This window comes from Nyctibius grandis, chromosome 20 (genome assembly GCF_013368605.1).
Source record: "Nyctibius grandis isolate bNycGra1 chromosome 20, bNycGra1.pri, whole genome shotgun sequence".
NCBI lineage: Eukaryota > Metazoa > Chordata > Aves > Nyctibiiformes > Nyctibiidae > Nyctibius > Nyctibius grandis.
In genome coordinates, this window is record NC_090677.1 from 4,201,714 (window position 1) to 4,452,245 (window position 250,532).

Below are 250,532 nucleotides of genomic sequence, written 5' to 3' on the forward strand. Positions count from 1 at the left end.
GGTTTGGAAAGGGCTTTGTATTTAAAGGTCAGGAAACCATGGCAGGATGCGGCTGTGCTCATCAGCTCCTTGTTACTGTTTTATTCTTCTGCCTTGTCGTGAGGAGTCATGGGCATCAGGGCACTAAGGTGCAAGCTGGGGCAGGGTTGCATCCCTGAGCCTGCTAGGTTTGGGGGGACAAGGTAATGTCTATAAAGTGCTGGACTTGACCCTGCCTTTCTTCTTTGACAGGAACCATGAAGCGTGACGCTGCTGCCGGCAACTTTCTGCTTCCCCTCTTGCTCCTGGAGCTGGTCTCACCAGGTAAGCCATCCTTCTGTCTGCCCAGCGCCGTGCTCTTCTCTCTCCCCTCCTCTCCCTGCTTGGGTCTCACATTTGCGAGGTCCAAGGGTAACACTTGCTGTGTTTGTGGTCTCCCTGTGAGTATCTAAAGGCAGAGCGGCAATTGCTGTGGTGATGGGGAGATGTGGCTGGGGTGGGTCAGCAGAGCACCCATCTCCATCGCATGCGGTCCTGGGGACCTGCATGGTGTGCTCCCGTGCAACTGCTTTTCCTGCAGTCAGTAAAAGGGCACATGTGGCCTCAGATGGCCCTTCCTGGGAGGGATTGGAAAAAGACTTGGAGGAGGAGGGTGTGCGGGTGAACCCAACGGTGGTAGATGCTCCTGGTGTAGCTCAGTGGGAAGGTGACCTTGGCAACTTCCAGATGTGGGTTCAAGAAGTTAAAGCTGGTGATGGACCTGATGATAGACGTGGCGTTAGGGCATTTTATGTAACTAAAGCTGAAAGGAAATTAGAGGGAGTGGACACAAGGCAAGGATGTAAAGCAGAAGCTTGTTAGCTGTTCAGCAGCAGAGGTGTTACTGGCAGGGCTCTCCCCGTGCTTTCAGCAGCAAAATTATTACCTGAATTGTGCTTTGATATATGCTATGTGGGAAATAACTCCTCTCTGAGCTGCAAAACCTCTTCTCTAATTCTAGCTGGAGGGAAGGGCAGGGGTCTGGGTAGGTAGATCAGCTTTCCTCCCACTGCCGGGCTCTGCCCTGAGAGCATGATGCGCTCCGTCTTCCCCAGCATGTGGGCAAGGGGGGGACGTAGGTCCAGCATGGCTGATGGATGTGATTTTGTGGGACAGCTGCTTTCTGGTGCAGCAAACGTGCTTCTGGGACCGGGCTTTGACATCCTGGGGTGCACAAGTACCGTAAACGTATAGCAAAGCCCCGTGAAAACTGGGATTGTTGCATGAGTGGGCTAAAGCCCCGGGGTGCTGCAGGGTGTGTGCCTGTGTGGCGCTTGCTGATAAACAATAGCGAGCGTGTGTCCGTTTGATAGCCCTGTACCCTTTGCAATAAAGGCTTTTTTTCTTTCTTTTTCCCCCCTACTGAAGCCTCAAGATGGCTTGCACAGATTGGCAGCCTGATGAAGCAGTCAGGGGATGACATTAGCGGTGACTGACAGGCGCAGTCAATCTCTCGCTGGTGTCGTGTTGGATCAAGTGTAGCCTCACTAGTTAACTGCCCTGTCACTCCTCTGGAAGGGGAAAAAAATGAGTAAAAAGGACAACTCAGCATGTCCTTTGTCCCAGTCTGAGCCTCCTAAAACTTGCCCCTGGAGAGATCACTTGCCAGGAGTGGTCTGCTATGTCCCATTGGAGGTGAGATGGTGGGTCCGTGATTACTGTGCTCTTGCATCAGCAGTGGTCAAGGATGTGAGTACTGGCTCTGAAGGGCAAGGTGGCAGCAGGTTTTGCAGGGATAACATGGAGCAGCTGTGGAAGACACACAGAGGGAAGAAAATCTCCCAGCACATCAAAACAACATTGATCCGTGATCCCTTGGAGCCTGTCGGTAGCACAGGAAGGAGGAATAAAGGGTTACGAGTGTGTGGTGGAAGTGATGATTTTCTGCCACGCACCTTACTGGGGGACCACAGGCAAGAGCAGTGTTGAGGGATACAGTGGTGGTGTATCCCAGGGTATGGCCAGGAGGCTGTGGCAGTCTCGCAGAGGGAAAATCCAGCTGATGTTCCATTAGATGAAGCCACAGATGATGGCTGGTTCATGGTGATGCCTTTGGGAAAGCGTGAACTCGCTCTCAGGCTGTGTGGCGCGTGGCTGTCATTCACAAATTAATTTCTGTGAAAGGACTGGTGTGCCCAAAGCCAACAGAGCTGTGGCAATCCTGGATATTAAATGTGAAAGGAAAAGTGGGATCCCAGACTAGGTGGCAGCTGGATTTTGGAAATGCAACTTGTTTTTAGTATACTGGTGATATTAAGAAATGTATTTTGAAATAGAGGAATTTGCAGAAGGGAATTCCCTGTGGGAAGGTGGCTCGGTGTGTTTTAGCCTCATCTGCCCCCTGCAAAGCCTCCTGGCCCTGACACAGCAGCAGGTATGAGTGCACTTCGAAGCCTCTGGAGATGCCATTAGCTCCAAATAACCCATTTTGTCGGGGTCCTTCTCATTTTCTTTCCAGGTACTTAAATCCAGAGGCTGAGATTTAAATGTGCCTTTGCAAGAGCGCTGCCTCTAGCGCTTTCCCACTTCTCGAGGTGTTTAACAAACCTGGTGCCTCGGGAAAGAGGGCAGGGCTGAAAATCCCTGTCTTCTTATGGAGGAGCCCCAGAGGAGCCCAGGCAGCCCCCCCATCCCATGCCCATGTCCTGTCCCCCCCGAGTGGGTTTCCCATGGGTGCTGAGCAGGTTTTGTGCACGAGCACAGCTGGGACTTGTGCCTGAGAGGTCTTGGGAACATCAGGAGCTTTGGCAGAGCAGGAGGATGCTGAAATGTGGTCTGGTTCTTTCTTAACGTGGGATGCTGAGCACAGGGCATGAGGGTGATGGCAAAGCGTAGCATGGTCAGGAGGGAAACCTGGACACCTGATCTCACCTGGGCTTTGCTATCCCTTTGCCTGAAGCAGTGTCTTTGCGGCTGGGGTAAGGAAGGAGGGGTGCTCTGCAATGGCTGTGTTGGCAGGAGCCTGGCTGGATCTGCATCTGGCAGTGGTGGGGGTTGCGAGGGGGTGTCATGCTGCTGCTTTGTTGGCGATTTTTTTTATATTTGCACCATCTTGGGTTTTGGTTGGGCTCAAACCAAAAGCACTCATGAGAGGTTGCAGCGGGGAAGTGATGCTCCGTCACTTCCAGCGAGTGCCCATGCCAGGGGCCACGCTTGGGACCCTGGTCCTGCCTCTTCCCCGCCCTGGGGACTGGCTCTTGGGACTCCCCATCAATGGCCATGAACTATTTTGGCCAGACCAGTTCAAACCTCTGCTTGCCCACAAGCAGCCCTGGTTTTGATGCCTGGCAGCTGAACTGCATTTCTTAAAGCCTGCAGGCTTGGCCGAATCTGGCTGCGTATCAGGGAAAACCCATCCCTCAGATGCAGCTCGGTCAACACCAAACCTTCTTGTGAAATCGTCGTGTTTCTCTCCCACCACCTCTTTTCCTGCATCCCTCGAATGGTAAATTGTTCCTGGTTGACTTTTCCCTTGGTTCAGGCTGCGGTCGTTGTTCTCCTACGTGGCTCTGCACTTGACTCTGTGTCACCTAATGAGGCTGCAGTCTGGGGGCAGCCTCGTGAGCTTCCAGCTCCGTAAAAAAGGGAGTAGAAAGGAGTGAGCCTGGTTATTAAAGGTGAAAGGAGGCAATTAGAGGGAAAGGCGATCGGGAGAGGGGAGGCGCACGGGGTTTTGCTGGGATGGCTGACAAGGCAAAAGGATCTTAACTGTGGGAACAAAGTGAAGGTATTAATCATGCACTAAAACAATAATTGATGTTCCCGGTCCCTGAGCTGTTGGCTTCCCCCTTCCCCTCTGCTTCTACCAGCTTCTACCGGGGACTGTGCCATGCTTTCTGTCCTTGTCTGTCCGCCCTCATCTTGGGGGTACCCATCCCCATCGTGATGCCAAGCGATGAGCCCGGTCCCCCGCGTGCATCTCTGTGTCCTGAGCCTCTCCCAGCTGTGCTGGCCCGTGCATGACAGGCCAGGGAAATAACACCTTGCTTTTGTCCTCTTCCCAGGTCGGGGCAATCGGCTGCCATACTTCATAAACTACTTCTTCGACACCTACCTGCTGATCAACGAGGATACTCCCGTGGGTAAGTGGGGCATGCCCATGGGCAGGGGGTCTGCTGCTGCCCACCCCCTGATGGAAAAGGATTAAAGAAATGCTTTTCTTTTTATTGACAGATTTAGCTTATTTTTCTTTATTTAGCTAGGGATCGGTTTTTAGTAAATGCAGAAATCGACCTGGTTGTTCTCAGCCTCTTTCCAGGCTCTCAGTCCATTAAACTTGTGCTCTTCAATCAGGGCTGGTGACTGGCTTTTAATGTGGGAGGAATCGATTGGGAGCGGAGGGTGGCTGGGATGGAGGCTATGGAGGCCCCTTCTCACATCTACTGCTGCCTTCAACCATGCAACATGAGCAGCAGCCTTCTTAAAAAAGGGCTTTTGCCGCACCTAAGTCATCACCGGAGCTGTCAAGGGTTGGAGGACTCTGGAGAGGTCTCCTCAGCTCAACCAGGGCTTCCAGCTGAGGCTTTTGTCTCTTCTTGGAGGTCTCCTTGGTTGCATCTTTTGCAGCTCACGGTGTCCTGCTTGTGGGATTTGGGGTGGTGTCTGAGCAAGGAGGAAGGACCTGGAGTCTCGGTGGCGGGTTGTGGATAGACGGTGTGGAAGCTCCTGGGTGGTAGCATAGGTCTGCGCAGAGATGTGTCCTCAGGAGAAGGCTTGCTGGAGCCGCAGCCATCTGCCTGGGGGGGGTTGTCTTGCAGTGATGCTCAGGTTTATTTGCAATGGGAAATAATACTGAAAACAGCTTCTCGGGTGCCTTTACCCACAGTACTGCAGAAGACGAGCCACAAACAATGTAAGGACAGGAAGGACTTGACTTCACTGTAATTTTGTTCTAGTTTTTATCCCCCTGATAACTTGCATCCATGTCATTTTTCACACCCTCCTTCAGCGAGCCCACCCCTTAGAGGTCACTTCACACCTGGTTTCTTTGCTTTGCTGTCTGTATGCTCCCTGCCCCTCGATTGCTGATGTCTCTGCAAATACACTTAGTGCCAAACATGCCCCAGACAAGTCCCAGGGAGGGGAGCAGCCGTGCCAGAGCAGGAGTGAGAGCTGGTTGCGAAATACTTAATGGAAATGCTTCCTCACCAAGTACATGGTTCTTGAAGTACTTGAGCTTGAAATACCTTCTGGGAATTGGTCTGAACTTCTATTTTGGCAGCAAATGGGGGAAGATTTCTGACAGTCAGCTTTCCAGTGAGATATTGTGTGAGTAAAATTGTGCTTGGAAATTACTTTGAGGGTTGAATTTTTTTTTTTTTAAACTTTGTATTACACTGTACAGAAATGAAATTCACTCTTAAGAATATTGGCACCCTGGGATTTTGTTTCTAGATGTACCGGGGGAAATGTCAGCCTTGAAAGTGTTGACAAACAGCATTTCTGTGTTTTCTGCTGTTGGTGGATGTTTTCTGAGTTAAGCTTATTAACTTTAAAAAAAAAAATATATATATAATCTGGGAAACACCTTTCTTCTATCCTGACTGGGGTGTAAGTAGCAGAACTGTATGTGGTGCCTCTTAGCTAGAAAAAACACAGCTCCTTTTCTGAGGTCTGTTAGAAGTGCCCATCACCGTGGCATCGAGTGAATGCCGTGTGCAGCCCCCTCCTCCCCTCCCTACGGCATCCTCGGGTGCATCCCCACCTAACCCCAACCCGAGCAGTCCCCGCTTGCTGCCTGCCATGCCGAAAGGAACCTTAAGCAACAATTAAGAGATCATTCCCCCCTCTAATCACTTACAAGAGTAAATTAGTCTTGTCAGGAGCTATTAAGACAGAGAGCTCGGAATTCATTAGGCGAGATTGGGCAGAGGGAGCTGCTGGCGCTGCCGCCGGTCCAGGCTGATTAATTTCTCCCAAAACCTCATCAATGCCCATCTGTTTCGTTTAGGTCCGGGGAGAGCAATTTTCAGGTGGACTGACCCTCTAGTCAGTTATTTCACCCAGAAGTAATGGAAACACTCACACATGTGGAGGGGGGAGCGTGGGGAATAGGAGATATGAGCTTGAGGAAGGTGAAAGCGATTGCAGGGGCCAGGGGGGAGACGCCTGGAGAGGAGGAGGAGGAGTGGGGATAGTGACCGGTTGGGCTGTGGTGGCACGGGTGAGACAAGGCACCGGGAGAACCCATGTCAGCTGCTTCCAAGGGCCATTTCAGTGAATCACAAACCTTTTAAGAGGGTAAGGGAGAGCAGTGTGGCTATTGCAGCCGGGTGGGTGTCTGGAGGTCTCTGGCAAGGTGCGATGCTCGCTGATGTGCCAGGGCGGTGGTGTTGCTGTAGGTGGGGTTACCTGTAGCCCCGGATTTGTCAGCAGGTGGGGATGGGCAGGCAGTGCTCCTAGTTTCTCTTGGTTGGGGTCCTCCCCGTGGCAAAAGGAACATCTTCTTAGCATAATGTAATGACTGGAGTCTAATTGTCCAGCAAATGGATTTGCTCTATGCAGGACAGGAACGGGAAAATGAAGATGATCCATCATGTCGGGTCTGCAATTAGCCGTATAACCACCTAGCCTTGGACTCACCCGAGTTTCTCGGAAAGCTTTCATGCCTCAACGCCTTGTGAAACGCATGACAAAAGAGGCCATTCAGACGAGTGCAATTCCACTTTCCCTTCATCCTAGCGATAACATTTCAACATCAGTGGAATAATGTTGTCTTAAAAGAGTGGGAAACGCTTTAGTCGTTGCACCGGAGCTGATACCATGCACTTGGCTTTGCTCTCAGGCCTCATGTGGCAGGGGCGTAGTTGCCCGGGTGGGCTGGGGACAAGGTGTCGCTCCTGCCCATCAGACCTTGGTCCTGCATGCCCTGCTCAAAACTGGGAGAGGGGACTGAATTTGGAGGACTGATCTCCTCTGTAAAGCCTGCTGAGGTCGAGCAGTGCACAACAGAGGGGTAAACCCGCCAGGATTTAGTTGCAAGGCTTGACCACCCCCAGGGCAATGTGAGTGTGAGAAGATGTTGGTGAAGCTGGGAAAGGTGCATGGGATGGCTGGGCTGCCTGCTCTTTGATACCCTTAGTCATTTCTGGGCAGGAGAGTGGGCAGCTGAGGCTCTCGGCTCTCCGCCCCACCAGCTTGATGGGATGCCTTCCTGTGAGCATCACTGGGATGCCTCCAGTGCCTGGTGGGATGCTTAACCCCAAAGTTGGCTGCCTCAGCACCTCCTCCTGCTTTTTAATGTGTGCCAGCATGGGGCCAAGGAGAAACTCTAACTCAGCAATTGGGGCTGCTGATGATTGACAGCCCTGAGTGGTGCTGGCTCAGCGCTCAGAGCCTGCCTGGGTGCGGGGTTGTGGGCAAAGGCCTCGTGTGCTCCCTGACTCAGCAGCTCGGTGCCACCGTGACGCGGAGGGACGGGTGGCTGGGGGATGCTGAGCTGGAGGTGGGGACGTGCTCATGGCAGGAGGTAGAGGGTGGGTGGAAATTATAAGAGCGTGTGTGCAATGTATGGGGCTGTGTTTTCCACTCAAAGCCCCCTTGTTCCTTCCCTTCCCAGGAGGCACAGGCTGTGCTCTCCATCCCCTGGCTTCACCGTGCTCAGAAAGCACGGCAGATGACTGACGGGGAATTTTACGGTTTGCTTTTGTCCCCCCTTTGCTGTGAGTGACTTTTGCTGAGCTGGTAAAGGCACCGTAAATAGCTCGTGCTCTGGGAACAGGGTGGGCAGGCCTTTGCGAGCTTACAAAAAACCCTGCTGTTTGGGGACTTGCAGATGGTGTCTTCCAAATGCTGTCGCAGGAATTTCAGTTAAATACAGTAGAAGAGAGGGTGATTGCTGGAGACACCCAAAGCTGTCGGTGGCATTGACCAAGTCATGAATTCTGCAGTCTTGCTCGCACACTTGGCTGTCTGTTGGCCGTGTCGTTGGATGTCTGAGGATCCCAGTCTGGCTCTTGGCACCAAACAGGAGAGCTTTACTGTCTGACAAGTTTCTGATAGTGTGGTTTGACTTTCTGCAGTGGGGAAACTCGGATTATGCTTTTGCAGGGCAAACTGGAGCCCTTCCAGAGCAGGCTATGTTGAGCAGACCATATCTTCTGCTCACAGCAAGGAGACATGAGGAATTTGAGAGGAAAGCTGACTTTTTTTGAGGGAAACCAAAAGCAACTCCAAAACATATGGATATTTTTCCACGAAGTTCTGAAGGGCAGAGCTTGGCCTTGCTCTTTGAGACCTGCTTCACCTCTTCTCCCAGGCAACTAGCGATGGGACAAGAGGGCATAGCCTCAAACTTCACCAGGGGAGGTTCAGGTTGGACATTAGGAAGAATTTCTTCTTGGAAGGGGTCATTAGACATTGGAAGGGGCTGCCCAGGGAGGTGGTGGAGTCACTGTCTCTGGATATGTTTAAGAAAAGACTGGACATGGCACTTAGTGCCATGGTCTAGTTGACACAGTGGTGTTAGGTCAAAGTTTGGACTCAATGATCCCAGAGGTCTCTTCCAACCTAATTGATTGATTGAAAATGGTCCATAGTGGACATTTCCCATGGAGTTGTGGCTCTTACCATGCACCCCAAGTTGTTGCAGTCTCAGAGGGGCCCAGGGATAGTGGAGCACTGCTGCAGTGTAGGTGTACTTTCTTGGCTGGTGGTGAGTAAAGTAATTAGGTTGATATGTGTCAACTCTGGTATTTCAGGGCCTTCTGGGATGGAGAATTATTTCACAAGAGGCCTGGAAGAGGAACTTGGTATTTAGCAGGCAGTGGCAGGGCGCTCGCTGGTAGCTCTGCACGTGGATCTGAGGCAGCGTGTCCCTCTGATATTTGCGGATGACTTGATTCTCCATCGTAGGCGAGGACCAGACCAGAGGGCTTTTCTTCTCCAGGCAGGGAAGGCTGCCATCCTCTGTGCGCTGTATCTGTAGTTTCCAAGGTGATCATCTCTTCTGCCACAGCCTGTCACTGCAGGGCTCTGGTCCTGGGCAGCCAGATGCTTTGGCACCCGGGTAAGGTCCCTGGGGGTGCCGGGCCATTCAAGCTGCTGCTGAAGATATGGTTATCTGTGTGTGATTGAGCACGGGCTGTCTTGGCTAAACCCTGCAGGCTCGTTTGATCCCACAGCTGTAGGCATCTGCGGCTCCTCAGTGATGGCACTTGCCTCATGCATCACTGGAAGGGGGGAAAAAAAAAAGTGCTGGCTCTGGTCTCTGCATAGTTCTGGACTGATTAAATTGTTTCAGGGCTGTCTGGGCCAGATATCCACGCATGAGGCTTGTGGGCCATCTGTTGGGGACAGCTTTGGAGGTGGGACCGTGGGTGTCTGAGCACGGGACTCTTTTCCCTTTGGTGCCTCCTGGCCTCCCTGCTTGCTTGCAGGGGAATGCAGCTACAGCTGGAGCAGAGGGGCTGCCCTAGCATGTCTGCTGTTGTCTCCTTCTTGCTCAAAATGAAATGCTAAAGCTAAAAAAGAGAAAATTAATTTAATCTCTGTGCACCACGGGGTTAAAAGTCGCCCTGGCAAGACCAGAAAGAATGGTGGGCATACTGTTAATGAGGTGCTAATTGGGTACTAAGGAGGTGTGACTCTGAAGAGCACAGAGGATGGCTTTAAAGCTTGGGGTTAACTCCCTGGAAGGAGCAAGGCAGCACACAGTGTGTTGGGAACCCAGGGCAGCACAAGAGCCTTTGTGAATGCTACAAGGTAGGCTGGCTTCTAGCAAAACTTGGCAAGTTGGAAGATACTTTTGGAAAACGTGGTGGCACTGGTAGTAGAGTGGATGGAGAGCTTGGGAAAGGCAACTTGTGTGTTAGAAATGGGTGTTAAAGCAGTGGCTGTGCCCTCTTCATGCCAATGCTGCTGGGCAATTCCTTCCTGTGACTCTGTACTTGGCTGAATTGGTGGGGAAGGGTCTCTGTGCCTGTGTTTGGTCTAAGGAAAGACATCACCTGCTTTCCCTTTAGAGGTGCTCCATCCAAGGTTTAAGCTTAGAAGCTGCACCAGCTCCAGCCAGGAGTTACTGTCCTCCCTGCAGCCAGGGCTGTGCTGAGCTGAGCTGTTAACGCCTGCCAAGTTAGTGGGAAAACTATCCCTGTATTTGTGTGTGTGTGTGTTAGTTTGCTGAAACAGCTACAAAAATGCTCCAAAGAAAAGCTTCAGGAAGGGAAGGTAGGAATGTGCAAGTGGGAGGAAGGTGAGAGCTCGACAGCCACGGACCTTTCCCCACCCCAGTTACACCAACATTAAGTGCTTAGGGTGCAGCTAACATCTATTTGTTCAAGGATTTTTTTTCTTCTGCTAGTTTTCAGCTAGTTCAGTATTTAGGCAGAGCTGATGGCAGAACTGCAAGATCAGGTGGACGTAGAAGTCGTAGGAGTTAAGATGGTGCAAGAGGGCAAGGGAGGCTATCGCCTTGCTGTGGTGTTGCCTCAGATCAGCTTCAGTTGATGATCACAGAATGGTTTGGGTTGGAAGGGACCTTAAAGATCATCTAGTTCCAACCCCCTCTGGACACCTCTGGTGGACACCTTCCACCAGACCAGGTTGCTCCAAGCCCCATACAACCTGGCCTTGAACACTGCCAGGGAGGGGGCAGCCACATCTTCTGTGGGCAACCTGGGCCAGTGTCTTACCACCCTCACAGGGAAGAATTTCTTCCTGATATCTCATCTAAATCTCCCCTCTTTCACTACATGACCTTGTAAAAAGTCCCTCTCATGCTGCTGTGTATCAATAATCCCCAGCTGGGAGGGCAAGTGCATAGCAAAACAAGTGGGCCAGTCCATGATGGAAGCTGGTCTCTAGCCGGGTACAGAGTTTGGGGACAGCACAGCAAGTGTCCCAGCCACCCCACTGTGTTATCACTGACGTGGGGGCAAGGGTTTCATAATGGTAAAAACCCAGTAAAGCCTTTTTTGTTGGTTATCTGGCAGGCAAAAGGTCAGCTGGCAAACAGAGGTAGACCTTAGGCTCCTCGATTTGCTGCTGGGTGGATGTCCTTAGCTGTAGACCCAGCGGGGTGGGGTGGGATGTGCAGCTAGCAGGATTGCTATAGCCTTTTACAAAGGATAATTCCAGAGGAATTTGCTAGTCTCTGATTGTGAGAGGTGGAGGTATTTTTGACTAGGAATCTGTGTCGTGAGCTTTGTTACAGGCATTGCTGAGAGCGAGTGTGGATATTCTCCTTTAGAAAGGGAGGTTATAGGAACATCACCTTCATCTTCAGTATTAATTGAAAGCAATATCATCATCTAATGGCTATTTACTGTTTAAAACCGAATTTGCAGGCTTCTTGAGTGTTCTGCAAGGACCAGGTTGTTCCTAAGTGTGGTAACGACCCTGATAAACAACAATATTTGAGTATATTAAGAAGAAGATTTCAGCTCGTGTAACTCCAGCCCTTTTTCTGTCGTTTGTCGTTAGAAGGCCCGTTGATGGAATTACTTGTTGAGCTGTAGAAAGTAGAGCATCGTTAATGAAAACTTCAGGCTAGAAAATTAGTTATTCCCAACATCAGGAAACTTAAGGAAAAAAATCTCCCTTCTACCCAAACCCTTAATCCTGTGTCATTAAATTAATCACTTCACCAATCACTTAAATTTTCAATCTGCTTTGCTAATAGGCAGTAATGTTAATGCTTACGTTTGAGAAGGGAAAGAGAGAGAAGGGAGAAAGTATATTTGCAGTGTGGACTAATTAACACGTCAGGGTAACCTTGCTTTTGGTAACTGCCTCATCGGACCGTTTGAAGGTTTGATCTCGCCACCTTTCATGTTTGAGCTGGTGAGCCCTTGCACAGGGGCGAAGCCCTTTCCAAAGGAGTGGAGAAAGGTGTGTGTTTGTGGGAATGAGGTCTGGGGTGATTTTTATGTCTCGGATGACTTTAGTAGAATTAATTATCTGCCCAGCGCTGTCTGTAGGAGCTTCATTTGTGGGCTGGCTTCTTGCTGGGTATTGGGCTGTGCTCCTTGTTACTCTGGAGTGTCCAGGCTTGGATGTCTGTACCATCACAGCCCGATTTAAGGCCAGTTGAAGGCATTAGCATGGGTGACAAACCTGATACAGAGCAGGGATAACAACGGGAGTCAAGCTTGGTAAAGCGCAAAACACTGGGCAGGGGGAAAAGTATATGTGCACGTATATAAATTAAGAGGCTATAAATATATCTCTGAGGAGGTATTAATATTCTAAGGGAATGTATTATGGGCCAGGAGTACTTCCCTGTACTGTAGGGAAATACCTGCATATGCATACACTCATAATTTTTATTTTTGGTGGGGAAGGTGAGCTCTGTTTTCACTTTGAGTCTATCAGTGGGACCTTTTAGAAAAAAGATGTTGTCATAAACAGTGATAAATGTATTTGTGCATTTTGCCAGATCAAGAATTTGATATATTTGGGTTGTGGGAGTTTAAAAAAGAAGAAAAAAAAATACACCCTATTACCCCCTACTTCTGTGTTTGTACACAATGTTTTTATCTGCCACTTTGGCAATCTGGATCTGCTCCACCACTCTCTGGCTAATTTTCTTGACTGACGAGCAAAGCAACAACACGTGAGAGGAGGCAGGGCGATTCCCTTGCGTTACACAACGCTTGGGCGAAGTTTGTGCCGTGCTGGAGGAAAGCAATGGAGCATTATGTGTTACACTACGGCATTTCGGCGTTCTTTGCCATCCAGCCTGGGGCTGCAGCGAAGTGGTAGGTGTGTTGAGTGAAGGGTGCTGGGAACAGAAGGTTTTGAGATGGGCTGTGCTGCTGCAAAACGTATCCCTCGATAGCCTCCATGACTTTTTTTTTACACAATTTTTAGACTTCTAACCTTGGGGAAAGAATAACGTTTAACCTACCTGAAGGGAGGTTGTAGTGGAGTGGGAGTCGGCCTCTTCTCCCAGGCAACTAGCGATAGGACAAGAGGACACAGCCTCAAGCTTCACCAGGGGAGGTTCAGGTTGGACATTAGGAAGCATTTCTTCTCAGCAAGGGTCATTAGCCATTGGAAGGGGCTGCCCAGGGAGGTGGTGGAGTCACCATCTCTGGAGGGGTTTGAGGAAAGCCTGGCCATGGCACTTAGTGCCATGGTCTAGTTGCCATGGTGGTGTCAGGGCAATGGTTGGACTCAATGATCCCAGAGGGCTCTTCCAACCTGATTGATTCTGTGAATTAAAGTTTCTATACTTGGTCACCATGGAAGTATTCAAGCTATTCCCTCCCCACACCAGTTTGCAGTTGTTGCTTTCTGGTGTTCAGCTTTGTAAAAGAAACAATAAGAAAATAAAACAAAACAAAACAAAAAAAAACAAAAAGGTAAAAAAGGTCTTTTCACCTGCCTCAAAACCATCTGAGCAATTAAAATGTGAAAATTTAGTTAGCTAGTCCTTGTTATGGAAAACCACCTTGTTCCTGTATGAAGGTAAGCAGGTCGAAGAAAACCCGTCTGGAAATGAATATATGTGCCATGGTGCTGAGATTGCAGAATAAAACTCCCACTGTTGGGAAGGGTCTAGGCAGAAAAGTGCCGTTATCCCGGGGAGCATCCCCTGTTCAGGGCTGGGGTGCTGGTAGGCCTTGCCCTGCCCTGGCCGTGCTGGTTGCGTGGTAGCAGGGCTGACTCTTAGGACGCTTGTTTTATCACGGTTTCTGCAATTTTGGGGACTAGGGTGTTCACCTTGGTGTTGTCGCGTGAATCCGTCCTCCTCCCCATCTCCTGGCTTTTAAACCCATTTATCGCTGACGTGTGCTAATGCACCTTTCTGCCTTTGAATGGCTTTAATGTGCTTGATTGGCAGCGGGAGATAATAAATTGGTTCCTCCTGTCAAACTGCTCCCGTGCACTGATGGCATTTGAATTAACTTGTAACCACTCGGGGGGAAAAAGGAAAAAAAGAAGCTGGAGACAGCGTTGTTGGACAACTCAATGAAAACATCTGTTCCGTTTGCAGTGGTGGTCAGGAGAGTGAATAAGCTCCGCGCTCCCTCTCGTAAAGATTTATTACTATTGCTCTTTACGCGAGGGGGAAAGATTTCAAACACTTGACATTTAATGGTTAGTAACTCAATTTTATTCCGTTTGTCTGCATGGGTTTGTCAAACGCCTGCTCTGTCGAGGCTCCGTATTGTATTGTGTAGGCCGTCTTTGTGTGTGTGCGCAATTAGGAGGGCGATTGGGCACCTGAACACAGAGGAACCTCTTTTTTCTTGCTAATTGATCATTAGGTTTGAGGCGAGAGATCATGTTATAGGGTACAATAACCCTTTCACAAACAGTGACCGGGCTTCGTTCCTTACTCTGCCACTCAGTTTCAAGCAGTTAATTGGAAAATAGGAGGGGAAAAAGACTTTAAAATGTCGAAAGTCCAAGGGAGGCTAAACTCAGGGTATGGGGAGGAGCATTCTCACAGGCGGAGATTAATGGTTGTTACTAATGATTTGGGGAAACAGAGGGGAAGAAATAGATATGGTGGATGACTAAAATAAGTAAGGGCGCTGCGGAGAACCTCGACTCTTGAAGTGTGCCTTTTCCCATGTGACAGCCACATCAAATTAAACACATTTCAAATTAAACAATATTTCTGTACAAAAGAGCACTGATGTGAAAAGGTGTGGTGAGAGGGTAAGGCAGGTAAGTGAAAGGGATCACACAGAAAGCACCATCCTTGCGCCATCCTTCCACCCTTCCTGGAGCAGCTTTTCTAGCGGCATAAAGGAAAGGGTGGGGGGGGGGGGGGGAATCTCCCTGGCTTCTGCAAGTTGTTCTTTGTCTTGGAAAAATTGTTGCAGTTCCAGGGATGCTGTCTGCAGTCCTGTCAGGTACGGAGCTGGAGTGACAGGCTGCAGAAAGCACATCAGCCAGAAGCCATTACCCGCTTACTTCGGTGGGGTGGGGGAAAGAGCCATAAATTAAAGCTCCATACTGGAGAGGGCAAGGGGAGGAAAAAAAAATTCCCCAGCTGGTATCATCACGCTGCAACAGGATGCTCTCGCAGAAGCCGTATAAATTGGCAGGATCCTCCAAGTTTGCACAACCCTGATGGCAAGGGGCAGAGGAGGGTGAGCCCTGCAGGCACTGGGACGCTGCGCAGCCGTCTTCTGGCAGGTAGAAAAGGTGACTCCTAGGAGCGGGGGAGGCTGTTGTCTCCCTGGGTTTTAAACCAGGAGCTTGGTTTTGAAAGGGTGGTGTGTTTGTTTTTTTTTTTTTCTTCACACGCTGCTTGTTTCACACCTCGAGGAAGAAGAGACAACATAATCTGGTCCTGTTGCAGAGCAAGCTTGTAAGGTGCAGAGGGGGAGCATTTTAAATACAATTTGCTGATTTGCCTTTTTTATTTTTGTAAGAAAAATCCGTATTTTTTCAGTTTTGCTCAAAAACATGCCGTCGGTTTGAGGAGTTGTTGGACTGAGCGAGCCATTAGCTGGCTGCGTGATTTCACGTCTCCATTTCCAGTCTTGCCCTTTCCTTTATTGCAGCCCTCGGTGCAGCATCTCTGGATTTCCAGGAGCTCCCTGGGTGCCACTTTGGGATCCTGCTGGGTGGGGGAAGCAGGCTCTGTCTCCTGCCTTGCTTTTGCTGTGTCTCACCCCCACCCCAGCCCACGGCACGGAGCCTCATACATTACACAGCGGAAAAGGAAACCCTGCGAGGGGCTTGTATGGGACACGTGTACCAGTCTTGAAAGCAGTTAATACAGCTTGAGAATAATTTCCTGCTTCCAGGACAACCCTTGGCTTTTTTTTTTTTTTTTGAAGCTTGTCCTTTATGGCTAAATCTAAAATATTGGTATCTTTTCCAAGACTGAAAAAGCATGGCAGTAGCGTGTGTGTGTGGTGCTAAATATTACAGAAACGTGGTCTGTCTTGCCCAGCTGCTGAGCTGGGGAGGTGTGTGGGAGCTGTGCGTTTTGAAGGCTACACCGAGGTGGGGAAGGCTGGCTTGGCCTGCGGTATAAATAGCAATTAGTGTCTGGATGCTCTTGCTGGACTTCCTCCCTAAAATGGTGTGAAGGTCCCTGGGCTTGAGGAGAACTGGGGCATTTTGCATGAGAAGATGTTTCCTTGCCCATCAGGTCAGCATCCTCTCTTGGACTTTGCATCCCTCGGGCAGCACCAGGGCAGTGCTTGGGCTGATGTGGTCAGAGGTGTCTTTGGTAATTCTCTGCAAGTCCTGTCTGTGAGCAAAACCCCTCAGCAGCAGCTTTGCCCTCCTCCCTTGCCAGGTTACCAATTGAATTTCCAGCGTGCAATGAGAGACTGAAGGCTGCTGTGCAGACCAGAGCATAAATCACTGCCTCTCCATTGTCCTCACCAATTTCGGACCAGTGACTCTGTCCTCAGATGATCAGGAGAGGGTTTCGTTCTCCAAAAAATTTCTCCTCTTCCACAGGGGCCGGAATTTGATGGTTGTGGCTTTGTACTCAGCAGCGAGTGCCCAGCTTCCCTGGCCTCGGCTTCCTAAAGACCAGCAGCTGTCTGGGGAAAAAAGGCTCAGGGTCCGTTTGCTGTTCACAAAGAGCTCGTTAGTTCATATCGAAAGCAGAAAGTGCCGCTTTTGGTGAGCGTTGTGCTGTAAAATCAACTGGAATCTGATGGACATGCTGCTTTCCAATGGGTTTTACCCCACTAGATATACAAGCTCACCCCAGGCACCAGCGATGCTGCAGATCAGTTCTGTCTTGCCCTTTGGGTATCCTCCGTCCTGTATCCAGTGGCATCATCCAGGCGGGCAGAGGGACAATTTTCATTGGGATGTTGATCCCAGAAATGAAGGAATTACCCCCCCAAAAAGCTTTGCTAGCACAGATCTGCACGCAGCCTCTTTTGACCAATAAAAACCATCGCTATTTGGCTTCCCTGGCTGGAGGGTGCCATAGGGTTGTGTGGGGTGGTGATGGGGGCTTGGCTGGGCGAGCTGCTTTGCCAGGCGTGCTCTCATCCCCGTTATCTGTTAAACCCACTGCCTTGTAAAAGTGGAAGTGGCCCCAGGTGGTTGGGTAATGGCATCTTTAATTGTGCTCTGAACGAGATTAACTTCTTATCTGACAGTTTGACATCTTTATTATTATTAATGTGTGAATAATACAGTGTGGGATTTTTTTTTAATACATTAGTAGCAAATGTTTTCCTTTTGTTTAGCAGTGTCTGTTACTTTGCTGGTTAGCCACCTTCAGATTCCCAGGCTCCGAGGGCAGGGGGCAAGGGATGCTGCTCCTGCTTCTTGCCTTTTGAAATGGTAATTGCCATTGCATTGCAGCTATTGTAATTTAGTTATTAGTTTGAACTGTGAGTAGAGGTGGTGGCAAGCAAGTCTTCCGGTGAGTCTGGAGTTACTCAAGCCAATGTGGGGCTGATGGGATGGGATATAGGGAGCTAAGGACCATCTCTCCCCAAGGCCAGTCGGGAGGAGCAACATCTGTGGGCAGGGAGGGATGGCTGGTGTTGTTCCGGGGAGAGATTATTATGGCCCTAAAACCTGGGTATAGCTGGCCATGGGAAACAGCTGCTGCTGGGAGGGGGCTTGGGATGGTGCCAGGGATGGGCGCAGGCACCAGTGGGGCTGTGGGTGCTCTGGCAGGGGCTGGAGCATCTCTGCGGGGGCGGCTGCGATCTGTCAGCTCCACGAGAAGTAGTTTCTGTGATGTAACTCGCTATTAAACGGGATAACAAGGTCAATAATGCCTTTGCCTGGGAGAGCTTCAGCCAACACTTCTATCAAAACCAATATTAATTTTCACTAATTAGGAGCTGCAGCTAATGAGTGTCACAGCTAATTTACCTCATCCATAACGAGGGAGAGGAGGGGGTCAGGCTCCTGGGATCAGAGCCTGCAAATCTGCCTCCTCTCCGCTCTCCCCTTCTCTCTTGGCTGAGCGTGCCGTTGTCACCTGGGTGGCTTGGCTTGCTGTCCGCAGGGATGTGGGCATGTGTGAGGTCCCCCCTGCCTTTCTTGGGGTGGGGATGCTTTGGGGAGGCAGGGAAGGAGCCGTACGGGGAGATGCGCTGTGCAGCAGGTGTTGTCTGGTCCAATCTGAAAGGAAGGAGCAGGCGAGCGACGGATCAGGTGAGGCGGAGAGGACTCGACGTCACGGCATCGCCCAGCTGGCAGCACCGGGCAGAGCTGGCCGCTGCTGAGGGGAAGGCGGGCGGGAGGGTGCGAGAGGGGTTCTGGAGCTCAGCACAAAGCAGCGAGGGAGAAAAAAGAGCTTGGAAGGACTTGCAAGGGAAATCTGGAGAGAGAAAAGGATGACTGTTGTAGGAAAGGGAAGTTGTAGTAAAGCATGTTTGCTCTTGAAACTCTCAAATTAATTTCAAAAGCCGTTTTATCCCCATTCTCTTCCATATGTTTTATCCAAATGACTGCTGTATGCCAGGGCGGACAAGCCAGGCTGGAAAGCACCCTGAGCACGATGTGGTGAAGCAGTTTGTCACTGTTCGTACAGTCTTATGACTCCCTACAGCGAGTCCCTTCCTCTGATAGAGTATTGCTGCGGGTCTTTGATTTTGTGACAAGCTGGACAAGCCTTGCAAAGGACAAGCATATTTCCAATGACTGAATTCTTTACCAGGTAGCTCATGTGCCGTGCAGGTTGGCTTCCTGCACAGGTTGTGGGTAGGAGGATTCCAGAGGCATTGCCAATGGTACCGATAGAAAGTGAATTTCTGATTTGGGGTTGTCCCTGTTGGTCCTGTAAACTTGAGCTGACAGCTCAGGCAAGGGAAGAATCATGAATGGTTTGGGTTGGAAGGGACCTTAAAGACCCCATCTTGTTCCAACCCCCCTGCCAGGGGCAGGGACACCTTCCACTAGACCAGGTTGCTCAGAGCCCCATCCAACCTGGGAATGATGAAGAAAGGGTATGATGTCCATTGTATCCTTCCAAAATAGCTCAGGTTTTATAGTGTGTGCTTTCTAAACAAGCTAGAGACTAAGAATTATCCACAGAGATGATAGTTTTAAGTAAGGATACACTAGAGAAATGTGCGGTCTGCTCTCAGACAGCTCGTTGTTAGGGATGGCCCAAATTCACTGAATTAGTGATTTATTGGTTTTATTCACGTTGCCCTGACTCAACCTCAGGAGCCTTCCTTGTCAGAATTGATCCGTTCTGCTGGCAAAGGGATGAGCAACATGTACGCTGTCAGCCCATCCTGACGCATGCTTGAAGGAGGACAGAAGAGCTGTTGCCTTGTCTGAGGCAGCTTTCCTAACAGACATCCTCCTGTTTGGGGTTTCTAAGGCCTTGAGAAAAGCTTTGGGCCTTTAGGCATGCCCTGAGAAACTGCACAGGAAAGTGGTGTGCAGAGAAGAGCCTCTCTTGGAAACCATCTCGCCAAGAGCATCTTTTTGGGGCATCCCGTGAGGTTCAGGTGGGAGCTGCTTACAGTCCTGGCTCTTGTCCATGCACATGGTGGGTTCTGCCTCTGGTAGCCCACCAAGTTGTTTTTGCTGCCAGTCCATGTCCAACTCTAACTAATCCTGGCTTTGGCACTTTGATTTGTTCGAGCCGTTGGTCTGTGAAATTGCCACCCGGCCCATGGTAGCTCCCGGTAGGCGTCTTGCCCCTACCTGCTCTAAGCCTCGCTGCACCTGCAAATGGCTGGGCTGCCTGACTTGTTCCTCACCAGCTCCTCCCGTGTCTGTCATCAGCCTTGGTGGGGAGAAGAGCACAGCAGCAGAAGGGCTGTGAATGGATTTCATATCCATGTCCTCAGCATGCTCAGAAATGATAGGGTCAGTGCTCCCCTGTTTGTCCTGAATGCTTTGGTCTCCAATAAGGACAAGGGCAACCTGTGGGTGAGCAAGTTCCAAACACCTTTATAGCTTTGAACACAAACTGTGAGCCTTGTAGGATTTCCCATAGCCACCTTTACCTTCTTCATGGAGACTCTGACACTACAGTCAAATGCCTGTGTTCAAAACAAGGTAGAAAGGATAAGAAACAGAGCGGGAGGTAGCCTGTTCCTTGGTGATACTGTTCTAGTGATGGGGCCTGAGCTTCCTGGCCAGCTCCTTGTGCAAAATAAGTCTGCGTGTAGGTCCTTTGTGTACTTTTACAGCCTTTGATACATATGTGCAACCTACCAGAGACACGTGCAGTCCAGCATGTGTCCTTTGGCTGGAGCAAATCCAGTGGTTGATCAGATCCGAGCTCTGCTTGGGAAGTTGGCAACACAAACTTTTGAAGGGCAGAGAAGACTGCCTGTTAGCATTTTCTTAGCTAAATTTGCTGGCTCCTGCAACTCATCTCTAATCTGAGGAGCAGTATTTAGTAACATATTCCTCTGCTGCATCAATCCCAGGGCTTTTTTTTTTGCCTCTCCTTGAAACCTCCCACCATCACCAGCCCATCCATTGGCAACACTGGTAGCAACAGTGACAAAACAGTGTGTACTGTAGATAAGGAATGGGGGGAGCTGCTCCGCTGCTTGACCCTGCTTTGAGCAAAAAGACACAGCTCACTAGTATGTTGCCAGCACCAGAGGAACGTCTGGGAAATTTTTAGGGGGAAACCTCATCCCAGAGAGATTATGCAGTGTGACTGTGCTGTCTTTGGGTGACAAATATGTGGGCTTTCGTTAATGTGCTGGATGAAGTTGTGTTTTCAAGGTTTACCCCGATTTCTACGGCACCTGTTGGAGTTGCGGTACCGGTCAATGCTACAAAAATAATAGTGCGTGGTTGACAGTGAAATATAAGCAAACAGCAGCACCCATGAACTCCTTGATGGTATTTGTGCGTAGGAAGATGTAGCCTCATGCATCAAACGTCTTGTGGCAATGGATTCCCGATCCTTAAAAAGGAAGGGTCGGAGGGAGTGGATGTTGGTTGCAAACCTCTCACCTTAGCTGACCATGAGCAGGTGAGACTTGCTGTGCTGGGTCAGAGCGTGGACTCTGTGTTTCTCTGTACAAATGTTTTCCCCAATCTGATGAGGATGTGGAGTTTGGGATGGGGAACTCTCAACCTGGAGGTGGCTACCCCCCTCTCCTGCTCTCCTGTGTGCCCTTTCTTTGGGGCCAAGGTGGCTGAGTAAGTTTCTTTGCGCTTATTGCCTAGGACAAGCGACCTTCAGGCGGAGTAGCTCTTGGGAAGAAGCTTCCCCAACCGTGACAGATTTGACTATAAATCTCCAGTATTAATACCCAGGTTCCCAAGGTCTGTCATCCCACATGCCAGTGAGGCACGTGAGTTGCTCAAAAACAACGTACCGACTCATCAGTCATTTTGGAGGCATGTCGGAAAGCTCTTGCTGCAAGCGGGGAGGTTGAAGGAAGCCTGTGAGCATGCTTGTGTGGGGGTACACGGGAGAACATCCTCAACTGGGAGCGTGCACGGGCATCCCATAGCCATCTTGAGCCCCATAGCTGCCCAGGGTGGGGGTTTCATCCACCGCGTTGTCCTCTACCCTTTTCAGTACTTGGTTTCTCCATTATACCCTAAATTGCCCTGCACACTTTGGGAGCAGGGTGCAGGTACTCCTTGAAGCTGTAGATTTTTTTGATGTGCAGCTGTACATGCCCAAACCGGGCTTGCCTTTGCAAGGGTTGCTGCTGCTTCCATGCTGTGTTAGCAGTGAATGGTCATAGAATGGTTTGGGTTGGAAGGGACCTTAAAGATCATCTAGTTCCGCTGCAGAAGGACAACTCTGTTGCAACCGGGGACGTTATTTTGTTTGGGTTTTTTTGGTGACTGTCTTCATTAATAATTCTGAAAGGGGAAAAGTGTTTCTTTTTCTCTTAAGGAAAAAGTCAGGCTAGTTTTGAAATAGACTCAATGTGAGTATCTGTTATTGGTACAGGTATTAAGTTAGTTATGAATTTCTTGCACTTTCAGTCCTAGGAAAATCCTTCTCTTATTCCTTTCTTATTCATTCTTGGTTAATAAGGCTTATTAGCACTCTTTAATAATGACAGATATAATCTCAGCCCAAATTTGAGGATATTTTGGGAGCTACCTAGGCAGGGATGCTCCCTGCATCCTCCCAAGGACAAGGGCTAGAATAAAGGGCAACCAAAAGAGAGGCAGAAGAAGAACAGCTGTCCTTTGATGGGAAGGAGGAACAGAGGTGCATTTCTTGCTGATGGTAGGAAAACTTGGGCAAACAGGTTAGACATTAGGAAAAATTTCTTCACAGAAAGGGTTATTGGGCATTGGAATGGGCTGCCCAGGGAGGTGGTGGAGTCACCATCTCTGGGTGTGTTTAAGAAAAGACTGGACATGGCACTTGGTGCCATGGTCTCGTTGACACAGTGGTGTTAGGTCAATGGTTGGACTCGATGATCCCAGAGGTCTCTTCCAACCTGATTGATTCTGTGATTAAGACTTGAGGGACCCTTGTAGGGCCAAACAGCTGGCCATGGCCTCGTAGTCTGCAAATCATAGGTTCAGATGGAGAGAGCAGGGTGGATTTTCTTCATCCAAGAAGCGGTAGAATGGTGCAGGAAAAGTTCAGCGCTCTCAAACGGGTTTTCCTGGTTAAAACCATCAGCACTGAGTTGCCCTGTCCATGCTTCCATTGTACCCTGGGAGGAAGGTGCACCGAGTTTAGACCCTGCTCTTCCTCATGGGAATGTCACTCTGAGCAGGTATCGCTTCCAGACCGGGTCCTCGGCCACTCTGGCACGTGTTTGTGATACAGCGCTCTTCAGCACAGCGCTGCACAAAGCCCTTCAAGAGAAGGAAGCTGAGTTTGCCTGCAGGAGCTGGCAGCGTAAGCGTGGATCGCTGAGAGGGCTCTTGAGAAGGACAGGAGGTTTCTGAGATGCTGCGAAGGGGCTGGTTTTGCATGCGAGTTACAGGCTGGTGCTGCCAAAGGGGCTGGAAAAATAACGTACGTGACGCAGCTGTTGGGGCAGAGGTGGCTGGGAATTCTCTGATGTGCACGAGTAGCTGTTGGCAAGTAGATGCTGAATTCAGTGGTCAATACCCGTTTCTCCTTCAATCAGAGCTTCAGGGGAGAGAGAGAAGCTTTGAAAACCTTCACTTTGAGCAACTGAAAGAAAAAGCCTAAAACTGTGACTTATTGGATCACTTTTCTCTTCATAGATTTCCACTTTTAGAACAGTCTGTGAAACCTCGGTGATTGCTTTGTTTTTGCCTTCAAACAACCCGACAGCTGGGATTTAGCACGGAGTTTTGTTTTCCGTTTGGATTCTAAAACGTTATTTGTTTTTACGTGTGACTAAGGGAGTTTTTTTGAGCGCGGGCTGGTCTGGACACCAGGCGAGGGGTGCGTAGACTCTGCCTCACCTGGGCCATGGGGAATGTCTTAGGCTGGGGGTCCTGTTGGGGTGACCGACACGGTGACTTGGGTGGAGCTCTTGGGAAGTCTACTGTTGAACATGGCAGCGTGGTGGGGTAAAGGACCAGGAACGTGAAGTTTTCCACTTGATATCTCTTAAAATTGGGTCATCTGGCTGGTCTTCACCCTGTTCCTAAAGTGAATGTAATGCTATAGAGAAATGGCAGTGTGTAAAAGTAAGTGGTGGATGAAAGCTGAGCCCTGCTGACATCCCCAGGACAGGGTCCTGCCTGCTACTCTTCATCTGCCTCACCCCGCATAGCTTTAGGTCTCCAACATGAGGGTTTTGCAAGCATCACTGCTTCCCTGTGCGACATTTACTTTTCTGTCTTGTTAACATGGTGACAAAGATCACAAAAAACCTATTTCACTTCTCCTAAACATAAAAATTGTCTTGTTCTTAAACAGTAAAGACTTGCCCAGGGTGTTGGGTGCCCCTCACCCTCTGCCAAAAATGCAGCAATCTTGAGCAGAGCTTGATGGCAGCAAGGGAGACAACTGCCTTGGAGCCACATAGTGTAGAAGACTGAAACTGTTCTTGTAGGAGGATTTGTGATTTTGGACATGTCACACGTATTGTACAGGCTACGATTTGTGGTACACAGGCAAGGAGGTGCCTGGGCTTGTTACATGCCTGAGGGGTTACATCAGTCTTGGAAATAGTCCTTCACTACTTCCTCTCTCACCTCATTTTCTCTTGCTGCTGTGATGAAATTCCCACAGCAAGGGTCCCCTGGAGTTTTGAGACAAAACACACCTGGACAGATAGGATCCTGAATAGAGAGCCCCATGGATGCTTGCAAGGTGTTGTGGGAAGCTATCGAGAGATGTTTTCACTGGTGTTTTGCATAAAGTCAGTTAATTCTGGCATTCAGCTCTGTTCTTGTTCTCTTTGTGGCAACTTCTGTGCAAGTTGTTTTGTGTTTTTAAGGAAATTCAGCCAGGCTGAATGCTCTACATTTGCATGAGGATATGTTTTTGTGCAGGTGCTTCCACAGACCCCTGTAAAGCTCTTTCTGGAGGTATGTTGCGTTCCATCAAGATGCGAAGGCGTTCCCACCTGACCACAGTGACCGTTTACAAGGTGCGAACAGCCGGTTGCCAACGTTCAGAGCAACAGTTGTAGGAGCATTTAGCAAGAAATCCTTTGTCTGAAATATGTTTTTAATAAACTATTCACTGAGTATATTCAAATAACAAATAAATTCCTGCAAATCCAAGTCTATTTGCAGACAACTCACAAATGAGAAAGGCTAAATTAATTGAACGCTTTAGTCACTCGGGATAATGGTCCAGCTGTAACAGAGATCTCCAGATGTTTGCTTGCAGAAGAGTATGCTTTCATAGGAAAAGAAAAACACTCGTGAGTATATTAACTCAGAAACTAGTTTACAGCTGTGTGCTTGTGCGCTCTGCCTCGCACTCCCACCAGCGACTGCGGAGCTCTGTTCCAAGGTTTCCTTTTCCAATAAACAGCCTCTTTATTTCTCGCTCATTGTCCTCCTGGCCATGTTCAGACATCTGTGACGTGCAAAGTGAGGTAATGACCCTGTGAAAGCCTCCCAGGCTTCAACAAATATCACCCTTGCTGTGCTCTGGGGTGTACCACGTGTTCCGAGTACAGCTGGATGGCTGCTTCTCCAAGTTTAGGCTGTTGCGGCTTGGCTTTTCCCTTTTATTTGGGTGGGTTTGCTGTAGAGGACCATAGATAGGGAGAACAAGACCCTGTGTGTTGTGTTATGGCTGCTAGGAGCTTGCAGGGATGAGTGGAAGAGTTTTGGTGGTTGGAAAGGGGGAATGCTCTTGATTTAATTTCATCTACAGCCTGGAGCTCTGCCCAACTTCTACTGCAGGAACTTGGCTTTATCAGTGCGTTAGAGTCATCAGTCCAGTGCGCTCCATCCATTTCCCTCGGTCTTATTTTGTTTCTGTTGTTAAACAGCCCAAGCTGGTTTTGAAGCCCAGTAGCTGAAGTGGCCCATTACTCACAGGCGAGAGGACAATAGAACATGGGGCCGCTCTTAAATGTCTCCCCACGTCAGCATCATTAATAACTGTAATGCTGGCATCACTTGCACCTAAATAGCCTCATTTATCAACAAGCAATTTACTGCAGCGCTGTGGCGGGGACGCAGATAAGCTTGTGCCTCAGATACCCAGGCACCACCTGCCAAGTCTCTCCCCACCTTCTCTTTGGCATTTGAGAGGGAGGGAGGCATGGTAGGAGATGCTCCACCCAAGATGTGGCAGTCATTGCCAGCCCCAGGGAGTTGGGTTGTGCTTGGAGGAAGGCAGCCTCAAGGCCAGGACTGGTGGATGAAGGGGTTGAGGACTTGCACATGTTGTATTTCCTGAGGCTGTCACCTTTGTGGAGAGTCTTCCAAGTGTCTGGTTGTTTCTCTTGGTTCTCTTAAGGGTTTTGTTTGCTTGTCAGGGGGTGAGAAGGGCAGGAAACATAACTTTTCCAAAACTGGCCACCTTGGGCTTCAAATTTCTGGCCCATTTCTGTGAGTCTTGCTGTTACTGCAGCCTTATCTTGGAGATCAAGAGGTGCTAACTCAACTCAAGAGAGATAAATCAAGAAGGGATTTCACAGCATCTTCAATATAACCAGGCAGAATCCAATCACCCAGCACGTGTTTTGAAACCTCAGAGTTACGGTGACAGTCCAAGGCCGATTTGCGTACGGATCTGAAGTCTGCAGACAAAAATCTGACCGCTGGTACCATTTCCTTCTGGCTTTGGTCTGTCAGTGGGACTTTGACGCACATACCAAAACACACTTGTGCTGGAGCAAAAACATCCTCAATATCTCGGCTGAGGATGGCTATAATTATTTGTTCCCCTGAACCATTCAGAGAGCAGAGCAGCTGGGCCATAGGCAAACTGTAGCGCTAAAGGTTTTGTGTTCCCTGTGAGAGTGAGAGCCTCGGGGATGGTTCATCTTTTGTAAGGCACAGATGAGATCTCAAGACGTGAATGAATCCTGCTCAAACTTCACTCGTGCAAGTAAAATTTGCTGACGGGCCTTTTCTTTTCCCCATTCATATTGATCAGCTCCTCAGCTTGGCAGACGAAGCAGCTCTCAGGCAGCACTGTTTCAGCGGTGGCATTTTGCACTCCGGCTCATCCCTGTTGCTGGAGCGCAGCTGGTGCCGTACCGATGCACCATCGATGGAGCCGTTCAGCATTGATATTCACGTGACCTCTCCGTTAGCATTGCTGTTATCGTTGCGTTAGTGTCCTGGGGCTCTCTTGTCCTCCACCCTATGGGTGTCTTGCAGTCCTGCTCAATGCCAGGACACTCCTGGGACCTAGTCCGTAGGTAGTGCAATCTAATGAGCTTTATCTCTGACCTCATATTAATTGCAGAACAGCTGCTCTTTTCTAATTAACACAAAGCTATGTTACCTTGTCTGGGTAAGATGCAAACTACTGTGTGTGTCATGTTACTCATAAATCATTTATTTACACCAAGTAGCAAAGCACCTCATTAACTAGACTTCTGGGGTCCTGCTTTTCTTCTGTTTTCTGCGGTGTATTTCTAGAAAGCTTGGTATGGCCAAGGAGAAACAATGAACTTGAGGATGCTGGGTCAGCTGCATCTTCTAGTCCCCTCTGCCCTCCTGCTTTCTGCACTGAGTGGGAGATTGCAGTGGGCATGTACCCCCGTTTTTCCAAGTTGAGGAGAGGTGACTCCCATCTGAATGATCTCAGTGGAGCTCCTCTTCGTTCATTGCATCCACTAAGCAGAAAGTAATCCCTGAAGGTAGGATTTGGTTTCAGTCCTCGCTACTGTCCCAGCTGTTGGGGCTGGTTGGTACTCTCTGGACATACAGTAACTGTCTTCCACCTGCTCTGGGCCTCCCTTTCTGGGAGGGATGGTAACATCTTGTATGCCTTGGTGGCATGTTTTGGCTCAATTATCCCCTAGGCAAGCCTTGTCTAACCTTTCCTAGTGAGAGTGCATGGCATGCTTCAGCTGGTTACCCAGTCCTTATCACAGAATCACAGAATGTTAGGGATTGGAAGGGACCTCAAAAGATCATCTAGTCCAATCCCCCTGCCGGGGCAGGATTGCCTAGACCATATCACACAGGAACGCGTCCAGGCGGGTTTTGAATGTCTCCAGAGAAGGAGACTCCACAACCTCTCTGGGCAGCCTGTTCCAGTGTTCAGTCAACTTATGCCCGACTGAAAGATGCATCTGAAAATATGGGTGCTCAGCATCACTGCTGGTACTTGGTTTTAGCTGCCAAGAACACCTCTCAGTAGTCAAAAAGGGTGGTTGCAACAGGTCACCTACTGAAATGTTTTCTTCTGACCTGTGAAGCTCTTTGCATGGTGTCATGGTTTCTCTGGCAAGATCAGGAGTCTCTTGTTATCTCTGTTCTTGCCAGCTGGCAGTCAAAATGCAAGCTCGCCTGGCTCTGTTTAGAAAATTAGTCCTCTGCCCTTTGGCTCCCCAAATGGGACTGACCCCAGCACTGTAGCACTGCAGATTTAGTCTCTGTGCTTGTCTGTACAGCTTGTTTGGTTGGTTGGCATAATTTCTTGTTTCTGGAAGCATGGTGACTCTACACTAACATCAGTTGCTACAGAAAGCCCCCAGCTATGTGGTTCTGACCTCAAGATCCATATTAATTTAGAGTTTCCCCCCCCAAGGAACAGCTTGGAGTGATAGCTTGGGAGCAGTTTTCCCAAAACCCTACCTCTGCACGTAGCCGGTAAAACTCCTGGGAGGAAGGTCTCACTATGTCTGTGACTCTTGGCTGTCCCAGGAGAGGTGGGATGTCCTGTTCCCTGCTTGTGCTGGTTGGCTATAGTTCATGTTGATGGGACAACTGGCAACCACATCTTTTAAAGAAAAAGGGTTGTGGCCCTAAGGAGGGACACTTTGCTGTCCTTAGTTCAGCTATTATTTTCATGAAACTTGTAGTAATGTGATGTTTTTTGTGGTGCAAATCCTTCTCCTGTGGTGGGCTGTAACTTGCCAGGGAGGCTTTTGAGTTGTTGGGGAGAGGGTGGTCATGGTTGTTGCTGGGATTGCTGGATCAGTTAAATACCTCATCTAGTGACCAGGTGTTCTGAGTCCCCTCCAGTGATCTCCATTTCTGGTGGTCTCCACCTCCAGTCTTGGAGCTTGCCCGGTGCCCAGGCACTGGTGGGGAAACCAGGGTGAGAGTGAAGGTCTTGCCATCACTGATGGTCTTGTTGTTCTGTCTGCTACTGAGCCATGATATTCATGCAGAGGAGAACTGGGTGGTGTTTCCCTCCACGCTGGTACCTGTGACAGAGTTTCCTTTGACCTATGAGTGTTTAGTTAAAAAACAAACTCTTTTCTTTTTGGAGGGAGGTCAGGAGAAGGCAGGGAGGAACAAAGGAAATATTCCTTAGTCTTTCTGGGCTGTTTCTTATTTCAAAAATTAATTAGAAAAGGATATTCTATGGATTTAGGGTTTAAACTTCGTGTCAGAAATGTTAATCAAGACTGTATTAGCCAGATATTCCTTGAGGAGTGAGTGTGGGGGGGTGTACAGAGTGTTCGGGGTGTTTTGGAGACAGGCACGAGGCAACTGTGGAGCAGTCGAGGGAATGGGTTTGTCTTCGCAGGTGGGGACCACTCTCTTCGCTGCTCCCAGGAGCTGCTAAAATTGGGGTCTGGATCTCATCTAGTCAGTGCTTCTGGGGCTATTCCAGGATTGGTTTTGTAGCATTTTTTCCAGGCCAGTTTTAAAAGCCCCCAGGCGATGTTGGGGCTTTTTGCCATTATTTAATACCTCAGTAGATTTCACTGCTAGGAAGTTTTTGCTAACCCCAGATTCATGTTTTCGTTTGATTTTTTAGTTCATCCTGCCTTTTCCCACCCTTATACGTGTGTCTCATGAATAGTTGTTAGTCACATGAGGGCAGCTCCAAGGAGCAAGGCTGCATCTGATATTGCTGGGTAACCAGCGGTAGGATGAGAGGAAATGGCCTCAAGCTTTGCCAGGGAAGGTTCAGGTTGGACATTATGAAGCATTTCTTCTCAGAAAGGGTCATTAGCCATTGGAAGGGGCTGCCCAGGGAGGTGGTGGAGTCACCATCTCTGGAGGGGTTTAAGACAAGACTGGACATGGCACTTAGTGCCATGGTCTAGTTGACATGGTGGTGTCAGGGCAGTGGTTGGACTTGATGAACTTTTAGGTCTCTTCCAACCTTAACAATTCTATGATTCTGTGATATTTAGGGTTTTTCAAGAATCCCCTTCCCCAGCCTTCTAGGCTAAGCTGTGTGGGTATTGATGAAGATCTCTGATTTCCAGTTGGCAGTGTTTGGAAATGAAGGCAATATTCCTGCTGCGTTTGAATTGGGAATGGTCTTGCCTGCTTTGTACCATCCTGCTTGTGCTCCTGAGAATTGCCCCGGCCTTCAGGAAACCTCAGGCTTTGTAAGGCGCTACACTGAGTGTAGTTAGTTTAAAACTAACCTTGAATGGTTGGCTCACCTGTAGACCTCATCCTTGTGATGGGGCTGCTCTCCTCCCTTGTGCTCTGGGCTCTGCTTGGGAACAGAATCGCACCCCGACTGGAACCAACTCCTCTCCTTCCTTCCCCTGTTGTGGGGGTGAACAGGGAAGGACAGATATCAATAAAAGTGAAGGAGACTTTTTGACAGAGCAGCTTTTGCGAGGGAGCTTTTTTTTTTGCGGCGCAAACAATGGATGGAGCAGAATTTGCATAAATCTCATTAGAAAAAAAGTACAAGTTTCATAAATCTTGTGATAAATTAATGCGATATCATTCCGAACCTGATGTATTAATTTTAGGATGAAATGAATGGGTCTGTGATCATTGTTGGTAATTATGAGGCTCCCAGGCAGTGTGGAGAGGAAATTATTTTTAAGAGGGCTTTTTAAGTGCGGGAACCCTTTTCACACCGGGAATATCTTAAGAGACGCAGACTCCTTCTTTTACAAGTGTTTCTTTTCTTATTTTACTCTACTGTTTGGTTGTGGGTTTTTTTTTTGTTTGTGTTTGTTTTTAATGCAATTGTATTTACTTCCCTCTTTCATGATGCTACAGCCTATTCCTTTCCAAACCGAAGGAAAGGAAAGTCCTCTCAGGTTTTGCAAACTATCCATGTTCTCCCTTGTCCCACAGACAAGGGCTGTGGGTTTTCCAGCAATTCCTGCCCTCAGGTTCACCAGATCCCTGCCTGAGCAGGCGGGGAGAAAGGAGAGGCAGGCACCCCCTGAGCCCACTGCTGTTTGCAGGGGGTTTGCCCAGGGATGAGCATTTTTCACCCCCTTTTCCAGGCAGATCTGGAGATGCCACAGTGATACTGAGGCATATAGGTGATTTTGGCAGCAAAACACCAGCCTGGCTGGAGAGTTTTGGTTAATGAACAGCTGCCTCCAAGCCACAGGGCTGCCAGTGAAGGAGCAAGACAGGGCACTGCCATGAAGACATACAGAGGTGACCTTATTGCAGTCTACAACTACCTGAAGGGATGTTGTAGTGAAGTGGGAGTCGGCCTCTTCTCCTGGGCAACTAGCGATAGGACAAGAGGACACAGCCTCAAGCTTCGCCAGGGGAGGTTCAGGTTGGACATTAGGAAGCATTTCTTCTCAGCAAGGGTCATTAGATGTTGGGAGGGGCTGCCCAGGGAGGTGGTGGAGTCACCATCTCTGGAGGGGTTTAAGAAAAGCCTGGACATGGCACTTAGTGCCATGGTCTAGTTGCCATGGTGGTGTCAGGGCAATGGTTGGCCTCAATGATCCCAGAGGTCTCTTCCAACCTGGTTGATTCTGTGATTCTGTGATTTTAAACTGTTTTGGGAGAGCTTGCTTGATATCTGTGCTGCTGTAAGACCTGTTTGAACGTTGATGGAGGGAAATTGCTCTGTCTTAACCGTGTTGATAGAGGTGTTGACTTTAATTGGAAGGGTGCCCACGTGCGTGCCCACAGCCCAGTGGCTCTGTGCACAGCATCGACCAGGAGAGCCTCAGGTATTCTGTTTGCTTTAACAATAATGTCAAGAATGTTCCATATACCCTTGAGTTTGTGGGGTTTTTTTCCCCTCTCATTTCCCTTGTAATGTTAACTGAAGTGTTCAGTAAACAGCAAAGAAAACCGAAAAAGCGCTCTGTTACGGTTGCTCTTGGTGTGAACGCTTGGCTCTTCTTTACCCGCTGCTGCACTCTTCCCTTTAAACGGCTTTAAGCACCCTTTTAAACGTGTCTGCGAGAGCTGGGCCGAATGGAGGCAGGTGATGCCTCTTCCTGAGGTTTACCACCGGCTGTCAGGTCTGCTTATGGATTCTGTCTCTCCACTGACTCCCCACTTGAAACAACTAAATGTAGCAGAGAAATTACAGGCTCTGTCTCCTGCTCTGGCTTTGAGCATCCGAGGAGCAAGGAAAAACTCTCTGCTGTGCCTTTCACTTCCCAGCTTGATAAACTCCCTCAGAAATGGGTTTGACTGCACAGATTTGCTTTCCCTCTTCTCTGTCACCTCCGTGTTTGGCTCCTTTCTCTCCCGTACGTGATGCGTGATGGCAGTAGTGCACATGGTTCCAGGACCAGCTTGTCCTGGGCTTTTTCCCCCATAATTGGTGAAGACCTCCGTTTTTTCTGATGACAGAAACTGTTCTTTTCTCCTTTATTTATTATGAGACCCTTTTTAGAAGGTGCTGGTGTCTCCCTGCACTTTTTCACTCACTCCTCAGCACAGTAATCGGAGCGGAGGCAGCCTTGGTGGTGGGGTAAGCTGATGCTTCCCATCAGCACCTGGGAAGAGAAGTGTGTAACACTGAGCTCAACTTGAATCGTAGGAGTGGAAACTTTCTTTGTAGAGTCGTGCTGGAAGGTTTTGATACCTTCCAGTGGTTCCACTTCCAACCTCAAGTGGTTGAGCCCTTCACAGAATCACAGAATCAACCAGATTGGAAGAGCCCTCTGGGATCATCAAGTCCAACCATTGCCCTGACACCACCACATCAACTAGACCATGGCACTAAGTGCCATGTCCAGTCTTTTCTTAAACACCTCCAGAGGTGGCTCCCTCCTTTCTGAGGAGGAGGCTGGAGAGCATCTGTTGAGGTTATGTTTATGAAATGAGCTGGCAGCCACCTGCTTTGGGAGGAAGGCTTGGAGATGGATGAGCGGGTTGCCCTTGTACCTGTGGTGTGCTTTTAAGTATCCCTGAGTGTGTCTGAATGATGTTGGCCAGGATTTAATCGCAGCATGCCTGTATGGCATGAGTTTTGCTATTATTGTTCACCCAAGACATGCTCCACCTGTGAGAAGCAAGGTCTTCCCTGCAGTAGCAGTCTGGAGCATGTGGTGTTTAGGCTCTGGGAGCCTACATTTTCTGCATAACCTATGGCCATCTGTGGCACAGACAGAGAAACTGCTCCAGGAGGCTGGGACTGATTGAGAGGAAGGCAGGAATGAAGACGGAGAGACTCTGGTGCCTGCAAGAGATTTCCTGAGCCCAGGTGTGCTTTGGTTGCTCTCCTAGTCCCCTGCACTGTGCCTGCACTCTCATCCCTCCGTCTGCGTAAGGTGGGGTCTCCTGTGCATGCCCTGTCCCCAGCTCTGGGCTCGTCCTCTCTGGGAAAGTGATGGAGCCTCATCCCAAACATAGGAGCAGCTCCCACTTGGTGTGGCCTCACGCTTGAAACTAGATTTTGCTTTATTTTCCTTGCTAGGGAGTCACTGTCCTTTCCCTCACATTGCTTGGAGATTGCTCAGCAGCACAGAAACATTGGCATTTCATCTTTGCCTTTAAAAAATCTTGGGGAAAACATCACATAAGGGCTTTTTTATCTTCGTTCATTTCGTTCTGAAAGGTGAAAGAGAAAATGAATTGCAGGTAAAGAAAAGGGAGCAGGTGACAAATGAGAAGAACAAGGTTTGAATTTCAAGATCAGATCCATCAAATCCTGTCACCAAGCACATCAGAGGCCAGTCTGCTGCGATGAACTGGGCTAACGGGAGATGCCTGTGCTGGGGTGGCTGGGACAGGAAGGTAGGACTGCTGAATAGTGTTGTGGGAGAAGAGGATGGGACGTGATTGTCCCATCTCCCTTCCAAGGAAGGAAGGGAGAGGGAGCCAAGGAGATCTGGTGGCAGCTATTTCGGAGCAAAAGCGTGGCGGTGGCCTTCACGTAAGGGGACTCCTTGCTGCAGGGTGTGGATGCTAAAATGATTTTTGTGTAAATAAATGTGTGCTGGTTTGAGAAGTTGAATAGCAACAGAGGGCTCTCTGTGCCAGCTTGTGACCTTGGTTGAGGACCGTAGGCACTGCTTGTGGCATAAGGGCTGTCTCCCTGGTAGCGGTGGCAGAAGATGGGGAGCCGAGAAACTGGGTGGTGACTGTGCCTACAGATACGATCCAGAGCTTGGGAGGGGTGAGAAATGACGAGCCAAGGAGGAACAGGCACTGGCTGTTAAAAGCAGGGATTAAAATGCTTTTAATATTAAAGCGTAGCTGATGCCTGAAGTCTTGAGCCCAAAAGCCAGCGCAGTCAGTAGAGAGATTCCTATTAACTCTGCTTGGGTATGGATCAGACCTCTTAAGAGAGCATCTTATTAAGCAACTCATTAGAAACCTTCCCCTTTGTTGGATCCCAGTGCCCTCCATCCCAGCCCAACCCAGCATCTTGCTTGGGCAGCTGCTTCATCCTCTGGCTCTTTCCCTGGCCCGGGGGCTCAGCACTTCCAAAACCCTCCAGGAGCTCTGGGATTTTGGTTTTGTTTGTTTGTTTTGTCTATTTTTCTCCTTGGCAAAATGGAATGGCAAGAAAAATTATACAGGTTTACAGCTGAAAGCAAGATGCTGAGACAGGAGCTCCTGTATGGGGGGAAAATAGTACACCCCATAAAGCAGCCAAACCTAAAAAAAATTCATAAAACCCTAACAGGAACAAAACAAGAGGCAACACCATCACCACTACAGACAAAAAAAGCTCCTGAGGTCAATCACAGTTCAAGACTTGAAGAAAGAAGGAAATCTGTGTATGTGTGAGAAAGAAGGAGAAGTAGCCGTGATTGAGAGAAAGGAGGCAAAAGGAGACAAGATAAATTGTGATTATCTGGTGGAATCAAGACACTTAACTGCCCTGTCTGATTCCTGAGGGGAAACAAATGGACCCTATAACTTTGCACTGCACGAGGATAATTTGTCCCTGTTTCCTCAGCCCTCGCTGGAGCCAGGTCGGCGCTTGGGCTTGTGGCAGCTCAAAGAGCATCCTCAGCATGGCCCGGAGAGAGCCGGGGCACGTTATTTTTCTTTGAAAGTGCCCTGAGAGGGGTTTCTGACAGATGTGGAGCTCCCTGGGCTCTGCACACCCTGTCCGTGTGGGGCCATCTTCTTTTCAATGATTTCCCAGTGGTGCAGGCACCCTTATGTGAAGGTGCTAGCGCTGCTTTTGCAATCCTTTGTCAATTCCCACATTGTCTCCATGAAAGTGAGCATGGAGTCCAGCTGAGTGTCGCTGGGTCGGGTGTTTGCCTTGGTCTGGCTTCACCTATGAGTGGGCCAACAGCACCTTCCCGGTGATCACCCTGGAAAATGGGATTTCTCATGGTCTGTTGAATGGTGAACGTGGCCCAGATGTTCCAGCTGTGTGTTTTGCTTTGTGCTATCCAGCCAGTCTGCTCCTGCTCCCTTGGTGCGGTCAACTGAGAGGGAGAAAAAAAGATATGGGGGAGGGAAAGGAGGATGAAATAAATGGGTGCTAAAGGAATTGGCAGACGGTAGCTCGTAGAAACTTTGGTGGTGAAAGTGGTGAAGGAGCCCAGCGTGCTCCTCTGCAGTCCTCTCTCGCTGCATCCTGCACGCCTGGCTTACACCCCGCGCCTGAACTTAGCATTCTCCTGGGGTAAAGCTTGCAAAGATCAGAATAACAAATGACAAAGTGACTGTGAAGTCTCATTTCTTATTTCAGGGAGCTGTTTCTCATTATCTTCTATTTAATTTGTTATTTTGATCTGTATTTTATGCTTTTTTTTTTTCCTATGATGAATTGGGAGGTGCTCTTAAGTTAGGATGGTGATTACTGGCTGATGGACAGGTAAGGGAAGGGGTGAAATAGCTCTTAATTTTCGGTGCCTCGCTTGTGAGGGTTTGTTTAAGATGATATTTTCCTGTGATACAGGAAAACAATGCACAGCTTACACTTGAGTGTTCTGAGCTACCCTATCTATGCCCTAACAAAGATTCTTGTTTCTAACAAATCAAAAGAAAGAAAAGTTGAGGAGGGTGTAGGCACTGAGTGTTCCCTTTCCTCTTCTTACCCACTAACTCTGTCCTTGGTTTCGATACGCCCGGCCCAGAGAGCGGTCAAGCCCAGCGTGCTGTTTCACAGGGATCTGACTCTGCCCGTCTGCAGGCTGGCAGGAGCGAGGAGCTCGGCTGGGCTGATGCCCTCTGCCCAGAAATACCTTGCCTTGCTCTCCAGGATATCCTGAATTTGGGAACTGAATTCCCTGGCAGTGGGGGGTAGCTGTAACGCAGAGACAGAGAAGAGTTAAATGTTCGTTTGCTGGCTGATTTATTTTTTTTTTAATGCAAGTGGGTTTGCAGCACACAAACCATGAATGCAGCTATGATTAGAACAGGGTGGAACATGGTTTTCCTATTCAGCAGGATTTTTAAGATTGTTTCCCTTGCACTGAGATGCGATGGAGACCTTTTGGAGTTTGAATTATTTGTGGTTCCCCAGGGAACTGCAGATACCCTGTTGATCTAGAGTTTTTAAATGAGGGGGGGGAAGTCTCTTTCTCCCACTAAATTTGGCAGAAGAGAGAGGTATGACCCTGGATTTATCTTGTCCTAGTTGCTGGCTTTCACTGCCATGGGGATGGTCACGGTTCTGCTTGTTTCCCGGAGCAAAGAAACCTTTGCTAAGGATGTCCTCCACAATAAAACCAAGGTAGTAGCTTGTTTCATATCAAGGCTCTGAGGTTTGAGAAAGCATAGGGTCACTTCGTATCTCCGGTGTTGGCTTCACTGAAGAGACAGGAACGTTGCAGGTGAATGGTTGATTGCAGTGGTTTGGATAAGGGCTCTTGTTTTCAGATCTTTGTCCAAAATGTCTTTGTGACCTGTCACTCACTAGCACCTGTGTTGGTGGAAGGAGCTTTTTTTCCCCAGTGGTTAGTTGTAGTTTTTCTTTCTAAAAACACTGATATTCCTTCTTCTAACAGAAATTTGTCTAGCTTTGGGCACTGAGGCTTGCTGTGCTTTCTTGCTGTGCAATAGTCATCTTAAGTCTTACATCTTGTCCTCTTCATGGATGTGCTTGAGATGGCCTGAGTCATCTCACTCTTCTTTGTCATCAATGAAGCAGTTCAAGCTTTTAAAGCCCTTGTTAAGTGTAAAGTATTTTTGCTAGCTCTTGAATGTTTGTGGCATCCTCTTGCATCCAGTCCTGAAGATAATGTGGCCAGCCGAGCAGCTTGCAGGATTGCACTCTTGGTAGAACTCGGTATATACTTCTGAAGTCGTTCCTCCAAGGGCCCTAGATGCACCGCGGCTCTGCCAACCAGGGCATGGAGAGAGCTCTTTGCATGCTTGGATCCCCAGCCCCGCCAGAATGGCTGGTTTTGGGATGCCCTCCTCTGCAGCTGTGGTCTCCACCAGCCTTTTCTGAGGGCATTTAGAGTGGGGTCATAAAAACACTTTTACCAAACAAGCCCAAATTACTAAGTGCTTCACCTGGCTGCTTGCTCCTCCCTGTTATTTGACATGCTGTCACCCAAGTTTGTACCGACAGCAATTTTACGTCATGCTAGGATGTCCCCCTGACCGCGGCCGGTGGCCTTGGGACCTGCCAGGCTGCTGGGTCCTCGCTCGAGTGCGCTTCGTCAATGTCATCCAGCACTAAATTTTTAATCACAAAGTCACGCAGTGCGAAGTCAAATGCCTTACAAAAGTCTATTATTTCTTTGCAGTTACCTTTATCTGCCAGAATTGTAATCTCATCAAAGAATGAAATCAGGTTTGTTTGACAAGGCCTATTTTCCATAAAATCATGTTGACTGGCATTAATTATGTTCCTATCGTTTAATTCTTTATTAATGGAATCTCATATCAGCTTTTTCCATTATTTCAACCATGATTAATGCCAAGCCAACTGGTCGATAATTGCCCAGGTCGTTCTGCTTGCCGAGTTGTGCCATGGTGTTCGCCCTTTGGTCTGCTGGAGCTTCTCTCCTTTTCCCAGATGGCTGAAATTTTGGTATCCCTTCCCCTCAGCCAGATGATTTGGGGTCGTGGGGTGCTCTTGTACTACCAAAGATAGCTCATGCAGAGTCCAGGTGGCCAAAGGGATCTCCTGCCCTTATCTCTACCCACCAGCTGTTTTCCTCCTATTTTCTCCCCTGTCCTGCTGAGGAGGGGACTGAGAGCAGCTGAGTGGGCATCAGGCAGCCAGCCATGGTTGACCCACCACATCAGACTTTGAATGTGCTGAGAGGTGCCATGGAGAGGCCCAAAATAATTCGAGGAGGTTCTTATGGGGCTGAAATGAGGCTTCAAGTGTGGCAGCTATCCCTTGCTTTTGGAGCAGCAGAAGTCATCCTGCTCTGGGAGCATTGTGGAGTTCATAAAAAGGACATGTGACTCCCATGCGGTAACTTTGGAGGGTCTAGGTTGCCTCTTGGGTGCAGTCAGGAAGAGACATGTGCAACTGCATGCCCGTGAGGGATGGCTGAGCAAGGCCTCTGTTGGCTGGGGTATTCAGGGTGCTGCAGAAGGTGGTTTCAAACATGATTTGGCAGAAGGTAGTGATGGATTTGTCCCAGCGCCTCTCATGCTCTCTGGGTGCGTGGGCTCCACGTATGCCAGAAAGACCAGCACTTTCTGCAGCTGCCATATTTAAAACAAACCCCAGGTCTGTGGTTGGCCCCAGGCCCTACTGAATCCCTGAGCCTCGAGACACCCGTGGGCATCACGTCCATGCTCTTGGCCTTGGGAGGTTTGCTTTTAACCTGGAAGTGTTGTTTTATCTGCTGGTGGTGCCCCTCAGCAGGGACGAGTGTGAGGGAGGCTGGTAGGCGCTTACCCAGAAGAGGCATGGGTTCCTCCACTCTCTCTAGTGCCCAAGATGGCTGCACTTCTGAGCTAATGTGACTATTTTTTGATAAGGGCGAGGGAGGAGGACAGCTGTGGTTCAGCTTCTGTGTGCTAGAGAGAACAGTAAGACCGTGCACAGCTTGACCCCCCTTGCTGCTTGAGGCATTGTAGCACCATGGGAATAATAGTTTGGGGATGACTTGAGAGGAAGGCAGAAGACCTGCGTTCCCTGACAAGCTGAATATTTGCAGGATTTCTTCCTCTCTGTCTCATTTTGCTCATGATTTCTTTCCTCTTGGTCTCTCCCAGGTTCCTCAGTGACTCAGCTGCTGGCCCGGGACCTGGACAACGACCCACTGGTCTTTGGCGTAGTTGGGGAGGAGGCTAGCCGGTTCTTTGCGGTGGAGAGCGTGACCGGTGTTGTCTGGCTCAGGCAGCCCTTGGACAGAGAGGTAATGCTGCTTTCTGCTGAGACCATCCTCTGCTGAGGGGGAGGGGGGAAAAAAAACCTCTGGGCAGATAAATGGTGGCTCTCCACCTTCTGCGGCAGCTGAGATGGAGCCTGGGTGTTGCTCCCACGTGGAGTGGGGAATTCAGGTGTGTCCCCATCAGGGTCTGTCGCTAGCCACCCTGTCACTGTCCCCAGCTCAGTGGGGACACGGGCAATAAACAGGGTGCTCTGGTTCCATCTGGCTTGTTGGTTTTCCTGGATCTCAGAATAATATTTGCAAGTTCAGAAGTAATGAAAATAATAAATGGAAATGATCTACCAAAGAGCAGGATGCTCCTACACTCGGGGAAATTTACAGGCTCCCTCCTTAAACCTACGTTCCCATCAAATCCTTTACTACTCAAAACAGTGTGTGAAGAGCTGTGAGCTATCCCTGCTTATTCAATCTCATTGTGACTTTTCATCATCTCGTAGTTTCAGGCTGCTGGATGCTAAATTTGGCAAGATTTTTTTGCCTCGAAACTGTTTCACGCCCCTATTTTCAATAGTAGCTTTGGCTTCCAGAGATGCTATCCCCTCCAGGTGCCTGTTTTACAGGAGCCCTTGCCACATTGCTGGAGCAAGGAGGAAGGGATAGCGCAGGAGCTTGGTAAGACTGGGAAAACACTATATGTCTTGGGCAACGTGCTTCGTTTCCTTCGTGCTCCTGTTGCCTGTGTTTAGAAGTTCTTTTGCCAGCAGCAGCATTGTGGAAATAAAACCCATTAACACACCTTGGGCGCTGGTGGTCCGGGTCGGAGCCAGCCAGACGTGGGGATGCGTAGGAGCAGGGCAGTGGATGCTGCTCGGGCTGCGTGGAGGCAAACCCAATTTCACAGCATTAAGAGCGAGGCTCTGGAAAAATCAAGTGTCTTTCTTCACCCCTCTGCCTCCCTGTGCCAAGAGCTGCTGGCATGAGTCACAAATCTCCTCTTATTCAAATGCCTACCGCTTCCCAATACTTCTGATAACAACCTTAAGCCAGGGAAGGGTGATCAATAGGTTTAGGTGGCTTTTGGTGGAGGGTGGGAAGGGAAGGGGCTGAGCAGAGCTTGCACCTGTGGCTGGGCTGAACTGGGAGAGGAGCCTGCACCCATCATAGAATTGTTTTGGTTGGAAAGGACCTTTAAGATCATCGAGTCCAACAATTAACCTAACGCTACCAAGGCCACCACCAACCCATGTCCCTCAGCACCACATCTACTCGTCTTTTAAATACCTCCAGGGATGGTGACTCCACCACTGCCCTGGGCAGCCTGTCCAATGCTTGATAACCCTTTCCATGAAGAAATTTTTCCTGATATCCAATCTAAACCTCCCCTGGCACAACTTAAGGCTGTTTCCTCTTATCCTATCACTTGTTACCTGGGAGAAGATACTGACCCCCACCTCGCTACACCCTCCTTTCAGGTTCTTGTAGACAGCAAGACTGATCCCAGGGGCTCAAAGTCAGCGAATCATGGAAGAGGGTGAAGATGGACACATGCATAGCTTGGTATGGATAAGGGGAAGGTGTGAATGACAATTTATGGTGGAAGGAGCCAGGATGGCATGGGAGGGAATGGCTGGAGGTAGACAGCACACTGGGAGCAGAGAACACTGGCCTGGATGCATGTGGTCAAAAAGTCAGGGGCTAGAGAAAGCCATACAAGAAAAGCAGTGGGGAAGGAAAAGCAAGAGATCAATTCTTGTACAACCAAGGAGGAAAAGAGAGACTTGAAAAGGGAGAGGGAGTCACAGTAAGGTAAATGATGCAGAGAAAGGGGAAATAGAGAAAAAGAAGGAGCGAATGTATAAAGGCAAAACAATTTTTGAAAGATTTTTCACTCCCACAGAGATAAGACGGAAAACAGGTTTAAAAAAAAAAGACAAACCATGAGTCTAAAAAAAGTCTGTGCTAAAATGAAGGGTGGAGACAGAAATTAGCATGTGGCAGCTTTCTCTGATTATTTTATCAAGTTTTTAAAATTAAATGCTCAACAGTTTTTTTTTCTTTCCTGTTTTTTCCTTTTCTTTTCCCTACTGCTTTGTCCCTCGCAGTGGCCCCGATGGGTAGTGGGGAAAGGGTGGGATGTCACAAGGAGCAGAGGCTCTCCTCCCCGTCCGTATTTCAGCTCTTCGTTTACCTGCAAGCATTGCCCTGAGGCTGGGGCCAGGCAAGAATTTCTCAGGTTGAATTGCCCAGCTGTTTGGATGGGGGGCAGATGTGGGGGCAGGAGGGGTGCACACTCCAGTAAGCTGTTCCCCAAACCCTTGTCCAAGATAAACTGCCACCCTGGGGCAAGCAGAGCTCCTGGTCTGGGCACCAGTGCCTGCTGTGCCTGTCCCCGAGACCTTCTTATTAGGAATAAATCAACCAAATCAAGCCATTTCAAGCTGGCTTTCCAGCCTTTCACAGAATCACAGAAACAGTCAGGTTGGAAGAGCCCTCTGGGATCATCGAGTCCAACCATTGCCCTGACACCACCATGGCAACTAGACCATGGCACTAAGTGCCATGTCCAGTCTTGTCTTAAACCCCTCCAGAGATGGTGACTCCACCACCTCCCTGGGCAGCCCCTTCCAATGTCTAATGACCCTTTCTGAGAAGAAATTTCTTGCGCGATGCTTTGGAAACATCAAGTTGCCGTGCTCCAGCAGCTCAGGCAGGGGGGCACCGGGCTGGGAAGGGATGCTGGAGGAGGAAGGGCTTGCTGGGACAGGGAGAAACAAAACACAGATGGTGCCCAGGTACCAGATAGGTGTGGTGGTCCAGCTCCTGCTCTCCATCCCTGCGCGATTCCTTGGTCAAACGTGAGCAAAACGGTTGCTGGTGGAAAAGAAAGGTCAGGAAGAGAAGGTCTGTCTCCACTAGCAATATCCCCCTGCCCTGCCACCAAAATCACAGAATCAACCAGGTTGGAAGAGACCTCAGGGATCATCGAGTCCAGCCATTGCCCTGACACCACACTGTCAACTAGATCATGGCACTAAGTGCCATGTCTAATCTTTTCTTAAACACCTCCAGAGATGGTGACTCCACCACCTCCCTGGGCAGCCCCTTCCAATGTCTAATAACCCTTATAATAATAAATAATCCTCTCTTCCCCACTTGTGCCTCGCCTCAGCACCAGTGACCCTAATATATTGCCATTTAAGACCAAGCTGTCAGTTTAGTTAAAGCAACAAGGGGCACAGAGGGCTGCACGGGCGTTTTCTTGAACAGTCTTAGGGGATTTCAGCCAGTTCTTACTACAGACCCTGGGCTTATCCCAGTGTTCCCAGCTATGTGATATCCCACGAACTGCGTGGCAGGGAAGTTGGGAAAGCAGCAGCAAGATTTAGATGTCCTCAATGAGACCGTGTTGTATTGTGATCTCGAACAAAAGCTAATTACACAGCTTTTTCTTTGGACTTTCTTCTCTTTTTGCATCGTCCCTGTACCTCGCAGTCAGGTCACAGCACACCGTGGGTGGAAAACTGCTTTTCTTTGCTTTGTCCTTATTCCCTTTTGCTGCTCCAAGCAGGCAGCCTGCAGCGTCAGGGACCGGGCAGGTGTGCAAAGAGAGCTGGGGCTTGCTGGCACACCGCCGAGGGTGAAACAGTGGGCTCCTCTCATCTGCTTTAGCCTCGTTGTCTGTTTAAAGTGCTCAGCTGCTAGTCGGGAGTCGGTTAGTGCCCGCATCCTCCTGACCCAGGGCAGAGCAGCTCTCCGTGCCTGTGAAATACACTGGAGCCCCACTGGCACTAATATTTCTCAGCGTTTTTATACCCACCATAGGTAACTGCACTCAAGCGCCCCTTCTCTTCTTGAAGGTCCTGAAAGTGTTTTGCATGTAATAATATTGTCTAAAAGTCCCCAGCCTGCCATCTGCAGATAAACACTTACAGTATCTTTAATTATATGTTTTTCCTTCTCCTTCCCTTTCAGACTAAGTCAGAATTCACGGTTGAATTTTCCGTCAGTGACAGCCAAGGGGTAAGCGTGGCTTCTCATTTCATGGTCTGCGGCGTGGGCGGAGGGGAGCGGGGAGGATGAGGGTGGGTTGCTGGGGGACCTTCTGCATCGTGCCAGGAGGGGGTCTGGGGAGCGGGACCACCCCTGGCCATCACTTGTTGAAAGCCCAAGTCAGAAAAAGCAGCCACGAGCTTGCTGTAGGTTTTAAATCCATGCATAAAACTGACACTCGCTCCTTGTCATTATCCTTGTGGCCACAGGTGATCAAAGGGACGGTCAACATCCAAGTCGGAGACGTGAATGACAACGCCCCGCGGTTCCACAACCAGCCCTACAGCGTCCGCATCCCGGAGGTAGGGATCGCTGCAGCATCTCCACACAGCCTAGTTTCTGGCTCTTCCCTCGGTGGCCACGCTTGCTGCCCGGTTGCCACCGCAGAGCTGTCTGCCCAGCTGCCTGAGAGCCACCAAAGTATGGGGCTGTCCTCCTGCCCTGGACCCTCACTGTGGTTGGGGGGAAGATTAAACCTCCGGAAGGTATTGTTGCCTGAAAATGGGTAGAAGCAAAGTGACGGCGTGTTGGGGGAAGGCAGGTGGAAGAGGAGGTTTGGAGCTCAGAGCCTTTGCAGCCTTGATGACGTCTTTCCCATGATCAATGTAAAGTTTGAAAATAGCTGTAAATGGGAATCTGTTTGGTTTTCTCTTCCTTTGAGCTGAGGGGGATGTGCAGCTCTTGTCACAGAGGTGACCTGAGGCAGGACTAAATATTTCTCCAAACGCCTGATTTCAAGCAGAGTTGTGCCCTTGCTGGTGGTTGTCTTTAACACCTCCATAGCAGGACTTGTCCTGTGACGTCCTAGGAATAAAGCAGGTAGGAAGGGACCACAGAAGATCATCTGACCCAAGCTCCCACTAAAACAGAGAAAATTTTCATGTAGATCATGTTGCTCAGGGCTTTATCCAGCCAAGTGTTGAATATCTCTGAGGACAGAGTTCCCACAACTTTCTGCCGCTCGCTCTCAGTGCTGGCCATTGCAAAGGAGGTGACACCTAGTCACAGCATCAGGGCGAGCTGCTGCACCTAGAGCTCAACTTGGCAGAAATACACCAAGAACTTACAGGTACAATGTGAATTTAGACTTTAAAGATGTGGAGTGAAAGGTGGTTGCTGGTGCTAGGAGGAGGAGGTCGGGGTATTACACTTGAAATAGGGGATTAGTAGGGCATTTCATGTCGTCCTGTGGAGGAAACCTCTCCTCCTTGTACCCTGGTGCCAGGGCAGACCGTTCTTTCCAGAGTATGCCTCGGGGTGTGTACGAGGTCAAGTGTGCATCTGTGTGTGTGAAATCAAGCAGCCTTTGGTACAAACGATTGTGTTACAGCGGTTTATTTAATATGCTGACTGCTGATGCCCTGCCGTGCTGGGCTTTGATCCTTCCCTGTCCCTCTGCTGCGAGGATGAGGTTTCTTCATTAAGTTGCTTGTGATGTATGAGCCGGGAGTTTTAGTCTCATCTTTGTGCCAAGTCATCTGAAACCTCCCTTTGAGAATGACACTGGGTCAGAGTCATTTCTTCTCCTCTTTAAAGCACAAACGGTGCAGAAATGACTTGGCAAAACCTGCATGAGCTGCTCCTCGCTCTTGCCTTTCTGCTTGGACCTCTGGAAGCTGATGGGTGGCCGTCTTGCCTTGCTGACGCTCCTCCTAGTGATGGTCTGTCTGCAAAGCCAAAGGAATGTCAGTAGGACTGAAAGAGAATGATCTCCTCTCCTCTGTGTTCGGATTTACATCTGGTTTTGCTCTTTACAGCACCTGGTACAGAGGACTCCCTCCTCTGTGTGGAGAGAGAGATGGAAAGTGGGTTTCTGTGTCTCCACTGGGAATTGGTGCAGAGCTAAGCCCCGGTGTTCCTACACCTGGAGCAGCCGTGCCATATCTCCTCTTGCTCATCGCTTCTGCCCTAAGAGCTGATAGTGCAAATCTTAAGCCTTCCACATTTCTGATCTTGACCTGCATCAAGCCTGGGGAGCAGGGAGGGCAAAGGTGTAGTGCTGGGTGGGAAAATGAAGGCTGGCCAAGGAAAGGGAGCTGTGGGCAGGTGAGCTGGACAGAAAATAAATGAAAGAAGAAGAGGGTGAACCCCAGAGCCTCCCTCTTGCATGTCACGCTGCTTTGCACGTGAGCAGTGGTTCTGCCGGGAGGGATTTCCAAGATCATCTAATTGTTTGGGGTATAGGAAGCACGGGGCTTCCCCCTGTGCACCCGCTCTGCCGCTCGGCCTCCAGAGCTGCACTTGTCTGGAGGTTGGCCTGAGCTAATTATAAGGCATCGTGTGCCAGTTTCCAGTTTCTATCCATGATCTTTAACCAAGGGCACTGATCAGAGGTAATGAGCCACAAACTCGTTGCTCATCCAGCATCCTGGAGGCACTTGTGTTCTTCTGCCATGGAGACAGCCTTTCCTTGTCAGGCACTGTGAGAGCAGGGGATGGGATCCCACCACCTAAGGAGGACCCTCCAAGGGCCACAGCCCACAGGAGGTGTGAGCAGTGAATTTACTCTGCGTGTGCTGGCATGGCTCTCGAGGAAGAGACACTCCCTTGCTTTGAGAGCTTTGCTGAGCCACAGCTTGTCCCTGTTGCTTGACTGCAAGTGCTCAAAGGTGGAGGTGATGTGGCATGGAGATATACCTTCAGAAGCTGAGGCCCCCAGAGCCAGGGGACACCTCTCAGATGCAGCTGAGGCTCAGCAGACTATTGGGAGCAGGTCATGGTAGGGGATGACAGCATCCCCAGGTCACCCCCATGCTCCAGACAGCTCAGGCCAGGGTGAACAGCGAGGGCACGGGTAGCAAAATCTGTCTCAAAGACCACCCAGCCCAAGGGCCCATAGCTAAGGAATAAAGAGGAGCTGGAGCTTAGGGATGGAGAAGAGGCTAGCAGAAGTGCTAGCACAGCTTTGCACAGGCTGGCTCTGTGCAGAATTGGCAGCTAATGAGGGTTTTTCTCTTTTTTAATTTTGAGATAAATGGATGTATCGATTTGCAGTTGTCCCAGCTAATGGAGCAGCAACAGAAAGGCTATTTAAACCTCACCGCTATTGTGCGGCGCTGGGAAAGTCAAAAGAAGAGTGCGCATAAATAAATGGAACATGAAGTAAACTGACCTTTAAAAACAATACTGCCTCTAAGTATCCATCCTGGCGTTTCACGCAGTCCGCTTGATTTCAGAGTGGGAATTTATTTGGGCACGGGCTGTGGACTGTGATTCCTCGCTAGTGCGGGGAGGGGGAGAGGATGCCTGGTTTAACCGTGGGCTCCTCCACATCGCAGCAGCTCCCAATACCCAGACTGGGGGATCGCTCGTGTGTCAGGCTGATGCCGCTGGTCCTCTGCGCTCGTCGTGTCTTAATCGCATCCTCGGCACTTGCCTGGAATAGCTGGGAGAGGGACGTTGCTCCGGCGTAATCGTCCATCCCGTCTGGGCAAGGGCGCCCCGTGATTTGCTTGTCAAAAGGTAACGAGGCGGTGCGGACGCTTTCAGGTCTGTAAAGAAAAGGGGAATCCTGCTAGAATTGGCGACTCGATTCACCAAGCTGGCCTCGCCAGAGCTCATTAAGTTCTCATGTATTCATTTCAGGCTAATGGCTGTCATGCTGACTGCTGTTTGATTTGCTATAATAGACTTTTATGGCTTTCCAGCTTGCTAGGACGTGTGTGCCTGTGTCTGTGCCCTGTGCTGCTGCCGTAGTACATTAGTTAGCCACTCCTGTGCTCGCTGTTCTGACCTTCAGGGTTTGTGCTCCTCTTGGATGCAGCCCTTGCGCTTCACCTCTTGGACACGCTCTTTTTTACCCTCCTCATCCTCACCCAGCCCCAGGGTACCATGTTGCTGGGAGTCTCAGGGTTTGGCTTTTAAATCAGGCAAGATGTATCGCTGAGCCCGTGGCAGGCTGTTGTGGCGATGCCTTGGTTTCTGACAAGCCCGATCTGCTTTATCTGATCTATTTTTCCATTTGACTGGACCTGCAGGAGACTCAGTCTTGTTGGATTGTTGTGGTTCAACGGGTTTACGTGAAGTGGAGCCAAGCCCCCACGTCGGGTTTTGTGGTACCTGGTGTGATGTTGGGATCGGGGTGGACTGTTCCTATAGGACTTTCCTATCCCAGCTTCCAAGCCTGAGACCTTCTGGGGCGTGCAGCCCTCTGTTTGCCTTTGACATGAACGTCCTCTAAGCTTATGCTTAAAAGCCATGGCTTTGCAAACCTTTCTTCTGCACCTGCTCCTTCCAGGTGCTACGCTGCCTACGGGGCCACACCTTGGGTCCTGCAGAGGTCCCTCAAACATTGAGGCCACTGCATGGTGTGGTAAGCAAGTCTAGTACCCTCTTGTGAAGAGGAGTTGTTTTTCCATGTAACCCCCCAACATCCTGAGCCTGCTGATCAAGTTCAAACTGTTCGTGGTCTTCTCTTGGCCCTGGAGCATCATCAGTCTTCACGTGTTGGCAGAAAAGTCACTTAATTGTTGGTTTCTTTGCTGAGTGTTCCCTCAGGAGGTTTCCAGTGGGGTTTTCTCTACTCCGGTGTTTTCCCCACCTCACTCCTCCCATTACAGCTAACACACAGAGTGATTTATAAAGTAATATATATTATTAGGTTACATCTTCCAGCAAAAAGCTGTCCTCAGCCAGGCTCTGGGCCAGAGACTGCCATTTAGCACTCCAGCCATTCACGAGATGACAGTTGCACCACGAAAAAGTATCTGTAACTTGACAGGAGATATTAATTATAACGGGGCTCTGTTTTCCAAAGGCACCGGCCGCATCTATAACCACAACCATCCGCGTTGGCAATGTGCTCGTCTCGTCTTGAGTTGAAGCAAGCGCCAGTAAGAGGCAGGGCTGTGGGAAAGGGGTTTAAAAATAGAGAGGAAAGTTTTTTTGGCAGCACACGGCATCGATTAAATGACTAGAGTCCAGCTTGCAGGTGTTGCATCTCCTGAACTTGGCCCTGATTTAGCAAATTATTTTTAATTGGGAGGCAGGCGGGCGCTCACCATCAACAGCAGTCCCTTCTGCTTGGGGATGAGCCTTTGGGATTGAGCCTTCACAAGCTGCTGGTCACCGTTTCCATCCTTACTATGGTGGTGTAGTTGAAACAGTGGCTTTTATGATGTTTTTTTTTTTTAATTGTGCAGAAAAGTGTTTGGTGGGGAGGAGGAGAGAAAGGAGAGCGCCCCATCCCATTACACAGCCTGGAACCAGACCATCCTAGATGGTGAGCAGGGGCAGGGAGGATCAGAGAAAGCCCCCAAAGCCCTAGCTGTAATTAAAATTATTATTTTGCTTTAATGGTACTAATGTTGGTAATTACATCTGTTTCCCTGCCATCCTGCCCGGGAATCTTGAGGGGCTCGTATAATTCTGTTGCGACGGCTCCGAGGCCTGATGCTGCGCATACAAAGCAGCTGTGATGAGTGTGAGCTCCCACTTCAGCCCCATCAGCCATTCCCTTGCACGCTCCCAGACACCTTTTAGTTGGGTTTTTTTTTGTTTTTAAATAAAGAGCCTTTAAATTGAAGGCGATGATAACAGAACTGATAAGAAAGATGTTCCTGCCACCTTGCAGAATGGCCTATAATCATTGCTGGCTGCTTTCCTTCCTCACTTCTTTTTTTTTTTTTCCCTTTTTTTTTTCCCCCCTGCTCACTGCTTTCCTTCTCTCCCTGCCCTTCTGCTTCTGTGTGGATTTTAGAACTGAACAAATAATTTACAATGAATAACTTATCCACCAAATCCAGCCTTCCCCTCCTTCCGCCACCTTTGCGCATGCAACATTTGCAAGCGTCTTGAACTCCTCTGCAGCGCTTTGGATGCAGTTTTGTTCTTTTATTTATGGTATTTTGTTTGGGTTTTTTTTTAAAAAAAAAAAAAAAACTTCCTAGAAAGACAACAAACAAATCAGTGAATTATTCAAGCTGGGTTCATTAAACCCTGTTGACCAGAAGCAGGCCAGTTCCCTTTCCTGGGTAGGCAAGTATCTCCGTCTGCCCTCCACCCTGGCACCCTGTCGGCACAGCCGGTGCTGGGACCAGGGGTGGTCTCTGACCTGGTGAAATATTTACCAGACTTCCCAAGCATCCTCATTTTTAATTGTGTTTGTTGTCGCTGGGTTTCAAAGCCAACCTCCACTGACCCTGAGGGGGATAGTTGGCTGACAAAATAACAGGTTAGATCTCCGTATTGTCTCTGGCTTCACAGAGCTGGTCATCATGAGTTTGTTTTGATGTTTCTCCTTTCCAGATATATTTTTTTTAATTTTTGAGCAACCTTTAATTACTTACCAACTTTGCCCAGCAAATTCGTGGGAGCAGAGACACATTGTGAAGGGTGAGCCTTCCCTTTAATAGTGTTAAGTGCAGACGTACTGTCCATCTATTAAAAAGCCATCTCTTAGCTGCATGAGATAATCCTTTTGAGAGGGTTTAATCTGCTCTGTAATCACTAGGTAGAATGTAATATCCCTCAAAGAAATCGTGCCTTCTCTCCTCCTCTCTCAACCCCAGCCTGCGTGATCAACCGAGACAAGGCTATGTCCAGAGTCCAGACGAGGGCGACCAAGCTGGTGAAGGGTCTGGAGGGTCTGACCTACGAGGGACGGCTGAGGGAGCTGGGGTTGTTTAGCCTGGAGAGGAGGAGGCTCAGAGGTGACCTTATCGCAGTCTACAACTACCTGAAGGGAGGTTGTAGTGGAGTGGGAGTTGGCCTCTTCTCCTGGGCAACCAGCGATAGGACAAGAGGACACAGCCTCAAGCTTTGCCAGGGGAGGTTCAGGTTGGACATTAGGAAGCATTTCTTCTCAGCAAGGGTCATTAGATGTTGGAAGGGGCTGCCCAGGGAGGTGGTGGAGTCACCATCTCTGGAGGTGTTTAAGAAAAGCCTGGACATGGCACTTAGTGCCATGGTCTAGTTGACATGGTGGTGTCAGGGCAATGGTTGGACTCGATGATCCCAGAAGGCTCTTCCAACCTGATTGATTCTGTGATTCTGTGATGTGAACAGAGCACAAGTCATCAGACTGTGAGGGTACTCTGCTGGTGGGATGCCGTGTGTGTTGGCACACTGGGTACCTTTGGCTCTGGGGCGAGTTTGTAAATATTCATAACATAAACGGGCTGTTTAAGTGCAGGGGAGTTCAGGCGCTGTCTTGGGCATTCATTCTGCCTTTCGGATGCTGGCGATTCCTTCGGGCAAGAGCTTGGAAGCGCACCAGGCAGCAGCTGCCATCTTCTCCCTGCTCTTTTCTGCCAGCAATGAAGAAAGGCGCTTAAACGAAACGGGCTTCAGTGCGTTGAGTGCCTTTGGGCTAAAGGGTTTGCACAGCTGACATCAGAGATGTCCATGGGACTTATGCAGAAAACTTTCCAAGGGGTGAGATGCTTATTAAAGAGTCATGCTGCATCTGTATGATAAGACACGGAGGATTTGAGTGGTGTGGCTTGGGTATGGGGGCATTGCATGGGGCTGGGAGGCTTGTAGAGGTCTCTTTTCCTTGCACTGAGAAAGCTGGTGTGTGATGAAGCATGTGCTCATACCTGGAAGCATCCTTCCCTCTGAAGGTCATCTTATCATTGTTGCTGACGTGTATACTGTGACGCCAGATGGAGAACGTCAAGGGTCTGGAGTGACGTCCTGATGTCCTAGGGAGAAAGTAAGTCTCCACCTCTAGCAGTCCTGTCACTTGTCTGGCTTCACCAGCGAATAGGAGACCCTGGTCCTTTAAAACACGTGCCCGAGGAGTGAAATGAGAGGCGCAACAGAAACTACTGGGGCGGAAAACTCCAAATGGTGTGGAAGCAATGTGTAAAGTGTCCTGGAGATAACAGTCATTTCCACCAGGCAGAACTTGGGCTCTTTCTGGAAGGATACTGCAGCAAGGAGGGGGGGCAGCCTGAAAATTAGCATTGGTCGTGCTGTTCTGACCAGCGAAATGCTGGGGTAGGCGAAGGGGATCGGGGAATGCAGCAAAGGGGGAGAAAAATAGATTTAGAGCTGAAAGGAAAGCTGGCGTGGGACAGCAAGCAATTTGGTGCCTCTGTGGAGGAGCCGTCGTGGTGGGAAAATAAGACTCCTGGAGCCAAAGAAATGATCTTGGGGCAGAGGGAGAGAAACTGCACAGATGCATTCTGTGAGCAAGGAGCACCCTGACAATGAGGGGAGAGGCAACTTAAATCGGGAATCATTCCTCTTGGAAGAAACGGGGACAAGGAAAAACATGATCGCTTGCTGAGGTCCTGAGCAGCCCTGGGACACAGATGTGCTCTTGGGTGCTCTGTAGGAGTTTCTTCATGTGGGTGAGAGTTTCTTCATCCAACATCTGCCCATCCCTCTGAGTTCACTGCAGGTGTCCATCCCAGACCATCCCCGAGGTCAGGACGATGTCTGAGCTCAGGATGGCCAAGGCCAAGCGATGACGGCTCCTCGGGATGCCCTCGGCCTCGCTGGCAGCAAGCGGCCAGGTTGCTCAGACCAGGCACACGTCCTCCAGAGCAGAGGTGATGGCTCGTGGTCCCGCAGCATCTCTTGCTGCAGGAGCGATTTTGGCTTGGGCTGAAAGGCTGCTCTTTGCGGGGGGAGCGGGGCGTTGGAGCCCAGCCCTTGCAGTATAATTACACTTACACATCTGGGCAGCAGATGGCTTCAAGGTCTCTTCCATGTCCCCGGCAGGAGGAAGGGCTCTCTGCTGCCAGAAACGGGCAGAGGAGCGAGGAGCTAATGAATGTGACCTGCTAGCAATTAGTTTTGTGTTATCTCTTTTTCCTTCGGTTATGATATTTGCCCAGAAGCCTGGGATGTAACTTATTCTCTCATACCAGCCAGCAAAAGCCGCATCCCCTCCCTTTACATCCCTATTTTGTCCACCTCCCTCTCCACACATCAAGTGTTTGGTTTTTTTTTAACCACATAATCACACGATTTGTTGTTTTGGGCGCCTTTTTCAACCGCGCCACCTAAATTAAGGCATGATTAAGGTCAGACAGGAATGCACCGTGCCGGGGGACGGTGCCCCTGACGCTGCCCTTTTAGGGTACGGGCTCTTTTCAACCCAACATAATTGAGCTCAGCAGCAGAGCTGCGAGGTGGGCACACGTTAGCATCCTCGCTCGGTGCAGCTAGGGAAGGTGAAGCTCGAGCTGGCAGAAGAGGCTTGCCAAAGCATTTTTTTTTTTTTCAATAAAACCGCTGGTTTTAATTAAGATGGAAATATTTAGGAAAAATGTGGCCATTTTGACAGCAAAGCTGGGCAGAAATAGCATTTCAGAGGAACAATAAAAATCGCTCTTGCAATAGATTCATTCCAATTTCTTTTTCAGAATTGCATTTTGTGTTTTATTAGTTTGTAATGTGTCAGTGACGGTCATGTATAATAAGCTTTCTCCTGCTGGTCATACTTTGTGATAAAATAATAGCCTAAATCAGTTTCTCTCTCTATTTTTTAAATATTTATGTGTGAACTGAACTGTTTGTATCAGTTTCAAACTATTTTCATTACAAATGGGAGAAGTTTGACCTGGGAAGAAGTTTCAATCAGTATTAGGCAGCCATTGCTTAATTTTGACCATTAATTGCTGTTGAACCTTAAAATGTGGTTGATTTATTTTGAATCAATCAACCAGGTTGGAAGAGCCCTCTGGGATCATCGAGTCCAACCATTGCCCTGACACCACCCTGTCAACTAGACCATGGCACTAAGTGCCATGTCCAGTCTTTTCTTAAACCCCTCCAGAGATGGTGACTCCACCACCTCCCTGGGCAGCCCGTTAATAATTAAGCAAAGAGGTGCATGGGTGGAAGGTGAGAACTGGTGGCTGTCACCCTGCATGGGACACTAATTTGTGTCTTAGAGCTATTAGGCTGAGCTATTCAGCATCATCCAGGGGGTCTCACTGGGGAGCAAGCATGGTGTATGGGGCTGCAACCCACCCACCTCCTCCGAGCTCAGGTGATGGTTATATATAACAGCCTCCCTGTTTTTCAAACCTGCCGTGGTTTTCATCATGTTGATATGTCACTTCCAGCTAGGCTTGGCCCGCAATTGTAAATCAAACTTGAAAGGCTAATGAGAAGGAGGGAAGGGAGAAGAGGAGATAATTAATTAAGTCGGCCGCCTTCTGCCAAGCCTGCGTGTGATGAGTCTCGGTTGCTCATATGTGTTTGGAGGCACCTTCTGCTTAGATGACCTGGGGTCTGGCTGGTTGTGCCAGGGTGGCCACCAGCACTACCTTCATACCGGTATTTAAGGAGGGGAAAAAAGGAGTTTGTAGCCCATAGGCTGGTATGCTCATCTGAGGCATGTTCTTTTTAGCACTTCTCAGTTCATTACCAAGAGTAGAAGATGTAAATATCTTCCACTAATTAGTAAATCTTTATTTAGAGGTAAGGCAAGAGCTCAGCCCTCTGAGCTTTGGAAAAAGGGGGACCTACCTCTGCTTTGTACCATAACTGGACCTGAATGGGGAACGATTTCTGCTGCACGTGTGATTTGGAGGATCCCAGACCTACACAGCTCAGGAATTACTGAGCCAGCACTTGGAAAATCACTCTATTAAACACGCTGGAAACACACGGCCAGATGTATGTGTGCAGATTTCTCAGCCGCCCAGGAGCAAGCGCTGCCCTCTCCGAGATGTGCTGCCCGTGGCTCGGCATTGGGGTGGGCTGAGAGGGTTAAAGCATCAGCTGTTCCACTGCAGTGGTTGGCTGATGGCCTGTGAAGCATCACAGGGGGTTTCAGCTGGTTGGTGAATTAGCAGGACAGGTGGATATTTTGTTTTCCTATACATAACTTGTGCATTTGGGGAAGGAAATTTAGCAAAGAGGCTGTTTCTTCTGGTATGAGCTCCCGAGGATTACAGCACTGCAGTTCACCCCAGTCCTTGCAGTCAGCAGGGAAACGGGTGTTGGGGCTAAAGTCCAGGTGTCATGCAGGTGGGGTTGCCTCTGCCCCGCGGGGCATAGCTCCAGCATTGCCTCTGAGCACGTCTACCTTGTGTGCTCACTCCTGCTCAGGTCTGAGGGCTGTGTGAGCTTCAGGGGATGGGCTGGGAGAAAGCTGGAAGCCTGCATCCTCCTAACATGGATGGGCCAGCCTGGTATCTGACCCCATATCACAGGGCTGCAAGGCTTTCCCTTGATGACCTCATTTCTGAGGGCATTGAACACAAGACCTACCCCTTTCTGCAGGGCAAATAGTAGAGATTGTACCTCCTAAGTTAGGTCCTGCTTGACTAAGCTGATCTCCTTCTATGACAAGGCGACCTGCTTGCTGGTTGAGGGAAAGGCTGTGGATATTGTCTACCTAGGCTTTAGTAAAGCCTTTGACACAGTCTCCCACAGCATTCTCCTGGAGAAAGTGTCTGCTTGTGGCTTGGATGGACGTACGCTTTGCTGGGTTAAAAATCTGGCTGGATGGCCAGGCCCAAAGAGTTGTGAATGGATTTAAAGCCAGTTGGCAGCTGGTCACAAGTGGTGTTCCCCAGGGCTCAGTGTTGGGGCCAGTTCTGCTCAATATCTTTATCAAGGATCTGGACGAGGGGATCGAGTGCCCCCTCAGTAAGTTTGCAGGCAAGTTGGGCAGGAGTGTTGATCTGCTTAAGGGTAGGAAGGCTCTGCAGAGGGATCTCGACAGGTTGGATTAACGGGCTGAGGCCAGCTGTATGAGGTTCAACAAGGCCAAGTGTCGGGTCCTGCACTTGGGGCACAACAACCCCATGCACCACTACAGGCTTGGGAAAGAGTGGCTGGGAAGTGCCTGGTGGGAAAGGACCTGGGGGTGTTGGTCAATGGCAGGCTGAATATGAGCCAGTAGTGTGCCCAGGTGACCAAGAAGGCCACCAGCATCCTGGCTTGTATCAACACTAGTGTGACCAGCAGGACTAGGGCAGGGATTGTCCCCCTGTACTCAGCACTGGTGAGGCCGCACCTCGAATCCTGTGTTCAGTTTTGGGCCCCTTGCAACAAGAAAGACCTTGAGGTGCTGGAGTGAGTCCAGAGAAGGGCAACAAAGCTGGTGAAGGGTCTGGAGAACAAGTCTGATGAGGAGCGGCTGAGCGACCTGGGGGTGTTTAGCCTGGAGAAAAGGAGGTTGAGGGGAGACCTTATTGCTGTCTATAAATACCTGAAAGGAGGGTGTAGTGAGCTGGGTGTCAGTCTCTTCTCCCAAGTCACAAGTAATGGGACAAGAAGAAACAGCCTCAAGTTGTGCCAGGGAAGGTTTAGATTGGATATTAGGAAAAATTTCTTCACCAAAAGGGTTGTCAAGCACTGGAACAGCCTGCCCAGGGCAGTGGTGGAGTCATCATCCCTGGAGGTACTTAAAAGACATGTAGATGTGGTGCTGAGGGATATGGCTTATGGGTGGGCTTGGCAGTGCTGGGTTAATGGTTGGACTTGATCTTAAAGGTCTTTTCTGACCTAAATGATTCTATGATCCAGAGCATGTGCTTCACCATCAGTCCCTCATCGTCATCTTAACTGATGTCCTGCTGTGTGCTCACATGTTGTCTTTGATCCGCTCAGAAGATGTCAGGAGGAGGTTAGCTCTTCTCTGGAAGATGGCAGGCCTGTTTTTCACCTAGTTGTATGAAGCGGCGAATCCTTCACTGTGTTATTTTCTTATTGCAAACACCTCTGAAAAGAAGAGCATCAGTGGCCGCGTTGTGCCGACCTGTCTCTGTGGGGTGTATTGGGGGTGTTTGTGTCCCAAGCAGCAGCGATGGTGCTTTCTGCTTGCACCTAACATGCATCTCGGAGTAGCATGATCTCTGTGCGTCTGGTGCGTTGGGCTTGGGAGCTTGAGAGGCAAGCGGTGGCTGGAAGAAGAGCAAGAAGGAGCCTGATCCCCAGCAGGAGAGTGCTTGGCAAGGAGTGGAGAAGGCAGCCTGGAGGAGACCTTCAGGAAAGGTGGGCGGCAGGGACGGTAGAGCCAACCCTCACACCGGCTGCGAGTCGCATCTCTTCTGCACGTTCGCTCTTGAGGCCGGGCTGCGGCAGGCGTGCTTTTTTGGGTGGGGGGGTGTTAAAAAGCCTCATCGGAGCGTTACGGAATTGGAATGTGAAGGGTAATTGAGCTGAAAGCCATTCTCTTCCCGCAGCCTGCGCCGCGGGACCTGCTGAAGCGCCCTTAAATGCCAGCGCAGGAATCCTGCCGGAAGAGCGGGAGGTGGGGGGAGCACCCCCTCGGCCACGTCCCCACAGCCGCTCTCCCGTGCTCAGTGCTTGTGGGTGGGGGTAGGAGATGGTCCCTATAGGGGTGATGTGGAGGAGAAGCCAGACAACGACAGATGAAGGTTTTGTGTGAAACAAACACAGAAAGGTAAATAGGTTCCTGAGCCACAATCTCCGTGCTTGCAGGCATCGGTCTGCACTCTGAACGAGTCCCTGCAGCTTGGAGAGCATCTCCCTGCATCCATCTGTGGTCACATCCTCCCACCGCACCCCCTCCCCGTGGAGGACATCAGAGCAGAGCCCCACCAAGCCCCCGTGACACACGTTGGGCTAATGCCAGCCGTGCGCAGAGAAATGCTCCAGAGCCTTTGCTGGCGTGGCCAAACGGGTGATATTTTTGAATAATTGGAAGGGCTAGATGAAGTACACAAAAAAAAGAGCGTGGCTAGTCAGGAGGAACGTAATTATCAAACGCAACTGCGAGATGTTAGTCACCGCTCCGGTCCCCTGCCTCTCTAATGGAGCACATGGAAGGGGATGGGGAGAGCTGCTGACGCGACCTCGAGGAGGGGGATGAGCAGAAGACCCCTCTGTTTTGGACCTCCAGCACAGCGACGGCGTGAAGTGCACGGCCTGATTGTGTACCTTGTCGTGCGTTATTGATTGCTGAACAGGCGCAGTTAAGTGCCTCTCATTAATATTTGTTTTGGTTTTCTCCCTGAATTCCGATGAGCGGAGGGAGATGCTTCTTATCTCTCTCCTGCAGGTTTTCTTTCTAGAGGATTCCTCTGGCTGGTGACAAACCTGGGCTTTGTAGCCACTCGTCCAGCTTTTGGGAGGAGGGATGAGTTAGTAGCTGCCACAAAATCTTGGGAACTTTGCAGACAGAAAACGATGAACCAAAATTAACACAAAATTAAGAGGTAAAAATGCTCTGCTTGCCTTGTACAGATGAAATATGGATTTCCAGGCTTGGCTGGGGTTGTAAATCTCTTAGAAGGGACTCTTTGGGCACATAGATCATGCTGGCTAAACTTGTAGATGTATGAGCAAGGACGAATGGTGTGAGCTGTGGAGCAGGTAGCCAGGGACTGCTGCTCAGTCAGTGCTTTTGTAGCTGGTTTTGAGGTTTCAAATTAAGAGCAGAGGCTGTGGCCAGTGGACATATTGTCCATATCTTCCGGGCTGTCGTGGTGGTATTGGTCCTTCAGCTTCTCCATCACTTAGAAGATGGCCTTCTCTTCATTTCCATTCATCTCACTGCTCTCCTGGAGATGAGGCCAGGCTTGTGCATGCCCATGACAGCTGGCCATCTCCAGCTTACTGTTTTTGATAAGAGCCTGCATCTCAGCATCACGCTGTGGTAGCGTCACTCTGGCATCATGCCTGTTTGTATCAGATGTTGCTTTTGAGGCAGTCTGCCAAGGCCACATGTGTTAAGAAGCTGCCTGCAAAGGTTTCTCACCTTCGGCTGCTCGGTTTGCCTCCTTGAACAACCACCCTCTTGCAGAGCAAGGCATGGAAGAGGTTGTCCCACCTGCTGTGTCATGGGCCGTTTGATGCCTCGGTCTGGAGTGGGTCCTTATTTCTCTTCTGTATCTCCAATCTTGGTGTGCAATGGATGACTCTTTGCTTCCTGTACCTCTCTCCCAGGCAGTGGGGGACTCTAGATGGCCATGCAGGTCTGAACTGTTGGGTTATGGCCAGGCTTTCTCACCAACTAACCCACAAAAGGGGTTTCTGAAATTTGACTGTAGCTTAAATAGGGCAAAGCACTATTTCTTTCTGTCTTGTATAATAATGCCTTGTTTGTTAGGCTTGGCTTAACCGCAACTGGTCCACCCAAAGCGATCAAAATGATTTTGAGCAGCAGTTTCTATCAATTCAGGTTGCGCTCCCAAGCACTTAGGTGCAGCTCCTGTAATGAAAGATTTCTGGTGTGCCCAAAAGCAGTGAAGAAAGCTATTTAAATGTGGTTTGCTTCTCTGACTTTTCAATGGGGAGTTGGGTTCAGGTCTGCTATGAAGTGATATTAGAGTCCGTGGAGCATGAGAAACTGCATTTGTTTGTGGGTTGCAAATGAAGACCTGTCAAAAAACCTTTTTAAGCAGAGACAGAAGTTTTCTTTTTCATGATACATTTAACTTAAAGGCTTTGCCTCCCAAGGAGGCTTGGCTCTTCCCTTTCTATGAGTTCAGAAAAATATGGTTTGCAAAAGTTACTATTCTCTTTTTTCCACTGTCTCCCCATCCATCAGAGAGTTTTGGTGGGTGTTTGGATCCCCTGGCGTGCTTTTGCTTCTGGAAAACTGTGTCCAGGAATGGAAGGGGGTGAAGAGCACTGGGAGAGAAGGGGAATGGTACGTGGACCCCTCCTTGTGCTTGAAGCAAGTGCTTTACCAGCTTCTTGTGGGAAAAAAGATGCAGCTTATTTCCATCGATTTGGTGTCAAGAGATGTTTTTCAAAGAGTAAATGTGTTTATAGGATTTCTGTCCTTTTGTTGTAAGAAGTAGGACGTCGTTCCTGGACACGGGAGTTTGCTAGAAGAGCGTCACATCAGTTCTTCATCAACGTGTTTCATGTTGCAACCCCATTCCTAGGAGTAGAGGAATGCAGGTGGCGTGTAAAACGTGGTATTGCTCATTGCATCCACTGCGACTGAGCCTTTTACTGAGTGCAGGCTCTGGGCACACGTTGGGAAGCTGCTTTCAGGCACCACGCACCAACTTGGGTGCTCCTGGCCAGGTCTGTGGCTTCCTCTTGAGCAGCTGAAACATCTGCCTGGCTGCAGGTTTAGAAATGGGATGTGACTGGACACGTACAGAATAAAAAAGGGGTTGTTAGAGTTGATGGGATTGGTTTTTGCCCCCGCAGTCTCAGCTCAAGAGTTGTCTTAAAGCATTTGTGGGGAAGGTAAGAAATTGTCACAACCAGTGTTTCCATACAAGCTCAGGAATGTGAAGGCTTCCCTCTCCACCTGCAGATTAAACCCCAGGGGAGGATAGGGGATGCCAGGACGTGGGCTGGTGGGTTTCAGCCTCAATGCAGAGAGGTCTTCTCTAGTTTAGGTCCTTCTGCACCATGGCTGTGGGGAGGATTCACATCTCTGTCGTCTTCCCGTTTGCAGCACTCTTTCATTACCACACTTGGGGAAAACCAGGGTTGTTTGTAGCCTTCCTGGCCTTCCTTGGGCCAATTGGTTGTAGCGATGTCCTACAAATAATGAGCAGAGATGCTTTACAGAAGGAGGTGTTCATCTCCAGCTGTTTAGCTACCCAGAAAAGGTCCTCTTCTTGAAGGAGGGATAAACTAATAGCATTACTCTGTGCTCCAGCCGAGCGGGTCTCGTTGCTAATGAGTAAGGGATCTTTGTTAGGAGAAGTTTCTTGCCATGAACCACCAGCCCTTTGTGGGCCATGCTGCTGTGCTGTGGGATGCTGCTGCTCCTTGGGTCCCAGGTGGGGTCATGGCTTTGGTGGGGCTGGTGGGTGTCAGAAACCCAGAGAGCTGCCAGGTTGTCCCAGCAGGCACCCTGGCAGGGGGTGAGGAGGAAGGAGAGGAGCTGCATGGTCTTCATTGAAAAAATCTGCCTGCAAGAACCAAAGGCTTGCAGGGAAGGAGGAGCAGCGTGCTCTTGAGTGTTTGGGGTTTTTTAGCAATCCAGTGGGAGCCCTTGGAGGGAAATGGTAGTGGTGACCCATGGTGGTGGCCTGCAGCTCCCAGAAGGTCTGAGAGAAGGAGGCTTTAATTAACAAACTTGTTCTTTTGTGGGTGTTGCATGTCTTTAGTTCATTGCAGATCCAGCTGTTTCTGCATTTATTTGCATGAGATGTTTCCTAAGTGAGAGGAGAGGGGTCAGTAGCAGGGGAGCTGGATCCTGCCCAGCCTTCCTGGGAGAGAAATCTCTAGCTTCTCCTGGTCCATGTAGGACAGCAGGCTGGTGTTAGGTGAAACGATAGCCACAGGTTTGATATCCACAGGCTTCTGTGGCCATATATTTCACCACCTGCATAAGGTCTGTCGCAGCCGAGCACCAAGACTTAAAATAACACAGATAAAATAACAGAAGATGGCAGTTCCCTCCAAACCCTTGGGACAGACCCAGAGTCCTGCAGAAAAGTGACTGCAGCCAGATAAGATGGAATCAAACCAGATGAAATAGCAGCAATTTGCATCCCCTTAGTGCATCTGACACTCAAAGTTAAATGGATCCTGCTTTAAAATGGACTTAAGCCCGAGGTGGCAGGAAAAGCCCACCCAGCTATGTGTCAGCCTTCTTTCTTCACGGTCACTGTGTGTGAATCTCTGTGAAGACTGTCAGGGTTGCTGCCCAGGGCACTTAGGATGACTTGGAGAGAAGGTGGTGGTCCTGCGTTTCCTTTCGTGTGCTCCAGGATGAACCAGAATCTCTCCTGAGGAGGCTGCACCACTGTAAAACAAGAGTATTTGTGTTCCTGCAGCTCCTTCTTAAGGAAAGGATTGGACAGAGGGATTGATAGGTGTTCTGGGTTTGCCTGCCTCAGTTTCCTTAGACGTCTTCTTTTTTCCCCTCCTTGTGCAAGAGGTGGGCATCCCTTAGCTCTGGAGCTGCTGCCCACTAACCGTGTGAAATCAGAGCGGAAGGGGTGAGGCACGTCCAGGGCTGGCCGGGGTGCCCGAGGCAGCATTTCTACCTGTCTCCAGTTCATGGAGGTGGTGGAAAGATGGCAAGATGTATTTTGCCCTGGGCACTGGACAGGTAGGACCTACTCCTGCTTTCCGTCCTCCAGCAGCTGTGAGTCCAGCTGCTCACGACCAACGCTGTGGAGCTGCCCATGCTTGAAAAGTTGCCCCTTTCCCTTTATTTTCAAGTCCCTTTGCTCCTGATTCCTGAATTATTAGCAGAACAGATCTTGCTTGCTTCCAGCTTGGCGTACTCCTGCTCTGTGTCTCTTCTCATCCTGGTCACCTGCGCTCCCACCAGATGCTCAGGCTGCTTGAGACTAGGTCCTGGGGTCCACAGGCATGGTTAATTGCTCCAAAGCCTGCTCCTTGTAGGTCATACCACGTTCCCTGCTGTGATGGTGAATGGAGGACCCCAAACGTTTCCTCTCTTCCTCCTTGCTGCCTTTTTCCAGCAGAGATATCTCTCATGAAGCTTGCTTGTTTTGGGCTCTCTGTTTTGGGTTGGCATTGTGGAAGTGCTTTCATTTAACAGATCTCTTATCGGGGTCGATTTTCTATTGCCTTTTCCCTTTGGGTGTGCTTGGGGGAATTTATTCTTTTGAACAGGTTTATTCTGGTGTCAGGTATTGGCTTTAAAAGGCTGGAGAGGGTGACTGGAAAACATATTTGGTTTCTGCTCCCCAACTGGGAGGGAGGGATGGAAAAAAGAGGAGGAAACCGCAACCTCTTCTGCACATCTTGCAACAGCTTTCTCATCCTGTGTGTGTTTCACACTCGCTTTCCTTCCCCTGTCACCACCAGCTGAGCCCTGCTGGTGGTCCTGCAGGAACCCTGGTGCAGATAAGGTGCCAGACGTCTCCTTGGCTATTTTTAAGTGGCGCATCTCTAATCCGTGCAGGTAACCCGTACCGGCGTGGTTAGCCGTTCACGTGTCTGTCGTTCCTGTTTTGGGGGGAGCTGTGCTGGTGTCACCAGCCCGAGCGGTGTCTGTAGAAATAAGCACTTTTTCAGCTTGTGTTGTGAATTCACAGTGATTTCTCTCACAGAAAATGCATGAGCTGCATGACGTCCCTGTATGAGGACTAGAGGAATGGAGGCACAGAGGCAGGATGGGCTTTTTTCCCCTCAGTGCTATTTTGCCTTTATTTCTCCATGATGTTCCTCAAGTCTCGAGTTTCTCATACATAGAACAAGCAGCAGGGTTTTGGTTTGGTGATTTGGTTAAATTGCTAGGAGGGATTAAATTGAGAAATACCCCCATACATCTCCTTTGCAGCTGAGGGCAAATTTAACCACTGATTCCAGAGCTTCCGAAAATGGCTTTGTCTGAAAATGAATTTTGGCCTCTCAAAGTTCAAACATTTATCCTGAGCCAGAAATATACACAGATTTGCTCTCTAATTTAATAAAGTCATCCAAATAATATGATTTCTCCCATAACCATCGTTTATGTTTCACAGCGAAATGATAATGAGAAAGTCATTAGAAGTAATAAACAAAACAAAACCCACACAGCAAATCCTTCACGGAGCCTGACTGATGGGAAGAAGAGGAGCATTTGAGTCTTAGGCCACATAATGTTTGCTGGGTGCAGCTATTTTGAAGTAGATGCGTTCTTGAAACATTATTTTTGCTTGTTGCGTTTTAATGGGATTTTGCTGCTGGAGCAGGTGGGCACCAACAGTGGACGGGAGCAGGTCTGCAGTTGGGTTAAATACTGTACCGGTGGCAAGCTGGCACTTCTTCTTTCACATCTTGGGGGTTGGCTACCACTGGTGATTAACGAGCATCATTCATTCATGACTTTGACAAAGTGCTTTTGTTTTAATTTCCTGGTTAAGACTTGAACCAAGCGTACACTGAATGTGTAGAGAACAAGAACTACATCCAGATATCAAAAGTCCTCTCTCTTTATTTATAACTGTATATGTGCTTTGGGCTGCAACCTGAATATTCGTTTCTGGGTTATCCTCATCCAGGTGATTTTTCCTTTGTGTGCGTGCTTAGCTTTAATAGCTCTTCACCATTAATAACATTTATTGTTGCTGCATCTCCCTTTGTTATGCTTTTGCTACCTGACTGTGGCGCTTAGGGACAGGGTTTTGTGGTGGACTTGGCAGCGTTAGGTTTAAGGTTGGACTCAATGATCAGGTTAGACATTAGGAAGCATTTCTTCTCAGCAAGGGTCATTAGCCATTGGAAGGGGCTGCCCAGGGAGGTGGTGGAGTCACCATCTCTGGAGGGGTTTAAGAAAAGACTGGCCATGGCACTTAGTGCCCTGGTCTGGTTGACATGGTGGTGTCAGGGCAATGGTTGGACTCGATGATCCCAGAGGTCTCTTCCAGCCTGATTGATTCTGGGATTCTGTAAAGGTCTTTTCCAACCTAAGTGATTTTATGATTCTATGACTTTACATCGCTCTCCCTGCCGTGAAGTTGTTCCAGCTGGGACCATGAGAGGTGGCAGGTCCGTATTATCTTCATTTTTGGGTGCTGGGAGAACAAAGCAGAGGTGTCAGAGGGATGGTGTGCTGTTGTAGGGGGTCTGCTCCTGGGGGCTGAAGCCACACTGGGAGGTGAAGTCCTGCCTCTGGTGCAGCGTTACCAGAACAGACATCATTGTGGTTATTCGGCTGATGCTGTTATGCTGTTCCAGCTCTGGTATTCGTTCTTTTTGACCCAAAATAGCCCACATCTGTTGCTGCTGAGCGTTCATTCACTGCCTCTCGTCCAGGCTTTAGGGGAGGGACAGGATCTCGGGAACAGCTGATATCTGGTGGTTTGTTGGGACTGTCGGGCTTCCTTACAGGTCTCATTCATTGGTTTTCTGATTTGGGGACTCCTTTTGTTGATTTTTGTGCTTTCAAAATCTCAGTGAAGGTGTGTGGACCCAACATAAGCCTATTTCCTTCATTCTCCTAATTGTAATTCTAAATACAGCAATGTGAGCTGCTTTTCCATGCAGGGTCAGGTCTGCAAACTGGACATGCTGAGGGCACACGTAGATCCTACAAAATGTGCTTTCTCCAGCTGTGGCCACTGCACCAACTCTTTCTGTTTAGCTCCTGTGCTTAGGAGAGCGTGGTGTCTGCTCGCCGTCAGAGGATGCAGAGTACCACAAGCTGTCAAGGTCTACGTAGGCATGAAATGATCCCTCCTTAAAGCTTGTTTTTCCTGCTCCCACCTGAACTTTCCGTATTTTTAGTGCTCGTTGCTGTTTTATTTTAGTCTGTTGACCCTCCCCAGACACTGGGTAGTTCCTATGTGTGCGTACAGGTTAAATCCCCTGTCTTTTGCGAAACTCAAAAATGGAAGGGTTGAGTCGCCCTTTTCTTCTTTGTTATGTTTTTTTGGGGGGTCATATGAAGAATGGTCATTTGTCTGGAAAGCTTGCAGGGAAGGGATGCTGGAAGCAACGAGGTTTAGCAGTGCAAAAGGTTTGGCTTGGCCAACGTGGGGTTGGATGGAAGAGTTTTCTGCTGCTGTCCCCCTTTCTCAGCTCCTGCTGTCCTCTGTCCCTCATCCCTGGGCTTCACCATCCTCCTAGCTCCCAGAGGAGCTCCAAGGGCTGCTTGTGGCACTGGTGGTGCTGAGCCAAAGCTGCTCCAAGCCGGAGGCTGCACGTGCGGCTCCCTCTCTGCTCCTGTCCAACAGGGTTTATGAGTCCTTAGTTTTTGACCCACCTTCCCTGGGCTGAGCTAAGTGCTAGCAAACAGCTCCTCCAATTTAAAAAAAAAAAACAAAAAAACAACAAAAAAAACCCCCCACAACTTCCCCAAAACCCAGCTCATTTTTCGTTTCACATGTATGTGTTTAATAGAAAATAGATAGTAATAGAAGAAACTCTGCTGGAAGAAGGTTTTGGAGAGCATGTCTTGTGCATTGCTCTTTTACTTCTGTATAGCTCCTGGCCAGGCTGATGAACTACATGGTGTAAACCAGAGATATAACAGCTCTTTTTACCTTCCTTTGAAAAAGAAATAAGTACATCCAAGCTGTCCCTGGACACACTCTTGCCTGCTGACATTTAGAAAATTTCTCTGTTAGGGTCTTCCTCGCTCCCTTCTTGCTTACATTGTGATCTCCCTCCTCTCCCTTCCTAAAAGAAAATCTTATTTATGTTTTCACCTTTGAAAAATGGTTTAAAACAAAACCCCAAAATCAGATGTGCACACACTGGAGCTGCAGGGTTGTCAGAGAGGAAACAGCTGTTCTGGCTTTTACTCATTTTTCCTACCCAGATATGCTGTGAGCAATTGGCTATCCCCTGAGAAAACAAGATTCCTGGGTCTCCTGGCTGCTTTCATCCAGGGGGGAACTTTTGTATTTTGAGTGTACTCAGCGCTAAGTCGAACATGAGTTTCCCCCAAGCCACTGAGAGCAGCTTCCAGGCTGTGTTTTCAGCAGCCTGCTTTTGGCAGAGAGCTTGTGAAACTTGTGCTCCATGAAAAGCTGAACTGCCCAGAGGCAGGCTTGTTAAAAATGAGCTCCCTCTGTGTTCGGAGAGCAGATCTTCGGCTGGAGGTGCATGAACTTGTGTTTTCCAAGAGACTGATCCTAAGGATGCTTTTAGAGGTGTGCACCTGCTGTACTGGGGAAAAGCAAAGCGAGATTGTTGTCCTGTGTTGTTGCCTTTGCTGCTCGGATGCTCAGCTATACCTGGAGGACAGGAGGAGAATGTGGGTTTTGGGAAGAATTTCTTCTCAGCAAGGGTCATTAGATGTTGGAAGGGGCTGCCCAGGGAGGTGGTGGAGTCACCATCTCTGGAGGGGTTTAAGAAAAGACTGGACATGGCACTTAGTGCCATGGTCTAGTTGCCATGATGGTGCCAGGGCAATGGTTGGACTCGATGATCCCAGAGGTCTCTTCCAACCTGATTGAGTCTGTGATTCTGTGGGCTCTGCTGGGGCTGAAAACAGAAGTAATCCTCACTTGGGAGGGCTGGAGGAGATCCCAGTGGCTTCCCGTGGCTTTACGGAGAGATGTAAACCAGATATGCTCATTTTCTGGGGATGTCGAAGGCTCTGTTGGATGTACCTTGCGTGTGGCTACAGCGCGGAGTTGAGCAAAGCATGGAAATTGCTATTTAAAAGATGCTGCTGGAACACGACTGTTTTGTAGGAAATAAGGGGAATTGACAAATCTGATTTGTTAATGACTGCAGGGATGCTTTGGGTACACTGGCAAAAACAAAAGAATTGTAAACGCACGTTTTTCTCCCGCTGCCTCTTTTTGATGCGTTTCTGATAGAAATGCCAGCGCACGAGCCAAAATGCAAGAGCCTGGTTTACCTAAAATCCCTGTTGAGATGTCACCTGGCACCGTGCACCCCCGAAAGAGAAGAGCTCCCTTTTGCAGCAGGGGTCTCGGGCCGTTGCTGGGAAGGTGTGGGGAAGGCAGGGGGTGATGGGGCAGCCGTGTTAGATGTGGCAGCGTTCCCAGGCTAAACGCACGCCCTGGGAAAGGGCCCGGCATCCCTCCAGAGGAGATTCTCATTCAGTGAACGGTCGTTTGGCAATAGTCAGTCATCAGGCACTTATGGATCTTTCAAGCCCCTTTCTCTCCCTAATAATCCCACCTCATGGGAGGTATCGATTCGCCGCTGTTGGCTGCCTCTTGGTATTCTGCGGCCCGTTTCTGTCTGTGCAAATCGCTGCGCTGTCATTTTCACGCAGCAATTACCTACTCTCGATTTCTTTCATCTCGAGTCCTTTGCTAGAGATCTAAAAACTCTGTATTGACAAACCACGCTTGGAAGAAAGAGAGGGGTCGGGGTTTGGGAAGACGTTTTACACAACAAAAACTTTGGGGGGAGTTTCCCCTGAAGTGGGATCATCTCGAAGGTACTCGGTCTGTCTTTTTTTTCTGTTGTCCAACACGAGAGGGATGCTGCGGCTCCCCAGCCTGCAAACATGACTTTATGCCTTGCTTTTTGCTCATGTTGAAACTGTAGGGAATTCTTCGCCCTGCTGCTTGCGAAGGATCAGCCTGGAGAGCTGGGGGCAGCTGTTTCCCAAGTCATCCTCGATCCTCCGCTGGGGAGTGAGCACCCATCTACATGAGCTGTGGCCAGACACAGAGAGGTACCAGACGAGGTTAGACCAAGCACAGGTGTCCAAGCAAGCTCTGCTTTGGGTAGACAAAAGCCCAAGGTGCATCATAATTGGGGTTGTTTAGCCTGGAGAAGAGGAGGCTCAGAGGTGACCTTATTGCAGTCTACAACTACCTCAAGGGAGGTTGTAGTGGAGTGGGGGTCGGCCTCTTCTCCCAGGCAACTAGCGATAGGACAAGAGGACACAGCCTCAAGCTTCGCCAGGGGAGGTTCAGGTTGGACATTAGGAAGCATTTCTTCTCAGCAAGGGTCATTAGCCATTGGAAGGGGCTGCCCAGGGAGGTGGTGGAGTCACCATCTGTGGAGGTGTTTAAGAAAAGCCTGGACATGGCACTTAGTGCCATGGTCTAGTTGCCATGGTGGTGTCAGGGTAATGGTTGGACTCCATGACCCCAGAGGGGTCTTCCAACCTGATTGATTCTGTGTGATTCTGTGATAATGCAGACCAAAATCAGCAGCTATGTCTACCTGAGTTTTTTGGGCAAAACCTTCCCCACGCTGTTGCTCCAAAGAGCTTGGGTCTGCACGTGGTTGCAGCAGGGCTTGGGTGTTAATGCAGAAAGGAAGGTGGAAAGCTTAGGAGACATCTCTTCTCTGACAGAAGCAGTTAGTATCAGTCAGCATGGGTTTTAGGTTGCTCACTCTCGCAGTCTCTTGTGCTATGAAGCCAGCTCTGTGTGCACAGAGGTCACCCTGGCTTGTCACCTGAGATGGTGGCTCAGCTTTGGGCAGCCTCAGAGATCCCACAAGCACCTGGGAGAGATGCTGCCAGCAGCTGCAGGTGGGGACGGGGTTTGTCCAGCATCGGAGGTGTCGGACCATGGCTCTGCAGGGTGTGCTGGTGAGCAGGGATGGGGCTGTGCAGGGGTGCGCCAGAGATTGGATGCTCATGGACCTGTAGCATCACAGACGAAAAGGACAGGCACCTTCCAGTCTTCATGCTCTGTTTGTGTTTCCAGTCTGAATTACAAGGAAAAGGGCTGAAAATGCCTCTAAAACATGAAAATAGAGATTCGTGCTGACATTTCTAGGTCCCAAGGGTCACCAGGGAGAGCAAACGCCTGCAAACACACGTTTTGGAGGCTTTTTGTACCACAACAGATTTTCCTAAAGATACAGGCACAGGGGTAGATAAAAAAAACGCCCACCACCCACATACGGACAAGAAAGGTTCAGTCTCAGGCTTTTGAGCAGAAATTTCATGGCCTTGGGTAGTTTTGGTGGTGATGAAGGTATTGGAGCAGTAGTTGTGAGCTTCCTCTCACTTTCCAGGAGGTGGCCCTTTGATTTGGGGTTATGGTTCAGCCATCTGGGGAGAGGGAAGATTTGGGAATTTATTTTAGTCCCCTGTGACTTTTTTGTGGCTTTCCAGGTGGATGAAAGCTGAAGGAAAGGGTTATTTAGAGCAGCGGGGTTTCCTTCAGCCCCGTCTGCTGCGGGACAGGAGCTGCACCCTCCCAGAAGCGGCAGGTGCTGTACTTTAACCTGGCACAAAGTCGCACCTCCAAACTTGAAGGCATTTTGTTATTAAAACAGCACGCCTGGCTGGTGAGGGCTCTCACTTGAACACAATCCCCATCCTAGCAGAGAATAAATTAAAAAGCCAACTGGCCGCGGCTGCCTGAGGAGCGCCGGGACCAGAGATAGGCCCAGAAGTCAGATAACAAACAGTGTCCAAAATTGCGGTGCCTGGTGCAAGGCGTGAAATTAAAACCTTTTCTGCCTTCCTCCTGCATGCTGTAAGAAAACAGCTCCTGCCACAGTCTGCCAGCACTGGGGGTGAAAGGGAGAATAATTAAATATATGGAGATTTTTGCATCTGAGGGAAATGATTCTCTGCTGTGGACCTTGGTGCTTTGGTCCTGCAGCCGGGCTAAAGCTGGGAGGGTCTGCGGGCTGCCCTGCTACTCTGCCTTTCCACTGCCTCTGCTACGCAGATGTGGGAGGAATCTGCCTTTTTGTTGTTGTTGTTCTTGCCTTTTCCTCGGAGTTTGCTCCCTTCACCTCCCCTTTTGGGCTTAGCAGCAGCCCTGGGATGTGCCGGTGTCGTATCGGCTCTTGTCTCCCCAGCCCCCAGGAAGGACATTTCTCTGGAGGTACCCACCCAGGAGTGATGGAGAGGGCAGTACTTTTTAATCAAAGTTACGTTAGGTGAAGCTTATATTCTTCACTCTGCTTTATTGCAGCTATTTTTACACAGGGGTTAGAAGTTAATACTACCCAGCGAGCCTGGTTTTGCTGAATTCTGGCAAGCGCCAAAATCCATCAGCACATCCAGACAGGGGAGAGAAAAGAGCCCAAGCGAAAAATAAACTCACTAGCTTGAACCGAAAAAGCAGTCAAAAAAAAAAAAACCAAACCCTTTTAGAAAAACCAGACCCTTGATAATAGAGGATCTGGTCTGGAGGGGGCAAAAACCAGCCAGGCCCATCAGCTGCAATCAGCAGAAGGGCGAGCTTTTGCAATCAGCGCAGAAAGGGGAGCGGGAGCCGTAGCAGGAGGGCTCGGGGGGCTGCGGTGCTGCAGGGTTAGGTTTTTTTCCTGCCCTGGCAAAAGAGCCTGGCTCCTCTCCCAGTCCTCAGCCGCAGCCCCGGTCAATACGATACGGCTCGGTCCGATTCTGCCGGAGAGATGTCGGTGCGTGGAGAAATGGCTGTTGACTGCAGGCAGTGTCTCAAAGTGAAGGGTTTCAGCAAAGAAGGCTTTGCAGGGCAGGGCGGGGGTTGGTTTGTGTGGTGGTTGGGGTTCCCCCCCCAGGTAATGACAAAGGTTTAAGCCGTGCTAGGATCTGGCAAGGATGCTGGCAGAGCTGGGATCTCCTCTCCTGTTTGAAAACATGTGATGAACTGAGAGGGGGAAGGAGGGATTTGTCCCCGTGCTTCTAGAAAAGGGCCAAAACGCAGCTTTTTGCTTTCTCCTTTCTGTTTTCTCTCTCTTCGTCCTTTCCCACCTTTTTCCTGTTCTTTAAGGTGGAGATCCTTTGCTGGAACGTGCTTTCCACGCCGGTGCCTTCTAAGCCTTTCACTGGTGTGTTACCCCTGCAGGAGATGCTCTGGTGAGGCTGTAGGACCCAGTTGCCTTGGTTCTTGTGAGATTCCCAGGAGTGCTGAGGGATTGGGGCCCCTTTAAGGAAAAAAAGGAAGAAAACAACCCAATCCTGAGCACTTTTATAATAAAACACCAGGTATTTTTAAAAACCACTTGACACAATTGGTGTCACCAATTGATTGCTTTGATTCCTCTTCTGATGCGACTCCACGGTATGCTCGGTCGGTTCTTCGGGCTGTATTGCGCCAGCTGGTTCCTTTGGCAACGGGATTAGAAAGTAAAGGGAAAAACTGTTTACCTTAACGTTGAGTTACGAGGCCTCAGGCAGATGCACAGAGTTGCAGCAAAAAACACCGTCCTTGCCCCGAAAGCTGATAAGGCAGCAGCGAGAGGCTGCAAGCTGAGAGGGGGGTGAGGAGGCAATTGGAGACCGTTGGTGCTGAGCGAAGAGCCGGGGACTCCTGTGCTGCTTGGGGCTCGGGGCTTGCGAGGGAGACGGGAGGCTTTAGGAGAGGGCTCTCAAGGCTAGATGCAAGCCCTGTGCTGTTCCCCTGGCTGTTAGCGTAGGAGCCTTCAAGGATATCCTCTGGAGCTCTCACGGAGCGTGTTGACAATTTAGGATGATGTTTAATGTAGCGTTACTGAGCTATGGTATTATAATTACTTGCTTGTATTAAAGTTTATCCACAAAGCTTTTCTGGAAGCAGAGAGGCACCAGCGTGCCCCTGACAAAGGTTTGAACCCTGGTTAGTGCAAAGAGTGCGATGAGCATGGGCAAGGGGAAGAGGCAGGTCTAGGAGTGCATAACAAGCATCCCTTTGGAAGGTCTTGGCCCAGTGGTCTTTCCAAAGAGAAGGGAAGAAGGAGGGGAGCCTCGCACGGCGACTGCCTTGTGCTTCTCCGAAGAGTAACGTGCAAGGGATAATGAGCTTGTGGCCACGTGGCTCAGCCCTTCCTCTGCCACCGGTAGATCTGCCCAGCAAGGTCTTTTATGGAAGAGAGGTATGGATGTATCTCAGGCCGAGAGCTCTGGGATGGGACTTTACACCTCCAGCTTCAGGCTGGAAATGAATAGTATGAAAGAAAAATTGCTGTTTTGGCTGACCCACTTGTCACTGCTTGCTCTCCCACGTGGCAGTGGGGGCAGATGGCCATGGCCTGACATGCAGGGTATCGGTAGTGGCACGGGAGAGGCTGGGAGGGAAGTGTCTGGGTAGTGTCTGAAAACCTGTGCAGGAGCCTCAGCTCTTCCTGGTGTTTCTGGGTGTTTTGCGTTGCTCTTGGGGGATGAGAGCTTTAAGGAATAAGAGAGAAAAGGAAAAAGTTGTTATTTTTAATGTGAGGACACATCTATTCATGTCCAACATGATTGCTTTTGTGGGTTCACTTGATAAGCTGAGGTTTTGAAAACCGTCATCAGAAATAGGGTGTTTGTGCTGTGAGTTAACTGATGAGGTGACCAGCCCCGATCGTGTCTCACACTGATGTTCCTGCCATACCCTCTGCGCCTCACTTTGTCTCCGCTGCCTCGTCACAGCCCCAGACTTTGCTGAGGTTTGAAAGATCTCCCCACCTCCAAGTCGGGTTGTTCCTTGGGGATTTAGAGGCAAAACCAGACAGTTTCATTGCTTCAGTAGGAGCAGGTATTTAAAGCAGTGGTGTGCAGGTCCTTTGGGCTATCAACTTGGGACTGGTGCCTCCTCGCTTTGGTGCCACCTCTTCAAAAGCAGCTCCTCCAGCCTTCATTTAAAATCGGGAGAGCAGGTGCCGGAGTGTGAATCAGTGTGCGGTGCTTCGGTGGCAGGGTTTGTAATGTCTCGGCCTTGTAAACAAGGGGGGATAATGTTATTCCCTAAGTACATCCAATGTGGGCATTGTTTAGCTTATCCCCATCTTCAGACTGTATGAGCAGAGGAATGATGAGTTGAGTCTGTGCCGGCTGATGGCATTCTTGGTGTAACAGCATCATGCTGAGAGGGGTACCCTGCCCTTCTACCCTGGGAGCTGCTTTTTTGCCAAAATAAGTGGCTTGAAGATCTTCTAGGTCATGCCTGGAGGTTGAGGTTGACCTATGCCCGTGCTGATGTGCCTCATTCAGAGGTTCAAGGCAGGTGAAGGACAGCTTGGGCACGTCTGGGGTACACAGCAAGCATCTTAGCTTTGGGGCTTTTTGCCTTTGCTTTCCTGGGGCTCGTCTAAGGTGAAGTGGATGGGGAGAGAAACTTTGGTGGGCTTAGAAACTCGAGCTCACCTAAGACTGACAGTCAATGTCTCTGCCAGACATCGGCAATAAGCTTCTGGTCGTTGATGACAAGGAGGTGAGTAAAGGTGAGAAACAGGGAAAGAAGACAGGGGAAACCCTGATTTATTTGTAATTGTTGTGAGTTTTGTTTCAGTTCGTAACCTATAAACTGGTGATGCTAAAGAAACAAAGTTGGGCAAATAATCCATTTTCTCAGCTGTGACTGAGGGCAAAGCCAAGGGAAGAGAACTGAAGTGACCCACGTGAAAAGAAGACACTTAACCCCATTCCTTAGGCAAGGTTCAGGGGGATTAAGCTGGATTTGTGCCTGTTTCCCACTGCACAGATGCTGCCCTGAGCCGAAGGGTTTTGGCCTAGAGTGAATGAAGGGAATTCCAAAGCATTGCTCCTTTAGTTCACCCAGATGTGCCAGTCAATGCAGGCGGTGAGCCGAGTCCTCTGGGAAAATCCTTTTCATTAGGAACGCTGCTAGACGGGGAAACGGTGTGACGTGAACACAACCACCCCAGCTGATGCACCGAGATCCCAGCCCGGATTAAAGAGAAGCAAAGCTGAAACAAAACAACCCAGAAGTCGAATGATTCAAAGAGCTTTATTGCCGCAAACAAGCCCTTTATACTTTAATCACAGTTTGGAGGGCATGTTGCTGACCAGGAGAGGAGAAGAAATGCATGGAAACGCTCAGCCTCGCTGGGAGCAGATCTGTCCATCCTTTCCTTGGGGTAGGATCTAAAACTTTTAATCTAATGCCAAAAAATGACAGCATCAGTAAAGCTACTGGTTCTGTGACACTTTATAGCTTCCCCCACCTGTAGCCACAGTGATGATTACTTGGCTTTCTCTCTGTCCTGGAGAGGCTGATGACTTTATCGGCCCTTTTCATGCTAATATTCCCTTTCCAGTTCACAAGTAACTGCTGTGTGGGTCTGCATGGTTAGCATAGTCTCAGTAAATTCAGAGCATTAGTCCTCAGTCTGTGTTTAGCGTTGAAGGATGCTCTTTTATTGTTCCAGAGCTGAACACCAGTGTCTGGGCCAACACATGGTGCTTCTTCCCTTTGCAAACCTTGCTGTGCTCCCACTTGCCCCTTTTCCTTTCGAGGCAGGTTGGCTCCCGATGCTCCAGGCTCAGGCACCTTTTTTTGCCTTTATTCACCGTGTACCTCGGAGCTCTCGCACAATTTTTGCTGGCTGAGGTCTTTGCCTCTGGTCTTCCCAGGTGGGAACAACCTTACTGTCATAAGAAGGTGTGAAAAAACCCACTGTGCCGTGCAGAGTTAAGAAGAGCATCTTCTGCTTATAGCGGAGGGCATGCTCTGTCCTCAGGGTGCCTCGTCCTCAATGGATGGGTGGCATGGGGTGTAACAGCAAGACAAAGCTGCTCTGCGCGGGGGTTCAGCGTGTAGCACTAAGCAGGGAGTTTTCGGGTCAGGGCAAGTAAAGCTGGGGTGTTGTGTGTTGATAAACCCATCTTTCATAGTATGCATGATAGCAGAGATTGGAGGTGTGGCACATACACCATCGCTCACACTTGTGGCACTGGGATGCTGCGTGAACCAGGAGACTCGATGCTTTTCTTCCCAGTTCTTCCTCCTTTGGGTCACTAGGTTTTCTGTCTTTATTATAGGTCTTAATTAGCTCGGTCTAGCTCCTTTGCTGGGTTTTCCTGCTCTAGCGGTTCAAGGGCAAGTCAGTAAGTCTTCATATATTGTATTTAAAAAAAAATATTCCCCATATGTTCCTTTGTCCCGGGTTTGTAACTGCTCTTTCTGCCTGCGAGCGCCGCAGAGGCAGTGGGAGACAGCAAAATGGGGTGCTAGCTGTCATGGGAGAGGGGTACCCACATTGCTGGAGTCCCTCCAGGGGCTCCATGTCACGACATGGCTCGACAGAAACGCTTCGTTCTGGAGTTTGCTGGTTTAGTCACGAGGGTTTCAGCCAGAGCGAAGCCCGATGAGGAGACCTGAGCTGAACTGTTATTGATCCTTCCTTCGGTAATAAAGCCATCCACGGGAAGATGGGGAAATATGGTTTTGAATCAGCACAGCTGTATGGGTTTGCTTTCACTCATGTTGAGGGATACCTGCTTGCAGGCTGCCGCAGAGGCTCTCGCAGGAGTTTCTTTTTGATGGATCTTTGGGACCTACAAATCCCACACTTCAAAGGGAGAATTTTTTTTCCCCCCCTGCTTTTCCGAGGACAAATTCTTTGCTCCACCTCCGGTCAGAAGCAAGCTGCTTTTAGCTTTTCTACCAGAGCAGGGGATAAACAAGCAGTAGAGTAAATAAAGGAGGTGGTAAAGCAGGCAGGGTTCTGTTTGCCTGGCTAAAATGGTAGTGGAAGAGATGGAGGGAAGAAAGGTGATGCTTTTATAGGAATCCATGTGCTGGATCAGAGGGTCTTTTGAAGACTGGAGGTGGTGGTTGAGAGCGTGTGGGGTAGGAGAGGAGATAGCAAGAAGTCCTGGCCATGAGCTGATGTGAAAGCAAATCCCAGTTTCTCCTTGGCCAGCTCTGCTGGCCACTGGGTCCTCCTCCAAGGTGGCTCAGAACGGCTCGAGAGCCAGGGAGGAACAGATGCCAGGCTGGCATGGAGAGGGAAGTGTGAATAGAAAAGCATCCACAGATTGCATGTATATTTTTGCAGTATGATGTATAAATGAATGCGATACCTAATGATTCGTGGCTATTATTTGAAGGGCCCCACTGTTACAGATTTATTTGTCGTTTCTTGTAATAACACCGATGATAATGAATTCATTTGTATTAATGTGGGTGTCGTGGACTTCCGTTGGTGTTCCGCATTAATTAATGTACCATTAAAAGAAAGTGTCACCCAATTAATATCAAGTCGAAGCAGTGCTGCCGGTGTCCTGTCATTAGGGTTTCATTTGTAATGCATTGTATTAACGCTCTGCCTTAATGGAAGTCATTTGCAATCCGGAGCGTCACCCGATGGGCTGCCATGGGGGTGCCAGTTTGCACCTCGTTGTGGCAAGGGTTACCCAGACGAATCGATGGGGGACGTGTGTTAAGAGTAACCCTCGTTACTGCCTGGGCTCGGGCATGGCAGCCTGTAGTGCTCCCGTCCTGCCCGGCTCTGGCACAGATAGAGGTCGGTTTAGGAAGTAAAAGTTAGTGGCGGCCACAAACAAAATAGGATATAAAAAATAGGGTCTGTTCAGTTTGTGGTATCACCCCAGAGCAGAAATCAGAAAAGGGATTTCTTCTCTCACCCCACAATGTGTGTTGGCTGGTAGCAGTAAATCACGCCGGCGATTGGACTTTGCTGCTGAATTTTAATAGTGAGGGGAGGCATAGTGGAAAATTCTGCGGGTCAGGGCTGCCTCTGCTTCCATGGACAAAAGCTGCCAGCGCAGGGAGCAGAGGCAGGAGTGGAGACCTTGACTGTGGCCACCTGGACCCACCCGGTCCATGCCCACTGTCTCCAGCAAGGTTACAGCCCAAGGGGTGCCGGGCCATCTGCGGTGCGTGCCCTTGCAAAGGGGGGGATCGCTCCGTGTGCCCTCTTCCAGCAGGGAAGCCCAGCAGGAGCAAAGCCAAGAGCTCTCTGACTGACAGGCTGTCACATTCTCGGCGTCTGCCTTTCAAACGTCTTGTTAGACCATCTTGGGTTCCCATCTGCCGTCTCCGAAATCGGGGCTGACATAATAGCAGTCCAGGAGGGCAGCACGGGCTGCCTCCCAGCCCTGCCCAGCTCCTTGAAGGCTGGAGACGGATAATGGGCAGAAATGGGAGAGAAACGAGGCTTCTCCAGTGGGATTTGGCACTGAGTTAGTGAAGTGGTCGCTACTTCACTGTCCTTTTCTTCTGACCCCTCCCAGGGCAGTGGGAAACAGGCTGCTTTACACGGTGATGCCCCTTTCCAGGAGAGCTGATATAGGACTCTGCATTCACACGTTAAAAAAACAGATTTTGGTTCAAACCAGTCGCCTGCAATTTCCTCGATGTCGGTGGTCTGTGCCCTTTGTTGTTTACCCCTCTCCCAACCTCTGTGCTTTTACTCTCCCAGATGATTGGTAAAAATGTCAAATAATGGGCAAAGACCTGCAGGTTCCCAGCAGGAATCCATTAAAAATACACTTGCCTGGTAACATTCCTTGTTTACAATTGTATTTTGAGGGCTACACGCTAGCTGACCGGGTGGATTTTGAATTATTCTGTGTGTTAATCAATGTTGCAGCGCACCACGTCATATGGCTTAGAGAAGATGATATATGTGGCTTTAATTCTGTCGCCCTTTTTGACCAAGATTGTTGTCTGGTAGAAAGCTGAGAGAGAGAACAGAATCACAGAGTCAATCAGGCTGGATGAGCCCTCTGGCACCATCGAGTCCAACCATTGCCCTGACACCACCATGGCAACTAGACCATGGCACTAAGTGCCATGTCCAGGCTTTTCTTAAACACCTCCAGAGATGGTGACTCCACCACCTCCCTGGGCAGCCCCTTCCAATGGCTAATGACCCTTTTTGAGAAGAAATGCTTCCTAATGTCCAACCTGAACCTCCCCTGCCTAGAGCAGGATCTATTGCATGTCGGTCTTGTGGGAGGTGTTAATGGTGCTACTTCCTTTAATTCCCTATTAGCCATGAGCTATGCTGAGGGTTTCGTTATTTCACCTGGAGCTGGTGTAGCTGAGAGGTCTGAAGTCACTCCCGTTGAAGAAATCCCGACAGCATGTTGGTTGCTTCGCCAGCTCTGCTGCCGCTCCTCGTGTTTGCAGGGCTGCTGAAAGCCATCAGGAATGGTCCAGCGAGCACCTTGGCCATCACCTTTAATGCTCTTTGGCAGGAGTTATCAGACCTGCTGACCAGGATGTGTCTCGCTGGAGGAGGCTGAAAACGTAAAGGTAGACTGCTTTGTCCCTGCCAGAGCTCTCCCCACCTCTTTTCTGAAGACACAATGATCAACCCCACCTGGGTTTTTCTGATCTCTCAGACTGAGCTTCTGTGCTCACGACTTTATGGTCTGTAGCTGTATGTTCGTAGCAGTCCATCTTTTTGGTTGCTGGAGAGGTTCTCACAAAGGTTCCCCTGCACCTTAGCTTTGCTCCTCTTCGTTACTTCTCACAGAGCTGTGAGAAGATACTTATGGTCTCCTGAGATCTGGGGCAGCGAACACAAACCCAGGGTGCAGTGTAATATCTTGAAGTACCTCGAAATAGGGGCTGTCAAGGGAAATGAGCTTCGAGGGACAAAGCTGGCTGCCTGCTTAAATAACCAGTGACAGCGTGGGCAGGATGGCTCCTGAAAAGACAGTGTGGAGCTTGCTTTCTTCTCTTTGCTCTCTGTCTTGACCCACCTGTCTGCTCTCGGCTTGTTGGCACACGCGGTGGGTGGTTGGGTAGGGCAGGGCTGGCTGGGGATGGGGAGGGACTGAGCAGCAAGGTGAAGGCAAGGTTTGGTGGGAGGGAGAAGAAGCAATGCCCTGGGTCTGGTGGTTTGGCTGGGGATGGAGGTTGTGGCACAGCCCCTGTGCAAGCCCAAGCCCAAACTGGAGAAAGCGAGCAGCTTTATCCTGTGGGGTACCAGAGCATCCTCTCCCGTTTGGGGCTGCTTGCCCTCTGCCTGCTGAGCACCCTCATCCTGCCAGCGTGGCAAATTCCCCCAGGGACTTGCTGCTTGCGATGTCCCTTTCTTCAGCGCTGTGCGTTGGGTCGGGATGTGTCCACCGTGAATAAGGGCTCTCAGCTCTACGTGCCGTTATCCAGCCGCTAATTCAGCCTCTAGCTCCAACAACGCCTCTATTCCAGCTGTGTTTATGGTGTTTTCAAAAGCCCCTCAATTGAATTATAGCTCTGCGGTGGCCGCTTGCCAGTGTCAGCCGATAATGAGGGAGGTCACTTAATAGAGATAGCAACAAGAGATACATATTAACGAGAGCTGATTGAAAGGTGGGGGGAATTTCAACCAGAAAAATTTTAAAAAAAAAAAAAAAGGAAATTATCAGGTTTTAAAATCAAACTTTGAAATTGGAAATTGCTTGGCTCAGACTAGCGGTAATGCAATTAATAAATGTAATTAAAAGTGTAATAAAGAATACAGGAATTGGAAGTCTGTGCACATCCGTGCGAGCATTTAGAGCTGGCACGCGAGCAAGGGACCCAGTCTGGCAGTCGGGCTGCTTCTGAGCTGGAGCCTGGGGAGGGAAACCAGAACCTGGGGCTGGTTTTTCCTCTCGGCAGAGTCCGGATCAGGGGCTGGCACTCGTTCCAGCTCTGCCTTTGCAGCCTTCTCCTGCAGCAAATGAGACTCAGATGGGAATAGGTGACTTAAATCCATCCTGGGCAGCCCAGGGAGGAGAGAGCTGGGGTTTCAGCTGTTGGATTCGGTGTGAGCTCTGTTGTGCAGCACCCCTGAGATGCCTTGCCTTGGGCACGAGGCACCGAACCCCCCTTCTGCCCTGCAACGAGATGGGATCGGCAGGAGCGCCTTTGACTCGAGCAGAGGGATGTCTGAGCTGGCTTTTAGCAGAGCGCAAAGCTCCTTTCATCTGCCCCGCTGCACGGTGGCGAGGGACAAGAGCTGCCGGGAACAGCAGCAGGGAATTATTTAAGAGTAATAGGTTGACCTGAGATATAACAGGAGCACGAAGCAGCGAAGCATCTCCTGATGGGAGCAGTCAGCTCCTGCCTTGATGCAGGGGCAGCGTGGGGAGGGGGGAAAAGCAGGACCTGCAATAGGGCTGGCGAGGCTGTTTCGGTGCTGCCTGCCTGCTGCTCCAGCCCTCGTGCCCGTCGCTGCGTGCCTCCCGGTCCGTTGGCGTCGCCGCCTTTCATCTCCTCGACCTTCAGACAGCTGTTCGGCCAGATTGCCTGCCGTTTTTCCCCATTATTTGCGTCGGTGCAGCACGCGCGCGTCCGCATCCTAATCATTTCTGCCAGCTTCTGCTGGGGTGCTGCTGGGTGACTTTGCCCTGGGAGGTCGGATGGAGGTCCTCTACGTGGCCAGTCACTGGAGATGGGGAGAGGGCTGGGACGGACCATCGCCAAATCAACCTGGGCTCCTCCCAGACATTGCCCCGGTCCTGGAAATCCCTTCTCTGGGATTTGAGTCTGGTCCTTGCTGGCTGCAGGAGAAGGACAGAGCCCATTGCTGTCGGTGTAGTGGAGTGAGCTGCTGGGTTAGAGAACAACTTTTTTGTGAACAACTTTTAGGGTGAGGGCTGTGGTGCATGCACAAAGTGGATGTGAGCCTGCAAAACTGCAGCTGGGGCAATGAACCTGTTTCTCCCTCTCTCAAAGCCTGCTGCTCATTTAATTAAGGAATTGATGGAGTGCTTGTGTGCAAGAGAAGGGGAGAGAGAGGAGAAGGTACTTTCAGGATGTCAAAGCACTCCTGACACCCAACTAGTGCCCAACCAAAGCTTGTAACAGCCTGTCTGTAGTTTGGAAAGGTGGATGCATTTAAGAGAAGAGAGTATCTGACAAACTAACTCCCAAATCTCCTCCGCTTCATCTCCCATCTTTACTTCTATCTGACTCTGACCCTGCTGTAAAAAAGTCAGCACCGCATATTCCCCCTCTCAGCCCTTTGCCCGTGGGGTGCCTGATGTCAGGCCAGTTGGATGAGACTGATGGATCAAGGCACGTTCGAGGTGTTGGCGGCCCGTGGCCCGTGAAATGGGTTTGCTATGGTGGAGAGCTCTCGGAGGCGCCGTGCAAATCTGCTCCGTTAGCAGGGTGAGCGGCTGGCTGACAGCCGCAGGGGTTTATACGCGCTCGGAGCAGGCGCCGTGGGCACGGTCACACGGCACGGATGGTGGCTTCTCTGCAAACAGCCTTTTCATTTAGCTCTGTGGGAAAGAAGAGCGCGTTCACATAGGTTTACGTATGCCTTAAAAGTTGTTGCCTCTAAAGTTTTCCTTGATTTCAGAGGTTTTTCTTCGGGAGATCCTCACCCAGCCCATCTCCTGGCATGGTCCTGCCCCTGCTTTGCTCCAGCGCCAGCCCTCACCCCTGCAGAGCTGACTCTGCAGCCCTCGGGGAGCATTTGGTGGCAGACAAGAGGAGATTGTGCTCTGATGTTTTTAGGGAGTCCTGCCCTGTGCCCCTTGTATTCAGCTGTGGCCGTGTAACGTGGCACATTGTGCCTCCACAGGCTGCATCTCCTCCGGGTCGTAATCTGCCTTGTACAGCCACATTTTGTCAGAGTAGCATCCGTCAGAAATTGTATTACTAATGCATTTTATAGCAGGATTCATAAAAAGATATTAAAGACTATAGGTGCATCCAGAAAGAGAGATGTAAATATTTCAAAAAGGCCCTTTTCTGATAACTTCTTCTTCGGTGTTAGCTGCCTTTTTACAGAGAATATTGTGTAGGGCTTTGGTGTCCCAGCTGTCAGCATGCCAGGACACGTCCATGTCTGGTCACTTGTGCTGGAGGGTTGTGTTGAAGCGAGTCCAGAGGAGGGCAACCAAACTGGTGAAGGGTCTGGAGGGTCTGAACTACGAGGAACGGCTGAGGGAGCTGGGGTTGTTTAGCCTGGAGAAGAGGAGGCTCAGAGGTGACCTTAGTGCAGTCTACAACTACCTGAAGGGAGGTTGTAGTGGAGTGGGAGTCGGCCTCTTCTCCCAGGCAACTAGCGACAGGACAAGAGGACACAGCCTCAAGCTTCAGCAGGGGAGGTTCAGGTTGGACATTAGGAAGCATTTCTTCTCAGCAAGGGTCATTAGCCATTGGAATGGGCTGCCCAGGGAGGTGGTGGAGTCACCATCTCTGGAGGGGTTTAAGAAAAGACTGGCCATGGCACTTAGTGCCCTGGTCTAGTTGCCATGGTGGTGTCAGGGCAATGGTTGGACTCGATGATCCCAGAGGGCTCTTCCAACCTGACTGATCCCGTGATTCTGTTGCACGGGACATGACAGGCTCCGGGAGGTGTTGGCTGCAGTGGACCACACTTGGGCTGTACCCAGGAGAGCTTTTGGATGGAAACCAAACTTCTTTCTGGTCACTCAAACATGCGTATTGCCTTGTCATACCGCTGTGTTGGTGTAGGAGAGGTAAGGTCTTGGTCTCTCCCACCTTCTTGTGCAGCAACATCCTTTTGTGTTTGGACAGGGGTTTTAGGGTTGTTCATTCCTTATTTTAATCCAAGTCTGTCCTTGCTGTTGGTGATACACTGAAATGGAGTAGTCTCCTCTTGCACCTCGCTGCGCTTGCTTTGGTCTTCCTGGCGCTTTGGATAGCCACGTGTAACGCACACTCTTACCATTCAGTATTTCTTTCTGGCAAACAACACCCCAGAGCTTCTTCTTATAAGATTTTTACAAGTTTGAGCCTTTCTTATTAGTTTATTGCAAAACAAGGGAGGCACGAGCGGCCTCGCTGCCTCGCACCCCGGCATCCCGAGCCCAGCGCTGTTGCAGCTGGCTCACCGGAGCCCTTTACCTCCCGGAGATGCTCAGGGGGGACCCGGGTGCTGGATCCACTCCTGCTGAGCTGTCGGATGAAGGATGGGGTGCTGGAGACAGGTCGGGAGCGGGTCCTGCTCCCCTTAGCCCTCCTCCTCGGCAGGAGGCATCTGTCTGCGTGTTTATTTTTATCTCGCATCTGCTGGCATCCTAACAAAGATTTAATGATATGACACAGTTTTGTCACCAGTTCTTTTTTTCTGTAGCGAGTTAAACTTCATCGCTGGCTGCTGGGGAGAGTCGAAAGCTTTAAAAATGATAAAACTTGGCGACTCGTGTAGAAAACTCACCTGTTTGCCGCGAGTGCCTGTAGCTGGCATCTGGCTGCATTTGCTTTTTTCTGGACAGAAAAGAGAGAATTTGTCGTTTTTGCCTGTTGGTGGCCTAAGCATAAGCACAAATAATCTTTGCTAAGGAGGAAGAGCCACGAGAGACATGCAGAAGAGCCTTATAAATGGGTCAAAATGCTCAAAAGGCAGAAACCCGGTCGGTCTTGGGCAGGCCTGGTGCAGGGCTTACCAGTGGCATCTCCCAGGGACGTGCCCTCCGCCTGTTATTTACCCTCAAACACAAACCTGGGCCAATTCTGCTTCTACAGACGTTTTGCTCCATTGTTTAGATGATGGGCCGCATCTTTTGAGATATAAAGACGTCAGCCTCCCGCTGGGGAATATCTTGAGCCTGATTGACCCGAAAAACGGCAAGAGGATTTTAAAGACATACTTCTTATGCTTTTTAAGGTCTGCAATTCCTCCGAGTCCTGCCTGTGTCTGGGCAGAACCCTACCTGAGGGTTGGGTTTTTTTTGGCTTGAATTTGAGCTGGGGAGAAAAAAATACATTACCCAGAGCACATTTTACAGGTCTGTATCCTTTGACCCGCCTGCCATCGGGAATAAGGGCACACGTTCAGTAGCGAAATTTTCCCATTGACCTGTGCGCTCTGGGCAGGTATCAGAGGTTTCCCCCTCTGCACCCCAAATGGATGGTGTAGATCTCCTGGGTTATTTTGCTGTAACTCCCTCCATGCTGCCTCTGCCCAGCCTGTCTGCCCTGGTCTTGCAAAACTTGAGTGCAGACATTGCCTTTTGGGCTGCTCCTAAATTCTCCAGTGCCGTGTTTTGCTTGTGCACCCACCCATGGGCTTGCTGGTGCCCACTGACCCCGCTGAGGTCCTGCCCTGGGGTCCCTCCCAGCCCCTCGGATGCTTTGCTGTACATGCTGGTGCTTGTTTTCCAGGGCCAGCCAGATCTTTGTCCAGGGCTGATACCTTGCTTGTACGGATTTTGCTACCCTGGCCAACGACGGGACCTGGTCAGCAAAGCTGTAAAATAAGAATAAAAATACAGTAATCGCCAAGTCAGAGCTCCGGGGGTGTCTGTGAGGGCTGGAGCTGACAGCACCAAAGCTGGTGACCTCCGTGTCCCTTCAGGCAGCTTCTCCTTTGGAAGGACAAGGAGATGAACACTCTTCAAAGCCTGCTTTTGGGCTATTGTATGAAATACAATGCCGGGGAAATCAAGCTCTCCTCTTTCAGAGCCGCCTCACAGCCCCATAATCACGGGTGACCAGAGCGGATTTGCATGTTAAAAGGAGTGGCTAGGGGCACTTAAAAAGAAGAGGAAACATATTCATCAAGTCCAGATTTATCCTTATGAATATCATTATTCCTGGGGACAACATACCCCAGACCTCTTCAGTGCAACCCCACATCTCCTCTTTTGCTGCCTCTCCCCTCCTCCTGCTGTTACTGGTTAATTTGTAATGCTCTTCGTCTTGACATTGATACCTTGGTGGCTCGCGGGGAGGAATTTGAGAAGGCAGTTGTTGGAGCATGTGGGCCACGGCGGTTGAAGCAGTGCCCTGGCAGCAGCGAGGGGAGGGCTGCGGGATGCTCCGGGGCTGCTCCCTGCTGCTGATGGCTTGGGGGAGGCAGGTAGCCCAAAGAGGGTTGGGGAGATGCTCTAGTCCTGTCTGAGGAGGTGGTTTTGGGAGCGTATGGAAAGCAAACACCCACCCGCAGCCCCCCATGAAGGGTTTCTCCACCCCAATGTGCCTCCCGAGCTGACCGAGTCCCGGTTCCTGAGCTCTCCAGATGCACGAGCCAGGATTAATGTGCTGTGTGCATGGCACAAAGTCAAGGGCTTACATGGCAGCAGGGCAGATCTGGGCTCAGTGTGCCAGAAAATAAGCAGTGGTAAGGCAAAGGGTAGCAAACTGCTGGGACAAATGGGCTGAGGAGGCTGTGGGGTCTCCATCACTGGGAGGCTTTAAGGATGGGAATGATTTAGGTGTAGCACAGGGACAGGTTTCTCTTTTGAGGTCTATATCTATTATGCTTTTATGATTGCTGACCACAAAAAAAAACCTTGAAGGGGCTTTAAAAAATAATCCTTGGGCAATGCCCTGCGAAGCTTTCTTTAGCAGCTTGATTTAGAGGGGCAGGGGGAAAGAAAGCAAATGAAAAATGTAGGTGGGAACTGCAACCTCTCACACCTCGGCAGAAGTGACAGTGGAGTTTTGCTCGAGCCCGAGGCGAGCTTGGATGTCAGAGCATCCCCGTGATGCCATGTGGCTGGGCGCAAGGACGGGGAGGCGTGCGGGACGTGTGCGAGCACACCACGCGTGCTCGGGGCTCCTGTCGGGACCCCAAATGGGAGCTGTAGGACGTGCCCTGTGTTCCCTGATCTGTCTGAGCAAGCTCACAGCGAATCCTGCCACGCTGCCTTGAAGGCAGGTTTCTGCTGGGCTGAGCCTCACTGGGGAAATTCAGATGCTTTGGTTCTTTTCTGGTGCCATCACCAAATATTAAACCAGTTAAATTGGATCTCTGAGCGTGGAGCCCTGATTTTTCATGCTTTCTAGTGGAGGTGCTGGGCTGGGACAGCCTTGCTGTTGCTCACCACGAGCTTTGTGGTTCCCAAAAAACCCCAAAATGGCTCAGTTTGTTGCTCAAGGATTTGCAGGAGGATCTCTACTTGGAAGCAGTGCTTCATCTTCTAAGCTCTGCCTCTCCTCAAGTCTCCTTTCCAACTTCTCAGTGCTTCACGATGCTGAGCTGAGGAGGAATAACTTAATACGAATGAAGTTAACAATAAAACGCGGAGAGGCTTGGCGAGAAGTTTGCAGAAATAATCCGTATTATCCCGACTGGCCATAACCAGCCGCTGTCACATCTCGCTTCTGACCTTTGCTGTCTCCCTTTCAAGTTTTAGCTCCTTGTCAACGCTTAACGTGGCTGTGAACGTGTCCCAAACGCCCGGACTTGCCCGAGGGGTTGTGATCTGTGTGTACCTCCAGCCCGGCTCCCCAGCGAAGCCTTTTTTTACTTGCGGTCTGTGCTTCTGCCTTGAGAGAGACAAGAATATGCGTCGAAGATTTGCATAGGAACATGCAGCTGTTCCACCAAAAATGGATAATTGTTCTCCCTGCTGGGAAGTTAAACAATAAGAAGTGCCAAACTGCATTTGCCGTCGCTGATTTTGTGCACTCAGCTGCATATTTTATGCATGTAGATTAGTTCCAGATTTATGACGATTTAACTGTTAATGCCTGCGTTAATCGGGCCAGGTTCTAGTTGCTGTGGAAACTATAACTTTGAATTTTACGTAAAGTTCTGTGTTGCATTGAATGCTTTCTTTTTTATTTTTTTGAGGCTCTTTTATATTTAATGTCTCATGGTGAAAACGGGGAGGGAATCGGCGCTGAAAATAAAAGTGCCTTTGGGCAGAAAACAAGTTTGAGCAAAGAGAGTAATTTTTCTGGGAAGTTGTGATGTCTGGGGAAAATAAGGGTTTGTGATAGAGTGCTGTCTTGACCACAGCTGTATAACTATTATTGTAAGTGTGTGACAACTAGCAGAGCTGCTGCAATACTGTCATAAAGAAAACAGCTGTATAACTTATAGATGTCCTGAAAATACAGGACTGAAGTTCTTGGGTCTTTAGATATTCCTTCTGGTGGGCAAAGCAAATTGCTGGTGTGTGTTTGATGAGAAAATAGGCTGGTGCACAATTTTACCTATAGATTTTGTTTAAATTTCTTTCCAGAATACGCCGGTGGGCACTCCGATTTTCATAGTGAATGCCACGGATCCGGACCAGGGAGCCGGAGGCAGCGTCCTTTACTCCTTCCAACCTCCTTCCAACTTCTTTGCCATCGACAGCGGCCGTGGCATCGTGTCGGTGATACGGGAGCTGGACTATGAAGTGACACAGGCGTACCAGCTCCAGGTCAACGCGACGGTGAGTCTTCTCCTGCCTGCTGTGGGAGAGGAGGTGTTTTCTGGAGGGAATGCAATGGGGAGGGAGTTGCTGCTTGCTTATTTTGTTGCTCCCCTCTGGCATCTTTTTGGGTACATCCAGCATTTTCCACTTAGAAAGGGTATTGCAGTGATAAGGTGCCTGGGGAGTTTCAAATCGCTGCTTCACCTCTCCAACAGCATCATACATGGGTCAGGGGGCTTCTGCATAAAGGCGAGCAGCTCCTTGTGTGAAAAAAGCCAGCACAGGGCATACAGACCATCAAATCATCTGAGTTCATTCCTTGTGCATCATGGCTTATTATCACCTCTATTAAACCCCTCGAGGCTCACTCAGCAAAAGCTGAGTTTGGATCTCAAGAGTTAAAATTTTGGTGGACAGAGGAGGAGAAACCAAGGTCTTAATTACAGTCATTACCACTATATAGGGAGGGAACCCCTGGGAGAGGTACCTCCAGGTGGTCACCATGGCAAGTTCATGCCTCACATGAATGGGAAACTTCTTTCCTGGTGTCAAATCTAGGAGAGCTCGATAGGGAGCATGTGAATGAGGAGCACTTTGCCAGCAGGCGCCCTGGGTGATGGCTCCTTTCCCATCTCAGATGCAACAGAGGAAGGTGAGATTCAGCCCTACAATATATCTGACCAGCTCTGCATTCAGGAGAGGGGGGGAAAACCCTTCTCAACCCCTTCAGGCAGCCGGCTAGAGCTCTTGAAGCATGTGATTTAATCAAGATCATTGTCTTGATGCAGAGCCACAAATGTCATGAGGACATGGAGGGCTGTGCAGGCACAGCCATGGAGCCTGGGCATTCACAGTCTGCAGGGCCATGGGCGAACAGCTCAACCTTTCAGCTCTTTCCCTGCATATTCAAGGCTGTGTAATTTTCCCCAGGAGCTTATTTTTTTCTGAAACATACCTTATTTTATTTTAAATACTCCAGTGATAAGAGGTCCTGCCCGTTGTTTGGTTCCTGATCAGTCTCTGTCACCAACATGCTTTCCCAGGACATGATGTTGAACTGTCTAGTGGATAACAAAACATGGGAGCAAACACAAGCCTTGATGGAAAGAAATGTGCCTTTCTTTCTGTCCTGGTTTCACTGGGATTTGGTTTCAGTTTGTGGCCAGCCATGGTGATCAAGGCCCTCAGCAGTTAAACCCAGGGCAGCTGCCCCAGGCTGGCCCACAGGTGTATTCTATAGCATTGACACCAAGCTCACTATAAAAGAGAGGGTTTGCTGGGGAGAGGGGGGGCTTTTCCTGCTCTCCCTGCCTCTCTTCTCCCTGTTTGTTGTTGGGATTCCTGGAGCAACTCGCCAGTGATCTGTGGATGAGTATACTTTTATCTGTTTTGTGTTGTCATTTATATTGATTTCTTCATTTCATTAAATCTGGTTAACTTCAATCCACGAGTCTCCCTCTCCTTTCCCCAATTCCCTTCCTCATTTGGAGAAGGGACATTGGGTGAGAGAAAAACTGCTATTGTTTAGCCCTGGGTGCGGGCTAAACGAAGACACTTTCCCATGTCTGATTCTGGTTTCCTCAAGGATGCCATCTTGGTCCACCCAGCTCCATCTAGCCCCGTACCCTGAGTGCAGTTACCAGCAAAGATAAAATGGGGACGTAGCTGGTACTTGCTGCCTAATACACTCCTGGCTTCTAGCGATTTCCAGCTCAGGGTGTTCAAAGACTTAAATATTAAGTCTCTGAACTGGGCTTGATTGCAGCTGTGGGAATATCTCCTCTGCTCGGTCACAGGGCGCTGGTAATTTCTAGCAGAAAGGCAATGAGAAACCCCAGGGTGAAGCTCAGCCTGGGAAGGACGATGAGAGTTGCAGCAGCATAGCAGGAGCTGGAAGAGCAAATGCATTCTCTTGCCTGCCTGATGAAGAGCTTTCACGGTCCGGAGTGGGGACTGGGGTGATGGTGAATGCGGGGTGGTTGAAGAAGAGCTGTGGGGCCTTGGTTTGAGGCAGGAGCTGTTTCATCCCAGGGATGTAAGCAGCAAGGGCAGAAAGAGGCTGGAAAGGGCAGCGTGAGAGGCGGTGGGTGAGGAAACTTGAAATGTGCTTACTTTTTCGGGGCTGTCTGTAATACTTTAACCAAAATTCAAGAGACGAAGGGGAGGGGGGAAAAAAAACACAATATCTGAAGAAACAAAAGACTTCAACCTGATAACACTAACAGCGGAGCGCGAGTCAGAAATAAGCATCCATCCAGGCCACAAACGCTGAGGCCTGCAGGTTAAGAGGATAATGTACAAGCTGTGTTGTTGAATACGGTTTAAATTAACATTAATCTTCTGGCAATCAGTCCTTGCTGCTGTTCAGAGCCATTTTGCAGAAGCGTGCGGTAACCTCTAATGGTCGCCTTTCACCGCAGTGCTTGATTAGGGGGTGAGGAGAGATTTATTTCCTTCCCTTTGTGTGTTATCTGCTTTGCTCCTGCCCTTCTAGAAAAGGGCTGCGGGCACTGGGTTTGCTTTTGAGCACCCACGGGACAAGGCTCCAGCAAGAGAACCAGTGGCAGCAGGGCATTGGCAGGACAAGTTGGTGGCAGCGCGTACTGCTGTTGCGTTGGCTGCTGGAGAAGGGTCTTGCTCTGGGAAAGCACTTGTGGCTCCATCCTGATGGGTTGTGATGGGATGCAAGGGAGGTGATGCTCCTGCTCGGAGCATGAAGTGTTTGAGGGCCACTGCTGCTCATCCGAAGGTCGCTGCGTGCTTGGTGTGACCTGCTTCACAGAGCAGGGAGGATGCTCTGAGCCTCCATCCTGAGGAGGATGATCGGATCCAAAACCATTAGCCCAGTAGAAAGGAGGTTGCTATTGAGAGGACGTATCCTGCGGTTCAGGTTTCCACTCTGCCTTCTGTGAGAAAGCTGAGGCATCCTACAAAACCAGGAGCAGCACTTGGTGTACGTACCCTCTGCCAAAGCTCGACACGAAAGAATAAAGCTGCGACTCCAAGGCAGCCCGCAGGGTTATAAAGAGCGGTGGAAATGCGAGGGAGCTGGTGAGCTTTGTCGTGTTCCAGCCGACGGAGCCCAAGCTGTGCAGAAGCATCTGCCCTGGGGGGTATGAGATGCTCTGCTGTGATGTGCTGGTATGAGAGGCTGCTGGCAACCACATCTGGGTCTCTAGGTGCCCTAGGGTGTATCTGCATTAGGAGGGAATTTATATTTTAAAGTATATGTTGAACAATGTTGCTTCTTTTCCACCCTGAACGTGATGAAAAACTAAATTGGTACTTGCTTTATTTCAAAGGGCTAATGTTGGAATGAAATGTGTATTGTATTTCAGCTTAGAGGGGGGTACAGAGGACAATAATTCCAGCAGGTAGCTTGAAAAAGAGGTGATTGCCTGGACTAGTCAGAAATTTTGACCCCACTACAACTGCAAGAAACTTAATACTGTTGAATAATTCTATTTTTCTGATAGAAAGCCTTTCTCTCTCCCCCACCTCCTTGTTTTTTCAAGGACCAAGATAAAAACAAGCCGCTGTCCACTCTGGCCAACCTGGCAATCACCATTACAGACGTGCAGGACATGGACCCCATCTTCATCAACCTGCCCTACAGCACGAACATCTACGAGAACTCACCTCCGGTAAGGGCTGCTGCTTCGCTCCGATGTCCGCGACCGCGGGGTTGTGCCGGGAGCTGAGGGAGGATGGAGCAGGGTATCGGACAGAGAAAGCACAAGGAATCCCAAAAAAGCTGGAGGAAAACCCCTTCTTTGCAGAGATGTTCGTCCGTCCTTCCTTCCATCACAGGTTTGCGCTGCTCTGCCCCAACATTTGCAGATCGGGTGCAATGAGGGGCCTTTTTTCCATGCTAAAGTGCAAATGCTCTGAATCATGAGATTCAAATGGCATCCAAAGAGAGGCAAACCTTTCTCTTTCTGAAACGACATGTTTCAAGCCAGCCCCAAAATATTTTGCCCTTTTTTAAAAAAAAGGGGAGCATTAGCAAGGAGGTTTAGGAAGCCTGAAAGCCAAATAAAATATTTTCCTAAAGTTTTTTTCTTAAATTTTAAAAAGGTTTTCTGTTGTTCTTAGCCCACAGTCACCCCATTTCCTCCCCACAGTGTATGTGCACGCCATTTCTGATAGAAAACTTGAAGGAAAATTTAAACGTTCCTGAAATGAGGCAGTTTTGCAAATGCCAGAGTCGTCAGCCATTTCAGCACTTTGAGTATTTTTCCCCCAGGTTTTGCCAAATTGATCCAATCATTTCAGTTCTTCTGAAACTCAGTTTGTCAGCAAACTGGCTGTTTGTGGAAAACATCTCCTGGTCTCTAAATACAGCAGGGCTTTTTTATCCCTCCTGTAGCAGACAACGGGGAGCGTGGCGGGCAGCTTCAGCTTTGGGAGCTGTTTGCTCTGCTCCCAACAAGGGTGCCCAGGACCTTCATCCCCAGCACCAGCCCTACTCAGTATCATCCACCTTCCCTAAGGCACAGCTGTGCATCCCGTCGCTTTGGCTATAGGGCAAATATTTTTGTATATGGATGGAAAAAAGTTGTATGTATAAGTTGGTCTCTTCTCCTAGGTAACAAGCGATAGGATGAGAGGAAACGGCCTCAAGCTGTGCCAGGGGAGGTTTAGATTGGAGATCAGGGACAATTTCTTCACTGAAAGGGTTATTAAACATTGGAACAGGCTGCCCAGGGCAGTAGTGGAGTCACCATCCCTGGAGGGATTTAAAAGACACATAGATGTGGTGCTGAGGGACATGGGTTGGTGGTGGCCTTGGTAGTGCTGGGTTAATGGTTGGACTTGGTGATCTTAAAGGTCCTTTCCAACCAAAACAATTCTATGATTCTATGATAAAATCCTCCTGCCCTAAAATTGTGGCGTGGTAGGCATCCATACCACATGTGTGTCCTGTAACGTCTCTGGTGCACTGGATCTGAGATGCCTGATGGCTCTGTTCGTGCAGTGGTAGGGGGAACTCCAGCTCACTTCAGCTTATGTCTTTTTATTCACTTCGGAGCAAAGCGCTGGCTCTGATGGCACGGAGAGTGCTGGATCAATAGGGCTGAGTCCTACTGTCACAAATCCTGCTGTCAGACAGCACATTGCCTGTCTGCTGGCCCGAAGATGGCCAAAAAATGGCTTCATGCATTACTTTCATGAAGTGAAAGTTTCAATGAGTTTCAGTGCTGTTGAGATTAAGGACTGCTTCTGTGGTGGGCAGCATGAGCTGCAGGGAAGAAAAAATGCTACTTAGATCACTCTTAACTGGGGGTAAAAAAGCCTTCGATGAAATTATAGAAATGGAAGTCGCACAAGTATCAAAAATTATAGACTGCATCACCTTCATGATGTGACCTGGTATCTAGGAAAGGGGATCTCTCTCAAATTAATGATATATATTAAGGCTGGAGCTCAATGATCTCTTTGTGTTGATACACTGACGTGCACCGTGGTTGTTCCCAGAACGTACACTGTTTGCAGTGGGCAAAGAGGCAATTAATCACTGTGTAAACTGAAATAGGAAATGAATGGAGTGCTCACCAAACTGTTAGCAGTTTTCCGATGGGTTTAGAGATTTTAATTTCTCTTGGCCCCATGTAACATCTCCAAAGGCATTGAGATATCCAAGATGGATAGGTGTCACCAGAGACAGGGTGAAGAGGAAGACTGCTGAACGTGGGAGGTACTTTGAGTGGTATCGCTATCTGGTTTGGACCCAAAGTCCCATCCTTCCCGGGAGAAATCTCCGCTGCTGAAACAAGGACGTGGTTTGCTATGGCAAGCCTGGGGTTTAACATGTGCATTTTCATCTCTCCATGGAAAGTCTTCTCATTAGCTCTGCCCTACCACCCGAGGGAGCCAGTCACATGCATAGAGTGGCAACTGTCACCTTGCAGAATGGCTTGGTGACCAAAAGGATAGCAGTAAATTTGGGTAAGGAGTCTGGACTTGGCCAACTTCTGTCCAAAACCAGGCTTCCATGTCAAGCCAACAGGCTGCAGCACATTTGCGGGTGACGTTTGCCCTACCACCTGGCTCAGCAGGCCAAAGCATGCTGAAGATGTCTCACCCCAGCCCCAAACCTACAGAGCAGAGACTTGCTGCTGCTCTGCAAGCCCGTTCTCCGTCTCTCTTGCCTCTCCTTTTATCTGTGGTGCACAGCATGTCTGTGTTCCTCTATCAATGTATCAGGCGAGAATACCTCATCTAAAGTGTATACATTACCTAATAAAATCCTTCTTATTTGGGATTATTGCATCAAATTTTAATTTCCTCACTCGAGTAACAGCATGTCAGCCAGCCCGTCAGTGAAGAGCTGATAGAAGGTGAAAAGAGTGGATAAACTGCAGCAAATTACCGCAAACAGATCTCTATCAGCCCTTTGACTGGAATTGACTGGAATTAAGAAGTGAGAAATAGGATTTTTTTTGCCGTGGCAGCTTTCTGAAGGCGCTCCCCCCTCCTCCTCCTGCTGCAACGCTGGGCTGCGCTTTGCCTTTCAAGTCCCTAATCCTGTAAGAGAAGAAGAAGAAAAAGGCGGGGTGGAGGGGCGTAAGAGGTGGGAGAGAAGTGCCATTGTTGCTTTTATTTTTCTCAGGCCGGGATCTGGTAGCGTAATTTAGAAGCATTTTGGGCACATGCTAACTCAGACAATGAGAAGAAAGAAATTTCTTGTCGGGCAAAGGAAGAGGACACAGCGGGGAGAGACTTTGCTATCCGTGGAGGTGTAGTATGTTCTTTCTCGACGCTGTTTGTCATCCCAGCATGCCTCAGGCGTATCTCCCAGGGCACCTGAGTGCACCAAAGCTGCCTGCAGCTGTGGCAAAGCTTGGTGACGTTGTATTTTTTACCTTCGGTGTCTTTTTGGGTGTCTGTCCTCATGGTGTCTGTAGACTGGGTAGCATCATTGATGTTCTCCAGATGAGCTGATAGGGGCTGGAGGAGAGAGGCTCTTTCCCCTTGCAGAGATGCTGATGATCTGATCAGCCCGTGCTTTCAGACCTCAGCTGGTGCATGGTCCAGGCAGCATCACAGCTTCACGTTGGGGTTGAAAGAAGAGGAATCCACTCGCTAAGAGACAAGCTGAGGCCTATGAAAGTGTTCTTTATCCCACAGGGAGCCACGCGAACACAAGAGCAGGGACAAACCCCACTGGTGCTTGGTGGCCAGCAGTTGTATTCCCTTGCAATAGTGTGGTACAGATGTGTCAAATATCATTGAAACAGGTTTAATTCTTCAGCATCATCCCCCTCCTCTTCAAAAACTCCTTGGGTTAAAGAAATAATGTAGAATCCGTGCTATTTTTGCCCTAGAGTCTCAATAGCTCCGAGTTAATTCTTTCTTACAATATTTCCAGCCCATCAGTGTGAACACTTTATTAAAAGCTCAGGATTTTATTAAAAAAGGATTGATTTACCCCTGCCCCTCTTCAGAAAACCCTCAGATTTTGTTTGGATAATGTCCCATTCTTTATTTTCTTTGCCTTTTTTTTAAGCATAGGCTTTTCCAGATTATTACTTTTCTAAACCTTCTTCCTCCTTCCCTAGAGGGAGTGAGTTATTCTGTTCTGGTTCTTCAGTCTATACCCACCACCCGCGTCCTTTCCTTGCAGCTACCGCTGTGTGCAGTAGGCAGGCGAGCTGTCACTTGCTTTAAGAAACGTCAAGTTTCCAAGAGCCACAGGTTGACACCACAAATATGTGGGGTGAGCCCTGGGCAGAGCTGTTGGCACTGGAAGTCAGCTTGGGATTCCCATGGGTAAGTGGAAGCCTTGCCAGATGTGTTTGGCTAGTGATGGTGGGAGGGTCCCCTCCGATTTAGGGGTGCAGTTGGCTGCCTCAGGGAGCCAGGGCACAGTATCTCCTGCACTTGCCGTGCCAAGACCTAGATAGTGAAAGGAATAGCATTGTGGTTCAGTAGGATTTTGGAAGAGAAACTAGAAATCATTGAGATGTGGTTGGTGAGAGGTCAACCTTTGCCATCATGGTATGGCCATGGTCAAGGTTTTGGTTTGGTTTCGTGTGTTTTCCCATTTCTAGTCTCTCTGGTTAGTTATCTCAGCTGGTATGGTGGGCAAGATGCTTCATGATCTTCACAGGTACTAAAAGAAGGGTATAGCCTGTGTGTAGCATCACATATTGCATCACATCATCTCCCCATCTCACTCAGACATGTGCCGAATGGGAATACTTCTTCCTGTTGACCATGATAAGCAATCATGCCCCGAGGCCATGTGCACCAGTTGTTACTACAAAACCAATAATTGCCACCAGCTATGCGGATAACCATCCTGTGGCACTTGTTCAGCCTTTTCCCCAGAAGCATGAAGATTGATCTTAAACACTGTGGATGTTTGGGGAGGGAACATCCATTCCCAGGATCTGGGATCTGCAAGTCTTGTGGATATCGGAAGCCTCTTGTGATGGAGTGGGCAGGAAGGATGGAAACCAGATGTGATGCGAAGAAGTGCCCAGGTGCCTGCCCTTGTCATGATTCCAGGAGATGGCATCCATGAATGGTAGGGAGCTCAACTCCACTCTGGTACATGTCGAATACTGTGTCCAGTTCTGGGCCCCGCACTTCAAGAAAGATGTTGAGGTGTTGGAGCGAGTCCAGAGGAGGGCGACCAAGCTGGTGAAGGGTCTGGAGGGTCTGACCTACGAGGAACGGCTGAGGGAGCTGGGGTTGTTTAGCCTAGAGAAGAGGAGGCTCAGAGGTGACCTTATTGCAGTCTACAACTACCTGAAGGGAGGTTGTAGTGAAGTGGGAGTCGGCTTCTTCTCCCGGGCCACTAGCGATAGGACAAGAGGACACAGCCTCAAGCTTCGCCAGGGGAGGTTCAGGTCGGACATTAGGAAGCATTTCTTCTCAGCAAGGGTCATTAGGCATTGGAAGGGGCTGCCCAGGGAGGTGGTGGAGTCACCATCTCTGGAGGTGTTTAAGACAAGACTGGACATGGCACTTAGTGCCATGGTCTAGTTGCCATGGTGGTGTCAGGGCAATGGTTGGACTCGATGATCCCAGAGGTCTCTTCCAACCTGACTGATTCTGTGTTTCTCGGTCACTGGTGAAGTGTGGCTTATCCCACGAGGGGCTGGTGAAGGGGCTTGTGGAGAAGGAGGAGACACACAGGGCTGCAAGGAGAACGGGGGAGATCCAGTCTCAAAAACCAGCAGCATGGAAGCTGTTATTACAGGCTTGCCAAGGACCAGGTGAACCTTAGCATGCTTTCTCGGAGCCATCATTCTTGTGATCAGATGTCTGGATAATTTCTTTCCTATGGACGTCTCTCTGGCACGTGCCGTTGAGTTATCTGAATGAGATTCCCCCTCGTCCCCTGCCAAACTTGCCCTGCTGCATGCAGGATTGTATGGCTCTCCTTTTTTTCCCCTCTGTTTTGCCTTGCCCTCCTTTCCCCATCCTTTGTTCTGCTTTCCCACCTGCTACTTTCCCACTTCTCTTGGGCTTTTTATCCATCCTTGCTCCTTTGGAAAGCCCAGTTATTGTCGGTGATTTAGAGGCTCTCTGGCGGCTGCTGAGCCTCAGCAGCCGAGTGCTGCTCAAAGGCCAGTGACCTGGGATTTATGGCTAATGTTCTCGGTTAATAACGTGGATTTACTTAAGGAGTCTATTGAAATGTCCTCGGAGATCAGGGAAGGGGCAGATCTGCCTGGCCCTGGGAGCCTTCTTTATGGCAGAGCATCTCCATGGACCCGCAGGGACATGGCTCTGAAAGCCAGGAGACGACAAGTCCCCTCTTCCCACCAGCAATGGCTCTGCAGCAGCTTTCCCTTTGGCCTTCAGCTGATGGATTGCAGGGCAAACATAACGCCGCCATCCCACTGCGCTCCCTCGTTAGATATGCAAACGCCTCTGGTGACATTTCCTTTGAGGGCAAAAAAAAAAAAAGATGAAAATTGCTTCTTTTCCCACTGTTAATAACCCAATGAAAACAAGAACAGCTGAGTTGTAAATTTTTTCACACTACATTAATTATGTGCATGTGCGTGTGTTTGTACTCACATGGGCTCGCTGCAGTGCGGCGGGGGAAGCACAGCTTCTGGAGTTGACACAAGCGCATGATGTTTTTATTTAAAGAACTAAACAAGAACGTTGGGGTCACTTGTATGTTCTGCTTTGGTTTTTGGGGACTCTTGGCCTCGTGGACCTTTCTGCTGGGCTATAAGAAGCAGGTCTGTCCTGCAGGATGGAGGCTGAGGTGGGTGAGCTGGCAGATGCAGAAGCTCCTGCCTTTGGGCAATCCCCTCGTCTCAGCATCTGTCCAACCCTCCTCTTCCTTCAAGGGTTCAATTAAAATCTCTGCAGCTCGCTTAGTTATGCAGCTGGATGCAGATGGCCAGTGTGAGCATCCCTCCTTCCCCTTCCTCCTTCAGTGCTTACCACACTGACTTTGCTTCAAATCTTCCTCTTGTGGGCAGGGGATGAGCAGCATGGGGAGTGAGCCTGGTGGTGCTCTCTCCAAGTCCCTACGGACACTCGCCCTGGTACAAACCTACTGCATGGCCAAGCTCAGCCTGCTCGGGGGTTCAGTTAGAGGATGGGCCCATGCTGCCCTCAGCATCTCCAGCTACACCCTGGGCTGGGTTAGTAGAGCTCAGCAGCTCGCACAAGCGATGTGTGGTGAGCCCCAACTGCCCTGAGAAGCAAGGTTGGGACTTTTCCATGACTTGCCTTGTGCTGGGATGGGTTTTCCTAAGCACATGGCCCACGGTAAGAGGTGCAGTGCCTTGGCAGGGTGCTAGGCAAGCTCTGCTCTCGCTGCCCTGCCCCGGGAGCCCCAGCAGCACTCAGCCAGGGTGCCTGTAACTTGTGTCTCCTCTCCCTCCCCAGGGTACCACCGTGAGGATGATAACGGCCATCGACCAGGACAAGGGCCGGCCCCGGGGCATTGGCTACACCATCGTGGCGGGTAAGTCATGGGGGACCGTGGTGGGGAGCCCAGCGGGGCCAGAGCAGCTAGCCCTGTGATAAGGCTTTGTACCTCCTGTGCCTGGGAAATCAGATTTGGCGAAGTTTCTTCTTGACTGTACTGTTTGCTCTTCTGATTCAGCATCGCTAATTACTGTAGCCTACTGCTACGACTGCAAAGCTTGCTTTGCCTTTGGCACTATCAGAGCGCGTTGTTGGTGGCATCTCCCCGTCCTCGAGCAGCAGACGTTATTTCTAACAAATTTGATGATATCCCATAGCGAAACCTTTCAGTCCGAATGATGAGCCACAAACAGCTCGGCTTCACACAACACCACGGAGGAGACCTGCAAAGAGAGGGGTGTAAAACTCTTGTTGGTGATGGGATGGTTATTGTTTAGGGAGAGAATGGGACTGAGGAGGGACTGAAGGGCTCCTGGTGATTTCTGAGCAGTAGAGACGTGTTCTGCCTTCTGACAGGCATGTGGATTAATCCTGCCTTGCAGACCAGCCCTGAAGCCCCAGGAACCTTTCCCAGAGTGCATGGGTAGCTTGCTGAAATGGCTGTCACTGGGTAATGCTTGGCTCCTTTGGGAGTGTAGCTTGGGGACCTCCCTTTGGGGGATGGTCTACCAGGTCGGTTTGACCAGCTGTGAGAAAAAATTACTATTTCAGGTTACATGAGAATTAATTTTCAAAGAAAGGTCTGTCTGAAGTGTCTGGTGCTGAACCCTACTGGCCATGCTGTTGGTTTTGGGGAGACCTTCCTTTGCAGCCCCACAAGCCCAAATCTCTTTTGTCAACCTCTTCCAATGGCAAAAGAGCTGCTGGGGGCAGTCTGGGCAAGCGTTGCCAGATGAAGCATAGCTGCTTTTTGGAAAGGCCAGTTTTTGGGGGTGGACCCGTCTCGTTTAGGATGCCTTGAGGTCAGTGAGCCTCTGCCATATCCACAGCGGACTGTGATGCTCGCTGGGCTGCACTTGGACACTGCTTTTGTGGGGCTGTGCCTTGGGGACAGACACACTGCTCGGGTTAGCCCAGGAGCGAGGGAGCAGCTTGCGGGGGTCTGGGCTGTAACCCTATTTCTGGCATGACTTTTGGGGGGATCTTCATGGCAAGAAATGGCAACAGTGCCTCCTCTCCTTGCTCTGCCACGTGCTTCAGGTGCTGGCTGGCAGCTCCTTCAAGCCACACATGTGGAAATAATTTCCCAGTTTTGGTTCCTTAAAGCCCAACCATTTCAAATGCTCTTTTAATCAACCTCTAGGGTCAAGGTGATTTCACCCTGACTTTCAAGTCCATTGATCCTGACTGCAAGTTACCAGGTCAGTCTGCCTTTGAAGATGCAAGGATTATTTATTCCTCTAATTCCCTCTGCAATTTGCACTAATGTCCCCCCAGAACGAATTAAATGAGAGATTCCCCCAGATCGCATGTATCCATCTGGGCAAAGTGCACCAGGGACTTTCTTTTGACTGAAGTGAGCTCATTTTCACTGGAGACTGGATTGAAACCTCAACCTAATTTTGCAGCTGCCACTGAACTCCTGTGAGGATGGTAAAAGCTTTCAGCTTACAGAGACCTCACCCTGAAGGAGCTCAAAGCCTGAAGGTGCTCAGCAGCTGGGAAATCACCCTTGTCATGGTCATACACCCTCCTTTGGCATCTGCTGATGGCCACAGACCCTTTTTCTGACCCAGTATGCTGTAGGTATCTAATTTTCCCTTGTCAGCGCCAGCGCAATATCAACAGCTCTGGGTTTCCAAGAGCCTTTATTTGATCGCTCAACCCTACAGAAAACAACCGTGCAGTCTATAGGGGATTAATTTGCTAAATGCACCCATCCGCTCACGGTCACATCATTGCATGGTCATGGCGGCTCTACCGAATCAAGGAAACCACACCTTGGAGCCTGGGTTTTACCTGGAGTGTTCACACACGCTCTTATTTTCACGTCTGTCTTTGGTCAGAGGTGACTTTATTGCAGTCTACAACTACCTGAAGGGAGGTTGTAGTGAAGTGGGAGTCGGCCTCTTCTCCTGGGCAACTAGCGACAGGACAAGAGGACACAACCTCAAGCTTCGCCAGGGGAGGTTCAGGTTGGATATTAGGAAGAATTTCTTCTCAGCAAGGGTCATTAGCCATTGGAAGGGGCTGCCCAGGGAGGTGGTGGAGTCACCATCTGTGGAGGTGTTTAAGAAAAGCCTGGACATGGCACTTAGTGCCATGGTCTAGTTGCCATGGTGGTGTCAGGGCAATGGTTGAACTCGATGATCCCAGAGGTCTCTTCCAACCTGGTTGACTCTGTGATTCTGTGGTTTTCCTACGAAATAGCCACGGTGTCCCTTTGCGAGTGTCCCTAGCCCAGTGCCAGGGCAGCCATCAGCCTGGCTGTTCCGGCCGGGCGCAGGGATGGAGGAAGGGAGGCAGGCACGCTCCGGGAGCCCGGTGGCAGCGGGGAGCAGAGTGACAGGCAGCTCAGTGCAAACATTCTCGCGTCTGCTTGCGTACGCCAAGAGCTTAATCCCTGCCCCCGGTCCTGCCTGGCGGGGGGCAGCTCTCCTATCGGAGAATCAGGCAGAGCACATCAAAGAGTGATTAAACTGCTTTGCATTACTTTATTTTATTTTTATTGCCCAAACATGAGAATTGCAGAGTGTTTTCATAACTGGCCAGGAGTCCTTCTCTTGTCGGCACCAGAGCGGTGGTGCTGGGAAGGATCAGCCCGTGGATGGACCAAGGGATGACTGTAGACACTCCTTATTTCCTCTTGCCTCCTCCTCATCCTCACTCTGCCTTCAGCTTAAGGTAGAGGTTTCCAAAATCCCAATCCTTTTAATTGAGTTTGTTGCCAGAGCCAGGGTTTGCCAGCTCTGTTCAGCTGCTGGCTTGCAGTTGAGGTGCATGGCTGAGGGTGAATTTTAAAGAAAACGTGGTTATGGGGCAAGCAATCTTTTTTTCTGAAGTCAGTAAGAGCAAGTGCCTCCCCCACTTTGCTCAAGGCATTCTCTTATACTTTCCATGATTTGCTTCTTGCTTTTCACAGAATCACAGAATCAACCAGGTTGGAAGAGCCCTCTGGGATCATTGAGTCCAACCATTGCCCCTACACCACCCTGTCAACTAGACCATGGCACTAAGTGCCATGTCCAGGCTTTTCTTAAACCCCTCCAGAGATGGTGACTCCACCACCTCCCTGGGCAGCCCCTTCCAATGCCTAATGACCCTTGCTGAGAAGAAATGCTTCCTAATGTCTAACCTGAACCTCCCCTGGTGAAGCTTGAGGCTGTGTCCTCTTGTCCTTTTTTGAAAGAAGTTACCTTCTGATGTCTGAGAGTCCGGACATGGGAACCGGCAGCTAGCGTGCCCCCAAAATCCTGCTCACCCAGGGCAAGCCAGTTTTTTGGAAGGCAGGTAAAGCCTAATTAACTTGTCATTATCCTCAATCACGATGGTAAAGGTCAGCGAGCAGATTTTGTGCCTGAGCTGGTAAATTTTTATGGCAATTTTGAAAAAAAAATAAGTCTAACATACGGGAACGGGAAGCAAATTAAATTAGAAACCGACCGTAAGCAAAAGTGAAAATGGCTGGTGGAGGTAGTAATTATACCTGATTCTTCAGCTCACTTGCACGAGGGGAGGTGGCGGTGATGCTGTTCCCGTTTCACGGCAGGGATGGGTGATGCCTCTCCCAGGCTTGTAAGCACAGTGGCTGGGCTGATTTTACCAACTGGGATTGAATATACAACAGTGAGAGAGCTGAAAAGCAACTGAGATGTTTCTCATTCCTTCGGTATATAGTATCTAAAGCACTGGTATGATTTGGAGGTGGGGTATAAAAGTTAATTTGGAATTGCCAGTGTGCTATTCAGCTCCAGCCCTCGGGATATACTGCAGCAGCTCTTATTTATACGACTATCTCCAGCACAAGGTCCTCCCATGACGGGAAAACAATAAAACTAAAAGATTAACCATATCCACATAAAATAAGACTTAAGATCTAACTTTATGCCGCCAGCTTACAAAGCTGTTAAGCCTGAGATGACGGAGGAGCGCTGACGTGGCTGTGTCACGGCTTTGGCTAGTTGTCCCGTTGGGACACTGGAAAACATTTCCATAGCTTACGGGGAAAGGCTCTTTAGTTGTTTCCCCCGCTTCTTTCCAGCCTGAGTGTTTCAACCCCCTGAAAACAGACATTATTTTGCTCCATGCTTCGCAAGGAGTGGGGTCACCACCGTGCAAAAGGCCACCTGAAAAAGAAAACCAAATCAAGACCTCGCAATTCAAGCCGCTTGTGGTGACAGGCTGGTCGGTGCTGGGGCTCCCATCGCACCGACGGGTGTTTCTGCTGCTTTTCCCAGGTGAAAAGGAGGGTGCGGGCAGCCTGCGGCCGGTGCCCTGCAAAAGCCCTCCCTCCCTGGCTGCTCTGACGGGTTGGAGATGCTCAGCCGCTGAGGTCAGGACTGTTTGAAGGACAGATAATTAATCCAGCAAAGTAATCCACGGTTCCTTTTTGGCAGATTTATGGAGATAGCCTCTGTACTGGGGACTTTGCCTCATCATCTTTCATTTCCCAGGCAAAGCGAGTGACTTGTTGTATAACACGACCTGTTCTAGATAAGGCTTTTCATTTAGGGGAACTCTCGGGTCTAACAGAGATTGATTTTTTCCCGGTGGAAACCGGAGAGCCCCGGTGCTCCCGGCAGGATCAGGCCTGCAGACGGCAGTGTGTTTTCACGTTTGCTGCTGCTGCACATCGCCTGAGGTGTTGGGGAATCCTTTGGCTCTTTAAGAGAAAGATTTTTATTGGGAATTAAATGGTTATTTAATTAATAGGCAGGAGGGGACTTTGGCCTGCGAGCTCTTGTTAGGAAAACGTATTGTACGGTCGCAGCCTCGCGCTTTGGGTTTCATTTATTTCCAGGACAGTCAGGAGGCTTCGCACCTCCTGACACAAAGATATGAAGGTGACCTGTGCTGCTTGGGCAGGCAGCGAAGGGTTAAACCAGGGGAAAAGGGTCCGGGGGCTCTGCAAGATGCCGGAGCGTCAGTCTCTGCCTGCTGACACGTCTCAGGTGCGGTGATGGATGGGCAGTGGGAGATTGCACAAGGGCAATCCATACGTCCTTCCCGGGGCTTGGGAAGTCCTGCAGGAGAGAGGGGAAGGAGCGCAGGGCTTTCTGTCGGGTGAGCTGGTGCTTAGGGCTCTGCTTTTTTTTTTTCACCCCCCCAAAGTTGATTCTTTTAGGAGTCTGATGTGGTTTCTGGCAAAGCGCTCTCTTCCTAAAGCTGGGGCATCCCAGGGGAAGCATGAATTAAAAATCGTTATTTGCACAATGTAATAGAAGTGTGAGTTACAAAAGCAAGAGGGAAGCGTGTCTGAAAAGAATTATTCTCCATCTTCTGGTTTTCCTACCAAAGGATAAAATTTCATATATATATATATATATGTGTGTGTAAAAATCAGCACAGCAGCTCTCAGAACATATTTGACATGGTCTTAACAGCTCTGGAGTCCCTCACTGCCTCCCTTTTGAAAGTGCAGCATGAACCCTTGAGGCAAGGTTAAGTGGCCAAAGAGATCTCAGCTGCAGACATCTCCCTTTGTATTTTGACCTGATGTGATAAAGAAGGGAGGGCAAAGCAAACCAAACCATTTCTCGGTGTCCCTTAAACCAGACATCAGGGAGGATCCTTGGAAATAGGACCTTGCTAATTTTAATATTCCTGTTGCCAGTTGGCTACATCGCGCTGGCTTTTCCCCACATTTGGACCGCTCTGTGAACTACTCTGGTGTTAAAGTCCTCACAAATTGTACCTGCCGGGAGGGTCTTCCAGCGTGATTTAAAGGCAGTCATCAGAGCAGAACATTTCTGTAGGAGGACACGCTGATGGGTGGGAAAGTGCCTCATGCCGAGTTATTCATCAAAGGCTGTTTTTCCACCCTGCCAATGCAAGGGGGTGAGACAGGACAAAGAAGAGATGGTGGCTGCGGCCACAGCCCCTCTTTTCTTGGCTCGGTTGCTCCCCATCTTCTTCCCCACTGTTAATGGTGCTTTGTCGTCACATTGGCATCTTGCTTTGGCTCCCTGGTAATCCAGAAATCACTAGAAACAGATAGGGTTGGGATAATGGTCTGCATGGCAGGTGGTCCCCCAGCAAACGGCCTTCAGTAATTAAAACTATACATTCCCGTTTATGTGTAAATATGAAACAAAAGCATATTTTTTTGTTTAATTTCTGGGACTATTTAGGTTCCTGGCATTTAACGTGTATTCAAGATGTTGGCAACCAGTGGGAAAGGATGAACCTGCGCTGTCTCTGTTCATGTTGGGGCTACAGAGAGCAGCCGGTTCCGAGATGGTTTTTAATATGTCTCTGAATGGAAGATTTCTGAAAGGTGTTGAGCCTGGAGATGTGGGGTTTATGTTAAAAGCTGATTCAGGCTTGTTACCAGGCGTATTACAGTGTACTTCTTGCATGTTCTCCTGATGAGCCTGCTTACTGCTGTGGAAGAGGCGGGAGAGGTGCTTTGTGTGTCCCTAAATCCGGCTGGTAGGAAAGTACCAATTTTATGTGTACACATCCTTAGGCTGCGGGGTGAGAGTGTGTTCTGCAACGGCTGCGCCGAGGTGGCGATGCCCAACCCAGCCCCTTCTCTCTGGGAAAGCACCTCCTGCGCCCTGTTTGTTCAGACAAAATCCTCAGGTGGAGGGTTAAAAGGTTGCATTTACAGTAATGAGTGAAATCAACATTTACGGGAGCTTTCCCTGCGTTGCTCTGCTGTCTCGACTCGCGATCCCGCTGTTGGCTGCTCTCCCGTAGCAGGTTTTAGGATTAGATTCATGGAAAGAGGAAAGGCTGGGAGGGAAAAAACCAAGCCAGGCAGTGCTGGTGATTTGCCTTCCTTTCAAGCCACCGAGCCTGTTTTAGGGGACGTGGGGGAATGGTGGTTGTGGTCCAAGACTCCGCATGCTTTCATGTGATGAATTACACTCGGAGCAGGAACCTTTAAACTCTCCTCTCTGGTACCCGTCTGCAGCTCCTGGGGGCTTCAGGAGGGGGATTGCACCTCGGGTGATAAATCTCTCCTTTATTTTCTCGTACTGTACGTTCAGTTTAGAAAGGAAACCATGCAAGCATTTAAAATGATCTTTTGTGGCTCTGCAAGATCAGAAGTTGTGCCGCTTGTGCTAGAACAGGCAGTTAAATCATTTGGGAAGGATGCTAAAAATGCCTGTTTGCAGAGCGGGTGGGTGCGGAGGGGTGCCGGCACACAGCTTTGGGCTTGAATCAGTTGTCCCAGGGAGAGCTGCATCTTCTGGGAAGAAGAACAAACCAAAGTCCAGAGCAGCAGGAACAGACACTGTTTTTCTAGAACATCTGGTTTTCACGCAGAGCAAAAGAATCAAGCTCAGGTTGTAATAACCCCTTTTCCTTTTGAAATAACTTGCTCCCTTTGAATGTAAGCGTGGGGCAAGGTATCTGCCCTGACGTGCTCCCCTGCGTATCGCACGGGGGCACAATCTCAAGGTGAAGAGCAGCGAGGTGGTCACGGCAGCTGATGGACTATTTATACAATGATAACTGTGTCTGTTGCTGACTCTATGAACCACATCCAACCGCATCTATTTCGGTGCCGAGGAGCCCTGACGGAGCACATTTTGATTAATAAATTATCCGGCGCGAGGTGTGTGATGGGTTCCCCTTTCACATCTCGTGAAAGTCATCCGCTCCGAGTTCAGCGGCTCAGCAAGCCCGGGGCCTTTCGAGGATGCGGCTCCTCGACACAAGCAGCCTTTGGCGTGGAGAGGGGTGGGAAAATCCTCCTGCGTGGGGGAACTGGCTTCCCCTCGTCGACAGGTAGCTCTTCTCAATAGCTGCATCTCTCCTTGCTGTGGGTTTGAGTGATGCTCAAAGGCCAACGGGGTAGGGAGGAAGGAGGAAACATCAGTGTCTTTTTTTTTTTTTTTCCTTTTCTTTTTTTTTCTTCCCTGGGCTTGAGCCAGTATTTTTAATGGCCTTTTTAAACTGTGAGAGCGTTGGCTGAGGGCAATTAAACATTATGGCCCTCATCTATAAAACCCCTCGTTATAGCAGTGTTTCTCCAAAATGATGCCTATGCCACCATCCGTTCCTCAATGAGCCTGGAAAAACACTCCGAATGGGCTGCTGCGATCCATCCCGCTGCTCCCAGTCCAGTGCCGCGTTGGGCCCTGCCATCCCGGTCCCCTGCCTGGTCGCAGTGGATGTAGGAGCTGCGGGTGGAGAAATGGGAAAGTTTTCCTTCTCCTTTTACCTGTGTCATAACCAGAAGCTGGGCTTGTATGTCCTGAGCAAGGCTGTTCCCTGCCAGGTGAGGGCAATGAGTCTGCCAGACTCGTTGCTGTCCCAAAGTTAATCCTTTTTTGTTGTTGCTGTTCTCACCTTTCCTCTGTCTTTTTGAGTATTTAAAAATATTGTCTCCTTCGCTTTTCTTCTCTCTCTTGCTGCTCAGCCTTTCCCTTCCCATCATTTAATTTCTCCCCCATCTCTGATTCCTCCCCTGGGTCTCTCCCCCGCTCTTCTACTGTCCCCCACCTCGTGCTGTGCCCAGCTCCGCAGGCTTGCAGTGGTAGCAGCGGGGTAGAAGTGGAGCCTGCCTTCCCCATGGCATGTCCCTCTCTGGGGCGTGCTACCTCCTAGGCAGCCTCACGTTTGTTTTCTGCTCCCTGCCCTGCTTTTCTTAAGGCCATCTTTGCTTTCCCAGCACTTGAAAGCAGAGCTCCTCCTTTGCTGATGAAGACCCATCTATTCCTTAGCTTTGCCTGCCCCGTGCGATGGAGCTGGGTTGCGTGGTTCTCTGTGAACGTGCCACATCCTTGTCTGGATGGGGAAGGAGGCGTAGGACACGTAAGCCTCTGTTTAGCAGAAACCAGAGCATGGTCTTGGGGTCCCTACTCAAACCAGAGGCATGGAAATTAAGTCCTTGGTCTCCATCTAGAAATGCTTTGGTGGCTCAGACCAGACCTCAGGCTAGGTGGTAGATCAATCAGGTTGGAAGAGACCTCTGGGATCATCGAGTCCAACCATTGCCCTGACACCACCATGTCAACTAGACCATGGCACTAAGTGCCATGTCCAGGCTTTTCTTAAAGACCTCCAGAGATGGTGACTCCACTACCTCCCTGGGCAGCCCCTTCCCATGGCTAATGACCCTTGCTGAGAAGAAATGCTTCCTTATGTCCAACTTGAACCTCCCCTGGCCAAGCTTGAGGCTGTGTCCTCTTGTCCTATCGCTAGTTGCCTGGGAGAAGAGGCTGACTCCCACTCCACTACAACCTCCCTTCAGGTAGTTGTAGACTGCAATAAGGTGGCTCAAGCAGGGACACATCCAGCAGCTGGTAACTCCTGAGCCAAGTGAGAGATCGTTTCATTGCCTGCCTGGTGCGGAGCAGAAGGCCGTGTGTGCCGTGATGTGAGCACTGCTCGTGGGAAAGCATGCGAGGGGGGCAGTGGGGGCACCTTCTTGAAGGGCACATGGCTTCCATGTCACGTGTGGCTACACTAGTTCCTGTCTGCGTCATTAAAACAGTTTGCAGAGTGCAAACTTGGAGATGGAAAGAGCTTCCTGGGTCAGGAAGCTGATGGAGAGATGAGGGGAGAATCAAGTGGGGAGGAGAAATCATACAGAGGTGGGAGAGTGAGAGACTGTGGGGAGGGAAAGACAAAATTGGCCCTTTTTCCTCCTTCCTGGCACCTTTTTTTCTCCCTTGCTCTGAGGAAAGTGAAGACAAGTGAAGATGATTAGAGAGTTTTTTGCAAAGGAAGCGTCTCGGGGGAGCGTGCATTGTTCGGCAGTGCGAGTACTTCAGCAGGGATCGCTGGTCAGAGGAATAATGAAGCGGTGGTTGGAGAGGCATTGTAGAGGAAATTTTGAAAGGGCCTCCGAGGGATGAGTTTGGAGACACCTCTTTCCCTTCGGCAGCTAATTTGCAAACCCAGCAATTCCCTGAAAGGTGCCCCAGGAGAGCATCAGATATGTGTCTGCCATCTGAGCGGTGTTGGGGAGGCTGAGCTGGAGAAAAGCCTCTGATGTGCAACCTGGGGAGGGTGTTTGGGTCCTTAATTTATTCATCCATCCTTCAAATGACTGTGGTCAACTATAAAACATGTAACCATTGTTAGGACATGGAGCTCAGTGCTGTGTTTAGTCCTCTGTGTCAAATTCCTGCCCTATTGACCTATTTCCACTGCAATCCCTTGGTCTCCACATTTACAGATTCCTGTTAGCAGAACGGTATTTTGTGATTAAAAAGGTATTTTATTACACTTTATATTAGGGGGAGTGTACCAAAAGCACCTTGATGCATAAACTTTACCATGGCAACATGGCATCCTGGAGCACTTAGGTGCCTCGCAGCACAATTCAATACATCTCGTGGAGTGTCCTTCAAGGCTGGTGTCAGAAGAAGGCTCCTAAAGAGTCAGCTGTAAACCACAGAGCAAAGGTTTGGGGAGTCGAGATGAAAAGAGGGGGATCATCTGAGGGAGGAGACTAGAGATCTTCATATTTTAAGTAGCCGCACACCAGTTCATGAAGCTGGCTAGCAGTCAGTGGGCCGTTTTGGATGGAGAGGAGAGAGGACCAAGGGCAGAAATGGGAGGCATTTGGGCTGAGAGGAAGCTATAAAGGCTCAGAAACAGGGCAGAAAGGTGTTATGGCACTTAGGGGTCTGGGAGAGAGAAGAGATGTTGGTAGCCATAGTGGTGGCTCCCGGGGCGGGGAGGGAGGGGAGAGCCAGACCTGGAGGCTTGGGCCATCCCATGAAAGGAGCGGCTGTGGTTAAACGGGGGATCGGGAGGGAACGAGGCGGATGCTGAGTGATGGGAAACAACTGTCTGTGGCAGCAGATCTGTCTTGCAGCTCCCTTCCAGGGAAATGACAGATGTTGTGTGTGTTTCGTTCATGCTGAGATATATTGAGAAGACTTTTTATTTTTATTTTTGACTGGGATATATATAGCGTACCTGCAGGGTTTCCTTGCTCCCCTTTGGGGCTGGATCAGGGGTTTCTGCCCACTGTGAGATGATGAGGGGAGTGGTGTGAGTGGCCATATACCTGTGTGTAACCTCCTCGGTCATCACTAATTCAGCAGCCTCCTCTGGTATTGTGTCAGGCCGGCGTCAGGTGTCCCAGGCTCTACATACCAACTGCTTTCTGTTGTCTGGCAGGCCAGAGCACCTGGAACTGTCGCAAGGGCATTCCCAGAGCAGGGCGTCTGTCTTTTTAGCATCTGCTGGCCGTGAGACTCGAGTGTTGTCTTAATCCTCTCTAGGTGTCTAATTCCAGAGGAGGAGTCAAGCTGAGGATGGGGTGCTCGGTGGAGGCAGCACGGCCCTCCGTGGCACCCTGCCTGGTTGCTTGCACATAAGGACCGGCACAGAGGCCAAATTTGGCTCAGGTAGAGGAAAAGAAGGCAGCTGCATGGGCTCAACACATCTGGCAAGAGCATAAAAAGCATGGCAAGTGCCTATGGCACTTACCCTAATATTCTCCCTGGCACCAAATACATCCAGCTAAGAAAATTCCTGAGCTGCATGTGGCTTCTCTGTTATTTGATAGATTTTTTTTTTTTTTTTTTCTTTCATTAACCTCCCCAGTCTCTCCTTGAATACACATTGACTTTTATCACCCTCAGCATCCTCTGGCAAGAGGCCCCATAGTTAAACTACTGCTTCTTATATGAAGAATTACTTGGTTTGTCTGAACCTTCTTCTGATTAACCTGGACTGACGCCCCTTAACTCTTGTGTTTTAAGAGAGAGGCACGGTGCCCTGCGAACGCAGGTGACTGTTCAGAGGGGAGCACCTGGATTCAGACCTGGTTTCAGCTGTGCTGTTGCATGTTTTAATAACCAAAACCCTTTGAAATTCTTCAGCTGCCTGCAACATTCGCGACTTTATCAGCTGTCGGAGGGAAAGCACCATTTTGAGCCCTGAGCTGGGACAGTGAGAGGAGAAGAGGACCATTACAGCCATTACATTTTAAATCACACTGAGATAACGTGTATTCCCCTCTCTGCGTTACCCCCAGCACCGTTCGGCTGTACCAGCTGCCTTGTGCTCACACTGCCTGTTATTTTTCCACAGGTAACACCAACAGCATCTTTGCACTGGACTACATCAGCGGAGCCTTAACCCTCAACGGGCCGCTGGACCGGGAAAACCCCTTCTATAGTGCTGGATTCATCCTCACAGTGAAGGTGAGACCTCCTCCACCCAGGGTGGGATGGGGAGGGCATCCTGCCTGGGGACAACTCCTTCGAGGTGGAGGTACAAACCTAGGACATGTTGCTCCTGTGGGCATCCAGAGCTGTGATGTGCTGGTCCCTGGCTAAGCCAAGCGAGATGTTTAACACAGCCCCCTTGTATGGTGACCCAAAACGTGGTTGCCTCTATATGGATGTACAAGGTCATTTTTGGTGCCCTGCCTGGTCTCCAACTAGATCTGCCTGTGGCTGTATCTGCTAGCAGCATGTGGATGCCTTGCGATTGCAAAGAGCACAAGATACCTGCATTCAGGCACCTGAATTGTGCCCACTTGTGCCTATTTCCCAGCTTTCCCCCCCAAAACCCTGGAAAAACAGGAACATTTTGTCATGTCACCAGGCAGTGGTGTAACAGGCATCGTCTGCATCTGCCCAGCACGGGGAGGAAGCGAAGCTGAAAGTTGCCTCGTCAAGAAAAGGCACTGGAGCGTGGTCTTCCAGCCCCACCAGCCCCACCTGAGAGCAGCTCTCCGGCTCTGCTCGCAGCCCTGTAATTAAAATCAATACCAAGCTGGGCAGCTGGTTGGAAACACATTTAGAAGTATAGATTGTGCTGGGCCAGGGTGAGGAAAAATCAGCGTCGTAGGAAGGGTCATTGATTGGGAGGGCAGCAGCCAGCACATCACCTTCTCGTTTGGACAAGTGCAGTGCTTTATCGGGGGGCAAAGGGACAAGAAATTACCCCTCTTGGTCCCAGGCACGGGTCATACTGTGGGGCTTTGTGCATGGGGAAGAGATCTGCATCCATCCCTGGTATCTCTTGGTTTGGGTTTTTATGGTTTAAATTCAGTAGAAATCAAGAGGGGGAGGATTTTCCATTTTTAATAGGGACAAAAATATCTGTTTAATCTTGGAAAGGTTTGTGAACCTGAAAACTTGCCCGTTTTCCTGCCTGCATGATAATGGAGTTCCAACTCTATTCTATTGATCCGATAGATTTTTATTTCCTCTCCCCACAAACTTTGCATCCTCCTGCAAATGCCAACTCTCCACGTCCCGCGTCCCCGGGACCCAAAATGTTCTCTGCTGCTCTCATCCTGGAGCACGCAGTGAAAATACAGCTGGATTGCTCCTTGTTCGGATCAGCCTGTTCTGCTGGTGCGTGCAGAAGCCGTGAATAGCAATGAGCCGTATGGGTCGTGTTAGCGTTGCTTTTCTGTGCCCACAGCAAAGCAAGATTATCCAAAGGACAAGAGGAGGGACTCTGCTTGAAAAGGCTGTTTCACAAGTCTTGCATCTCTGGCAATCAAATCTGCACTCTTTCCTTTTGGGAAAGCAAAATGAAAGTCCTTCTTGAGACAGCGGTGTGATACGGAGTTATGACTCAGCTCTGTATTTAGACACACGTTGCCGAACCTATTTTAAGGTCTCAATCTTGTTTTCCTCTGTTGCCCTCGTTTTCTGTCCCATTAGTAGTACTATGGTGGTTAGCCCCATGCTCCTGGGCCCACCTCAGGAGATGGCAGAGGAGAAAATAGGAGTGCTGTTCTCTCCATCGTGGCCTCCCTTATTTTGAGGACCATTCCTCACACCTCGCAAGGCAATTTTTTGGTTTAAATGCTTGTGGGGGAAATCACCTACTCATCCCCCCATCCGAGTCCTGAAAGCCTGTTGAATGATAGGAGCAAGTGAGAACTTGGCCACAGCCACCCCAAGGGAAATGTTTAAACCCCTGGGAAGGTTTGTGAGAGTGCTGTGGGTCTGAAGCACAGGTGATGGAAGAGCTGGGTCAACATCTGTGTGCGTTGATGGGTTGGCAGCATGGAAGGGTGCTCGAGGTTAAGGGGCAATGGCAGAACCAACTGAGCATCCTTCCTTGGCAAAGTGGAAGAAGCAAAAATGTGAGGGTCTCTAACCATGGCGTGCACGCTTTCTTTTACATTTATTCTTTGAAACATTAAGGCTGCCCTGTTGTTTTCTCTTCTCGCAGGGGACAGAGCTGAACGATGACCGCACGCCCTCCAACGCCACCGTCACCACCACCTTCAACATCCTAGTCATTGACATCAACGACAACGCGCCCGAGTTCAATAGCTCAGAGTACAGCGTGGCCATCCCCGAGCTGGCCCAGGTGGGCTTTGCCCTGCCCCTCTTCATCCAGGTGCAGGACAAAGACGAGGTGAGACATCCCCTGCTGTGGGTGCTTCTGGGGTCACACTGGTGTGGTTTTGGGGTTTGCAGGGAAAGATAAGTCACTGTTTAACCTGTGATGAGGTGCATGGTTATGTCCCGATAGCCATTTTTCAGCTCTTACTGCTGCCGTTGCTCCACTTGCTCGGTCCCCTGAGTGCAGCCACGGCGTGTGCTTTGGCGCAGTGAGGATTGCACGGCCACCAAGAGCCAGAAAATAGGATTGTGGGGGATGCTGATTCTGGCTCGCTTCTGGGAGCTCCTGTCGGGCTGCCCTTTGCCAGTCTGTTTTAGAAAGGGAGGAGGCTTGCTGCTGCGCTCGCAGGGGTCGTGCCAGGGAGGGCAAAGAAGGGACCTCTGGGCTCCCTGCCCCGGCAGGGATGTGTACCCCTGCTGTCAGGGGAGGAGGTAAGGGGTACCCGCAGCGTGGAGGGACTGGGATACCAGCTCATCACTGCAAACGAGCCGGGAGCGTTGGAGTCTTGTTCCTCCCTCGCACTAATGGAGCTCCTATTTGTTACGCACTGGTCCGTGCCACGTAGGGATTGCAGCGTGTTTTCCAGCCCTGCACTTGCAGCCTTCAATTACTCTGATTATTTGACTTGTGCAGTTCACGTCTGGCTGCTTCTGTGTGCCGGTACCCTCCAACCCCGCCACGCTGCCTGGTGTCTGCTTCAAACAAGTGCTGACACCTCACGGTGAGCTTCCCGAAATCCCTCGGAAAGGCTCTGGCTGCTGGCTCCTGCCATCCCTATTCCTCCTCAGGCTGAGCGAGAGACGAGGGGAAGAGGGTTTGTCAGATTAAATGGCATTGTCAGGATGTTTTGATGCTTCAGGTAAACAACGTGATGGCACCGAGGAATATGAAAGGAATATCTGCCCCTGACCCCAGAATTCCCTGTGGGTCGATTAAAACGTGCGTCTTGTAAGACACTTTTGCTGGCTGGAGTGATGGATTTGCTTTTCCCCAGCGCTGGGTGGAGTTCACAGAGTCTCATAAAGCCACCCAGAAATACTAATTTTTTTTCATGTGATTATGACACAGAACTAATAATCTACTTGTGCCGTGATGTCACCACCCGAGAGTTATGAGTTCAGCCTGAAGAGGTGCAGATGAGCTATTAAGCAGATAGAGAGACTGTTTTTTTTTCTTGAAAATGTCAATTGCTAATAAAGAAGATATGGCTGTGACAGCTGCTTAGGGTAGTTTCTGAACAGAGCCGCTGTCGTGCTTGCTGAGTGATGGCAGCAGACCCATTCTTGAAGGGCGTTGTAACACTACTGTTTGTACCAGAAGGATGAAGGATCTGTCATTATATCTGGTTAAAAGCTCATTTTACTGGAGTGACTCCCATTCGAGAATTCACTTTTCAGCCTTGCTAATTTTAAAACGGGAGAATAAAAAATAGCCTCGCCTTCCCGATCGTGCCAGCAGAAAATAGACTCATTCTTTTGGTGTGTTTCTTTAACTTCCTGAGATTTCCCCAAAAGAATTGGCTGAGATTTTTAAAACTGCTGAGAGAGGATCTCTTGCGCTAAGGGAGATGAAGGAGTTTTACTGTATGCATCTTCGGAGACCGTCATATTAGCACGGATTGGTTTGACCGTAGCATTATTTTCACAGATAAGAAGCATAGGAGAGCTGATGTCTTGGAATATCTAGAGGGAGGAAAGTTATAAGCAATTGTTTCTTTTTTTTTTTCCTGTGTTATCCTTAAGGTGGATCTTTCTTATTTCTCCTCGTGGATGCTTGCAACTGGATTAACCATCAAGGTAGCACTTTGAGGAGGAAAAAAATGGGGGAGAGGATACCCAGGTTGTGAAAAAGATGTATATGAGGTAGAAGTGGGACTGCATCTGCAGCCAGGCTTGTTCTAGCACTGCTTCCCAGGCAGTGTATTTATAGAAGTCCCCAACTTTCAGTAAAAAACTTACAGAAAGGGAAGACAGTCGCCTGATGGTGATATTCTGGATGCTCAAGTACCTCATGAGAGTTGTGAGGCTTTTACAAACCATCCAGATTTGAGGTAGCTGAGATGGCACCAGGCCCTCTGTGGGTGCAGGGGTGGAGGGATGGGATAGCGAGGACCGAGGTCTTCAGGCAGGGATGCGACTGAGGACGTGGCTGATAGAAGCTATTTCACCAACACGGCCTTCATGCTGGAGATGACACAATTCATTTGTGTAAGGGGCAAAGGAAAACATGAAGAGAATTATACACATCTTTGGGGAGAGCAACTAAATAAATAAATGAGAGCAGATGGATAGAAACACACGAAATCAAAGCTAGAGTCTTTGGGAAGATCATTTTGCTTGAGTTTTGTCACCTGCCTCCCAACCTGTGTTGTTAAGTCCTGGGAGAGCCCCTCGGCAGGTTGGTTTCTTTCTTGAGCCAAGATATATAGCCTTGTTCTCGCCCCTCCAGAAAATTTGGACACTGTTCCTTCAGCCCTCGTTCTTGTTGAGGTCCTACCTGGCTGAAGCAGCCCATGCCTCAACCTTGCCCCACGCAGAGGTCCCATGGGGTTGGGCGGCTTTGGGGAACCTGCCTGCCATCGCACCCCGGTTGTGTCTTTGTAGAGCTGGGGAAAGGGGTGTCGCGTGGGTCTGGCCCGTAAAGCACACAGCGTGGGCTGCCAAGGCCGTTAAACAACAAGGTGTTTTGTAACCAGGCCCACGCGGCCTTTCTGAATGGTGGGGTTTGGGTCTGTCTTTCTTCTGTTGTGTTTTGCACAAACTTCAATGATTGCTTTTTGAAGGAGTTAGATTAAACGATTCAGCAAAGCACTTAAAAATGTATTTACGTTGCACACAAGACCGCGCTTGAATTTACCTCTTTGTTTAAGTGCCTTTGTGGAGCTAGGCTGGCATTAACCTCTCAGACAAGGTACCTAAGCGGGGTGCCTCCAAGGAGAAACCCACTTCTCTGAGTGTGTCCCTTGCAAACTCCCAGCTGCTGTCCCTCAAACGTGGTCATGGGCTTGCTCCAAGAGGAGCTGGCTGGGGGTGCGAGGTGAGCATCTCAAGAGGATGCACCCGGGTTGAACTGAGATGACCTCAGACGTGGATTTGGGGTGCAGCCAAGAGGTATTCAAACGAGTGTGCTGTTTTTTCTGTTTGCATTCTCTAGGGCTTATCAAAAACACTCGAATGCAGGAGAAATCGGTATGCAGGGTTTGCACGGGGTTTTGGACACAGCCTTCTATGAACCAAGAAAAAAGCATTAACCTCTGTGCAGATGAGTTTCTCTCTCTGCCAGATAGACAGCAAACCACTTGAATACCTTTCCAAAGCTGTTTGAGAGCTCTTTACGAAAATCTGTTAAAGTTTCCCAGTATTTAGACTGAGCCTACACTCAACTGGACACCGCAGAACACCGGTATGTATGTACACTCCCAGGCTGGGCTTGGATTCTCCTCTCATTCACATTGTGATAGATCAGCAGGGATGAATAAATCCTGTGTATGAGATGGAAGATTAAAGCCTCGAATTATCCACTTTTGCAGCAAGGTTTGTTTCCAGGTTGAGAGCAAGAGCTCTCAAATTTGCGTTAATTCGAAGGGCTGGTTAGCTCAGGCTCGCCCCCTCCAAGGCTGCCTGGGATGGGGGACATGGATATCCTTTGTGGATATTTGTGGAGCTGTTGGAGTGAGTCCAGAGGAGGCCACGAAGATGATCAGGGGGCTGGAGCACCTCTGCTATGGAGACAGGCTGAGACAGTTGGGGTTCTTCAGCCTGGAGAAGAGAAGGCTCCGGGGAGACCTTCTAACACCTTCCAGTACCTGAAGGGGCTACAGGAAAGCAGGAGAGGGACTTTTTACAAGGGCATGGAGTGACAGGACGAGGGGGAATGGTTTTAAACTGAAAGAGGGGAGATTTAGATATTAGGCAGAAATTCTTTGCTGTGAGGGTGGTGAGACCCTGGCCCAGGTTGCCCAGAGGAACTGTGGCTGCCCCCTCCCTGGCAGTGTTCAAGGCCAGGTTGGATGGGGCTTGGAGCAACCTGGTCTGGTGGAAGGTGTTCCTGCCCGTAGCAGGGGGGTTGGAACTAGATGGTCTTTAAGGTCTGTTCCAACCCAAACCATTCTATGATATGATTCTATGATATTTTACAGCCTGATGGCTTGATGCAGTATTTTAGGGAGAAGGCAAGGGTTTGGCCGTGCAGGAAAAGGAGCAGGGCATCCTTCAGCAAGATCCACAGAGGTGTATTAAGAGAAACGGCAGCACACTTTCCCAGGGCACGCCAGAGAAACCAGCTCTTCTACCGTGGCTTTCACTTGATTTTCCTTGACATGGTTGACTGAAGAGGAAGAAAAGGGCAGTGGCTGCATAAAGCACAAGTATGATGGCCTGACATTTTAAAATAATGTTGAAACAATTCTCCAAAATAAGCGTATTGAGGAAGATAAATGGGGAATTTAACAAAAAGAGAATCAAGGCTGTGGGAATACACGGTATTTGTTGCATAAAGCTACACCAGAGGCTCGCGTAGGGACATCGTATGTGCCCACGCGTGTGCAGGTGCAATATATGAATCATCCGTAGCGTATATATGCATATGACAGACACAAGCACTATAAATATGATCTACACAGCAAGGAACCGTAAAGGGGAATTGACGGCGTTCGAGTATTCTCTCCCAAAAGTGCCAGCTGCCAGTCGGGCTGAATTAGATTTCACAGGGGTTTTTGCAATACATGGAATTCACCAGCAAATTACCCTTAAAGAGGGAAAATCAATCATTTGGAGCAGAGATAAGCTGAAGGCGAGGCGGCCTCGGATTGATCCCCGTCTGTGCAGGCGTGTGTGGAATTCAGCAGATAACCTGGGGGAGACCAGGGAAGGAGAAAACTCCTCCGGGTGTGGGGGAGCGGGCAAGGATTTAGGATGGACAGAAAGGTGGGAGAAAAGGGCTGCCAGTGTGGGGAGGAGGATGGGAAAGGCTGGGGAGCATTTTCTCCAGGCACCCTGCATCACCTGTGACCCCAGTGAGGTCCTGAGGGATGCAGGGGACAAGAACCCGTGCCCAGTGAGCCCTCGAATGGGTCGTTGATGCTGTCACGCTTGGGTGCTGGTGAGCAGTGGGTGCTGGGAGCAAGCGATGGGTGCTGGGAGCCTGAGCTGGCTGGCTGGGCAGCGGGAGAGAGGCAGGCAGCTCCGGAGGGGCTATTCAGAGCACTCCAGTTAAATGCCTTGAAGTGGGTGGAGAGAATAACCCTCTTTATGCCTCCTGTTTTCAAAGGAAGGATTAAGCATTGTTTGTCTCTGAGTAGCTAGAACCAGGCATAAGGTATCCAAGACGTACAAAGAGGCACTAATTTCTTTTTTTTTTTTTAAAAAAAACACCACTCTTTTTTTTCCCCCTTCCTTCTCCACCACTCCTGAACTCTTAGCACTTCGCTTTCTTTGCAAACTTGCCAGAATGAGGGATATTAAGCACTCCTCAGCTTTTTGTAGGTAATAGCCTGTGGCTGGGGAGGAAAGCTGGAGTTAGGCTGGATTTTGCGCTTCAGAAAGGCAAGGGTGTCCATTTTGGAAAAGCAAGCTGCAGCTGAGCTAGGGTAGAGGGAATTGAAGGGATCCCTGCACCGAGCTAGCGTGAAGAGGAAAAAACTGAGGATCCCAGGCTGCCTTTCCCCAATCTAGCTCACTTTGTGCTGAAAATGATGCCAGGGCACCAACCTGCCTATGCACCTCAGTGAATTCAGAGTGGTATGGTTGAGGAAGGGTTGTTTGCTTGTCTAGGGGTTTGGGTTATTTTTTTTTTCACTCTTGAGTTTTTGCATAGCCATTGGTAAGTGATGCTAAATCCTTGCTTTGGCTGGTAGAAGGTTGAGTAATTCCTGGAGCATTTTCATGTGCACTCGCATGAGGAAGGGGCTTGGTGGGAGCAGGAGCGATGGATGTGGGTGATGTTGAGTGACAAAGCAGGGGTAAAGCTTATGATCCATCCTCAGGCAAAGCTGGAACAGCTGATGGGGCTGCTCCTGGCCTCCTGATGCGAGAAGGGCTTCCCCGATTCGTGGTGAACCATGCCCCGTGAGCATGTCTTGCAGGCTGGGAGAGCAGACTTTGGCCGTGATTCGTAGCAGGTGCATGAGCAGGTCCCACATGGTGCCTGGGACCTCTGGAAGGGACACACGGACATACCCACCTCCTGGCATCCCACAGCCTCACGCCTGAGCTTCTGCCCTTGCCTGCTGGTCCATGCTGTGCTAGTGGTGCCCGGGGATGGTTTCCCCTCCGCTCCAGCCCCCTTAAATACCAAGATGGGGATTGTGCACGTGGGGCTGGCAAACTGCTCCATCCCAAAACGGTCAAATACGAAGCACTTGAGGTGGATCAGCCAGCAGCTGCTTTTTTGGCAGTCAGGTAGCGGCATGAGGTTGATGCGGGCATTGTGGCAGCGGGGACACGACGCGGCTCCTATTACGCGCTCCGAGGAGTACGCACGCGAAGAACAAAGTAATAATTATGCCCAACTGCAGCTACAATTGTCTTTTAGCTGAATTGACATGAAATTTCCATCAGTTGCGGCGCCGGCTACAGCTGGGAGGAGGTTTGATTGCCGGGAAGGAGGCAGCGGGCAGCAGCCTCAAGCCCTGCCGAGCGCTGGCCCCACGTACTGGCACGGGATGAGACGAGCTGGGAAACGTGCGGCCGTGTCCCGGCTTTGTGCAGTAGCAAACTTCCCTCCGAAGCCTGTTTCTTTATGGCTCAATTTATTTCGGATGGGGGATGCGTGCAGACGGGTTTATTATTGTAGGGTTGCTAAGCTTTGGCAGGCTGCTCGTTAATTTATGCCTCTAAAGGAAGGCAAAGGAGCCAATTTGTTTTCCGTGATGGGAAAAGCCTCGAGCGGTACCAGGAGCTGGTGGGGAAGGGGTTGGAGGGGGGAAACAAGCAGGTAAAGCAGGTCATGCACCGATAGCACACCCATGCTCATCCTCGGCACCGCAGAGGGATGATGCTGGGCTGTGAGCCCACCGCTGCACACCGGGACCTCTGCGAGCCAGCGCTTGTTTTTCTTCTTCACGATCACATTTCAGATCCCGTTGTTTGCTCTGGGTGGCAGGAGCAGGTAGGAAGGGGTGAGGGAAATGTAAGCAGCTCCCCGTGGCTTCCTCCGGAGTGGGGGGGGGTACGAGCTGTGAGGCGGGCTGAGTCAGCCCCTTCTGCTGGGCAGCTGATAACAATTTGAATATTCAGATTTGCTTTCAGCCATCCGCAGGGGGCTCGCAGGCTCCGGGAACTAGGAGCAAGGAAAGCAGCATGGGGGCAGAAACAAAAAAATAAATAGCCGAATAAATATATAAATGGCAACTAGCAGCAGCCCTCCCGAGAGGAAGATGTATTCCCCTTCTCCAGATCTCACATGGGGAGACTGAGGCACTCGAGGGGCTGCTAATTAGGGATGGTGGGTATCTGGGAGCTGATCTCCCTCCCCAGCTGGAGGGGAATTAATCCACCCAGCTTTCTTCCCGCAAATACTTGGATTTCTTTTGATGTTTCAACTTTTATCTCATGCCTCCAACAAACTCGCTCCTCTCCAGCTTCCACAAAAAATCCCTCGCATCTCGCCACCACGAAAGGTGCTTTTGTGTACTTCAGGGAGGGCACCGGGCCCTGGGAGAGACACCGAGGGCTCGGCAGCAGAGCTGGGCAGAAATTCCTCAATGAAACGACTTTTTGTCGCTGGTGGAAAATGGACATTTGCTATAAATTGGCACCTTAAGGATAAGGTACAAAACAATGGCTTGGGGAGTGATGCTTCCTCCTGCAGTTCTCCGTATCCTCTGCTCCCTCCCTCCCAGGCCGTGTGCTGGTGTAGGGGAGCATCCCTCACTCGTGCCGGGGCTGGCATGTCCCACTTTGCCAGCAATACACCTTTTGGAAGGAGCTAAGTCTGCCCTGAGACGGGTCCCTTTTGTTCCCTCTGTAGGGATGCTCACTCCCTGTCATCCACCAGCTGAGCACTGCTGGGCTCCTGGGGCAGTGGGCGCCCTTGGGACGTGCTCATGTGGCTCCATGGGTGCCCTCGGGGCTTGCTCCTGCCATGGGACTCCGCTGGAGATGCTCAGCTTGCCCCCCGCCCTGCTCCGCCGGCTGCTGGGGGTGTGGGGAGGAGGAGGGCAAGCAGGGATGCTGCTCGTGTCGCCGGCTCTCTGCAGTCACGCTTAGCCAGCTTTTGCTATTAGTGCCCCTTCGTGCATTTAATTGGCCCCTTTTTCTGCTAGGAGGGAGGGAGGTCAGTTGGGGAAAATGGGAAACTCGGCTCAGGCAGCTTCTGAACTTGCTTTTCACGTGCTCTGCTGGGCCGTGCTCGGGGAAGGGGTGCTGTGCCTGGCACAAGGGTCCTGAAATGCTGCTGCCAGTATGTCAGTGGTCCTGCGCCTTTGCCGGCCAGGTCGTGGGAGAGGAGGAGTTTTCCAGTTCCCATTTTGAGCAGTCTTACTGGGAAGAGCCCTCTGCTCGGGAGAGGCACACGTGCTGTGCCCCCCAGCACAAGGCGATGAAATCCCAGCACATGATAACCAGGGCGGTGCATGGATCCTGAAATGGTAAAAGGGATTTTCCCTCCTGCTGTGCAGATTTATCCCAGGGACTCATTCCTTTCATGTGCACACAGATTTTGTATGAAATGGGTGCACGTGAAAAGAAGATTTATAGAAATCATATGCATTGTACACCCAGTGAGTGTAATAAAACACTGGTCCTTCCTTCTTGGTCACCACCAGCCTTCCTCTCTCCCTTCCCAGGGACCCAACAGCGTTTTTGAGGTTTACCTGGTGGGCAACAACTCCAACCACTTCATCATCTCGCCGACCTCCATCCAGGGGAAGGCAGACATCCGCGTCCGCGTGGCCGTGCCGCTGGACTTTGAGACCATTCCTCGCTACGAGTTTTCGGTAAGGCTGCACCCCTGGGCTCTACGGGACATCCATGTTTTTAAGAGTGACCTAAGAGTGACTGTTAACCAGGCTTCTTTCTTCCTCTCTCTAATCCACACTATGAAATTCTGGAGCATAACAAAACGGCCAAAAAAATGGGAGTAAAAATAAAGGAAAAGGAGGAGTTGGGAAGCGATTTGCTCTGCACCTTCTCTCTCTTTCCAACATACAAAGGCTCAGCTGCAAGAGCTGAAGCAGAGCGTGTTCCCCCTTGCTATGTCACAGGGCTGTAAAAGCTTTATAGAGCATAAAACTGTAAGTGCACCTATCAGGCACCAAAGGTCTCCCCAGCCTCCTGCTCCAGCTCTGTCCCGCGCTCTGCATGAGCTGTGAATTCTCCAGGAAGGCAGAGCAAGCTCATACCACGCCAGCGGGTAGTCCTGGCAGAGGGGCTTTTGTGAATTAATGGAGAAAGGTGAGCAAAAGCCATCTACTTTTTCTGTGTAGGAAAAATACCCATTTTTAATCAAACTGCACATTATCTCTTGGTGTAAGCAAACAACTTGTCAGAAGATGCTCATGAGCATCCATGCTGTGGTGGTTAGCACTGAGCTGGCTCATCTGGCGAGGGAGCTCGGGAGAGATTGTTTTCTCCCTTAAAGAAGAACAGATAACTCTCCCAAGCTTTGCAAACAGTGCCTCCAACTCTCCCCTTTGCTTCCTGTCTCTGCCCAGCTCTTTGCAAACGAGAGCGTCCCGGACCACGTCGGCTTCGCACGCGTGAAGATTAACCTCATCAACGAGAACGACAACCGCCCCATTTTCAGCAAGGCCCTGTACAACGTCAGCCTCTTCGAGAACGCCACGGTGGGCACCACCGTCCTCCAGGTCCACGTGAGTAGGAGGATCCTGCATCTCTTTGCCAAGTCCTTGGCTCTGCAGTGCCCGTCACCAAGGGATGGGCTGGGGAGCCTGGTCAGGGAGCAGTGGGAGAGGCTGGCAGTGGGGTTGGGTGTAGCCTTCCCATGGACTTTTGGAGCAGATGCCTTGACCTTTCCTCGTCTCTGGGAGGTGCGTGTGGTTCCTACCACACCGTGAGCTCAAAGAGAGTCCTGCACTGAAAGGTCTACTCTGCAAACAGCGGCATCTCCTGCAAATGCTGATCGCAATGGTCATGGTCTTGTCTCTCTCTCCTCACTGCAAGTTCTTTCAGTGGTGTACATGGCTTGTGTCCCATCACGTATTCACTGCCTCTCTCTTACCTTAATTCTTATGGGAAAAGATACTCTGGTACCTGCCGAACTCGGTTGCTTTGTTGGTGAGAGCAAACGCCCAACATTTATCTTTCAGTATGGGTTTTCTCACTGCCCTGTTTGGAAGCATCATCTTCCTCAACCAAATCGAGGTCAGTTGAGCCCATAAAAGGGTGAAGGGTGGAAAAAGAGGGGAATGACTGTATTTAGCAGAGCGTGGTATTAAATGCCTGGCAGCAGAACAGTGGTGCAGCAGACAGAGGTGGTGACGATAGCGGGGCGTTTCCGTAGGGCTCATCCCTCTTGCCGACGCGGAGAATAAAAACCCCGAGAAAAGAGTTGGGTGTATGTGCCTGTGCGTAAGTGTGTTTACTCTACAACCAGATGGTGTGAAACTGCATAGAGCCCCTGAGCTGTTCCCATCTGACAGTTATTAATATTTCAAGCAGATGTTTAGCTAGTCAGGCCGTCAGACACTAAACAATGAGACTCTTACTGCGTCTCCTCTTTCCCCAACTTCCAGCTATGCCAGCGTTTTGGAGCGAACGCAAAATGCCAGGAGTTGAATCCGCTGTGATAAATCAGAATGGATGCAATTAGCGCTGAAATCCAGATTGCCCTCCCAGCTGATCCCAAACTTTTAACAACCCTCGTAAAGTACCAGCTCCTCCTGCTGCTGCCGCTCGCCTTTGAGATGCAGCCCTCTGCTCGGTGCCTCTCCAACTGTCCCACGTGCCGCAGACAAATAGTCTGTGCTCCTTGCTAATAAATTCCTCCTTTTCTTTTTTTTTTTTCCTTCTTTTCCGCTTGCCTGGGAGCTCTGAGTATTCACCTGCAGGGGTTAGGGAGGGGTTTTTGAAGGAAGCCTGGCCAGCCTCATGGAGTGGCCACTTCTTTGGTGGCCGCTGAATGGTGTCATAGAATCACAGAATCAATGAGTTTGGAAGAGGCCTCTGGGATCATCGAGTCCAACCACTGCCCTGACACCACCATGTCAACTAGACCAGGGCACTAAGTGCCATGTCCAGGCTTTTCTTAAACACCTCCAGAGATGGTGACTCCACCACCTCCCTGGGCAGCCCCTTCCAATGGCTAATGACCCTTTTTGAGAAGAAATGTTTCCTAATGTCCAACCTGAAAGGGGCCTTTTGTTGGCTCCCCGCTTTGCTCAGTGCTGCAAAATGCCCCTTTGTGCAAACAAGTGCAGGTTTTGTGCCGTGCGTTTGGAGGGGCGATGGATTTCCAGGGTGCTAAGGACAAATGAGGAGGTTTACGAGATCAGGATGAACAGGGGAGTGCGTGGGCCGGGCAAGCAGCCGCCGAAGCATGGCAGGAGGCTTCCCACCAGCCGTTGCTGGAGGTGGCCAAGCACAGCTGGCAAGGCAGAGCAGCGCCTCCAGCTCCTTCCCAGCAGGGAGGCAAGCAGCTAAAACTGCAGGGGGCCCCGGCGATGGAAGATCGCTGATCTTCTGCCCAGCCTGATGTCCTGGGGAAGGAGGAGAAGTTACTCCTATCAGCCCAGAAGACCCTGGGCTGGTTGCCCATCTTCCAGCACGTGATTCCCCGCTTGCCCACGTTGGGTGTAGGCGAGGGGAAGGGGTTTCCTTTGTGACCTGGGTAGGACGAAAAGGAAAGGAAAAAAAGAGAGCAAGCAGACTTCATTTGTGGTGACAAATGGCCATTCGTCTCTGCAGCATTTCGGCTCCTAACGTCAGTGACAGCAGAGAAACATTGCCTGTTACCTGCATAAATCAGCTGTAAAACGCCCGCGAGCGCAGGCAGGCAGCAGGGACCCAGAGCCGCTGCCTGCTCTCCGCTCTCGGCCGCTTTCCCTTTGCCCGCAGATGCGTGGGCTCGCACACATGCCCCTCTGGCTTCCTGGGCACGGCTCGGGTACTCCCCTGGCACGGTGCAGCCTTGTCCGCCCTCTAAGGTGTTGTTTGTCTGCTCTTTGTTCTCTATTCCGCGTTCCCTCCATCTCCCTGTCCATTCATCCATCTGTTTAATTCTGTCCATGAAACACATTTATCGTATAGATTCAGGTAGTCATGTGCTTGCACGAGAACATCTGGAGACTCCGGGCTTCATGGGAACAGATCCTACCCGCAGTACACCCAGAGGCAGCCTTCTCTCCTTCCTCCGTGCTCTTCACCCATGTGATAAACCCCTCAGGCCAGAGATTGCTCTGCAGTTGATAGTGACCTCTCCCCTTGCAAACTTCTCTTCTTCCCTTGCCGTGGTAAGGAAAGGTGGGCTGGAGAGGTTCAGAGGTCCCGCGCAGCAGCATGCTCCTTCAGCAAGGCTGGGGTGAAGCAGGGGGGTGACTAGATGGAAGATATGGGCAAGTTCTGCCCCAGTTACCAACAGATATTGAAATATTATTTCTTTTTTTCTGAAACAACTGGCCATGAAGCCATTTAATAACATAACAGAAAAGGTCAGTGAAAGAATTTCACACTTCCTGAGCAAGCAGGCAGCTGGTATGACTTCATGCCTTCCAGGAACGAGAGGCACAGAGAACATACACTGCACCCTAAATTACCTGGGGCTCTCACACCCCCAGCCAAGTGCTGCCTGGGCAGCGGTGGCTTTTTCGATGGGTGCTGGCTTTCAGAATAGCAGGGAGCAGGCTGGAAGGCTGTGCCCCGGAGAGGAGCAAGGGTGCTGGGTCAGGCTCGGGGCTGTGTGCGATAGGAAGCTCTGGGGAAAGACAGTGCTAGGGTGGATGAATGGTTGTTCTGCTGCTGTAGCCATGATCAATGACTGCGATGGGATTAGCAAACATTTTCCAAAGCAAGTCCCGACAATTGCTTTTCTCCTGGGGTAAGAGGAGCAGGAGAGAGGAAGGTATCTCCAGCCCTGTCTCTCCCAGCTGAGAAGCCCAGTAGCTGGAGAAGAGGATGAGCTGTTAGACTAGAGACGTGTCTGCAGATCTCAGACCAGATGGAGGGTAAATCCATTGAAGAGAGGGACAAATCAATAGGCAGATGAAGGAGGGACAGATAAAAGGGCATGGTCCGACGTCTGCCTCAGTATCTAACGGTATCAGTACAAGCCTTGCAGGAAGCGAGGTCTGGCACAAACGGTGATGTTCCCAGGGCAAATCTCCTCTGCAGGGAGAAGATCAGTTGCGTGGGAGCAGGGAATGAGGGGGGGAGACCCAGCAGGAATGCCCTCCGCTTTGGGATGGAGCGAGTCTCAGGGACCCATGCCTGGTGGCGGTGAAGAGGACTGATGCTGGCCAGGCGCCAGACCTAGCTGCTCAGGTCTCCACTCCTTCCTTTCACAGGCATGGGGGGTTTGAAAGCGGTCCCCTGGGCTCCCATCCCATGAGCTGTGGTGGGGCTGGAAATACCCCACGAGGAGCTTTTCTGTGACTTGGGGAGGGGGCGAGGCATTGGCACCAGATGGAGCTTTTAGCTGGGAAATGTTTTTGAGTGGAAGAAGCTATGAAAACATGGCCTTGCTTCTGGGGTCACCAAGACCCAGCGAGCTCCCCCCAAGAGGGAGAGGAGCAGGGGGGGTTCAGCCCAGCATCCCCTCCTGTCCTTTCAGTGACACGCTGGGGCTCTGTCACCAGCTGTGCCCCTCGCGTGTGGCGGAGGGTGCTCGGCTGGGAAGAGCAGGGAAGGTGTGAGCGTGTGTTCACGCCTGTCGCCTTGCAAGGCTGCGGGGTCTGAGTGCCGTGGTGGGTGGAGCGGAGAGCACAGTGCCCCGCCGAAACTGCCTTTGGACACTGCTGCTGTGACAGCAGCTGCTGTGAGCTGGGGTCGGCGTGGTGCCGGCTTCCCAAAAGCCAGTGACCTGCACAGTGCCATAGGTAACCTCACTCTCTGTTGCTGATGTATATGCTAGACCTGGAGGAATGGGGAAGGGACCTAAGATGACTCAGCGGGAGGTAAGAATTAAGGGGTGGGAGGTCTTCTTAAGCTCCTCATATCCTACAGATCTGCATAGCGATATCCTTCTGAAAAGCTCTGATAACCAAAGTCATTAAAGTCCGAACAAACCAAGAGTAACTTGTTTTTAACACAACAATGCATTTGATTTGCCTCGAAGGGTCCGGAGAAAAATGGCTCTTCAGGGAAGTGTGGAAGTGGGTTGGTTTGTCCCAAATCCTTGCTGAGTTTGGGACTGCCAAACTGTTTGGGACTTTGCTGATCGACAGCCAGCTAAACATGAGCCAGCAGTGTGCCCAGGTGGCCAAGAAGGCCAATGGCATTCTGGCCTCTATTAGGAATAGTGTAGCCAGCCGGTCAGGGGAAGAGATCGTCCCTCTCTACTCGGCACTGGTGAGGCCGCACCTTGAACACTGTGTCCAGTTCTGGGCCCCGCACTTCAAGAAAGATGTTGAGGTGTTGGAGTGAGTCCAGAGGAGGGCGACCAAGCTGGTGAAGGGTCTGGAGGGTCTGACCTCTGAGGAACAGCTGAGGGAGCTGGGGTTGTTTAGCCTGGAGAAGAGGAGGCTCAGAGGTGACCTTGTTGCAGTCTACAACTACCTGAAGGGAGGTTGTAGTGAAGTGGGAGTCGGCCTCTTCTCCCAGGTAACTAGCGATAGGACAAGAGGACACAGCCTCAAGCTTCGCCAGGGGAGGTTCAGGTTGGACATTAGGAAGCATTTCTTCTCAGCAAGGGTCATTAGCCATTGGAATGGGCTGCCCAGGGAGGTGGTGGAGTCACCATCTCTGGAGGTGTTTAAGAAAAGCCTGGACATGGCACTTAGTGCCATGGTCTAGTTGACATGGTGGTGTCAGGGCAATGGTTGAACTCAATGATCCCAGAGGTCTCTTCCAACCTGATTGATTCTGTGATCTCCGCGGGGCGTTATCCTCCCATATCCTTGTGAGGTTATGCCCTTTGCTTTGCCTTGATGTCCTTCGTACCCAGAAATACCTCTGGTCTGGGGCGGTGCTGGGTTTCTCCCCATGACAACCACTAACAAAGTCTGAAGGGGATGCTGAGACTTCTCAGAGCTTTGTGATGTTCCCCTCACACACAAGATTTTCGGGCAGGCCTGCTGGTGTGCTTTCCAGAGTTAGCTTTTGCAGACCCTCAGGAATAGTCTGAGCATATCCAGCAGTCCACAGACCTCAGACTATAAACTACGGGGCCCAATTCAACAACGATCAGGCATTGATTTCAGCATGGGAATGATTTTCTGTAGCTTGTGGTATGCAGCACGGCGGGTAAAATAAGCACTGTGTTCCCTCAGGGCTTCATAATCTGAATCTCTAAGACAGACTTGTGCTTTAAAAAAATGCCACTTTCCTTTTTTTCCCTGAGTTTCAGATTATAATTTTTGGATTATTTTATGGAGACTGGGACGGGCAAGATCTGTCAGAATGCATTATCCTATATATTCTTTTGTTTGTATATTTTTATATCTATATATTCTTTTTTTTTTATACATATATATATATTCCTGCTCACATTCCTGAGTAGCCCCTTTCTGCTCCCCTCTGTGGGTTGTCCCCTCCCTGATCGTCATTCCCAACACATCCATTCACTTGGAGTCTCTTCTTCCCCCTCTCTGCCACTACGCTTCCTCAGGAGAAGCCTTGTTAGCAAGAGCCTAATGAAGTAAATGCGCTAATTAACCTTCCATTACTCTCCTCATTAAGGCAACCTTTAATTTGGTTGGCAAAGTTTCTCTCCTTTACTACCCAGCTGTCAGTTTTCTTCTGCTTCTTCAATCTCTCTTTGGCCTCGCATCGGGGATGGGAAAATCGATCCCGGCCTGATTTTCTTTCCCCTTCTTTCCAGCCAGCCGTAAACGCCAGTCAACAAGCAAGTAATAATGTAGTTTTCCCACCCTGGGAAGGAGAGTTGCAGACATCGATAAGCACCTATTTAAAATGCAAATGGCTTTCTCCATCAGTGTCAGTCTGTGGGGGCACGAGGATGCTGTGCTCTGTGAGCTCCTGCATCCTGGCCCAGAGCTTTGCCTTGGTCCTGGAGTGGCTTTGGGGTGCCCAGGAGGTTGCATCCCTCTGGGTTTGTCCAATTCCAAGTGCTTGTGGCCGATGCGGGTGGGATGATGCTTTGCTTGCAAACCTGGGGGGGTTTCTCCAGTTGTTTGTGCAGCCTCCAGGTCTCACCCCACCCTGCATCCCTCCATCCCTTTGGCCAAGGGCACCCGCTACCCCCTAATGTCTGCATAGCTGATGTTGTCTTTTGTTTCTTGGTGTTCTCCAAAGCTTTTCTTTCTAATGCTTGGTGGAAAAATTGAATGCAGAGGGCATAAATAGCCTGGGATAAAAGACAGTGGTTGTAGAGGCTGAGCAGAGGAGGTGGTTGTAGAGGCTGAGCAGAGGAGCTGGCTGCAGCTCTGAGCTGTTGGTGGGGGAGGTGTTGTGCCAAGGGGCTCACCCCCAGCTGTGTTTCTCTCTCATGTGGTGATGGTGACTGTGTGGACTGGCCTTGAGGGAAAGCCTACATCGCTCCAGACTTTGGGGAGGGTGCGTGGAGTAAGGAACGTAGCCAGTCAGAGCAGAGAAATAGCTCGCAAATCAATGGATGGATGAAAAGGCTTCCAGGGATGAGCATGCTCTTGACTTCTGTGGGGAATCAGGTGGGAGATAAACCATTCCCTGCCCTGTCCGTGGCTCCTGGGGCACTCTCCCAGCATTAGGACTGAGAAGTGGGACAGCCCATCATCTCACCGGGCATCGGTGGTCTGCAGGGCAGTGTTCCCCCATGCTGTGATGGGGCTAGCGTAGGGCTTCTCAACCTTTTCCAGTTGACTGACCCTCTAAATTTCGCTCAGGGGGGTGAAGGTCCTTGTGCAGCCTGCTTGTTTGTGTCCTGCTCTGCAGAGTCACCCACTGCACGTGCATTAGGAGTAGCTTGCACCTCCTCTGCCTTCCCACATGGATTTGGGCAGCACAGGATGGTCAGACACTGGGAGAAGAGGACTCACAGGTCAGCCTCTATCCATTCTTTCTGCTTGAAGTGAGTGGAAAAAGTATCTGAAAGCCCTTGGTGGAGAGAGTGAATGCCAGGGAGGGGGCAATGGGGAACTGCCAGCCAAACGTCCAGGGAGAGCTGGATCTTGCAGAGGATGGGCTCAGGAGGAGGACTCTGCGTTGCAGGCTGGAGGGAGGTAGGAGGTCGACCCGCTTTGGGACAGCAGTAACGGGGTGTGCAGCCTTGCTGGGAAGGCTTTGGCCTGGGCATGGCAGTAAAGGGGTTTTACTGGGTCGGGGTGAGAGCCAGGGCAAGGCTCACCCTTGGAAGGGAGGTGGCAGAGGGAGGGCTAATTTCTGATGTCCTCCAAGCCTGGACTTTGTCCCTCCTTCCAGCCCTTCTCCCCTCCCCTGGCCCACACAGCTCACCCTCCCTGTTAGCATCTTAATTGATCTTGTTGTTCTCAATCCCCCAGAGTGCTCCAACTCCAGCTGTGCTTAAACAGAACACAATCTCTTCCAATTTCCCCACCGCTTAAAAGAAAATTGAATCCTTTATCTGCAAGAGGAGAGGAAAACTGCAAATACATGAAACAGTAAATAGTTAAATAATCAAAGCAGACAAATCCAAATTGCCTGGAAAGTTAAACGTGAGTGGCTTGTCTTCTGCCTTGCGTGCTTCTCTTTTTTAAAAAAAAAACAAAAATATGCTTGCAGTCCTTGTTCCTGTTAAATATTCTTATCAATCCAGCTCTATAAATAAAGGGAAGGGGAGGAGGGAGTTACCAGGTAGCAACGTGATTGACGGACCTGAAGTCCTCATCCTTCTGTCAGGGCCCGGTGCTCTTTGGCTGTGTTTATCTCTCGAATCTAAATATCAATCCGTAAGACCGAAATGGGGTGGAATAGGAATGGTGACAGCCCTGGCGCTGAGGAGAGAGACACTTTTGCAGCTTTTGCCATCGCCGCCTGTCCTGATGGAGCTGTCAGGGTAAATGCACAGCTCGAGTGCAGAGGTGGGAAAACAAAAACAAAATCACAGTCCTCCTGAAAAAAACCCCATGAGATGGGAAAGAAAAACACTGAGCAAAGACAGACCTGCTCCTGTTCACGTTTCAACCTGCAAAGGACAAGCCGGGCAGCAGAATTCCCCCCAGTGTTCCCAGTAGGAGATGGCGTTGGGTGGTTTTCCCTTGCTGCTGGCTTTCGCTGGTGATTTGGGGGGTGGCTGGGAGATGAAGGGAGCGTTTTTCCCAAGGTGATGCTTGCTGCCGTGCGAACACCCCGGCTTCACACGTCCTTCTCAGCAGTCCCCTTAGAGCAATCGCCATATTCACCTCGATACGTCCTCTCCCAGACTCGGCACCTCTGAGCAGGGGCAGCTCCATGGTGCTTTCCCACCCCAAAGCTCCAGCAGAGCCACTGCTCCTGGGATTTCAGTCTGTTTTCCAAGCTGTCTCTTCCAAAGCAGCCAGGGCTCTATTTCCTCGAGCAAAGAGCTCCCGTACGGGTGCACCCAGCGGGTGCCCTTAGCCAAAGCCATGCTGGGACAGAGGCAATGTCACCCCATGGACAGATGGCCTTGTGCAGCCCCTCATGCTGCTGACGAGCTGCTGTTGGGGTGTTAAGGGGAGGCTCATTTACCTAAAGGGGGCATTTGGGAGCCAGGAGACATGTAAATCAACCTCCTGAGACCCATTGCACCATCAGGCCACTTCTGCCTCAGGCCATAGGCTCTGCTTGACCCTCCTGTGCCTGTCTGCCATGTCCTATAACCAAACCTCTTTTGCTGTCTCCAGTCACAAGAGTAAAACTAAGGCTCTCCATCCCCTAAAACACCCTTGAGACGTGGCTGCTTGCTGTCTGGCTGAGGCTCGGGTGTAGTTTCCAGCCCCTGGGAAGTGAGGATGTTGTTCTCCTGGAGCTCAGCCTACGGCTTCTGGGCCACAGTTTTCTTTGGGCTGAACAAGGAGCGTCCCTGTTGCTGTCTCAGGGAATGCCTCTGCCTGGCAGGGATGTGTTTTGGGCTTGCTACGCCCTGCTGAAAAACTGAAAATCTCACTCTCTGGATGGGTTTGCTTCACACTCGGAGCAACCACGGGCTGCATCCAGTTCCAGGGTGAATTATCTTCATTCTTGCTGCAGAAAGGTTGGGCTTTGGCATTCCCTTTCTTCAGACTGGGATTCAACATGTTCGTGTCCAGGTGAGGACCGGTTCGGCTCTTCTCTCCCACTTTGCTCTTGTCCTCCTGGTCCCCTCTGTGCCCCAGATGATGCTCATCACCTGGTTGAAATAGAGTTGCAGATGGTGGGAGGCGTGACTGGCTTCCAGGAGCTCTTGTGAATACTTCAGAGATCATTGGGGATTTATATTTCCTCCGTGGGACTTTGACCTTAATATCTTCCGTTTTGCTGGGCTGTAAAATTCATTAGAGACCCGACAGCAAAGTGATTGAGATGTCAAGGCAGGCAGTTGTGTGGTTATTTAATCTATCAGATGTGCCGCTTGCCATTTAGGTGGACAACAGGAGAACGTGAAATCGATACGGTTCGTTAGCAGAGTACTTGCGCCCAGCTCCAGTAAAACCCACCGAGGTGGGTGTCGAAACGGTCTTGGTGTCACCTTGCGCGGTGCAGACCTGCTCTCGAGACACCTCACGCTCTCTCTCGAGGGCTGTCTTCTGTCAGCTCGCATTTTAAACCCTGGTTCCAGCCATCGCAACAGCCCGGCCACAGTAAATTACTCCCCGCTAAATCAAAGCTGCCCAGGCAAGTGTTAACCTCGCTCCCAAGGAGCTGGTGTTGCAGGGCCGGCTGTTATAAAACACAATCAAGGAGGCTGTTGTTTTCCCCGGTGGCTGGCAGAAGAGGTGGGGAAAAGCTCTGCAGTTCCCAGGGGGGTTGATTGGCTATTTTTTTACCCCCCAACCAGGTTCGGCGCAGCCCTCTGGGCTCATTAGCGGCGATTGAGCTCCCGGCTTGGCGCAGCCCTCGTGGTCCGGAGCTGCTGGGGAAGGCGGTGGCAGCGGTACTCCGGCATCACCACGCTCCCACCTCCCTCCTTCCTGGCTAATCACGCCGCTGGGCTCCAGCACGGTGATGCCGGCCAGCTCGGCTCGCACCTGATTGCCACCTCCTGCCGGGCAGCCGCTCTTTAAAGGTCTGGGAAGAGCGTGGTCGGGGCAGACGATGCCGGCCAAAGAGCTGTTTTCCATCTGGGAAGGGCAGAATGACTTTAGGTAGATTTACCACTAGTTTTCTTGATCTGGTCTTGCAGCCCAGCAGTTGCTTCTCATGGAAGCTCTTGGCCCTTCACGTTTCTCTCCCCCGAATCCCAAATCAAATCCCAATCCAGGTGGATAGCAGAGGTTAGCTGTTACTCCCTTGGGACCTGAAGATTGCGATAGGCTGCGTTTAAGAAGGGATGCTTGCTGTTTAACACGTGCAGCTTTAGGTGGCTCCAAAAATCAATATGATGACAGGGCACGGCTCCCCACCCTGGGTTTCTTGTACCATGGTCTGACTGCCCAGTCAACCCCAAGGAGCAACTGCATCCACCTTATTTTCCTAGAAAACCAGAAAAAAAGTAGGAAGCAGATGGGAATCCTCCTTCCATTTGCTTTCTCCCATGGCCCAAGCCCCAGGCATCTCGCTGGAGCCACCCAACAGGGCCAGGGGAGCAGGCAGCGGTGGGATGAGACTCACGCCTGGTCACTCTGGTACCCCAACAGCTTTTTGATGTTTGGTAATTGCTTTCCTGCTACAACTCTTTTAAGCAGAGAGTTTCTGGCTACAGTAATTTGCTCCCCAGCGATTTTTATCTCCTGGTTTCTGCAAACTAAGCTGGGACCCACTCCAGCAGCCCCATGCGGATGGAAAGGTGGGAAGGATTTGGTTCCCTTAGTGCTGGCGGAGCCATCTTCAGGCAGGCAGGACATGGCAGCCACTTTCATCCAGACAGAATCACAGAATCAATCAGGTTGGAAGAGCCCTCTGGGATCATTGAGTCCAACCATTGCCCTGACACCACCCTGTCAACTAGACCATGGCACTAAGTGCCATGTCCAGGCTTTTCTTAAACACCTCCAGAGATGGTGACTCCACCACCTCCCTGGGCAGCCCCTTCCAATGCCTAATGACCCTTTCTGAGAAGAAATGCTTGTTCTTGTTGAACCTCATGCCGTTGGTCTCGGCCCATCTATCTAACCTGTCCAGATCCCTCTAGAGGGCCTTCCTACCCTCCAGCAGATCGACACTCCCACCCAGCTTGCTGTCATCTGCAAATTTACTGAGGGTGCACTCAATCCCTACGTCTAGATCATCTATAAAGATATTGAACAGACCTGAGCCCTGGGGACAGCAGCGAAGCGTCCTTCCAACGCGCTTTGCACACCCCTTGCACACCTGCCTGCAGCCGGCAGGCACCAACCTCCAGCTACTCATCCCTGTCCGCCAGGCTGGGGCGGGACTGCAGTCCTGGGGGCTCGGCGGGGGATCCATGCTGCCTCAAAAGGCTCTTCTTGGCTCTTTAAGCTCTTCCCCGCTCCTCCTGCCACGCTCCCTGAAGCTGCTGTGAGTAGAGTTAATCTCGGGTAGTTTAAGGAGTCGTCGAGTGGGGCTTGGCGGATGATGAATGTCGAAACCATTACTGGCGATGCTCCGCGGAGCTCTTTAAAACTGACTTCTCCCATGTAAATTTCTGCTCCATCAATCCTGATGACATGTCAAACATTGCTATTGTTTCCCGAACAAATTGGATGACATGCCCTTTCCTGCAGATTTGCCCACGAGAGCAGAACCGCTCGCCGGCTCCTCGCTTTTGTCTCCTTCTCCGCAAGCCCGTGGGGAAGGATGGACACGATGGCTCTTGGTGGGACAAAAGGGAGATGTCCAAAATATTTGTGTTTGGGGGATGGAGATGGATGGAGAGCTGGGCTGTGGGTATTTTTATGCGCCAGGTGCCCACGCCGTGCTCCGGCTCCGTAAATTAATCCCTTGAGTTATCCAGGCTTCCTCTTCCCATCACTCTCCCCGGGTTTAGCTGCACAAATGTAGTGTTTTTAGAAACGGGCTGCGCCGGTGACAGCTCATAACAGTACAGCTGTGCACTGCCTTTCCATCCTGCCCTTCTGCAGGCTCCAGTGGGCAAATCCCACTTTAATATTCTGGGTAGGAGAGGAGCAGCCGTAAAAGCCATTTGATTGTTTCTCCAGGTGGAACCCCAGGAAATGTTCCAGCCAGCTGCCTTTCCTCCCCCCGGCTGCGGGGATGGAGGCGAGGGGGACCAGCTGCGGGGAAACAGCTGGCACCCAAGGATTGCGACAAACCCGCAGAGTCACAGAATGGTTAGGGTTGGAAGGGACCTCTGGAGATCATCTAGTCCAACCCCTAAAGCCATTGGCTCGGTGGGGTTTGGGGTGTTCTGCACGCGGGTTGGGTGTGCGCCCCGGGATCGCTTTGCAAGGGGGGAGGGTGTCGCCTCCCCAGGGGTTTCAGGCAACTGAGCGTCTCTTTTAGCCTTAGAGGGAAGGAGTTTGTTGATGCAGAACCACGTGTGGATCCCAAATTAAACATGCTGAGCGTGCACGGTTTGCTTGTCACACATTCCCTGCCACGCTCAAGTAACCTGCACCGCTGCCCTGCAGTACGTCCGCGATGTTCAGCTGCCAGGACTGCCATCGAGCAGGCATCACCTTCCACCTCCCGTGGGGTAAATCAGGGGCACTAATTAGCCCGGCTGATGAGGCGGTGTACGGGGCAGAGGTAGGCTGCCCAGCCTCCTGGCTCCCCAGGAGCGCATCGCTTTGCCTTGCTGGCAGCTTTGTCTTTGGGGTGCAGCCCCCCTCCCTGGCTCAGCTCCCCTGGGCCCCGCTCCCTCCTCTCTGCTAACCTTCTTTTAACCTTCCTCCTTCCCTATATTTTTTTTTCCTTGGCAGAAGAAAATTACACTTTCCCAGCGTTGTCTGTCACCGCAATAAGCACTTACAGGTGCAATTGTACGGGGCCAAATGAAGGGGATTAGTTTTGCCCGTGCTTTGAGGCACTGGCAGGCCCCCTGTAAATCATTATCTCATCACCAGCCGATCCAGGTATGTGGAAAATGCCTTTCTGAGCTCTGCTGGTACACCCGTCACTTAGGGATTGATGGGACTTAGGGGTTCACAGAGGTTAGGGGCACAGAAGTAACGGCTGGGAAAAATCCTGGCTGGGAGGTCAAGGGCCGGCTCATACCAGGTGATGCTGAGGATGGGGCTTGGAGCAACCTGGTCTGGTGGAAGGTGTCCCTGCCCGTGGCAGGGGGGTTGGAACTAGATGATCTTTAAGGTCCCTTCCAACCCAAACCAGACTGTGATTCTGTGCTCAAAGCGCTCAAGGATTTTGGGGAGAGAGGAACCAAAGCCCTCGTTGGCCAGCCCCAGCCGCCCTTTGGGAGTTTGCCACCACGATTCGCAGCCACCTGGGCTGGCGGCAGGCGTTAGGATGGGGGACAAATATTATTAATTTGCTGAGGGAAGCTGGGATGGGCAGAAGGTAGATTAACCCCCTTCCTACCCAGGTGTTTCCATTCAGAAAAGCAGCCAGGCTCTGTCTGGGCTGGGGCATCTTCATAGATGTCCTCTCCAGTGTCCTCTAAGGAGCAAGGTGCTCCCCAGATGGGGCTTGGCCCTCCAGGAGAAGGTGCCACTTGCTTGACAGGCATCTCTCTGGGTAGATTTTGGCAGGTTTGTTCCATTTTGCTGAACGCAATTGCAATGCACACGAAAAGTAAATCACGTCTTAGTATCGGGGAGGAAAATCGGGAAGATCAGTAGGTCTGGAAGGCTGGCTCCAGCAGCACGCCCTTCAGCTGGCTTAAAGCAGCAGGAATTTACCACTCGAGTTGGGTGAGCGTTTGGAGGGATAAAAATGACTTAATTCAGGCTAGTTTTCATGCCTTTGCCCCTCTGGTACCCCGTGGAGTGGCAGGTAAGCAGCACACGGGGGTAAAGCTGGTTGATGTGCTCAAGCTCCTACTCTGCTGTCAAGGGTAATCAAGGCCATCGATAAATCAGGAGGGTTTCAGGAAGGGATTGTGTTCCATGCCAGTCCTAAAATACAGCTTTTTGCTGGTATCTGGACATAAAATGTGTCTTTGACCCTGCTTTTTCACAGACCTGTTGGTGTCCAAGTAATCCAGACAGGACTCAATTTTGAAAATATACTGGGGGAGAAAAAGGATATTTTGGGGTTTGTATTCCACTTTCCTCACCTAAAAATAAAATTTTCTGCTCCTTTTGCCTGCCGCCGCTCATGCATATTTTATATATTCATTAGAGAAAAGACTTTAAACCAGACATAAATCTTGCCTGGCTCATCCAGAGCTGACACAGTGTGTTTCGCACACCTTCCCCAGAAGGTGCTGGTTGCTTAGCCGTGACCAGCCTGCTCCAGCTTCACCAGCTGCCACGGCGTACGGGCATCCAGGAGTTTTGAAGCAGGGGGGGTTTTTATTTTTCTCCGCACAGCCCCAGGCACGCTGCCAGCCCCGAATGTGCAGGGAATGGCAAGAGCTGTGGATGCGGGGTCCCAGCTCTTGGGCTTCACGGGGTGAGGATGGGTGGCCCACAAGAATTGTCCATGGAGACCTTTATCTCACACGCACTTCCCAGATTCGCGTACTATGTCAGGGGAGGTAAGCAGGCATAAAATATTCTACGCCAAAGTTTTTGGGTGCGATGGTGAGAGATGTTGATGGAGGGCTGTGATCTAGAGCAGGCTGCGAGTCAGGGGCGCGCGGGATAACCCAGGTGAGCCCAGGGAGCCCCAGCCCCACATCTCAGGTGATAAATAGCAGTGCACAAGAGGATGTAATGGCTTCACCAGTGTGTGTAATGCAACATTCCAATAAGTACCTTCATTTATTAATTAACTTTTCTTTTTTCAGGCAACTGACAACGATGTGGGCACATATGGGAAAGTCAGTTATTTTTTCAGCGATGACCCTGACCGGTAAGCGTGTCTGAAGCCCCAGAATGACTTTGGTTCTTCAAAATCCTCTTCTAACCTCACTAAGAAGTCACAAGGCAATTAAGAAAAGACTGGACATGGCACTTAGTGCCATGGTCTAGTTGCCATGGTGGTGTCAGGGCAATGGTTGGATTCGATGATCCCAGAGGTCTCTTCCAACTTGATTGATTAAGGGTATTCATTAACTCCTACCTGCAAGATACCCTATGCAAACCCCACTATGGTGTCTCCCAAAGGGGTGAGTTAACTTGAGCACATCCCTGATGCTCAGCACGGTTAGTCACTTTGCTGAATGGGGACCTAAAGGCACCAGCGTTGCTTGGGACCAATAAATGCATTTGCCAGTGAGCTGTTGGCCCTGGAGCATAGCGTGCAACCCACTTGTGGTGGGCAGCTGGGGGGGATGCGTGGGCTGCCCAGTGGAAGGGATCTGGGGGCCTCTGAGCCTGCTTTCTCTGACTGTGGAGCAGCACTGAAGGTTTCTACCCCACCACCCGCACTGAGCTCCTGAAGATACTCTGGGACCAAAGATCCCTCAGAAGAAAGCCATGAACTTCACCCACTGCGGTGTGAGCTGTCAGGCTGCTTCCACCCCATCTCTCCATCTCCAGTGTGTGGTCATGAGGGCTTTCCCCCCCCTTCTCTCCTGTCCCCTCAGTTTCTCGCTGGACAAGGACACGGGTGTTATCCTCCTGACGGCTCGGCTGGACTTTGAGACCACGCAACGCTACACCCTGACCGTCATCGCCCGGGACGGTGGCGGGGAGGAGACGACGGGGCGCGTCCGGATCAACATCCTCGACGTCAACGACAACATCCCCACCTTCCAGAAGGAGGCATACCTGGGGGCCCTGCGGGAGAATGAGCCCTCCGTCACCCAGGTGGTCCGGCTCCGGGTGAGGGACCAGAGAGAACCAGTGGGGAGAGGGGTGCAGGTTAGGTCCCCGTCCATCCCTGCTGCTGTCCCTCCTAAAAAATGCTTTGTACTTTACTGCGAAGTGCAGCTGGGTGCGGTGCTGCAGCTGTAGGCTGTCTCCCTCCTCCTCCTCTCCCATGAGTGCCGTGCCTATACGGCATCCCCAGGACCTGGGGCTTCTCCCAGGGCGCAGGTGCTGCCTCCGTATCGCCTTGCTCTGCTCAGTGAGGTCAGCAGGCACCGAGGGGAAGGTGCTCTGTTGTTGATGGAGCTGTAAGCCTCTGCTGGGGGGGGAAGGCAGGTAGGGAAGAGTGTTTGCTCCTTCAGCACAAGAATGAACTTTGCTGTGATGCAAAAGCGTGACAGTCCCTCCGTGGGCCAGGCTGGATGAGTGCCACAGGGAGGCAGGAGAGGGGGACCTGGCGAGCCCTTGCTGGGTGGAGGGATTGGTTTACAAACCCCCTCGGGGCCCCTGATGAGAGCATCTTCCTCCATCGCATTTCCACTCTCCTTGCGCCCAGCCCGCACCTCCCATCCCCTCAGCTCTCTCCCGTTGCACGTCACCAGCACAGCTCCCATGCTCACTGACTCCCTCTGCTCGCTCCCCAGGCGTCTGACGAGGACTCCCCTCCAAACAACCACATCACGTACAGCATCGTGCAGGCCTCTGCCTTCCGCGACTACTTTGACATCGCGGTGTCGGAAGGGTATGGAGGTAAGCGCTGGTCCTGGGACCACAGTGCCCCTGACAAGTAGCACTCACACCCCTGCAAGCAGTTGTGCCAGCAGGCTTTAAAAAGCTGCTTCAGCAGCTCCTCTGCTTGTCCTGACCTCGCCTGCAACACAGTCCCTTGCAGCAGGGCTTGAGGCGAGCCGTTGCGGAGCCATTTGTGGGTGTGCAGCTCAATCTGGGTTATGCCAGTGCAAGGAGCTTGGTAACAGCCCATGCTCGTGTTTTTGGGGCATCGCCAGCTTGAGCAGCTGCTGTTGGCCCTGGGGAAGTGGTGTGGATGGGCCACCCCCCCGAGCCTGCCCACCATCCTGCTCGGTGCATGAATGTCCCCCTGACCACCCCGCTTTGCACCCTTTCAGTGATCAGCGTGAACCACCCCCTCGACTACGAGCAGGTAGTCAACGGGGTTCTTTACCTGACTGTGATGGCCAAGGACGCCGGCAACCCGCCGCTCAACAGCACCGTCCCCGTCACCATCGAGGTCTTTGTAAGTACAACACCCAGCGATCCTCTCGTGGTTCCCTGCCATCGCTCCATAGCAGTGCCGTTAATCCATCGATAACCCAGCAAGACCCTCCCGCCCCGTGGATGTGTACATGTGGACTGGAGCTACATACATCTCATATATGTGTATATGTGTCATATATGTCTCATGTACACGTGTCATACATATTGGTTAAAGAAATGCTGTCCGTGACATGTGGTAAGGTCTGAGTGACAGAGGGCGAGTGAGTGTCACCACGGCCAAGTGCAGATGGGCTGTCCTGACCCCATGCACCTCCTCCCTCTCCTTGGCCGTGCACGATGCACAGGGAAGCTGCTGGAAGCGATGTGGTAGGAAGCCCCAGCTAACCCCGGGGCGAGGAGCAGAGCTGGGGACAGGGTGGAGATCTACCCTCTGCCTCTGCTTTCGACAGGGAGGTTGTAGCGCAGTGGGAGTCGGCCTCTTCTCCCAGGCAACTAGTGATAGGACAAGAGGACACAGCCTCAAGCTGCGCCAGGGGAGGTTCAGGTTGGACATTAGGAAGCATTTCTTCTCAGCAAGGGTCATTAGCCATTGGAAGGGGCTGCCCAGGGAGGTGGTGGAGTCACCATCTCTGGAGGGGTTTAAGAAAAGCCTGGACATGGCACTTAGTGCCATGGTCTAGTTGCCATGGTGGTGTCAGGGCAATGGTTGGACTCGATGATCCCAGAGGTCTCTTCCAACCTCATTGATTCTGTGATTCTGTGGCAGGGGAGGTTCACTGAGCACCCGGTGAGCCCTTCTCTGAGCTCGCAGGGGACTCCTGGCTGGGATGCTCTCCATGCCTGTAGCCAGAGGCGCTCACTGCAGAGCTTTGGCTGCAAGTTAGCACTTGTAGTGTTGGAAATACGGGCCCCTGAATCAATCATGGGCATTTGCTTGTTTATCTCCCCAGTGCTGGCTGTCCCAGCCAGGCTGTGGGCTTTGCCGTGCATCTCACGCGCTGGTGTAGGTGTAAACCCCCTCAAGGAGGGGTTGCTGCTGGGAGAGGTAAAGCATCGCAGCGTTCCTCAGGAAGATTAGATCGGGTTGTCACTTTGAGGCACATTGTGGTTTGAGGACGTCAGGAGGGAGGTATCAGCGATGGAGACAGTTTGCTTGATAACCCGTCAGTCTGGTGGTGATGGGATCTAAGCCAGGCTGGCGGCAAATCAGTCTGGGAAGGCGAAGAAGATGAAGTCCATGGTGCCGTAGGATGTGAATGAAGTCCCATCAGCACGCCTCTCCTCCCTGTGCTCGGGAGAGGGGGAATAAGGCAGTGCCAGGGGGTTTAGTGGCGGTTAAATACATCCTTCCCATGCTGTGCTTTAGACAGCATAAACATCTCTTTCTAAAGACCACACTTCAGTGGGCCATCTCCTCCTGCTTGAGTCTGTGTACTAGTGGGGTTTAAGTAGCTGTCACTTTTCCCACTGTCAATCAAAGGGATTTTCTCTCAACTGGAAAAAAGAAAAGAAAAAAAAATCCAGAAAATAGGAAGAAAATGAGGAGGAAGCATCTCACGATGCTCTTGTTCTTGAGGAACAAGAGCCGTGAAAAGGCAGAACAAGAGCGAGTGTGAAGGGAGGTAATTTTTTTCCATCCTTTGGTTGTTGGTTTTTAATAAAGAAGTCAAACTTGCCTTGTAGATTTCCCATTAGGGGACAATACGCTTTTGTGGAGGGAGCCGCCGAATCAGAACTAATAGCGCGCACCACGCCAGGATCTGGGGAAATATCACTGCTAATAAGTTCCTGCCTCGCTTCCTGCTGCTGCCGCCCCGTTCAGGGCGATGAGCCAGTGCCTTAGAGCATGCGGACGTCTGGAGAAAAGGGGGTTGTGTGCTCAGAGTGAGTGTCTGCAGCTACCACAGAATCACAGAGTCAATCAGGTTGGAAGAGAGCCCTCTGGGATCATCGAGTCCAACCATTGCCCTGACACCACCATGGCAACTAGACCAGGGCACTAAGTGCCATGTCCAGGCTTTTCTTAAACACCTCCAGAGATGGTGACTCCACCACCTCCCTGGGCAGCCCCTTCCAATGGCTAATGACCCTTGCTGAGAAGAAATGCTTCCTAATGTCCAACCTGAACCAGCATCCCTGAAGATGATATGATGACTGTGTGAGGCTGAGGGTCGGGGCACCGTGGGAAACTGGGGTTTTGTGGAAGTCAGCGAAGTGGGATCATGAGCAAGGTGGTTTAGCTGGATGCCCTCTCCTGTGGGAGCGGAAGAAGGTCCTGTCTGGCATCGCTGCAGGTGCCACAGGAGGCACATGGGGGGAAGGTTTGCAGCAGGGAGCTTTGGAGTTCATGTTGCTGACGTGGGAAATGTCCTTCTCAAGTAGAAAAACCACACAGCGCTCTGCAGGCAGGTGCACGCCAGCTCTGGCCAGATGGAGAGCTGGCTTACCGGGCCGTGGAAGTGCTGAGCATGGCCTGATGAGCTCAGGACCGCTAACAAAATGGCATGGCATCTGCTCTGGCTTGCTTCCACCCAGCCTGGACCGTGGCACAGCCCCACCCGGGTCTGGCTGCGAGCGGCACACGGATGCCTTTAACCTGCCCAGACCTCCTGGGTTTGCCCTGGGGCGATGACCCCGACCCAGGTCTGCAAGGAGGAGGAGGAGGGCCATGCGGAGGGCGCCCCAGGCATCAGGGAATTTCCTCATTGCCCTCAGAGGAGATGCGGTGGAAGCTGAGTGATGCAAAGGCTGATTAAAGACCACCTGCTTCCGGCGATGAGAGCAGAGGATGGCAATTTAATTGCAGTACGATGGGCATCGTTGGCATGTGAAATTGCCTCAACTGTCAAGTTCAGTGGCAGCAGGAGCAGCTGAGCCTGCAGGTCCATCGGTGGTCTCCAGGTAGAAAACATCTCCAGCATGGCCCCAGGGAAACAGCAAAGTCCATAACAGTGTTTTAATGTCCTGGCGGCTCCATCCTCCCTCTGTAGGCGGTTGGGTTTGGTTCATTTAAGGCAGATTCTTAACATTGCTTAAACAGCATTTAAAGGCCCCCCGGGGGGCTTTAAACTGGTCTGAAATCTGTTTTGAGGGATGTTTTGAGCAATTGCTCCTGCCTGGTTTCACCAGGCCGGCTGTAGTCTCTGGCAGAGACAGGCTTGGAGGGAGCACATTGGTATGCAAACCAGCTTCTCCCCAAAATGCTGTAGCTGCTCTCGCTGCAAACACCCACAGCATTCCTCCACTTAAACAAAGGCAGCCCAAGCTCAGCAGTGCCCCTGGCCAGTCCAGTCTGCCTGGTGGGCTCATGGCCGGGGTGACCCGGAGCACTAAGCCACTCACATGCCACTCCAAGAGGGAGGAGAGGGTCTGTGCGCTACGCTGCTGTGTTTCATGCAGTATTTGAGTCTTCCCAGGGCTTGCGGTGGAGGCAAGAGCAGCTTAGAGGTTGCTTGGCTGCAAAGAGCAGTGGTTCCTCAGACCTGTTGCCTATTGCCCAGGATGCTGGGTAAAGAGATAGTCAGTATTGCCCCTGCTCTGACTCAGCAAAGTCACTGACAATCACCTTAGCTTAACCTCAGCTGCCTCCGCAGTGAAACCTTGTGCTCAGACCTCTGGTGCCTTCCCCTAAGGCCACCTTCCTTACGCTGATGTCTTGAGCCGATCACGTCTTGAGATGCAGTTGGCCAGGAGCATCCCTGTACCAGACTTTTGCAGCTACTTGGCTATCTTGCCTTTTTCCCAACCGGCCTCTCGAACTTCTCTTTGCTTCAGGATGAAAATGACAACCCACCGACGTTCAGCAAGCCCTCCTACGTTATAACCGTCATGGAAGACATTATGGCAGGTACAGAGCACGCCCCTGCTCCTTCTCCAGGCTAGCAGAAGGTCCCTGGGGGTCTTACAGCCAGAATGGGACGAGTGATGGCTTTTTTGGGGAGGTAGAAGCCAGAGACCTGGCAGAGTTTCATAGCTGTGGGCTCTGGGGGTTTGGCCCCACTGTGCGTGCCAGTGAGGGGACCCTTTGGCTGGGTGACCTGCAGGAGCAGCGTTTGGGGACAGGGCAGCTGGGGATTGCTGCTCTGTGAATGCGCATCCCAGCCCTTGTTTCTGCCTCCCCCAAGGAGCCACGGTGCTGTTTCTCAACGCCACAGACATGGACCGGTCCAGGGAGTACGGGCAGGAGTCGATCATCTACTCCCTGGAGGGCTCCTCGCATTTTCGGATCAATGCTCGCTCAGGTGAGCCTCTGTACGTGCTCTCTTTTGCTTTCAGTTCCCTCTCCTCAATATCCTCTGGTTTTCTTCCCCATCACTTTTCCTCTTTCACCCTCTCTACTTCCCCTGCCTTCCCCTCCTCTCCCCCACACAACCTCCTTTGGAGACACCCAATTTAAGGGATTCACCAGATTTCAGCCACCAGCACTTGCTTGGTCACCATGAGAGCTTTGGCAGAGGCATCGGTGGAAGCTCAGCTCCTGGTGGGAGTGATACCAAAGGGCTTACGTTAGCTGAGGAGATGCCTTCCCTTGCTGGCATCATTTTGGGTTCATTATGGGCAGAAACAAGCCTGAGGGATCACAGGCAATCATTACACGGGCTCCCGTGGGAAGAGCACAACATGAAGTTTGCAGGAGCTTGCTGACAAGCTGACCCTTCCAGGGTCCATCTATTTGAAGCTGAATCAGAAGAAAGGGCCTATTTGTGAAGGACCCTGTCTCTGGTTTTGAGTGTCCCTTTTTTTCACCAGTGCCCCTGTTCACCATACAACATCTCTAATCCCTCTCATCTCCTGTGGCTGCAGGAGAAATCACGACGACGTCTTTGCTGGACCGGGAGGCCAAATCTGAATACATTCTCATTGTCCGGGCGGTGGATGGAGGCGTGGGCCACCACCAGAAGACAGGCATTGCTATGGTGAGTGTGTGAAGGAGCAATTCCCATCTCCTTGAGCCACTGGTGCCCGCCTGGGGCTGGTGTTGGGGAGGGCTGCCCAGTTCCCCATGCTAGCAGTGTTTAATTTTAGCTGTGTGAATGGGTGAGGAGCATACAGTGGTGTCTGCCCTCTGGGCTGCCCCCATCGCTACTCACAGCCCTTGCAGAATGACTGTCTGGGCTGTGAAGTCCTTAAAATCAAGCTCCCTTTCCTGACAAACCATTCACCCAGGAGCCACTTGACCTTCCAGAGCTTTACGTGTCCAGCTCTCCGTGCGAAAGCAGTGACAGGTACCTATTCCACCCACAGCACAGTTCCCTTTGTTCATGCCTCTTGAGCAAATGCTTAGTTGGAGAGCCTGCAGGCACGCTTAGTTGTTCCTGATGACTACTATTCACATAACTGCCTGGATCAAGGGTTTCCAACCGCTTTGTGATTCCTGGGCTCCTCAGAAAAGGTTCTGGTGGAGGTGCAGGCCATTGTACTGCAGATTGAAGCCTTCTGATTTGCCTTGCCCTTCGCAGACATCAGGGAGACCCGTCGTTTGCAAAGGGTTTGGAAAGTCTTTGGAAATATCAGGAGGTCAAGAGCTGAGGATCCATCTCTCACTGCTCATGGCACCATGTTGGTTTGAACATTTTGTAGCGTTTGGGTGCTCCTGCTCTTGGGACACTTGATTGGATTGTAGGAGAGATGTCCCACGCAACAGAGGACGACGCAGAGAAATATTGTGGTTGTGCTGAGGAGATCCCTAAAATAATTGTCGCTACTGCTGAGGGCCATCAGGATGTGTATGATCCAGGTAGCAAACTAAAGCTCCCTACGGAGCCTTCCAGAGGCACATGGTCTTGGCCGGGCAACGGCATGGCCTGTCGGATGTTGGGTTCCCCTTCGGGGCTCCGGGTGAGATGATGTTCTCCTAATATCTTTATTGAAAGGCAAAACAAGGTTTTTGCAACACAGATAGAAATTAGGGGGAAAAATGCATCATGGTTCCTAAAAAGTTAAAGAATATTAAAACTCGATGAGAAGTGAGTGGCCCATTAAAGTTGTCTGCTGTCATTAGCAAGGATAGACACTTGGGACTCAAAGCTGTTCCCTATAATCATTTTTGATCTGGGAATAAGGGACCGTTCAGATGCTTTGCCGGGTCCCCGGGTGATGGACAAGTGCTTGGGGCACTCAGGGTAGCGGTGGGTCACCGACCTGCCCCAGGGACCACACCGGTGCCTTGGCTTGTGCCCAGGGCACATCTCTGGAGACTGTGGGGTCCAGATTTGCCTCCTCTACCACGGGGTGGCACCAGCAGCTCGGGCTGGTGCGGCAGCAGGACCCCATTACGTGGGAGCACAGAAGACCCCAGGAGAAACTCCACCAAGAGCCCCTGCGTGGGGGTGGCAGGCACCAGGGGGTCCCTCCTGCCCCTCTGCCCCTCCTTTCCCTTGAATGCAGCCCTTCCCTCTGGCACCTTGATAGACTTCCAGGCTGGATGGAAACGGGTGATGTGGGGAGGTGAGAGACTGGGGGGTGATAGGATGCATCCCCCGGGCTCACTGCTGTCACTTAGATGCTGTTTCTCATGCTGAAAATGAAGACAGGCAACACTGTCCTCTCCCCTGTCTTTGCACCTCCCACCCCCTGTTTCTGTACCCTCTCCCAATTTCTCATTTATTCCTTTTTTTTACCAGTCACTCAGTTTTTTCCTTCCTTTCCTGCCTTGCTCCCGCTGCACCCTCTCCCCCACCACCGTGACCGATCTGCTTCACCCAACCCCCAGTGACGCAGCTGCTTGAAAACACCTTGTTGCACCTGCAAGGTGATAAGTACCCGTGAGCCAAACCAGGATCAGATATGCCAAGGAGCCGCAGCTGTGAAGATGCAGGAGGTTGTTTTTCCATGGGTTTTGCCTCTGGAGGGGTTGAACATGCGTTGGGTACCTGGAGCTGCTGTACATCCCGGGAACACGCCGTGCTGTCCTGGGGACCACCACTGATGCAGCGTCGCTTGCTTGCTCTCTCGCAGGTGAACATCACGCTGCTGGACATCAACGACAACTATCCCACCTGGAAGGACGAGCCGTACTTCATTAACCTGGTGGAAATGACCCCCCCCAACTCAGATGTCACCACGGTACGTGCGAGGGAAGGCAGCTGTTGCCCTAAAAACCTCTTCCTTTCATCCAGCAAGGTTGTCACCTGTTTGCTGGAGCAGGGAGTCACCTCCAAACCAGTGTCACCCCCTAACCTGTGTCACCTCCAGCCAAGCATCATCTTGCAGAAGCCCATTTAAGAGGTTACTCCTGAGCCTCCTCGCTGCTGCCCACCCCATGTGTTTCTCCTCTCTGCTGAGATATTTTTTTTCTCCCCAAATTGTGTGGGATTTGGCCAAATTCTCCTTTTCTTAGCCTCGCCTGCGACCTCCTTCAAGGACCTCTCTGAAAGATGTTGATTTACAGCCTTTCAAGTCCCTCCAGTGAAATAAAAGAGAAGGAGAGAGGGAGGCTTGTACTCCATCACGGCGGGAGAAAAATGACGGGCACGAAACGGAAAATAAATGAGGGAAAAGTGAAGAGAATCCACAAAATCCTATAAGGAGGAAGGCTGCAAAAGCAAAGGAGGTGGTGGGGGGGGGGAGAAAGCTGGCAGCACAGCCCGAGCCAGAGCACGGCGGGTTTCTTTCGCCTGTGTGGCACCAGCCCCGCTGCTCGGCGCCTGCGTGAAGTCGTTTTGCCTTTGACATCCCAATTAGTTGCTGGGAAAATAATTATTGTGTCACCGATAGGATGTAAATTCAGCAACGGGCCAAGCAGCAGGGGCTGGGGAAGTTACAAGTGTAATGAAGTTGGGGGTTTTGTTAATGTAAATGTCCTCTGTGATTAAAAATATCACCGGGAGAACACTAAAACACCGAACGCGTGGCATGGAGGAGAACCCCACTGGTGAATTATTCCCAGCATTTCCGATGTGGTGGCACAAGTTCCTCAGCACACCGCTTTGTCCCCTTTATTTTATTTTTCTGAAGGGCACTTGTTTTCTAGCTGGCTTTATTTAAAAGGAGAAAAGCCCGTTTGATTGCTGCGTGCTCGTGTCTCTCTCGCCAGGCCATCACCTCCTGGGCTTGCAGGCCAACGTTAGTGAGATTTAACACCACAGTAGAGGTCTCAAGGGTGCAAAATCCCTGGAAGTATCATGAAAATATACAGCTGTGTGGAGGAAGGAGAAATTTTTGCTGCTGCTTATTGCAGTCTACAACTACCTGAAGGGAGGTTGTAGCTGAGTGGAAGTCGGCCTCTTCTCCCGGGCAACTAGTGATAGGACAAGAGGACACAGCCTCAAGCTTCGCCAGGGGAGGTTCAGGTTGGACATTAGGAAGCATTTCTTCTCAGCAAGGGTCATTAGGCATTGGAAGGGCCTGCCCAGGGAGGTGGTGGAGTCACCATCTCTGGAGGTGTTTAAGAAAAGCCTGGACATGGCACTTAGTGCCACGGTCTAGTTGACATGGTGGTGTCAGGGCAATGGTTGGACTCGATGATCTCGGAGGTCTCTTCCAACCTGATTGATTCTGTGCTGATATGGGGAAGCCTGTCATGGGAGCTCAGCCTCCTTATTAGACACTGGTGAATCTACATGGGGATGCACTGTGGGAGTTAAATCCCGTCACTCTGCTTTAATTTTTGCTGTTTCTCCATGGCAGGTGGTGGCCATCGACCCGGACCTGGGGGAGAATGGCACGGTGGTGTACAGCATCCGACCCCCCAACAAGTTCTACAGCCTCAACAGCACCACAGGCAAGATCCGCACCACCGGCGTCTTGCTGGACCGCGAGAACCCCAACGCCCAGGAGGCCCAGCTCATGCGGAGGATCGTGGTGTCGGTCACCGACTGTAAGCCCAGCTTTTGTCCTCCTCCTCTTTTTTCTTGCTCTGCCATAGCTGGAGCACACTACGAGGCAACTATAACCTTAACTCTGCCCCTCCTTGTTTTTGCATCGCCTCTGCACTATTCCAAGGCCATCATCCCCTCCGGCCTGCCAGAAGAACAGGGATAAGGAGAGATTGGGGTTGCTATTGTTTTTTAGCCGCGTGCATGGGTAGCTGTCGGTCTGTCTGGCCTGCCTGCTGCCAGGGAGAGTTTCCCCCTGCCAGGGCACTCTGCCATCAGTCCCATGGGCTGTGGCACAAGCGGTGACACAGACAGGGTAATGTCTGGATGGGGCAGCCCCGTCCTGCCTGACTGTCTGCAGAGGGAGTGAGGGCTTCTTTGAGGGGTAAGGGTTGGAAATGGCTGGAGGCGTTAACCTTGAAACCCCCTCCCTGGTCTCCGTAGGTGGGAGGCCCCCCCTGCGAGCTACCAGCAGCGCCACGGTTTTCGTCAACCTGCTGGACCTGAACGACAACGACCCCACTTTCCAAAACCTGCCCTTCGCTGCCGAGATCGCTGAGGGCCTTCCCGCGGGCTCCTCCGTCTTCCAGGTGAGCGTGCCCCACTGCTGCCGTGGCCTGGTCTGGGAGCTGCTGCTGTCGCTGCCATCACTTCTGCAAAGCAGGCTAGCAATACATGCTCTCCATGTTCTCCATGCTCACTATCCTCTAGCAATTCATGCTCTCCATGCTCACCATCCTCTAGCAATGCATGCTCTCCATCCTCTCCATCCTCTCCATCCTCTAGCAATGCGACAGTGAGGATGCAGAAGGGGTTGTGGCATCCCATTCCCAGCAAGAGGGATGCCTCGAGGCCCCTTTTTTTCCAACCCAGCATCTCTGGGGGCAAAGAAATGCTCAGGGTTTATGTACTGGGATTTTCACCGGTCAGGAGACAATCAGGCTCCCCCACATCACCCCTTCCCTCTGCTCTCCCCACCAGGTAGTGGCCATCGACCTGGACGAGGGTCCGAATGGGCAGGTGACGTACCGCATGCAGGTGGGGATGCCCCGCATGGATTTCCTCATCAACGGCACCAGCGGGCTCGTCACGTCCACCGCTGTGCTGGACAGGGAGAGGATCGCCGAGTACTACCTGCGGGTGGTGGCCAGCGACGCTGGCGTGCCCTCCAAGAGCTCTACCAGCACCTTGACCGTCAAAGGTGGGTGCACCAAGACCCCTCTAAGCCCTGCCCAGCCGCAGAGGTCCCAAAAAAGTGGGTGACAAGGACACCTCACCGGAGGAGATGTGGTTTATATAGGAGAGACAGTGCGGAGTCAGATGGAGATATGATCTGACCCGTTAGGTCTGTTCTTGCATACGACAGCACACAGGGAGGGCAGCCCATCACGCTGCCATTCCACAGGCTTCGTGTCCTGCCCGCTGTGGTGTCAGCATAGTGCAGAGATGGGGAAAATATGGTGTTTCTGGCAGGGCCCCCAAATTCTGTATCCTTTTTCCTCCGTTCCCAGTGTTTCTTTTTCTTTTGACCTCCCTTTTGCTTCAGCGTGTGGTTCACATCAGCTGCGTGTTTGGACAGCCCACGTAATCCCAGTTTCAGAGCTGGATCCTCGTTATGTGGCCTGGCTTTAATGTAATGCATTTCTATTTACTGGCTTTGCACGAGCCTAGTGCTGAGGATAAGCATCATCTGGAAATAAACTGACCCAGGATTCCCCTCAGGCCTGGGTTTGGAAAAAGCAGCTTCTGGTCCTGTAGCTCCAGAGCCCTCTGCCATACACCAGGAAATACTGAGCTTCTATTAAAGCCCCAGTTTTCCCTCTGAATGGGGATGGAAATGAGTTTGGTGCAAACAGTAACTTTAATTACAGTTGTGTAAGGTTCCTTTGGACATGAGGGGGGTGATGTGTATGTATCAGAGGCAACCAAATACAGCCTGCAGCCATGGGGAGCAGTCCTTACAGCCAGTCTGCAGGCACCTCCCTCCCCAAATGGCAGGGAGCGTTCCCTGGGATGCTCCAAGCAGCAGGCGGGTGGTTTCGGGAGCCCGGCAGACACCAGCCTGGTGTCTGCAGGAGGGGCAGCCCTGGGGAGGCACTCAGCTCTGCTCCCCCTTTCAGTCCTGGACGTGAACGACGAGAGCCCCACCTTCTTCCCAGCCATCTACAACGTGTCGCTGCCCGAAAATGTGGCCCGGGATTTCAAAGTGGTCCGGCTCAACTGCACGGATGCCGATGTTGGGCTGAACGCTGAGCTCAGCTACTTCATCACAGGTAGGAACCCCTTGCAAAATGCTGCCGAGGGGACCTTTGGCGGTGGAAAGCAGCAGGCTGTCCCAGACCATGGCCAGGGTGTTCTGCACACCAGCGCTGCATTTTCCAGCCCCTCCAAACCCCATGTGGTATCGCTCTCTGCTGAAGAGCCCCGCTCGCTCCCCACCTTGACCGCTCCGCCGTGATTCCTTGTCCTGCTTGGGGTGACCCCTTACCCCCCAACATCCCCTGTCCTCTCACCCCACTGGGATGCAGCCAGAAAAGGCATGAGGATGGGCTTCATGCTGCTGGGGCAGCGTTGGGGTAACACACGTTTAGGGCTGGAAGCCTCTCCGGAACTTTAGGGCATCTCGTGCAGGTGGGTTTGGGTGGGCAGGGAGCAGGCGGGCAGCGATGCCGCCCGGGCAGTGCCTGGCTCGCTCTGCAGCTGCAGCAGCTGGTGGCAGGAGGCCGGGGAAACCCCTGGCCACGCTTTGCCTCGCAAACTGCACGTGCGGCGTTTAGCCCTCAGGAAGAGGGCAAAAATAGAAGCGTCACCCGAGAGTCATTTTTCTCACAGTAGCAGCTACTGCTACAGACTTCTGCAGGCAGAAGGAGCTCTGCCCACTTTTGCCGCAGAGAAGCTTTGTCTAGGACAAGCTACAAGCTCATCCTACGCAGCTTGCCTTGCTCACGATTCCCACGGTCGGGCCGACCCTGTGCCCAGGCTGCAGCATCCCCCGCAGCGTGGGCGTTGCTCCCTGCATCCAGACAACCGGGTGACCTGGTCCTTGTGCTTTGCTGCAGGTGGGAACCAGGATGGCAAATTCAGCGTCGGCTTCAGGGATGGGGTGGTCAGGACAGTCGTGAGTCTGGACAGAGAGACCGTGGCGTCGTACGCGCTGATCCTGGAGGCCATCGGTAAGGATTTCCCACTGGTCCCGTTGCCACGCAGCCACACGGGGTGGCCCTGCACGTGCCAAGCTGCCTTGGAAGCGTGGCAGAGAGACAGCAGCCTTTGAGGTGCTCTATAAACCAGAGCCTGTGCTTGGTGTTAGCATTTCACAACCCGTGTGCATTAATATATCCTGGTTCCACAATGACTTTGCAGACAGTAAATTCACTCCTCAGGCTCATCCAGCCCTGAGGCTTCTTCCTTCCTCCAGGGCAGACAAGACCCCCATTCCCGAGAGGCTCTGTGCTCTCCAGGGGAGACCTCCACCCAGAAATGCCAGCGCCACAGCATCGATCCCCTAATGCCATGCCAGCCCTTGGCTCAGGGGCTGCTGATTAATGCAGAGCCGCCTGGCACAGGCAGCAGGCCTGCGTGCCAAACGCATCTTGGCTGTCATCCCTAGAGCTTTATAATGATGTGCCTGTTTACAGAAGACTTGGATGTCCCTTTTGAAAGGAGAAATAAGTGGCCTGGTCAGAAATGTCCAGGGCATGGCATTGCAGGTGCCACGGGGTCTGCAACAGGGATGCAGGACCAGATCCCAAGTGGTAAAGGGTCTGTTCTACCCATGGGGTGGGCATCAGACTGCCTGTGTTTTCCTGGTCACCAGATCCCACGGGCTCCATCTGGGTGGGTTTAGTGCTCACTTGTATCAGGCATGTTGGAAAACCAAACCCAATCTATGCTCCCTGTTGCCTCATCCTTTGTGGCACATGCAAGAGCCATGCTGCCATGCCCTTACCTACTGAACATCAACCAGTCCTGGTGCTCTTGGGCTGTGAGCTGAGCTGGGTCTACAGAAAACTCATCAGGACATTGCTTTTCAGCGGGGCCAGCGGCAGCCAACCAGATCCACACCATCCCCCTGCAGAAGTCGGGGTGCAGACTGTCTCCGGAGATGCTGCTGTGCAGACCCTGCCCACCTTCATCCCCCAGATCCCTGACCCCCGGCACTCCCTTCCAGCATACATCACCCTCTTAGTCCATGGAGTTGCAAACCCTCCTTAATGACCAGTTGCATTTCCAGCCTCACTGGGCACTGGCTCCACAGCAGAGCTTGGAGGTGGTTTGGCTTTTCCTCTCTGTTTCGGGATAGGCAGAAAAAATAGCCCCATGGTTCAGTGTGGGATTTGGAAGCTGTGGAAAAGACAGAGGATTTCAGCTTAGAAATTTTTAGTCCTGTTATTTTCAGCAGCCGAGGGCTGAGAACCACCTGTACAAGGAGGAGATGGAAGTGACCGAACCTCCCCTCATCTTTTTCTCTCCCATATAGACAACGGCCCCACTGGGAACCGGCGCACCGGGACTGCCACCGTCTACGTGACTGTCCTGGATGTCAATGACAACCGACCCATCTTCCTTCAGAGCAGCTACGAAGTCAGCGTCCCCGAGGACATCGCGGCAGCCAGCAGCATAGTACAGGCACGTGGCTCTCTCCCACCAGGTCCCCTGGGTGGGAGAAGGGGGTCCCCTGGGTGGGCGAAGGGGGTCCCCTGCCCTGGCACCATGGCTGTGAGCTGCTGGAAGCCCAGGGAGGATGTTTTCTGTCCACATCGGCGGTCTGTTCCTCCAGGCCAGGGCAAGATGTGTTCTTGTACGCTCCCCTGCTAACCCAGGCTGTGAGCACTGGGGAGAGGACAGCAAAGCACAAGGGAAAAATAAGAAATTCACCCCATTTCTGCACCTAAGAGGGGCAAAGCCAAGCTCTGTGTTGGCCAGGCTCCTTTGCCTGGCTGTGTCCCCACTTTCTCCCTCCTCCCAGTGGAGAAGGGACCGAGAGCGGAGATCTCAAGGGGGAGGGCAAAGAGAGTATGCAAAGAGATGCTCTGAGAGGGGGGGAAAAATGGAGGGAGAAAAGCATTTGGACTTTGCTTTCCTTTCTGTTGCTCTTTGAGGGAGCGGTGGGCAGAGCTGAATGGCTCAGTGAGCACCGAATGAATGCGGGCATTCATTCAGCCGCCGAGGCCTTCCAGCATCCCTTCAAACCCAGGGCTCTTCTGGAGCGGGCACCAAAGGCTCTTTGCAGAGGGCCCTGGGAAGGTTCCTCCTGCCTTGAATACCTCTCCCGGCACAGGGAAAGGGGCAGCTTTGTCCCTGGCTCTCGCGGGCAGGGTGAGTCACCGGGAGAGAAGAAAGGAGCCTTTTGCCTCTTGCAACAAAGGTTTGCTGGGAGCCGTGCGTCGTGCTGGGGGTGGCCGGTCCCCAGGCACGAACCCTGCGGCTCCTCGTCGCCTGTCGTGCCGTGGCACAGTGTACGTGGTGCCCGAAGCACCTTGCCTGTCTCTGGGGTCAGGCAGCTGCCTGCAGTCCTTGGGCTTAGTTTAATTTACACGTTTAGTGTGACCCATTTGTACTGAAAGTCTCCCCCTTCAAACCCATCCCCGTGTCCCTATGGCAACAAGAGAGTTTTGGAAGGTTTCCCTCATCCCCTTCTCCAAAAGCCCAGCAGCCCAGGGCCAGAGGAGAGCGGGAACGTCCCAGGCAGCCCCGGGGAGGTCCTGATGCAGAGCTGCACCCCATGAGGGTCAGAAACCATGTGAAACCCAGAGAAACAGGGTCTGGTGCTCATCACGGGGCCTTGCTGGGCATGGAGACTTCACCCAAAGGGACAGACTCGGTGGCTGAATGTAGTGTGAGCTGCAGAGCTGGAAGAATTCAACCCCTTTTTCCTTTTCCTATTGATTCCTTCAAGCACGTCAGCTTACCCGCTGGCTGCTGTACCCTTTCCCAGCAGCAGTGCACGGCTCGGCCTTGCGCGGTGCCTTTCCAAGCTGGCAGCGGCCGCCAGCCTCAAAACCCCTCTTTAATGCCTTTACAGGCACGTTTACCTGCTCCTGCTGCTTGTTTAGTGAAGCAGGTTTCCAGCAGACAGCTGTAGAGTGCATCCTTCCAAGCATCAACCCACGGCTCGTTGCGTGGGGAGCAGGGGACAAGGACCAGGCAGCACGCGATGGGCACGAGCCTTCCTCCGCCTGCTCAGGAGCACATCTTGGGGGCAATCTCATCTGGATTGCTTTTTGTGGAGCGGGTTTCCTCCAGGACACGTCTCTGGGGCAGCCAGGTTGTTCTGCTCTCACCCAGGCTGTTTGTTCAGGCGCCTCACAACTTGCACAATGTTTTCCAAAAGAAATTAAGCGGCGATATTTTTCTGGACTGCCCGATGATAGCTGCGTGGGGGTGTAGTTCGGCTGCCTCCACCTCTCCTGCTAGGAAACAGTAACCTGGAAAGTGTTCAGAAACCTGAAATAGAAAAATCTCCTGTTGCTTTGCAGAGCCACTGCCTGGAAATGAGCTGCTCAAAGGGGCTCTGCCCGGATGCCCAGGATACCAGGGGCTGCTTGAGGAGGGAACTGAACCTTGAACCAAAGCTTGGGAAAGAATAGCGGTGCGGGGCGAGTTAGTTCCCACAGAGCAGGATCACATTTTGGTGGACTCTGTGATGTCCCAGTCCTGGCTGGCAGAGTGGCTCTTGGGGCAGGCGAGCTGGCTCTGGGACGCCGGCCGACTCCTCCTGAAGGTGTTGATGGAGCATCGCAGGGAGCCCAGCCGCTTCCAGAGCCTCAGCTGGGGCTCGCTGGCATCGGGTGGGTGATGGGGCATGCACTCGTGGGGCCTGGAGCGGGACTGGTCCAGAGCCGCCGGCTTGCAGAGGGTGACAATGATGAGGAAGGTCGCCAGGAGGAGGATGCAGACGAGCGCGACGATGATGGGCAGTGAGTCTGCCTTCTCGGGGGATGCGGTAATGGGTGGGACCAGCTCCGTGGTTGAAAGCAGAAGCCCAAGGAGAGGTGGGGTGGGAGAGGTCCCGTTGCCAGCGTCCTCTGTGCTCATCTTCCCTGCAGCACACAAGATGAGACAGAGAAGCGACACGGGTGATTACCACCTAGAAGCTGGACAGACAGCCACCCTCTGTCCAGCCTGATGGATTTTTGGCTTGCTTTGACGTCCAAGGTCCTCCCGGCCACGTTTTCTGTGACACAGGGTGACAGGAGTGAGTCTGCTTTGCCAGCAGGCAAAGCACAGAGGTGGGATTTTTATCTGCTAAGTAGTGCCCTGAACTAGACTGCAAAGCCATCTGGCAAAGAAATCTAGCACAGGTAGCACCAGGGACACACAGTACCGCGGCCCCAGCGATGGCACCTGTAGGGAATGCACACACACGTTGTGTGAAGCTTTTCTGGGAGCGATAAATAACCACACACTAGAGAAGGTCCAAAATCCTCCCCCAGGCTGCTGAGGTTTGGTTCTTCTGTATTGACCAGAAATGTGGTTTTGCTGAATTGACTGTCATTTGGGGCTTTTTGATTATTCCCTCTCCCCCAAGGAAAGTGGATAATTGGTTGAATCTCCGCCCAGATACCAGAATCACACAGAATCAATCAGGTTGGAAGAGCCCTCTGGGGTCATCAAATCCAACCGTTGCCCTGACACCACCATGGCAACTAGACCATGGCACTAAGTGCCATGTCCAGGCTTTTCTTAAACACCTCCAGAGATGGTGACTCCACCACCTCCCTGGGCAGCCCATTCCAATGGCTAATGACCCTTGCTGAGAAGAAATGCTTCCTAATGTCCAACCTGAACCTCCCCTGGCGAAGCTTGAGGCTGTGTCCTCTTGTCCTATCGCTAGTTGCCTGGGAGAAGAGGCCGACTCCCACTCCACTACAACCTCCCTTCAGGTAGTTGTAGGCTGCAATAAGGTCACCTCTGAGCCTCCTCTTCTCCAGGCTAAACACCCCCAGCTCCCTCAGCCGTTCCTCGTAGGTCAGACCCTCCAGACCCTTCACCAGCTTGGTCGCCCTCCTCTGGACTCGCTCCAACACCTCAACATGAGCTGCAGTATTGCACTAGCATTGCCTTTTTTTTTTTTTTTTTGCAGGGAAGTCTAACACCCTCACCCTGCTTGTGCCAAAAGTCCTCCTGGGTTAGGCGTTTTGCTGACCTGGTTTCAGGTTCAGACATGCCACGGGTTTCTCAGCCAGATCTGCAAGCCGTGATTGCAAACCAGCTTCCCAAAGCCTCCTCAGTAAGATCTCTTACCTGATGGCGACTCTCCTCTCCATGCCCCACTGGGTCACATCCCCAGAGCGGTTTGCACCCATCGTTTTGCTCCCGTGCACCCTCCTGTGCCCCAGACGGGCTGTGCCCGAGGCCAGCAGCTCCCCAGCTCAGGGATGAGGGCTGGGAAAATATTGTGCCAACCGTCCACAACGCGACAACTTGGCTTGGCCCTTGGGGCTTGTAGGGAAGAGCCCAGCTTTAGCCTGTGTGCTGGAGGTAAAGCTTCGTCACGCTGACTTTCCTGCAGAGATGTGGGAGCTAGAAGAGTGATGGAGAGCTGTTAGACTGGTCCATGGCTGGGCAGTCTGCTGGCAAGTACAGATTTGGATCGAGCCAACTTAAAATTAAGAGTTTAAGAGGGAAAAGGCAGGGCTGTGGGGACTGCCAGGGTCTGCTCTGGCAGCCGCCATCCCAAAGCTGTGCGGGTTTGTGTAGGCAGCAGCCAGACGCTCACCGGTAAGACGTGGGTGCATGCTTACGTAGGTGAGCTCCCGGCTCCGGTTTGCCAGGACCATGCCTGGTCCCAGAGAGGGACAGGAGCTGTGCTCCTCCCCTTGCAGGCAATGAGCTGGGATACGGAGGGAATAAGGTCACAGGTTTCCACTAGATTTGGGTGCTGGGCTTGAGGCCCTTGGGAGATGCGATTTATTTCTGGAATACTTTGCATCGCCTGGGCTTGGGCGTGATGCTGGTGATGTCAGGGCAAGGACGTATGGGCCTGGTCAGAGCTTGGAGGCTCCAGGGAGATGTGGGGGCTCCCATGGGTCAGAGCCAGGTCTGCACTCAGGAAAGGGGAAATGCACAAAGAAATGGATCAGCATCTGGGAAAACCTTAACTTGGGTGAACCCCTGTGTGTACGGCAAGCAGGCTCGGGGGCCAGGGCTCTCATCCCCTGCTCCAAAGGGATGTTTCCACCCCTTTTCACCCCAAAAGCATTTCTTTATCTTGCACTCGGGGAGCAGAGCATCCCAAGAACCCCCTGAATCAAGGCTACCGCAGGAACCTTAATTCTGGCATTTGCTGCCCGCATGTGGTTTGGCTTGGTGACCTTATATTGTTGGTTGAGAGCGAGCCGGGAGGCGCGGGTGATTTCTTTGAGTTGTTTTTTGCTCTCTTGGTGGTGGCTGTAGGATTTTTTGTTTTAGTGCCAGCTGACTGTGTACCCTAGAAACCTGTCAGGAGGGGACCACGCTGATGTTTTCCCAGGCTTTTCCAGCCATGCTGTCTTCTCCTCTTGCTTCCCATCCATCCTCTCCTCACACCCAGCTCGGCTGGCAGAGCTGTGGGTTCAGAGAAGGTCTGGGCTGCCCCGTGCCTGATCTCTAAGCCCTTCTAGAAACGGAGCCACTAAAAAGCTGGGAAATCTTTGCAGAGTACACATGAGTGGTGACTTTTTTTAGGGCCATCGCTGTCCCACCCAAAGCCCACGCTGTGCAGCCCAGGCTTGCCAAGCCTGGCAGCCCCCCAAGAAGGGTCATCGCTGCCTGATCAGCTCAAACACGAGACATCCCCACAAATGTAGCACGAGGTAGCCGAGGATCAGAGGGAACGAAGAGAGATTGCAAAAAGCAAAACACCCCTGAAGAAGGTGGAAAGGAAGAAGAAATTATTCTTGTGTGTGAGCAGAAGAGAGCGTTTTTCTGCCCAGCACCGGGCACTGCCTGCCTGGCCTGGCACAGCTGGTTAGTTTGGCAGGAGTTTTTCCGTACGCTCTCCTGCCCTTTTCTCAAACTCCTGCAAAGACAAGGCTGTTTTCAGGCACTTCTGTGCCTGTAATACAGCTCGGATGAAAAGCAGCTCTCTTTCCCATCCGCGTCTTGCTTAGCAACGCTTTCCTGGAGCTCCCCAGCTTTTCCCAATGCACTAAGTCTTTCCACTTGCTCGCAGGAGGAGGTAATGACAGAGGGTACTGAACACCCAGCTTAGCAAACCTGAATAGTCGGGTACCAAAAGCGGCAGCCCGCTGTACCCCATCGCCCTCGCTGCATCCACAGGACATTCCTCCTCTCCCATCACCAGGACGGACAAAGCACCGTGACGGGGAAGGGAGGAGGGATGCCTGACTTCAACCCCACCCCAAACTTCATATCCCCCCCTCCCCACCCCGTTTGCAGCCCTTTCCCCAGGCAGCTGCAGGGCCGAGGGCAGCAGCTCTGCAGCCAGGGCCGGTGTCACGTCGCTGGCCTGCCTCGCTTCCCCCTCGGGTTTGGCCTGGGTGGGTTTGCCGCAGGGGTTTAGGCTCCCTACCTCTCAGCAGCCGTCTGAGCTCTGGCTTTGCCTCCTGCACACCTGCCTTGCGCCTCTCCCACCGCGTAGTGCCGGCTGCCAGCCCCCTCCTCCCTTTGGGAGGGTGGGAGAGAGACGGCAGCCAGGCTGGGGACAGCCCGAGTGTGCCAAGCCAAGGGGGGTCCCTGAGCCCTTCCCAGGCTTTGCTGGCACCGCAGTGCCCCGCTGGGGCGAGGGGTTGAGCCCCCCAGGACATGTTTCCCAGGGCTGAATGGGATGAGCCCCCCGTGCTGGGGAGGGGGAGATGGGCTGCCCTTCGCACGCCTGCTCACCCTTTTCCCAGCAACTCCGTGCCAAGCCGCCTGCTTTTTTCCCCAGCCTTTTATTCCCCCCGCCTCCTTCCTCCTCCTTTTTTGACCCCTTTCCAGTAGCTGGGGGGGTTTGGAAGGTGGCCTGCGAAAGGCTGGATAAAGCAGGCTGGAAGCACCCAGCGCTCGGCTGCACAAGGTGCCTTTTACGCCTCCAGCAGCAAAAGCTTCTCTCCCACCGGTTGCACTCGAGTGCAATTGTTTTCCCAAGGTTGGGACAGTGTGTTAAAATGCCCCATCTCCTCCGTGGGTCAAACCAGCAGCAGCTGAGGCTTTTCCCGGTGGCAGGCTGTGCCATGACAGCAGCAGGAGCATGCATTGGTTTAGTGCAAACTCCCTTTATTTTTTTTAAATAAAATACCTATGCTGACCCATTTTGCCTGGTTTGCGTGCCAGAGCTGCCTGCAGCAAGTGCTCTCCTTGAAAGGTGTTTTCCCCGGCACAGCGGAGCAGGGAATGGCACAAAAGGGTGCAAAGATTTATCTCCCGGCTCTTAGGCTCCCCACCCGCGGCTGCCGCCCTGGCACGGGGTTTTGGCTAGATGGGACAGCTTTTTCCAGGAGGCAGCCGGTGCGTGCGGCAGGCTGGTCTCGCCGTGCCAAGGCAGCCGCTCTGCCTGGGCATCGCTTGCCTGCTGGGTCCATCCATCACGTGGGAGAGGAGATGGGCCAGCTCCTGCCCAGAAACGGCCTCGGGAGCCCCGAGGGTGGAAGAGCTGGTGGGGGAGGGAGAGCTGTCAGCTGTGCAAGGAAGGTGCTGGGTCCATGGTGAAACACGGAACAAGGCACAGGGTGGTGTCCAGCCATAAGTGAGATGTGAGCCAGGCTGGGACAGGGGAAAGCGGCACGAGTGGCACGCGGGTGGGAAAGCCAGAGAGTTTGCAAGCACAGGATCAGCATTTTCTAAGATTTCTGCTGTCAGGGGCTTATTTGGTGGAAGAGAATCATAGAATCATAGAATCACAGAATGGTTTGGGTTGGAAGGGACCTTAAAGCCCATCTAGTTCCAACCCCCCTGCCATGGGCAGGGACACCTTCCACCAGACCAGGTTGCTCAGAGCCCCATCCAGCCTGGCCTTGAACACTGCCAGGGAGGGGGCAGCCACAGCTTCTCTGGGCAACCTGTTCCAGTGTCTCACCACCCTCACAGGGAAGAATTTCTTCCTCATATCTCATCTAAATATACCCTCTCTCACTTTAAAACCATTCCCCACCCTCGCCCTGTCACTCCATGCCCTTGTAAAAAGCCCCTCTCCCGCTTTCCTGTAGCCCCTTCAGGTACTGGAAGGCTGCTAGGTGGTCTCCCCAGAGCCTTCTCTTCTCCAGGCTGAACAGCCCCAACTCTCTCAGCCTGTCTCCATAGCAGAGGTGCTCCCCGCCTCTGATCATCTTCGTGGCCTCCCCCGGACTCACTCCAGCAGCTCTGTGTCCTTCTTCTGTTGGGGGTCCCAGAGCTGGATGCAGTACTCCAGGTGGGGTCAGAACAAGAGCAGTTTGAGGTATCTCAAAACTGCTTTTCTGAAGAGCATCTCTGACTCCCACAAGTGTTGTGTGGGGCTGTGGGGGAAAGCCAAGCCAGGGCTCTAAAGCTGAGCCCCTGCAAACGGCCTCGCTGTGCCCACTGCACGTGTCCTTTGCAGCGTGCGTCTCTTTGCAGTGCAAGTCGGGGTGCAAACCCCCACCTGCCTGGGAAGGGAAGCCCCGGGGTAGGATTTGTAGGCAGAAGGTGTGGCAGAAGCTGCCTTGCTGGGGGAAGCAGGGGGAGAATAAAGGCTAAGGCATTCCCCGCGTCCTCGCCCCGGTGATTCGCTGGCGGTTGTGGGTTGGATGCTCTGTGGGAAGCGGTTTCTGCGGAGGGGGGATGCAGCGGGGGAGGAAGCCCAGGGCCTGCTGTCCCTCGCCGGGTCCCACTTCCCAGCTGTCGGGGCGGGCAGGCTGCTGGCGGGGGTTTGCAGGGAAAGCTCTGCAGTGTTGTTCAGAGACAGCAGAGGGGCCCCGTGTCTTGGCTTTCCCGGGGCGGATGGCATGTTCGGATGGACCATGCAGTGCGTCCCAGCTGAGGGTTGCTCCCATCCGCTGCTCGGGGGCTTGCAAGGACTCAGACCAGTGTCCAGACCACCCGCACACACTAGGCTGATTGCATTCATGTTTCTTTCGGTATTTTTTTGTATATGCTGCTGCTTGGGTGACTTGGCGATGGCTTGCAGTGAAAGGGTAAATGCAGGCAGCTCTCAGAGCCCAGAGACCCAGGTGTGGGCTCATGTGCCGGCCAAGTGGTGGGTCATTCCTTTAACGTGGTGTGCGATACACCCCAATGCCACGTTGGGAGGGTAACTTATTTTGCTCTGCAGTTGGTAAGCTCCCTGGCTCAGGTGGAGGAGCAGGATGTCCAGCCTTGGTGGAGTGGGAGGGCTCGTTACAGTCTGGAAATCTCTGCCCTTCACCTCCACTGCTTTTCTTTTCTCTTAAAGGTGAAAGCCACGGACGCAGATGAAGGTGCTAACGGGAGGGTGTGGTACAGGATAGCCAAGGGTAAGTCTGGGTGCCCCTTCGGGCATCGGGGCGTTTGCAGCAGGCTCTGCCCAGCTGCATGCACAGCCTCGTGGCATTCTCCATCCTGTTGCACTTTGCAGCCCCCAGAAACATCACCCCCACCCCTGAGCAAAACTTGATCATTAGGGTTAATTGCCAGGGGACAGTTAGTCATTGATGGACACCTAGATGCCGTAGCTCCTGGCTTGCCCAGGGCCAAACCCTGCTAAGCTGAGCCTAGTGTAGCCAAAGTTGATGGGGGCTTGGGTTTTGCTCAATAATCTGCTTCCAAGGCAGCCCCCCCGGGGAGGGCTCGGCGTGTCGTCAGGACTGATGCCGCAGCGATGGGCAGCATCCATCTCGCTTTTCACCCCGCCAGGAAACGAGCACAACAACTTCCGCATCAATCCCAGCACGGGGCTGGTGATGCGAGGCGTGCGGCACCTGGACAGGGAGCAGAACTCCTCTCACGTCCTGGAAGTGGAGGCCTACAACACGGAGCAGGGAGCCATGAGGAGCTCTGTGCGGGTAAGGAGCTCACCAAGGGCTGGGCAGCGGAGGAGTTCATGTAAAACACTCAAGATGCTTTATCAGAGGGCAGTTGTTTCCAGCCCTTGCAGGAAGTTTGTGAGCTCTGGCATGGAAATGCTGACGGAAAGTCTCCGGGGGCTGCCTGTGGGTGGAGAAGAGCTTGTTGGGGGTTTTTTTGGTGGTTTTTTTCTTTTTTCCTGTGGCATTTGGGTGCGATGAGGCTGCTAAGTGGTGTGGCAGTCGTTGTCCCACTCGCCCGGTGACATGTGGCTCAGCCGCTGGGTGAAAGACCTGAGCCTCAGCCTGTTGGAAACCGTGTCTCCTGGCCAGGCACCTATTTAAATAAGCCAAGACCCAGTGGCAATAATCTTTAGCAGTGACACACCAGCTTCCCACGGTTCCCAGCCCTCGGGTTGCATCTATTTTTAGACCCGCTGGTGGGGTGGGCTCTGTCCGAGTGCGATGTGCCCGCAGCACCAGCAGCGAGCAGAAAACCGGGAGGAGAAAGGACGTTCCCTGGGGAAACAGCAGCTTGACCTGCTGAACTTTGAGCAAAATTTCCCACCGAGTCATCAGTGTTTCTACGTTGCGAGGTCTCTAACTGCAAGGTTTTGAGCAGGGGATCCCAAAGCACGGAGGAATTAATATGCAGACTGTACCTCCCTCCAGCCAGAGAAGGACTGAGTCACTCTGACCGCGGGACTCATTTAAATCTGAGATGTTAAACCGTGTGTGTTCACTCTCCATCACGTGGTGTTTGTAGCAGAGAGAACATTTCTCCTGTGCTGCAGATGAGGGCCATGAAGGACGTACTTCCCCTCAGAAGTGTAAGCAGCTGGCAAGGGTCCTTGAGCCTGTCCAGCTCACCCGTGGGTTCTCCGGGGGGTTTTGCAGGTGATCATCTACGTGGAAGACGTCAACGATGAGGTGCCAGTGTTCACCCAGCGGCAGTACAACCGCCTGGGGCTGCGGGAGACGGCGGGGATAGGGACTTCGGTGGCGGTGGTCCGGGCCACCGACCGAGACACAGGTAGGAAGGTGGGGGTGAGAAACACCCGTCTTGGGAGAGGAGTGGTGAAATCAGCCATTGCACGGATCCCAGCTTGACTGGGTTGAAATCCCCACGTGGGATGGTTTCTGCTCCGTGGTTGGGGTTGGCATTGGTGGTGCCTGCCTCTTTGGGATGCTTGGTCCAACCTGGCACCATGGTTCCTGCCCCAGGGAACGGCGGTCTGGTGAACTACAAAATCCTGTCAGGCGCTGAAGGGAAGTTTGAGATCGATGAGAGCACAGGCCTCATCACAACGATCGAGTACCTGGACTATGAGACCAAAACCAGCTACCTGATGAACGTCTCCGCCACGGACCAGGCTCCCCCCAACAACCAGGGCTTCTGCAGTGTGTACGTCAGCCTGCTGAATGAGCTGGACGAGGCCGTGCAGTTCTCCAACAGCAGCTACGAAGCCGTGATCATGGAGAACATCCCCCTGGGCTCTGAGGTGCTCCGGGTGCAGGCCCGCTCCATCGACAACCTCAACCAGATCACCTACAAGTTCGACCCCAATACCAACGCCCAGGCGCTTTCCCTCTTCAAAATCAACGGGATCACTGTAAGTAGCCACAGCGTTGGTCCCTCCTGGCTTGGTTGTCCACTGTGGACTTTGGTGTTGGTGGCTGACACAACTGTTGTTCATGCTTGGCAGGGTGTGATCACGGTCAAAGGCCAGGTGGATCGAGAGAAAGGGGATTTCTACACCTTGACAGTGGTGGCCGATGACGGAGGACCAAAGATTGACTCTACGGTGGTGAGTAGCTTTTACTCGCTTCCCCACCATCCTTTGTGTGGGCAGAGCTGACCTCAGGTCACCTCCCTCTTCCTCTGGCATGGGACAGCATATCCTAGTTGTCCTCTGCTCTGGCCACTTGAGGTCTGGAACCCCTGACGTGGGGGGAAACCCTGCATTTGCATAAGCAGGGACTGGTGCCTTCTAGCTTCCGCGTGTCATAGGGTGGGATTTCTCAGAACAAACAAAAAAAACCCGCCCCAAACTGTGGAGTTTGCTGGTCGCTCACCAAGCTAAAACAGTTCCGAGGGAGGTAAATTTGGGGGCTTTGATATACTTCAGGGTGGTTGATGTTTAAGAGGGTTATATTTGGCTGTTTCAAAGGCAGCCGAGCAGGGGGCTGATTTGCATCTCTCTGCTGGGGCCACGCTCTCGGCACACTGTCGTGCTCTTGGCTGAGCCTCTCCCGGGGCAAGGGGCAAATCCGCTGAGCTTATCTAGAAAAAACAGAGGAGGAGCCCCCCAGTCACCGCAGGGGGTACCCATGGCCACCAGCACTGCTGCGGTGGGATGCAGGGCTACCCACCACCCCTCGCGTCTGCCCGCACCTCCTCATCCCCCACTAACTCGTGACTCTTTGTTTTCTCCATGTCCCCCTCTGCTCTTCTCCAACAGAAGGTAAGCCTGTCCGTCGTGCTGGCATTGTCTCGGGGGCCAGGATCCATCCTGAACTCTGCACTGAGCTGCAGGGAGGGACCGGGGCGGTGGTCTCCAGCCCCATCCCAGCGGCACCAGCCTCTGTGACGCCACCTGGGGATGTGGTGCAGCATCCACGAGCCACCCTGCTGCTGGCAAACAGAAATCCCAGCGCCCCGATCCGGCACTGGGGACAGCAGCTGCCAGATCCGTCCCTGCTCCTGGCTCTCTGGTTTTAATTCAGCAACAACAATAACCGAATCACCCCGAGGTGCACAAACCCGCTCCCTGGCTTCCTCCGGGATGTTGGTCCCATTCAGCCTGGCCGCACCTGGGGGCACCCAGAAATAGAGCCCCGGGAACAGAAAGGCTCTTCCTCTCTCATTGCTGCGGCGCGTTGCAGCTCTCTGATAACAAACGCGATGAGAACATTTCCTCTGGCTAATTGTGGCCGAGGTAGCCTGCTCCCCGGTCGCCTGCGGTGGAGTGCCCCTCCGAGCAGCTCCTGCCCAGGCTCTTGCTCGCCCAGGTGCCTTTTCCCAGGAAGGAGCTGAGGTTTTCTCTATGCCCAGCTCACCCTGCTTTGGTTAAACACATGCAGCTCTGTCCTCTTGGTGCCCATTTAAAGCAAACCCTGCCCAACCTCTGGTGCTGTGGGCACGGCTGAAATCGCTGCTCGGGAAAAGCTTAGCAGGGCAGGGTCACCCTGCAGCAGTGTCAGTTGCTCTGTGACCACCGATTTTGTTAGGAAGATGCTCCACAGAAAACCCCACCACTTGGGAGCTGCAGCACCCTTGTGCTCATTTTCTAGCCTCTAAGCATCCCTCCTCCTCCTCCCCTGCAGACAGGGATGTAGGTTCATCTCCTGGGCTCAAACACACAGAATCACAGAATCAACCAGTTTGGAAGAGTCCTCTGGGATCATCGAGTCCAGCCATTGCCCTGACACCACCATGGCAACTAGACCATGGCACTAAGTGCCATGTCCAGGCTTTTCTTAAACACCTCCAGAGATGGTGACTCCACCACCTCCCTGGGTAGCCCCTTCCAATGGCTAATGACCCTTGCTGAGAAGAAATGCTTCATAATGTCCAACCTGAACCTCCCCTGGCGCAGCTTGAGGCTGTGTCCTCTTATCCTATCACTAGTTGCCTGCACCCATTCCCACATGGGATGGACAACGCTCACGCTGTTGCCACATCAGAGGGTCAAGAGTTTGCCAGGGGTGCCAGCATGGCTGTTGATGCTGGGTGGGCACGGGGCCAGCTCCTGCCCGTGCCCTGCCTGAGCCCCGTGCCATGCCTGCAGGTGACCATCACGGTCCTGGATGAGAACGACAACAGCCCCCAGTTCGACATCACCTCCGACTCCTCCGTGAGTGTGGCAGAGGACAGCGCCGTCGGCAAGCGGGTGGCCGTGGTCCTGGCCCGCGACCCGGACGCAGGCAGCAACGGGCAGGTAGGGAGGTGGGCACAGCAGGTTTGGGGCTGCCTGTAGGCTGGGGTAGCATTTCACTGAGGCAGAAGTGCCTCCAACAGCATCTTCCCGACCCCTTCCCCTCCTCTGCATCCCTGCAGAGCCCAACACATTGGGCCTTTTAAAATTCTCAGAGGCTTCCTGAGGCAATGCTGGGTTTATTATTGTAGGGTCTCCTTTCTCTCCTTCCTCCTCCCAGCATCACATTGCCTGCCCTGTTTTTCTTTCCCCGGGGTGTTTCCAGGTGACTTTCTCACTGATGTCGGGGAACGTCGGTCGGGCTTTCGAGATCCGTACCACCAACAACACCTACGGCGAGGTGTTTGTGGCACGGCCGCTGGACCGGGAGCTGCTGGATCACTACACCTTACGGGTAAGCACCAAACCACCCTGCTTACCTCCTTGGGCTTCTGGTTTGAGCAGTGAGGCTGTTTTCTTGGGGCTGTGAGCTTAAAAATAACATTTTTTTGAAAATCCAACCCCAACTGCAGATCCAAGCCTCAGACGGCGGCGTGCCTCCCCGCAGGAAGGAGCACACTCTGCGAGTGACCATCCTCGACGTCAATGACAACCCCCCCATCATCGACAGCCCCTTCGGCTACAACGTGAGCGTGAGCGAGGTGAGCACCCAGCCCTGCTCCTCTCCTTCCATCCTCCCAAGGTGAGGTCTGACCGCAGGGCAAGTGGGGCCGACTTCGTTGTCCTCACCTGCCCTGCAGTCAGACCTCACCTAGGCTGATTTAAGGGTTGGTGGCCCCTTGCAAGCCCCACCTTGGCTGATTTAAGGGCTGGTGGCCCCTTGAAAACCTAACCTTGGCTGATTTAAGGGGTGGTGGCCCCTTGCAAGCCTCACCTTGGGTCATTTAAGGGCTGGTGGCCCCTTGAAAACCTAACCTTGGCTGATTTAAGGGTTGGTGGCCCCTTGCAAGCCTCACCTTGGGTCATTTAAGGGTTGGTGGCCCTTGCAAGCCTCACCTTGGCTGATTTAAGGGTTGTTGACCCCTTGCAAGCCTCACCTTAGTTGATTTAAGGGTTGTTGACCCCTTGCAAGCCTCACCTTAGTTGATTTAAGGGTTGGTGGCCCCTTGCAAGCCCTCACCTGTGATGGCCTCCTAGTTTTGGGCTAGGAGAGAGCTCTGCAGGCAACTTAAGCCCATGAGGCTGCAGGGACCAGCAGGAAGGAGAAGTGGCTACACGCCCATGGAAATGCCACCGAAGTGACACAAGAGGCTGCACGGTGCAGAATAGGAATTGCTTTCAGGAAGCAGCTCGGCAAGAGCTAGATAATTAAGCAATAAAACACAATCAGGCGTAAGAAAAGACAACTTATTTCCTGACAGTTTAATTCCTGGACCGGTGGGGGTTTCTCAATTTGATGATGAAAAATGAAATATGAGTAATAGCCAGTGACACTTGGCTGTGAGGAAGTGCTGCTCGTGATTAATAGCTTTGCATTAAAGTTATTGCCCTGTTAGGATTTTCTTATCTATTTAATACGTGTTCAGAGCTGGTGGAAGAACAGAATTTCTGTTTTGATTTCCCCCGTAATGGGACTATCTAAAAATAATTAGCTGAGCTCCGAGCCCATTGCACAGCCTTCACCTTTGCACACACGCTGGTTCTAACGCTCTTTCGGGCTGCGCCAGCCTAGAAGGGACCCAATGCGCGGATTCCCAGCTGAGCTACCAGCCACAGGGCAAGCAGTGGTTCGGGTTTTTTTGTACAAAGATGCATCTATTAATAAAACATCGTTTGCAATAAGCACTGCAAAAACGACATCCAGGGGCTGGTGAGAGGAGAGCAGCCTCCTGCTTGGCTGCTGGGTGTTGGGGCAGCGAGTTTGGAGCCCCAAGCACCTCAATGCTTGGAAAAAACCCTCTCTACATTAGAATTATGTTATTAATTATATAGTTTATATGTTATGAGGTGTTTGTGTTTCATGTCGTGTATCTCTGCCTGCAGAACGTCGGCGGTGGCACAGCGGTGGCCCAGGTACGCGCCACCGACCGGGACATCGGCCTCAACAGCGTCCTCTCCTACTACATCACCCACGGGAACGAGGACCTGACCTTCCGCATGGACCGTGTCACCGGCGAGATCGCCACGCGGCCCTCCCCGCCGGACCGCGAGCGGCAGAGCTTCTATGGCCTCGTGGTCACCGTCGAGGACGAGGGCAACCCTTCGCTGTCGGTGAGCCACCAAAGCGTGCTTTTCGGGGGAAGGATGGAGCTGGGCAGCGCGGCGGGGGAGAGCTTAGGGTGGAGAGGTCGAGGGAGGAAGGGGGGAAGAGGCATGGGGAGTGATATTTTGGTGTTGTGGCCATTCTGGGTATGTCTCAGGGTCCAAATTTGCTGGTATGAATCAGAGCCTCCTTCGGCGCCTCATCCTGTGGGACCCCCTCTGGCAGTCGTTCATGCAAGATGCTGTCCATCTCGTTGTGTCTGCTCTGAAGGGGTTTTATGGGACATTGAACTCTTTCTCTCCCATCTTCAAACACCAAAAATACCACCAGCGTCCCAATGGGCGAGCACGCTGATGGCTGCAGGAGTTGTCCTACCCGCCGGCTCCTTGCACTCTGAGTCCAAAAGGTCTCGAGATGTTTCTTTCACCCACCTCAGGGAAGCGGGTGGCTGGAGCAGCAGCTGAACCACGGTTCAGCTCACTGTGGACCCTTCAGTGTCTGCTTGGCTGCTGGGTGTTGGGGCAGCGAGTGTCCAGTTCTGGGCCCTGCACTTCAAGAAAGATGTTGAGGTGTTGGAGTGAGTCCAGAGGAGGGCAACGAAGCTGGAGAGTGGTCTAGAGAACAAGTCTGATGAGGAACGGCTGAGGGAACCTGGGGTGTTTAGTCTGGAGAAAAGGAGGCTGAGGGGAGAGCGTATTGCTGTATACAACGACCTGAAAGGAGGTTGTAGCAAGGTGGGGGTCGGCCTCTTCTCCCAGGCAACTAGCAGCAGGACTAGAGGACATAGCCTCAAGCTTTGCCAGGGGAGGCTCAGGTTGGCCATTAGGAAGCATTTCTTCTCAGCAAGGGTCATTAGCCATTGGAAGGGGCTGCCCAGGGAGGTGGTGGAGTCACCATCTCTGGAGGTATTTAAGAAAGCCTGGACATGGCACTTAGTGCCATGGTCTGGTTGATGTGGTGGTGTCAGGGCAATGGTTGGACTCCATGATCCCAGAGGGCTCTTCCAGCCTGATTGACTGTGTGATTCTCTGATGCTGTTTGGAGCCTCGAGCACTGCAATGTCTGGAAAAAAAACACTCTACATTAGAATTATGTTATTAATGTTATTGATTATATAGTTTATATGTTATGAGGTGCATGTGTTTCATGTTGTGTGTCTCTGCCACCCGCCCTGCCCTCTCACCCTGCAGAACATCAGTGGTGGCACGGCAGTGGCCCAGGTGTTTCCTTTAGGACAAAACAGCCTCAAGTTGTGCCAGGAGAGGGTTAGATTTGATATCAGGAACAATTTCTTCATGGAAAGGGTTGTCAAGCGTTGGAACAGGCTGCCCAGGGCAGTGGTGGAGTCACCATCCCTGGAGGGATTTAAAAGCCGTGTAGATGTGGTGCTGAGGGACATGGGTTAGTAGTGGGCTTGGCAGTGCTGGGTTAATGGTTGGACTCGGTGATCTTAAAGGTCCTTTCCAACCAAAACGATTCTATGGTTCTGTGGTTCTATGAAGTGCCTGTGTGCACAAAGCAAGCGCAAATCGTGAGCCGGGGAGGCGTGACACCCTGCGCGACACCTCGCCATCCTTCCTCTCCCCCGCCTCCCCCTCCTATCTCTCGCCATCTCTCTGATCTCCTGGCACAGCTCTCACTGCAAAGCCCTGCTCTACATTTTGAGGAAACAGGTTGCAACTAGCAGCGGCTTGCAACCAGGTGTGGCTTGCAACCCTTGCTTCAGGCTTTACGCCCTCACGCCTGCTTGTGCATCACCGGCTTTTTTGTAAGCCAGGCTGCCACTGCGGCTTAAATCTAGGTTAAGTCTCTTGCTCCAAAATGAGAGAAGGCAGCTTCGTGTCACTGCAGCACCCACTGCCACCAGCTCCTCCCGGATGGGTCCCCATCACCCCGGCACCCTGGGAGCATCGCTGATGCTGCCGTGGTGAGGAATGCCATGCAGTCCCATTGCCATGGCGATGCCCTCTTCCCTTCCCGGTGCCGGAGAGGACAAGTGACACAGCTTATCGCTTCACGCTGCCAAAGCCGTGTCCCAGTAACCTTGCTTGTCCTCAGGGTTTCTCCTGCGTGACCACCACGTCACCGGCACAAGTTAAGCCAGCAGCGACGATCAAAATCCCACCATGCTGAAGCAAAACAAAGTGTCCAGTGACCCAATTCCTGAGTGGAGAGAAGAGTTTCAGCCCTTTTTGGAGCTTAAGGACACTTAGGTCCTGTGAAAGGCTGTCCCGCATGTCACTCGGTGGCTGTTGGCCTCATGCCTGGGTGACGAAATATCTGTCAGGAGTTTGTCACCTACTTGAAACTTTGGTTTCACAAGTAAGTCTAGGCTGATGCAATGATTCACGAAAGGAGATTATTGTTTGTAATTCGTACATCCCTCCACGTGCTTTAAGATTTGGCCTTCTGAGTATGGGAGAGACAGAGGGGACAGAGCTGGGAGAGGACTTGGAAGTCCCATGGTGATCTGGGATACCCAGGACAGCAAGGGTGAATGGAAGACTGGCCGTCCTCTTGGGAGCTGGAAATGCAGGGGCAGAAGGGTAAAATGCTGATGATAAAGGCAAGCATTTACCCAAAAGAAGCATTGCAGGAAAGAAAACCTTCCCAAGCTGGTGAGCTGCAACTGGAAAGTCTTGGTGTCCTTGCGTGGGAATTGCAGGAGTCACCGGGGCTCTGTCTGATGCTGGTGCAAGCCTGCAGCTGCACCTCCCCAGGGGCTGGCCCTGCTCCGGAGGCTTTGGGATGCTTCCCGCAGCAGAAGGAAGGATGCCTGCCCAAGGGAGCTGGGTCACCTTCACCGTAAGCATCCTGCCCGCAGGTGCAGTGCCGTGCCATCTTCTCCAGCGGTGCTGGGGGCCAGGGTGGGGTGCCAGCACCCTGCTCCAGTACGTGCAGAAGGCTGGGTAGCCATCACCTCTTTCTCCTAGAAATCTTTAGTTTTCTTTCTGGTGAGCTTTCCAGGTGGGAAGTGGTCCCTGATGCCACGCAGAGCCCCGACGTGCCCCTGGCTGAGAAGGTGGCTGCTCGGCTCACCTCTGCCTGCGGCATGGGGCACCCCAAAAAAAGGGATCCCCGCAGCACAGAGAGAAACCTGTTTCCAGCAAAGCTTTATTCTGTCGTCCAACAACGTGTTCGTTAGCAAACGGAGAGACTCGGGGAGGGTTTCCAAGCGGTTAGGACCCGTGGGCAGGCAAATCCCCCCCCCAGCTGCAGCTGCTGGGACAGGGAGAGGGAAGCGCCAGAGGCACTGGGCGAGCTTCTCCAGCGAAGGCAGGAAAGGGGCTGTGCTGGGGGCGGCAATAAAGCAGTGTGAGAGTCCCGTGCTGAGGAAGTTACGTCCTCGGCGGGGACGTTGGTGCTGGCTTCTCCTTTATCCCTCCGCCCGCGGCCGGACCATCTTGAAGTTGCTCTTGCTGAAGCCAGCGCTGGATTAATCGAATCCTGCAGCGGGGCCAGGGTGTCCCCAGCCCCACTGCAGAGGGAAACGCTGTGTTTCCTCCAGCCACGCAGTGTGACAGTCCGGGGATGCTCTGCCCAGGCACGCTGCCCAGGGCGGCTATTGCTCAGGGCTGACGCTGTTTTGGTATGACTAATGTTTATATTTGTCTAGTGGTAATTTTTTCCCCCGCTTTACAACAAAAAAACAGAAGCAACAGACAAAAAAACAAACACACCCTTCGAGTAATAGTGACTACCACAAGGTTTTGCCTCCGTGCCAGGGCTGAGTCACGCTGGAGCCTGCCCCGCGGCTTCTTTTGGGTAAGCGATGCCGGGGTGCTGCGTTCGGACGGGGGATGCTGTGAGGGCACCCATGGGCATCGCAGGGGCCTCCGGTGTGGCTGTAGGCAGTGGCCCCAGGGATGGCTGCTCTGGCCATGCTGGCCCCAGGAGGATGGGGGAAAGCCAGCCGGAGCGGTTCCCACCGCCCTGCGTCCTCGGAGACTCTCGGCCACGTCACAGAATGAGGATGCTCCAGCACCCTTCAGACGAACTTTCTAATTTACAGACATTTAAAAAACAAACAAACAAAAACCATAATCATCCTTTTTTTTCTTTTAATCAGCACTGATAATGAAACAAACAAAAGGATAAATTCCCCTGATCCCTAGCCAAGGATAACATTGCAGCAGAAATAAGGCTCCTCGCGACGTGAGTCCAGCTGAAAACACGGCAGCCTCGCAAGTCCGCGGCCGCCTCAGAAGGCTGCTGGGGAAGGAGGGCTCCGGCAGCGGCAGGGAGCCTCTCCCCTTCCTGTTTTGCAAAGAAGAAGGTAGCACAAGGTTGGCCGGTGCCCCTGTTTTGTCTCATGGTGGATGAATTACTTTACCATCTGCTCCCGGAGAGGATATTCAGTCAAAGATGCAGAAACGCGTTGATGTTGCAGAGCTTAAACCCTTGGCAATAAGTTAAATCCTCGGGGAGGTTTGCAGGCGCATCCCCAGATTTCAGCTAGTCCGTACAACGTGAGCAGTACAGAGCCATGCTCTTCTCTGCAGAAATAAGGAGTTAAAAACCGAAATCTGGGCAAGAAAAGTTCGCTGCCAGCCCCAGGGCAGAGCCAGGACGGGAGGCGAGGGCAGGGCTTCTGCTCTCGGTGTCATTTGTGAAGGCTTTGCTGCTGCCCTCCTGGGGTCTGGGCTGCCTGGCCTCTCACAGCTGCGGCTGGGGGATGTGGCGTCCTCCAGGGTCTTCAGGCTTTCAAGGAATTTGGAGAGTCGGGAACAGGATCTGGAAAAGGGCAGACCAGGGAGTGTTAGTCCAGCTTGCGGCTGCGGGGATGCGCTTTGGGAAGCGGCCAAACTCTGCTTTTGCACGGGGAACAGAGGCTTTGGGTCCTTCCCAACTTCAAAGCCCTGGGACTTGATATCCCACATAACACAATGTTTGCAGCCAGTAATTCCAGCATCACAGAGTCAACCAGGTTGGAAGAGCCCTCTGGGCTCATCGAGTCCAACCATTGCCCTGACACCACCATGGCAACTAGACCCTGGCACTAAGTGCCATGTCCAGGCTTTTCTTAAACCCCTCCAGAGATGGTGACTCCACCACCTCCCTGGGCAGCCCCTTCCAATGGCTAATGACCCTTGCTGAGAAGAAATGCTTCCTAATGTCCAACCTGAACCTCCCCTGGCGAAGCTTGAGGCCGTGTCCTCTTGTCCTATCGCTAGTTGCCTGGGAGAAGAGGCCGACTCCCACTGCGCTACAACCTCCCTTCAGGTAGTTGTAGACTGCAATAAGGTCACCTCTGAGCCTCCTCTTCTCCAGGCTAAACACCCCCAGCTCCCTCAGCCGTTCCTCATAGGTCAGACCCTCCAGACCCTTCACCAGCTTGGTCGCCCTCCTCTGGACTCGCTCCAACACCTCAACATCTTTCTTGAAGTGCGGGGCCCAGAACTGGACACAGGATTCAATTAAACCCTTTTTTCCCATTCACCCCCCTGGCCACCCCTTTCCTTCCCACCCCTCCTGCAGTGGTCCCCGTGGGGGCTCAGCATCGCCGGGCACTCACCCAGAGTCGGGAAGAAGCAGTCCCCGGGGCCGGGGGGGGACAGCGGGGTGCCGGGCTCGGAGAGCAGGTGCCGGCCGGACTCGGAGGGCTGCCGGCTGGCCATGTAGGAGAGCTGGGGTCGGGGTCGTGGCTCCGCGCTCGCTGAGGGGACCGCCTCGAAGACGGGGTTTTCGATGCCCTGGGCGCTGCTGCGGGAGAGGAGAGGGTGTGAGGGGATTTGTGTTTTGATTTCAGGAGCCTTTGTTGTGCCTGGGTTTTGGCTGAGTGCTGGGAACAGCCAAGCAGGGCAGGGAGCAGGTTCTCTCGGCTCAGAGCAAGCAGGGAGTGCGGCACAGGGGGAAAGCTTAGCCAAAAGGCACTGTGGTTTCTGAGCACTTCTGGGGCGTGGGCAGAAGTGTGCCCTTGGCACAGGCAAAAAGAAAGGAGGCACTTCCCACTCGGAGGGAGGGAAGAGAAACTGCGGCTGCCTGGAAAGGGACAGGACCCCGGTGTGGGTGCCACCAGCATCCCCTTCACTCTGCCGGGCTGAGGATACACACTGGCTTCGAGGGGACGGGAGAGGAGGACAAGACCCTTATGGGGTCTGGGATGCAGAGGGAGTGTGAGGAGGTTGGGGGGAGCTGGAAGCATGTGGGTTTCCTCACCTCTCCATCCTGACAAGCTCGTGGGCACCTGCCAAAGACAAAAGGGTTGGCGTGAGTGCTGGCAGCATGACGCCCAGCATCAAACCCAGCGCTGTGTTCTGGTGTCTCATCCACATCCAATTCATCCTCTTCCCCTGCATTCCTCCCTCCCTTCCCCCCATCTTTCGCATCAACCTCTTTGCTCCCAAACCTCCTTCTCTGTATCCCTGCTGTCTCCTGCCCAGCCTCCTCCCAGATTGAAACCGTAGGCTCCGAAGAAGGGGGAAGGAGGGATTTCTGCCAGCACAGTTGTGATGCCTGGGCTGCAGCCTGGCCCCACTCGTGCCCGGGTGCACCCACCACCCACCTGTGACTCCCCCCTGGGGCTCTGCAAATCGCCACCCCGGCATTTGGCTGCCCCTGCGTTTGGCTGGGCAGCACCGTGATTTATTTCCCGTGCTCCTCAGGTGCCCCGGCTGGCTGCGTGGCGAGCAGCCCGAGCCAAGACACGCAAGTTTTGGCCCAGACTGTGCCGATGGAAAGCACCCGGTGGAAAAACAACCTGTAGCTAACCTTCTCCGAGACACCCCAGAAGCAAACCCCCTTGGGTTTTGCCTTGCCTCTGGGGTTAAATATCATCCAGGCGATGCTTTGCGGGGAAGCTGCTCCCCAGCCACAGTAAAATGGGTGCATGAAGGCACGGGGCCAGTCTTCTCGGCCGGGGACGGATGGCGAAAGCGCAGTTCCCCTTCTCGTGGCTGTCAGCTCGCCCGCCGCTGCTGCTGCAAAACCCACTTCTCCAAAGGCTTTGCTCAGAGCCCCACAGCTCGGTGAGAGAAACCGCAGGGCCCCCCCCGGCTCACCCAAGGCCTGATGCAATGGCTGTGCCCGCTGAGGCCGTGCCCCTCGCTGCTTAGGGACCGAAATCACTGGTTTGGGAGGGCTGGGGCAGCGTGGGGAGACCTGGCTTGATGCCATCCCATTGCCGTAGGCATGTAAGGGAGGGAGCCTGGCAGGGACCTGCCTTTGGGCCACCTTACACGGTGCCCGTGGGACCTCGGGGCAGCTGACCCCAGTGGGACACGTCCCATCCCATAAAGGACACGCTGACTCAGCCTTGGCGATGAGGTGGGTGTCCCCGCCGGCGAGGGGAGGGTACGTACGTCTGCTGCTGACGGCTTGTCTCTGCTTGTAGATGAGGAGCAAGATGAGGGGCAGGCAGAGGATGCCCACGATGCAGGCACCCGTCGCCAGCGCGGCGGCCGTGATATCTGCAACAGAAAAGGGCAGAGTTGGAGCAGGTGGTGAGGAGGGCTCGTTGCATTTCCTTGGTTTCCTCCAGCCGTAGTAGGTTGGAGAAGACCTAAAAGATCATCAAGTCCAACCATCGACCCAGTGCCACCACCACAGTTGCGGAGATAAGATCAGTTTAGGACCTTGACCAAAGTCCTTCATCACTGGAGGATACCTCGAGGTTACTTCTTTGGTCTTCTAGATATGAGGAGAGAAGCAGGGGCCCTGATAAAGCCCTTTAAAGCCAGCAGAAGGGCTCTCAGTGATTTCAGAGAGTGCCAACCCCAACCTATGGCCAGCTCGTCAAAATCGAAGGGCTGCCTAAATCAAGGGCAGGTTTGGTTTCAAGCTCTCCTCTCCACCACATCCATCTGGGGAAGCAGCCTCTTGCTCTGCGTGTGTTGAGGGTGGGGATTTTTTTCCCCTTTTCTTTTTTGCCTGGCAGGAGAGGGTGGCCCAGCATTTGGGACTGAGGGTTTGTGGCAGAAAGCACTACTCATGGGGAGGACAGGGCAGGTCCCATGGCTGGGCTGGCCCCAACCCTGCTGAAAAGCAATTTTAGCCAAATCTGCCCATTTAGCAGCCAGTAAACAGGGGTAGACAGAGCGACCCACTGAGAAACCACCTGCCTAGCGAAGTGTGGGTGCTTCCAGCATGTAGACATGGCGTTGGGGGAGCCTCACGCTGTCTGAGCGGTCAAGCAAGGTTTGGGTTTCCCCTGGGTTTCCCATCTCTGCTCGGGACAACGGTGGGGCGTTGCAAGAGGTTCCTGTGACTCTTTACCTTTCTGTCCCTTCCCATCTGCTCATGGCAGCAGCTGCTAAATCCCCACTTGTGTTTTGGGGAGGCTCAGGTGCTTTATAACCATGGGGTGAATGATCTCCATGGGCTTCAGGACAGTCATATCCAGGTGTCGTGGAAACACAGGCCAAAGTAGGCTGTCCTCAGCCTGAGGACATGCCTGTAAGGTGCACTCGTGGGGACAGCCTCAGAAATCACCCTCCCTACACCCGACTGTGGGGTTGCATCTGGAGGCTGGTGTGTTTATAGCAAGGTGCCATCCACAGGGAGGTACCCAGGCCAGGATGGCAAGCAGAGCGTTGGAGAGAGGGCTTTTTTTTCCCTTTACCTTTGCTGGTGGCAGTGTGAAACGTGCAGTTCTGAAGCCCTCCTCTGCCTGTGGAGGAGAGGAGAAAAGCGCATTAGCCCTCAGGGGATTCGTTCACCTGCTAGCTGCACTCGCCTTTGCTCACCCCTATGGAGAATATCAGCCCAGAGCATCCCGAAAGCAAGAGTTTAGCCCTGGGGAGCTTACACTGAGGTTCCTGCCGTGACATCCCTTTCCCCTCACGGCAGTAGGGCCCATCCCTGACCATGCAGGCTCTTTTTTTGGTCTAAAAAAAAAAGTATCTGTTCTAACGCTGCAAATCAAGGGTGGGAGGTGCCTTCCCCTCCAGCCTGCACCTCGCTGGGCTGGTTATCGACAGCCCCTGCACCCCCAGCAGGGCCTGCAGCCCTTAGTGGACCTTGCACCGCCAGACAGCTCCTTTTGTGGTGGGCTTTGTTTGCCTCTCTTCCAGAAAGAGGTTGAGGAAGATCAGTGAAACTATGTAGCATGGATTTTATTGCATTCCAGACTCTTGATTTATTTTTTCTTTTCTTTTCTTTTTTTTTTTAAATGGCCCAGTGTTCTCTGGCCCTAATTCCAACCTTCAACATCTGCTGCTCTTCAACTCTTGCAGCACGGCATTGGCTTTCAGCACCAGCCCACCCTGCCTCCCCAGCACCGATGCTGCACCCCAGCATCTCAATCAATCAATCAGGTTGGAAGAGCCCTCTGGGATCATCGAGTCCAACCATTGCCCTGACACCACCATGGCAACTAGACCATGGCACTAAGTGCCATGGCCAGGCTTTTCTTAAACACCTCCAGAGACGGTGACTCCACCACCTCCCTGGGCAGCCCGTGCCAATGGCTAATGACCCTTGCTGAGAAGAAATGCTTCCTAATGTCCAACCTGAACCTCCCCTGGCGAAGCTTGAGGCTGTGTTCTCTTGTCCTATCGCTAGTTGCCTGGGAGAAGAGGCCGACTCCCACTTCACTACAACCTCCCTTCAGGTAGTTGTAGACTGCAATGAGGTCACCTCTGAGCCTACTCTTTTCCAGGCTAAACAACCCCAGCTCCCTCAGCCGTTCCTTGGAGGTCAGACCCTCCAGACCCTTCACCAGCTTGGTCGCCCTCCTCTGGACTCGCTCCAACACCTCAACATCTTTCTTGAAGTGCGGGGCCCAGAACTGGACACAGGATTCAAGGTGCGGCCTCACCAGTGCCGAGTACAGAGGGATGATCATTTCCCTAGACCAGCTGGCTACACTATTCCTAATAGAGGCCAGGATGCCATCTCCCACCAGCCCCTCTCTGCTGCCTTACACCCCGGCACGGGTGCAGGACTGGCAGGAGCTCCCCTTTTCCCCCCGCCTCCTCACCTTGCTGGATCTGCAGCTCCACAAAACCGTGAGCGACCTGGCGCGTCTGGGGCTTGCCGTGCTCCCAGCTGGCCTCCACGGCGTAGCAGCAGTAATTCCCGCTGTCCTGCAGCGTCAGGTTCATCACCATGATGTGGAAGGCACCGTGGTGGTCGGGGACAAACTCCACCCCGTGATGGCTGGCTTGGCTGCCCCCAAGGGGGGATTTTTGGGTGCTGTTGCTCAGCGGCTTGTGGTGCCTGCCGGGGTCGTGGTGCAGCTCCTTCTCGGTGACGTTGCGGATGTGCTTCTTCTCGGAGCAGTTCTGGTCACCGTTGCTGCTGAAGTACCAGGTTTTGTAGAGCAGGTCGTGGCGGTCGGCGAGGGGACCGCTGATGCGGCAGGTCAGGGTGACGTTCTGGCCCTCGGGACACACGCACAGCGAGTACGGGGTGGTGATGAGGAGCGTTGCCAGCCCTCCTGCGGGGAAGAAGGCACGGCGGCTCGGTCAGACCCTGCAGCGCTGGGCTGACCCTGAGCTCGTAGCAAAAATGGGGATCCCTCCCCAAAGAAGCGTGGCAAACCCCAGCACCCATGCTGGCAGAGGGATGGGTAGGGCTTTCAGAGAGCCTTCACCCATGCCCTTAGGGCAAGGAAAGCTCAGGATGAGGCTTTGAGCAACCGTATGGAAGAGGCTTTGAGCAACCTAGTGGAAGGTGTCCATGCCCATGGCATGGGGGTTGAAACTAGATGGTCTTTAAGGTCCCTTCCAACCCAAACCATTCTGTGATTCTATATCCCAAGAGAAGGAAGATGGGAAGCACGGCGTGAGCCCTTCGCTTGCTCTGTAGCAATGTCCCAGCAGGGCTAGAAGTCCAGCTTCACCCTCAAAATAATCCCTGGAGGAGAGGCATGCTCTAAATAGAGCTGAGCAGCAGCTTTTAATAGCAGCGGGGAGGCAGGAGGTTGCCCGGGGCTGGCAGAGCGGGGCGGCGTGGGGCAGGGAGGTGGGGGGTCTGCTTAGGGGGCACCAGTGCAAAGCTGGTGTGAATGAGGAAATACAAGTGGTGTGAGCTGGCTGCAAAAAAAAAAAAGGAGAAAAAAAAAAGAAAATAGCTAGGAGGAGCCCATGCCCCCCGAGATGAGGCGGGGAGCGGGTCCCACCCTGCTTGTTTTTCAGCCCCGCGGGAGGAGAAGGGGGAACTGGCTGACGCTGACTGCGAGGAGCTGCTTGAAAATGAAAACAATTTTCAGAAAGATCGTTGCTGGCTGCAAAACGCGTAGTGGGAGGCCTGGCAGAGGCACAGGAGCATGGGGAGGGGGACGGAGGAAAGCAGAGGAGAGTGCCACAGCGTTACTGGTCCCATCTCAGCACGCTGGCGGAGGGTACTGGTGGGTTAGGGGAGCTGTGCATGGTGGGAGAGAAAAGCAAGGACGGGCAAGTGTTTGGTGCTCGGGCCCCACTGCCACTTTGTGTTTGCAGAAGTGCAGACGTCACCTTGGAAAGCTGAAGAAAAAGCAGATTCTGGGTTCATTTTCTTTAAATTATTGAGCAAAGGAGATTCCTGGGGCTGGGTTGCAACAGAGAAGATGGTATGAGGACAAGGTGTATTTTTTATTTTGGTAACATCCTGTTGTGCCATTAGCTCCGCCGCCGTTTCGCTTTGAGGTTTTTCACTTGCTATATCGAGCGGGCGTCAATCGCGGGCTGGATGCGCTGCGCCTGCCTGCAAGGCAGCCCGCGGGGTGAGCGGCTCCCCAGCACCGGGCTGCCCGGAGAGCATCCTCCTCCTCCTCTTCCTCCTCCTCACAGGGTCACCGTGTCACCGGGCTCCGCTTGAGAGAGCGAAACCGAAAATGTCCCCTGTGCCTTCCACCCTCGTGGTTATTTATGGCTGTAATGGCTCTTAGGATGGCAGTGTAAGAACAACCATAAGGCGCTTTGCAGGGAGAGGGGGGGGTTTGGGGAGGGGGTCTGCCCCATTGGACCCCCCGCCCCGGTCTGCAACACGTGGTGCCAAGGCATCCCACAGAGCCGGGGATGGCGTGACCGTTGCCTAATCGCTCCGGCTTCTTGCAGGCACTTCAGCCCATGCTTTAGGGTGGAGGTTTGCCTGGCCTGAGCTCAACGCTGCCCCGTTTCTGCTTGTTTTCAAGCCCCAGCTGCTCCCCATCCTCACATGCTGCTGGAGCCGGGATGCTTGGCCAGGCTGGCGGGGTTTTGGCACGCAGCAGAGCAGATCCCCCACCTCCTTGCCAGCGCTCCGAGCACAAAAGGCACCTCAGATGTGCTTCTCGCTACCTGCTGCAACGGGAAGTGCCCCATTCACATGGGGTCCCCCCCGGGAGCCAGGCGAAGGGAAGCCCGGGCTCTATTGCAGGAAGCCACACTTCCAACACCTTGCAAAAGTATCTGCGGGAGGCTTTTGTTTTCCACACACCCGCCTCCTCGAATGAAATGGGGCCGTCCCGCTCATCCTTGCACGGTTTGCAAAGCTCTGCCTTACTAAAACCATCCAGCCTCCACCTCCGGCGCTTGATGGGAACCGTCTGGATGGAAAGTCGCCACAGCCCACGCTCTCGGCAGCGGCAGAGGTTACCACATGTGCGAAGCTTTCGGCATTACCGACTTCCCTTCTTTCTCCCAAGCAGGGGAAGGCTTGCAAAGGCCATCGAGCGGAGGAGAGAACAGCTGAGGAGGAGAGCTGGCAAGGCGCGGCGTGCCCCGTAGCAGAGCCAGGGAGGATGTTGTTCTCTTCCCAAGATGTAACGAGGCTTTAGAGCCGTGCGAGATGCCAGATGGTGCCCGGAGGAAACGTCTTCTGTTGGCGTCTTTACGCTAAAGCTCATGAATCTTAGTCTTCCCTGGGTGCTGTGGGCTCCTTCCGTGCCCAGACCCCAGGTCTGGCTCCATCCCATCCCAACTGGACCATTCCCTTTGAAGTCAGCGCCAGTGGTAAATGCCAAAATAAAGCCAGCTGTCTGGCTCTGCGCAGCTCCAGCCGAGACCTGACATCTTGTCACCATCTGGTAAAGACCGAGGAGGTCTCAAGCAGGTGCCAAAAGTGCCACTCTTCCTCTTCGGCACCTCAGCAGCTTCAGCTCCTCCCCACCGACCCATGGCATTGCGACAGGGCGGCACAGAGCCTGGTGCATCCCCCAGTGCCGGCACCACTGCCTAGCTTGAAACCTGGGAGCTCTCCTTTCAGAGAAAATGAAATGTGAAAGAGAAAAGGGCTAAAGCCGAGGAGCCTGTGTTGCTTCACCAACAGCTTAAATAAAACAGGATTTCATGCCAAATTCTGGGTCTGTGAGCAAAAGCCTCTCCTCATTGCTTCTCCTAACTTTGGTCCCCCACTATGGCAAGTAGGTGTTTGATTCCTGTGACTCACAGAAGTGATTTCCACGTCACGTCACCTCTTTGCACTCCAGGGAAATCTGCAGCCTTTGGAGGGGCTCACCTGCCGCAGAGGAGGGGCTGCCAGAGAGAGAGGGAACGTCTGCTCAGTGCTGGAGCGAGGAACACAGCTTTAATTCCTCTTCTGGGAGCTTTTGTAACAGCCTCACGTGAAAGTGCCACAAGCCCAATCATCACTGTGCTGTCATTACACTTCAGAGTTATCAGCCCGGTGACATGTGCAGGGGCATCCGTACCTGGGCACAAGTACTTACAGCAGGAAAGATAAAGGCAAGAAGAAACTTCCTGAAGATACCAGACACCCATATTAACAGCCCTTATCTCCCGCTTCCCAAGGAGCCAAATGGGTGCCGCTCCCTGGGTACCCATCATCCAGGCCGTGGGGAGAGCAGCCTGGAGCTGCTGCACCCGCCGGAGGGTCCTGCCTTGCTCCTCTTTCAGCACAGCCCTGGAACAGGGTCATGACACCGAGTTTGCGCTTGGGATGTGATTTTGGAAAGCCCAGCTCAGCTGCCATCCCATGGGTGGGGAGGAACCGCTTCCCCATCCACCTCGCTGCCAGCGTCCCCAAACCGTGTCGGAGCCGGATGTCTCCAAAGGCTCTACTTCTCCATCAAGCCTGGCTAAAATTAGCTGGGGGGGGCGGTTCAGAAAGTTTTGGCAAGCACACAGTTGCATGAAACTCAGTTCTTCTGGCACCAGGCTCATGTGGAACATCGGTATCCAAGCTTGTTGCGTTGCCGAAGGCCTGATGTTCAATCCCAGCACCCCAGATGTGTAAATGAAATAATCCAAAGCCCCCCTGAGATGCTGGGAATCGCTCCCTGATGTCGAGAGGCTCGGATGAGAAGCAAAGCACACTTCAATCCACACCAGGAGAGAGGAGAAGGGACCCCCTGCCCCATTGCAGGGGGTCATCGTCTCTCCCTGGGGATGCGCTGGCAGAAATCCTGGAGGAGGTCACTTTGCTGTTCCCGGGACAGAGGGAGAAGCCAAACCCAATAGGACACTTGTCCTCTGCCTGCACAGGACAGCGAGGGACCGTGGTCTTCCCAGCTTTGTTCTCTGACCCTTCATCCACAGACGAGCTGAGGTTTTCATTGCCACCGCCCCCGTTTGCCCGCCTGGCCCCAGAAAAGCTACCCAGCACGTCCCAGCAGTTACGGTGGAGCGGAGCATCCTTAGAGAGAGCATCCTGCCCTGCTCACACAAATCGCCTCTCTCAGCTGCCCAGGGGCTGATGAACGGCTCCTTTCCCCGTGGCGTGGGGTGGCCATGTGGCCGGGGACCTCCACAGCACCGGGGCAATGAACGGGGTGGCTTTTCCAGCTTGGGATCTCCAGCTCGGGGCTGGCAGGGACAGGGGGTGGCTGCTTTCCTTCCACGCATGTTAGATCAAAGCGAAGGAAGAAGGAAAAAAAAACAACAACCCAATCCCAGAGTTTTAAACCAGCAGCTCCCCCGTGGCCCCTTCCCCCTGACACAACCAGCAGCGCGTGAAACACTGGCTTGGTGCCCCCCCAACTCTGAAATCACGGGGTGAGAAAGTAAATAACCCCCTAAACGCCCCAAATTCCTTGTGCCGAGGCACATCCCCGGCTGGGCGAACGCAAGAGGTTCTCTGGGTGAGGAGAGTTTCTCTGGGCGAGGAGAAGAGGAGAGCAAGCTGGAGCTTACCGTGGGACGCGAGCAGGCAGAGCGCGGCCAGCAGTCGCCCGGGCCGGGGGGACGTCGCCTCCATCGCGGCTGGGGCGGCCGGAGGGAGCTCGCCTCTGCGGAGCCGCCCGTGCGCTCTGAGCCACCCCGCAGCCGGACTCGCACATACAGGAAATTTCATTGAGGATGAAGCGATGATTGCGTGGAGCCATGGAGAGAACTGCGAGCACCCCCAGGAGGTGAGATGCTGCAGGGAGCCGGGGAGAGGCAGCACCCCAACCTGGCACCCTGCGGGCAGGGGATGCTTCGGTGCCCACCCGTTTGGGCAGCAGCGGTGCATCTGCTGGGGGTTTTTTTTTTTTCCTCGTAGCGTTTCAGGGGGTAGCTTAGAGCAAGCTGGTCCCCTGCTGCGTGCGGTTTCGGGGTGCACAGGAGGATGCTCGCTGTGCTGGGGGACGTGTGGGTACTCAGCTGCGAGGGGCTGGGTGCTGGTCCCCACCCCTTCCCCAGTGGGAGCTGATCCCCTGGGGCCAATCTCTAGCTTGCTTGATTAAAGTGTACTTTGCTTGTAATTATTGTTTTCCTATGTTTGTGAGGATTAAGCAGGCAGAAACCCTCCTGGGATGAACCGGAGGCAGGGACAGGGAAGGGTGACTGAAAGCGGTGCCAGCTCTGGGAAGGGAACGGAGTTTTTCCCCCCCAAAAAAGGGAGCAAAGCATCCCTTTTGCCCTACTCTGTCACTCCCTGGTGCCTTACTCTGCCCTCAAATAGCAAAGCAGCACCACAGGCTGACTCAGTAAATCCTTCTGGAGCTTCACTTCAAATTCAGAAGGCACCGATGAAATGTCCGGCCACCCCCTTTCCAACAGTGCAGGCAGGCGCCTGCTCCCTGGAAAGCGGAGCCCGGAGACACGTGGAGGTTTGCAAACCTGCTCTGAACTTGGAGCACGCAGGGAAAGAGAAAAGCAGCTCATTGCCATGCGGCTTTGTGGTTTTTACAGCAAACGTGTCTGTGATGCTCTCATCAAAAATGTAACCCTTGTCTGACAGAAGGAAATCTGTCACTGGGGGAAGATGTAGCCACCAAGTCCAGAGGCTCCTAGAAAATGGCTTATCTGTCTCTGAACTGAGCCCTCCTCATCCCCAGGTGTGACCCCATGGTGACACAACCAGAAGATACCCTTCATTAAGGATACCTGAGTGCTTGTGCAGGGTCAGATACAGCTGGAAGGGGGTCAGGACAGGCTGAGCCTGACCAGCAGTGAAATTGGAGTTAGCGGGTAGATGACGGGACCTGAGGGAGAAGAGGTCAGGTGCCTGAGATGCTCGTTTTTGTTCTTCTCCTGAGCCATGGCAGCATCACCTCCAAGTGCTTTCCATCCTACCACATTGCCACCCTTGGTAATAACAACCAAGGTGTCCCCAGCATTGAGGTGAAGACTCACACAGGCCTCCTCCAAAGGTGGTGAGACATGATGGGGTTCAACCTCTGGCTTTCCCTCTGCCATAGGCTGCTCCCCAGTGTTACCAGTGATGGCAACAACCAGGTGAAAAGGAGAGGGATCCCACAGACATGCTTTGCTTGGGATCAAAAGTGTGATTTAGTTTCTATATGTTTCTCTCTGTACCCAACCACTACCTGGAGATGTGTCTGCAACCATGTCTCATTTCACTTTGAGCCCTGCATCCTGTTTGTGTCTCTTGGCAGGGTTCAGCCCACGCTGGTCATTGACCTTGACAGGTCCAGCCTTCCTCAGACAGCTCCAGGGATTGTGGAGCCAATCCCTCCACGGTGCTTAATGTGATGTCCCCATGTCCCGCAGGCCACCACCACAGTGTATGTCACCGTCCTGGACGAGAACGACAACGCTCCAGCTTTCCAGCAGCAGCTGTATGAGGTGACCCTTGACGAAGGTCCTGCCACGCTCAACGCCACCCTCGTCACCATGCAGGCCCTGGACCAGGACGAGGGACCCAACGGCACGGTTGCATATGCCATCACTGAAGGCAACATCTTGGGTACCTTCCACATCGACAGTGCCACGGTCAGTAAGGCTGCCAGCACCATCCCGGCCGTGTCCCCATCCCATTCCCTTCACTCCTGGCCTCTCTCCCCTCGCCTTGCAGGGGCAGATCCGCACGGTGAAGGAGCTGGACTATGAGATCAGCCATGGGCGCTACACCTTGATCGTCACCGCCACCGACCAGTGCCCCATCATCTCACGCCGGCTGACATCGACCGCCACGGTAGGGAGCTGCTGACAGGGTTGCGACACCGTGGCCTCTTTGGGGTCAAGAAGTTCCCCCCTCGAGCATGCAGTTTCACATCTCCTTCCCAGTGGTCACCAATCTCTTTTCCCAGCTGCAGCCAGTTTGCCCAGTTGCTGTCACCCCACTCTCTCACGGGGGTTGCAAAACAGGGATGTAAGCAAGGGATGCTCATGAGTTAATTAGCCAATTATTTGGTCCTGCAAAGACACAAACAGAAGAAATTCCTGGAATTGCTTTTAAGTTGCATTATATTGTCTTGAGAGGTTCCCTTGGTTCTTCTTGCCTGATGGGACAGTAGATAGTAAAGCATTGCTAGAGCATTAATTTCTGCTTCATCTTTATCTTCTCAGATTATTTATTTGATTTTAAAATTCCTTTTTCATTCCTTGTATGGAGGTTATTTAAAGCCTTGAGTCGCTTTTGTTGCTTCTCTCTGTAGCTCTTCCATTTCTCCTGGACCACAGTGACCTGAACTTGGTGCACTGCTCAAAGCGTGGGGAGGGCAGACTAGCAGCTCCAAAGCAAATGTTTTGCAGGAATTGAATACACTGATTATTTTTGTGACCAAAGCCAGAATGTGACAGGTTGTACGGCAGACGGTGTCCATGTCCAGAATGATTTTGGGGTCTGCAGGTGGAAGGGATCAGTTAGATCTTTTGCCTTGGCTCCCTATCGTGGACCGTTATGCCTCACCCAGATATCGAGCCAAGCGTTTTGTAGTCCCCTAAAAGGAGATAAGTTCTTGTGTGCAACGCCAAAAAGAGAAACTGAAGGGGAGATACCAGTGTGGGAGATTCCCATGGATAAAATCTGTCCCCGTAAGCCTGGCAGCGCCGTGCTCCACGCTTGAGCAGATGGGGAACCTTCAGATGCGTGCATCTCATACTGCTGGAGATGCCTTCCTGGCCCAGGAAAGCTGCGGCGGAAACCTCGAGACCTGGGGTTTAACTGCCGGCAGGGAAGGCGGCAGCTGCTGGTGAAGGCAGAGCTTTCCTCGTTCTTAGCCCAAGCAGAGACGTGAACTTGGAAAGCCCTTCAGCAACAAGTACCGCAGCTAGAAGGGATAGGAAACATCCTCCCTGCACGGCCCAGGGAGCTGGTGCCAGCACCGTATGAAAACATAGCTTTTAGGAGGAGGTTTAATGATTATTTAAGATTTCCAAGTGATGGGAAATCCATCACCCCGATAAGGCGTGCCGGTGTTTGTTTTCTCCACTGCTAGGAAACAGAGCAGACGCTCCGATCTACTCTCCTGTAAAGATTAGGTTTAGCCAGTAACAAATGCCCATCTGATGGATTTTACTGTCCTTTAACTCAGGAGGTGGGAAAGCTCCTCATTTTCAGTACCTTCTCATAGCCATCCGTACCACCAAAGCTCAACTGGAGATTCCCCTCCTCAGGCAGCGTTTCTCCACTGTACACATTCCCCAAAGCCTAGCAAGGGGATAAAGCTCTTTGCAATCTAGTCTAGAATAGGGCTGTATAAATATCTTCTCCGTGGCGTGACTCGGTGAAAAGACAAGACTCGAGTTCGTTGGATCCCCAGCTTCACCAGCAGCCCCGTGGTCTGCTCTGTCCTAAAATTGTTGATGCTTTCCCCTTATGAGATGCGTAGGGTTGATTTCTAGCCAGCCAAGTGTGTCATAGGAAGGGATGCTGAGAGGGGAAACACGCCGGCGGCGTTGGTGGTGTTTTGTCTTGGAGTAAGGAGGCAAGATGCGAATTTTTTAAAGTTTACTCAGCATTAGGAATGAAGTGAGCAAGCGTGCAGCTGGCTGCAGAGATTGAGCCTCTCCAAACTCATGGCTTTGATGGTCAAATCCATGTCTGTGGTTTTGATCTATCCAGCTCAGGTTTCAGGATGGGAATGTGGAGAACGTTTGGCTTTTGCGTTGACTTCTCCATCACGGTGCATGGCCCGGCGGTTGAAAAGGGCCCCACCTGTGTGTGGATGGCGTTTCATAGTGTTGCTGTGGGATGGGCGTGATCAGGAATAACTGAGTTTGAGTCTCTGAACTGAGCTGGATGTTTGATGACCCCAACAAAGCCAGAAACACGGAAGGTATTTTGCGATGTTGCCCGTCCATGGCTTCCCACGCTCATGGCCAGCGGGCTGGTCTCCCCTTCCATCCCTCTCCTTTCACTGCCCTCCACCTTCTCGCCTTGACCGCAGGTGCTGGTGAACCTCAATGACATCAACGACAACCGTCCCACCTTCCCTCGGCCCTACGAGGGTCCCTTCGACGTCACGGAAGGGCAGCCCGGCCCCCGCGTCTGGACCTTCCTGGCCCACGACGGCGACTCAGGACCCAGCGGGCAAGTGGAGTACAGCATCATCGCTGGAGACCCCCTCGGTGAGCGGGGACTTGGGGGGCACCACCTCTCCTTCTGGCTGCCTCATGGAGGAACCCGGCTCGCGGGAGCGGGGGCGGAAGCGTTTCAAAAAGCCATCCTCCCAGCTGGGCGCTTCTGCGAATTCAACCTTTCGACACCAGGAAATCCTGTTTTGAGCAACAGGAAACTTAACCTGTTCGTGGCCGGCCAAGGGGGTGGCCGGGGCTTGTGCAAGGGAGAGGAGAAATCTGCTAAACAATTCAGGGAAAAAAAAAATAGAAAAGGCAAAAAATACAGACCACAGAAAGAGAAACGGAGAGCTGCAGGAGCACAGCTCCGTCCCCTCACCCCTGCAGGGTTTGCAGGGGACCAAGTTGGTGAAGCTGTAGCTCTAGCCCCACCAGCCCCACCACCCCCAGAGCAGGTGGCAGAGGAGCCGTGGGCATCCCCAGCCATGGGGACGTACGGCTGTCCCTCTGCAAACGGGTGGTGACTTCAGCCCAGGGGAGCTGGAAGGCAGAGCCCAGTCCCACCTCCAAGCTGACCCCACTGCAAAGCTTTACCAGAACATCTGGGACACAGACCTTCGGCTTGGGGGGGTCCGTGCCGTGTAGCCCACCCTGCCCTGGCCAGCATGGGGCACGGGTAAGTGCTTGGAGGGCTGTTGGCACCTTCAGAAAGGCCCAACCAAGCAGTGTGAACACCTCTTATTTGGCCGTTCAACCCACATCCCCTGCTCCTGCTGGTACCTGGGGGTGCATCAGTCCCCGGGACAGACCCCAGCTGCCCCCAGTCCTCCCATGTCTGCTGTAATGGGGCACTGGGGCCCACCACGGTGCCTGTCCCCCGTGTCCAAAACAAGCCGTGCCCCTGGGCAGCCGGGCCATTCAGAGCAGCACGGCACGAGCCAGGGCCCCGCTGTCTCTGGCAGGGGAGTTTGTGATCTCCCCGGTGGAAGGGGAGCTGCGGGTGCGGAAGGATGCTGAGCTGGACCGCGAGAACATCCCCTTCTACAACCTCACCATCGCCGCCCGGGACCGGGGGGTGCCTCCCCTCAGCTCCACGGTGAGTCCCCTGGGGCAGCATGGGAGGCTGCGGGGTACCGTCCCCCATCCCCAGCTCCTTCCTCGGGGTCTCTTCTGCCTTCGGTCTCCTTCCTGGAGGAGTCCCTGGGACGTTCCTCCCCCAGGCCGTAGTGGGATGAGTGGGGAAGCCCATCTCCTGCGCGGGGAGGGGCAAAAAAAGGATGGGAGGGATGGAAATAGGTGCCACGTACCCGCACCGCTTCTCTCCCTGGCAGATGCTGGTGGGCGTCCGTGTGCTGGACATCAACGACAACGACCCCGTGCTCCTCAACCTCCCAATGAACCTCACGCTCAGCGAGAACGCCCCCGTCTCCAGCTTCGTCACCCGTGTCCTCGCCCGGGATGCGGACAAGGGGCCAAACGCCCTCCTGACCTTCGACATAACGTCAGGCAACATGGAGAAGGCCTTCTACATCAACAGCACCGTATGGCCCTGGGCATTGTGGCTGCCCCACGCCGGGGGGGTGGGATGCTGGGACGCGGAGGGTGGGCACTCCTGGCCCAGGAGCCCTGCCTTCCCTGGGCACCCATGGGTGCCCTCTGGCACGCTGCCCTGGCAGGACATGCCCCGGGGGAAGCATGTCTCATCCCCTGTACCTATTTTCTCCCTTTTTTTCTCGGTAGAGCGGCATCGTCTACGTAAACCGCCCGCTGGACAGGGAGCGGGTGGCAGAGTACAGGCTGACCATCACGGTGAAGGACAACCCCGAGAACATACGCAATGCCAGGCGGGTAATTACAGACACTGCCGGGGCCTCCAGCGGCGCAGGCAGCAGGGTGGGTGGGAGAAGGGCCTCCTGCCATGGCCAAAACCAGGCGGTGCGTTTGCCCACAGCATTTCCAATAGCAGCCTCATCCCCCAAAAGCCTCTGGGGGTCACAAGGAGGGGCTGAAACCCCCTCCCCACCTGAGAACAGGACCAGTAGGATTTAGGGCAAATCCAACATCTCATGTTGACTCCACAAAACAGCAGTAGGCATCACGGAAGGTGGAACAAAGTTGAGCTGGAGAGCTGGACAACAACAATGACACCGGAGCATCCCTTGGCCCTGCCAAGATGTCCCATGTATCATGTTTTGGGGTGCAGGCTGGGAGGGGATGCCCAGCCCTGGGGTGAGGGTCCCTGCAGACCCTCCAAGGTGGTCCAAGGAGCACAGCGTCACGGTTGCACAGGGCTCCAGCTTTGACCAGCAGTGGGAGAGGCAGGAGGTGAGCTCAAGGAAAGGACATTGCGGTCATCGTCCTCTTGTCCCCATTTTCCTTTAGGATTTTGACCTGCTGGTCATTTCCATAGCAGATGAGAACGACAACCGCCCCCTCTTCACGCAGAGCTCCTACCAGGCCGAGGTGATGGAGAACTCGCCCCCGGGTAGGTCTCTCTTCACTCCCTTATGTGGCTCTTGGAGACTACCTTTGGGGCCAGGCGAGGAGAGGTGTCTCCTGGCCGTCACTGAGGAGACATGACGCTGAGCAGGGAAAGGCTGCAGGTCAGTGGGATGGGGATGCTGAGTATGAGGGGCTCCTGCCGACCACCTCACGGAGACCGTGACTTCGGTCCGTGCTGCTGGTGGAAACCCTTCCTGCACAGGTCAGGCACAGCCCTGTTTGGGAACTGCTCAGCTGCAGACAGGAAGACATGCCTGTGGTCTGAGCCAAGTCCTTGGGGCAGCCTTGAGGGCACCAACATCCCTGCAGGGGATGGGGTACCATATCTTCAACACCAGCATCTGGGACCACCTTGCTGCAGGGGTTAGAGATAAAATGGTCCAGCCTGTCTGGTTAGACGTTTCCCAGCCAAAGAGCTAGAAATAGCCCTCTTTTTTTTTTTTTGCTTTCTTGCGATTTAAATCGTTCCCTGCTCCAAGACCTCAGGTCCCTCCCTGTCCCGCCATCGAGGGACATCCCAGGCGAGGGGTTCGGGTGCCTCCAGGTGATGCCCTCGGCGGCAGGGTGCTGGTGCCACCCATCTGACGGATGTGTCTGTCTGTTTGTTTTTAGCTGGACGTCCCGCCGCCTCGCCTGGGCCTCGCGAGTCGGTCTGCAAGGCTGCAGCAGCCGCCCCCCCCGCTGCCTCGTGCCCTGCGAGGCCCCGCTCTGTCACCTCCTCCATCCATTCATTGCTGTCCCTCATGCGTCACCGGGGTGGGAGGGGGACGGGAGGAGTTCCACAAGGGGCCGTGTCCCTCCCTAACTCTTGTCTTCCCATCCAGGGACTCTGGTCACACTGCTCAATGGACCCATCCTAGCTCTGGATGGTGACCAGGGCAGCAATGCTGTGGTGACCTACCAGCTCCTGGAGGCATCCCTGGATCTCCTTGTTATCGACAGCAGGACAGGTGGGGTGGCTCAGCAGGTCCCTGTCCCCAGCCCAAGGCCACCAGGCAGCTGTGGGGTCTGTCACCGGGCTTTTCCCCTTCTCCAGGTGTCGTTTCGGTGAAGCCCGGCAGCGTGATAGACCGAGAGGCTTTGCCGGACCCTTGCCTGGAGCTCACGCTGGTGGCTCGTGACATAGGGGGACTGAACAGCACCGCCAGCCTGACGGTGACCATCCTGGATGACAATGACAACCGCCCCATCTTCCAGCCAGCATCCATCATGGCGCGGCTGCGAGAAAACAGCCCCCCAGGTCAGGAGAGGGCTGGGGCTGGATGTGAGGGTGGGCTGGCCAGGGTGGGGTGGAAGGGAAAATCTGGGAACAGAGGCTGCCCGCGTTGCTTGATGGTATTTGCCTTGGGACCAGGGGCTTGTTGCTGCTGCCCTCCAACCCTCCAACCCCTTTCCAGGCTTCTCTGTCCTCCAGGTGACGGCCACAGACGCTGACAGCGGCCTCAACCAGCAGCTGGATTACCGGATCGAGGGCGGTGGCCAGGACAGGTTCCTGATCGACGCCGCCACGGGGGTGATCCGCGTGGCCAACCTCAGCATCGACCGGGAGGAGCGGGACGCCTACCGGCTGGCGGTGGTGGCCATGGACCAGGGCACGCCGGCGCTCTCGGGCACCGCCACCGTCAGCCTCTTCATCGACGATGTCAACGACTGCCGGCCCGAGTTCATCAACCCCATCCAGATGGTCAGCGTCCCTGAGTCGGCCACCCCTGGCACCGTGGTTGCTGAGGTGACCGCCATCGACCGGGACCTCCGCCCCCGCCTGGAGTACTACCTGCTGGAGATCGTGGCCCGTGACGACACGGATGCGCTGGTACCCGACCAGCAAGGAGCATTCGCGGTGGATTTTAGGACAGGTAGGAGAGCGGGAAGGGCAGGGCGGGCAGCGTGGACCCCTCTCCTCGCTTCTGCTTCTTCTTCTTCTTCTTCTCTGCCTGGAGGTAGGTGCCTGAGGCATGGCAAGATGATGCTCCTCTCCTGCCTCCCCGCTCTCCTCCTCCAGCTGCCCCGTCTCACCCTGCCCTGTCCTCTCTTCCCTAACTGACTTCACTAACCCTTTTCTTTCCTTCCCGGCTCTCGGCCCGCCAGGTTTGTCTCTGTGTCTGTGCTCGTTTCTCTCTCCGCACCATCCGTCGCCTCCCTCCATCTCACCCATCACCATCGCAGGCAGCCCCACTGTGGGCCGGGGGCTGCTCAGCCTTGGCAGACCAGACACGGGCACCCTGGCTGGGGGGAGCAGGGGGGACTCCGGGGTAAGTGGTGGGCTCTGTCCTTGGGGAAGGAGCTCCCCATGTCTGTTTTGGAAGCACAGAGCTCGTCTGGGAGAGAAAAACTCCCTTGTAGGGAAGGATACGGGACAAGACTCTTAAAGACATCTGGATGCTGAGCTAAGGTGGATGGGCTCGGGCAGGGGAGCAGCAGCAGTTGCTCCCAAACCCTCTCGTCCACACAACCCAAACCCTTACCCCGGCTGAGGCAGCATGAGAACCTGTTAGCTGGGCAAAGTGGAGCGGGCAGGAAGGCAGGAGATGGAGAGCAGGGGGAGAGAAGTCATCTCCTCCTGTAGTGTAGCCTTTGGGGAGAGGCAGGAGAGCAAGTGCAGCGGAAGGTGCAGCAGTGGGCTGGTGCAGACCGGTCCGCTCAGGGTCCTCGGTGGAGGGGGGACAGGCACAGCCTGTGACCGCCATCTTTTTGGGGTTCCCAGGAGCTGTGAAGATCAAAACCCCCCTCAACCGGGAACTGGTGGCCACCTACGAGGTCACCATCTCCGTCCACGACAACGCCAGCGAAGTCATCGACCGCTCGGTCAGCGTGCCCAACGGTAAGCACGAGTTCTCACCAGGCAGCACAGGCCTTTCCCAGGCACCAGCGCAGCTTCTGGGTAGCCGGCAGCTCTCCCACCTCCCTCTCCGTCCTGATCAGCAGCATTTCCAGAGGGAGCAGTCCTGGACCAGCTCCCAGCAGGTTCAGGTTCTCCTCTGAGCCTTCTTTTAGGGAATGGCCTGGACATCCCAGGGCTGCACTGGGGATGGAAAGGACCATGTGCCTGTAACCGTACCGTGGGAGACACCTGTTTCTTCATTACTATCCCCATGACGTCTTGCCACCCTGCTCCTGGTAAATCCAGGCCCATGTGTGAGAAGGCACGCACAGATCAGGAGTGGGTCTGAAGTAGGTGAGACTGTCCCACAGCCAGCTCAGGGCATAGCGGCTTTCATGAATATTGCCATCTCCCTTGATGAACCACCTCAGTGTAGTTGGCTTTCCTGGAGTGTCACGCCTGTCTCTTTATGATCCTCCTTTCACCCATCCTTCCTTCCCTTCTCTTTCTCATTTGTCCTCTGCCTCTTCTCTTCCCCTGTGGTCTCCACCATGGCCACAGCCAAGCTGACTGTCAATGTCTTGGATGTCAATGACAACACACCTCGCTTCCGCCCTTTTGGGGTCACCTATTTCACCGAGAGGATCCTGGAGGGAGCCACACAGGGCACCACACTCATCTCCATCTCAGCGGTGGACCCGGACAAAGGTGCCAATGGACAGATCACCTACGAGCTGCTGAACCTCTCCCCGGAAGGCTACGCCTGCCTCGAAGACCAGTTGGCAGGTCAGTGGCTTGGGGAGGTGGGGGCCCTGCAGCAGCTTGGTGGCCTGGGGCAGGTTTCTCATTTCAGGGTCTGCCATCCTCTAGGGAAGGTCGTGGCCAACAGGACGGTGGACTACGAGGAGGTGCAGTGGCTGAACTTCACTGTCCGAGCTTCCGACAACGGCTCTCCCCGCAGATCCGCCGAGGTCCCTGTGTACCTCCAGATAGTGGACATCAACGACAACAATCCCGTTTTCAGCCAACCATCCTACCAGGTGAGCTGGGCTCTCCCATCCAAGTCCGTGCGGGGCTGGGCAGTGCCTGCCCGGAAAGGATGGACACAGAGATGGGGGTTCTCCAAGGACACCTTCTTTTCCCTCTGTCTGTGCTTGAGCCATCTGAAGAAGATGGTCAACCCAATGTACTCTGGGTGAACCTCTTGTTCCGCATCCAGCTGTGCCCATCCCTGGGTGCCACCCTGTACCCTTAGTTACTGCCCACCACAACAGCAAGTGATGCAGCAACCGGTCCTTCCTGCTCCCTTTGCTTGCAGAAAGCTGTCTTTGAGGACGTGCCATTGGGTACGGTCATCCTGAGGGTCAAGGCCACGGATGCAGATTCAGGGCATTTTGCTCTCATCCAGTACAGCCTGGGGGACGGAGAGGGCAAGTTTGGGATAAATCCCAACACGGTAAGGAGCCAGACAAGGCTGGAACAGAGTGGGAAAAGGGAGGGGAGGCTGAGATTGTCCCACCTTGTGCCTTGCTCCCACACCTCACCTTCTGCCCCTTCTTGAGTACCAGCTCTGCCAGACGAGATCCACCTGAAGGTCTCTGTGTGCTGCAGGGTGACATCTACATCCTGTCAGCCCTGGACCGGGAGAAGAAGGATCACTACACACTGACAGCTGTGGCCAGGGATAACCCTGGGGACATCTCCAGTAACCGTCGGGAGAACTCCGTGCAGGTAGGGCTCTCCTCCTCCCACCACCCCTCGTGTGGTGGTCATCAGCAAGAAGGTGTTCAACCTCAGGCTGTCCTCCCCAGCAGGCTTGCTGGTGGCTGTGGGGAGGAATTAGGGAGAGCAGGTGACCCCAGGGGCTGTGGGGTGGACGGTGCAGGGGGCTTTGAGCCACGGGGACAGTTTGTCGGCAGGAGGGGACGGAGCAGGAGGGGCAGGGGAGGGTGACTCTATTGTCTGCAAGTGCTCTGGCGTGAATGGGTGCCCCAGCTGCGGCCCCTGCCATTGTTGGAGGCAGGAATTGGGCTAGCAGAGCTGAACGAATAGCAGGAAGGGCAGGGGTACAGCCCCCGGGGGCTGCCCGGCTGTCTCCAGGCTCACGTCACCCAGCCAGCTGTGCTTTGCCGAAGGTGCTGATCACAGTCCTGGACATCAATGACTTCAGACCCCAGTTCAGCAAGAGCCAGTTCAGCACCAGCGTCTACGAGAACGAGCCGGCGGGGACGTCGGTGATCACCATGACCGCCACCGACCTGGACGAAGGGGACAACGGCGTGGTGACCTACAGCATCGAGGGCCCTGGAGCGGGTAGGGGCTGGCAGTTGGGGGACTGCTCCCCAGGGAGGAGGGTTACCATGAGGAGCAATTGAAGGAGATGTAGGGCCAAGCCTACATCCCATGTCCTGCAGCTGGTTTGGAGCAAGGTTGTGCGCGTGCTCCCAGGAGCAACACCAAAAGCGGGCAGCTTTTGGTATTGCTCCACACTTCCCAGTTCCTCATGGCGTGGTGTGTTACGGCTTTGCCTGCCTTTGTCCTGCAGCCCAGCCTTGGCTTGTCCTCTCGTCTCCCCCACCCCAGCAGCACTTACTATGCACAAAAGTGTGTCTTGGAGCAAACTCACTGCACGCTTTAGAGGAAAGCCAAGAAGGGCTGGGAGGTTGGGGGTGGGTAATGATAGTGCCTGAAATCCAGTGTATCTCTGCATGCTGAGGAGTAATGGGAACCAGGCAAAAACCAGCATAAATGTAGAGGAAGATGGCAGAAACTTCATTTTCCTGAGACCCATGGGCTTCTCTGACCACTGCCCTGTTCCAGCTGGTGTAGCTGGCCTGGGCAGGAGTGAAACACAGCCAGGGGTGGCCCGGGAGCAGGGCCTTTGTCAATGCCCAGTGGCAGGGAGTCGGCAGCAGGCAGGGATGCTCTGAAATGGCACCACACCCCAGGTCTCAGGCAGCCAGCTCCGCTCCATCACCCCATCACAGGGGTTTCTCACCAATGAGGGATGTGCTTCAGCTGATAAACTGGTTTCTAATCGTAATTTATCTGGTGCCAAGTGCCCTGAGCCAGAGATATGTTTTTCCTGCTCCCAGAGGCTTTCAAGATCAATAAAGACTCCGGGCTCGTCACATCACGGCGGCGCTTGCAGTCCTACGAGAGGTTCAACCTGACCGTGGTGGCCACGGACAAGGGACGCCCTCCTCTCTGGGGAACCACCATGCTCCACATCGAGGTCATCGACATCAATGACAACCGGCCCGTCTTTGTCCGCCCACCCAACGGCACCATCCTGCACATCAAGGAGGTAAATCCCTTGAGAGGGAGCGGGGATCATGGCACACCGAGACCTGCCTACCAGTGGCAAAATCCATTCTCTATCTCCATTGGGGACGAAACAAGACCTTGGTTTATCATGTGGCAAGAAGGTCTGGGACATGGGGCTGGATGGTCAACAACAGCCCCTCTCCATACGTGCGAGCGGGGTTCCCAGGGCAGCTTTGGGGAACAGAAACCCCAGCAACACGCAAAATAAGGAAACGGCCGTTTGCTGCGTGTTTGTTTATAAACACGGGCTAAAACACTGACATTTAAGATGTTTCTCCTTTCTGGGAAGCCGGGCTTGGCTCAGCCAGTCCCCGATGCGTTCATGGAGCAGCCACCCTGCCGAAGGGCGTCACGGCTCCATGTTGCCAGCTCCTGGTTGGGTTTTGGGCAGTGGGAGCTTGCTGACCCCGACTCAAGGGGGTTTGGAGGGGCAGGGGGAGCAGGGGACTCCCGTGCCATGCCGGGGCTGAGGGGCTGTGCGTGTGCAAGCAGGAGATCCCCCTGCGGTCCAACGTCTACGAGGTCTACGCCACGGACAAAGACGAGGGCCTCAACGGAGCGGTACTCTACACCCTGCTGAAAACCGGGGCAGGGAACAAAGACTGGGAGTATTTCAGCATCGACTCGGTCAGCGGGCTGATCCAGACGGCCATGCGGCTGGACCGGGAGAAGCAGGCGGTGTACAACGTGAGCCAGGCGGCAGGATGGCCGGGATGGTCCTCGAGGCTGCGGGTCCAGTGATGTGGTGGGGATGGGGTTGTGAAGATGCTGGGTGGTTATCAAGTGCCATTGGGGACTTGCATCCTGGTGGGCCGACTCCCAGTTCCCTGTTAAACCCCCCAAAAATCCCCCAAAAATCCTCCACCACCCAGCCGTCCCCTCAGCGATGTCTACTGGCCCACGTGGCTTTTGCCTCTCTCCCCAGCTGATCATCGTGGCCTGCGACCAGGGCCAGCCAGCCTACGAGACCATGCAGCCCCTCCAGGTCGCACTCGATGACATCGATGACAACGAGCCCGTTTTCCTCAGGCCACCTGTAAGGCACTGGGATGGGACACGGGGGCTGCAGGGATGGGGATGCCAGTGAGCACGTGTGATGGAGCTGAGCATCACTGTGGTGGGGAGCACGATGGGATTTGTCCGCTTTTAGTCTTTCAAAGCAAAAAAAAAAGCCACCTTGATGCTCCTAACCCTCCCTTCTCCCGGGGTCTCTGGCAGAGGGACAGGCCCCAGTACCAGGCGCTCTCCGTCCCCGAGCACTCACGGCCTGGCACCGTGGTGGGGAACGTCACCGGGGCAGTGGACGCAGATGAGGGCTCCAACGCCATCGTCTACTACTTCATAGCAGGTGGGTGCCGAGCGGGGAGGGGAAGGGCAGCTCTGTGTCCCCCCCACACCCCTCGCCAAGGGTTTCCGTCCCTCCTGTCATCTCGCTGCCTTTCCACCCCGGTCAATGGGTGAGGCGGTGTTTCAGAAATGGCGAGCCCAAAGGGGACTAACTGGGGTCCCCTTTCTGCGCCCAGCTGGGAACCGGGAGAGCAACTTCCAGCTGAGCCGGGAGGGGAAGCTGCAGGTCTTGCGAGACCTGGACCGGGAGAAGGAGCCGTACTACTCCATCATCGTCAAAGCGTCCAGCCAGAGGAACTGGTCCCCTCCCCGGGGCCAGCGGGCGGGCAGAGCCCAGCGCTGGGACCTCAGCGGGGACCTGACCCTTCAGGAGGTGCGAATCTTCCTGGATGACATCAATGACCAGTCCCCCCAGTTCACCAAGTCGGAGTACACGGCGGGTAAGGGGTGCCAGGGGCTGGGGGGGCACCCAGAGCCGGACATGCTCTGAGGAAAATCCAGCTGGGTGGAGGGACGACGAGAGCCAGCCCAGCCCCAGGTGTCTGGCCTGTTTGTCTCTCAAAGGAGTTGCCACGGACGCCAAGGTGGGATCAGAGCTGATCAGAGTGGTCGCGGTGGATGCCGATGTGGGCAATAACAGCCTGGTCCTGTACAACATCCTGGGCATCCGCTACATCAAGCAGCACTCCAATGACTCCGAGGAGGTGGCCAACATCTTCAGCATCGGTGCGTACCCTGCATGCTGCAGGAGCACAGGGCCAAGGCCAGAGACATCCCTGTGGCCAAAGACGTCCCCATGGCCGGGGTCACTAATCCTGGGCTTGTGACCGTCCTTCCCCCAGGAACGCTTGATGGGATCCTGCGAACCTTCGACCTCTTCACGGCCTACAACCCCGGCTACTTCATGGTGGACATCATGGCCTCTGACCTGGTGGGCCACAACGACACAGCCATTGTGGGGATTTACATCCTGCGGGATGACCAGCGGGTGAAAATCATCATCAATGAGATCCCGGACAAGGTCAGGCAGTTCGAGGAGGAGTTCATCAGCCTGCTCTCCAACATCACGGGCGCCACTGTCAACACGGATGACGTGCAGGTAACCATTCGCCTTTGAGGTTGCTTCAAGGGGTAGGTAACCTTCCACATGCTGCTTGGGAGGTCTCCTTTTGGGGTGCCCTGTCTGTATAAACCATAGACACCCTTGAGCTCTGAAGTGATGGATACACCCCAGGCTGGGGTGTATTGAAGGGGTCCAGACCGACCTCATGCCAGACTTGAGGGCATCTTGCCAGGCGAGCGCAACTCAGAGCTCACTTGGGAGATGCCCTGGGCGGAGACATCTCTTCCACACTGCAGACCTTGCTGTCTCTCCCCAGTTCCACGTTGACAAGAAAGGTCGGGTGAACTTTGCACAGACAGAGCTGCTGATCCATGTGGTGAACAGGGAGACCAACCGCATCCTGGACGTGGAGCGGTATGCCACCTGGCCCATCACCCAGCCCATCGCCTGGCCCGTTGGGTCCTCGGGAGCCTCATTAACGTCAAGATGTCCACGCACCCCTTCTCTTCCCAGGGTGATTCAGATGATAGATGAGAACAAGGAGCAGCTGAGGAACCTCTTCAGGAACTACAACGTACTGGACGTGCAGCCCGCCATCACCGCCCGGGCCCCAGACGACCTCTCGGCTCTGCAGGTAACGGCCCAGCTGGGGCTGGAGATGGCTGCTGCTTGAAGGTGGGGTGATGTCCCTTCCCATCCTCCCTGGCCCTCCATGACCTGGAGAGATGTTTCACCCAAATAATTTCGGAGGGGTGCCCACCGCCTGCTGCTGGGTTCATGCCAGATGTTGTCGCTACCCCCCTGTCTCTCCCAGATGGCAATCATCGTGCTGGCCGTCCTGCTCTTCCTGGCTGCCATGCTCTTCATCCTCATGAACTGGTACTACCGGACAGTGTGAGTAACCCCTGGGCTCTGCCCACCGGCCGCAACGTCCCCATGGGCCAGGGGGACCCGCGTGGCCACTCCTGGCCCTGGCAATGCCGTCAAGGAAGGAGGGCATCAGCATCCCACCACCTACTGTGGTGGGGCTCAGCCTGCGTTCAGCAATTGCCCCTCTTCCCCCAAAATATAACGGTTTTAATACTGGTATCTCCTCTCCCCACCAACCTCACCATCCTTGTTGACACGGGAGCTGTTTGCAGGGTTACTACAAACCTCTGTCCCCCCCTCTCCTTTCCAATATCTTCCTTATTTTCTTCCCTGATTCGCTGTGTTTCTTTCACAGACACAAAAGGAAACTGAAGGCCATAGTGGCTGGCTCCACCGGTGAGCAGTGGCATGGGACAGCAGGGTGCACGGGCATCGCCGAGGGGGTACGCGGGGGGGGTCAGCGGGCTGTAAATCAGAAGCCACCCTGCCCAGCAAGGTACAATGGTGGGAGGCTTCTCTGAGCATCCAGGCTTCACGTTACCAGCCGCATCCCGGCATGTTTCTGGTGCCACTGGGGCCTTTTGGGTTGCCGAGTTTCCCTCCCCAATACAAAAGTGCCTGGGCTGGTTTGCTGCCCCGTAACCCCCGCCCCTGTCTTTTGCAGGGAACAGAGGCTTCATGGATATCATGGACATGCCGAACACCAACAAGTACTCCTTCGACGGGTGAGCTCTCCCCTGCCCTCCCCTCCCGGGTTTGCTACCTTGGGGGGGTCGCAGGCTGCTCCCGAGGGAGGGACGCGTGGGTTTTGCAGCCAGGGATGCGTTGGAGGTGGAGAGGCAATGCCTCCCTGCTCTGTAGAGGGATGCAGCCCGGCATGGCGTGACCCTGGCTCTGGGACGTGGGCTTGCCCCCAACAGTTTCAAAGCCGAAAGCCCTTGTGCTTTCTCCTGTGGCTCCATCTCTGCCAACTGGCCAGGCTTGGGCTAAGCAGAGGTGACGGGCAGGTCACTCACATCTGGATCCAGAGCAGCTGAATACTTGAATCCTGTGTCCAGTTCTGGGCCCCGCACTTCAAGAAAGATGTTGAGGTGTTGGAGCGAGTCCAGAGGAGGGCGACCAAGCTGGTGAAGGGTCTGGAGGTTCTGACCTATGAGGAACGGCTGAGGGAGCTGGGGGTGTTTAGCCTGGAGAAGAGGAGGCTCAGAGGTGACCTTATTGCAGTCTACAACTACCTGAAGGGAGGTTGTAGTGGAGTGGGAGTCGGCCTCTTCTCCCAGGCAACTAGCGATAGGACAAGAGGACACAGCCTCAAGCTTCGCCAGGGGAGGTTCAGGTTGGACATTAGGAAGCATTTCTTCTCAGCAAGGGTCATTAGCCATTGGAAGGGGCTGCCCAGGGAGGTGGTGGAGTCACCATCTCTGGGTATGTTTAAGAAAAGCCTGGCCATGGCATTTAGTGCCATGGTCTAGTTGCCATGGTGGTGTCAGGGCAATGGTTGGACTCGATGATCCCAGAGGGCTCTTCCAACTTGACTGATTCTGTGATTCTGTGAATTCGTGTCTGCGCAGGGCAGGAGACAGCGTACCCTCAGCGTCCGGGCTCTGGATGGGGTCAGGGATGCTGCCGGGTGCTCAACCGCTCCTTGCTTGCGCTGAGGGCTGCTCCTCTCCCCCGGGCAGGGCCAACCCGGTGTGGCTGGACCCCTTCTGCAGGAACATGGAGCTGGCGGCGCAGGCGGAGCACGAGGACGACCTGCCGGAGAACCTGAGCGAGATCACCGACCTCTGGAACAGCCCTGCCCGCACCCACGTGAGCCACAGCCTCCACCAGCGCGTCTCCTCCCCGCGCCCAACGCCCGCGCTGCCTCCTCAGCTGCTCTCTCCTCCCACAGGGGACCTTCGGGAGAGAGCCCTCCGCGGCCAAGCCCGAGGATGACCGCTACCTGCGGGCAGCCATCCAGGAGTATGACAACATCGCCAAGCTGGGGCAGATCATGCGCGAGGGACCCATCAAGGTGAGTGATGAGGGTGGGCATCCTCCACTGAGGGGTCTTTTTTCCTACTGCTCCACCTTCCAGGTTCACGTCTGTGGCACCGAAGGGTGAAGTTGCTCCAAAAAATGCCAGGTTGAGGCCAGCCTCCTTCCACCCAAACCGTCTCCCTTGGGTAACCCCTCCTCTCTCCCCCTCCGCCCAGGGCTCGCTCTTGAAGGTGGTCCTGGATGATTACATGCGCTTGAAAAAACTCTTTGCCCAGCGGATGGTGCATAAGGCCACCGCCAGTCAGGGGGACCGCTCCTCGGTCTCGGAGGTAGTCGGGGTGTGCATGGGCGTGGGGAGATGCTTGCCGTGCCCTCTTGGGATGCAGTGTGTCTTCCTGTGGTCGCTCTCCGCGGCCACAGTCTCTGTCACCCGGTGGTCCCCTCATTCCCTGCTTGGCCAAAATGAGCCAGACACTGGTTTTCCACTGAGGCTGCTGGTTCCCCGCCGTGCCCCAGCCCTCATGACCCCCTGTCTTTCCTCTGAGCATCCGCAGCACCCTCTCACTCGGTCTCTCCCACCCTCGGGGAGGACCCCCCTCTTTGCAGGGTGTGCTCTGTCACCTTCCCCTGTCCCCACAAAGGCACAGCCACTCCTCCGAGGCTGGCCGAGAAGCTGCAGGTCCCTGCACACGTGTGGGGACATCTTCCCTCCCCTCTGCTCTTCTCAGCCTATCAACCCAGAAGGTTTTTGAGGCAAAAAGTCTGGGACGGAGGGTTTAGGGGTAGGAGGGCTGGTGTGGGGAGAAGCAGCTCCTCTCATAACCTTCCCCCTCTTCATGGGGGGCAAAATGTAGGCAAACAGAGCGGAGGAGAGCAGTGGGATGGAAGACACCTTTCAGCCCTTCTGCCACCCATCCCTCCTCACCTTTATCCCCCTCCAACCCCATGCAGCCTTTCCTTGCCTGCTTCCTCCCTCACCTCCCTCATCCAACCCCAAACCCCACCCCTGGGCCAAACCCCTCCATGGCCACTGCGGGGGCCGCTGCCTTACACACCACCCAGCTGGCAGCCAGTGCCTGAGTCGCGGTGCCCACCCAGTGAGTGAGGGATCTGGCTGGAGATCATCATCATGCTGGTGGTCCTCATCACCACGCTCCGAGGGTGCTTCAAAGAGGAGGGTCCCATCCCTCCTGCTGGGTGCCGGCATCGCAGTAGGTTCGGAGGCAGGGAAGCTCTGGCCGCAGTGGTGATTCCCACCCCACCGTGGACCTTTTGCAGCTGATCCAGAAGGAGCTAGAGGAGGAGGAGGAGGAGGAACGCAGCCCAGGCCAGGGCAGCCTCCGCTTCCGACACAAGCAGCCGGTGGAGCTGAAAGGTCCCGACGGCATCCACGTGGTGCACGGCAGCACGGGCACGCTGCTCGCCTCCGACCTCAACAGCCTGCCCGAGGACGACCAGAAGGTGCTGGGTCGCTCGCTGGAGACTCTGACGACCGACTGCGGGGGCTACAGCGACCACAACGCCTGCACCGAGTCGGCCAAGTCCACCCCCCTGCACAAGCTGCGGGAGGTGATCATGGAGAGCCCGCTGGAGATCACCGAGTTATGACGAGCGGCGGCGGTGCTGCTCCTCTAGGCAAGCCGGGGCCGAAGCACGGACCAGGGGGGCTGTGGCAGGGGGCCGGGGACACCCCGAGAGCGGCACTTGGCCCCCGCTTCCCCTGCAGCAGGAGTCCAGGCCAAGCGGTGCGGTCTGCTCCGGCGAGCTTGGCCCCGGGAAAGGGCTCTCAGGACCGATCTGCTTTTACTCGCCTGTCATTTATCCATGAAAGCATTAAATTTTTTTTTTATTTTTTTTCTTATTAAAAAAAAAAAAAGTGGGTTTTTTTTAAAAAAAAAAAAAGAAAAGCTAAACAAATCCAAGGAGTGCAGGCTGGAGAGGGGTGAAGGTGTGGCCCCAGCATCCCCAGGCTGGGGACAAGCAGCCATCACACCTCAACCACGGGCACGGGGAGGGCCGGGGCAGCGCAGGGAGAGGCCAAATCCATTTGGCATTCACCTTTCCAGCAAGGAAAAACCCCAAAAAGACAAAAAAAAAACCCAACCTGAAGCCATTTCTCCATTTTGCTGGCTTTACCAAAACATGTTGCGACGTTGGAAGAGAGAGAGACTGACAATAAGTGGGGCTTCTGGCTGTGGAGTGCTCGTGCGTGTCTTTTATTGCCCTTTTCTTTCCCCTTCTCTCTTGCTTTCGGGTTTGTTTCCAAGCGTAACCTTGTGGAGAGTTTCGGGCACGGTCTGTTACGGGACTCAGAAATACACTGTCTATGGCTTTGGGTAACCTGTCTGTCGTCCTTCCTCCCTGGCCATGCCAAGGGGGAAAAAAAACCCCTCTTTTTCCCTTAATCCACCCCTCCATCCATCACCGTCGTGGATGTTGCTGCACCCCGTATTTTGGGTGCTTTCCCCCTCCTCGCCGCACCACCAGCCCCTCCAGGAGAAGGAGGAGGGACACAACCAGCCGGGCTCACGGGAAGAGTTTATTTGTGGTGACGTGCTCCCGTGCACGCTCAGGACCGGGCGCCATGGGCGTCCCTCCCCCTCCCATGGCGGGGAGGGACGAGCCAGCACCCCGCTGTCCCTCGCTGCCACGGCTGGGTCAGCACGGGACCCCCACCCCGGCGGGGATGTGTGCGAGAAAGGAAAGCTTTGCTCCCAAACTCACTCATTTTGTGTTCAGGGGATACTTAAAATATATATATCTATCATCTCCAGCAATTAGTGTATGGCAGATGTCAGGCAAAGCCGGGCTTTGCAGGTAAAGTTAATCCACTTTGTTGGGGAAAAAAAAATAATAAAAAGCCACCCCAGTTTGAAGAGGGACCAGCAAAGGGCTGGGCTTGCCAAAGGCCAACACGACCTGTGGTGCGAGGCTGCCAGGAGCCAGGGGCCGGCACTTGGGCAGCAGAAACCGTCCCAGTCCGTGGGGATGGACCCACAGTGCAGGATCTGGGCTTTAGGAGGGGTTCAGGGTGGGATGGGAACAGGGAGGGGGATAGGGATGGGGATGGACCCACGGTGCAGGATCTGGGCTTTACGAGGGGTTCAGGGTGGGATGGGGACGGGGAGGGGGATAGGGATGGGGATAAGGGTGGGGATGGGGATGGACGGCAGGATTTTGCATTCACCCGGAGAGATGTCGAGGCTGAATCCCCAGTCCTGGAAATACTAACGAGTCCCTTAAACTGATTTGGAAATCCAAGTCCCAAGGGTGGAAAAAAGAAGCAGCAGAAGAGGCTGGGGCACCCCACAGCCCCCGCCGGGGTGGTGAGGCTGGTGGGCTCGTGCCATCGGTGTCCACGGGCGCAGGCACTTCCCGAGGGAGGGGAGTGCAGGATCCTGAGCCAAAAGGGCAGGGCAAGCCTGGCCGGGGAGGGGGCTCCTAGTTCCATAGGTGACGCCGGCAGTGCTCGACAGCCTGTGGGGAGAGAGGGGAGGGATGGCGGGGAGGCAGGGACCCCCCGGCACCCTGCCAACCCATGGGAGGGGACGTGGCCAACACTTACATGGCACTCGACAGCCGTGGCCATGTTCTTGCACCAGTAGTGTGGGCCCCAGGCGCAGCGGTCCAAGCCCAGGAGATCCTCCTTGGGTGAATCGCAGGCTCTTAATTTCTGGTGGGAGGGGGAGAAAAAAAAAAAACAAAAAAAAAAAAAACACCCCATGAGCACCCTTTGACCTCCCCCAGGCTTGGCCAAGAGATGCCCACCTGGGTCTGGGCTGCCCCAGGGAGCAGCACCCGTGGCATGGGGGACACTTACAGTGCAGACGAAGTTAGGGTCCATCATCTGCACGAGGAGCCGCACGGCCGCCGGCTCATACTGCACCACGAGTGCCTCGCACTGGGGAGGAGAGAGGGGGTGAGCCCGGTGCTGGGGGGGGGTCGGGGGGGTCCCTGACGCGCTGGGTGCTCCCACCTTGCCGGTGAGCGGCGTGGGCAGCAGCTCACAGCCCTTCTCCAGCACGTCACTCAGCTCCGCCAGTGTCTCATTCTTCAGCAGCTCGTTATCGAAATAGGTGATGACGATCTGGCAGACGTTGCAGAAGGCGCCCGCCGCCAGCTGCTCCAGCGCGGTGGCCCCTGCGGGACAAGGTGGGGGGGATGTTAGCATCCCACCCCAGCACCCTGGGGTGTCCGGGTACCCCTGTCTCACCTCGGTGGGCGTCCTCGCTGCGGGGGCAGCAGTGCAGCATGGTGCAGACGGCCGCCGGGTCGGTGGCCTCCAGCAGCATGATGACCACAGCTTTGCCGTAGGAGTCCACAAAGTCCTTGCACTGCCCGATGACGCCGTGGGGCAGCATGTAGCACACCTTCTCGATGTCGTTCACCAGCTGCTCCTGCCAGGAGAAGGCGGGTGGAGGGATGAGGACACCCCCCCCCTCCTTGCTGACCCCTTTGCCCCCCATTTTCCTGGACCTGTGGCGAGGGCTCACCTCCGTCACGTTGTTCTCCAGGAGGCCCTCGGCCACCTTCACGGCGAGCTGGCACACCTCGCACAGCGGCGTGGTCCCCTCCCCGGCCTGCTGGGACAAGGTGGTGGGATGTGCGCTGAGCATCCCCCCCCCATCCCATCCCACCCAGCCATTCCCCACTTGAGAAAAATGGGGGTGCTCAAGGAAAAAAAAAGTAAAATAAGGCTCCTCCCTCCTGGTGTTTGGATTTTTGGGAGCACAGCAGATGGCGGGGGGGGTCCCCACTTACCTCTAGTGTGCTCAGGGCCTGCATCACCTTCTTGGTGAGCAGCGTGTGGAGGGGCAGCGCCGAGGCAGAGGAGCAGAGTCCCAGCTGGCCACACAGCTCTGTTGGGTCCTGGGGGGAGAGACAGACACCCCAAACCAGGTGGGTATTTTCCCCCCGGGAGGGTGAGCCTGTGCCCCCCACTTCCCCATGGAGGGTGATTTCATAGCGTCACAGAATGGTTTGGGTTGGACCTTTAAAGGCCATCTAGTCCAACCCCCCCCCCTGCAGTGGGCAGGGACATCTTCAACCAGATAAGGTTGCCCAGAGCCCCATCCAACCTGACCATGAATGTCTCCAGGGATGGGGCATCAACCACCTCTCTGGGCAACCTGTGCCAGTGTCTCACCACCCTCAGCATAAAAGATTTCTTCCTTGTATCCAGTCTAAATCCACCCTCTTTCAGTTTAAAACCATCACCCCTTGTCCTATCACTACAGGGCTTGTTAAAAAGTCTGTCCCTGTCCTTTTTATAGGCTCCCTTTAAGTAAGTATTGGAAGGTGCTAGAAGGTCTCCCTGGAGCCTTCTCTTCTCCAGGCTGAACAGCCCCAACTCTCTCAGCCTGTCTCCATAGCAGAGGGGCTCCAGCCCTCTGATCATCTTTCTTTTTAAGAAGGAAGCTCTAACAGCTCCATGTCCTCCTTCTGTTGGGGCCCCAGAGCTGGATGCAGCACTGCAGGGGGGGTCTCACAAGAGCAGAGCAGAGGGGCAGAATCCCCTCCCTCGCCCTGCTGGCCACGCTGCTGGGGATGCAGCCCAGGACACGGTTGGCTTTCTGGGCTGCAGGCCCACTTTGCTGGCTCATGGTGAGCTTCTCGTCACCCATCACCCCCAAGTCCTTCTCCTCAGGGCTGCTCTCAGTCCATTCTCCGCCCAGCCTGGATTTGTGCTTGGGATTGCCCCCACCCACATGCAGGACCTTGCACATGTTGTGTCCATGAATTACCCAGCATATAGTTCATTCAATTGAATTCAGGTGGTACTGAAGTGGCAGCTTAACTACATTTAAGACAGCTGAAGAGCCCATCAGGGCAGGGGTCTTGCTTACCTCAGCCAGCTGCCGGTGGCGGGGCCGGAAAATGGCAAGGAAAAAATAGAAATAATAAAAAAAAAAAGAATTACAGCAGTTGCAAGCCAGAGGGGGGAAAAATATTTCAGAGAAGCAAAAAAAAAACCAAACAAAAAAACCCTCCCCATTGATACAAGAGCAGAACGCCACGTTTGCCAACAGGGTCCCCTTGTCCATGCAGCACCCCGGGGAGCCCCACTCCCCCTTACCATGTGCCGGAGCAGCCGGGCGACCATGTCCACATACTCGGCCACATAGCTCTTGCACTGCGCAGGGAGACACAGCATCAGCACCCAAGGTGGGAGGGGAACACCCCACCACCCTGCCCGCACCCCTCGGGTGCTGCTCAGAAGCAGGCGGCCACAAAAGTGACACGGAGGAGGAGGGAGCCTGGGAGGGCGCGGGCACCCTTACCCGCTGCGCCAGGGCGGGCGCCAGGCCCTCACACGCCTGCTCGGCGCTGGCCACCAGTGCCCGGGCGAAGGTGGTGTCTGTCCCCAGCTCCATCTGCATGGCCGCCACCAGCTGCAGGCAGTCCCCGCACACCTCCTCCATCTCCTGCGGGATCACAGAATCACAGAATCAACCAGGTTGGAAGAGACCTCTGGGATCATCGAGTCCAACCATTGCCCTGACACCACCATGGCAACTAGACCATGGCACTAAGTGCCATGGCCAGGCTTTTCTTCAACACTTCCAGAGATGGTGACTCCACCACCTCCCTGGGCAGCCCCTTCCAATGTCTAATGACCCTTGCTGAGAAGAAATGCTTCCTGATGTCCAACCTGAACCTCCCCTGGCGAAGCTTGAGGCTGTGTTCTCTTGTCCTGTCGCTAGTTGCCTGGGAGAAGAGGCCAGCTCCCACTTCACTACAACTTCCCTTCAGGTAGTTGTAGACTGCAAAATTGTCATCCCTGGGATGACAGGGACCCTTTGGTAACCCCAAAAAAAATAAAACCAAGCCCCCCCCCCGGCTTGGATTTGCAGGGCTGGGCTTTAAATGCCAGTCGCAACCTGGGGCAGCTTTTTGGCCAGCAGCTCTCTGGTCCCCCACCCCGCAACCTGCCTTGAAGGGGTGAGACCCCAATCACATTTCAGCTGTGCAGTAATTTTAATATATTTTTTAAAAATTATTGTTAAATAAGTGATGCTTAGGTGGGTCTTGCCCTTCAGCAGCACCAACCTTGCCCATGCCACCATACCTGGGTCTCGCCGCGAGGCGGGTCCTGTGGATGGAGCAGGAGGGGCACGTTGGCGATGAAGGGGGAGAACAGGTCGGCAAAGTCCTCAGCGGGGCCAGCGGGGCCCGGCAGCGGCTGCCGGAACTTCAGGGCCCCCGTGGGGTTCTTGGGGTTCTCGTGGGGCTTGCACAGCTTGATGGTGCTGCACACCGCCTTGGGGTTCGCCTGCGGGAGCAGAGGGGTGGGGGCTTGGGGACTGCGTCTGCCCCATCACCCTGCTCCCCACCATCCCCGGGTCATTTCCAGCCCCATCGCCTCCCCGCAGAGCTCCAAGAACCTCCCTTGCCCTGCAAGCCCCCCAAGATAGACCATGGAGAAACACAAACCCACGTGGGGAGGGTCCCCAGCCAGTTACCATCGCTTGCTTGCCCAGCTGGACAAGGATGAGGACGCCAGTGTCCACCATCCTCTTGCACTTGACCGACCAGTCCTGGAAGGGCAGGTACTGGCATTTCTTATCCAAGAAGCGCCGCAGCTTTTCCTAAGTGACAAGGGGAGAGGCTCAGGCCCGTGGTGTTGAGGGGAGGGGGACACGCCAGCCCCGTAACTCCCTCCCTGCCATGACCCACCTCGGTGCAGTTGTCCTGCAGGATCTTGCCCATCACAGAGACTGCCACTTGGCACAGGTGACACGGGAGCCCCTTCTGCTGAGAGAGGGGAATGCGTCGAGATGCTGCCATGGCACCTGGACCCACCATTTGCTCCCCAAATCCCAACCTTCCACCCCAAAAATCTCCATCCCAACCCTCCACCCCCAAAAAAACACCCCACCAAGGGGCATGTGGGACTATCCCAGGGTACCCAGGACACATTGCTGCCCAGGAGCGTCAGCAGGTACCCACCATCGGGGCAAGGCTGGGATTCTCCCCCCGCCCCAACCCCTCATTTTGGGGCAGGATGGGTACATCCCTCCATCCCCCCCCCCCCACGCCCCCCTCCCGGCGTGGTTACCCCCGGGGCCTGGTCCCAGACGGTGGTCCGGCAGAGCTCCAGCACCCCGCACTTGGCCGCCGTCGCCACGTCGCGGCACCAGTCCTCTACCCGCTCGCCGCATTCGTGGAGGGGGCTGGCCACGGCTGCAGGGAGGGGGGACAGGAGACCATCAGCCCCCCCACCCCAGGACACCCCGAGACCATCTCCTGCCCCATACCAACCTCCCCACCAGCACCCCTATCCCACGAGCTGAGGACGATGCTCCTCGCCCTCCCGCCGTGATTCACCCTCAGCTTTCGCAGCGGTGCGGGGGTTTGTTGGGTTTTGTAAATCATTTTTGAAGCCCAGCATTTTTATATATCATTTTTGAAGCCGGGCCACCGCTTGCTGCCAGCTTTGCCAGTGGGATGTCACAGCACCTTTGGGCCAGCATCAACTGAAAAGCAAATCTGGGGGCTCACCCTCAGCATCCTTTAAGGCGCTGGGGAGGCAGCTGCTGGTAAACGCAGCAGTAAATCTTGCAAAACAAGCAAACCGGGGCAGGGGGTGCCAAAGCTCAGCTCCCAGCAAGGATTGAGCAACCCCAGTTTTGGGTGTTTTTTTTCTTTCATTTCCTCCCAACAGCAGCATTTTCTCCTGGCTGCAAATCCCCAGCGCAGTGGCGTGGCGCAACGCCGGCGGTTTAATTGCCACTTTGGTGTGACAGGATTCATTTGCGATGGGGCAAGCGTTTGTTCCCACCCGGGATGCTACTGAGGAGGAGGAGGAGGAGGCGGCAGAGGAAGCAGCACATGCCAAGCCCTTCGCTTGGATGGTTGGGGGCACATGGGGAGCAGCAGGTGAACAGAGGGATGGCCAGACCCTGCTGCACACCCTCTTGCAGATGGTGTTTCTGCTCCCCGAGCGTTTGCACCCAGCTTTTACCACCACAGCAGGACTAAAGCCAAAGGCAGAAACTGCTCCTTCCCCCCACCCTTAGCAGGTTTCTCCCCAAAAGCTGCTTTTCCTGCCTGCAGGATTCTGACAACACCTTCAGCTCATCCACGGGACGTGCTGGGGCATTGGCTGGAGATGCCCGGGGCCACCCAGGCAAGTCCCCAGGAGTGGGGACTCCGGAGCCCCCCACCATCCCTGCCTGCTCCCAAAAGTGCTGGTGCAGCTCAGCAGGTGCCGTTTCAGCCCCGATTACCCCATCAGCTAACAGCAGCACCGGGGCAGGCGCGAGCCCCGGGGCAGGGCGAGTCCCCCTGGTTTCCCATGCACGGCTTCACACACGCCTCTCCGGCAGCGTGATGCTGCAGTCGCCGCATCAGCTGAGAGATATATATTTATTTTTTTTAACCTGGCCCTAGCATCAGGGTGAACAGGAATGGCAAGTCAGCAGAAAGGTTAAGGGGCAGTACCAAAAAAAAAAGGAGGAGAAAGAGGAAGCAACAACCCACAGCTCGTTTCTGAGCTGGTCCTGCCTGACCCATGGACACGAGCATCTCTCGTAGCCCCGTGCTGGAGACTGGACCAGCAGCATAAGGATGGTGCCGTCAATGGCATGGGGGGATTTCGCTGGTCTAAAGGACACTGGCGGGTTGGACCTGCACCTTTCTGGCTCACGGTGGCTCTCAGCTCAATGCTCTGCTCAAGCTGAAACTCGGGCAACAAGTGCTGGGCTGGAAAAAGTATTAATAACAATAATAATGTCCACCTGCCGAGAGCACAGGGAGCTTCCCCAGGTGGAAAGCATTGCCACAGGGCAAGTGACAGGAGCAACCAGAGCCCCATGAGCTCTCCTCCACATTTAAAAGCCATGTTGGAGCCAGGCACCCAGGCAGCAGGACATCAGATGATGCCGTTTTCGGCAAAGCCCTGGCACGGAGCAGGGGGGGCAAGGCAGGGATGCTCCTGCGCTGCCGCAGTGGCCACGGGCCAGCCGGTGCTGCCCCATCCCCAGCTGCCAGGTCCCCAGGGTCGGGTGGGCTCTGCTCAGGGGGGGGATCCAGCACCCAGCTCCAGCTCCAGCTCCAGCAGGGCATTATGCGTGCCGGCCGAGCCTGCCGAGCCTGGCAAGCAGGTTGTGATGCAAACCCCGGGGGCGGCGGCGCCCTAGATCCTGCCTGGGCGTACGCCCCTGTCAGAGCAAAAAAAAAATAAAATAAATGCACTTTTCCCAGCATCAAAATCCTTCTGGAAGGTGTGCAATGATCCCACAGACCCCAAGAGTTGTGCCGTGCCATGCAGCCACCACCGCAAGAGCAGCCGCTGACTGCCAGGGCAGGCGTCGCCTGAAGGACGGACGTGCCGAGCATGGGTGAACTTTCCTGCTCTGCCTGTTGCCGGCTGGAGCACCCTGGCGTGTCCCCCCCCGCCGCCGTCCGCAGTCACCACTCCTCCACCACAGAGCCACCGCCTGGGCAGGTCACGGCGGAGGAGCTTGATGAGGTAATTAGGGCACAAAAGGGGTTCTTCCCTCTAAAAGGGTTGTGTTTTGGGATTTTCTTTGCCTACAACAGCAGCTTCCACAGGGGAGTTTCCCCTGGAATAATACATTTCCCCTGGAGCAAGGGCCAGGGGTGGGAAACAGGCTCTTCCCAACCTGTTTCCTGGGGAGAGGCAGGGGATGAGCTGGGTATCCCCCAGGTATCACCTTCGCACTCTTATTGGGGGGATACCCAAGGGACAGCAGCATAAGCTCATCCGCAGTGGGATTCGCTCACAGGTAGTCAAAGCCCCGGTGCCGAGAGGTCTCCAAAGGTGCTGCACCCCATCACCCTCCTCAGAGCTCAGCCAGCCACAGCAGAGGAGGTTTCTTGCCTCCTACACCTCTTACAAGGCCCCTAAGGAATAGGGCAGCTTCAGGTGGCACAGTGCAAGGACAACAACGTGGTTTCCCCCAAATCGCACGTACACAGCCAGGTCCCGACACGGAGGGCAGCAGACAAGGCAGCCCTCTTCCCCCTTGCTGCAGAGACACCCCACCAGCTGGCCTCCCTCCTTCCGTACCCCGGCAAAACACCAGCTCCCTCCAAATCCCTGCTGGCAGGAGAAAGAAAGAAGCAAACCACTTTTTGCCCCGAGATCATCTTTAAGGGCAGAATTCACAACATTCACGTGGAGGTGGGCAAGAGGTAGAGCAGCCAGTGGTGCCGCCTGCCCCAGCTCTCCTCTGGCATAACCCCCACGCCATGGAGGGATGAGGAAGCACACCACGGAGCTTAAACACTACAGTTGGGAATAGTTTTGGGGTCCAGAGGGGTTTCCTGGGCTCTCCTCAAGTCCTACCCCCAGGCCTGGCCTTACCTTGGTAGGAGCCCAGGCACACAGAAAGGATCAGCACCCAGCCCCTCCATTTGCTCTCCATGCCGTTCCTAAGACAGTCCTCAGTGGCTGGTTCCTCTCCTGTGCTGCTCCCAGTCTGAGGAATCTTGGATGGGTTGGGAGAAGCAGTGAGAACCCACACCTACACAGGGCAATTACCACACCCCTCTCCTTACGCCTTGATTATAAAATCATCACCAGCCTGCAAGTGGAGGGAGGGACCAGAGCCAGGCAGGTATTCCCGGGAAGTCAAGACCAGCCCAGAACCTGCTGCTGAACACTAACCTGGCTGCAAAGCAGGGGCAACGCCAGGGAAAACTCTCCCAGTGCCATGCGATATAGCCATTTTCTGCATCAGAGCATCACCCCTTAAAAAATTAAAAAATAAAAGATGAGCAGCACTGATCTCAAAGACCAGTGAAGTGAATTAATGGCGCAGTTAGAGGCAGCCAAGTAGTTTCCTTAAAGCATTAAAAAGATACTTATTCAAAGTAAACCAAGGAATGAGAATTGTTGTGGAGTCTCCTTCTCTGGAGATATTCAAAACCCGCCTGGACACAACCCTGTGCAAGATGCTCTGGGTGACCCTGCTTTGGCAGGGGTTGGACTAGATGATCTCCAGAGGTCCCTTCCAACCCCAACAAGTCTGTGATTCTGTGAGAGAAGGAAAGCCATGCTAACTGCAAGTCAGCACGGAAGGCTGCTATCAAGCAGCTTCAGCAGGAACTCCCTGGGGCCTGCGCAAGGCAGAGCAATTGCAACACGGGGCTGTTGCCTCACACCAGGCGTTGCATGCGTCCAGGGGAGAGCACGGCCGTGGCAATCCCTGACAAGCCTCTCACCTGTCTCAATATAACACAGGCTTGACAGGACACGCATCTTGTGAGGTGACAGCAGCTCCAGAGGAACCTGAATCCTGCCGTTCGGCCCCTGTGACATTTTGGGACATGCCTTCTCCCGGCGCTGAAGAAAAGGGGAAGCTAACGAGATCCTTTGGCAACCAGCGCACACCAAGGAAATGAAACACACGCTTCTCGGTTTACAGAAGTTTTTATTGTTCATCAAGGAAGCTTTTGTGCAAAAATCAAGACAATGTTCTTTAGAAAGCAACTGCACGTGTCCCCCCAGCATAACTCAAGCGGGTCAGGTGCCACAGTCCACAGGACAGGAGAAAAATGAAGAGACTCCCAGCGCTAGCACAGGACTTGCCCCAGCTCACCTCGCCCCACAGGTCACTAGCATGAATCCTTCATTACTAAAAACCCAACAAAATTAAAACCTTGCCAACCTGTCAGAGCAAGTGTTAATCCATCCCCACCTCCCCCCCCCCAAAAAAAGACAACGCCATCCAGGTTAAAAGATCAAATACCAACACAACCCATACCTCCAGGGCAGCGACACCAAGGAGAGCCCATTTCCTACCTGGCCTATCTGCCCCAGCTGGGATAGACCACTGGTACCACTGCACAAGCCTGCCAAGACAGAAAGCTGCAGGTGTTTTACATCTTTAGGGAAAATTAATTTATTTTTTTTTAAAGCCATGAGTGCTTCAGCATTCTGTACAAATGCAAACAGGAATGACAAACCGGTATTGCTGTCTGTCAGCACTGCCCCGGACATTGAGTACACACACACCGTAACAAAAACGCTGTAGTCGAGTGGTTTTCCATTAAACTGCACGAAAATGACTTGCTTGCTGCTAAAGCGTTGTTACCAGAGCTCCTGCCTCACCCAAGACACCCCAGGAAGAGCAGCAGTTGCCGGCACCTTTCTGAACAGGACTGGAATTTTCAAAGCTCCACCTCTGCCCGGCTCCTCCTTCCCAAAGGTCTCCTCAGAGCTACTTTGGTGCCTGTTTTGGGGGTTAACTCGATCAGAACTACACATATATGCTGGTAGGGGATGCAAGGTCCACCCCAAGCGACATAAGCTGGATTCTCATTCTCCAGGCCCTGACACCTCAAGGGCCTGACTCGTTTCCAGGGTAGCAGCCTGCCTTGAAAGGTTTTTGTTCAGAAGCTCAGGCCATTTCAGTGGGAGGCTGCAGAGGCGTGAAAGGCAGGCTGGCAGGTAGGCCAGCAGAGCTGCCAAATACCCCACTACAGCACTCTTACCATCTGCCATCTCCGCTGGCTACTCAGATGCATTTCCCAAGAGAAATGGGAACTCTGGAACAAAAAATTATCCTTCAAACTACTCAGAAGGGTGTCAGTGAGAACAGGTGGCAGCAGTGAAAACTGCCCACAAGCTTCAAAGTTATAGATGACTGAAATATGTTGAGAAAAAAAGAACAGATCAAGGAACAAACTGGCAGTTTACAATTTTTTCCATGTGTTCTGCCCTCTGTGCCAAACTCCCTTTGACATATGCACAGCCCCTGCTGCCTTTTTCTCCTCCATCTTCTACTGACGCAGCTTGCTCCACCTCCTTGGCACTTGGCTGGCGCTGCATGTAGGAAGCTGCAAGACTAAGCACAAATGAGCAACTAGGATAAGGAAAAAAAAGAGAGCCATTCCTTAAGCACGTCAGCATGCTTCAAAAGACTGAAACCCCACAGTACGGGGCTTGACAGTAGCACACCCATGCTTAGACCAAGTAGTCCAAGGAAGTAAAAAGGACAAGGCTGAGGGAGGGTTTCCTTAGCTGTAACACCACCACGAGCCATAAATGTGGTCACTCGAATGCAAACACATCTTTTTAGGTACCAGCTACTTTGAAGGGCACCTGGGCACGCAAAGTCCCCTCCTCTGCATCTGCAGAGCTTTGAAAATTCCAGCCGAAGGGATCCCCAGATTCAACATTATCCCTTAAGAGTTCCCCTACGGTTGCACAGAAAATTAATATTCCAGCCAGACGTTAAAAATGCAAAGCATGTAATCTTCCCAATGCTGACTACAGAGAGACCTTTGAAAGTTTAATTGCTTTCTTGTTCTTTTTTTAAATTAAAAGATAATAGTCTTGTCTCATTTCACCTTCTCTGCCATTCTTCCCAGCACCTAAAAAAACATTTCAGCCTACCAATTAAAAAACTACAACACACTGACTATTTTTAGGAGCATAATGAGTTAAACTGTACAATCAGAAGTATCTTTAAGTCAACAATGAAGATTCAATCCTTCAACAGCAGCACTGCTACGGAAGAGTTACAATAAAGGAACTTGAAGGTCAAACTGTTAATGAGGCAGAGAGGAGGGACATTTGAGATACAGCTCTCTGCGAACCTCGGCTCACATTTTTAAGAGCCATGGCAAACTTTCAGAACTGGAAATTCTTCTTCTAGTTCCACACGTGACGTTTGCAGTGATCCACAGCCTAAAGGGGAAGAAATAGCCTGTGTTAGTGGAAAAAAGGCTGTTTGCAAACAAGCACCCATCTACACATACCATTCAATGCCTTATTCTGAGCCAAGATCTTGGGAGCAAATCTGTTTTTCTTAAAGTGATTCCAGAGCAGACTAGAATAACATCCTCGTCCCCACCCAGAAGCTTCAGGAAAGAATGCTGATGACCCTTAGCCATTAAGGCCTGGCAAGGAAAGCATCAGCCCACAGTAATACTGGAAGCCAATTTTTAGAGCCCCATGAGAGGTCATGACATGGTCTGTTGGCTGCAGGAACACAGACTAAGTATAAAGCTCACACAGGATCATAGAATCATTTTGGTTGGAAAAGACCTTTAAGTTCATCACACCTTACTATAGATTCTGAAATGCTAGCAAACAGGTAGGGGGTAGAAATGAAAGGGAGAGGGAACAGTCTGCTTTAGGAAAGCTAAGGGCTATGGAAGACCCTCTAATCAAACTCAACCACTTCTAGCTAGTACCCTTTTGCTTCCTGAAAATGGAATTCATCCCCTTGAAAGTGTGATATAGAAGCTAGAAAATAGTTTATAAGGAGCTATCAAAGACCAACAGGAAACTTGAGGCAGAATCCTGCTTTACGTACGTTGCACTGAGCAGCAGTCTCCATGTTCTTACACCAGTAACCTGGACCCCAGACACAAGCTTCATCCCCCAGGAGAGGCTGTTTAGCTGCTCCACAGACTCCAAGTTTCTGTGAAAAGAACAGCAGCAGAGTCAGCATCTTTCTCTTTACACTAATAGATCTCAACTCCAGCCTTACATCTGAGCCGATGTGTGGAAGCAACAGTGAGGTGGCTTCAGGAGCTCCCACAGCACCATGCTCAACTGACAACTGCAGTCACACTTGCAGCTGAACAAGTAGACATTAAGCAGTAATCTGACACAAGGAAGAATTAAGTTACCACAACTGCTTCTTCATATTAAGTTTTGATAAACAGAGCTTCTAGAAAGGGACCTTTCTCAAGAAAGGTCATTTAACTTCCTCCTCTCATCACATTCAGGGCACACTACACCTTGTTACTGAACCTCAACAGTGGATAACCACTGGCAGCTCTTTTCTTCTACCCTTCCTTGCACAAGCTGTCCATTCAGTAAGCCTGAGGCATTTGCTCCAAGCATTCAGGGTGCTGATTTTTATTCCAGCAGAGTTTCTGCATGCTGGGCACTGAAAGGCACTCAGAAGAGCAGGCAGGACTCTATCATAGAGCCCGCACTCAACAGAACTAAATGAGATACTCACAGTGCAAACAAAAGTAGGATCCATCATCTCTGCCAAGAGTTGCACAACCACGGGTTCATACTGTTCCACAAACTGAACACACTGTAACAAAACACAGGTTGAGAGATTCTCCTGTTAGAGCCTTAGAAAGAAGAGGAAGATATGGTCTTCAGCAGCCTGTACACAACTCCAAACACCCCAATACTACACTCCAAACTCACACACCAGAGGCTTGAGCTCTGCAGGTCAAAAAGGAGTCAGTATCACACAACTACATCATTTTTTGCTAGCTCACACCTGTGAGCAGACAAGTTACAATGAGAAAGGGGTCAAAAGGAAAAGCACCAAGCAGGAGAGGCTTGGATTTGCAAAGCTTAGTCTCTAACCCTGGAGATCACCGCTGTCTCAAGAGGAAAGCACACTGAACAAGCTGGAGACAAACCTCCCGAACAGGATGGCAGCAATGCAGTAATGACTCTGAAGCACTTTTAGCCCAAGCAGTTCCTCCTCACTTCAGAGCAGGCAGCAGCAGTAACGCTTCCCAGCGGTAACAGCCAGCCCTCTAGTGGAGAGGCCACCTCCGAAGCACAGAAAGGTGTTGGCGCACTCAGCAGAGACTAACGGCACCAATTAATAAGCAAACGACAGCTATTAAACAGCCCCGCAGCAGGAATAGCTGTTTCATAGCTGCTTTATGTATATTGTATGCCTAGTAAACTTAGAAGCAGTTGTCACTTGCTGACTCTCAGAAGCCACCTATTAAGATTTCCAGGTAAATCTTGATAGCAGTGCCCTAACAGGTGCTGCTTTTTGCTGTCTCACTGGAATTATGCCAACCTACTTCCAATTACTTTGTTAATCCCCTGAACAGGATCAGTGTTGAGGGGAAAAGAAAACCCTTCAGCTGTTCCCACCCACTGTTCCCAGAGGATTTCCAGGCAAACCTTTACCGACTGCAAATTAATACAACAATCCAGCCAGTCAATTCAGGCTCTTAAAAGCCTCCATATAGTCAAAGGACTGCCAACCCCTAAGGGCGGGGAGTGCAAAAACCTCATCCCCCTGTGTGCCAAACTCCCTCCAGCCTCTAGCAGAGGAAGGGATTCCTTCAGCTCTGACCTGCGTTACACTGACTACTCTTATAAAAACCACCAAGAGATGGTGCTCTCTGGTTTTTCCAAACTGTTTCATCCTTCCATTCATCTCTCTGCCTTGTTCTCAATGGAAGGCAGGCTGCCACACAAGGCCTGTGTGGTCATCCCACTACCTCAAATCAAGCCTGCTCCTTCTTTTTTTCTCTACTGCACATGAGAAGCTGCTACGCTTCGGTGCTAATGTAAAGGGAAAAGCTAGGAAGGATCAGGCTGCTGAACACAAGCCAGTCCCAGCTGCACCTGTGGACTGTTTGTCTCTGGCCAGAGACCAAGGTGGTCAGTCAAACACAGAGACCTCTATTGTGAGTACCTGGACATTTACAGCAGAAGCAGAGACACTTGAAAGATGGACCTAAAATTAGCACGTAGACAGAATATCAGGTGAAACGCTCAGAAAATGAGGTAAGCATAATCGTCACTGTAGGACCTACATAAACCCAACAAATCAACAAGGACAGTTCCCAACCATCAACGAGACCATTGCTTTTTAGCCTACCTGCTGCACGAGCGCTTTACCTGATCACTGACAGACTCTGGCAGGAAGTGACAGACTTTTTCCAGTAAAGCTTCGATTTCAGCTGTCGTGGCATTCTTCTCTAGTTCTTTGTCTGCATAAGCTACCACCATCTTGCAGATATCACAGAAGCCACCTGCAGGTTTCACTAAAACTGAGAAGGAAAAAAAAAAAAAAAGTCAGTGCTTACGTAGTTCCCCCAAATAGAAGAAAGAAGGCAGCAAAGTACTAAAGCACGTGTCCTCAAAAGACATGTAATCATAGGTGAACTAACTCATTTTGCAACACCATCGACTCCTCATTACCAACCTGGCTGCTGTGGAGGCTTGTTGGCTGCACAGCATTTCAGCATCACACACACAGTTTCAGGATTCGTTGCCTCCAAGAGCATGTCTATCAAAGCCTGGCCATAGACATCTATGAAGTCCTTACACTGGGATTTGACACTTGCTGGGAACAGGTAGCAGACCACCTCCATTTCATGTACAATCTCCTCCTGAAGCACAACAAAGGATGTGTGGCAAATGAGAAACAGAAATCTGACTCACTTCATAAGTACATGTTTCCTTACTCTGTCCCACTCAGGATGGAAATCTCGCTCTCATGAAAATAGGCAATAAAATTAACTTTCCTTCCCCCTCCAACACAGCCCCATTTTAGCCAAAGTCTAGGAAAAGGAACCATTTCCACCACTTACACACCTCTGTCTTGTTGCTCTCCAAGAGGCCAGTCACTTCTTTCACCATGGTCTCACATATTTCACATAAGGAAAAAGTCTTCTCTTGAACTGAAGCTTTCTGAGTACGCAGAAGAAACATACAAAACAATAAATCAGCACTTGACCACATTTGACAGGGACAAATTGTAAAAGATCAGTCTATCAGCATTCACATTCAGGTGCAGCATTTACCTAGCTGGCCAGTTTGAGCTGAATTCAAAAGGTCAGGCAGAACCCAAAACCAACCTCAAAGGTCTCAGTAAAAAGCTTCTTTGAATGAACAGTCATTTTGCATGACTAATTAAGACTACAATCCCCAAGTTGTGTAAGGAGGGGAGTTGAATCTAGTAGACGTGGAGAAATAAGCAGCACCACAGTGACTGGAGTCAAGGGAAATATGAAGTGTTTTTGAAAATACACTAATTGGAGGACCAAATTACTAATTTACTAGCATTGAGAGCACCCTCCTCTATGCAAAAGAAACCTAGAAATTGAAGGACTTGAGGGAAAATGTTTGGAGCCTGTTAATCAGAAGTTAACTGTCCTCAACAGAGACTTTCCTTTCCAAATAAACCTCAGCCCGTGTCTCACCCAAAGGCCACGGGAAGCTAAGGTGCTTCTCCAAACTCAGAGCTTCAGCATTCTGACTCTGATCACTGATCTGCACATGCAGAGTGCTGTTCCATTTTTAAAAGGGATCAAAGCATAACTCCAAATTTGGAGCAAAACTCAAATTCAGCAATTTGCCCTCTAACATTTGAGGTGTGATTTAGAATGGCTGCTATACTCTGCTGCTGGAACAAGAGATCCCATTTCAATCCTGAAGTACTACCTTATAGCTTTGGTTTAGCATTGGCTCTGCTATTCTAACAGATCAGTCAGCTCTCCTGCTTTACAGATGAGCATCAGAAACAAGAAGAGGCCAGGAATTTATATGCAGGGAGACTTGGATTATTCTATGCATAAGCACTGCTATTTTTCTGTTTCACCTAGTTCATTACACTAAAGCAAAAAGGAAGGCTTCTGTTGAGTACAAGAAGTCCATCTTACCTCCACAGTTTCCATTTTTACTTCATGAACCACTTGAGCTGGCACGAGAGCCTGAAGGGGAACAGATTTCACGGAAGGACAGAAACCAACCATTGCACAAATGTCCTTTGGTTGCTGGAAAGAGATGTATAAGAGATTTTTAAAAGTCTAGAAGACTCTGCCCTTTCTATGGAGCCTGTGCACAGGCACAGAAAAAGTTCTAAAAGACTCCAACACAACTAGAAGTTTCATGACTACTTCAAGTGTTGCCAAAGCATTTGATATGATTATAGGCAGGACAACTATCAGGTGAAATCTAGCAGGTCCTTTAAAATAGGAAGAGGTTAGGCCACATCCATTTAAAAACCCCATTTACCATGAGCTCATACGCTATGCAAGCCCTTCAAAGGAGTTGACTTAAGAGCTACCAACACCAAAACAGGCCACCAGCATCACATTAGACCTGCAACCACAAAGCTGCGCCCCTGAAAGGTTTAAGTAATCACAGAAGAGGCTAATTATCATGGTCCAAGTTCACCCAAAAGCTGGAAGCAATGCCTAGATCAAAGGACTCATTTTCTCATTCAAACTACCTTCTTTAAAGCATTCAGTAACATCACATTTTGCAAATAGAAACACATTCCTGCATTATTGAACACAGCCTACAAGAAACAAAAAGTTAACCGTGTTAAAACCTAAACTTAACCCTTTTTACAAGTATCTGCACCACCTGTATTTCAAGTGTTCTGTTTATAGTAAGAGGGAAAACAGCAAACAGAAACAAAGCCTTTCAAAAGGCTAAGTTTTCCCCAAAGGTTTTAGAAACATACATTATTAAATGCAAAAATAAATGCCGGGCATGAGGCAAACTGCTCTAAGGAGGCCACATTATACCCACACAAAATGAGACAGGCTGTACAGAGTAATACACAAAACCTGAATTTTCCCACCTAAAGTCTACTTAAGCTAAAAAAAAAAAGTTATCTTTGGTCCTATGGGTAATTAGGATATCATATCCCACCCTGTCACCAGAGCAAGGTTCTTACAGCAGAGGCTTATGCAACAGTTAATACATCATGCCACAACCTCAAGCGCAGGCAAAAGCAGTATCTCAACGATACAGTGCTGCTTCAGACTACTACAGGCAGTTCCTTTAAGTCAAGTCCTTTGGTTCATGCATTCTAAGAAGCATTCCGAGATATTAATGTTACAGCAACACCCACATACACACAACATGTTCTCTCACGGAGAGATGACAGACACAAGGTCTCCCAGGACTGGAGAAATTAAAAGCCCAAATAGCTCTGGGAAGCAGGAGCCTAAAGGCCTCCCACATCTTCTTTTCGGTTCATATACTCCAAACATCTACACCATTGTCCTAGATTTAAACATTAGCCAAGAAAGGACCCAAGGACAGCTTCACTCAAGCCTTTTTGAGCCCAGACTTTAAACCAGAAGCTGACAGGAGCCACCGGCATGCGTTTTCTACATCTAATGCTTCTTGTACGAGAGCGAGCATGTTTTCTGCTCCACTGGCCAAAGCATAATCAAGCTGTAATCTTAGTAGCACAAACTGGTATCTGGAGCTGGAAGTAGGACTGATCCACTGGAGGAAGTCTGTAGTCTTTCTCTTTTTTAATCACACAAATATCCCTTGTATCTGTCAACACTGAGTACAATCACACCGTGTACACAGCTAATAGAGCAAGACGTGAACTACAAGCCCTTTAAGAGCAAGAAGTGAACTACAAGCAGGCTATCACCACAGGCAAGTTGCTCACCTACCTGATCCTTCTGTTGACAGGGGAGATTGGAGACAGAGGAAGAAAGCAGAAATTAAAGATAACAGTTAAGAGAAAAAAATGTCAAGCACTTGGAACTGCATATACTCTTTCCATGAAGATGATGGAATATGACATGGTCCCCACCCCAAAGATCCTTAGCATTGCTACAGCAACTCACATTTAATTGCACAGTGCTAACCAGCATTATTCATTTGAAGTTATTAAAGCATCCTGGGCAAGACTACCTGCAAAGAGTTTGAACGACACTCAGCTGGGTTCAAGGTGTGGTCATATTCCAATTTCAGGTATTAACAACACACTGCATTGCAATGCTTAAAATGAGAAACTAACTGTTGTTGGAACAAAGAGTTGCTTCCCCCCTCAAATGCTGAAGAAGCAGTATGAGCTTCCAAGTAGCCTTTAGCAACTGGAAACAAAAAAAAGGCCACTGCGTTGCCAAATTCAGGTTCAAGTCAGCCACACACTCTATTCATAAATTCACCTATAATTTGTTACGCTACTTGTGGCATCTAGGCACTGCATTCTCTAAGGAAAGGCTTTCCTGTTTTTTTTTAAAAGGCTTTGAGATCTCTGGATAAAGAGGTGCTATGGAGGTGGTCAGAGGTAAAATATCTTGTATATTCCTGCAGAAGATCGGAGTTGGTGCAGCACCGCTCACTTTCCATGGCTCCTATCAAAAGCCCAGAGAGCAGGAGTCTTGGGATAGCAATTCCAGAAGGACATTTAGTCTTGGTTCAAATAAACACGTTATGTCTAACACTTGAACCAGTTTTGCAATACTGTGACAAATACTAACTCTAATATGCTTAGCACAGTATTTGGTGGGGGGGAAGTGGTGCAAGTACAGGACTGAGATCAAAGAGTACAAAGATGTAATGCATCTTCTGTGTTTCAAAGGCTTAGAGTGCCTTTTGCACCGCTGAAGTGGTTGTGAAAGAAAAGGAAAGTGCTAAAGAAAGCATTCTGAGACTGAAGTTACTACCCAATTAAATGCCAAGTTCAAAGCATTAACACCAAGACTTACAGAGCAAAGGTTCTCCCCAGACTTTTACTGCAGTGAATGTTTCCCGTTTCCAAATACTTCAGCTACACAAAGGAGAAAAATTAACTGAGAGCAAATATTACAGTCTACTGATCTTACCATGTGCATCATCATTTGGATAGCCAAGTCAGAATATTCAGAGATATAGCTCTTGCACTGCAGGAAGTGGAAAAAGTCTTGTAAATATCAAACCACTTAAGCCTTAGAGTTAATCTAGAATTATCTACTACATCTCAAGATATTAATTTACCTTCTCCACTTAACTATTCTGTTGTCTTTCAGAGCTTGTCCCAAATATAAGATGGCGTTTCAGGTTACAGAATCATTGCACTCTAGCTGCTTTTCTCATGATTCCTTTTCTCTTTCCTCACTCACCTTCATTGGTAAGACCACATTACCCTGCCAGATCATTTTTATGAAAAAGGCTTTTAAGGGCTAGCAGCAATCTTGAGTCTTTTTCCTCCTCCCCAGTCCCATATGCCCCACCCCACCCAACTTTCTTGACCAGAATGTTTGATTTCAGTGTTGTTACTGTTATACTGTGTAACAGCCTACACGTGACACTCCTTTGTTTTATTAAATAGACATTGCATTGTTCAGTGCCTTCATTCTCTCAAAGCATTTTATGGTTGCATACAGGAACAGATTTTTAAACAAAAAAAGAGAGCTCACCATATCAGACATTCCAGGTCCCAAACGGTCACACTCCTCCTTGGCATGAGCAACCAAAGACTTCACGAAAGATGAGTTTGACCTCACAGCTTCCTGAACATCAGTAACCAGCTGAATGCAATCTTGGCATACATCCCCATTTCCCTGGACAAAGAGTGAAAGGAACCTTAGGCTGACATACCTTCACATGTTTTAGAAGCTTCTGTTACTACCAAGTTTTAAAAGCTATTCTGAACTATATCCAAGCCTTAATAAATACTCTCTAGAGTACTTACAAGCCTGAGCTAATACAAATAGACAAGCTACTGCTGGTATGTGCACCAGCCACTAGATGGAGATTAGGTACCTACTTGGCTCTGAAACCCAAGATAACTTAAGATAGCCAATCTTCAAAATCTCTTGGTTTTGTTACAGACCACAGTGGTAAGGTTTCTAAATCTGGCACAGACCTTACCTGCTCCACCCACAGCAGCTTGTTCTCCACCCACTCAACTATTTAACTCCCATATCTAGGTTTGCTATCAAGACTCAGCCTCTACTCACAAGTTCATTGTCTCATCTACTCCCCTTTGTCAACTATTTGTCTTCTCTGATCCAGTCTGTCACCTCAAATGCTTCCCCTGAAGGGCACAGCTAGCAGATTACTCAGAATGTGGGAGAATTCTTCTTCCTTTGAACGCTGGTGCCAAACTTGCTCTCAGAATAAAATGCTTCCAGTAAGACCTGCTTGACTACTACAGTGCTGGATGCAACAGCTGAGCACAAGACTTGGCTTTATGGACTGTGGTTGTTAATCCAAGATTGTATATATGGTCCACAGGGGCTGTAGCTATCTATCACCCTACTTAGCTTTAAACTCACAGGTTATGGAAAAAGGCAGCAGCACAAAATTCAGTGGGAGACTGTTACCCCGGTGAAGCACATCAGCTTAATCTGTGTGCAGTACAACAATCATCAAGAAGTTCTTATGCAAGGAGCACTGCAGCTCTGGAGCAAAAACCATGCACTTCTCTTGCACACTGGAATAGCACTGCACCCTTACCTTAGACTTCTGTGTGGGTTTGTCCTGAGGATAAAGGAGAAGAGGCACATTAGCCATGAATGGGGATGCCAGTTCAGAGAAATCCAGCTCTGGTATCTTATTGGACTGGAGTTGTTTCTGAAGTTTCATCGCTGCAAGGTGCTTCTGAAGGGACTGGCACAGTGAGAGGGCACTACATACAACTTCAGGTTTATCCTAGGGGAGATAAGATATATACATAAAGCTCTAGAGTGATGGCACTTTCACATGAAGTTCAGAGTAGAGAGTCATGCAGCTGGAACATGATAGGAAGTGAAAATGTTTCACAGCAAGGAAGCAGTCTTCAAATTTACACCATTAATTGAAACACCAGTGATCCATCCAGGCCTGAAGGATCATATGCACAATCTTATGTAAAAGAGAAATTCAGGCATCAACAGGAGCATGACTTTTAATTTCAACAGGTGCAAACTGTTATCTACTTACTAGCTCTTCTTTGACCATGTCCATGATAACTGGTAGGTAGGAATCCACAATTTCTTTGCACTCAGAGACCAGGCCTTCGTCAGGAAGAAACTCACATGATTTTTCCAAGTAAGAACGGATCTCATCCTATAAAAGATAAGGTGGGCTATAGACTATCAAAATATCTTTCTCTCAAATGCTCTTTCCATTCCCAAAATACATGACACAAAGCCTGAAAAAAGCCCCTTGGACTCAGGTAGGTCCAGGCAGTTGGCAAGCAAAACTAGAATGAGGTTTTACACTATAGGTCTATTTTCCCCAGTCCTGGGCCTTCAATGAGACCCTGCCAAAGTAAAAACATGAAATACTGCTTGCAAGGCCTGCACCACACAGTCTTGTCAGCACAGAACATTTACATTTAATAAGAGGAAGTGAAATTATGGACTAGTGGGACAGTGATTTGTGTATACAAAGTACCCCCAGGTTCACAAAAGAGAAGATGTGGCCACAACCAAAATAAAAGTTCACTTGGTGTAATCATCCACTTATAGAGACTGCAGTATACCACCTTTTAAGATCAATGGCCCACTGGCACAAGAACAATTTTATTAAGCATTTACAGTCAGAGATGTGTTAGAACATGAGAGACTCTAGAATTTGCTGATCTCTAAAACCAGGAGAGGCTGTTTCAAAGCCTTTTCCCCATGTAGTCTGGCCCCTTTCAACATTTGCTGCTTAGGTTGGGAAAACATCATGCAGACTATTCTTCCACTCCCTCACCTTGCAATCTTGTTAATGAAACCAAATAGTGCCTTGGAGCAAGGAGAAGGGGAGCTCTGCTTACCTCAGTGCCATTATCCTTCAAAACCTTGCCAGCCACTGTCACAAGTTCCTTACACAAGTCACAGGGGATACTGCTCTGGAGAGAGAAGTAGAGAGTTTCTTTGAGACCAAGTTAAGTAGCTGTAAATGCAGTGTGCAAATAACACAAAGAATGAACATCACATTTGGAATTGAAGTTAAGGAAGAAATACTGGCTGAAGCTGGGGTGGGAAGAGGTGTTTTTAAATAGAGTGAGGCTATTCCAAGCATGTCCAGCTCTAGCTTCTTCAGTAAATCAACACAGCATGAAGAAGCAGGCATGCTACCACTTGCTCATTTCACCTAGTCCCACCTCCCTTGAAGTATATTGCGCTGAGAAGCCTTCTCCTGAACCTCTTTTACCTTACTTGAAGAGTTCACACTTACTAGAAATCTAAGAACTTTTCAGGCAGCTTCACTCATTTTAGTTGTGCTCTGCCGTTCCGATATTCCTCCCTTCCCCTACTTTCCCACAAACCGAAACACACCTCAGCACAGATATAGCCAAGGTAGACTGAATGCATCTGTAAGTAAAACGCCTTTTTTCCTCCTAGAAAGCTGTGAAACAATACCACAAACCACAGCTACATCTAGTAAAGCAGCACTCACATTTAGTACAAATGCCACTTGAAAAGCCACACTAAATGTAACATTTGTACCATTATTTACTGTCACGGCTTTCACAGGTTAGCATATGCTGCACCTTTTGTGGAACATTAACTTACAAGACAGAACTAAAGAAGGACACAGCTTTTTTTGTAATAAGCCTATCAGTTTGTCATCACTCAAGACTAAGAAAAGGCTCTATGAATTAGGAGTCGGTTTAATCAGGAGGAACAAGTCTGAAATTCACCAGCTCCATTCCATGCTTTGCTTAGTGATTGTGCAACAGGTCACAGAAGTCAGCAGACAAGTTGTGCAAGGCAGAGAAGTGGAAAGCAACCTTTATCTATCACCCAAATTAAGGCATAGTAACCAAGGCGTCGGCAGATGTAACACTTAACTCCAATCAGAGACTTGAAAAATCTTCCATTAGCATATGGAAACCAGCTACCTCAAATGCAGGTGGGAAGAAGTCTCAGTAGTTGACACTTACTACAGTAGGCTTGTTCCAGACATTCTGCTGGCAGTGTTTCACTGCTCCACACTGCGACGCTGTCCGAACATTCTGACACCATACCTCCGGACCCTTCACGCAGTCCTTCTGCCACAGAACAGGGCTGGCCACAGCTGCCAAAGAGAGAATCATTCTTTCACAGTTGCACATTTGAATGATTTCTACTCCAAAGCAAGCAGGTTAATGCTGTACCGTATAACCACAACCTCTCCAATACACCACTTAGGTTTACTAACATTTTTAAGCACATTTCAATCCAGCAATTTCTGACCCAAAACCTGAGTCCCAAATACAGATTACACAGTCAAAGAACCAGAAAAACCATAACAGCTGAACTTTCCTACTGAAGTGCCTGAGTCTCAGCACCTCAGCAGTCCATTCCTCCATCATCCACCTTTAAAAAAAAAAAAGAAATCTCTACACTTCAGGCAGCTGATTCCCAAAGCTACAACCCCCCTGTTCTCCTGTCCTACTGTCCTTGCAGTCACATCTAGCTTGTAATTGCCATCTGCATTCCTTCTCCCAGGTGAACCATCTCTTCTCATTCAGCAGCTGTGAGAGCTAATTGGATTAGAAGCCACAACACCACACACATTACATGGTGGACTTGAGAGCCAGGTGCAGACCAAAACACTGATCATAAATGGGAAGTTTCAAGAAAGTCAAAGCAAAAGAGGGATGGAAAACAACGTGAGACATGTTCCATCAAATAGTTTTTAAACCCATTAAATCTACTTAGACTTTGTTTCATCTTGGTCCGTTCTTCAAACTGTGTACAGAAAAATTTGTAGGGCTGAAAAAAAAAAAAAGTCCTTGTCTGGACATTACCTCCCACCCCCCATGGAATTGCCTTGCAACCTATAAAGTTTTGAAGTAAAATACAGAATACTATTTCTGGACAGTCTTCCTAAAGAAATGTAGAAGATCTGCACTATTAGTAAGGACAAGTTAATCAACTGCACCCTTCAGCTACCTTTCCAAGCATTTGTTTTTTTTATTGTGCTGTCTAGACAGGACACTCAACTTCTCCCAGTTTTCTAAAACCATCCTATCTGTCAGTAGGCTCAGTTTCTTCAGCAATCTCCTACATTGCACTAATTATGAAGAAACAACTCCTAAAATCCTACAGCAGACAGGCTCCAAGGTAATCTGTCATGGTCTAAGCCTACATGGAACTGCTGTCAAAGTTTATTTTAAAAAAACAATGAAAACAACCTGTTCAAACCTATTAGCTGTACAGGTGTTGTTTAGGAGCCATTATCTTTACATGAATGCTGTTCACACATGACAAAATACTGTAAAATTACATCGTCAACCAAGAAGCAGGAATTAAGCTGTTTGATTCCTACAAAGCTTCTAGGAAGATTACGACAGATGAACAATCACTTTTCCATTTCTCATGTCTCAGTGCTAAGCAATTAGAGGATCAACTTAACGGCTGAATTACCAGTGCATCTACTGGGTATATAACCACTACACATCAAACCGAGCCAGATAAACACTGCTTTATAGGTGCATTCTGCAGCTTTCTCCGCTGTTGATTTATAAAGCCTGTTTACACTGGATTTCACAAAGGAATGACCCATTTATTTTAAGAAAAATGTGCTTCGCATGCTTAATCTTCTACACAAGAGCATGAAGTTTGCCACCCTCTCTCCCAGCAAAAAGCCTAGATTGTGTATTGTTCTTCAGCAAGACAGCACACTAGGACTGCTTATCAGACCGCAGGAATAAGACTTCAAACCTTCTAATAATGTATGCTTAGCAAAATATTTACAGATGGCCTGTTTTAAATTACAGCATTATTGATCTGGAAGCACTAAGAATAGTTAAGTTTCAAAGTCAGACTGGTCAGCCAAATAGCTGTCAGCTCTGGCAGGATGACAATAACCAAGTACACGCTTGGTTGAAGGAAAGAGTTATTCTTCCCTTTCAGATATTGGTATTGAACAATGGCAGGAAGGCTCTGCAAGGGATGGGTCAAAGTCTGGCTAAAGTCAAGCAAGACCTTGACTTTAAACAGTATAATTCAGGGCTTCCAACTATTTACAAGTTTAGCTTTTAACCTATGCCTTTAGTTCTGTAAATCAAAAGAAATTACTCCCCCTTCCCTGTTTGAAACATACTGTAAAACTATAGAACTAAATTATAACACTATAACAATAGTTATTCCAGTTTCTCAAACTCCTGATCCATTAAAACCCAAACTAAGGAATTCATGTTGTGACTTTCACTCGTTTGATCTAGCTCTTAATGAACTTTCAGTTTTTGTTTGGCTTTTAAGATTCTGTCACTGTATGACTTTTCAGATCCACACCAGCTTCAGCAGGATGTCTAACAGCTAGTCTTGCTCCTTCTTCCTCATAGCCTCTGATCTGGATAAAATAAAAACTATCCTTCAGATTTATGCTTATTTATCGGCTTTTTTGGTTGTATGTCTTTATCAAATTCCCTGCTGCATGGCTTCGGTATCAAACATGCTCACACAGTCAGTCACTAATGCTCTGACTTGCCAGGACACAGCAAGGGGTATTGGCAGGGCAGCAGGGTTTTGTTAGGCTACAACACTGAGGAAGACGACCAAAGAGCAAGGCAGTAGTCTGAGACCTTTTGAAGTGAGCAGTGCAGGTTGCAGATAATTCTGTTCAGAAGGAAAAAAAAAAGTAAGTCTTAAAATTGGATTGATTTTTGACAGTATGTTAACTACTTGATGCCTCTGCGCTGCTTCCCTGCAACACATCTCACCAGTTTGGAAGAATAAAAGGGTAATTTCTCAGAAGAGATGTACACAGCCATATTTTCTCCAGATTCTACTCAAAGCACTGCTGCTGGGCACACAGTCACTTCGAACTTGAGAATAAGGACACTAATGTTACCTGCAATCCTCTAAAGGAGGACCAAAGACAAAAATCTAAGAGCTTGAGCATGGACAGTGAAGAATGAGAAGCATCAAACTGTTCATAAGCCAGTGAACACTAAGAACTAGTTTTAGGATGCAAATAAGCACCCCAAACACCTTCCCACTGCTATTATTTCAAGTGTTCACTCCTGCACAGCATCAGAGGAAGATGAAATGCCAATATAGCTATATAACTTTTCTGTTAAAAAAGTTAACAGATCCAGGAAACTTGAATCAGCCATGCCTTGAGGATGAACACTTATCTACAGAAAACAGAAAGTGGAGGAACTGCAGTGTCCTTGCATTTCCAAAGGACACTGGGGAAGTTCTTTCCTTCTGAGAAGACAACTCTACATTTGATGCTTTCAGTACAGATCTTTCTGGTCAAACGGTGACTAGGCAAACGTCTGCACTAGGGCCACGCATCACCAGCACATTTTAGAAAGCAGCTACAGAACAAAGACGACGCGCAGTAAGCATGGCTTCGCTTCTTCCATCTTCTACAGTGACTTGAAATACAGTTAAGCCTGTATTAGTTTACTCTGTATTATGATGAAATATTTTTACTGCATAACTCAATGTCTAATATGAAATGATGCACCTTCATTGCAACAGTATCCACCCTCCCTTTCTGAATGTCCTGGGGAAAACAGAAACAAAACTAAACAACTCCGCATTAATTCAGATCTTGCAGATTCAGGAGAGTCTGAAATCCTTTACTGTTCCCACTACTTTTTCCCTTTAGCTTGTTCTATTTAATTATGAAATAGCATTTTTCCCTATTAACTTACATCACAACAAAGCAAATGTGCCAGTGAAGCGTGTTAAGACCTTTCACAATAGAATGAACAGGTTTGAGTCTTAACAGTTATCTTGCCCATTCCCTCCAAACAGCCTCTGCTGCAAGAAGAGTGGTATTTCACATATTAATGTGGTATTTCACATCTCCAGCACAGCAGCAAGCCAAGAGAAAACAAAGTACAGCCAGTTACCTCACACAACTCTCAACACTTGCTGGCTAAACCCAAGGGGATTACCTTCGTAGTTATCTCTGGCACCCCTTTATTTTATAGGTTATTCTTTATCTAAGGTCATCCATTTTTAAATAGGTTTCTCCTTTCTCTGTAGATTAGCTCTCAACAGTCATGTGTCATGCCCACCCCAACCTGCCCCCCCTTCCCCGAAGTTCTTGCAAGCCACTATTTTTAGAGCACCAAACAAGTTTATCTGTGAAGGCCAGGGTGTTTCTTTACTCGTCCTCTTCACTGGTTCCTCCCCTCTTAAACTGCTTCAGAGATGTTGTTTCTTCAGTTTTAGGAGGAACAGGCTTTGCTTCACCAAGCTTATCCTAAATGAAGCAATGGAAGAAAATGGAGGAGGAAGGAGAAGTGGGCGTAGAAACACAATCCCTGTATAAAGGGTACGTCTTTCAGATGTGGAAGACTTCAGCTTTCAGGCTTCTAGCCAAGCTGCCAGCCTACAGGCACCCTGGGATCCTTGCATACACTCACACAGCTTCTCAAAACCACAAAAAACAAACAAAAAAACCCCAAAAACAAACAAAAAAAGATACATTAATAACCACTCTGACCCCTCTGATGCTCACATCTGACAGACAAGAGAAGTCATCTCCCAGAACAAGCATTGCCTCAGAAACACAGCCTGTAGCCCAACAACATAATCAAAATACTCCAAGAGCTGAAGTGTAACAGCAGAAAAGGAAGGAGAAAGTTTCCTCTGAGGCCCAGGTCAGCAACCTCACACTGCCAGAACACCAGTAACACAGTCCCAACAAGTGACAGCTACTGCACATTGCATGGGGCTCCGTCGGGAGCTCACACAAACCCCAGTTTAAAGGCTCTGAAGATAAAGGGAAACTGCAACTTGCTCCCACAGTGGTACCACTTACTTCAGCAACTGTGTGTTACTCCCAGACACTTCAAAGCAGCAAATGCTAGCTATCACCTCCTTCCTTGACACTAGGCATCTGGAATGGAAACGCTAACATACGGTCAGAAGTTAGGGAAGTAGAGGTGACAATCCTCTCAGACAATACCACCTTTTCTACTTGGAAAGCTTACAGAGCCACACATGGGAAAGCACAGCTCAATTCTTCACTCGTCTTCAGGAAACAGGAACCTAGAAGGAAGCTTTTAATGGCTGGATTACGATTCTGCAAGGAGAGCTACAGGAAAATTGCTCAGTAATTACCTTTCCTGAGAATATCCTTCCCTTCCCTCAAGCATTTGTGTCATTCTTCTTCCAGGGAAAGGTGGCCAGAGCTTCTTCCCAAGATTCTCCAAAACACATCTTAAGCCATCCCCTCCAAAGCTGTACTGAATCTACTAATGAAACTTTTGTGATCATCCTTGAAATTTAACACCTTATATAAGCTTCTGTGATGAAGGGGGATTCTATATGGGCCAGACCAGATTCCCTGAAGAGCCAGAGGATAAATCAGAAAACTATCACCTAGAACACAAAGAAAATCAGCTTGAAGACTCAAGCCTCCTCCAAACAAACTGCTAGAAAAACCTCTGTGTGAGCAGCATTTTTAGAGACAAATTAACCTGCAGGTGGCAAGAAAAGGAAAGAGCTGAGCTGCTGTTCACTTCAATGGGTTGAAGTCAAATGCGGAAGATAACTTGGGGTGTGGACAACTCTTACGCCTTCACGACAATCTAATTTGCTCCAAGTATATAATATACTCATCAGGAGGGATGCCCTTTCCCAGGCTGTCCCACTTGAAACACTGAAGAAAGACCATTCATAACCTCCCAGAAATGGCCCACAGACCAAGTGAATGCATCAGTCTCTGCCATTCTGTGCTCAGTTAGTTACTGACTTTTCCCCATTTGAGAACTGCAAAAGCAAAGTGTGTTCAAGTTAAAGAAGTGGAGAGCAATCAATTTCACTTCACTGAATCTTACAAAGTGTCAACATGTCAAGGACAGACCTCAACCTGAAGTTATCTGAAGGGCTCAGTACTCCACAGCCTCTCTGGTCAGCTGGTGAGTTTAAGTAAAATTTAGGAGTTGTAACCACATCACCCACTAGTAACTCATGCCAAAGGTCTCCTATGCCTCTGGATTAATGAGGCAGTAAAATGACCACAGTATTTGACAGATTACAGGCAATTTGCAGAAGAAATGGATGAAATCTGGCTAGCTGTTATCAGTATTCCAGATGTCAGTTAAAAATCACAGTCTTCCTGTCCAATATCTACTGATCAAGTATCAAGCTTGAAACATTCGTAACTCGTGCAACTCACAAGAAACTAATTTTGAAGTAATGCCATGATTGGGCTCTTGCTCTAAGTAGGGAGCACATTCCCATTCCGGTTCACTACCTCTGCTGTAAAACATTGTTCTTACCTGATATGCTCCCTCGCTTCCCTCACGAGAAGACAAGCATGGCAAGAGGAACAGTGTACGCAGAAGCAATCACAATAAAGTTAAAGACAGCACAGAACAGGATGAGCTGAAACAGTAAAATCAGCTCTACTGTCCCAGTAAATTGCCCCCGTTACTATAAAAGTTGCAAATAATAATTCCACATTGACCAGAGGTTGCTACCAGGCTGCCAAGCAAGCCCCGACTTCTGCCTGAGATTCTTCTATGACAGAATCTAGAAGAGATATTTGGATGTTCAAGGGCATCTGGCAGTCCCATGTAGTATGTTCAGATAATTTCTTGGGAATATGAGAAGCATTTCTCTACACCTAAATGTTTTGAACACACTTCTTGTTCATCTCCTTTCCTTCTCATCTTGGTTTGGGGTTTTTTTTTGGGCGGGGGGGCATGCAGGAGACAGGTAAGTCCAGAGGCATCTAAAAACTTCAGAAAACAGAAGAGCAGTTCAAGACATCGCCAGGAAGAAACGGGGAGAGTCATCTTGGGAGCAACGTTCTTTTTCACACTGCTGCCAGAAAAGTGCTTGAATGCAGAATGAATGTCAGACACAGAATACAACTCAACAGGAAGCTCCCTCAGGGAAAGAAAAGATATCAGACTCATAGCTGAGCACAGGAAGCATGCCAGAGGAATGAAAAGTGACATTTTAAAGAGCAGCTTCGGGAAGGACAGCAGTTAGATATGGGAGAGCCTGGAAAAGGCAAACTGTGGTGCACAAGGTGAAAGAATAACCTACCCAGGAGTACAGTCATGAAGCAGTTGATAGGAGGAAAGAAGAAAGTTGTTAAGCCCTAATCCTGCAGACTAATATCTTGCATCCCAACACTAACACAGTCAAAGGACTTTAAACTGTTATGTTCGAAAAAACAAACCTTGAAATCTCATTGCAAGATTCATTTACTCAGCATCTCCAGGAAAGTCTCTCTATTTGCAGACTTTTACAGAGCAGAGGACAAAGTTTAAGAACTACTCAAGGTAAACAGTGCAAACGTGAGACTCTTCAAGAGAAAGAAAAATATTGATATCTGAAATTAAACATTGCTCCGTGACCAAATATACAGACAAGCATTGCCTCAAAATATACACACACACTTCAAAGACCACAGAAGCACCCCTTTTAACCTGCAAGAGGAACTCTGATATCTTAATAGCAGCAAATTAATTGCATACAAAAGCTGCTACATAAAGAAAAAAAAATTAAACAGAAAATGGACTGCGAGTAAATTCTTAAAGAAAAAACAAACACAAACTCTTCTTTTTGCCATGTAGTTCGAAGGCGTTGCCTCAAACCTGCTTTAAAGATTCAGATCCAGACGAGACATTAAAACAAAAGCCCACAGGCAGCCAGCAGTAACCAGTCCCGCTTCCCCTGCAGATACAAAGTAAAAATCTTCCTGCATGTTATACCACAAAACCCTCCCTGAAAACAGCACAGTCCAACCTCCCCAGAGTCCCAGCTGACATCACCATCACCTGATGGAGATAAGTTCAGTTTTGCTGACAAGCTCCCACTCTCCCATTCCACGCTCTACATATCTCTGTTTTCAGAGGTTCCCAGCACTGCATCTTTGTGGTATGCTGAACAGCACAAACCGAGATTGCAAAAAGACCACGAGACTTCAGAAGCTCTGCAGACGCGATGGCGCGCTTCCCCGAGCGCGGCCGTGACCAGGCAGAACAGCTTGCGCAGCTCCTCCAGACACAACCAAGAACAACTCTGGCTATTTATACCTCTTCTGCAAACAAGGAGGAGATTGTGCAAGGGCAGGTTTACACCAGGCACGTGACTGGTGCGCTATCGAAGCACCGCTTCGTTATGCCACAGTCATAAGGTGCCTCATACCTGCAGCACGCTCTAATTCCTCTAAGAAAAACATATTTTTTAGCTGTAAGACGCTTTCCACTGTTTGCCTGATTTCACCTACAGTAGTGGACTGCATCAGCCTAGTTTTTTTTGTTAGAAACCACATCCCCAACCAGAACAAGCCTGCAAACTACAGAGCATATAGTCCGAGTTCATTTATCCGCCTTTTCCACTTCCTCCAGAAAATTCATGTCAGACTAACTCAGCCTTCAGCTTTCCTGTCCCCAGTTGTTCTGACCAGTGTTTGCTAGAGGAATGACACCTCAGTTTGAAATCTTGGAAGGAAGGAAGATTAAGTCTACTATTTTTGGGGGGGTATGAAATAATCACATCCTCAAACTTTTTACTTTCCACTCCCAGCTTAACCTTTATTTTACCAAAAGGAAAAAATTCAGCTCAAGAGAAACTGACTTCTGTTTTAACCACGCACCCAAGCTTCCTCCGTTCCCGGTCTCAAAGACAAGCAATAATCAAAGTGCGTATCACTAGTGCAGAGATCTCGAGTCCTGTACACCCTGCTTTAATTTCTTCGTGTCTCCCTTAAAGGGAAGGTGCACAGAAGCACTGTAAGTAGGTCAACCAAAAACCCTCATGGCCTACCAGCCACGCTGTAAGCCAGCCAAGTAACCCCATTAGGATACGCCAAGGGGTGGCTAGATTTTGATATAGCTAATTAGTCTGCTTACTAGACAAAAACAGCGCTTCAGCACAATCTTCAGAAAAATCTGCACAACACTACCATAGGTGAGTCAATTAGTAGTTGTAACAGGACTCAGGTGAAAAAAAGACAGGTTTTTATTTGTGTTAAAACAGTGACTTCCTAAAAAAAACAAGCCTAACAAGTCTTCTGCTAGGCTCAGCTGCATAAACAAGCCTTTAACAGGTAGACCGAGTTAACTCTCGTTGCTAAACTGGTTTCTCATCACAATTTCCCTAAATACACTAATGGGAAACCTGGTTGATACTTCAAGGCAAATCCTCTTCTCTCTTAAAGCACAAGAAACAACAACAATTTTAGCTATTTGGAAACAATTCCAATAGAAATGATAACCGATGGCAGTTAATTCAGAGGAGAGCAGACACAAGTGTCATACTATTAAAACAGATAAATAAGCAGAGTGAAAGCTGACATTCACTTCCTTGTTTCCAGCCTGAAAAGTCCAAGATTCTCCATTACGTTATCCACGTACCAGTATATTAAAAAACTTCACTTATGAGCAGTGTACAATCATGTGATATTTCCTAGGCACGGTTTACTGTAGTCTGCCAGCTGGTTATTCCTATGGCTTCTGAACAGCAAGTCAGGCTTTTTTTTTGTTGTTGACTTGTGAATTGTTGCATGTTAAATTCATAAGCAAATAAGCTCTAGGTTTAAAATAGTCTTATTTAAAAGAAAATTCTTCAAAAAAACGTGTGCATCACTGTATTAGACCTTCAGTTTTGGTGTTTCTAGCTATTCTGTATCATGACTCCTCCAGTCGCTCTATGAATCATTGCCGCAGCTCTGCCTAGCTTCTGCAAAGTACAAAATACAAGCATTGCCTTTTCTAGCCTCTAATGCTAAAGGCAGAATATCAGTTATTGCCCCATCACCACCACTTTCTCCTCAGCAACAACAGGTAACAAGGCAGCGAGCAGCAAAATTACTGGAATTTTCCATGTGGAGCAGCAGACCCTCATGAAATGAGGCTGCTAAAAGCATGCGACAGAAGAGGCTACCTCTTGCCATCTGGAAGAGGATTAACACCCATCTATGCCTGAAGTGCCAAAGATAAATGAAGAGCTGGTGGCAGAAAAACAGGTTCTACCAACGGCTCTTATTTGGCTCCATGAGGTGATATAGTCGCCTAATTAGTGTCAGATACGGACACAAACTGACCCGACGCCACCCCAGTGCCATCAAGAAGTCATTTACCTACCAGCAGTGAAAGGCTGGTTTCTCGCAGGGACTTCCCTCCTATCCCTGCATTTATCTTATCGCTATTCTTGGGTGATTCCCCCCTCCTAAATACACCTTTTCCACCACAGCCACCCCAAAGCCGCCCTGGATCTCCCCGCTGCCCCCTTCTCCCCCGGCGGGACCGTTAGGCCCCACACCGGGCTGCGCCACCCCGCCAGGACGCTCCCCCCACCCGCCCCCCTTATCGCTGCCTCCTCTCCCTGCGCTTTCGGCAGCCGGGCCCGGCAGCTCCTGCTGGGAGAAGACAAAACAGCTTTAGGCCCGCCCGCCCCCCCGCTCCCCCCCCTACGCCGCCTCATCACAGCGCCGGCCGCCCTCAGCCCCTTCCCGCCCGGCCAGGCCCTCGGTGGTGAGGAACCGCCGACCGCCGCGGCTAAGCCTGACGGAGAAGGGGCGCAGGAGGCGGAGGCAGGGCCTTACCGGCCGCCAGCAGCCCGAGGAGGCAGAGGAGCCGCCGCGCCATCGTCCCCGCGCCCGTCTGCAATGCGGCGCCGCCGCCGCCCCCCCGCCCCTATATAATGGCTGCGCCGGGCCCCACTGCGCATGCTCGCCCACCGCCCCGCCCGGCTGCTGCGCATGCGCGGGGGAGGGGGTGGTGAGGGGCGTGAGGCACTCGCCCCCCCCCCCCTCCCCTCCCTGCGCATGCGCACTCCGCCGCGCCTCCTCAGCCGCCGTCGAAATGGCGGCGGGGGCCGCGGGCTGCGCTCCGCGGTTCCACGGGCTCCTGCCTGACCGGAGGAAGGGACCCCCCCCCAACCCCAGGCCACAAAAAGGGGTTCTCACAGCGCCGGCCCCGGGGCCCTCAACTGACAGTGCCCCCGAGGCGGTGGGAGCACCGCAGGCCCAAGGGCCCCCAGCGCTCGCCCTCCGCCCAGGCGCGGTTTGGGCTGGTGGCATCTCATCGAGGTGCACACCAGCGAGGAGGAGATGGGCCACGGCAGAGCTTCTCACCTTGTTCCCTGAGGTTTTGGGGGCAGGGGGCTTGTTTTGATGTGCTTTGCAAGCTCCTACTCCCTGTTGTCACTGGGCAGCTAGGTATCTGTGGTCCAAAGAGACAGCAATTAAAAGTACAATGAAGAAAGCTTAGCTTCACTTGGTATTTCCCAGCCTCTTACTCCTACCACATCCCTTGCACTGGTTCAGCCAACTGGAACAACAAATTAACCCAGAAAAAAAATGCAGTATTTTCCTACAGGATCAACAAACCAAACCAGCTGAGCTGAGGGTCAGAGCTGGCCCCTCGCAGGCAGAAGCCGGGCTCACCAGGACTGCACAGAGCTGCTGGACCAGCTCCCCTCTTACAAAGCCACGCTCAGGGCTTTGTGTTGCTGGAGAAAGGGTCCTGATAAGCTTCTCACAGCCTGGAGAGCTGCGCTTGGATATGCCCTGCAGCCTCACCGTAACTCATCACATCTGAAGTGCTCGCGATCTGTGAGGCTTATCCTGCCCAGTTCGTGAGGATCTTCAAGGTATTGCCCTTCATCTAAGGGCATACACAGTATTACCATGTTAGGTCCCTACATACACCGTATTACCATGTTAGTTCTCCACCTACGTGTTCATTTTTCAAGGACCAGACTTGTTGATAACATAAGGTTTACTTGCAGTTTAAAGGTTAGGAGGAAGTGGATCAGTTCTGTTTCACTTTGCTAGTCTAGACCAAACAGGGTAATGCACATTTCTTCTTATGAAGATCTTTTTAAAATTAAAAGCCAAGCTAAGAAGCCACTGTGGGAGGCTTGTTACCACACTCTTCTTTGCAAGACACAGCAGGAGAGCTCAATGCTTACACAGGGCCTTTGCCCTCTGCTAGTCAGCACAACATCATTCAGCGCCTCCTGAGGCTCTGCTATCCCCCCCATCAGGAGCCAGGGCTCTTAGGTAATTCCCAAACTGGAGACAGACGCACCCAGACTGAAACAACCAGGCAGAAAGCCGCCCCCAACAGCAATTTTGGCCAGACTGAACAAGCAACCTTTACTCTGGTGCTAAAGCCACCTTGCCGAGGCAGGGCTCAGTGTGCCTCTCTTATCTCGTGAGCGCACACAAAGTGTTGACAAGGCACCTTGTCTTTCTAACCAGCAGTCAGCTACAAGCTTAGGAACACAGAAAAACACATCTTTGTGAAGAATACTTAAAAGGGGGGGTTAAATAAGACTGTCTGGAACAGGAGAGATATTTCAGCAGGCAGGGTGTTTTTCTTCTGGGAACTGAAGGACGGGGGTAAGGAGGGATTAGCATCAAGCTAGCAGGTGCCACCCCCAATCTGTGCTCATTTGGGGCACCAAGACAGCCAGTGCTGGCCCAGGTTTCCCTGGAGCTTCACCAGTTCCAGTTGACTTGGGGACTTTTTTTTTTTTCCTCTCAAGTACAGAGCATATAATATCTGGCCAGCAGCTTCCTGACAAATTTTCACCATGACATAGCTTTCCTGGTTTAGCCATACTGCCTGCTAGTTTTCTCACTTAAAAATAGGATTAAAAAAAATAAAATAGCATCAAGAGTTCAAGCACTGGCTGTCTGCCATCCATGGCAGGACTGTGTGCAAGAGTGGGAAACCCCAAAGAGCAGCACAGTCTGTCAAGACCAGATCCAGCTCACAGATGTGAGGACCAACGGCATGAAGAGAGACCTCGCACCAAGGGTGTGGACTGCAGCGGTCTGCTGCCTGCCTACCACCTTCTGCTTTTGCTGAGCTTCTGCTCAGATTTGGGGTTTTTCCTGAAGATAAACCTCCCAGATAAGGTGTCAGATGAGGCTTCTCAGGAAGGACCGTGGCTCGTCCGTAGTCACATACAGCTGAGTCACTTTGCTGTGGCTGGGAGAGAAGGGGGCCTTCCCCACCTAAATTTGATTTTTAGCCCCAGAGGCGCATGCTCTGCACAGAGAAAGTGGGTAGGAAGAGCCCATCCTCCCTGGAAAGCTGCGGCCGAGCGAGGGATGCTTCTGCAGCAAAACACATGAGTCACTTTCCAGGGGCTGGCGTCCAGGAGCGCTGCCTCCCCTACCAACCAGTTGGACCGGGCTGGCACCGGAGCCCGGCTGGCTCCAGAAAGCCTGATGCTCGGTTTTGTCATGCCTACGGCACATAAATTCCTTCCACCATCACCTCGCCTTCCTTGAGCCCAGTTCTCCACATCAGCAGCACACGTGAGGCATCTCTGTTTGGCAATCTCTGGAGGCCAGCCAGAGGCCCCTGCGGGCTCTGGTTTTGCAGCCTGCCGTAGCCAACTCTGCGGGAGAAGCGCTCTCATTGTAAAAAAAAAAAAAACCCACTTAAATAAATAGTGGCATTTTCTGAAGCAGCCTGGCTTTTGGACCAGTTTGCATTTGCACTCTGACTGCAGCAAGCTGTCAGAGAGGAAGCAAAGGCAGCCACAAATTGCAGCCCGGCAGCCTGGGGAAGAGCCTTGGACGCATCTGAAGTTTGCTCCAGCCCAAGAAGGAGCAGCTTCCCCATGACTCAACAAATGGTTTGGCTTGCGGGTCCCGGCTGGACTAGAGTCAGACTCCCCACCGCACACCCCCCTTCCTCGCCACTAACAGGCTGCAGGGAAATAGCTCTCGCTCTGATGCTCTTCCCGAAGCAAGAGGCGTCGGAGCATTTTCCGAATGAGAAGGTGATGCTGCAGGGACTGCATCCAACAGCAAAGCTGCAGCTCCACGACACAGGGAGGCGACAGGGCAGGTGGGACAGCAGGGTGTCCCCTCCCTCCTGGTACTGGTGCTCATCAGCCCATGTGCCAGGCTGCTCCAGCTCCCTTACACAGCAAAAAAAACCCTGACCTGCAGATGCAGATGGTTTGTTACTGGATTAGTGGCCTGAACCAGCCCAGGGTGCAGAAAGCACCATGTGATGAGCCTGCCAGGCCGTGGGAGCGAGAGGGCAATGACCCTACACTTCTCCAGCCTCTCAGCCCCTCGCATCAGCACAGCCAGCCACACTCTCTGCCCAGCCCAGAGACCAATACAGCTTTAGGAGTAATCTGTTCCTCTCCCCGGGCAGTTTTTCTCCTGGATCCAGTTTGCTGTCTGAACGCTTGTGGCAGCACGGGGTGAAAGCAGTTGAGGACCATCCCCTTTTGGCAGCTGCACCACAGCAGAGCTCTCAATTAACAGTGGCATGGTGGCGGGCCATGCTCCTTGCCACATTCAGCTCAGCCACAACTTAATTATCACAAGGGCCCACATCAAGTGCACTGGATTTTCCAAGTAAAGCATAACATAAAGCCTCCAATCAGTGCAGCTAATTCTCGTTTCAGTATTTCCTTTGTCAGCTGTCACAAGTTTTACACTTTACTTACAAGCTGCATTTTGTTTCAAGATTTCTTCAGCATTTTAGGTACTGCTTACTGGGATTAGACCTTTGTTCCAAGGCTGGCCATATCCTGGGGCAACTGTTACTTCAAATCAAGCAGATCAACACAAAAAGAGTCAGCAGCCATAAAAGCTTTGCCCTCATGAACCAGGATTTCTGACCAGCACAGAGCCACCAGAAAGGCAGATGATTCCTCCTAAATACAGGGGAATCAACAGTGCAGCATCATCTTGTAAAGCCCATGCTTTAAAAGATATGCACAAAGATGCAGAATCCCATTCCTGCCCTCATTGTGTCATCTTTTTGGGGTTGTAAGCAGTAAGAAAGCAGCCAAACCTCTGCAATAACCTTTGAAGGAGAAAGAGCTTTCTTTTTATAAATGGAGAGGAGACAAGTCATATGTTTTTCTGTAGATCCTACTTCCCTCCAAAAAAAAAAAAAAACCACATTAGAAATATACATCTAGGTTACCCCAGAATAAAATAAAGGAAAATTAATAATGAAGCTTAAAATATACATCAGAAATCCCAAGAAAATGAAGTCTGATGAAGCAAAAGAGGAGGATGATTTTAGGACAACTTTGGTTCCCACTCATGCTACGATAGAAAATAAGATCCGCAGGGAGTGCTGCCCCTTTTCTTCCCTAGCTTGTCTATAAAGATTCAAAGCAGACGACTCAGGCTGCTTACTGGGAGCTAAGATCCTCTCCAATAAGAGGGCAGGCTGCATGCTTTTTAGGGTTTATGCAGTAAAAGGTAGGAATGAACAGAAGGGTGCCCTTACTTATTCCTGCCCATCACTGCTCCCCCTCCCTCGGTCACATTGTGCTGTTGCATTAAAGCTCTTCACCGTTTGCTAAAGCAGCCAGGTCTTTGCAGGCTCATCTATCCCACAGAAGAGCCACTCTCCAGAAGGTGCTTTTAATGGGTCACCTCTATCAAAAAAAAAAACAAAAGCCTAGGGGGGAAAAAAATGACCACAGCCAGCCTTGGCTGACACCCCTGGGCGTGTTGGGTTGTGCAACCAAAGACCACCACTCTGACCACCAGAGCACGTGCTGCCAAGCAGGGCATGCATTTTCCAAAGCAAACACGAAACAGCACAGCCAGGCCTTGCCATTAACTCAGATGGGGATAGTGAGTGCACAGGTGGGGACCCTGTGTGCACAGAGTCTTTCTTTCATTGTAATTTTTGGTGTGGAGTGGATAATATCTTGCCTTCACAGAGCCCTTGGGTGGAGCAAGTGTTACCACCACATGGCTCTGTCCTCAGGGAACAAAACTGAGCATTGCTCAGATGTCACAGAGCGAAGTCTGCTATTCTTCTTTTCCATGCGTTCCCTCCAAGGTAGAGGCAACACGTGTTAAAGAAAATTGGCAGGGTCCGGGTCTCTAGGTTTGCTGATTATTGAAGCAACTCAGAGTTGGACCACCACCGCAGTGAATGGTACCTGACTCAAATTCACTATCCATTTATACAGAAACTAATAAGTAGTTACATCACAAACTTCTCACGAGCTTCTGTTAAAAATCCACTAACTATTTCAATTCCTCTTTCATCCTTCGTCAAGAGTCCACAAAAGTCCATTGTCAGGAGTCCACAAAAGTCCATTCTTTTCCATTGCTTAGCTGATCTTTATGTTCTGGTTCCACTCCGGCTCCGGTCAACACCCCGTCCTTAATGTTCTTGCTGTAGTCAGCGTCCCGTCTTGATCCGGGTTGGCCGGAGTCTGGTTTCCACTGCCAGCGTCTCCTAAGTATTAACCTAAAATAGCTAAAGTCTATTTAGAACTTTATTTCTATTAATGTTTATTTCTAAGTATCCCATATTTCTTTTAAAGTAAAGAAAAGGTTAACCATACATCCCCTTTACTAAAATCATCAGAAGGTAACACTTCTAGGCCTACTCCTGCTTAGCTACTCATTAAGCTTTGATTGATGATTTGTTCAGTCCTAGGTCAGGATTACACAAGGAGCTTTGAGAACAATATTCGTGGATTGTGAAAGCCCACCTGTGTTTATCAGATTGACTTATATTTATTATCCTATTCTTAATCCATGAGAACTTCTATAACAATTTATGTGAAAATTTCTACAACAACACGTTCCCCATCCTCGTCTTCTACCTCCTCCTCCTTTATCTGTCCATCACCTTTGGGCTCATCTCAGCTCTCAACACAGGACCGGCAGCTCCGAATGCCACCGCCTTGCTTTTAGCACTGCCAGCCAGAAACGGGCAAAAATTGCCTGCCAAAACCAAAAAGCTTTTACAAAATATGGCGCCGAGTTCCTTTTATTTGCTTTCTGCTTTGCAGGTTTTCAAGGATCACGCTCGGGAGCTCTAAGGGCTTTTTCAGCAGTGCAGACTATTTCAATCCAGCCCTTTCACAGCAGATGGAAAATCTGCTTTGACTCAGTTCAGCTCACATGGAAGCGATTAGATAATCACGGGACTCCGGGAGCCACAGCTTTAAAAGAAAAGCACAAAGTATTATAGGCTTTGCAGAAAAAAATAAGAGTTGGCAGGGGACAAAAAGCTACAAGGGCTCCCATAGGGAACCGGACTGAGGCGACACCCGTCCCCCAGACTTTCTTCAGTTCCCCCCGCTGTTGAAATACTTGCTTTCTCTTCCCTCATTATCCAAGGTGAAAGGGAAGGCACTGAAGGGAACATGTTATTTGGGGAAGGTGGTACAAAACAAGAGTTTAGACTGGAAGTAAAAGCTCAAGTAAGCTGTCCTCAAAAATTTGGATGAGGAAATAGGGTGTTAGCTGGTGTGTAGGGAACAGAGTGTGAATAGATCAGAGAGATCCTATAGCCCGAGATCTTAATAAGCAGCCCCAGAATTTGGGCAGGGATCACACGGGGACTGCTGCTTGACTGCTCGCTATGCTGTTGCAAAGTCTGCAGTTCCTTTTCTAGGTCACAAACGCGGGAGGTATCAGGCAGCACCTCTTCACACGTGATCCCGCCTCAGCTGCGCGCTCATGGACATTTAAGCCAGGCAGTGGAGTTCAATGAAGTCTGCAACAGCAGCTAACCGCTGGCCAAAACTGGCACGAGTTTGGATTAATCAAAGTCACAAGGACACAGTGGGGGAAGTGGCGAGTCCAGCTACTGTGGCTTCCACCACAAGGTCTTTCATCATCTTACGGTCACCAGTGGCACACAACCCACACCCAGAGTCGTGGGCATCTGAATAGTTACCCTCTGCCCTCGTGTACAAAAGGCTAAAAATACAGTCAGCGACTCAATCTCCCTCTTCCATTGTCCCAGATCAGTCTGGGATGTAAATGGTTGGGAGCAGGTTGCCCACTGCAGCATTCATTCCTTGCTTGCTCCAAGTCTGACAGAGAGATCCCACGTCAAACTTCCTGAGCCTCTTTTACTGTTTCTTCACTTTCCAGTTTCATAGAGCAAAAGCATGTTTCACACCAGGAAAAAAATCCAGCTGGATTGCAGCACGAGTAAGGCAGACAGCTACAATTCACCACCTTTGGAATTCACAGGAGACTTCAGCGTCACCTTTCCCCGCTAGACACCTCCCGTTCCGTGTCCTTCCCACTATCACCCAACAGCAGCTGGGGAAACATTTGAGCATCTCCTCAGAACAGCAAACACAGGGCGACAGAGATGGTTTATGGACTCCGTGGGCAGTGCTGTGACTAATGAAGCATTGCCAGCCTCCTTTTCCATGGCAATCACAATTTCCATGGTTATCACCTAATGTGTGTCTTTGAGACTTTACTCCTCACCTCTTCCCAGAAATGAACTGGTTCAATAAAGGCTTATTTTAACCCTCAATTTGTAAATCACAGACCTGAGAAAAGTCAGCACCACGTACCCTCACAAGCTCAGCTACAGCCAGGAAACAGCTAGATCAAAACTCACCATTCTGCTGAGCTTTGTTTGCCATGGCGAACGTCAGAGAAGAAACAAAACCCCTCTTATCCTTCCCCAGGGAGGGGCAGAGAGGCGTAGGCGTTAGCTCTCAACCCTGGGCACTGCGATCCAGCCAGCTGCAGAACAAAAGCAGGGCTGAGCCCATAGAAAAAGAGAAAAATGCAAGAAACCGCTCTGTAAAGAACGGCAAACGTCATTCCTGGCTTAGCACACTGGGCCAAATCCACCACTTGTGGAAGGACAGAGAGAGAAAGTGACCCAGGACATCTCAGGAGCCTGCCACCAACCTGATGAAAAAATCTCCTCACTTCCAGGTCCCGTTATTAGGCCACCCTGCAGCTGCCCTTTAAAACTTATCCACCAGCTGCTTCCCCTCAGGTTGTAATTTTTTTGTTCAGCTGTGGCTCATCTCTCTCTGTGCTCCTTTGGTTGGCCACGGTTCAGAGCCATGTTCTGTCCTTGCTAACAGATCTGCAAATGAGAGTTAATTAACCCTGAGAGATTTGGAAACTGTTTTTCCATAAAAATGAGGATTATCAGGTTTCAGCTGCTCCTGTTTCACAGGGAAGCTTAGAAAGCAAACAGGTTTTGCTCTTATTTGGTTTTCCTGATGCTGCCTGGGGCAATCAGAGGATATGGGGAATTTATAGTGATTTCTAGCAACAGTGCCTGGGTTTCCCCATGATCTTTTCCTAGCTTGCTCTGAACAGCCAGTCCGATGACAGCCTCCCTACCGGCAGGTCAAATTGTTCTCTTGCTGCACTCAAAGACCATCACGTAATGGTGGTTCCTCCTACAGGTGTCCACACAATGCGGGTGATCTTCAAGGTGAACCTGGTCCTTCTCTCTCTCTGAGACCTGTGGGTTTTACACCAGGAGGGTCCTGCCCTGTGTCACACACCGTCTCTCCTTCCACAACACACCCTTCAAACGAGACCCACCACATCCAGAGCTGCGAAGGCAGAGAAGCATATCTCATCCTTGCAGGATGCAGCGGTGCCATTTTCTAGAGGTGGATCTTCCAGAGGTCCAGCTGCAGGGCTTGGCTGACCCTATGGACATCCCAGTGAAGTCCCCTGGTTTCTGGGCAGATAGCTGTTCTCTGTTCTGTGTCTGCTCTGGTGCTTTTGTTTCAGATTCTTCGTTGGAAAGGCCCTTCCCTGTTGTGAGCAAGGCTTCAAAGGTCCTCGTGTCCTTATGTGTGTTAAGTAGCAAGGATTTGGTTATCACCGAGCCAGACAAGGTTTCCAGGCAGAGGTGTTATCTTCCTTTTGTAAGCAGACCGACAAGGCTACAGCATGACTACTAGGGGATTGTCAGAAGCCACCGTCTGCGCTTCTGCAAACAGTGGCTGAGCTCCAGGAAGAGTTAAAACACCACCCCAAAAAAAACCTGGCAGTCAAGCAAACTAGAGGCAATCACGTGCAAGAGCAAGCTCTGATTCTTCAGCCAGTGGCTTGGGAATGTCAAACCTGAAAGGTGTTTCAGAATAGGATGAATGTATGTCTGTCCGGACAGGGCTAAATCAGGTTTCTGTGGGGCCATGGTGACGTTCAGAGTGAAAGCATATGCCTGAACGGATGCTGGAAGGGGCTGCCCCACTGCCTCTTGCACCCTGGCCATGCCCTCCTGCCACTGCCCTGTCTAGGGACAAGCTGACCCTGGGTAGGTCTGATCAGCTCCCGATCCAACTAGAAACTCACACTGCAAAGCAAAAGCAATAAAAGATCAGTTTTCAGGCTCACATTGTTGCAAGTGATACAAAGGAAGGGAGAGGAAACACGTGCCAGGGACAGAAAGAGAGCACAGGATGTCTCTTCTCTTCCCTGCCTTAGGTGGATTTAAGCACATCATGAAGTTGGAAGGCAACAGAAAAAATGAGATACAAATAACACATTAGGGTAAGGAAATAAGCTGCATCAATAAACCTCATTGATGAGAGCACTCAGCATGAGGACCCTCCTCCAGCTTAAGGTTTTTTAAAGGTTTCATCAACATTTGGGAACATTTTGGTAAAACCACCCCGTCTCACAAACTTCTTGCCACCAAGGATTTAGCTAAGATATTAAGAAGTCACCGTAGCCAGAATTTCTTCTCATACTCTTAAGACCGTCTCATGATGTTCTCGGTGAGGAGCAGAAGACAACACCCTGCAGCAGAGAGCACCCCTGGCACGCACTTTGTGCCCATGCCCCCATATTACACCACCAATGGGCATTTGAAGAGGAGTTAGGAGCTAACCCGCCACACAGCAAAGCTAAATCTTCTAGTTTTATAGCACAGGCTTCAGAGAAGCATGGAGAAAGCTTGGCACAACCTTGCAAATACCTGCTCTGCTGTGGAAACCTCCCGAGCAAAACCCAGCGGGCAACATGGCTGAATGGCTCAGCACATAACTGGGTGACCTGAGTCACCCCTGGGGTTTTCTTGGAGCTGAGCGCTCAGTAGAAGGCGGTTCTCACTTCCTTCTTTCGGAGGGGAGAAAACAGGACAAGTCATGGTTTTGCAGACATTGCCTCTCCTGCTAAGGCCCAGAGGGGGTAACTGGTGGTGTTTAGCCATCAGCTGCTTTTCGCAGGGGGTTTCTCTTCGTAGGCAGGCTGGTCACCAAGAAAAGCCTCCTCTCAGCCTGGGTCAGTCTCCCAGCTGTGAATGTCAGGCAAAAGGAGCTTTCTTTGGTTGATCCTAGAGTTTCCTGCCTTGAGCAGTGTGTTGGGACAGCGGGGTGCTCAGATGGGGAGTTTTCCATGTGCATAAAGAGCAGAGAGACCCTGATTTTACCCAGCTGAGGATGCTGCTGACCTTACTAAGATGCTGACAGGCACCTGATGGCATTTTCTTCACTGCAGCGCAGCCCCAAAGCCAATGACACCAGTATAAACACGCTTGCAGTCTTCGTGTGATCCCCCCTCTCTTCTCACTCGCCCTTTTTCTCTGTGTCAGAGACTTAAAAAGCCAAACCAGAAAGCACGAGGCTTCCTGCTTACCAGAGAGAGCAGCAGCCTGGCCTTGCTGCCTGTCCCCGGGATGGGGACACGAGAGGTATTTTCTACTGGTGTCACTATTTTAAGGTTTGCCAGCCTCTCTTCTCGCCAGACATCCCCCTGGCTCGGCTGCTCTCATCGTGTCAAAGTGAATCTTTGCGTTGCAGGTTTGGAAAGTGTTTGCAATGATTAAAAATAAGCTAACTTCTTTTTTTTTTCCCCCTCAGCAGTTTTAGAGAAGCAGAATTGAAAAGGGAACGGAAAATGCAGAGCGGGGTTGTTGGGGCTGCAGTGTGGGGGCTGCAGGAGGCAGCGAGGGAAGGATGTGAGAAGGTCAGTCAAAAGCACATCGGCTGTGAACACTGAGTTTCCCACCAAGCTCCCACCTAATTATGTCTGTGTGTTTTAAGCATGCAAAAGATCAACTGAAAAATACTCCGGGGAGCTCAAATGATGGGATTTGCTGGGGCTGCACGAGCTGGTTTGCCTACAGAGGACAGCGAGGAAAGCAAACATGAGAAAGCAGCCGTGGCCACAGGTACTGGAGAGAAACTGGCCAAGTACCAGTTCACCACGGACAGCAGCAACTCCTTCCTGGAGGGTCATCTGCTGAGCAGAGGGTGGCCTGATGGGCCTGATTTCCCGCCCATGGGAAAGCACCATTGTGCTGGACGGCGAGCGTGGGGCTGCTGTTTCTCTTGCAGAGCCTGCACCCCTGCAAAATAAATTAAACCAAATAATTGGTTTATTTCACGGCCCCAGACACCGATGTTGTTAGTGAGTCAGGCCTAGCCTCCAGCCAACGCTCCTGGTTTATGGATTGCCCTTTCCATGCTGTTTGCTGGCCATCATCTCCCCCAGCCCCTGGGTCCTGTCAACAGGGCTGCTCTTTGGGCTCGCTCTCCTCTTCTACTGCGTGGACACTTCGCTTTTCCTTCTTCGATGGCAACGCTGGCAGCACCTTCCCCTCGAAAGCCGTCGGGCCAAGGCTGTACATTATGGGGTCAGGTCCATCGCTCCGGTCTGAAACACCCCCCCAGGAGGGCTGTGCCAGAAAGGAGAGGGATTAAAATTAAGAGAGAGGCTGCTGGTGGCAGCAGAGATGCCAAGAGAGGAACGGGCACTGCCGGGGGGAAGATAAGGGTTGGGCAGGGAGCGGGCAAGAGCCGGAGGCTTTTTGCTTCATCCGAAAAAGAGAGGGGGAAGAAGGAACCGAAAAAGCAGATGTGGGCTCTGGCCACGCTCACCTTCCCCCTCCAGCCTGCAGGAGCAGCAGCCCGGCCTCTCCGCGCTCGGCGGCTGCTGGAGGGGCTCCCTGGGAGAGGACAACCCCCCAAAAACCAAAGCCGGCGCTGAGGCAGCACCCACTCCCAGTAAAGGCCGGATTGGGAAACTGGGCACCAGTTTGCAAATCGGGTGTGGTATGGCGCCGCCAGGGGGCGCCAGGGGTTAACGGTTAATGACATCCTAATTATCGAAAAAACGGTGCTAAAGCCCTTAATTTCGAAGTGTTTATCGTCTTTGGGATGGGACCTGTCAGCGGCGGAGAGGGTGCAGCACCCCGTGTATAGTTACACGGGGAGAGGTTTCCCCACAGGTGGGTTTGTGTTAAATTAATGAAAGATCATTTAAAAATAAAGAGAGCTGGAAAAGTTCAACTCGTAGTTCTGCCTTCTGGGTAGCCTTGGCAGAGAGGGTGAGATCACCCTTCTGAAGTTCATGTGGGAAGGTTATCCAAGAGGAATAGTCCAAGGAGAGGTGGATCGGTGACTGAAAATGGCATCTGGCCCTTGGAAGAAAAGCGAGGTGGTTCATGCTGATGCCATCCTCATATCAGCTCGCAGGCACCCACACACACGCTGCTCCCAGCTCTGGGGGTGATACACCCTCACCCTGGCACTGAGACAAACCTGCTCACTCTTCGGAGGTGGATCTTGGCTGGCCACTTCAGGCTCTGCGCTAGGACCCCGGGCTGCACGTTTTAGTTCAGCGTGAGCATCCGTGTGGCTTTAGGTTCCCCCTCCCTTTTGCTAGAGGAACTATGGGGTTAGAGGAGGCAGAGACCTTCTTCTGACACGGGTGCTGGTTCCCTAGGCCAGCTCATGCAGCCATAGGATGTCCTCAGCCCAGCCCCAGCTGGGGCAGGTCCCATCAGCAGCTGCCCTGCTGTCCCCGGGAGGGAAATTCTACCATT

The 250,532-nt window shown here is 51.7% G+C and overlaps 5 protein-coding genes across 6 annotated transcripts; 1 reads left to right on the forward strand and 4 right to left on the reverse strand.

Annotated features, from left to right (window-relative positions):
- Positions 1 to 2,504: 2,504 nt before the first annotated feature.
- CDH23 (cadherin related 23) lies at positions 2,505 to 201,159 on the forward strand. The gene is given in 72 exon segments (XM_068416505.1): positions 2,505 to 2,676; positions 4,023 to 4,100; positions 38,686 to 38,828; positions 42,777 to 42,824; positions 43,064 to 43,156; positions 85,594 to 85,788; positions 89,286 to 89,414; positions 96,637 to 96,715; positions 108,847 to 108,959; positions 110,956 to 111,144; positions 119,918 to 120,067; positions 120,785 to 120,943; positions 136,132 to 136,196; positions 136,873 to 137,110; positions 137,740 to 137,845; positions 138,223 to 138,350; positions 142,106 to 142,178; positions 142,456 to 142,572; positions 143,135 to 143,247; positions 145,289 to 145,396; positions 146,960 to 147,149; positions 147,592 to 147,737; positions 148,129 to 148,348; positions 149,268 to 149,420; positions 150,207 to 150,320; positions 151,628 to 151,776; positions 160,481 to 160,541; positions 160,921 to 161,069; positions 161,967 to 162,102; positions 162,294 to 162,682; positions 162,776 to 162,877; positions 163,532 to 163,534; positions 164,861 to 165,010; positions 165,273 to 165,401; positions 165,520 to 165,648; positions 166,991 to 167,218; positions 184,007 to 184,228; positions 184,311 to 184,430; positions 186,628 to 186,808; positions 187,720 to 187,853; positions 188,089 to 188,298; positions 188,498 to 188,605; positions 189,140 to 189,242; positions 189,872 to 189,933; positions 189,936 to 190,209; positions 190,296 to 190,499; positions 190,657 to 191,115; positions 191,964 to 192,080; positions 192,642 to 192,866; positions 192,951 to 193,120; positions 193,399 to 193,536; positions 193,692 to 193,811; positions 194,216 to 194,393; positions 195,176 to 195,387; positions 195,900 to 196,094; positions 196,333 to 196,443; positions 196,626 to 196,755; positions 196,931 to 197,194; positions 197,319 to 197,480; positions 197,597 to 197,853; positions 198,134 to 198,231; positions 198,331 to 198,451; positions 198,632 to 198,711; positions 199,043 to 199,083; positions 199,352 to 199,412; positions 200,370 to 200,499; positions 200,582 to 200,704; positions 200,886 to 201,002; positions 201,004 to 201,045; positions 201,047 to 201,066; positions 201,068 to 201,140; positions 201,142 to 201,159. Coding segments are annotated over 72 exon segments (10,224 nt in total).
- C20H10orf105 (chromosome 20 C10orf105 homolog) lies at positions 153,772 to 154,185 on the reverse strand. Its single transcript, XM_068416735.1, has one exon. The coding sequence runs from the start codon at positions 154,183 to 154,185 to the stop codon at positions 153,772 to 153,774; it is 414 nt and encodes a 137-aa protein (XP_068272836.1).
- On the reverse strand, positions 171,284 to 182,326 carry VSIR (V-set immunoregulatory receptor). Of its 2 annotated transcripts, none has more exons than XM_068416652.1 (7): positions 182,204 to 182,326; positions 177,130 to 177,588; positions 175,771 to 175,818; positions 174,512 to 174,619; positions 173,370 to 173,397; positions 172,726 to 172,910; positions 171,284 to 171,944 (listed from the first exon to the last, which is right to left on the reverse strand). In XM_068416652.1, the coding sequence occupies exons 1-7, from the start codon at positions 182,265 to 182,267 to the stop codon at positions 171,907 to 171,909; spliced, it is 930 nt and encodes a 309-aa protein (XP_068272753.1). In that variant the 5' UTR covers positions 182,268 to 182,326; the 3' UTR covers positions 171,284 to 171,906. The 2 variants fall into 2 exon arrangements, with proteins under 2 accessions (XP_068272753.1, XP_068272752.1); XM_068416651.1 differs by having other exon boundaries at positions 172,726 to 172,913.
- A 2,952-nt stretch (positions 201,160 to 204,111) lies between the features above and the next one.
- On the reverse strand, positions 204,112 to 212,063 carry LOC137672479 (prosaposin-like). The gene is made up of 15 exons (XM_068416715.1): positions 212,003 to 212,063; positions 208,730 to 208,854; positions 208,348 to 208,425; positions 208,134 to 208,259; positions 207,740 to 207,943; positions 206,952 to 207,095; positions 206,747 to 206,803; positions 206,517 to 206,525; positions 205,432 to 205,539; positions 205,164 to 205,250; positions 204,884 to 205,067; positions 204,647 to 204,810; positions 204,491 to 204,571; positions 204,236 to 204,343; positions 204,112 to 204,147 (listed from the first exon to the last, which is right to left on the reverse strand). The coding sequence occupies exons 1-15, from the start codon at positions 212,061 to 212,063 to the stop codon at positions 204,112 to 204,114; spliced, it is 1,572 nt and encodes a 523-aa protein (XP_068272816.1).
- A 988-nt stretch (positions 212,064 to 213,051) lies between these two features.
- Positions 213,052 to 237,661, reverse strand: LOC137672371 (prosaposin). Its single transcript, XM_068416536.1, has 14 exons — positions 237,554 to 237,661; positions 226,977 to 227,110; positions 225,864 to 225,938; positions 225,041 to 225,166; positions 224,576 to 224,770; positions 223,534 to 223,677; positions 222,961 to 223,017; positions 220,036 to 220,149; positions 218,969 to 219,064; positions 218,577 to 218,763; positions 218,270 to 218,421; positions 216,621 to 216,701; positions 215,964 to 216,071; positions 213,052 to 215,332 (listed from the first exon to the last, which is right to left on the reverse strand). The coding sequence occupies exons 1-14, from the start codon at positions 237,594 to 237,596 to the stop codon at positions 215,297 to 215,299; spliced, it is 1,548 nt and encodes a 515-aa protein (XP_068272637.1). The 5' UTR covers positions 237,597 to 237,661; the 3' UTR covers positions 213,052 to 215,296.
- Between the last annotated feature and the right edge of the window lie 12,871 nt (positions 237,662 to 250,532).

Coding starts and splice junctions, on each gene's coding strand:
- C20H10orf105 (XM_068416735.1), bottom strand. CDS start 154,185: ATGAGCACAGAGGACGCTGGCAACGGGACCTCTCCCACCCCACCTCTC.
- VSIR (XM_068416651.1), bottom strand. CDS start 182,267: ATGGAGGCGACGTCCCCCCGGCCCGGGCGACTGCTGGCCGCGCTCTGC. Junction 175,819..177,129: donor GGAGCTGCAGATCCAGCAAG/GTGAGGAGGCGG, acceptor TCTCCTCCACAG/GCAGAGGAGGGCTTCAGAAC. Junction 174,620..175,770: donor TCACACTGCCACCAGCAAAG/GTAAAGGGAAAA, acceptor TTTCTGTTGCAG/ATATCACGGCCGCCGCGCTG.
- LOC137672479 (XM_068416715.1), bottom strand. CDS start 212,063: ATGGAGAGCAAATGGAGGGGCTGGGTGCTGATCCTTTCTGTGTGCCTG. Junction 207,944..208,133: donor AGCTGGGCAAGCAAGCGATG/GTAACTGGCTGG, acceptor CTGCTCCCGCAG/GCGAACCCCAAGGCGGTGTG. Junction 205,068..205,163: donor TGGAGAACAACGTGACGGAG/GTGAGCCCTCGC, acceptor TTCTCCTGGCAG/GAGCAGCTGGTGAACGACAT.
- LOC137672371 (XM_068416536.1), bottom strand. CDS start 237,596: ATGGCGCGGCGGCTCCTCTGCCTCCTCGGGCTGCTGGCGGCCG. Junction 225,167..225,863: donor TGAAGGATAATGGCACTGAG/GTAAGCAGAGCT, acceptor TATCTTTTATAG/GATGAGATCCGTTCTTACTT. Junction 220,150..222,960: donor TCCAAATGATGATGCACATG/GTAAGATCAGTA, acceptor ATCTCTTTCCAG/CAACCAAAGGACATTTGTGC.